Source organism: Mustela lutreola, chromosome 1 (genome assembly GCF_030435805.1).
Source record: "Mustela lutreola isolate mMusLut2 chromosome 1, mMusLut2.pri, whole genome shotgun sequence".
NCBI lineage: Eukaryota > Metazoa > Chordata > Mammalia > Carnivora > Mustelidae > Mustela > Mustela lutreola.
Window position 1 is genome coordinate 50,432,544 of NC_081290.1, and position 288,358 is coordinate 50,720,901.

Below are 288,358 nucleotides of genomic sequence, written 5' to 3' on the forward strand. Positions count from 1 at the left end.
ACCCTTTCTGCGGTACATCATCTGAGGGGATTAATTCCTTCCACTTGCCACTGGGAAGAAGCCCACTACTAGCGAACTTGCTCACTGTAGCATGACCAGTTTCCAGATGGATTTCAACATGATTTCAAGTCCTTTCAACCCTTCTACTAGATCTCCCCTAAACATGTTCCAGCTGGCCTGTTCTGTTCAACTCCACAAATATGTACTGAGTACCTACTAAGTGCCAGGCTCTGTGAGTACAAAATTGAATTGGACATGGACCCTGCCCTTCAGGGCAGATGAACACATAAGCAATATGGCAATGAGAAGTGATGAATGCAATAGTACAATCGAGCTGGTACAACATGGCAGTGATTTAATCTGCCTGGTGAGCCTGAAGTAGAGAAAGGTGTCATAGAAGACGTGACCTTGAGCTGGCTGTAGAAAGATCAGTAGGAATATACCAGGCAGACGAGAGGGCATGTGACACATTTAAAAGTGAATGTGTCATCACAGGTGTGCATAGAAAGGGGAATGCTTACTTTCTTCTATCCTCTATAATTACGGACTACGATCATATTCATTTCTTTGGCATCCACAACACACAGCTGGCTCACAGAGAGCTAAAGCCATTATCTTTCTTGCATTGTTTTGTCACATTGACCTTCATAGTTCACTCCATTGAGTCATTACTCATTATCAAGAAAACAAAAACAAGTCCTGCGCTCCTTCATCTGTCCCTCCTTGGTCATGGCTCCTTGGTTCTAGAGAAGCAGCCTTGTCTCTCCTACACTCAGCAAGAGAGCCCCTCCATCTTCACCAATCTCCCCTCTTCTCTCCTTCACACATCTTCTTCTAAGACAATGTGCTCCCAACTTTGCTGGAGGCAAAAATCAGCTTTCAACAAAGTATACAGAGGGTTAGATGCAGTTTCTACCCATCCGCTGTCCAGCGTTCTCCAAAACCCATCAAAAGAAAAGAAACCAAAAACATGTTTGCAAAAATCAAATTAAAGCCAAGCTCTGATGGAGTCACAGCTATCTACGCCCATATGGGCTGCCTGCCAAGAATGTTTTTAATATAATAATCGCTCATCCATAGACCCATAATAATTGATATTTGCAATTCGATAATGCTTCTTAACAATTTTTTATTTGTTTCCAATCTCCCCACTTCCCTCCTCACCTCATCCGCCCAACAACCTCCTGTGTCAGCACATTCATGGCTCTTAATGACCCTCTCAGCAGCTACTGATCAAAGTCAAATTTTAATTACGATTCTAATTTTGGAAGTTTGCTTCCTTTTAATTTGAACTTTTAGAAGGGAGTCAAATGTGTGCTTGCAACGACTCACAGAAAAACCATCAAGCTCCAGGACTCTTTAATTGGACAAGTTCAAGTAGTTTTGAGCTTCCTGCTTCCTACCGGCCTGTATCCACCAGGTGATGGCACCTACAGAATGTAAAGTATTTGACTAATGACTGTAGTCCAGCCTGAGGAGGGTAGAGTGAAAACGAGATCCAACTGTATGACCACAGAACTTCACTGTCATCATTGCAGAACATCGGTTTTTCTTCCAGTCTTCTCTTCTTCCCACAGTTTGGCCTGAGCAAAACCACAAACCTTCTCTGCTCCTTTGTGCTAATCCCATAATCCTTTCAAGATTATTTTGATTTAGCCTTTGGAAATTCTTAATAAAACCACCTCAAAAACTCTGCCTTCTCTGTAGCCTTTCCTGATCCCTTCTGATAAAAAAAATACTTCTCCCTGAAAATCCTGGAGCACTTACTATGATCATAATTAATATCAAATAGCAATCATCATAATAGCATTCACAGAGTGCATACTGTATTAGCACACGAGAAGCATTGTCTTACTTTATCTTCCAATAATCCTACTGTATACTACTATTGTCCCCATTTTATAGATACAGAAACTGAGTCCCAAACATATTAAAATGTGTTCAGAATCAAGTAAGTACTTAATGACAGAGAATTTGAATGCTATGTCTATTCGCAGCAAACCACAAGGATTTATATTCCTCCCACATGCACACAAATAATCTCAATTAGAATGTAAGCCTGTGCAAGAAAGAAGTTCTATCTCAGACTCCTCTGAATCTCCTAATATTCACAAAGATGTCATTCAGTAAATATTTTTGGATTGAATGACTCCATCTTAGAATAAATACAAATATATTTAGAAACTTGCTTATGAGGGGGAATAAGTGACTTTTTAAAAGTTATTTCTCTGCTTCTTAACTTCTTTAGAAATCTGGCATTTCAAAAAGACAACTAAGGTGGTGCCTATACAGCATTCCAAACCTTTAATGGGAAGACAAAAATACAGACTTACACATCAACGATACTGTTATTAGCCAGCTTTTATTAAGTACCTAATACGTGGGAGGTGCTACAGAGGACATGAAGATGAAAATAAGTGCTCTCATTTAGGGGCACGATGAAAAAACAGTATTTGCTTCACTAACCCTGATTGCCTTCTGAAAAGGTAAGGTAATGATAATAGCAGAGTTTTTCTTCTGGAGAGTATTTGGATGAATAAGTGTGTGCATTTAGAGTAGGAGCCAGAGGGAGAACTCAATTGTTATGAATAACAATTTATAACACGAAGAGGAATTACAGATAGACTCTAGAATGAGAGGAGAAGGCAAGAGAGATCAACTGTCAGTAACAACGTTTGAGGAGGGGAAAAAAATGTGTGTTGTGAATTTTAAATTGTTTGCTATAGGGTGCAAAGTGTAAAGCCTTCCTCTATGAAATCGTCAGTAAACTTTACACTGATTGCTCATAATTTTTTGTCCAGGAACTTTTCTGGGAAATAAAAATATGTTTAATTGTACATCTGTGTCAAAGAAACACAGTCCAAGGACACCATGAAGGGTGTAGGGGGCCTCATAGATTCACCAAAACTATCAAGAAAGAACAGCTTTTATTCAAGACAATCATAGGATCTATGCCCAGCCCCTTCTCACCCCTTCCTATGGAGATGCTTGTGTTTACTCTCTTCTGACTATCTTTGACTTTCTAGTTCTTTATCACAGGCCCAGAACCCTGACCCTGCATCCCATTGTTTGGATGTCATTCTCTTCTAGCTTCTTGGGCCCTGTACTGAGCTAAATAGTGTCCTCCAAACATCTGTGTTCACTTAGAACCTCAGAATGTGACCATTTTGGAAACAGGGTTATTGCAGAAATTATCAGGTAAGGATGAGGTCCTATTGGATTTGGGTGGACCTTAATCTCATGACTGGTACCCTTTTAAGAAGAGAGGAATTTAGACAGAGACACTCGGGGAGAGCTCCACATAATGATGGAGGAAAAGACTCAAGTGATGTGTCTACAAGCCACAATGTGAAGATTTCTAGCACCCAGAATCTAGGAGAGAGGCACAGAACAGATTTTCTCTCAGTGCTTCCAGAAGAAAATATACCTGCCAACACCTAGATTTCAGACTTCTGACATCCAGAATTATAAGAGAATACATTCCTGTTTATTTAAGTTACCCAGTTACAGCAGCCCTAGAAAACTAATACAAACCCTTATTTTCCTAACTCATGGTCTGGCATCCTCCAATACTCAGTGAGACAATCTTCCACTGACCCAGACCATAGAAGCCAATTCTAGTCAGATCTGCCCAAGGAACTGTGAACATTCCCTTGAGATCCCAATAGGACATTATTTAGTTTGTCCCTAAATTCTGACGAGAAAAACAATGAGGCATATTTTTTTTTTTCTATCACAACAATTCCTAATTCTCTATAAAATAATAGCACACAGGACAGGTTCTAAGGACTCTTCAGGGGTGTACAGCTGCTGTGTAATAAAATCACTGTAGAAACTTAGTAGCCCTGTCATGTTGACAGACAATAAGTACAATGTGGCAAACTTCATTTATACTTGAAAACACAGATGATAGGGCTGTCACTGTCCAGGAGCTCCCATGTACTTACTCCATACACCACAGAGAGATAATAAATATACACTTGATTAGACTTAGGGCATTGCTCTGCCACGTGGCATTTCTTTAAGTGACCTGGTCTAAGAATTGTCACATGTGGCATACTCAGGATGAATAATAGCATGCAGCTTGATAAATAACTATTCAGTCATTTGACAAATATTTATTGTGGGCATTTTATAGGCCAATTAATTTCTTTGAAGAAGACATGAGACTAGAGGTACAGTTGATGTGAACTCTCACTTATAATTCATGGAGATGAATGTTACGGTATCGACCCTCAGGAATCAAAGATTTAACTGAAGTTTTGCCTATTCAGGAATAAGCTTAAAACCCTTCTTCTACAAATTTGGATTGGCCAGTTCCATTGTTGATTTGGTGTGCGAGTCTAGCTAACTGCCCAGCTTTAACACCTGCACATGGCTTTGTTGTTCTCTATCCATCTTGTGTACACACTTTCTCCAGTGAGTGATAAAACCTGTTTCTTTGTGGAAAATGATCCTCAAGTGAGAAATAAAACTTTAGTGTGAGAAGAACAAGGCGATAACTTGCTTTGAGCTACTAAGCACTTGGAAACACCAACAAACATGCAATTTAAGAGAAAACAAGTCACTTATTCAAACATTGTCATTGTAAAAACTGGAGACTTTAGAAGAAGCCATCATGGGCCACAGATAAATGGTAAAGGTCTACTTTAATAAAAATGAGAGGGAGAGAGCAACAAAAGATCCTTTGAGTTCTTTGAGCACAGTTAAGTGATGAAGGTCTAATTGCTCCTTTGTTTTGAGGTGAAAGGTTTGGAAAAGGTTTGGAAGAGAATCCCTGTTTTTCTGTCCATGTATTTCCTTGAAAAAAAAAAAAAAAAAACTTCAATTAGAGTAAAAACGCTGGCTTTTCTTTAAGATGCACATCTGCTACTTTGTAAGAAACAGCAGGACCGAAGCTCCAGCCTTTGCCTTCAACTTGGTGGCTATGTTTAATTCAGTAAAAACCAGTCCTGTGGAACTCAGCTGAGTTTCAAGCAGCACTTGAGCCCAAACTGCACTTCCCAATCAGCTTAATTAGTCACAAAGCATCTATTTCCCATTGGCTCTAAACACAGGAGAGAAAACATGTGGTATTATTTATCTACCCCTCAGTCACTCCTTGTTGACTTCCCTCTGCACTGTCTACCAGGATTATTCTACACCTCTTCATTCCTCCTTAATTCCATGCCCCTCCCTGCCAGCTTGTTACATTATGAAAAAAAATTATAGGCTATTTCAAATGCTGGGAATCTGTGCCTAGCCACACAGGCTCTCTTCTTCGACTGATTATCCATGGCTTGTCACCTATGTGACTCCACAGCAGTTTTCATTCTGCCTTGAGTTGTAGTTATTTGAGTATTTGTTTGAACTCTCCTGCTAAACTCACCTACACCATCACACCATCTGCTCTAACTTCATCCCGTCTTCAGCACTACTGAACTCCAAGCTCTGCAATAATAGAGATTTAAGTCGAATCACGAGATTCCTGTTCTAGTGTTTGTCAAAAGAGAGTGCATTTGCAATGTATGTCTTCATTTCATTTATTCTTATACCAGTTTGTCCTGCTTCACCAATTTGAAGGTGCAAATATCATCATAACTCCAATTAACTATTAAAATACTCCTATGCCTATTTTAGCAAGTCTGGAGGCTCTGCTGCACCACAGTGTTCAGGTTAGAGGGATTTACTCATGTGAAAGTGTCCATTCTGTTTCAAAATGGCACTGAGAGAGAGAAATGGAGGATCTTGCCAGTTGTACAACCATACTTGGTTGTCCAGTGATCTCTGTCACTCATCCATCCCCTTCTCTTTTGGAAAACATGGTCCCTTTTGGGATCTTGGAGTTCTTTCCCACCAGTTACTTGGAACTATCTCAACCCATCAAAGAGAATCAAGAAAACTTGGTCCCTGTGCAAATTTGGCCACCCTTACTCTTGTGCAATCAGCCCTGCATTTTGAGTGGCTTAGGAGGGGTAATTTCAGTTGGGACTGAAAATATTTCATCCCACCCTAAATGCATTCACCTTACAATTGCAAAACTGAGTAACTCTGCCCTAAAAATACAGTTGTTAGCAAAACTCAACTGAGTTTCCTTTCAGGGAGCTTAAAGATTTAATTGGATTGGTTCAATAATTCATGAATCAGGCAGCATACCTCTAGCAAACAGACAGGAGCTCGAAAGAGTTGTACAAAGTGGAAGGTTTTTAGAGGCAGGAGGAGGGTATGACAAGGCAGTTAAAAGGGTGTATTATTTCAGGCAAGGTTATCTTCCCTTAGGAAAAGGCAGGGGATCTTGTCAGGCAGATTACCTAGTTAGTGCTGACCAGGAAATTCCAGACTGATTGGCTTAAAATTCCACTCCTGTGTGATGCTGAAACTGCAATTAGATTAGGTATTAAGTCTTACTGGGGCTAGCAAAAGTGACTCCATTTGGGCCTACTGTTTCTTTGTAACACAATGATATTCTAAACTCACTAGCTTGGGTTTACCCAACAAAGTGATTCATAGCCTCTATAGCTAAAATATAGTTAGGTGAAATAAAATAAATTCCACCTCACCAGGCACCTCAATAAAATTCCTTATGCCCAGAAAATATGTATGTATGCACTATCTGGTTTTTGGCCAACACGAGTTCAGAATTTTCTTTCTTTCTTTCTTTCTGCAAAGTTGAGCTTCAGTTTCCTCCATTTATAAAATGGGGACCATGATAGAGATTACTAGTACCCTATAACTGGTCTCACCTTCCTTCTTAACAGAATGATGTTTTTTTTTTTGGGGGGGGGGGCAACGAAAGTGCCCAGGTATGAAGGTGGGAGTGGAAGAGGATGAGAGAGTAAAGGACAAAGAAGATGAAGTAGTAGAAGAAGAGGGGGTAAAAAGAGAAAGGTGAAGGAGCCCTCTACCACAGTTGCTTACAAAAGGTGGTGGTCAGTGGGATATAAATCAGAAATCCTTAAAGACAAGATTTTCAGGAAATCTCTTTAAATGGAACTGCTCTACGCAGGAAAAGCGCCCTTATTCTTTTTCTTTTCCCATTTATAACAAGGGATTTGTTGGCTGGAGCTGCAGCAGCCACCTTAGAGCCATAAGGAAAAGCAGACAGAATTGTAGATATGTTGGTCCTGAACAACCAGCATCTAAACTATAACCAGTGACACTTGGACTCCTGATTACATTAGGTGTTAAAGTAAGCCTTTATTGTTTACAGTCAGATTTTAACAACTTGCAGCCAAACTCATTATTTAACAAATATAGGGACAATTATATCTTACAGTCTTGTGAGACTGAAATTAACATAAGCAGGATTTTTGACATTTCTCAGTGATAATTATATTCATCCATTCCATCAGAAATTATGAAATGTCTACTCTGTGCCAAACACCATTCTTAGTGCTGGAGAACATGACTCTCCTCTCACAAAGATTACATTCTAATAAAACATTGCTGATGTTTGCCCAAATGTTTCCTATTTTTATGTCTATATACATTTTTGAAAACTTTTTGATTTTTGCAAAATCATGATTTATATATCACCACTGCCTATGACCCATTTTTTTAAAGATTTTATTTATTTATTTGACAGAGAGAGAGAGAGAGATCACAAGTAGGCAGAGAGAGAGGGGAAGCGGGCTCCCTGCTGAGCAGAGAGCCTGATGCAGGACTCGATCCCACAACCCTGAGATCATGACCTGAGCTGAAGGCAGAGGCTTAACCCATTGAGCCACACAGGCGCCCTACAACCCATTTTTTTTTTAAGATTTTTTTTTTTTTTTTTGAGAGGGAGAGAGCACAGCAGGGGGAAGGGCAGAGGGAGAGTAACAAGCCGATTCCATGCTGAGCAGGTGGCCCAGTGCAGGGCTCGATCCCAGGACCTACAATCATGATCTGAGCCAAAGGCAGATGTTTAACTAACTGAGCCACCCAGCTGCCCTTACAACCCATTTTTAGACCTATATATCTATGTATTGGTCAGATAGGATTTACATGTATGCATATGTATTTGCTTTGCAAGTAGCCAGTATATCATGACTCTTTCCTAGAAGAAATAAGACTTAAGTGGATAATAAAACGCAGGAAGGCCAGACAGACTGTAATGCAGGTAACTAATATCTACTGATCTAACTTATGTGTCATGCATTTTTCAGGCATTTCACAGGAAGTATCTCATCTATTGCCCACATCTCTTAAGAGAGTAGCTAATATTATCTTCATTTGTACTAAAATGACTAAACTGCTCCTAAGTGCCAGTGCCAGAATTCAAACCCATCAAGTCCAATACCAGAGCCCATGTACTGCTTGACTACTCCAAACAAATTCTGGATAACTGAGAGCTGCCAAGGAAAGAAAATGGCAGCCATTAATGGTGAAACTTGTTCAAAAACTATTCATGGAGCTCCTTTTATATGCCAAACATTGATTGGGATATAATAGCTTCGTAAGAAAACAAACAAAAGTAGAAAGATGGCAAGGACAGCAGCTGTCCATCCAAAGTGTCATGACTTATATTGTCATTGTGTCAGTAATCGCTATGAATAAGGTGAAGCTTCTATGTTGGAAACAAAGTGAGATGCTTTTGATATTGTTTTAAGTATTCTGAATACGTGTAATGACCACATTACTCAATAACCCACACCAGTCACCAGGAAATCTCACTTTTAGTGACTCTATCCCCCTGCTCTCCCCAAATCACTTGTGGAAAAATTAGCCTTCTATTCTTTTTCTCTCACTCCCTGGAAACACCAAGATGACTGATTTTTTTTTTTTTTTATTTACTTGAGAAAGAGAGAGCATACAAGCTGGGGGGGTTGGTGCGCAGAGGTAGAGGGAGAAAGAGAATCACATGCAGACTCCCTGCTGAACAAGGAGCCTGACCCAGGACTCCATCTCCCAACCATGAGATTATGACTCTGAGATCATGACATGAGCTGAAACCAAGAGTCAGACTCCACCGATTGAGCCATACGGGTGCCCCTACAACTGATTTTTTTAAATCTAACACTTCCTTTCCTCATCCCTTAAAAAAATAGATAATTTTTATAGCAGCAGTGTCCACAATAGCCAAAAATGAAAAGAGCCCAAATGTCCATCAACAGATAAATGGATAAAGAAGATGTGGTGTATATACACAATGGAATACTAAACAGACATCAAAAAATGAAATCTTGCCATTTGCAATGACATGGATGGAACTAGAGGGTATTATGTTAAGTGAAATAAGTTAATCATAGAAAGGCAATTATCATATGACCTCCCCAATATGCAGAATTTAAGAAATAAGGCAGAAGATCATAGGGCAAGAGAGGAAAAAATGAAACATGATGAAACCAGAAAGGAAGACAAACCATAAAAGACTCTTACACTTATGAAACAAACTGAGGGTTGCTTGAGGGAAGAGAGAGAAATGGGGTGGCTGGGTGGGGAGAGTATGTGTGGTGGTGAATGCTGGGTCTTGTGTAAGACTAAATCACAGGGGTGCCTGGGTGGCTCAATGGGTTAAGCCTCTGCCTTCGGCTCAGGTCATGATCTCAGAGTCCTGGGATCAAGCCCCACATCGGGCTCTCTGCTCATCAGGGAGCCTGTTTTCCCCTCTTTCTCTGCCTGCCCCCCTGCCTACTTGTGACCTCTCTTTCTGTCAAATAAATAAATGGAATCTTCAAAAAATTTTTTTTAATTTAAAATTTTTTTTTTAAAGATTTTATTTTTTTTTATTTATCAGAGAGAGAGAGCGGGGGAGAGAGCAAGCACAGGCAGACAGAATGGCAGGCAGAGGCAGAGGGAGAAGCAGGCTCCCCACCGAGCAAGGAGCCCCATATGGGACTCGATCCCAGGACGCTGGGATCATGACCTGAGCCGAAGGCAGCTGCTTAACCAACTGAGCCACCCAGGCGTCCCTTAATTTAAAAATTAAAAAAAAAAAAAAAAAAAAAAAGACTATTGTATCACAGATCTGTACCCCTGGGGAAAAAAGAATGTGTCAAAATGAGAGTGAGAGTCTGCCCAAAGTTGGTGACATGTGAGAGAGAGGTGGTGAACAGCATAGCAAACTAGAGTAGTATTTCAAGAACTGCCCTACCAGAGGGAATCATTTGCCGAGACCCTGGTGATTAGCAAGAGATAGAACCACAAACTCATCCCCAGTAGAAAGCCATAGGCACAAGCTGTGATCATGCTTTTAATCCTGAGGGATTTACTTTCACAAACCACAGTAAACCAAGTCAAAACAGTTTCCATTTATCTTTAAGAGTAAAGAATATTCTTAACTTCATAACTTCACTGTTTAGGGAAAAAAAAATCATGAAGCTGTAATACTTTTCTCCTTGACTTTCCGACAATCCTATGAGGTGGTGTCTTTTGTGTACCCCATATTCTAGATGAGAAAATTGAGACTCATAACCCGGGGAAAGCAGTCTGGTGGTCCCTGAAAAAGGTAAACATAGAGTTACCTTATAACCCAGCAATTTCACTACTAGATATATACACCAAAGATTTGAAAATGGATCCTGAAAAAAATATGTATACACAGATGGTTAGAGCAGCATCAATCACAGTAGCCGAAAAGTAGAAATAACCCAGATTTCCATCAATAAATAAATGGATAAACAAAATGTGGTGAAACTATATAATGGAATATTATTCAGCCATAAAAAGATACAAAGTACTAATATATGCTACAGTATGGATTAACTTCAAAAACATTATGCTAAATAAATCAGATACAAAACATCCCATATTGTATCATTCCATTTATATGAAATGTCCATAATGAGAAAATCCATAAAGACAGAAAGTACATTAGTGGTTGCCAGGGGCTGGAGGGAAGGGGAAATGGGGGGTAACTGCTTAATGCGTACAGGGTCTCCTTTGTGGGTGATGAAAATGTTTTGCAACTAGACAGAAGTGGTGGTTGCACAACATTATGAATGTTCTAAATGCCACAGAATTATGCACTTTAAAATGGTTAATTATATGTTATGTGAATTTCACCTCAATTTTAAAAGTTTTTGAATTTCAAATGAGACAGAATCTATAATGACCATGGAGGCACACCACTCATACCTCTCTGGAAGAGGACTGGTTGCAAGAAAGGTAGTGGCTGACAGCCTCCAGCCACCAAACTGTGGACTCCCACTCCCCACTCTCCCCCCACAACAGTATTGATGCCCCAGGGCCATGCTTTCTGTGAGCTGTCCCCAGTCAGTGATTGAGCACAACAGGGGCACTAGAGCTGTCCATGTCTGCCCAAAGCAGGACTCACTGAGCATGAAGCGTTTGTTTACCACTGAACTGCAACCCGAGGTTCCTTCCACAGACTGCCACGATCTCCTCTTCTTTCCCATGTCAGACTCCTATTTCACTCTCCCACCCACAAGTGCTCTTCATGACCTTATCCGTCACTGACACTTGCCCCCTGTAAATCTCTGGCACAACTAACCCTATCTTAGCATCTGATTCTTAAAGAAGGCAAACTAACACAAAGTCAGATCAATTGCCCAGAGTGATACAGCTAGCTAGTGGCAGAGTCAGGACTCAGTATCGGTATTACTAACCTTCATCAACTGAACATAAGTACAAAATCACATTTATTTGATGATGAGAGCCACCTAAATAGGATTTTCATGTATTCCTGGTAGAGTGGATCTGATTTGCTCATTAAATAGCTGTGATTTTGAGCAAATTGCTTATCTTTCATATTTCTGTTTTCCAAAAATGTAAAAATGAAAGGTTGCCCACTTACAACTTGTAAATCACTTCTTCCTCATGTGTCCATGGCTGATCTCACTAATCTGCCCACAGTCCTTCCTTACCCTAAGACACCAGGAAGCTTCTAATAGATTGGAGTTGGATAGATAGATAAATTGTGTGTGTGTGTATGTGTGTATACATATATATATATATATATATATATATATATATAGTTTCATGACATCAAATGCCCCATCTCCTTGGTCCCGTTTCATCACCCTGTAATTCTGCATATCCTCCTCTCTGACCTCATCTCCCATTCCTCACAATGAACCTTCTAGAATTCATGGTCCATTGGCAGTAAACCCCTCCCTTGATCATTATTCCTTTCTGTTTTTCTTATTTATTCTAACTAAAATCTTTCTTTATGCTGAAGACACTGGATTCATTAAGGTCTTCTAAGTAATGGTTTCTTTCTTTCCCTTATCCCTTGTACCACTGAACCTCGAGGTAGGGTGCCATCCTCATACCTCCTAGTCATGTCTAGATCATTGTCGTCTTATCACCGAAACTACCAGATTTGAACTTAACTCAATTAGACTATACTACCAGTACCACCCTCCTGCTTAACCTAGCCCTTAGCCACTCCTCATTTCTTACCATATGAGGCACCTGGCTCAATATTATTTTCTGGTATTATTCCTATCATGATTCTTGGTGAGTTTTTAATATTAACAGCAACAGTTCTTTGATCACTTTGGCCTCTTGGTGGAAAATTTCTTGTTCTCCCCCATCCATGATACCGTCTACTCAATGTCAGCCACACAATCCTCAGGACATTTCTTGAATTTTGTCATCTACACAATTTCCACTTGAAGTATCTTCACCTCACAGTATACCTCCTTTCTGTACAGCCCACTCACTCTTGTGTCATGACTCAAATATTAATAAACACCACCGGGTCTATAAACCACCAAGGCTAGCACTCATTGTTCTCTTGTCTTCATCTCCCTCCATATCCAAATTGGATTTCATGGCACCTTACAAATAAGCTCATGTCCCTTCCTCTCCCTTCCTCCATCATGATTTCCTGGCCAACCCCCAACCTTGACCACCTTAATTCTTCACTTTCTCTATGCCTGCACCAAGGTACTTGAACTTGGTGGAAGAAAAACATACACGAATGCTCATTCGTGTCACTTAAAATCATTACCACAACTCTCAAGAGGGTCCTCAAAGCTACCTAACAATTCCCAATGCGTTTTCTCTCCCATGATTCTAAGTGACAATTTCACACTTTGCTTTAAAATTCCAACACCTTCTGCCCCCTCCTCACTCCCCTCAATGATGTCACTTCCAAGTGCACTAAAAATAAATAGAAACAATCAGAATAGAATTTCCTAGTGATGTCCCTGCCACATTTCCCCTCTCCTACTCCTCTTCTCTTATCCCATGTTTTCTTAGTAGCCCTTACCCCACCCCAGACCTATTATTTATGCAATCAATTCTTTTTTTTTTAACGCAATCAATTCTTTATTGGTTTGCCATCCATTTCCTCCTGTAGACTCCAATTTCCACGATAGTAGAGATTTGTCTTTGTTCATTGCTATATCCAGTGCAGGGCCTGGCATGTAGTAGCATCTGATAACTATTTGCTAGTTGTGTAGCCATTATGTTGAACAGGCACAACGTGCAGTATGCAATCACAAAATAACCTTACTCTGTCTCTTATGTCCCTTTAAAACTACTCTCGTGGTGCTAGGTCTGCCAGGAACTTCTGCGAAACTCATGATTCTTTTTTTTGGTCATCCTTCAGCATACAAAGAGTTTTTTCTTGTCACTTTAAGTCACAAAATACTGTCTCAATTCAGTAAAATGTGTAGCTCTGTGTAACAGTATATTTTCAATTAAAATTAAAGTGTCTTCTCCTCCAGTTCAGACTGCTCCATAAAGAAAAGAAAAAAGAAGAAGTAGAAGCCTATGGTCAGAAAGGGATTAGATTGTCCTCTTACCACTTACCTTTTCCCTCTTCTCCAATTTGCAATTCAAAGTTTCTGATGGCTTCCCCCAAAGCCCACTGTTGAAGAAAATGAGAGAAGAGAGTAAATGGAGAAGGACATTTTATTAGCTGACAATACCATGTTGATTTGTCATTGACTTTTTCTGAAGTTGTCAGATGTTCACAACCAACTCTCTTGTGATGCTTTCAGAAGTCATTTAGTGTCCTTCCATCACTGGGGACCTCACCTGCAATTTCAGAGACAAGGTGACTCTGTCCCTATGTTGGCCAACGCTTACTTCTTTCCTCCAGTTCTAAGAGCCATAGCTCCACCTTCTCTTTGCTTAGATCTGCTCACCTCTTTTGGACAAGATCTAAGACACTCCACACAGGTCTCTCTTTCTGGAGTGGTCTTCTCTTCTATGTATATATTGATACATAAATATATAAGAAGTATTCACTCTTTCTTTGCTCTGACAAACTTAAGTGCCTGCTGCCCTGTGCGGTAAACTCACCTTTGCTCAACTAGTTGAGCACTCCGCCAGCCAGCAGCAAACCTGAGTCTCCATACAGTCACATCATAATAGGTAACACTTAATTTGGCACTTTATATGTGCCAGAAGCATTTGAAGTGCTTCAAATATATTAACTTACCTAATCCTCAAACGGCCTTTGAAGGGATATACTATAATTATTTCCATCTTATAGATGAGGACCTGGGGCACCTCCTTTGTGGCAAGTCCTACATAATGGGTTCTAGCTCCACAGTTTTGGATGTGGTTTCTGTTATCTTTAGCCGCAGCTAACATAACCAAACTCATTAACTAATAAGTCTGGAATAGATGATATCTAAGGTCCCTTCCAGTGCTTATAATTTTGAAATTTAAAATGATATCACTGTGCCATCTATCCATGGTAAGGCACAGGAATAGTTTTAATTAGAGATGGGAGTGGAAGGAGAAGGTTGGACATGGATTTTCCTGGCCTAAACTCCTAGAAGTTCCCCAGTGTGATTCTAACTATGACTTTGTAGTTCAGCAGGCGACTAGCAAAACTAGCCTAGGTGGTACATACTCATGGAACAGTGAACTCTTCCCTGGTCCTGTTAACAGATGTTTAATTGACCATTCAGACTTGCACCAAATTGCGTGCAACAAATGAAAGCATGGTGCCAGGGAACTGGACATGAAGACCTGCTTTTTTTTTTTCTTTTTTTTTTTTTTAAGTATATACTTAAAAACAAAACTCCCACCTGTTTAAGCATCTCTGCCCCCATACCATTCCAACATTCTTTTATTGAAAAGATCTCAGAAAAGTGGGAAGCAAAATTAACTCCATGATAACTAGTTGGAGGTTTTCTGGTATGGAAAAAGGGGCAATAAACATGAATTTTATGACAGTATTTTGGTACTCCCTGCTGAGGCATCTCTGCTCTGAAAGGGAAAGAGCTAGGGACTCATCTAGGATTTCAGAGGATATTTAAACTGGCTTCCTCATCTGTGGTCTGTGATGTTCATGGCGTTTTGGTACCATTTGTTAATGTCCAGCTGAAAAGCACAACCATGATGTAGGAATAAGTACAGCAAGGGAATATTAAAAAGTTAGAAGGCTTCTATGTCTCAAGTCTTGGATTTTGAAGGCTCTGCAGTGCACCTGGAGCACAAGAGTCCCCTGTCTGCCAGTCTGCAGCTGTGACTGGGGAGGCATCTGCAAAACCAGAATTAAAAGCCAAGGAGAATCCATAAAAGTAAGTATGTAATAATAAGATGGATCTAAAAAGAAAATGATACCAGGCCCTTGCCTCTCTAGCCCTCCTACAGTTATCTTTATTTCATTCCATCATAGTTATCTCTTAACTCTTTTCTCTGCTTTCAGACTTTGCTACTCCTCTCCAAACTCAACTCCACAGCCAGAGTCATATTTCTAAAATGCAAATCTGATCATGTCACTTCTCTGCTCAAAAACTGTTGCTCCCCACTGCCTACAGGCTAGAGTCCAAGCTCATTAAAATGGAAGTCAGCGCCCTTGAAAGGCTGGCACTGACCCACCTTCTGGCCTCATTTCTCAATGTAATATTTCCAAGCCCATCATGCTCTCTCCTTTCTCTCTGGGAGCCTTTGCACATGCAGCCCTCCTATCCAGAAATCCCTGCAGTTAGGAGAAGGATCCATTGCAAGCAACAGAAAACTCAGCTCAAATGGGCTTTAACAGTGAAGCCTGCATATTAGTCCACAGATTGGGAAGTCAAGAGGTTAACAGGATTCATATTTGATTGAACCAATGGTACATTGCATTAGCCAGAGCTTGCTTTCATGCCATTTCTCTTCTCTGTTTTCTGTAGTATCTATTGGTATCTGGGAGGCTTGTGTTGGGGTAATAGGATGAATATTAGCAGCAAATGTATCTACATGGGAGGGAGCACACATACTTTGAAGAAAGAGTGGTTCTCAGAGACAAATATAAATGCTCATAAGTCAAATCAAGGAATAAAATTATAGGCTATCTTTCAGTCTAAATAATTCTTAGACATCTTTCCAGTCCCAGCTCAAGGGTTCCATGAGCTGTGGGGAGCACAAGCCAGGTTAATAGCTTCTTTTTTCATGCTTATCTGTCACCTTATACACAGAGCTTTCATTAATATACCTACAAATCATAAAAGCTTTCTTATTGGCCTACCATGTTCTGAATATCTGATACACATTAATCTACTCAACACCAACAGTAAAACTTTGAAATAGATATTTGGTAATCATGTTTTATTTATGAGGAAAACATAATGAAAAGTTAAATAACTCTCCCAAGGTAACACAGTTAACAAAACTCTCTAACTTCCGTCTACATATTGCTTGCTCTGTACTCTGCAAATGAAAACACATTACAAAATATCCACTTGAAAGCAGTCACTGGAAAGATATGTTGAATGGAACATAATACTTATCACGCAGTCTTGTATTTATGGGTCTCCCTTACACACCAACTATAAAACCCTTGTAAAAAGGGATTTTATTGTATTTCAGTTGGAAGCTCTGGAATGTCATGGACTGAGACAAAATCATGGGTTGAGAGACAAAATAACTAGGTTGATACATGAGTTCCTCTACTTCCTGTGAGACTGTGGACAAATTTCTTAATCTCCTTATTCCTGAGTCCCCTTATCTATAAAATGGGAATAATAATAGTACATCACAGAGTTGTTGTGAGGATTGAATAAGATACAGGAAAAAATCCAAACACCTATGTTTGAAACATTGAAAGACATCAACAAATTTTACCTAAAAAGTATTGTTGTAAGCATGATACCCTCCAGTTTCATCCACGTCATCCCAAATGGCAAGACTTCATTTCTTTTGATGGCTGCATAGTATTCCATTGTGTATCTATATACCACATATTCTTTATCCATTAAGTCAATCAGAGAAAGACAACTATCATATGATCTCCCTGATATGAGGAAGTAGAGATGCAACATGGGGGGTTAAGGGGGTAGGAGAAGAATAAATGAAACAAGATTGGATTGGGAGGGAGCCAAACCATAAGTGACTCTTAATCTCACAAAACAAACTGAGGGTTGCTGGGCGGAAGGGGGTTGGGAGAGGGGGTGGGGTTATGGACATCGGGGAGGGTATGTGCTTTGGTGAGTGCTGTGAAGTGTGTAAACCTGGTGATTCACAGACCTGTATCCCTGGGGATAAAAATATATGTTTATAAAAAATAAAAAATTTAAAAATCGCTAAGCAAACAAACAAACAAAAAAAGTATTGTATATCTTTCATCCCCTTAGGATAGTGGCTGATATAAGGCAAGATAAAGTCAATGAAATATGATCAGAGTCTTGGGTAAGATCCTCATCCTGCAGAAAACTTAACTTTTCCTCCAATTTTCCCCACTGTCTTCTAACTGTATAGACACAGAAATATTTTCTGTATCTGCAAAGCAACCAGGATCTGGTTAGCATGGAACAGTGACCTTTTGGTGTCCTGGACACATGCAGAGGAAAAAGAAGTCAGGTGACAGTGAGATGCAAATTAAAGATGATCAAGGAATCAGGAAGTTGGGTTCCTAGAGTTGTTCGTAACTGTCTGGGACACTGAAATGACATCAGTAGAATTTGATGACTGTCTAAATGTGCTGACTGAGTAAGAAAGAGAAATTCAGGATCTTTCTCAGTTATTCTGATATTGACCAAACCTATCAATGCAATAGGCCTTGATTTACCATCTGTAAAATGAGGGAAATTATCATCAGCCTTTTTCACTGAATTGTTCTAGAGACCAAATGAGCTTCCCATTTAAAGACTGACACTCTTTGGAAAGAGCCAACGTGACCATCTCAGCTGAAGAAAGAGCAGCAGTTGCTGCTGTGTCCAAGAAGGCCATGCATTGTACTTCCTTTTAAGGACTTGGGACTTTATCCTAATGTACGGGAAAATACTGAGGAGCTGAGGCAGTGGAGTTGCATTATTAGAAATATTTCTCTGACTATAGTTTGGATAAAAATTGTGGAAAAGCAAAGCTTGCAAAACCAGGAAGGGATTATTGCAGGAATCTAGGCAAGAATTAATGGGAGATTGAACTGGGGTTGTAACCATGGGAAAGAAGAAAATGTGTGAATCACACATGTTCAGTAGAACTTGGTGATGGGCTTAACGTGGGCCATAATGAAGAAAGAGGAATTAAGGATAATTCCTAGATATTCTGATTTATCCAACCAAGTGAAGGCAATGTCACTTTTTCAGATGAAAAAACTAGTAGATCAAAGTTGAAAATAATCATTGTTTGCAGAAATTAAAACAACAGAAGAGAGTCTTACCTGTTACATGTTATAATGTGGACTTATAGATTTCATTATGATTTTCTAGCAATCATCATGGGATCTAGTCTGGAGAATAAATATGTGAAATTAAAAGAAATGACAAGAGAAGAATTTATCAAGTCCATTTATACATTCAGCCAATATATCAGGTACTATTCTAAGCACCTGTTTTATAATAGTAAAAAAGTGAGAAGGTCCTTGCTCTTATAAAGCTGATATCTTAATGGGCCAAAATATATAATAAACAAACATACAGGAAAAAATCAGATACCAATGAGGATTCTTCAGAAATTTAAGATGGGTTGATGTGAAATGCCAGAATATGTTCTTTAGAGGGACTAGGAGCAGAAGGCCACTCTGATGGAGAAGATATTGAAGCTGAGTCTTCAATACCTGAGTCTTCAATTGAGAAGAGTCAGTGATCCTTACCATCAAGAGAAAGGCATGCTAAATGGAAAGAAAAGTCTATGCAAAGGCCTTGTGTCGAGAAAAAGTTCCTGTTGTTCAGACCAGCTCTTGAAAATGATAAAGAGAGTGATGAAGTTGGAAATGCAAGCAGTTGATTGTAAATTGGAGCTTAGAGATGCATTTTATTGTACATGTGAAGGACCATATAAGAGATCAAACCAGTTTGCACATTTAAAGGTATCCTGTTTTGCTGTGTAGAGAAAGGGTTGTGAGACCCAGGTAAGAAATGTTTGGGGCTAGGTGATTAAGGATCTGCAATTTTTTCAATATAACCATTGGTACAGTGCGTAAAGGGTCCCCATACAGAGAAACATATGATGAGAAGGAATCATGCACAGTGCAGTGGGGAGAAATGCCAGCAGGGCAAAGGCTGCCTCCACTGAATTAAAGGATGGCTACACGCCTACAAAGGCAGGGAGAGTGCCAGCCAGATCCCCACTAGGCGAAGAGCAAACAACAGAGAAGAGGTAATGATGTGGGGGAGGAAAGAAAAAAGAGAAAAAGGTCAGAGAATCTATGAAGAGCTTATGTTAATTTAAGGATAAAATTATGTTTGATTTCATTTTGAAATATATATTTGCCTTGTTTATAAATCTTTTATTTTTAGTTATATGTAGTGAAAGCTAGGTATTGGGACCATTGTATTTGAGGGTATACTATAAAGTGTCTGATGGTCTGAATATGTCTCTGAGAAGTTAATGTGGCAAGAACTTATGAGAGACAAGAGGGAAAATAAAAAGAAGACACAGTACAGGCTTTGTTGGGGGCTGGAGCACAAGGAAAGGGGTCTTGAAATAAAGCAGAAGATGCTCAACACACTAAAGGAAAAATATGCAGACTCTTTGACAATGAACGAAAAGCCTTGGAAAAGCCCATTTTTTTGCAAAATATCCAGAAAAGGAAAAGAAAAATTAGGAGGGACACTCGGAATATGTGGAGAAAAACGTTAATGATGGGAAGGAAGGAAGGAAGGAAGGAAGGAAAGAGGAAGGAAGGAGAAGGAAAGCAGGGAGGGAAAGGAAGGGAGGGAGAAAGAAGGCAAAATAAAAACCCTAAATACAGAAGCGATTCACTCAGGGAAAAGTAGCCAAACACTTGAGAAAATGGGGAAAGAAAAACTGAGGAATGAGAATACTTTCAAGAAAAACTCTTGAGTAAGGGCATCCTGCATTCTGGAGGTAGGTATGAATGCAGATTCTGCTTCTTTTTGTGTGAGACAATGAAAAGTTCCTTTAACTTTTGTTTTCTTTTTTTTTTTTTTAAAGATTTTATTTATTTATTTGACAGAGAGAAATCACAAGTAGATGGAGAGGCAGGCAGAGAGAGAGAGAGAGAGGGAAGCGGGCTCCCTGCTGAGCAGAGAGCCCAACGCGGGACTCGATCCCAGGACCCTGAGATCATGAGCCGAGCAGCAGCTTAACCCACCGAGCTACCCTCCTTTAACTTTTCTAAGCCTCATTTCTTTTATCTATAGTTAGAGATGATGGAAAGAGAAAATAACAATACGGTGCAGAGCCTGGATGGCTCAATTGGTTAAGTGCCTGACTCATGATTTCAGCTCAGATCATAATCTCAGGCTCTGAGGATCCAGCCCCTTGAGTTTGGCTCCACACTCAGTAGGGAGGCTGCTTGAGATTTCCTCTCCCTCTCACCTTCTGCCCCTCTCCCCACTCTCTCTCTCCCTCTCTCTCTCAAATAAATAAATAAATATTTTTTTAAAAAGTGACAGTATGTATAGGGGAAGGTTTTATAAGTGTTAAAAAAATAACAAGGGAGAAATAAGGAATTCCAAAGAAGTCTTGAATAACACATGCACACATACATAGATACAAATACATCTAGACTATGCGCACACACACACACACACATCCACATATACATTTTAAAGATCACCCCAGCTTCGGAGTGGTGAATAATTTGAACAGGATGTGAAACTAGGGAGACCTAGTTAAAACGTCTGTTAAAGTTAGTGGCATGAGTACAGCCCCCAGAATCAGACCCATTGCATACATGAAAATTTGATCAAAGAATGGATGTTGCTGGCCAGTAAGAAAAGGGAAGACTATCCAGTAAGAGACATTGGGGCAACTGGTTATCTATACAGGAAAAAATAAAAATAAAATGTACCTAAATAAAATAAAATAGACAAAAATTAAAGTATAAAGAAATATTTAAAATTAATAAAATTACTTAGAAAAGCATGCTCATTTTTAAGGAAAGATTTTTAAAATAAGACACAGGTGAGCAACCTGTAGAAAAAAAGAAATGACCAATCTGACTGTGAAAATTATAAACTTTAGTTCATCAGAAGAATTCTCAAACAGGGGGGAAATAAATCACAAACCTGGGTAAGATACACACACATATCCTTGATTGACTGTACTTCCTACCAGGAAAACTACTATTCTGTAATGTGGTAATTATCCCCTTGTTTTTCTTTATACTTTTATCACATATGTGTGTTTATACATAGTATATTTAAGTTTTGCTTGGTTTTGAAATTTCAACAAATGGGATCATAATATTTTCCTTGGGGCCATGAAAACCATACTATTATGTTTTCTAGCCTTCTTCTTGTTGATTTAGGTAGCTACTTGATTATCATAGTTGTATTGTAGTTCATAGAATAAATATACCACAATACAGCTTTGAGTTGTTTCAACGGTTTTACTCTTATAAACAAAGTTGTGAATGCTCTTATACATGCCTCCTAATGCTCACGGGCAAGATCTCTTTACAGCAGGGGTTAGCAAACATCTTCCACAAAGAGCCAGATATGAAATATTTTAGGCTTTGCAGACAATATGGTATCAGTTGCAATTCTTCAGTATCATTGTAGCATGAAAGCAGCCACAGATAATATGGCTTTAAATAAAACTTAACTTTAAACATTTGAAATAAAACTTTATTTATATAAATAGACAGAGGGACACATTTGGAACATGGGCTACAGTTTGCCAACCCTGTATAGATAATAATTTTTAAATAACCAAAAATATTAATGTTGATGAAAAGAGCAAGCTGCAATAAAACAGGTTATGATTCTCTTTGTTTACATCTTAAAGCCAAGCAAAGTTGCAACATATTACAGCATGACTTAGAGATGAATATACATATGACAAAACTATACAGAAGGCAGGGAGGTCATAACAAAATGCAGGATAGTGGTTTTCTCAGGGGTTGAGAATGAATGTAATCAAGGACACTTCAAAGGCACTGGTGATAATCTAAAGCTTAAACTGGTTGGTAGATAAAAGGATGTAACTTCGTTATTATTTTTCAAACAATAGTTTCAAGTCCTCTAGACTCCTCTATTATAGAAAATAAAATATGTGTGTGTGTGCATGCAAGTGTGCTCATGTGTGTGCGTACATTTTGTTTCACAATAAAAATAAAGAGTTAAGAAAAGATTATTATGGTGGTCCTGGGGATGGTGATTTGATCTAAGCTGGTGGGGATGAAAACATGGGGTCAGGTGTGTTACACATAGGAAGTCAGAAGGGACAGGACTTTGTGATTATTTGCATGTTATTGTTGGCAAGGGACTGAGGCAGTGCTCAGGGATGACTCCTGAGTTTTTGCATCTGTCCTGGGTAGACAAGGCATTATTTCTTGACACAGGAGGACTTGAGTGAGGTGAGGCAGAGTTCAGTCCTGAGTGAACTGTGATGGTGCTGGGGGTGAGCGACCTAGGAGGAGATGGCATTAGGCAGCTGCGTGGACAGGTCTTGCCCAGGAGATGTTGAGGCTGAGCCTCTTCAGGGAGTCCTTGGCACCACAATGGCATATCATGCTGGGGAGTGGTTGGGATAAACAGGTACTGAGCACAGTGGAGGGCCGTACATTTAGTGGTGAGTGCTTGGGCATCAAATCCATACTCTGCCACCTAACCACCAAAACGACTAACTTCTCTCTACTTTCATTTCTTCATTATATGAAGACTAGGGCACAAGGTCATAGCACATAGTAGGTGCTTGATAAAATCTAGCTCATTATTAACTAATATTATATCTCAAGGTCACAGAAAATGTTGACCCGGTGAATGGGCAGGAGCTATGGGAAAGGTTTCCTATTCAGTTCTTCCCCTTTTATTCTTGATGGGGAGAAATATCCACCCTTCTCCCAAAACTGTATCTTTTATTCTGAGCCCGAGGCAAGTGGAAAGCAGTGGGAGAAGCCAAGGAAGGAGGAAGAAGGGAGGGAACACTGGCTCACCAGATTATACTGCATTTTAACACAACATAAATCTCCCGGAACTCGTTTCCTGCCCATTAGCATCACATCCTGCTCTCCCTCTAAGTAGTCTGCCCAAGTCCCTAAATGTATCTGGACCATGCATAAACTTCATTTTCCTTTCCTCTTTTCTCTACTTTTCATTAACCTCATCCACCCACATCATTTTCCCTCGATGAAAACCACCAGGCTCATCTGGAAAAAACATTAAGTTCTCGGTTTTGTCTGTCACCGGGAAACATTTTCAGATATTTGGTATGAAGGTTGCTGAAGAAAAACAAATTGTGTTCTCTCCTACCTGCCAGCATGGTAGGATTTGATGCTGCTACATCAAATTTAATGAAAGATTGCCATCAGGCGTCTAAATGCTTAAGCAAGCCAAAGGTCAGAGGATGCCCTCTTTGCTGTTGTACAACCCACTGTGAATCAGAGGCTTCTATTGCTGAAGGGGGGAGAGTGAATAACAGGGATAATCACAAAACTCCTTTCCCAGTATCTTGTTCAGACTTTTAGGCAAAAAATGTTAAATATTAAATGATTTAAGATACTTTGAATGATAAAATATGAAAGCAAAAACTCACCTCTTCCATAACTCACTGCTACGTGTTGTTACATCACCATGAAATTCCTGTCATTTTCTAAGAATTATTAGAAATGATCACTTTAATTGTATACTTGTTAACCAGAATATCATTCCTTTTGAGTGAAAGTGAAATGCTATGAAGCGGAAGTGGCTTCAACTTTCAGAAAATTGCAAAGCTATACTTCAGTTTCAAACACAGTCCTTCATTCATTTATCCAACCGCTAGTTACTGAGCACCTGCTATGTGCTGGAGACTGTGTGGGGCTCCAGGGAGAAGCAGTGGAAGGACATAGACAAGGTCCCTATGCCAGTTTGTATACGAGCCGGGGGTGTGAAGTTGAAGAGAGTTGACAGTAAACACAGGAGAAAAAAACAATCTGATCACAGGGCAGAAGAGCTATGAAGAACAATAAAAGGGGCGGGGTCTCCAAGGACCCAGGAGGCAGAGTGCTGGGGAAAGGAGGCAACTCTTCTAAGGAGGCGATATGGGTACCGATGCCAAGAAGGTGGGAGTGACCCACTCAGGTGGTGCTGATGGGAAATGATGATGGGGGAGTCTCCCAGGCAGTAATACTGGCAAAGGCAAAGGCCTGGCTCAAACGAATTTGGCCCCTTCACTGATGGATGGCAAAGGAAGCCACCAACAGTGCATGAAGGAGGAGGGGCAAGGGTGCATCTGCAAAGCCTTAGGGGCCGCAGGAGGCTTAGAGTCACTGTCTTTGGACCTAGGCATTCTTACCCATTTGTGTTCAGTGTCAGCAGGAAATGGCTATGAAACTGGTGGCTGTCTTGATTTCTCCTTCTTCGTTAGCTATGTTCTGTCATTGCTCAGGTTTGCCAAGGCAACGTTCTGCAAACCCTGCCCAAAGCTGCCAAACTAATTTAGGCCCTTGATCTAGTTCACCTGGCCCATAGAGGAAGCACCGGTCCCAAATTCCTGCTGCACACTTCCTGCTGCACACTTACCCTGTTATACCTCCTAATGGGCTGCTGCATCTCTGAGGACTTCAGGAGGTCCCCACTGCTCAGACTGCTAAACACACAACTGCAAGGCCCTCAAGGTCTAGCCTCAATTTACACTCCTGCTTCACTCCTGTATTGGGTTCCTAGGGCTGCCCGAATGACAGACCACAGACCCAGAGGCTTACATGTCAGAAATCTACTGTCCCACAGTTCTGAAAGCTGAAAGTCCTAAGTCAAGGTGCTGACAGTGTTGGCTCCTTTTGAGGGCTGAGAGAGAAGGTTCTGTTACAGGCTTCTCTCCTTGGCTAATAGATGGCTGTCTTCTTCTTGTGTCTCTTCATACCATCTATTTGGGTCTGTTTGGTAACCTCCTTTTCTTATCTTTTATAAGGACACGAGTCATATTGGATTGGACTGACCTCGTTTTCACCTGATTACTCTGTAAAAACCCTATCCCCAAGTAAGGTCACATTCTGAGATCTTGGAGGTTAGGACTTCAACGTATAAATTTTATAGGGGGGGACAGAGTCCAACCCAGAACATCTCCCATCCCCCATACCACACTCATCCTGGACTCTGATCCCATTGAACACTATCTCCCAATTCATCCCTGAATCTCTGACACTCCCAGGTCTTCCCTCATTCATTGCACTGTAGTATGGAACTCCCTTCATGTTTTACTCAATTTGGTTAGGTCTTACTTACCAAAGGAGGCAGTCTCAAAAGTTATGACCTCTGTAAGGTCCCTCAGCCCTGCAATTCTATAGATAGAAGAAATGGCCTCATTTGCCCATGGTTTCTCTACCAATTTTTTATAACTGGACAAGGTTTGTGATGCAATATATTACTTATTTTGGGGCAGGGCCATCTCTCCAGGTAGACAATGGTGAGCTCTGTATGTCCTGCTTATAAGAGACCATCAATTAATGGTTGGTGGTCCATGCTCACATGGCACTGCTTCTGCTCTTAGTCCATTGGTTTTCTTTTTAGAAACATTTTTGTTGGAGACCTTTGACAATGACAAATGACATTATCAGAATAATGATAGAGACAATGTAATGGATCATGTTGTCAGACTCTGCAGTTTCTTTTCTACATGAAGTATTGACCAGCTACGTGATCAAAGGAAAATAAAAGTATTATCCATTGGATGAGTGGCTGGACTTGACAACCTTGAAGCTGCCTTCCACCTCTCAGGAGTTTTACAGAACTTTCAGTTGAGTTTGAATAGCTGCTTCACTCCCATCCCCCATCTCATAAAGAATACTTTATTACACAGATTCTAAAAGTGCACTGGAATGAATAATAATCCAAAGAACTAGCCCATGAATAAAGGTGTCCCATGGTCAGATGAGTTTGTCTGCAGCTAACTTACAGATCTCACTCTTGAAGATGACAGCGATGTAAACGTATTGAAGATTCTGAAAAATCAAGCAGCAAAGACTTTTAAAACTTGCTCCAACATTTTCCCTATGCATTTGGCTACAGAAATTTTTCTATATGTAAATATATATATACACTCACTGATAATGCATAAATTTAAAAAATACTTATTTGTATATAAAAGTATCTGCATATATTTACATATGTTATAAAATATGTTTGTATATTAATGCATATATAAATGCAGATAGTTATATAGATAATGATAGTGCAAACAGGCATTTCATCTTAAGAGACTATGTTCTGTAGAACCTACCTTAGGAACAGCAGACCCAGGAACATCCAGTGAACCTAGTAAAAAAGGAGTATATTTTATTAGAAGAGGGCATTTATATTTCTTACTTTTAAAAATATTATATACTTGTATTTTTCTCCTACTCTACACACATGGGTTAGAGGGAGCAATATAAAACTCATTTCTCCACCTAATTCCTATCTAGAGACATAATAGCAGCAAGTCCTGAACCTCTGAAGATACGGTAAAATTAGTGATTATCATTTCAAGGTAAAATTGTTAGCACTTTAGGTAACAGATTCTCGAAATATTTGCTCAACAGAAGTTGTCTGTGATTTTTGGAAGAGCTCTACATTAGATCTCTGACTCATGAGGATTTTGCAAATGATGATTGTTCTGATTGGTTTTATGTGTCAATTTGGCTGATGCTAGCCTGAGGTTATTCAATCCAATCGTAATCTAGGTGTTGCTCTGCAAGTATAATGTATATAGGATGAAAGTCCATAATCAGTTGACTTTGAGTAAGAGAATTTGTTTTAGATAATTTGGGTGGACCTGAGTCAGTCCACTGAAAGGCCCACATTGCCACTGGGACCTCCTTGATGGAAGTGAAATTCCCACCTGTGCTCAGCAGCTTTGTCTGTCATACGTGAATTCCAGTGGCCCATCTTGATGACATCCTACTGATTAGGTCTTGTCTAGACAGTACCCACAATTGCATAAGCCAATTCCTTATAATAAATCTCTTACTGTGTATTTCCTACTAGTTCTGCTTCTCTAATTGAGCATGAACTAATACCAAGGTGATATGCTTTCTGTGGGCATCTACACTTTCTTTTGCTTTTTTTTTTTTTTTTTTTTTTTTTATCAGAAGCCTTGTAAGAGAAGGGAACAAACCTCATTCATCTCCATGGCCCCAGTAGCTATTGGACTTGGTAGAATTGAGCTGAATAAATGTGAACTGAATGAAATAATTAATCAATACAGGCCTAACCCAAGACAATGGCATATTTAAATAGGCTTCTTTGTGCTTCCATATGGTTTTATAATAATCCACTGAGGTCATACTTTTTGTGGTTTTGCTGATTAAGGAAAATAATTCTGTTTTTGTCTATTCTTATATAGAATGAAAGAAAATATAAAAGTACTATAAACATAAGCCTTGGCTATTTATTAGGGAAATTATGTGGAGGAAGTGCCCCAAACAAAATAGTTTCAAGAGCAATAACACTGTGACACTTTTACATAACTATAGAATTTTGTAACAAAAGGTTTTTAACCAATTTTATGATACAGTCCCATAATTCTACAAATAAGAAGACTAGATTGTTTTTAATTATTTTTGTCACACTCTAAAATGCAGGGACATCATAAGGAAAAAGCCAAGGTTTCAATGGGGCTGTCTGGTAAGGAAAATATAAATCAGCCTAATTTTCATTCAGTGTATAGATGATAGATACTGTACTAGATCATCTGCATTCCCAACAAACATGTTCCTTCTTTAACAATAGGTCAGATGAGTATGATGAAGTGAAATAGGGTTATGAACGTATGGAAGATGTATATATGGAAGTGGAGGGGGAAGATAAATGTAACTTGTTCAAGAGGAGAGAAATGAGGAAAATAATGCATACAGTTCTACTATATGCCAACCTTAGTGATACAGACATAATGAAGTAGGTTATAGATCTTAGATCACTTAATCTTTATAACCCTGTGAGATACATTTTGTTATTGACATTTTACAATGGAGGCTCAGACAGGTTGAATAGTAGGATCAATAACTACTTAGCCAAAGAAGCAGGATTTGAATTCAGGGCTGACTCCAAAGTCGATGATGTTTTTCACTACATGTTTCCCCTATATTGTTATCACACTTTATAGTAAATAAACTCTTTACTATATATTTGAACTTGGGGTCATAAATAAATAAAATCTATTTCTGGCACTTGTCTTTTAAGAATGGAGAAAAAGGAAGGAAGGAAGGACGAATGGACGGACTGGCAGGCAGATATAAGGACTAAACAGAAAAGTTAGATAGATGGAAGACAAGCATCTCATTCATTGTAGGTAAAGGTGGAAGGGAGAAGCTGGTTTCAATGTGAAGACACATTAAAACTTCTCAGTACTACCCCCCAACACACAAATCTAGATCTTGGAAAAACTACCTGAGGGAAAATGTAGGTATGCAGATTAGACCCCATTACTCAGAAACTTTGAACTACATGACTTTTTCATTATTAGTAGAAAAAGCTATAACTCATGGCCATCCTTTGGAAACCAAGCTCACACCCTGATCTACATGCACTAATTATATGGAAGACCAAAGCAGAAAAGCAGATTTCTATAGGCAATCCAAAAGGAGAAACTGGAAATGGATTTATCTACACATGTTCAGCATCCTCTTCCTAATCTCAGTGTCAGAAAAGTCACACTTCTCCAAAGGAGAGGAGTGGGTAACCGGTGGAGAAAGATCAGAAGCATGCCTTCTAATATGATCCCCTCTGGAAAGTGTGGTGAATTCCCCCTCCTCCACCACAACACTCCTCACTTTGCTGGTCATGGAGATTTAAGGAGTGGAGAACACTTTCTAATATTTTTCCAACTATGACAATCAGAATGTAACTAACTTCCTCTCTGGATGGAACTAGGGAAGCTTATCGTTTTATCCGGGGCACTCGTACTCCCATTTTCATGAGGTGGTTCCCCATACCATTACCTCTTTGGCGGAGTTGGAGGGAAACTGAACTTTTCCTTAGAGAAGGTTCTGAAATTATCAAAACAAAAAATTAATTAAACACCAAGACCAAGTTCCACCACAGTTGCAAATTTGTTTCCTAGTAGTTGCCATCCAAAATACTGTACAGTATATTATCCCATAGAATTTACCAAAGTTATACAAAGTGTATCGGTTTTCTAGAGTTGCTGTCATAAATTACCATAGACTGGTTAGCCTAAAACAACAGGAATTTATTTTCCTGTAGTGCTGAAGGATAGGAGTCTGAAATCAAGGTGCTGACCATGTTCCCACTAAACGTGTAGGGGAGATTTCTTCTTCCTTGCTTCTAGTTTCTGGTGTTTGCTGGCAATCCTTTAATTTCTTAGCATAAATGCTGCATTGTAATCTCTATCTCCATCATCACATGGCTTCTCCCCTTCTCCCTTTGTGTGTCTGAGTCATCACATGCTGATCTCTTTTTTGTCATTCCTCCCTCTTCTTTCTATAAGGACCCAGTCATAGAAGATTATATCCACCATACTGCAGTAAGACCTATTTCATTTTAATTAATTGCTCCTTCAACAACCCTATCTCCAAATGAGGTATTCTGAAGTACTGGGTGTTAGAACTCCAATGTATATTTTGGGAGGACACAATTCAACCCTTAATACAAAGTCATCATGAAACTATATACAGGTACTAAAACAGTACAATGTCACAGTCTAAAAGAGATCCGACTTAAACTAAATCTTTACACTCCTAGGAAAACATTACGGTCCAAAAATTAAATTCTTTTTCCTTTTAAGTTAGTGTCCAATGATATTACAATCCAAAAATTCTGAGATCAGGGTTTCAAATTAATCTCATTCTGCCGCATTTCATCCAGATACATCTCTCTCTGATGCATTTCTCCAAGAGCTGCACTTCCTGGAAAGCAGGTGATTCCTTCAGGAATTAGTTCAATACAAAGAACGTGTTCAATACAGTCTCCTTTGTGCCCTTTCCTCTCAAAAGACTGAGAAGTCAATAGGACACACAAGATCATCACAGCAATATCCCCACATTTACACAATGTAGAGAACAAGCCAATGTCCGGCCTCCAGAGTAACGTTACACACCCTCCCTTGACCAGCAGTGGGTACAATCCAAGGAAAGCAGAAGAGATAATACTGAGATAGTAAAATGGTACTTCTAGATTATATGCTTTCGGTCATGCCTACCACAAAAATTGTGGGTTCAGAGCAAGATTACAAATGCATGTCCTCGCGCCATTGTCTATACATTCAGAAGTTAAAGTCAAGTTAACAAACAGAAAGAAAGAGTATTCTTGTCACTCTACCTAGACAAAAATCCTAAGCTAGAAGTGGAGTTAGAATTTCAAATTCTCAAACTCTTCTGTGCTTTTTTCTAATGACACTTTTTTTTTTTTTTTTTTAGATTTTATTTATTTGACAGAGAGAAATCACAAGTAGACAGAGATGCAGGCAGAGAGAGAGAGGGAAGCAGGCTCCCTGCCGAACAGAGAGCCCGATGCCGGACTCGATCCCAGGACCCTGAGATCATGACCTGAGCCGAAGGCAGCGGCTTAACCCACTGAGCCACCCACACGCCCCTCTAATGACACTTTTAAGAAGAGTGAGACTCTGGGGAGCCTCTTGTGCTCTGTGATTATAGAGCTCTTCTCACTATTCCTGCCATTTTTCTGTCTTCATTTTTTGGTTCTACTTTAGTTTTCTTTCTGCTGTTTCCAGAGATAAACCCATTTCCTGAGTTCTGGTTCTATGTTCATCTAACACATCTTGAACTCTGTTTTTCTGCTCTCCCTGATCTTTGCATTCTTCCCACTTTCACCTGATTTCAAAAAGAAGACATTCTAGATAAAAGCCATCTCTCATGAGTACCCTTTTGGGTTTGTGATGATCTCATACAACTTCTGCTTTGTTCATAGAAACTTTTCCAATGGATCAAGAGCACCATTAATTTCTGTTTATTAAGCAAACACACTAGTCTCCCATGATTGGAGCCAGTGTCCAGGAATCTGCAATAAGAAACAATTGTCAGAACCTTCCATAACCAGTAAGTCTAGAACTAAAGTGTAACAACAGGATGGGGAAAGGGGGAAAATTAATGACTCTAGAACTCCATAAAGAAGCCACATGGAACCAAGAGATTGGTTCTTCCAGAATCCTACCATTAACCTCTCCATAGGTAATTCAGAGAAGAGAGAAAAGAGAAGCAAAGAAAGAGAAAAGAAACACAATTGGAGCCACAAATCTGTGACTTTTTATACCCAGCAGGAACAACTTAAAGGCTCAAATCTAAAACATAGTTCTTTGTGTTCCAGTAGAACCTACTTGTCCTATGCAATTTCAAGTTTTGTTCTTTTTTTATCATTTTATTTATTATATTAGTGTCCATACAGTTCACCACTGAAATTCTAGGTGAAAACACAACAAAGAAACAATAAAGAGACTGTTACAAATACTGTGAGATAAAAAGTCAGCATACTGTAGATCTGCTTATTCTGAAGTAAGCTTTAACTAGAAATAAAAATAGTCCTTTCCTTTAAAAAAAAAAAAAAAAGTTTAAAAATTAAAGAGAGAGAGAGAGAAGCAAACCATAAGAGACTCCTAACTATACAGAACAAACTTCGGGTTGCTGGAGGAGAGGTGTGGGGGGGGATGGGCTACATAAGAGACGAGTATTAAGGAGTGCATTTGTTGTGTTGAGCACTGGGTGTTAGACATAAGTGATAAACCACTAAATTCTACTCTTGAAACCAATATTACACTGTATGTCAGCTAACTAGGATTTAAATAAAATTTTGAAGGAGAAAATAGTTATTTTCTTATAATCTAATCAATACCTGCTTGAACCTCTAAGTTCAAAGTCAGTTTTAGAAATCATTCATTCAATCCCAGATTGACTATGCTCAGCACAGCCCAGGTGAGTTTCAACAACAACAACAACAAATCAACAAAGTTCCCGATGGGGAACAGAATATGTCACCCCAAGTACATGCCACTTGGACATATTGATTATTTTGAACTAAAATCACCTGAGAGACACCCAGTGTTAAGAAGGACACTCTGACCTTTCCCTGTCCCCCTGAAAACAAGTGATAAATCTCCCACGAGAAAGGTACCCCCCCTACATGAGGAGGAAGAGAAACAGCCTAATCATCAGAGATAGGGAATTTAGGACTGAGAAGGCTGGATAAAGAAACTTTGTTATTTCTTCACCAATTTACTATCCTAAGCCCAAATTTCTCGTCATTGTCAATTCTTCACAAACTTATCATTTCTTTGTCTAAAAGATATAAAAGCTGCCTTTGGTAACTTCTGTGAGTCTCATAGTTTTAATGGGGCCCCCCATATGTCCAAAATTAAATTTGTTTCCTCTTGTTAATCTGTGTTATATCTATTAAGCGATAGATTAACCAAAGAACCTAGAAGGAGAAAAGGAGAAGTTTTCCTCCCCAACACTACACAATTTTAAAACTTCCCTTTTTGTTCTCCCTGGTCCTTACTGTCACCAAGAAAGGTAAATTACTTCCACAGGAATTAAGGTAAGTTGAAGGAAGAGTCGCTATTGTCCACTTATAAGAGATACTATCTCTATTTTACCTGTGAGAAAACCACATACATTTGTATCATGTGCCACACAGACGCGGATTGTACAAGCCTAGGATGATCAAAGATCTGCACTAGTACTTTGAGCCGAATAAAAACAAATGAAGTATTTTTCTGTCCTCAGGGATTGTATTGTCTTGTGGGAGGCAAAATAGAGTTTTAGATGATGGCCTGTTAGATCCTTTTTGATTCTGCGTAATCTGTGAATCTATAAATTAACAATTTTTATGAGACAAGACAAAAGTAGGTTATATTGGAAAGTTCTTTATGAGTACGAGAAAACATTCAGCTGAGGGAATGGAAAAGATTTCAGGGAGGAAGTGACATTTGAAATAGGACAGGGTGGGTTGAAGTTTACATACTGACTCATGTAACTATTTTTCTATGACTCAACTCAATTTGCTCAGGAGCCCTGATGTCTACCTTTAGGGGGCCAACAGATTCAGTCATGCTATTTCAAGGTTGCTCCATCATTTTTTAGGGAATCTTAATCTTTTAGTTTAACTCTCTTTTGTCTTAAACAAATCTGCAGAGTGTTTTTGGTTTTTGTCCATTGTTTTGTTTTCAGGATCTCTGCCCACAGTCTTCCTTTCTCACTCCCCCTAGACCTGATCTAAAATCCCAAAGGGTGCTGCTAACATGGTATGACCAGTAGGAGCAGTTGTCAGGTCTGTTTTCCTCCACAGGTTACTATGGCCTTCACTGTGCTCTAACTGTCCCATGAGGTCACAGGATGTCCTGCACCAGAATCCACTTAAGTATGGCTGGATACCCTGGAATCTTTTAGGTATGGCCCTAACAGGTGCCACTGTGGCCCGTGGTATCTTTTGTGACCTATCCACACAAACTGCCCATCTTCAGAGAACCCCCAAACCCCTACTGCTCACCTAGTTTTCTCAGTGTTTCCCTACAACCTGATGGGGCCTGGGAATTCTAAACTGCTCTCTCTAGTCTTCACTGAAATTTGAGGGACTCTAACAGACTGCCTCAATTCCTACTCCTTAAGTATTTTCATGAGCCACAACTATGGCACTGCTCCCAGAAGGAAAGCCAGCACATTCTGAACTCGTGTCTGCGGTTCACTATCTTCTTCCTCCCCTCCCTTCCTCTGTTTCCCCTTCTCCTCTTTCTTCTCACTGTCTCCCTCCCTCTTCTTCCCTTCCCCCCTCCTTTCTTCTCCCTTTTTCTCTCTCTGATTTGAACAACCATAGAGTCCAGAGGTCTTAGCTTCCCTAGACAACAGAAACTTCTCTTTGTCTATATGTGATGGCTTGCCTTCTCTCCAAACTACAGCTTTGATGACCTCTGAAGGACAGACTTGCCTCTTCACATGTCAAACCCATCCTTGGAAAGAGCAAGGCTCCGGGAGACATTGGCCTATATTGGTGGCAGGAAGAACCAGGAAAACAAATCAGCCTATTGTAGTTGGGTGGCTATATGGGGCTGTGCAGGAGTTAGGAAGCTTGGAAGTATGTGCGTCTCTTTGAATGACTAGCCTAACAGACTCAGCTGAGACAAGGATTAGTTACAAAAGACATTTTCATTCCAATTAAGGCTCACCTCAAAAAGGGCAAAACTGCTGTATGTTGACATTTCTTAATGCTGATTACTTTACCAAAAAATGTCACTTTTACTGTTCTTTAAACATTACTTGAGCCCAGCACTTAAAAATGCAAAGGGTAAAAAGTTCCCCTGGGTCATAGACCACCCGCATTTAAGGTTTGAGCATTTGTTTGTTGTAGCTACACAGTGGTATTGTTAGACTTGTCTAAAATTCTGGGACTTTCCATCTCTTTTGAACTACCTGTATACAGATTCAATGAGAGGGCTGTGGGGAGGCTACCTGTTCTTTCCATGTCACTGACCCACTCCCCTGCTTGTTCCCAATCACCACACGACTTCAAATTGGCTCTGACTAGTCTTTCAAAACCTATCAAACTACACTATTAAAGGGCCTATTCTAGGCAGAAAGAATGAGAGCAGTAACAATGAATATACAGCATGTAGGAGGGGAGGGAAGGATGGCAAGTCCTAGAATTTGACTTAAGTTTAGGTTTGAACCATACTGTGAGGGACCATGATTGTAGAGTTTATTCAATAGACAAGGAGGAACCATTAAAACGATTAGGTTTGTGAGTAATGTAACTGAACCAAGTCTAGAAAAAACTTAATGGTCTGAAACAGCCCTCTGTAGGAGCTCAGAATAGATGTGACTTGGGAGGGGGGGTCATAATTTACAGACACAATATATGGACAAAGGGGCACTCTGTCCTAGAAAAATGTCTCTTTCTCAAAACTAGAACCAATAACTTTTACCCCAAAGATGATAGAACTCTTCTTTAGTAAAAATGGTTATTTATATCATTAGGGCATAGACATAATCTTGTGAAGTATAAAACACACAAAGACCATTTTTTAAAAGAACATTAAATATAGGTCACTGACAAATCCCCCTGGTTGATCACACCAAACACATTCATATTATGCTCCGATGACTTATACTGCGCCAACCTGACGTGACTTCCTAGTGGCAGCAGCTGAGACATGCTTTAAAAATAGGTTTTCTTTAATTGGATTCAAAATCAATTAAAGTCCCATTAGAAACATAATTGTAGTGATACAAATCATAAAATGGTATCTTTTTAAAATAAACTCAAAGGGGGGGGCTGCTTGCATCATTAATAGTAGGTACCACATAGACTCCATCAGACTTTTCAGTCACCACCTGCCCTGATGTGGGGAGGTGCTTCAGTGACTAGACTAGAGTAAGAACAACTGGTAGAGAATTTCACATGCAGGAGACACCAGTAAAACATACATATCCCTATTGGTTCTCTTCTGAGAGAGCCAAAAGCCATAGAGATGTCCCAACAGTGTAGGAACTATTCTACATCTTTTCTAAAAATGAATTAACCTATGAGAACATACCAAGCAACCCTCCCTTCCGCTTACTTTTACCTGTTATTCGAGGACCCAATCAAATGCAATTCTTTTGACAAAGCCGACCCTGACTCCCTCAGTTGTAGTTACTAATTGACTCTTCAGGACCATGATGACATAGCCCTTTGGGTTTTATGCCTTCAAAATTGCTTTAAGTACAGACTCTGCCTTTATTCTTAAAAAGTGGTCCTCAAACTCATAGCCACCACCTGGGAGCTTATGAGAAATGCAGAATCCCAGGCTGCACCCAGACTGACGCCCTGGGAACCCATAGTGTGACAAGATGCTCAGGAAGTTTGTTTAGACATTTGGGTTTGAGGAGCAGTGCACTCTGTGTTGTTCTGAGGAAAGTGCCTTGAAATGAACCCATTCTCAATATATATTTTTAAAATAAATGCTTTTTAAAATTCTGAGGTATTAGCAAAATTATATTTGAAAAGTAAGCACATTTTTCTATACTGGGGGCCCCTTGGCTTTGAGTGGTATGAATTAAATGAGACAATTACGTATAAAGTGCTTATCCAAGGCAATTACATGTACAGCACTTAAAGTAGCTATCATCTAGTGGGCTTATTAAATGTTAGTTAATACCGTCATTACCGAGATTGTTAGGGCACCGGTTTCTTTACCCATAGAGGCATGACTTCCCTGTCTGGGCCAGTGTATTCCCATATAACTTGGTTGAATTTGGCTGCCATTATAGAGCAGGAAAATAACACAATATCATCCAGCCATTATTAAAACACAGTAGGAAAGGTGATAGACAATGTGAGGTTTTTCTCTTGGGGCAGAATGACTGTGAGCATTACTGTAAGGAATATAATTATTCTGGCCGTCATCTAGAACATTTCTTAAGTAGCCACTGGGTATCTGGGAAAATGCAGAACCCACAAGAGAAATAGGTCCGATTTGTCACCATTATGTGAGGATGAAATTTGGTGGGAGGAGTGAGCAGTGAGGGGAATCTTGTTTTTGCCAAAGTAAATTCGAATTTTCAGTGATTTCCTTGTCAACCTTGTTTATAAAAAATCTCTTTAAAAGAAGATACTTTTTAAAAAAAATCCTTTGTGATGGGATTGGGAGGGAGCCAAACCATAAGTGACTCTTAATCTCACAAAACAAACTGAGGGTTGCTGGGGGAAGGGGGGGTTGGGAGAAGGGGGGTGGGGTTATGGACATCGGGGAGGGTATGTGCTATGATGATTGCTGTGAAGTGTGTAAACCTGACAATTCACAGACCTATATCCCTGGGGATAAAAATATATTATATGTTTATAAAAAATAAAAATTAAAAAATTAAAAAAAGTCCTTTGTGTTGAAAAAAGTAGACCTTACCAGCTTTTGAACTGATACTTGACGTAAGGGCCTATATTAAAAATGAAGTACATAGCTTAATTGTCCTTTTATCAGATTGGGGTGGGGGCACATGATAAGATTCCCCTTCAGCAGCCTATTGACTCTTTCAACCTTGCCTCTTGAAACCTTTCTGAACACAGGAGCTGATACTGCAGGTTTTATATTTATAATGATTAATTAATTCTGCACTAAGCAATGTTCTTGACTGCAAGAACAAAATCCACTTTAGAAAGCCTAAATGACAGCTTGCCTAAAATAATTAACACTCATACTGATAGAATTGAAATGTTCTTACTCTACGCAGGCAGATTGCAGCAATTTAATTACTAGTATTTCTAATTGTTCTAGGATTATAATAAAAATAAGGAGAGTTTGATAAAGCAATAGTGTAGATGAAAAAAATATATCAAGAGAGGAATGTAAAATGAGGAAATGGTATTTCCATGGGGACACACCCAAAGTTATTAACATATAACCTAGGCACAAACGGGTATGTTTTTGGTCAGCTGAACTCCAAACATAAAAATGAAGCTGATTTTGGTCCAGGCTTGGGGTGGAAGCTCCGAGAATCCCCTTGTGGCTCTCTGGAACCATTAAACCCTCCAGGGAAGAATTCTATAACTGTGGTTCCCAAATGTCAGAGCTTTAGTATTCTCGTGAACTCCTTGGTCCTCACTGTCAATTTTAACCATTCTCCAGTCCGTCGTGGGCCTTAAAAATTTCTAAATTGAAGATTTCTGACATCTGGTTCATGTGACATAAGTAAATAAAAGAGGCAGAAACATGGGATATCGTCTCTTGCTTTTTCGCATGAATTTCTGAGTCGAGTTCATAAAATTACCCTAGAAGTACGAGCTCTCAGGCAAAGCAAACTCAGCATCGTGCCTGTCAGATTATGTGTCTAGAAGGTGACAGCTTTGCTGATAAAAGACTTTGATGACATCCTCCCGGTCTCATTCCCCCATCTCCCTGTTTTGTACTCCCTAAATATCTGGTAAATGAATTCTAAATATTTTTTTTTTCTGTCCCCCATGAAATCCTAAATATTTTTTTTTAATTGTTTATAAAAACATAAAACCATCCCGAATTCCTACTTTGAACAAACAAATCATCTCCCCCCTTGGGGCAAAAGAAGTTACCCTCTTTTTTGTGGGTTTAGCAAGAATCATCCAGAATTTCACTGACAGGGTTAATTCATAAAAATCTTTGATCACTTTTGTCCACTTTTTTATATGCTGTGGCTACCAACCTCAAAGCCTTCCAGAGCTTGGAGAATCATCTAAGTTGAAAGACGAATAGTCTAAGACTCCACTATTCAATATGGTAGCCCCCAGCCACTTGTGGATTTCAAGCACTTAACATGTGGCTAGTTCTAACTGAGATGTGTTATATGTGTAAAATGAATATCCGATTTCAAAAACTAAGCACAAGGGAAGAAAAAGAATGTAAAATACCTCATTAATCATTTTTTATATTGATTACATGTTTAAGTAAAAGTATTTGAGGAATATTGGGTTCAGTAAAATATACTATTAAAATGAATTTCACGGTTGCATTTTTATTTTTTTAATGTGGCTACTGGAGAATTTTAAATCACACACATGTCTCATATTCTTGGCTGGCATTATATTTTCACTGGACACGGGTGGTTTGCAGAGAGCTACACAAAAGTTTACGAAATGCTCATCTGGGGACACCTGAGTGGCTCAGTTAGTTAAGTGTTTGCCTTTGGCTCAGGTCATGATCCCAGGGTCCTGGGACTGAGACCTACATGGGGCTCCTTGCTCAGCAGAGAGCCTGCTTTCCCCTTCCATCCCCCTCTTGTACTGTTCCCCTTGCTTGCACTTGCTTTCTCTAACAAATAAATAAATTTTTTTTTTAAAGTGCTCATTTTTATGTTCTTAGTGTGGAAAAATAGTGTGGCTTTGGAATCTGAGAATTATGGGCCTACGTCTTCTCTTTGGGATTTTTTTTTTTTTAAGTGAAAAGCAGAATACTTAGCTCTGAGTTACTGGAGCTATACTCCAGTAAAAGAGAATCACGTCTCTGAACACCCCTCGCCCCTGCCAGCTGCAGAGTTGTGGACCAGCACCCTACGGAACTTCACCCATAAAGGGAAAGTGATGGTTACACCAGGTGACTGTCCCTCTGCCCCTACTATTAAGGGTCATGGTGGTGACAGCATTGTGCTCAACAAGTAAAGGCCATAAAATACATTCTTAAATGTTAATCATATTCCTTTTGCTTTTTACCATGTATTGCTCACCAGGTACCAGACACTGTTCTAAAGAATTCCAGATACATTTTACCAGTTAATCCTCACTATTACCACCAGCACTATAATAACAGTTAAATCTTATGGAGATTTGACCAGGAGTCTCACCTGTGTTATCTTATGACATCATGATGAAGTATGCCCTCTGGAAAGTAATTGAGATGCCAAGCATCACTGGCTACATTTTATGGATGAGGAAACTGAGGCTCAGAGAGGCTGAGCAACCACCGAAAGTCACATAATTAGTAGGAGACAGAGTTGAGAGTTAACTCATTGGTTGCAAAGCTGTTCTCTTAGGTACCACATCCGAGACTGTGGTCTCCTCCCTCCCGGGGATCCGTCCCTTCCTATCTTCTTCCCTTTCCTGTCTTTTCCTTCCTCTCCCCATCCTCATCCTCATCCATGGATGTCGCCTTTTTTTTTTTTTTTTTAATTATCTCTTCTCCCCACCCACTTGTAACCTGCCAGCTTATTATATATGTGAATATGATTTTTTTTCCCTCTGTTAGCAAGGTCTAGTTCACTGCATTAAAGAGCCTTATTTTTAAGCTTTTCAAAAAAGCATCTCTACCCAAATTTTCGCTGCCTGGGATGTTGTATTTGCACTTCCAGTGGTGGATTAAGGTCTGGTGTGTTCCCTCTTTGGGTTACTGCTCCTCTGATATATTAATCAGTGGGTCAGTGTCCCCACAGAGGTGCTTCTTGGGAAACACAGAATCTGAAGACTGTCAGATGTCTCAGCAAAACAGTTAGAGTAGCACGGCTGCTGGGTTCCAAGCTGACAAGAATATGTATGAAGTCCCATCAGAAATCATGGAATCCAGTTTGAATCATCACCTACGTCATCTCTCCACGTTCAACACATAAGGAAATTCTACCCCAGAGACATTCCGACTTGATTTTGATTTTCACATAGCCATTTGGTCATTAAGGACTAGATTCAATCTACTGTTCTTTATGCTACTCTAGTCTAAACTCCAAACTTATTTATCTTTAATAAAACTCTGCTGTCAAATACAGAGCTCCATTTGAGAAAAGAAAATTTAGAGAAAGCATAGCAATATTAAAATGTTTGTGGTTGAATCCCATGACTACTTCTTTTTAATCTGTTTATCTATGTCTTGACCCTGTTTTAAACTGTACCCCCGGTCCCATAATCAAGCCTTAGCACTTTAGTGTTACATAAAGCAACCTGCTTTTTCACATACTTGGCCTTCCAGCATCCAATGGAATGCCAAATGCGTAGTTTCAGAGCTGCAAATCCAGCTTGGTTAATGTTGTACAACATTAGAAGCAGCAAAGATAACAAGTTTTTGGTTAATTCTGGTTCCCCCGCACCCTTCCTTCCCCAGATCTAAGCCCTCAGAACCGTTTAGGTCTGTTCTACTCAAGGACCAGAACTTTATTATTTTTAAAATAGCTCTGGGAATGCATGCAAAGTTGCATGAAACCTTCCAAACTTTGTTGATTCAACCTCACTAATCATTTCTCTGTATACCTCTAATAAAGGTTTTCAGACTTTAGAACATCCCTTCTTGTTTATAGCACTGAGAAATCGTGCAACACTGGGGAAGGGTAATTATTTGAAAATGCCTTCACAAGTAGTCTTCCTGAGCTGGGAGAACATTTACCAACTTCTCCTGTGGCAGCTTACCCTCATCATGTGTCATATAACAGCACCCCCTCCAGGACCATTATTTGTCACATTACAGAATCAATTATTGCTATTATATCTACTAAAGAAGGTGGTAGAAATGATCGTTTGTTGTTCTACATCTTTAGTATGCCACTGAGAAATGAACTACAAATTTATTAACCTTGACCAGCCTATAATAAATATGACAGAATTCATGTTAATTCTTAGCAACCACAGTACACACAGGCATCCCTCTAACCTCTGAGGCTGGTTACCCATTCTTCTGATCCATGTCTTCAACAGGAGAATCTAAATCTTTCCCATTTCATAGGGCCATTTGTTCTTAGGAGAGCTAGATATATTTTTGCAATTGTGCTTTCTGGTGAGTGAGCGGAAAGAAATTACCAGCATCAGTATCTACAAGGAACATCAATAGAGTATCCGTCTACACCAGGAAGGCTCTAGGCATCATATAAAACCAGGTAGGCAGATGTAGTCCTGCCCTCCAGGACCTTATATAGATACCCATACTCTGAATGCATATCAACTTCAAGCATACATTTCTGCCCCATGTGGTGGATTTTGACTCAGTAATAGAACATACAAATACTGGGCTTTTATAAGACATATTTCTATAGTCTCTATTTATGTAGCATATTCTATAGAAAGGCATTACATCCTTGCCTAAGAGAGTATGTTTTTAAAACTTGTGTTGACTACAATTTGGCTTCAAGACTGAGCCATAAATTGAACTTGAATTATAACTTGGTGCCTGTCTATAGCTTCTACCTCTCACATCAATCAAACTGTGATTCCAGGATGCAGATTTCTGAGGAACGCGGGAAAGATGTCCTAGGGAATAAATACTGTACAATAACAGGGATATCCTCTCTGTAATACCAAGTTTAATGAAAAGGAAATTGATCCCTATTACTCCGGTAACACCAAATGGAACAGACCAAGTTGGAATTGTACTCTTTGAGAGTAATCACTCTTAGGTGCCTGTTGACCTCACCTGCATGTTAAAGATATCGGACTCCCCCGCTCTGAATTCTCCCTCAGTTATTTATAAAGGTCTCCGGGATGAGTAACATGTCCTTGTAAGTCAGGCATGTTGTTTTACTCTAGACCAGGGTTGAAATTCTGTTCTTCTAGAAGCTTCTCCCACTCTTGTTGCCTCCAGGGTCCTCAGTGGGATAAAAGATGGTTCAGTTGAGAATCAGAGACATCCTCCCCACGTTGTGAGCTGAGGGGCTGAGGGGCACCTCAAGAGCAAAATGTGACCCTTGGGCCTCACAAAATGTAGGTTCTACACCATTTTCCACATAGAAATGAAGAAAAGCCCCACTCTCCTGGGTTTTCCTCACAAAGAGACTCTGATATTGTGCTGCTTAGGCCCCAGACCTCCCAGAATCCTCCCACACATCAACAAAAAACAGTCTATGAAGCTGATCCTACAGGCTTCGGAGTTTTTCCCCTGCTGCCCTTCACCCCTCTCCCTACCTCCTCTCATACAAAATCACATCATGAAAAATATATACAGGGTTCCTGAGCCACCATACACAGCCCGTCAGGGGCTTCCTGGTAAACAGCAGAATATCTAACCCTCTTGGAGTACCTAACTTGAACAGGCATTGTTCTAGACGCCTGGTGGGTTCAAATCCTGACTCTGGCCACATCTAGCTGTGTGACTTCTGGCAAGTTTCTAAACCTCTCTATGTCTCCATTTCCTCAGCTGTGACAGGAATAATCCTTTTAATGACAATAGTATCTACGTCAGAAGGGTGCTTGAGAACTGAAGAACTCAGACTTAAAGCCCTTAGAATAACACCTGAGATGTAAAAACGCACAATATTGTTTTTACTTGTGAATTCTCACCGTAATACTTCTAGGACTCATATTATTCTCAATCGCAGATAAGGAGACCAAGGCACAGAGAAATATATGTCCAAAGTAACCCAATTAGGAGGTGATAAAACGGGGAGTCAAAGTTAGAGATTCCAGAACCACAGCCTGAGCTTTTTACCACCACCCTCTTGAGAGGAGCTGCACATTACCTGTACTAAAATTCCCATTTGAGCCTCTACTTATCTCCACCGTTCTTGTGGTGCAGGCAACAAGGAGTAGTAAGCAAAGACCCCCGCGCACCAAAGCTTCTAGCAGAAACCCCTGCAAAGATGTCTTTTCCTCTCAAGAATTTTCACTATTAAATTTTAAACTAGTGCTATAAACTTCCAACCTCCGAGATCCCCAACAGTTTTTCCTCTCTGGTTTCTTTGTCTTGCGTCGTTTGGCTTTGTTCTCCTCCAGCATCAATGCTGCCTTCACTTCCCACTTCTCCCCTGCAGCTGGGCATCCGCCCCTCACTTACTCTTCCGAGCTCCACTCCATCAAGCAACCTAGAAGCAAAGCTCTGAAGCAGAAAACTTGGGCAGTGTAGCTCTCCCCCTAGTGGTGATGCAGGGAATATCCTAAAACTGCCTGGGTTGCAAATAAATCACTTATTGTTAAAACCGACCTGTTTCTCTGAAAGTTACTACAAAAAGAGCAGCAGATGAGTGCAGAATGTCCAATGATGAAGATGAAACAGGTTTCCAGCGCCGGCTAAAAGCTTAGGCACTTCAGTCATCTGGAGGATGAGTGGAATTAATAAGATGGAGGAAGGTTTGGGCAAGAAAACCCATGTTTACCCCAAGGGCCCTTGCATTTTAAATCCCTGAGGCAAAAGGGAAGAGAGTGGGAAATAAAGAAAGGCCTGGGAGGCCACAATGCAGAGGAGAGAATTAGCAGAGCCAGCGCAGGAAAGCTCTTCTAGGCCAAGTTTAGAATTAGGGTGTTCTTTGCGTTAAAGCAGTGGGAAGCAATTAAAGGTCTTTAATCAAGGAAGTAACATGATCAGACTAGAATTTTTAGTAAATCCCTCAAATCAAGTGACAGGGAGGAGCCATTCCCAATCCAGTGATTTTATTTTTTCCATTTTCTTCATTTTATTTTCTTGGACATGATGAGGCTGACTCAATAGCAGGGGAGACCTTCTCTCTTTACAGAGACAATAAGAGAGGTGCTTTTATTGGGAAGAAACAGACATTTGGAAGTCTGTGCTCCCTACAGGCAACATGTCAGCTCCATCTGGAAATGGCTAACGTTACTTATCAGAATAGGTTGAATCATTCCTCAGCCGTCTTTTCCTTTATGAAGGGAGAAACAATACAGGCTTCTCTGTGGTTATAAGAGATTTGCTTACCTTGGGGCGCCTGGGTGGCTCAGTGGGTTAAAGCCTCTGCTTTCAGCTCAGCCTCCTGTTGGGCTCTGCTCAGTGGGGAGCCTGCTTCCCTTCCTCTCTCTCTGCCTGCCTCTCTGCCTACTTCTGATCTCTGTCTGTCCAATAAATAAAGAAAATCTTTAAAAACAAATAAATAAATAAGAGATTTGATTATCCTTGTACTATCCAAATGCTGTGGGAGTGCCAGGGAAGCCTGGAATTTAATGTTGCCTGCAAATCTACCCATCCCTCTGCCCTTCTCCGTGAAAGCTCCCAGCTATGACCTGCCTCTTTCTCTGCTCTCCTACTTGGACTCTAATAGTTAAATCTTGTTCAACATAATCAAAAGAGCAACTCTGAGCTCCCCTCTCTGCCTCCACCCTGCTCAGGCCTTGTGGAGATAGCCATAGAGATGGGGGGTGATAGTCCACAGGCTAAGGAATGCCAAGGATGTCAGCAGACCACCAGCAGGTAAGGGAGGGTGTGGGACAGATTTTCCCTCTCAGCTGTCAGAAGTAACCATCCCTGCCGGCACCCTTGATTGTGGACTTCTAGTCTCCTTAACAAGTCTGTGGTTTAAGACACCTGGTATAGAGTACTTTGTGAAGGCAGCCCTGGCAAACTACGGTTCTAGTCTATATTCCATAATTGAGGAAAGAACACCATTTCCTAAAAAAAAACAAGGTCGGGAAGTTAAGAGTCATCCTCAATTTATCGACTTTGTTTGACACACTGTCCCATACTCAAAGCATGAATAAACAGTCTGTCAATGAGTACCATTGCCCCCCTTCTCTCCGTTTCTAGTACTACTCCCTTATGTAAGCTTCCATTACTTCTTGCCTGGACTGTGGCAAAAAAAAATCTGTGTCATTTTCCTGGTTTCTTATTTAAAACCTTCTAGTGGCTTCTATTGCCTTTAAAATACAATCCATACTCTACCTGTTGACCTCATGACCTTGCCTTGCCCATCTCTCTGGCCTTCTTTTAGGCCCTACTCCCTGTGCTTCAGCATACTCCCCTTTTTCCTGTTGCTAAAAAGTACCAAGGCTGTTCCCACCTCAGGGCCTTTGCACTAGCAGCTCATTTCTGTCCAGAATGCCCTTCATCCAGATAGTGGTTTGGCTGACTTTATGTCTTTCAGAACTTGGCTCTTCAGGGAACCATTCTCTGACGACCTAATCTGAAGTAATCCCTCAGTCCCTCTGTATCACGTCATCATTTTATCTTCTACTTGGTACATTCTATTACTTGTTATTTTATTTTTGGTCAATTGCAAATATCGATTGAACTCTGACTCTGTGCCGAGAACTCTTCTGGGCACTGTGGAATATAGTGGGGAATGACAAAGTCTTTGTTCTCCAGCAGTTTACATTCCAGTGAGGTAAGACAGATAAATCACTTATCCCTGCCCGGTATTTCATTCTGGATATATATATATATATATATTTTTTTTTTTCCCCCAATTGCCCAACCCCCCCCCCCCCCCAGAATATAAACCGTAAGTTCTCAGAGCACTCTCTACCTAGCTCATCTCTGTATCTCTGAGGCCTTAAATAGATCCTGGAATAGTTTTATTCAAATAAAAAATAGAAATAAAAGAGAAAAAAAGAATAAGTGATACTGTACAGACAATACACCATGGCTAACATTTCTCAGCTCTACTATTAATGAATAAATGAATCTCAGCAAACTCATCTGCAAATATGGGAGTAATAATAACTACCTTCACCGTTATTAAGTACGTAACAGAAGATTCTGTTTGTAATATTTTGCACAGTGCCTCACACACAGACGCCACAGAGTAAATGCTTAATGAATTAAAATTTATGAAAGCAAAAAAATAAAATAAAATAAAATTTATGAAAGTGATTAGGAGGCTTTCTTTGAAATCCAAAAACTATGACTGTGTCTTCAGGTAAATTTTTAGGTGTAACTAGTCCCTGAATTCTGCAGACATCTTCCCTTTCCCTGTACTCCTATACAAATTCCTTCCTGTAGGACCTATGATCTTCCAGTTTAAATGATAGGTATTCAGATGCATGCTTCTTCCGTAATAGGCAAGATCTACTTGTTTTACAAAGAATTACATACAGGCTTGTATTAATTAACTATTTCTGCTGGTTAGAGGCCAGCTCTTCCACTCCCCTGCAATCTTCTTGGGAAGAGAAAACAACTCACACTCATCTTCTGGAGCCACAGAGCGTAATCATCATCGCTACACAGAACATCCTTATCAATTCTAGGTACCATGTTGGTCCTCAATCACCAACTACTTGTTAATTGAGTAGGACTGATTGTGGTAGGCAGCCTCTCAGATAGCTCTCAGCACACTCCACCTCCTACCATTTCTGAACTTTCATAATATCCTCCCCTTGAGTGCTGCCTGGACCTTGTGATTCCCTTCTGAAGAATAGAATACTGTAAAAGTGAAAATATGTCACTTCCAATACTAGGTTACAGAAAGACCAAGACTTCCATCTTCTCTCTGTGTCATCTATCTCTTGTTTCTTTCTCTTTTTTTCTCTCTCAGAACTCTCATTCTGAGAGAAGCAGGCTGCCATGTTGGGTAGCCGTAAGGAGAGGCCCACGTTGTGTGGAACTAATGTCTCCCTTTGATGTCCAGTTAGAACCTGACTCTTTGGGATGCCTGGATGGCTCAGTCAGTTAAGTGTCTGCCTTCTGCTCAGGTCATGATCCCAAGGTCCTGGGATCGAGCCCCACATCAGGCTCCCTGCTCAGTGAGAGTCTGCTTCTCCTTCTGCCCTTCATCCCTGCTTCTATTCTCTCTCTCTCTCTCTCTCACAAATAAATAAATAAAATCTTAAAAAAAAAAAAAAAAAAAAAAGAACCCAAAGTATCCCCATACAGTGAGCTTGACGGTGGGTATTCTTGGGCTGCTCAACAGCCATGTAAATGAACCTGGATGTGAACCTGGATACAGAGCCTTGTCCATTTGATCCTTGAGGTGACTGCAGCCCCCCAGATACCTTGATCTCAATCTTATGAGAGACGGTGAGTCAGGTCCACCCAGCAAATCCATTTCTAGATTCCTAACACAAAGAAACTCTGAGGTAATGAACGTGAATTGTTTTAAGACACTAAGTTTTGGGATAACTGGTCACACAGCAACTAATGCACTGATGTAGGTGCTCAATAAATTTCTTTGAGTAACCAAATGAATAGCTTCTTACTATTTACTGACAATTCAAACATATGAAATCTGAGATTTATTCAAGCCACTTCTTTTGCTTTACTCTGAAATCTGAAACTACAGACCATCAATATAAAAATTGGATTCTTTATTCAATTAATGAAATTTCTTGATAACACTGTGTCCTAAAGTGAATACAGTCCCTGACTCCAAAATGGACCTTCCAATCTAGAAGGCACTCTCAGTCTTCCTGACACACTCATGAGTGTCTCCATGTGGTATCTCCCTGAACAGAATTCTGGGTGAAAGAGAACTTAATAAGCTGGTAATTACTATTTTTTTTAAAGATTTTATTTATTTATTTGAGAGAGAGAGAGAGAGAGAGCACACACAATAGCAGGGGGAGAGGCAGAGGAGAGGGACAAGTAGACTCCCTCCTAAGCATAGAGCCCAACACAAGGCTCGATCCCAGGACTTGGAGATCATGAGGTGAGCCGAAGTCAGATGTTTAACCAACTGGGCCACGCATGTGTCCCTAAACTGATAATTACTTTTCAAAGAGAGATAAATCTGTATATAAATCCTGGCTCTCTACTAACTGATAAAACATCTAGAAGTTGTGAAAAAGAATGTCTCCAAGCCCTCAGTTTTTTCAATATAAAATAGGTTTCATGATATCTATGTTTTTAAGGATTTATAGGATCCAAACCCCAGATTCAGAATTATTAGTCTAAGTAAGCTAAAAAAATATTTATGATCTCATTTGCCATGCTTCCTTAATTATAATCATCAAATGGAAAAAATATAGACAGTTATGAGAGTCCCACGGAAAAGCAAGTGATTTATGTTCAAAGAGTAGGAATTCCTGACTGAGCAAAGCTATAATCAGATCTATAAAATCAACTGGGATATGCTTAGATCTCGGGCTTTTTCTCCACATCCCCCAAACACATATGGAAGCCAAAATCACATACAGTTTGAGAAAAACAAACTTAAAACATAACCTGGTAAAACAGGTAATAAATATAAGAAACTTGCAAACCTGAGAGATGGGATGAAATGAAATGGAAATTTAGAAATACAGAACTGAAGGGGGGTTAAAAATCCAGAGTGTATCAGAAAACCTTAAAAAAAAAAGTCTAGTAAAAGGCAAAATCAACGTTACCAAACTTATTTATCAAAATGTGTATCTTTTAGTCTCTAGGTGCCTCTTTACCTTTAGTTTACATACAACTCTAACAAATATTGAGATTCGATATTTCAGTCCTCCCTAGATTGGGTTCAAATAGTTGCATAGTCAGGCAAACTGGGAGTACTAGGAAGCACTGGTCTGAAAGAGAGAACACGAATAACAATGAATTTGACAAAAGCTTAAGAAAATTATGAGAACAATCTGAGATCATTATTAATGAAGGGGTAGGAAGTCCCGCATATCCCAATAGTATCTATGTATGCATCACTATTTTATAGAAGTGTGTCAGTATTCTGATTAAATGAAATCTTTCTAAAGATGCTAAAAATTACATTTTACATTTTATCTCCCTAAACTTGGAAGTGTGCCATACCGTAAAAAATTTTTTATTGTTAGTTGGCATTAAAAATTATATATAATGTCATTTTTCAGTCATCAAATTCAAATATAAATTACTCTTAGTGACAGTAGGCAAATAAAGTATTAAATAAATGCACGTAAAGGGATCGCAGACACCTAATGGATCACTGAAGGACACTAGGCTGTGTGAAAGAGCCCCTAACTTTGACCTTGACATCCAGAAAAATGGGTGTGACTTTGCTCCACATGTCCCTTGGGAGTTGTAAACAGATGTTTCCACAGTTGAGCATATAATTGGGCTTTTATTTCTAAGTGTAGGGATAGGAAAGAGGCATACCATGGATGACTTTTTATTATAATCTTACACTGGACTTTCCTAGTAGAGGCAGAGTCCCTCAATCAAATTACCTGGTATTGTCACTTATACCATTTATAAGTCTTTTAACCAAGAAGTACTTTTCTTCTCAATATTTTTCTCCTGCTTGTTCTTTAAAGGCTTCACACAGTGTAGAAACATTCTGTGCTGAGGGTTTTCCGTGTGTTCTTACAGATCCATCTTCCATTCTGCTCTGGCCCCCAGCAGGCTGATCTCTCAAGTCTTCCTCAACAGACCTTGTCCTCCAGCTTTTGAGTAGGGTGACTGTGACAGACAGCACCAAGAGATGGGCGAGAGGGATGCGGAAGAGTCAGGGAGGAGAGGAAGACTGGCATTTTATCTCCTAGCTTCCTCCCTGCCAGTCCAACTGTTAGAAGTGGCATCTCTCTCTCTCTCTCTCTCTCTCTCTCTCTCTCTCTCGTCCTCCTCCTCTTTCTTCCTCTCCCTTTTTTCTTTCTCCCACTCCCCCCACCCCGACCCCTCACCCCTCACCCCCACCCCCGCTTTTACCAATTTCATTTGCATGTCACAAAAACTCCTTTTATTTTCCCTGTTTCAAGAGTTTTGACAAAAGTATACTCTCACACAACCACCACCACAAACAAAAAAGAAAACTCCACCACACAATGTTACCTAATTTCCCCCTGCCTTCGGCCCCTGCCTTCCTAGCCCCAGGCAACCACTGATCTGATTTCCGTCATTATAGATTAGTTTTACTTTGATTAGAATTTAATAGAAATGGAGTCATAGAATATGAACTCTTTTGTTCAACATAATTATTTTGAGATTTATCTATGTTGTTGAGTCTATCAATAGTTCATTACAATTAATTGCTTTGTAGTATGCCATTGTATGCCTGTCACAACAAAGACCAACAGTGGCTACTGTCATCCAGGTTTCCCCTACAGCTCACTGCTCCCCGATTCCACCATCCCTGTTGATTTCCCTTAAGTCAGCCGCCATCTTTGTAAATAGCCCTTTCATGAAACTTTAGTCAGTGATCCTTGTGGACATATCCTCTGTCTCCTGCTGGGCGTCCAACTGACCCATCATCACTTAGGAACCACAATATTAGAAGAATAGATAAATGTTTTGTTCTCTAAAGTGATATATGTTATCATCTTTCATTATGTCCCTCTATGGCAAAGCAGATGGCAGCCTTTTTTAACCACAAAGAAGAGAAATGTGGAGCTATCCTGCTCTTTGTTGACGGTACATTATGGAAGAGTAGGTGGAAAAAGAGTGAGGCAGAAGAGACTGGACCCCTTGAATTTCTAAAGCTTCAGAGGCCTTTCAATTCCTTAAAAATAGTTTTCTTCTTGAGATTTAGAAGATAAGTGTGTTAAATGGATATTTGGAAGATGTGGAAAAATGTAAAAAATAAAAATAAAAGCCATCCATAAACCCACCATAGATCCACCTTTCTGAAATAAACATAGTATATTTCTTTCCTGTCTTTTTTTTTTTTTTTCCCCCTGATGATCTGCATGCAGCTGTTTTAAATAAAATTAGATTTCTGGGATAGTTTTGTTTCCTGCCTTTTTACACCTAACTGTATATTGCAGCATTTTTCATTATCATTAAATATTATCTACAGACATTATTTTTAATAGCCACATAAATCTTACTTTGTATAACACAAGTGTTCAATTACTTTCCTATTGTTTGTGATCCTTTGCTTCTCACAAGGATCTAAATTTTGCAGAAGGCAAACCAAATTTCAAGTCATTCATTGGCCATGATGATGGTGTTCTCTGACATTTGGAGCCTGCCTTGCTCCTAAGTAGAATTTAAAATCAAGGGATTTAACAATTGAAAGAAAGGTACTTGACAGCTAATCTAGGCATTTGCGGAATATTCACTGAGCCTAACAAGGAAAATAATGGGGTTCTCAGTCTCCACCTCCAGGTAACTTCCAAAGCCTGCCCTGCCAAGGTTCAATTAAGATGAGAAAGATCAGGTAACTTTCAGAAGGACCATAATTCCTGCAATAACAAATGTCAAATGTTGCCATTTTAGCTGTTCTGAGTGACTGCCTTGTTATTTCTAAGGGGTTTAAGGGTAGTATTTGTCAATGGCAGTATCACTGACTTTTCAAAGTAATTAACTTTGTATCCAAAAATAAACTTAATTGTTTAACCACCGGTGTATTAGGCACCACAGGAGGGATGTACCACTTTCTTTGGAAATAAATCTGATTCCTTCAGTCTCTAGATTTATTTCTCCAGGAACCGTGTTATTGTCTTGTAAAATGGCCCACCCCTCCCATTATCTCCTAAGTAGCAGTTAGGCTGGGGAGAAAACAGTTCTATTGATATATGAAGTTGGAGGCAGATGCCAAGCTAATTGATCTGAGTAGGTTAAATGGGAGAAAATACTTCCAAGAATCAATAGAGGTGCTAATTCGGCTAATTGTTGGATAGTGTTTCTTTTTTAAGTGAGCGATTTTCCCAATTACTGTTTATCATGTTGATTTTTTTTTCTTACCCTGAGTTTATCAGTTTTAACTTTACTAAACCTTCTATGATATTGGTTTCCAATGTGTCTTTGTCCCTGAGTTTTTATCACCAACGTGGTGACAGGTACTTTTGCTGGGTAAACTGATCTTCCAGTGTAAAAAGTAGGCTTGGTCTTTTACCAAGACAAAGCTAGTCAAGACAAATTTCTGTCAATGGCATCCAAAACAAGATTCCTTGTCTTACCAGAGTTGACAGACCACGAAAAAGAAGTTGAAGCATATTATTTAAATTTACAAGAATAACCAATAGACAAACAGAAGATTAGTATCTTTCTAATTAAAAAACTGGGAAAAGAAATGCAGAGCAAGTGGATAATAAACTAATCTCTTACCTGTCCATAGATGTGGGAAGAGAGGGTGTCAATAGATGTTGCTAAGATTGAGAATTTAAGACATGGTCCATGATGGATACAAAGAGTGGACTGGGGGAAGAAATAAGGAGACAGAATTTTTTGTTTTTTAAAACCCTTACGAGTAGTCATTTAAAAATAATAATAACATAAACACAAAGGTGTTGCAGGTTTGGAAAGAATAGTGAGTAGATAAGAAGGAAAGAGAAATCCCAACTATCACCCTGTAAAGACTAAAATAGGCCTTGGAGAACTAAATCTTTTTCCATTCCCCTACTTCACAAATGACAGACTAAGAGACAGATGGTTGAATAATAGAGGATATCACAAACTTTGAGAGTCCAAAAGGACAAAGCAGAGTATATTCTATTGATATGCATGATATTTTCTTGGAATAATACTTGGAAAGTTCTTGCTCGTCCACCCCCAAGCCTCCTCACTAATTCCTGAAAAGATGGGACTAAGCCTTTCATTCCAAAATGAGGGATACCCTAGGGGAAATTTTGCACATTAACTCAGGGTTCTGCTTGAGTAATTTTGACCTAAATTGGAACAAAGGTTTAAATGTCTGCTATTAGAAGAGTACAAAACTCTGAATGCAGAAATAGAGCAAACTCTGTCAATATGAGCTCAAAAAGGAATGACTGGAGGCATCTGATACAAATATTTTACATCATAACTCTTTCCTGCTGTGTTTCCTGCTGTCCCCTATCTGTCTCTGGCCTCCTTCTTTCTTACTGTGCAATGGTCCATGATGTTTGAATTGGGTTTTTATAGCTAAAATCAGCATCAGAATTGGAATTTCAAATAATTACTGTTGGATTTAGGCTGGGATCTTTGGCAGATCCCCCTGCTAGGGTTTTCACTGTCCTATCAGGGTGGTAATGATACACTTGCACCAACACATCAACTGATGGCTAACCTGGAATAGAAGAGAACTTTTCAAGGCCTTTCACAGGGAAGTTGGAGCTCATTCATTAGAATTCACACAAACATCAGATCCCCAACAAATGTCTCCCTGCAAGGAATGTGATCTCAGGTGACCTAGAACAACTTATTTCACTTCTCAGATGGTCCACCCACTCACTTATGAAATGCACACACCGGACTCAGTCCTGGCCATTGTGTAAAGAGACCTGAATGTGGAAAAACAAACGAGGCAAGATTCCTAGAAAAGCCACTAGAAAGCACTACACAAATATGAAAATACTCAGACATGATTTCAAGGTCTTGAATTTTTTGAGGTCAGGGACCCAAAGAGCATTGCATGGAGTGCTTGCTGCACATTGTAGATATTCACATGTGTCTCATGTCTGTAGAATGGGGAAAACAAGGAAAAAAGGGGCAAAAAAGCAAATGATGGTGTGAGTGATTCCGTAAGATAACATATGATTAGCAAGGGATACAGGTAATCAGTGCCCTGATTTCAGAGGACACAGAACCCTCCAGAGGGACTCTGGAGTGAAACTGGAAGAGAAGGCTTTAGCTGGACTTTAAAGGGCAGGTCAGGTTAGCTATTTATTGAAGAAAAGAGAAGACAATCAAAAACAGGGACAAAATATACTTGTTACATTATCGAATACTTCCAGTATGTCCAGATATGATTACCTGGTAGTCCTTTAGGTGTCTTCTTTAGTCTTACCGAACACTTTCTGAGGGATGAATATAAATATTAGCATAAGTTCCCAATAGTTTATATCTCATAGCTGAACCATGATTCAAAGATGCTGAGTTGCCTGAGACTGCACAGCTAATCATGGGGAGGCTTATATGACTGACTCTGAGCCCTGTAGTCTTAACCAGAAAGCAAATATGCACACTGGAAACTGAACACCACCATTCCCCCTGAAGTACGATGTCACTGAGCCCTTGAAGGGTGTTTAGCCCTGATAGTCCAGAAGAGCATTCCCTTTGTTGCCTGAACTCTATGAAAATGCATATGTATATAAAATCAATCCTTATTACTTGTAAGCTCTGTATTTGCAAATTTTCCCACTAGCTAAAATTTATAGGCTAAGATCAATACTTGTGGAGCTTTTGTGGCCATTTGCAGACATGTGCAGAGCGACAAAAAATTGGAGTCGCGGGACACACAATGCTCCCAGCTGAGGTCTAAGAAAATAGTGCTCTGCCTTCTTGCTTTAGCTGTCATCCTGTAAACAAGTGTCCTCTTCACGGTCTATATAGTGCCATGATCTTCACATTTTTGTGCTTTTGGTGGGTGATTTTGTGGTTGAAAATGGTCCCCAAGTGTAGCACTAAGGTTCTGTCTAGTGTTCCTAAGCACAAGAAAGCTATGATACGAGAAAGTACATATGTTAGGTAAATGTCACTAAGGCAAGATTTGTTGTGCAGTTGGCCATGAGTTCAATATTAATGAACCAGCAATATATATTACATAAGGAGTCTTTAAACAGAAACACATGAAACCAGGTACATATCCATCGATTGACAAAAATGTGACCAGAGGCTCACTAGAACCTAACACTGTGTGTCCCCCTACGAGTAATCTTTCAGTGCTCTCCAACTCAAGGTTCACAGCCACTTTATAGGCATAACTACCACAAATAAGAAGAATCAACTCTATTCCTTTAAAGACATAATCTGTTGTAGTATCCTTATTGGTTACATATCAAAAATTCACTACCAGATTTACAAACTCCTCTTGGGGATAAAGAAGTTAGAGGCAGGGATAGAGGTGGAGAGTGGGATGGGTAGGTAGCGCCCTAAGCTAGATGAGCAAGCTGGGTGGGTTACCATCATGGTAAAGAAAATAGCATCAGCCCTCCCCGCTAAAGAGAGTTGTATATTTGAGTTACAGATATCAGAGATTCCAAAGAAGGAAAGTTGGGGACTAGGGTGCCACCCATCATTTTGTCTTTACAAGCAGGACTGCCGTAGATGGTGTCCATTGTACTCAACCGGGAATTACCCAGTAGGACTGCATTCTCTCTAAAACATCTGGTCAACCATCCAGGAGGTCCAGGAACCCCCCTTCAATGTCTTCAGTTGTGATTTACCTAACCTGGTCTATGCTTCTAAACCATTCCAAGGGAAAGCACACATCAGGTCAGAGGATATTAGACTGAGTGTCCAGGCCCTGAGGCCTATTATAATAAATTCAAAGCTCTAAGGGTTTGTTTTACCACAGAAACTCAAGTGAATTGTGTTACACTCTATAATGCACCTGTGCCTATGGGGGCACCAAAAAAATAATAGGAAATTAGCACTTTAGGAGCAATAGTTGATGTATATGGAACAGGGACCATAAGCCAGGCACTGTTCTATGCACTTTACTTATATTGTCTTTGTTAATTTTCATAGCATGAAATAGATAGATAATTACTGTCATTATCTCCTTTTTACAGGTGGAGAAACTGAGGCTTAGAAAGGAAAATAACTTTACCCAAGCTCACTCAGCTAATCTGTGCTGGAGGCAAGATTCAAACCCAAGCCAGCTGACCGCACAGCTCTGCTAGATCCTTCAAGGTCCAACCACCATTTCCCCTCCTCCACAGGTCTCTCCATGTCCTTATAATGAGCTCAGTGTCATCTGAAGTCCATACCTCTTCCCTAATAATATACTCCTTATATATTGTCATTCCTTATTTCCAGTACAATGTGCCTATTCTGGGACTTCTAGAACTCCCAATCCTAAGACTCCCAAGTTTGAGAAGGACAAATCTATGTGATATAAGTCTTGCCAGGGAAATTCTTGGCATTATTTAAGCTAAGCAGTGAGTTTCAGTATGTGTCACAGCCTTAAACACACAAATGGAGGAAAAGAAGGACCAAAAAGAGGTGGTGACGGGAGCAAAATGGAAGAAGGTAGAAATAAATTGATTAATAAGTTAAGTCAAATTAAAATTAACAGAGGGAAAGAAAGAGGGGATAGAAAGAAAAATAAACAAACATCATATATGAGCCTGGGCATAGTAGAGAGGGAGCAGTCATGGCAAAGGTATCTATAATTGCACATGTCCCATGGGTTTTTGGTAACCCCACATGGATTGGCCCAAGCTCAAGGCTAGTAATTAGAAAAATAAGTTCTGACCCTGTGTTCACTACTAATTTGTTAGGCAATCTTGAGCAATTTGACCAACTTCCAATCAATGTACCTCACCTAATCTAAGCTGCTTCTGCTCATTACCTCTCCTGACCACTGCATCAGATGATTGAGTGAACAAACTGACTACATATCTTGTGAAAACATTTTGGAGGAAAAATGCACTAGACAGAATATTCCATTGCACTTCTGGAAGTATGACACATCAACCAAAGCTCTAATTTAGATATTAGTGATCTGAAGGTAAGCAAGACCTAGTATTGACCTTCAAAAAACTCACAAGCCAGGGATAAATATAAGATGGGTTAACAAATGATTTTTGAAATAGCAGGCCAAGTATAATAAGAGAGACATATTCCAATAATAGGAATGATTAATTCTATCAAGGGAGGTCAAAAGGAATGGCATAGGATGAAAACACAGGTGTCAGTATGTATTTTTTCTGGAAAAAAAAAAAAAAAGGAGCTGATGAGAGACAAAAAGTAAATGAAACTGTCCACCTGTAAGCCCATCTACTCAGAATCAAAGTAACAATGTATCTGTTAAAGTCTGACTTCCTTTGTCTGCAATTTTAATCAAGTTCAAAAGGACACTTGGGAGATTAAATCACCACTTACAAAAACCTTGATTTATCTGGGGAAAAATGGACTCTTTCAGCCTCCATCCCCTGAGCAGAACAGACAAGCCAATTTTGCCTTTAAAAAATCAACAGGTAGAGACATAACAAAGGTCATATATTACGAGGCTGCAGATGGAAATTCAGCCCCAGCAGTTATATCGACACAGTTATTACTGTTATTACAGCTAAACCTCCTCATTCCGCTGACATTATTAACCAAGACAAACGTGGCCCTGCAGCTTTATTTCATGGGGTAGATCACCTATTAAACCAAGAACAATATCGTTGTCTTTTGCAGTACTTCCAAAATTGCTCCCTGCCTCTAAGAGGTGTCCTGGGCTTTTTTTTCCCCTTAGCATCAAAACAGGTACCATCCGTCTCATACATGTTGCTGTACGGCCAGATTCTATTTTGCATATCCCAGTATATCCCTGCAATATTCATTCAGGTAAGAGATGTGCAATTGTGATCGTTTGTGAAATCATCAACATGCTCTCTGGCCATCTCATTTAGCTGCTTACAGAAGGAATCAGCCCTTTAAAAAACCCAAAATGTATCTGGGTGGGTTTTTTTCCCCCCCTAATCAAAATGCATGTTTCTGGATCCATTAGTGAAACTGATCCCAGAATTTGGGAGTGTTACTTTAATCTGAAGGAAGAAACCAAGTCTCAGACAATGCAGGTAATTTGACTAAAGTTACACAGCTACACAGAATAGGGACTATAACTGAGGTCAGATAAACTTTTCTTCACCTATTTTTCTAGGGAAAAGGGCTACTTTCTGGAAAAAGGATAGCAAGTCATTATTTGCTATGTGGTTGATAACTAAAATTCAAGCAAGCTTCATTTGGATTATGGGTCAGACTGATTTTTGCATGGAATTTCCCTCACCAATTTTACCTTTCTTACCTCCATTAATTTAATGAGTCAATCTTTCCCATTCCCCATGTCACATGCCTTAGATTTGATAACAGTCCCTTTGTGTCAAAGAGGAAAGAAATTCCCTCTAAGCACTGACGATCCTGAAATTGGCAAATATTGACTGTTTTGGATGGAGCCCTATGTGACCATGTAATTATAAATAAAAATCCAGACAGAAACAATTATAGCCATCACTCAACAGCATCCTCTGTTCTCTTGAAAATGGTAACCTCAAGAATTAGGGTCCAGCAAGAAATTTGCAATCATCTAATCCTTAAGAAAGGAGAAATGCCTTTTAGGTTGTGTGAAATTCCAAATGATCAAAGCCATCCAAGGAGGTTTGCCATATGGCTTGAACTCCTCATGTCTTTTCTTAATTTTTTTTTTTTTTTTCTGATAAAACAAACCATCATGTCGCTGTTGAACAACAACAAAATAGCGGGACTTGATGTTCCAAAGGCATCAAGGTCAGAACCTGACCTGGAAAGGCCTCTGTGGGCTCTCTCTTCCTCGACCTCCTCTTGCCCAGACAAGCTGGCCAACAGCAGGCAAGCCTGATGAGTGGAGGCAGAGCCCCATTGTGTCGGTGGTTCCTCTGGTCTGTGGGCAGCCAGACTGATCCAGGGCCAGACCTGGCTCCCCAGCTCTTTGCCTTTTGGCGACCAGCCACCTGGAGTCTGTTCAAATGAACAAGCTGCCTTTTCTTCCTACATATTGGTTTCTCCTCCATTTGAAAACAAAACTCTTCCCCATCTGCTTGCTTCTGGGATCGCCATAATTGCATGGAGGATAATTGGCGGCAACTCAATCTAAGGAAAACCCTGTTGATTCGAAGCACAGACTCAATAAACGTTTGTGTTTCATCGTTTTTCCAAATGGAGCCTGTGTCTCAGCCAGCTTTGCTAACGCAGGAGTGGAAATTAATGGGAGGCATATAAGGAGGAGGAAAGCTTCAAATAGTGCTCTACCATGACTCTCTTTCTTTCTCAGAATTCTCTATGGTCAGGGGATCCACTGATTTGTCTGGTTTGTGTCCCCCACGATCTATAAAGCACTGAGGTAAACGACATCAGAATGGTGCCTAACCACAGGGCCAACTGGGCCACATCTTGTTTGAGTTTCTATATTAGTTTCCTAGGGCTGTGGTAACAAATTGCCATAAACTGGGTGGTTTAAGACAAGAGAAATTTATTCTCTCCCAGTTCCAGGGGCTAGAAGTCCAAAATCAAGGGGTTGGCAAGACTATGGTCCCTCTAGAGACTAGGGAAGAGTCCTTTTTCACCTCTTCAACCTACCTGTAGTCCCAGGTGTTCCTCAGCTTACAACAACAGTAGTCTAGTCTTTGCCTTCATCTTCACGTGGCCACCTTCCCTCTGTGTCAATGTGTCTGTCTTCAGATGGCATTCTCCTCCTGCTGTTTCTGTTTTCTCCTCTTATAAGGACACCAGTCATCAGGACACCTACCTGAGCCCTGATCGATTATGACTTCATCTTAACTTGTTTACATCTGCAAAGGCCCTATTTGGGTACCAGGAACCAGGGATTAGGACTTCCACACAAGTTTCTGAGGGACACAAAATAGGAATTATTCAGCCCTGAACTCTCCTGGTGTCTTGCTAAATAGGAGAGCAGTGACCAGTTTTGAGTTTGAGGTGATGTCTTGGCCAAAAAACAAAATCAAGAATCCAAGGATTAGAGCCACTGGTAGATGGGTTTGATGGAATACACTGGGTGTAAAGACTAAAAATTAAGCTGCAGCCATCTGGTAGCCCCAAGGAGGGTTGCCACATTGGAAGAGGGAAAAGAGGGATCAGAGAATAAGCCAGTATTGTAATAAGAGAAGAAAGAGTTAAACAGGTACAGCTGGGGGCAGTGGGGACAGTTGCCATATTCAGTGGATACTGCCTGGGCATTCCGTTAGCCAGGCAGAGAGCAGGTTACCCAAAAAGAAACAAAGAAAATTCAAGGAAAGCAGGTTTCAAGTTCTGCAGTTCATTAATTGAGCACAGGTGGAAGCCCTAAAGAAATTAGACTGTAAGTCACTCCGAATTGTATGTGTGTTTGACGGTGGCTTCGTCTGGCAGATGGCCATGTTCCTAGGCAGACAAGTTCAAGAATTTAAAAAAATTTTTTTTTCTTTTGTGGGTTTCCTTTTTGCTTTTGTTTTAATAAAACCTCAATTTAAACCTTTTGTGACTATACACTTAACTGTACTAAACAAAGACAGTGAGACATAATCCCCACTTATTAACGTTTTTTTCTTCACTGGGGGAGGGGCTCTAATCTTAGAATTAACTAGGTACATTAAAAATATTCAAATGGAGCTTTATGGGATGTCTTCTGAAAGAAATTAATTCAAGGAATGTCAAATTTTATGTAGAAAGGAAGGAAACAGAATATTCTCTTTCCACAAGAAATCAGAGTGGCTTTCAGGGATCAAAGCAGGAGGCAAATCATTATCCTAGTGCTGGTGAAATGAAATGTAGACTTTGAATCTAAAAAGTGGAACTGACGGTGTTTCTTTCACAGCATCAAGTGCTGCCATGTGAATTTCACTGTATGTAATTTCACCTACATATGTCATATCAAACCACACTGGCACATATTTATTTACATCAACATTATATCCACCTCCAAGAGATACACTGTTGTGTTAGTGTAGTTTTTATCTCTGGGTTAATACATTTATTGACCTATCTACCCACACTAGACCAAAAGCCCCCTATGAGCAGAGGCTGACTTTCATCTCCATATCCCTGGGCCACTGAGTCATCATAACCAAAAGGACTGATGCACCTAATGTACAAATATCTCACTTTCCCCTAAATCTATAAGAGGAAACTCTCTGGGGAAGGTGACATCAGAACTGAGGTTGAAGGGAAAATAAAAGAACATTCCAAGCAGAGAAAATGGAATGAGAAAAAGCATGGAGTGAAAATTAGGAGACAAGTCTAATGCTGAGAACAGAAAAAATTGGCTGGAGCCATACAGCAGCCCCAAGCACATGATCCCAACCTGACTTTTTTGGCTTCACTATCACTTGGGGTGCAAAACAGAAACAGAAGCCACCCTAGGTGTTTAGTTGGGAAAGGATTTAATATAGGGGATTGAAAACTTACAGGATTCTTAGAATTGCTAGATATGTGGGTTCTAGGCTGGGCTTCCAGGAACATCTCCTCGGATCCGTCTAGAATTGGGCACTAGGAGAGTTAGTCTAGCTGAGAACACAAACTCTGCCAAGCTACTACTGCCTTGGCTCCTCCACCTTGATGGCCTCCAAATGTTCGGGAAACTATGGCTATAGAAACACCTATTTGCCCATGACCTTGTCCAAGAAGGTCAGGAAGCCAGCACCTTCCAAATATTGCACAAAACCCCTTGGTGGTAGAATCCAACTCAAATCTAGAGCCTTATCCATAAAGAATTCCAGGAAGTATAGTTTTAATATAGTTTTCAGTTTTTTTAACCTCTTCAACTAGAAGAAAGCTAGTGGTCTGAGTAATCCAAACCACAATATTCAGAAAACCTATTATAGTTTTAAAATGCAGATGAAAAAAGGGACGGCTCAAGAAATTTTACCTGCTAGTCAAATGCAGGATGAATGAAGCAGAATGTGAAAACAGAAAAACTAATACAAACAAACGAAAGGATTTATTTTGTAACGTGGACTAAATATTAATCAGAGACCTTATTGATGACCAAAAACAATCTTTTGAAAAAAATATATCTTTCCTGCTTTGGAGTGTGTGTGTGTGTGTGTAAGAAAACTGCTATATGACTGATAAGGGCATTTGTCAGAAGGGAACAATGAAGTACTGATAAGGAAAAAGCGTCCCTCAGCTCAGAAGGACTACCTACAGTTGTCATCTTACACTGTGACTTGCTGAATCCTGGAGCCATCCACGGGATTTCTTGAATTCATTCGGCATTTCAAATATCAGCTGCAGTTTTAGGTCAAGCATTGGCTTAAATTTCTATGGGGTTTGTTCAATATGGTGCCTCAGGTTTGGGTATTGGCGAACTGTCATTGTAATTGTGTGTCTAATTTGATGTGACTTTAGCATGTACCTTTCACTAAAACCTCCTGAACAGCTTTTAGAATCCCTGATTAGTTTAGGAAAGGAGAAAAAGTTTCTCCCTTAATAGAATGAAATAAAAATGGCCGCATTAGTAGTGAGGCTTTCAAGATTTGTGACAGTGGAAGAAGCAGGTGTCCATCATTTCAGAGCTACATCCTAGCTGAGCTTCTGTCCCATGCACCTCTTAGGATGGCAAGGACATGTGTCTTCATCTGCAGTGAATCTCAGTGCTGCTCCTTACCAGGTTTGTGGTCTTGAGCTAGTTATTTCACTGCTCTAAACCTCAGTTTCATCTTCTATAAAATGGACATGACACTATCTTATAAGATGGTTGAAAGAATTAACAAGATATATGATTTCTGACATGCAGTATTTTTTTTTAAGATGTATTTATTTGAGAGAAGAAGGAGGGGAGGGGCAGAGGGTGAGAATTTCCACCAGACTTCCCATTGAGCATGGTACCTGACACGGAGCTCAATCCCATGGCTTGTGAGATCATGACCTGAGCCAAACCAAGATCAGATGCTCAACCGACTGAGCCACCCAGGCGCCCCACAGTATTTGTTTTAATAAATGTTAGTGTGTGCTTTCTCTCTTCTTTTCTACTGAACCATGTGCTTAAAAAGCATACTGGGCATCTCTTTGCTGCTAGTACCTGTGTGTATATGTGGCACGTAGTAAGTTCTCCATAACTGGTTTTGGATATTAACAATGTGGGGATGGAAAGATGGATTGTTCACAACAGCTACGCATCCTGGGAGCCACTGCTGGTTGATTGTGTGGGCTGTACCTATACGTCTCCAGTACTGTCTAAGGCAGGCACCAGCCCATGCTAAGGGGTAAAGCAACAGTCATTTTCACTCCTGACTAGAACCAACTGGGACCCTCCCTCTCACTGCCACGGGAGACTTGACTTGCATTTGAGGCTCCAGAAGTAATTGTCCTTTCCAACAGGCTTATTTCACAGTCGATTATGCTGTGGCAGCCCCAGACATCCCATTTTAAACATGTATAGCGTGTCCTTGAAGAACCCAATCACTTCAACAAGAAGCAGTCACTCAAAATATTAAATATCACTCAATCTTCAAAGCAACTTATCATATCAGCCAGCCCTTCCTGAGGCAAGATCTGCTATTGTCAAAAAATAAAATAAAAATAAAAAATATTAGGCTTGAAGGTGCCATCAGTCAATTATGAAGCCATAGTATCCACAGTGCTGGACACCAACAAGGAGATATCACCTGGCGTGAGGCTGACATAGCTGTTTGGCTACCAACACCTAAATGAGTACTTCAAACCCAATAAATATAGGGCTCTGACTCTGCACAACTTGCAAGGACTGAGATGGGCAGACCCCATCGTCCTGATGGGAGTCCCACAGCTCCTTCTCACCCCTCAGTGCCTCCCAGGGGTTATTTATCTTGGCTGTCTAAGCCACCCCTGATGTCATTAGTGACTGTAGAAAAAAATGCCAAGTCCTCTCCACTGCTTCCAACTCACTGTGGACAACAGAGCCTGGATGGTTTGGATCACTCCTGGGAAGTAGGCTGCCAGAACAAGGTTTTTCCCCCCGAGAAATGAAATTATGCAAGTCTTTGATCTTACTTTTATTTTCCTTCTCTCGAGTGAATTTTATGCCTATGGAAAGTGCCAGACTGGCAGGCCAGGAAAAAAAAAAAAAAAAAAAAAAAAGAAAAGAAAGGTCAGAAAGAAGGAACAACCTTGCCCACAAAGGTCACTTTTGTCCTTCCTTGTCTAGGAGATTGAGGAAAAAGCAGGCCACGAATTAAACTGTCTCTTATCTCTGTGGCAGTTTAAGTTGAAAAATTAACCAACTTCTTTGCTCTACCTCAGTTTTCCTTCCTGTTGAATGGGCAGAATCCTAAGTGCCCCTTTCCTTCCTCAGAGGGATACCTGAGTGTTTTCAAATTTGAAGTACTTCGCTTACCAGGGCAACAAGCATGATAGCAACTCAGTCAAAGACAACTCCGTCAGCTTCTGGGTGATGAGGAATGTACACAAGTGAAATCACTCATCTCCATGTGCTTATCAATTACCTGCTGTTTTTCCCAGACCTTGCCCACCTTTGTGTGGAATAGAGTTGTAGAAATGGGATCCTGCCCTCAATCAAAGATGGTCTATGAATTTTCTTGATTTCTCTGAAGATGGAAACATGGATCAACCCAGGAGAGTAAAATTAAGCCAATGTATAATTGAGAAGGAAAAAAGTTAAACCAAAACTGACTTAGCATAACTTTAATAACTGTAAAGTATTATGAAGTCAGCAATTGCACTAAGTCACTACCACCCAGAGGCTCAGAAAACCTAGGTAAAAGATTAGCATCATTAAAACAGAACCATGACCTGGAGAGGCTGAAACTTAGTCCTTTGAGGAGGGAGCCCTGTTGGGCTGGAGCTGGTATCTGAGGGTATGTGAAGGGGGAGATCCTGGACATGTTGGAAAAACTTTAATGTGCATCCAGTTGCTGCATCCCCTTGGATGTATACTGAAAGGAAGGGGAAGTTGAATAAAACTAAAGGGAAAAAAACGGGAAGTGGCTGGTTCTTTCTCCCTTCCAGTCTTGCTCTCAGTCTCACTTTAAGCTCCCTCCACCCGGCAGACCTTAACGGGCAGCAGCGGGCAAAGCAGAATGGTGGTTGCTGAGCCCCAGTGCCAGTATCACAAAGAACAGAAGGCTCCGTGTGGAGTGGAGCAACAATTCCTTAATAATTGACACTGGACGGTAACAAAGAGAAAGAGATGTTTATCATTTGGAGTTGGTGCTAATTTAAAGGCACAGAGTCAAGAGCAAGACACTGGAAAACACTGGAATGAGAGGCAACAAGCAAAAATAAATAAATAAATAACCCCCTGGAATCCATATGCAAAATTTGAGGAGGGAGTAAACATAATACAGAATGTAAGATTAGGATAAGGCAGCTGGGGATGGGGACAGGTGGTAGTGAGCCAGATCTTCAAGGATAAAATGTCAACGGCATGGACTTTGATTTCAACACAAGTGCTGTAAGTTATTCAGTATATGACCTTGGGCAACTTGCTCGAAGTCCTTGAGTTTTATTGTCCACATCTGCAAAGTGGGGATAAGAATGCCTTCTATGTTGAAAGTTTAATGAGGGGGCATCTGGGTGGCTCGGGCTGTTAAGTGTCTGCCTTTGGCACAAGTCATGACCCCAGGGTTCTGGGCTCAAGGCCCATATCTGGCTCTTTGCTCAGCAGGGAGTCTGCTTCTCCCTGTGCCTCTGTCTACCACTCTGCCTGCCTGGCACTCTATCTCTATGTTAAATAAATAAATAACACCTTTAAAAAAAAAAAAAGGTAAGAAAGTTTAATGAGATAATTCTGTGAAAGAGATTAGTGGAGTCACTAGTACAAATTAGGTATTCTTTGTTTATATATATATATATATTTTTTCAAAACTATTTACACCTATTATTCTCACCAATGATGCTATGAAAGAAACTTACTTGTTCCCCAATATCTACTTTTTCTTTCAAACATAATAATGGAATTTTAAGCTGAATACAGGACAGTGCAGAGTAATGACTTCTTTTCTCAGCTATGTTTGTAACTACCATTAGTAGACTAAGTTCTGACCAATTGGGTAATAAACCAGGTGATGCAGGCAACTCCTAGGTGATGCCTTTGAAAATAAGGGGCCCTCTCTCCTCTTCCCCTTCCCTCTTCTGCTGGCTGTAAGTGTAGACATGGTGTGGAGTCATCTTAGACTTCACGGATGAGAGCAACCCCCTAGGAATGGAGGCTCTTTGTATGACAACACCACATGGTCATCACAGCAGCTCAGACTTTAAGAGAAAAATAACCTTCCATTGTGTTGAAGTCACTGCATTTGCAATAAACTAGAATCTGTCCCTGACTTCATGGAGCTTGCATTCTAAAAGGAAAGCTGTTATAAAGGTATGTCAGATAGGATACTTTTGGGCTCAAGAAAAAGAAAAAACAGAAACAAAGATGCTTTGAAATAAAGGTTTGCGTGCCTCACATCAAAAGGAATCTGGATGGTTCCAGAATTCGTTCAGTGGTTCAGCAATTTCAGTTTCTCTGTGATGTCCTTGGCCCTCCCATGATCTAAAAGTGGCTGCCATAGTACCAAGCATCACAGCCTCACACAATTAATATGCAAAGTAAGAAAAATGGAGGAAGATATGCTTCTTGTTTCTCTTCATCTTCCCTAAAGGTGAAAATGCTTTGACAGGTGTCCTTATCACTTTTGGTCTCAGGTACCATTGGCCAGTATTGGAACATATCAATGCCCTAACAGCAAGGGAGGCCAAGCAAGCAAAGAACTGACATTTATTTCTATTCTCTGTAGGCTTTGGAAGGTGGACTCTGAAAAAAAAAATAAAAAAGGAAGATGCAGGTTGGCAAGGCTTTTAGGCATCAATCTTTGCAGGAACCCTCTTCAACTTTCTATAATTTTCATGTGGATAAGTTAGTGGTGAAATTATTCTTTAAATGTGCTTATTTATATCCTAACTGCTTGTTGAGTTGTCCTCTTGCATTGCAGAGGAAGTAGGTTAGGGTTAATTACTTTTTTGAAAAAGTAGTTGTAACTACTATTTAATTCAATTCTACCACACATCAGGCTCTCTGTTGAGTGCTTGGTACACATTCTATCATTTAATAAAACATACTTTCCAAAAATTGCTGGTCATCTGCTTGTTACCTTCCAAAGGGCTGCATTTTAGTATGAATAAAAATAAAGCTGGGTGATAGAAGGCACTGTGAATCAATTTTCAATATGTTCAAGAATCAACATTACAGCAAGCAGACATCTTATTATCTTGGGCAAACTACATAAAGTGTTGGCTTAGCTTTTAGCTATGGCTTCAAATCGATTCTGATAATGGTGACAGAAAGCACAACGAAAAACTAAAACATATCTGGCATTTTCCTGTCAAATAAACTGACCACTCCCTGGGAAATGAGAATTTAGATCAATTCATCAGGACCATTCTAGGACTTGATGAAAAGTCCCAAAGTTCTTCCAGTTTACTTAATTATTTGCAGAATATTGTGAACTCTGTCAGTTATTTGCAACTCATGAATTACTATATATTCTACTTTGGACTGTGGGCTTGCCTTAAATCTGCTGAGTTCAAGGGATTAATGTTTGGAGACTTTATTAAAACTGTCATCATCACACCCCATCACCCTCAAGCAAATGGTCAGATTGCAGATGTGGTAGAAGCTACTATGGTTGCAATGAAGAAAGTTATTGGAAAGACTGTCCAATAAGACTAGACAGATTTCCCATTATGCAGTATGGCCCAAGGGTGGTGTCAGGTCTGTGGCTTAGCCAGTTGTACAAGGTCTCTGTCTTGGCTACATCTACACTTATAGATGCATTGGCTCAGCAAAAATCATAATCTGGAATCATTTGTTTCAAACTTGGGTAGTCATGATAATCATCTAAAGAGCATGTTAAAAATATGAATTCTTGGGGCATCTGGGCATCTCAGTCATAAGGTGTCTGCCTTTGGTTCAGGTCATGATCCCAGGGTCCTGGGATTGAGCTCCACATCAGGCTCCCTTCTTGGCAGGAAGCCTGCTTCTCCCTCTCCCACTCCCCCAGCTTGTGTTTCCTCTCTCACTGTGTCTCTCTCTGTCAAACAAATAAATAAAATCTTTAATATACATATATATATGCATATATATATATTTATATATATATATATATATATATTCCTGTGTCTTATTTTAAGTTATATATCCAGTAGATCTGAGTTAAAGTACATGACTCTGCATTTTTAACACATGCCCATATGGTTCTGATGCAGGTAGACCAGATCACAGATCGTAATTTGAAAAACACTAATCCAGATGCTATTAGGTTGGCATCTACTTTTCCAACTTTAAGTTATAAAATGTAGTCTTTGGAAGTAATTGTGTAGTTGGCCTTAAAAAAGATTCCTTTAAAACTGAAATCATATATGCCAAGTTATACAACGATTAGACGTCAGAAAAATCAGTGCAACCTTACCATGTTGAGAGACATGTGGTTTGTACACATACAAACACACACACACACACACACACACACACACACCGGCCCAGTGACTCAACAGAGGCAAAGTTATTAGAGTATATCATCTCAATCTCTTAGCAAATGAATTATCAAGTATATCAGAGACATAATGTAAAGAAAATGTTAAATAATTTAGGATACCAACAAACTCCTACAATCAAGTCACCTAATAGTTTTATGCCTAAACTCTTCCAGAAAGATGGCCTCTTCCAGATTAAGCCCTGTATTAATATTTGGGAATATGGGTAAGTGTTTGGTAGCCAAACGTTTCTGAAATCTCAGATCTTACCCTGACAAATGTCCTTACTTCCCCATTAGGTTTCCAAGAGAGGTACTTGCAAAATACAGAAGCAGGCTATTTAGCATAGTACGACCACTAAAGTAATAGCAGCAAGAGATCCTCCTCCTACCACTTCACTCTGTTAAATGGCAGAATTGGAGTAAGTTTGCTTTTGGGGGTATGTGTTTAAATTCCCTCCCTCCTCCTTCAAATATAAATTTTGAGACAGCTATATACATTCAGATCTGTGGGGGTTGGGGAGGCAGGTGGGGAGGGAACACAGAAGGGAGCATTCAGAGAAGAGAGAGAAAAGGTATGTGTAAATACGGTCCTTGACCCTGACTTGAATTACCCATGTAATCATATGCAGAGAGATATGAAAAAATAAGTAACCATGGCTCCGGGATGATGGGCCCTGCCTAGATCTGCTCATTATAGAGAAAGAAATCACAAGAGACAAGGAAAGATACCATTCCCACCTTCAATGATGGCAAGCATACCTGTAACAACAGTATGGTTCCAAGAAGTGCTTTGGTCTGATCAATCATATCAGCAATCATATTAGCATGCTTCCTTGGTGTCAAGTACAGAAGGGATGTGGTAGTGGCAGTGGAAAAGTCCAAGATTGCTCTGGCTACGATTCATCTCATAATTGGATTTGATATTGAAATGCATGGTCTGCTGCAGCCTGCCCCACTCCCCTGTTAAGACCCCTAATGTTTTCATCTCCTATTTCGGACCTTCTTTTTAGGCTTTGAGGAGGGGCTGTTGGAACGCCTGAGCCACCATTGCCCAGGTGAAGAGCTTGTTACTTCCTTGGTCTCGGTGCTTCCACATTGGGGTTGCCATGGCATTTTAGACAGTGGGAGACTGAGGTTCCCATGAGCCTGAGCACCACCAGGACACTAAGCCACGAAGTCTTTGGTCTGAATGGGAAACCCTTTGTATATGGCAGCCTTGACTCTATTGTTGCTGAATTTGGAACTTTCCTTGAGGACCTGACCAAAATACAACTTCAAGTTCAAGACCAAAGCATTGATGTCCACTTTAAAGAGATAAAATACTGAAGAATGTTTCATGCCTTGTTCCATATCTGTAAAGAAGAAGGTGTGTTGGCTCTGTATCCTGGAATCCTCCTGCTTTACTGAGATAGGCATCATAAGGCACCATTAAAATTGGAATTAACTAAAGCTTGAAGAGATTATTTGTAGAACGTTTAGAAGATGAAGCTCTTGTAATTACTATGATCTGTGGGGTAGTGTCAGGAGTGATAGTTTCCACTCCAGCCAGTCCACTGATGTTCTGAAGGATGAGATTTGGCTTTAAGATGATGTATTTTGCAAAAGTAAATAAACAAATAAATAAATTCAAAATGGATTAAAGACCTAAATGTGAGATCTGAAACCATAAAAATCCTAGAAGAGACCACTGACAGTAACTTCTCTGACATTGGTGGTAACAACTTCTTCCTAGAAATGTCTCCTGAGGCAAGGAAAACAAAAGCAATAATAAACTATTGGGACTACATCAAAATAAAGAGCTTCTGCACAACAAAGGAAACAATCAACAAAATTAAAAGCAACCTACCTGGGACGCCTGGGTGGCTCAGTTTGTTAAAGCAGCTGCCTTCAGCTCAGGTCATGATCGCAGTGTCCTGGGATCCAGTCCCACATCGGGCTCCTTGCTTGGCAGGGAGCCTACTTCTCCCTCTGCCTCAGCCTGCCACTCTGTCTGCCTGTGCTCACTCTTGCTACTCGCTCTCTGACAAATAAATAAATAAAATCTTAAAAAAAAAAAAAAGCAACCTACTGAATGGAAGAAGAGATCTGCCAATGGCATACCCAATAAAAGGTTAATACCCAAAATACATAAAGAACTTACAAAACTCAACACCTAGAAAATGAATAATCCAATTAAAAATAGACAGTAGATATTTTTCCAAAGAAGACAGACACATGAAACGATGTTCAGCATCACTTATCATTAGGGAAACACAAATCAAAACCATAATGAGATATCACCTCACACTGGTCAGAATAGCTAAAATTAGCAACATAGAAAGCAACAGGTTTAGGTGAGGATGTGAAGAAAAAGAAAACTTCTTCACTATTGGTGAAAATGCAAACTGGCACAGGCACTGTGGAAAACAGTATGGAGTTTCCTCAAAGAGTTAAAAATAGAACTACCTTATAATCCAGCAATTGCACTACTAGGTATTTATCTCACAAATACAAAAATACTAAGTCTGAGGGATAAATGTACCTTGATATTTATAGTAGCATTATCTACAATAGCCAAATTATGGAAATAGCCCAAGCATCCATTAACTAATGAATAGATAGAGGACATGTGATACACACACACACACACACACACAGAAATATTACTCTCTCATAAAAAAAAATGAATAAAATATTGGAGTTTGCAATGACAGGGATGGAGCTAAAGAGTAGTATGCTAAACAAAATAAAACAGTCAGTTAAAGATAAATGTCATATGATTTCACTCATATGTGAAATTTAAGAAACAAATGAGCAAAGGGGGAAAAAAGGGAGAGAGAGACAAACCAAGAAATAGACTTTTAGCTATAGAGAACAAATTAAGTTTAGCAGAAGGGAGGACGAGTTAAATAAGTGATGGGGACTAAAGAGTGCACTTGTGATGGGTATTGCATGGAAGGGTTGAATCACCATATTGTATACATGAACCTAATATAATGTATTGATATGTACTATATGGTAGAGTATATACATTATACATTATACTGTATGGTAACTAACTGGAATTTAAGTAAAAACTTAAAAAAGAAATAAAAAAGAAATGGTATGGTCAATCTGTTCCCTCATCTCTATCTGCCTTTTAAATCTTACCCATCTTTTAGGGTTCACTTCAAACCCATTCTTCTGCCTTAAACTGATGTAGGCAATTCTCCCCTTGTGATCACACGCCACATATCTAGACCATTCATTTGTCAGCTCACCAACTGACAGATTGTAAATGATTGTACTCATTAGAAAGGAGTCTAACCCTTGCATGAATCATAGAATGATCAGAGGGATCTTAAAAATGTGGTTATGCCTGATTTCTGAATGGATTCTCCATTCCTTAAAGACAGCAACTTGATTTGGAATATTTTTGCAATCTTTGTATCACCTCTAATGTATGATCCAAAAACCTCCTCTCTTAAAAACATTCAATTTATAAACTTTTGTATTAACAGAGGTTTTCACTTGGGTAAAAGTGAATCAATCTCCAAGCCATCAACAGATGGTTGGGTATGGTCCCGTAAGATGTGGTGATCAAGTCTCTCACTAATTAATTGCATGTCTGAAGCCACATCATGTTATCAACTTATTTTTGATTAAAAAAAATGAAAATGTAAGGCTATTTGGGAGAAATGTTTGAGGATTAAAAAAAATAGGAACTGTCAAATAGTCACAGTTCTTTTACAAAACTTTACATAAACAGGCTGACAGAGATTGCTTTCAAGTATCCCAGGACTTCAGAACAAATAAGCTAATGAACAGCTTTTTCGATCCTGACTTGATCATAAGATAAAGACGATTTTGGACTATCTACTCTATGTTGTAAGGATTCTGTAAATGTTTACCTGGTTACATTTTAATTTCTTTGATTCCAAACTAAATTTTAACCCTTTCTAAGGGAAGAAACACATTAACTGCTTCTTTTAAATCCCTCTCAAATGGCCAAGCAAGGTGCTAAATAGCATTGTCAACCACAGAAAAAGAATAAGTTAAAAATCATCATCAATATAAGCCCATAGTACATATATGTATATGAGATTCTGCATGCTAACCCACCATTTTCTCTTCAATAAAGTACTCTGGAAATGAAGAGAAAGGAAAAAATATGGAGAAAATCATCAGACACTTGGGTACAACCAAGTGTGCAGATTCAGGTCAGACAACCTGTTTCTTTATATGGAGGCAATCTTTAAGTATATAACATTGGGTTAAGTTAGATAACTACTCTGTGCCTTAGTTTACTCTTGTGTAAAATGAAGGTGACAATAACAGCAGACCTATCTCATATGGACACTCTGAGTCTTAAAAGAATTAGGAGTTTGCAAACTACAGTCCACAGCCCAAATCTGGTCCACCTCCTATTGTTGTTGTTGTTGTTTTTTAAATCAAGTTTTATTGGAACACACACAAGAGTTAATACATATGAAGTTCTTAAAGCTTTGCCTACCCACTAGCAAATACTCAGTGAGAGTTAGGTATGGCTTTTGCAGTGTCGGGGGACATAGACTATAGTCCTAGTTCTGCTGGTCTTGAGACTTGTAATTTTTTTTTTTATTTTAAGATTTTATTTATTTATTTGTCAGAGAGAGAGGAGCGAGAGTGAGCACAGCAGACAGAGTGGCAGGCAGAGGCAGAGGGAGAAGCCGGCTCCCTGCCAAGCAAGGAGCCTGATGTGGGACTCGATCCCAGGACGCTGGGATCATGACCTGAGCCAAAGGCAGCTGCCCCCAACCAACTGAGCCACCCAGGCGTCCCTCTTGTAATTTTGTTTCCTTTTCTGACAATGGGAAATATTTCAATACTTAAACCAGATGATCTCTAGCACTAATTCTAACTTGGGGTTATTCAGTAAAGAATCTACAGATGGTATCTGAAAGAAAAATATAGACAAGAAAAAAAAAAACAGAGCAAATTATTTGACAGAAAGGATTCTTCCTCCTTCTCTTATACTCAAAACAAAAAGCAGCTAAGAAAAGGAAGAGGATTAAAATTAAAAGTAAGAAGAGGAAGCATTTCACTCAGAGCTCTATTGCTTTTATTAACTGAGAGACAAATTCACTCAGAACTTTTAATTCTTCAAATAACAGGCATCATAAACACCATTATCTGTTTGCTTGTGCCTGTAGCATTTATTGTAATTCCTCAGATAAAAAAACCACAGTTTCTAATATTACAGGACAAGGATGGAGTGAGAAAGGCTTAATGCAATTCAAGATATTCAAAGGTAAAAAGCTGCAAATGAAAATTATCACAATGAGCAAGAATAAAATTATTATAAAACTGTCACATTTCTAATATTTCATATCACTTCTGACCATAAGCTCTGCAGCTATAAAAGCAATATCTTTTACTCCCCAGTGTGCAGTGGTGATGGTTCGCATTCTTCAAGGCTTATGATGTTAAAATGCCTTTAATTATGTTCCAGATAGCTACTCATAAGGCATTCTTAAACCTCTCCAAGGTCAGCGTCTTCCTTCTCACTGATTCTCAGATCATCACTCTATGATTCTAGCTTCACTGACACAATATTCATTTTATCCTGGGGAAAGACACAATTGCTGAATTGGTCACACTGGCATCCGGGACGGGAGCAAGAATTGTCCCGGAAGGTTCCTTTTCTGGGCACTTGATGTCTGCACTGGTCTCCTCTGCCATTCTTTAGAGGTCAGCCAAACAGAAAATTCATACTGGTACTTAATGCAATTCAAAAGTCCAAGCGCTGCAAACAGCCACCACCTTTTGGGGCCATTTGGAGACCCTGAGAATCAAGCAGATGGTAAGCGGCAGAGCCCCTTATAGATTTGTGTTTCTGGTGACATCTTGTAACGGGGAACATGAAAGTAATGTTGAGTTGCCAATCGCTGTGCAATGTGGGCACCTTGAAAACTGAAAACCTAAGTCTATTCATAGCTTATCCTGAATTTAAGCAATTGTTGTCTATGCTACATACAGTGATAGACTTTACTTTCAAACCATTAATTTAAACCCTCAGACACCAAAACCCAAAAAAGAAGCAACTTCATGGATCACTGGCCTTGTTAACCAGTAGCAAATGGGGTACGTTTAATATTCCAGGACCACTGGCTCACCAGGTTCTTGTTAAGAGCGTAGCAACTTTGGAAATGTCCTTGTTTTCGGGGATTTTCTTTTCATTCTCGTGCACATACACACCTTCACAGACCTATACATCTGCTTCCCTTCTGTGAAAATTCTAAAAAGGCTGTGACAAACAAGTTGGAGGGGGAGTACCCAAAATCCAAAGCCATGCAGAAGGAAGACCAAGTACAAAACGAGATAGGAAGTCATTTCCAGGAGCCACCAAGATAATGAGGAATGATTTCATTTTCTTCTAATAACTTTTAAGAATAATTTCACTGTGGTTTTTCTGCTTACTGAGAGAAATCTATACCCATTATAGTAAATCTGGAAAACACAGAGATGCTATGGAGTAAGTTCTGTTACTCAGAGATCATCACTGATAATATTTGGTATCTTTTCACCTAATCTTTTTTTAAAGCATTGTCAATTTGTTTTATGTCTGTTCATTTCTAGCTAGACCTAACCACAATCTTTAACTCCTTTAACTTTAATTCCTTTGCTTACTTATTACTTTATTGTCTGTCACCCCAACCCTGTCCCCAGACCCTCCTCTTGCCTTGGAAAGTATGCTTCCAAAAGGAGAAGAGTTTTGTCCTATTCTTTGATTTCATAGAGCCTGGGGACCACTTCAGCACTCAACAGATTATTGAATGCATGAATCAATTGAGATCCAATTGAGCATGTAGCATTAAATCTTATATTTCTCTCCCAACATCATAACAGTATAACGAGCACATCTTGTATGTCACTACATAATCTCCTCAATCTTTCCGTTCGTTCCAAGTACTGCAGAAGTGGCTAGTTCCCTGTAGGCTTTCATGAGCTTCATGCAAGAGTAGTTGGAGAATGCCTCACTCCCACTTGCTTGGCTGTAAAATATGAATTACTATACACTGTGTATTAATTTCAGTATTATTGAATATTTTGGTGGTTATAGTTTTCAATCTTACAAATAAAGCTATGATGATCATCTTTACATGTAAAGATATTCCTCATTTAGGAAATGGAATTAGTAAGTCAGTAATTTTTACATCATATTGAGCAATTACTTCCAAAAAAGACCATACCATTTTACAGTTTCACCAACAATATATGAGATTTTTCCTTTCATGCCACCCTGCCAGTACAAAGTATTATCTGTATTTCTATTTTTGATCACTTGAGAGGTTAAATATAATTTTTTTTATTTTAACTTGTGTTTTTCAGATTTCTAGTATCCTCTCCTTTAATAACTACCTCTTATGGAAGATCAGGACTTTTCAGAATTTTGTGAAACTCTTGAGTTAGACATATACTACAACACGAGCCAAATCACCCTAGGAGATGGCCATTAGACTAAATGAGGGTTGGAAAGGAAGTCTAACAGAAGGTTTGAGCTGTAACAAGAAGGAGAAGGGAGCTCTTCAGTTGCATAAATACGGGTGCTGATTACATGTTGGGCACATGGGAAAATAGTGGAGACCCAAGATGAAAAAGACACAAAACTGTCATCTTGGAGCTGACAATCTAGTGATTGTGCTGAAGAGAGAATTGAATGGCTGAAGAGAGAACTGAATGACTAAATTAAACTAAAGTCATCTTATAGAAAAATTATAAAAGAAGCTTTATTGAAGTTTAGCTTTACTGGAAAGGGAAAAAAAAAAAAACTAGTTCAAAATCCTCCCACAACAGGTTAGAAAAGTGGATTGCTTGGAGTACATTTAGCTGGGCTATGAAAGAAGTTAGACAATGTTTGTGTTTTAGAGCTAGATGTACCTGGATTAGGCTCACATGATACCACATGGGTTAAATCATCATGCAACATTATAATAAGGAAACCTGAACATAAGAATTAAGCAATCCTGGTTTCAAGATTGAATTCAATTGCCTCTAACTTATGGCCTTGGACATGTTAATTTCTTTGATCTTCTATCTTCTTAACTGTGAAATAAAGATTATAATACCGGGGCACCTGGGTGGCTCAGACGGTTAAAGCCTCTGCCTTCAGCTCAGGTTATGATCCAGGGTCCTGGGATCGAGACACACATCAGGCTTTCTGCTTAGCGGGGAGCCTGCTTCCTTCTCTCTCTCTCTGCCTGCCTCTCTGCCTACTTGTGATCTCTGTCTGTCAAATTAATAATTAAAAAAAAAAGATTATAATACCTTCCTGACAGGGTTGTTATGTAATTTTAAATAAGATAGTATATGGAAGAGCCTAGCAAATCATAATGATACAGATAAATGATAAAAATCATAAAGAAAAAAATGTTAACTGTTTTTGAAGTTGATGATAAAATTTTTCTGAGGAGGAGAACTGTATTTTGTTAAGTAAAATAGATCAATGTCCAATTTGATTATGAAGAGATAGACAAGACCCAAGACCAGAAGTGGAAAATGGCAAAACAAAACAACAACAACAAAAAACTCTAAAAGGTAGAAACTATGAAGAAAGTAGGAAATAATGACCAAACAACAACAAAGTGCTTATTAAAAAACTATCCCAACAACTTTTTTCCAAAAATGAAGAATATGAAATAACCACTTAAAAGTTACTTGCTACATGTTGACCATAGTTACTAATATTGTATGCTATATTTGAAATTTTGTGAGAGTAAATCTTGTATATTCTCATCTCCCCCACCCCCCAAAAAAAAGAAAAAAGAAAAAGAAAAAAAAGGTAAACTATATGAAGTGATGGATATATAAATGAAGTTGATTATGGTATTCATTTCACAGTGTATAGATGTGTCAAATCATCACATTGTCCTCTTAAATATATATATTTTTATTTGTCAATTATGCCTCAATAAAGTTGGTATAAAATCAAAAGTGACTTTTTTCTACTTGTTCACCAAAATTGGGTCTTGTCACTCTTTAAATTTTGCCAATAAGTTTTGAAAAATGTTGTACTTGATAACTTAAAATTTGCATATTTTATCATTAATGGGGTTGAAGACCTTCTTCACATTGAAATAGTAAAAAATTTTACTTGAAAAAAAGTTGTTTGCTGGACAGCTCTGAGATACAACCCCTCCTTTTATGTCCAAAACCACAACAAAACAAACACCTCCATTATGGATGTGTTCATTAGGGGAATCATTTCACAATGCATATGTGTATTGAATCATTACATTATACATTCTAAGTGTATCACAATTTTATTTATCAATTATACCTCAATAAAATTGGGGAAAAAACAAACATCTCCAGAAAACTTTGCTAATACCAAGTATATTAACTAATATGTTTATATGGGTTAAAGATTACTATCAACTCTCTTTTCTTCCATAGTTAGGACTGGTTTACTGGGGTAGGGGAACAGGTTGATCGAGGAATAAAAAATTACATACATATCAAAAATATTTTTATCTACTAACATTTTATGTGAATCCATAATTTTTCATCAATTGAAGTTCTTACAATTGGCCTCCCTGTCATCTTTCTTACAAAAACTATACCTATAATGCCTATAATGCAACATTAGTTTCATTTTGGTTTCTCTAAAGTAGAGCAAGAAATTAAAGACAGTTGCAAAATAACCTGAGTACATAATCCTTTTTGGTTCTTATAAATTTTCTAAAATCTTTTACTGTTGTTTTCCCCAGGTTTAATTGAATGCTGTTTTATTAAACAACTCTCCTTTGCTGAGACTTGCCATCATTATTTCATAACAAACAAGAGCTCTCTTACTCAACTATTTAATTAGTTAGGATAATATATCCTAACTAAAAAAAATCTGTAATAAGCAACTTTGGCAACAGACATGTCTAATTCTGGTGAACATACAACTTGACTGGTAGAAGTATATGTGCATAACTATAGTGGCTAGAAATGACTTATTTCTCACAGTATGGCTGACTAGATAATTCTGAGCAACTTCCTGTCTAAAACAGCTAAAGTCTTAGATAAAACATATATTTAATCTTCTAAAAAGCATTGCTAAATTAGCACAGACGGAAGTAATTCATAGAGGCCAAAGAAAATGTGAAAGCAGGAACCTTGACTGATAAGAGGATTCCAAAACCAATTTATATGTAGAGGTTTTGGTAAACCTTGGAGTTCCTGAGCTTCTGTTTTGGTGCTAGAAAAGGTACAGGGGTGTGGAGCTAAAATCTAGGATCTGCCAAAGGATAGAGCCTATGAAGACAAACTCCCTATTGCTCAGCCCCCAAAGACTGAGTTAAAAAGAGAAAAGAAAATTCTGTGTATTAATTTATTACATTTATTGGTTCTATGCTAAGTGAAGAGATAAAAAAAAAAACCCTTTTTGAGAATATGCTATCATTAAACAATCATTATAGAAGTATACAATTCAAATTCATGCTTTTATTTTGGTTAAAAAACAAAAACAAACAAACAAACAAAAACCTACAGTGAACTAAAGTGGAGCTGGGTTACTAATGTTCCCAATAGCATTAACACATACAAATGTCACCAGGAGGAATCCAACTACAACTTTGGCCTCAAGAAATTCTCACAAAGTGTCAATTAAAATGAGTAGGTTGTAGCCAAAAATCACAAAACACAAAAATGACAGCCAGCAGAAACAAAGAGATGGCAAGATCAGAAGTGGAAGTCTTCAGTGATTGCAATAATAAGGTAGTGAATATAAAATATACAAATGCAATATGTTTAAAAAAATAAAAGAAAAGCTTGAAAATGCAGAGAAGAGAGACTATAAAGAACACTGAAGTCAATTTGCAAACATGCAAATTATACTTCCAGACATGAAAAATAAATTAATTAATATTAAATCTATAATGAGTAAATTAAACGGGATGCTGAAGGCAACAGGTAAGAGTTTTAGTGAACTGGAAGACAAATCCAAATAAATTATCTAGAATGCATCTTAAAAAGAAATGTGAAAACTTTAAAGAAGGTAAGATAGAGGGATAATGTCTGACATAAACCTTAACTGGTGGTCCAGAAAGAGAACATACTAGTCAGAATAGGCTAATATATAATGCGGCAACAAGTAAGCCCCAAATTTTAGAAGCTTAGTAAAACAAATGTATTTCTGACTCATATAAATTTCAGTGTGTATCTTTCTGAAGGAAAGACAGGAAGACTGAGAAATTAGAGGCCCATGACAGCTTCAGCCTACCCCACGGGGAACTCTGGAACTAAAATGGTCCTAAAAAATTGTCCCATGCTGGGCCAAAATGCCTCTATTTATGTATCAGTATTGATCAGTCATTGGATATGAGATACCCCATGAAGTTTGTGTCTTTGTGAAAGCTGGCTAACTACAGTCAATGAGTTCTGTAGAGAGGCTGTTACCTGAAGGGTCTCTGCTAATGGAACCTCCAGAAACAGGGGAGTGAGTCCTTCTATGAAGAGAGATTTAGACGAAACCTTTTGTCCATCCCATTCTACCCTTGTGCTTCTCCACTGTACTTCTCAGCATGTTGAATAGCAGCTTCTCTACGACTCCGGTAAGCCTCTCTCCCTGGCAGAAAATGTATTAGAAGGTTAGTGGAACAAAAGACAATTCCCACTGAAGCAGACTGTTTCTGGGCCACAACTGATATCCAATGTCTCCATTCTCCATTATAGGATACAATGCACGGATGTTATGGTTGTAAACCCACTTGCACATTTGTTTGTTAAACACTAGGTTCCCTGGTTTAACACAATATAATGTGAGGGTGGATGAGTGAGTCAAAGATATGTAAAACCCTCAATAGTAGTGCTGGTTGAGGTCCTATAGGCAGGAAAGGAAAATGCACACCCAGAATATGTATCTGTTCCTATGAGAATTAATCACTGGACATTTAATGGTAAAAAAGAGCTCGATATAGTCAACTTTCCACTAAAGTGGTCCATTGGTCTCCTCAAAAATTGGTGCTATATCTGAAACCCTCCCTTGGTATCTGTTATTGATCAATCAGACATTAGACAGTGGCAATAGCTACATCAGCTTTGGTAAGTTCAACCTTATGTTGTTGAAGCCATTTGTGGCCTCCATCTCTGTTACCATGGCCACCTCATTCATATGTACATCTACCAGCACTGAGGATGCCAAAGACAGAAAAGTCATTGTGAATACTTGGTTGTTTAGTATCTCTTTCATGGAGGATGTTTTCTGATGGGTTTTAATATGTCCTAATAAATATATTTACATTAAGCTCCTACCCCATATGTTCACCTGCATGCTTCTATCCCAGATCACCCTGTTCCTAGTATTCCATTCTTTCTCATTCCAGACATCTGACCCAACTGTCCAAGATAATCAGATATGCCCTTGAATCCATATACATTTTAACCTGAGATAGTCACTCCTCTGAACACACAAAGTTGATGATCATGGGCACCACTAGTATGTCTGCCAAAACTAGATGGGCGAGCCATCCCTTCCACCCACATTCTATTGTCTATAGCTCAGTCACATAGTCTTAACCTAATTGAAAGAGTGGCTAGCCCCGTTACTCTTATTCTGTGCCTGGAGCATTCAAAAAATTGTCTTTTCCACAGAGATAACAGAGAATGGAGAAAAGGTAATGTTCAAGTCAAGAATTACCGAGAATTTTCCAGAACTATTTAAAGACACCAATTCTCAGAACTAGGAAGTGTAACAAATCCCAAGAGGATTAAATAAAAAGAAATTCAAACCCCAATCATCATCATAATACTGAAGAACACTAAAGAAAAAGAGGTTTTAAAAGACAGAGTACCCACAGAGGAACAGAAATTAGACTGACTGATGACTTATTGATTACAATAATGAAAACCAGATTATATTGAAATAACACCATCAATGTTATAAGAAAAAAGGAAAGTTGAACTATTGTTCAAGGAAGAGGATAATGACATTTTCAGATAAATAATATGTGAGAGGTTAACCTGCAAAGATCCCCCCTAGATTATAGTCTATGAGATGTGCTTTACACAAAAGGAAAATGATCACAGAATATCTGAGATAGAATGGTGAACAAAAAATAAATTAATTGAATAAGATTGAGAAAAATTTGGTTAAATCTAAATCAACCTTGACTATTCAAAATAACTACAAGAATTTTTAATTGCTGGAGAAAACTAGAAGAGAATTAAAATACAGAATAAGAGTAAGACTTAAATTGGGGAAAAGAAGTTGGCCAAGTATTGAATATCTGGGAAGATGATAAAGTGGTGGTGCTGGTTGAATAAGTCTGTTAAAGGTGTTAGAGTAACAACAACAAAAAAAACTTGAGAACATAACATCCAAATATAGAAAAGGAAAACCAAATGAGAAAAATTATGTATATAATCATATTATTTTACCAACACATAGATCAGAAAGCTGTAAAATGAAATAACATATTTTTAGGTATATATATCCAATCATAAAGGAAATTTAGAATAATTCAGAGAAAATTCAGGTTAGTGGTCATCCCAGGGAGAGTACATGGGGAGAAGGAACAGCCAGAGGGATACAAAGGAAGGATGGGGGAATCCAGGTTTCTGTTTTTAAAGCTGATGGTGAGTACCCAAGCAGTTATTTTATTGTAATCATTTAAAGGAATCCAAAATATACATATTTTTTTACTTATTTATTTTGACAGAGAGAGATCACAAGTAGGCAGAGAGGCAGGCAGAGAGAGAAGGGAAAGCAGACTTCCCATTGAGCAGAGAGTCCCATGAAGGGCCTGATCCTAGGACACCAAGACCATGACCTGAGATGAAGGCAGAGGCTTTAACCCACTAAGCCACCCAGGCGACCCTTAAAGGAATCCAAAATGTTTTAAATATGCTTTTTTATGTATATTTCATCCAAAAATAAATCTGCTAAAATAAAGGTAAGGATGTGATTTGATGGATGTGTTAATTAACTTGATTATTGAAATCCTTTACAAATGGAAATGAGCATCAAAGCATCACATTGTATACCTTAAATATACTACAATTTTATTTGTCAATTATAGCTCAATAAAACTAGAAAAAACTAATAAATAAGTAAATAAATAAACAAATAAGGAAAATGACTTACAATGTGACCTGCCAACTCTGAGTACTTCAAGTGCCATGTCTATTAATCAGCATAGGTTGTCAGCACATACATTTATGAGAAGGAATGGAGATCGTCAATTAATGCAATCAATCCAGAAAAACATTAATCCAGCCATTTGATTAAGTATAAGTCAATTGAGTGGTTCCACTCTGAGCATATGAAACTATTTGGATATGCTCTCCCTGGAGAAGAGAAGAGAGAAGAGAAGATCCAGTAGAAATCATTGCTCCTGGTATGGTTTCTCAGAAACTACTCTGAATCTTGGATTTGGGTTTGTCCGATTGCAAGATGTTAGATTCTATATATGGTCATGGCATTCATATTGCATGCATACTGAATTTCAAGCTTTATGAGCTCTGTCTCTTTGTATACCACATTTGTTACTCCGTGGAAAGCACAGCAACAGGTTATTGCTTAATAACAACAACAACAAAGATAATTAATAAGGCTCGTGTTTCTTCTAAAGTTGCTTGAATAGTGTCTGTTCAGTTCCCTGAAGAAACTAGGATAAAATAACAGTATACATTTTAATAAAATATGCAGGGAGTTTGAACATTAAAACTACCATTATCAGTATTCCCATTATCAGTAGAGAAGTTGTATACCTAATTCTCCATACATTATGCTAAAAAATTAAAGCATTATATCTAATACAATGTCAAACGTAATGTTAATGTGAAAATTAACTACAGGAAAGTACAAATGTGAAAGAATGGAATTCTAAATGAACAGATTAGAAAGATAGTAGCAAGAAGATAGCTTCAGCTTTTAGAATTAACACAGAGTTTCCTAATGTAGCACTCTGAAAAATCATTCATTCATGGAAAGGCTACTTATCATCATCTGCATTTTCATAAATTATATGTAAAATGACTAGTCATTAAGATGCAACATTGACATCAGGTTGATAATGGACAACTAAGAAATGCCCAAGTGTGTATCCATCCAAACTATCATAACTGATCAGACCCTGTGTTTTGTTAGAGAGAAAAGAGAATAAGATGATCAAGATTCCTGCCTCATTGGGTGAGTAAAGCCAACAAGTGAAGTGAGTCTCCATTTCCCAGTTGTCTGTCTCTTGGCAGGTGCTTACTCCAATGTTAGTTGGAAGATGGCGGTGAGGTAGGTTGAGTCAAAGTGCTTTCAGAATCCCAAGACATAGGTAATATTTGAGCTGAATCTTTAAGGAAGGACAGGACCTTTCCAAGAAGAGAGATATTCTGCTAACAGATATCAATGGAAAGAAAGTTTGTTTTGTTTTGTTTTGTTTTGTTTTCATTTAAAATGTACACTGACACAGGGTAAATGGACATGTAAAACCTGGAAGATTCTGAGTGCCTATAATGGAGGATGAGAGTGGAGATGAGACTGGGAGGCAATTGGACCATGTAGGAGAGCCATTTACTCCACACTGCAGAGTTAGTACTTTCTCCTGCAGAAGATATAGGGTTTTCAGAGGTCTGCATGCAAGGGGGCAGGCATACAGGCTTTTGTCTATACAGGGGAGAGCTCCTGCAGCATAATGGGGAATGGATTGTGTGAAAGGCGACCATGCTGTGGGCCCTGGGTTAGTGACCACACACAGAAGAAGAAAAAGACACTATCACTGCCTTCCAGGTGACGGAAACCTAGTGGGGAAGGCAGGTAAAATCAGGAGATGAATAATTGCTCTACAAAGGCTAAGTGTCATGATAACAGTACACAGAGTGGTGCTTTGGAAATACACAGGAGGGCTACTACCTCATGGTGGAGAAGTCAGGGAAGGCTTCTAGGAGGAAATGCCGGGTGAAGTGAGCCTAGGGAGTTAGGAAATAAAGGCAAATACTGTATTTTAACTCACTGCTCAGGCTATAACCTCAGGTTAAGAGATCATAACTGATTCTTATCCAATGGCATGTATTTTGGGGAACATGGCAGGGTATACGAATGAAAGTAATTAATGTAATAAATCAATAAAATCATAGGAACAGCATTTAATCTTGTTAAGCACAAGGAATGTTTAACTGATTAATCATGCACAATGAACATTTATCAAGGGCTATGCATTAAAGAAGCTTCAAGATAATTTTCAGAAGTGCCAGGACTGTGTCCAGTGGGATTTTCACCTTGAAAAGGGGTTAGAATGGGTCCTGTTTCCCTAAGTCCCTTTGAATACTGAGGTCCCATTTCTGCCACCTCCCTGCTCAAGAAGCTTATAACCTAATTGGATGCAGCAGATTTTTCATGTTGGAAAAGAACAGAGGGCTAAAAGGGCTTATACAAAAGTACAAGTAAGTAGTTTGGTGCAAACCGAAACTTCCATGGGGTTTCTGAGAGATGAGCTGAGAAAAGTGGACTAAAGCATCCCAGACAGAGGGAATAGTCTGGGCCTGAGGACCTAGGAAGGAGCAGAAGATTGGCTCTTATCTCTCTCTTCCTTCCTGCCTTCCATCCTCCCCCTCTTTCTTTTCTTCTTCCAATGGGTATTCATTAAACCTCTACTTCCTCTTTTAATCAAAACCTATTTCTTCACCACAAGTTGCTTACAGTTTCCACAAAGCGACACCAAAAGGAGAAATTATGCTGCCCTTCTTTTCTCCTAAAATTAATTCCATCTTCTGGAGACAGGAATAGGGCATTGACCGGGGGATAGATCCCAAAAGAGCTGATGCTCAAACTAAATCGCAAAGGAGCCTAGAAGCTACGCCAGGCAGAGCAATAGCTCACACCAAAGCAAAACACAGAGCGTGGCATATTCCAGGAATTACCAGAATCTGACTAGCGCAGAGGCTTAGGGTACTAGAAAGAGGAGATGGTACTAGAAAGAGAGGGGTGGGGTCCAAGAAGCAGTGCAGTAATGACTCCCAGGACAGGAGAAAGACCAGGCTCAAGGCAGGAGCCGTAGGAGAGACGGCTGAATAGGTCATCTAAGGTCCTACAGGCTGGAGACAGCAAACAGACTTGCCATAAACAGGTTCCTGCTAGTCCTCCAGAACTGTGTTGGCTACGCATTTTTGCACACTTGAAAGCAATCTGGGTACACTTAGGCCTTCTGACTATAGTTGGTATTACCTGTAATTATTATTAATTAAGGCAGAGATTCGCGTATATGAAAGGAGTGTGGAAATCTGCAGGGTTCATTTTTGTATTTGTCAACTTTTATTTGAAAACAGCAGGTGAAATTCTGATTTGAGCAATGTTTAGCCTCAAACTATCATGCAGATTGTTTTAGTATCTATGTAATTGCAAAAGGCTGCTTTGGTCGAAGCTCCTGAACACTTTTTATTGCTAATTTTGGCAATAAACCTGTTAATTAGTTAATTGTAAAACATTAGTGAATCAAGCAAAAAGAATCCATCTGTTTATAAAATTTCAAAGATATCTTCTGGGCATAACATTTAAAAACAAGAGCTGGCTTGCACTCTCTTGCCTACCAACTACAAACCATCTCTTTGGAATATTGGTTCAGCCTCCACTTAGGACTAAGAGGTAATATTTGAATGCAATCATTTGCCATATTTGAAGGCGATTTTGTAGGCACATGGTGTTGCATACAAAGTTTTCCAGAAAATGAAAAATTATTGAGGGATATACAACATTTTCATCTATATCCCAAGCTGAACCTAGAAATAATTAGCCAGGCAGGAAAAGAACCAGAAGGACATGCCACACAGAACCGCACACTTACAAAAGCCAAGTCAGAAAAGCAACAACAACAGAAAACTGCAAAAATTCCTAACAAAGAAAATCTGTAGTATACATAGGAAAAGTACAACAGAGAAGACCAGTGAGTGGGACAGGGACCAGACTGTAAATGACTTAAATTTCCGTAAAGAAGAAACGTCCTGCAACTTTACCAACAAAGTTAGGGGAATCCATTGAAAATCTTCCCTCTAGTGAGTGTGATGAAAAATTTGTTTTTAAGAAACTTTGCTAATCTTCCATCTGGAAAACTATGAAGAGTCCCAAGGTCTTCCTTGCTCCCGTTCCCAGAAGGAGGTGTAGTGGGAAGCCCAGGAAAACCCTGGGCACCCATGAATGAAGCAGGAGAAAAGGTCACCAACTAAAAGCCAGACTGATTAGCGAGGGAGCAAAACTGTGTAGTTCACCTTCCCCAGAGCTCTACTTTTCTTTATAAACGGAGAAGTTGTTTGAGGACACATTTAGCGTGGGTTTAAGGGGCTAGGTTGATATGGTTGGCTTCACAGTCCCTTCTGTGTATAGCTACGTTATTGTGAGCCATCAGGATGTGAGGATGGCTTTAAGGAATTCCTCCCACCCAAAATAACAATTAACCCAATCTCCCGACATGAAGCTGCAGGCCCAGAGGCCTTATGGCAATATGAGCAAAAGCACCCATAGCTGGAAATATGGAGGTTTAGGGGAGGAAACAAGGTTATGAGTGTAAGACTACCAGAAGCTAGTCTGTGGCCTAAAATCACATACAGATGATGTAGTTTTGATGGGAACCTATTCATAATGGAAATTACTATATTTGCTATAATCCAAATTTTTTACTGTAACTTACATCTTAATATCAGAATGATTTTCTTTGTTGTTTTTTTTTTATTTGCCGATCTTCTTCATTTTTTTATATTCCATTAATTATCTGAATTTAATCTTGGATCTTTAATAAATAAAAGTAAAGATAACAAAGTACCCTACATGTATATAGTCGTCTAAATCACTTGTTTTCTTTCTTTCAACATCTGAAAACATCTTAAATACCTTTCTAAAATGAGTATAAAGTAGGCTTCTGGAGAAGAGCATCAAAGGACCCCAAACTCTCAAACATTCTCCTTCATTTATGTTTTTCCCTTGCTGCGGACTTTATTCTGTCCTGATACAACTAGTTATTTTGACATTATGAGGGTCCCAGCCACCAATAATTCCCATGCTTATATTTTCGCCTTATCATAGATTACCTAGTTGTAAGTCGGAATTCCATTTATTTCCTTATTTTAAGACCTTCTGGCTTGACATTCCCAACTGGGGCAGGGTGGGGGGAGGTTCTAGTGGGCATCAGTTATTAAGTACTCTGATTTATTCATGAAGTCCTCACTTAAATATTCAACAAAACTTGAAGAAGTTAAGTTATCATGATGCAATGAAGTAAAAGGAGCACTGAGTTAGAATTCAGGAGGCGGGTACGTCTTGAAGGCTGGGTGGCCTTGAATAATGCATATAATCATCTTCAGCCCGGTTTCCCCAACTATAAAAACAGGGATGGACCAGCTATCATTTTAGATTTCCTCCAGTTAAAACATTCTGAAATTTGATTTCCCAGGCTGCTTTTGGGATCATCCATTTGCTTCCAGCCCGGCAAGCAGAGGCCAATGCTATTATAACCTGACAGCTGGAGAGATAGACAAAGAATAAAAGCTTCCCTAAGTGCTCCTGATCCTCCTTTTCTGTAAATAAATGAAAAGACTTCATTTCGCAGAGCAAATCCTGAGTCACAAATGCCATTTTTTTTCTTCATGGGGAGGTAAAAAAAAAAAAAAAAAAAATTAGTATTTAAAAATATGCCAGCATGTAACATTTCGTTTGTTTCCATAATGTCTGATTTAAGGATAAAGATCTTTTTTCAACACTGAAAGCAAAACCTCCTAATTCATCTGGCTTACAGGATCATTTACATATCCAATGGAACGTTTATTTTATCTGACCAGAATTGAAGATGATACAACATTCTCGGCTGAGATTAAAAATATATAAGGATGGAATATTGATGGCAATACACAATATAGAGAAGAACGGCCCAGATGATGCACTGTGGATGATAAGAATGAAACAGTGCCTCGCTAAAGTAAGATGATAACCTCAAAAGATATAGATTAATGACAGTAGTTTTTCAGATTGAAAAAGGAGAGGCAAGGATAAAAGAGGAATAAATTTAAGCATTTCAACAAAGGATGGAGAAATTTAAAGGATAATGTTAATTGAATTATGTGTTGTAACCAGATAATACTCTATTATACAGAGATGAAAGCCACAGTCATATCAAACCATCTAGTCGCAAGACGCCAACTCGAATCTGCAAGGGTTATTTTTAAAGTGGCAGACTCTAATAGGAGTCTGAATTTCAGGAGTACAATTTTAGTTTAAGCTTTTTAATTTATAATGGTGATGGACTTAGTTTGATTGCTCAGGAATATATTTCCAGATTTATAACAACACCAGGGTAACTGAATGCCTTGTTACTTTTCATCTAGAATTCACTGACTCATTTTATGGCTATTTACTGAGTTCGCCTATGAATTTTCCATAATCCCAAATGGCCCAAAGGGCCCTGTTTTTTCAACCTTCATTCACACAACTAACCTTTCCTAAGTACTTTCTGTGTAGAAAGCACTGCGGAAGGTTCAGAGCCTAAAAGACATTGATACACTTTTTGAGGACAAAAGCTATATCATCTTTACATTTCCATGCCTAGCAAGAGGGGCTGACCTAATTTTTGTACCTGGTAAATATTAAGATGAACTGAACATTTTAGGGAAGCAGATATACATGAAACTATGAATAAGAAAATCAAATAATATTTTATGTGCTTAGAATCATAAACTAAGGACGTTGGAAGAGATCATGTATGTTGTTGGATCTAATGTTTCCTAACTTTGTTTCATGTAATAAAAATAATGGATGTTACTAAAACAAAAGGGGGTGAGAGAGATTCCTTGGTCGAATAAGTTTGGAAGGCAGCTATGCTCACCCCTGAACCACCAGCGCTGCACAGCACAGGTTGAAAAAGTTTGGAAAAAACAGAATCAAGCAAGTTTTCTTATTTCTCAAAGACTTTAACATGCTAAAATTGTGTGTTTCTCTCAAAATCAGATACAGCACATATCATTTTCAACTTTATTTATCCAGGGGGCCCTTTTACCAAGCCCCATCTTGTGAACAAATATTCTGACCTGGGAAGGGCTCAACGGGTCCATTTTCCTGGCTTTATCCTTCAATCCCAATTACCTTTCACCTAGCAAAAGAGAACTTTGTAACTCTGCTTCAATAATTCTATGAAGAAGTGATTTATCCTATTTTTAAATTTAAATTCCATTGAATTAACATACGCTGTATTATTAATTTCAGAAGTAGATTTCAGTGATTCTTCAATTGCCTACAACACCCAGTGCTCATTACTTCATATGCCCTTCTAATTGCCCATCACCAGTTACCTCATTCCCCCATCCCCTCCAGCACCCTCAGTTTGTTTCCTAGAGTTGAGTCTTTTATGATTTGCCTCTCTTTCTACTTTCATCTTATTTTATTTTTCCTTCCCTTCCCCTATATTCATCTGTTTTTGTTTCTTAAATTTCACATGTGAGTAAAATGATATGGTATTTGTCTTTCTTTGACAGACTTATTTCACTTAACATAATACTAGTTCCATCCATGTCATTGCAAATGGCAAGATTTCATTCTTTTTTAGTGGCTGAGTAATATTCCATTGTGTATCTATCTATCTACCTATCTATCTGCACACCACCTTTTCTTTATCCATTCATCTGTGAATGGACATCTGGGCTCTTTCCATAGTTTAGTTGTTGTGCGTTATTCATTTATTTATTTATTTTTCCAGGGAAGTCCAGAGGCATTTATTGACCATCTTCTAGGGCAGCACTCAACTTTATTTATTTATTTAGTTGACATAGAGAGAAGAGAGAGAGAAACAGCAAGAGAAGGAGAAGCAGGCTTCCTGCTGAGCAGAGAGCCCGAAGCAGGGCTTGATCCCAGAATCCTGTGATCATGACTTGAACTGAAGGCAGAAACTTAATAACTGAGCCACCCAGGTGCCCCTGTGTTTATCCTTTGGATACATTTCTAGTAGAGATGTGGGAAAAGGGGAACCCTCTTATACTGTTGGTGGGAATGCAATCTGGTGCAGCCACTCTGGAAAACATTATGGAGGTTCCTCAAAAAGTTAAAATAGAATTACCCAGAACCCAGAAATTGCACTATTAGGTATTTATCCAAAGGATTCATCTCATTTTTTAAGCAAACTGTTTCTATCATTGAATAACCATTGGAGATTTCCTGAATTTGAGCTGAAATCATCTCACAGTTCACTAAGAAAAGGTGTTAGCAAACAATGGTCTGCAGGAAAAAAGCCCCATCACCTACTTTTGCATGGTGCTCAAGCTAAGAATGGTCTTTATATACATATTTTTAAAGACTATAAAATAAAAAAACAAGAATATGCAACAATGATTATATGTTACCCACCCAGCTTAAAATATTCACAATCTAGACCTTTACAAAAGAGTTTGCAGAACACGTGCTCTAAAGAAATAGTCTCCAGAGTTTTTGAACATGCACTCTGGGCTAAGCAACCTCAAAGGTAGTCCCAAAAGATCCCTGCATCTTTGTGTCCAAGTCCTTGTATAATCTCTTCCCCTTGAACATGGACTAGATTTAGCAACTCACTTCTATTTTATGCTATTCGATAACATTCCCGTTCATTCCACTCAATTCCATTACGTTCTACCTTATTCAACAGACTTGCTTCCATTCTGTTGTGCTGAATAGAATATGGCAAAAGTGATGGAATGTCTCCTCTAAGATTAAGTATTAAAAAGACCGGCTTCTGACCTGGATGTTCTCTTGGCCTCTCTCAGTCCCCCACTCTGTGGAAAGCCAGCTGCCCTTTTGTGAAATATGGCCATGTTTCTGACCCTTGAAAAGGGGAAGGAAAGCAGAAAGATCTCTAGTCAACAGCTAAGGAGGAACTATGGTTTTCAGTCCAACAGTCTGCAAGGAACTGGATCTTGCTTACAGCAAGATAAGTGAACTTGAAATGGATCCACCTTTAGCTGATCCTTCAAATAGGACTACAGGACTGGCCAACAGCTTTATTTCAAGTTCATGAGAGAACTCAAGCTAGAGGCAGACAACTAAATTACACCCAGATCCTAATCCATAACACTGTAAGATAATGAATGTTTGTTCTTTTAAGACGTCATGTTTTGGGATAATTATTGCCTAGCAAGAGATAACTAACACACATTCCTATTAGTAAATATTTTTAGAGTGTCTAGTCCAGTCCCAATGCATGTATATTTACTTATGAATTATAAACATGCACTCCTACACACTTTTACTTTAATTACTAAAAAAGTTTACATTCTTTAAAAAAAAGTTTAAGTAAAAATAAATACAGAGGTAAGCTTTAATAACTTTTTATGGGTATGGACTTCACTGGATTTGTTTGTCCGTCCCCTGATGTGCTCATGTCACTGTGGTAGAATAACACACAAGATCAACATAAACACTCTCAAAGTTGTAAAGATAAAATTTTATTTGTATGATCACTATATCCTTTCCAATAGGATCAGATTTTTCTGTCTAAAATATTTTATTTGTTCAGAAGTGTTAGTTCTTCATTCTTGTTAGTCAGTGGACAACTCATCACAGATGTCACCTTGGAAACCTATACTTAGGTCTGTAGAAAAATTTCAGATGTCTGAGAGAGTTTGTTCCTGTCTTAAGGGTTGCTTGGCCACCGAAGAGGAATGTTAACAGCTGTGGGAGAAGCAATTAGTGTCCATTCTATCCTGATTGACAATTCTGTAAAATGCCCAGTAGCATTTTCTATGGTTTTACAAAATGGCGACCTTCTGTTTCAGAGTGCTGGGTAGCTATTGAGTCCCGGGTATAGTTATCATCATGTGGATGCCCCATGTGGCTTCCAATTAGAGAATTGAGCCTAATTTCACTCCCAACCAGACTGAAATATAAAAGAGACAGATAAGACCTTCATAGTGAAGCATGGACAGATTTCAAGCAAGCAGAATACATGAATATCAACTTTTAGGAGCATTCGATTAAAAATGCAAAGGCAGAGCTCTCTGAGAAACTGGGAGACTCTGGATGAAAGGAGAGAGATTAGGGAGGACGCTGCCATGAATGCACTGTTTTCATACAATGCCCTAATCAGGAGGACAAGTGGCAGTCGTTATGAAGCAGTGAGATTCAGAACAATGCCTTTCCCAAGGAAGTAGTCACTACAAAACAAGGCCTGCAGTAGGACAATACTGACTTGTACACGTGAAAAAGAATAATTAGTTTAATACATGAGGTCTGACATTTAGTGAGCTTCCTTAGTCAAAAAACAAAAATACTAGAAACTGGAAAGTAGTGGGTTATTTTTCCCTGGCCTCCGAACTTCCTTATTTCTCACTATGCATTTCATATTATCCCAATTATCTAAGTTAGTGCATTAATATAGAAATACTATGATCTTCCATTTTCCCTAATTAAGACTATTAGGAAGACATTTTATGCTCTTATTTTTTTAATGAAATTCAATTTAAAGTCACTGTATCAGATCTTATTAGCTGCTACATTGTAACATATAATATTTCATTGGGGGCAAAATGCCTAAATCAAAAATTAGATCCAAACTTCAAAAATACAAACTATGATAGTAACATAGTCATGGCCCTTTGCATATATTTCATCCTGTATAAAATAAAACTTTCCTTGTGTCAGGTTTTAATCAAGAATGTCCCCAGGAAATACTATGGCATGGAAGATCTAGGAAGAAATTGTACCACTCCATCTTTTTAATAATAGGGTGTCCAAATTAAAGGTTGTGAATATTTTAAAGACGGTCTGAGAGGTGAATAAAGGAGTTGAGCTACCCCATACTGTTAGGGTCTGTGATCAAAGGAGCGAGACTGATACAAAGCGAAGGTCAAGCAAAACTTTATTTTGCACCACCATCAAGAATCAAACAGACTGGTCGGGCCCGCCTCTTACAGAGTGACCCCTCCCAGCCTCACAGACTAACTTTTATAGAGCAAAGGCCATGTGGTTGAGCCTGGCCACACACAGGTGGCCAATGAGATTGTAACACACAGAGAAAGTTGCATAGTCATGCTAGGTCACACACGGGTGGCCAATTGAATTACAATTAACCCTATAGTAGCTATTTGAACTAGCTTATCACCTTGTTCAGAATTGGTACCCAAAAGGCACCCAAAAGGCAGGGCCCACATTCTTTGGTGATTAGGGAGGTGCTTTACTGATTGGATGTCTAGACCTGGCCTGACTTGTCCTTGTATTGGGGCTCTGTTATCAGGGACTGATCAACCATATTTTACTGGTTTCCCAGACTTGCTTCTAAGCAAGTTCCCCGGGGGGCAGGGGGGAGGGGTGGGCAGGGTCAGTTTAAGTTTTACTGCATAAACAAGAAAATCACTGTTTAACTGAGATGGAATCGCTCTGGCTAAATAGACCCTTACAATACCATTTTTTAAAAAGCAAAGTGGGAAAATTTCATTTGGTTAATACAGCAAGTATACTGAAATATTAAGTGCATGTCTAGCATAAAACTAGTCACAGTGGGAAAGGATAACATCCTGGAGGAAGATACCTCCTGTGTCCAGCACACAGTAGTTGCTCCATACAAGATTTTTTAATAAATGGATAGAGACCTTCCTCCCTTTTCCAAAGAAATATACAACCTAGTTGGAATTAACAGACATTCCTTCATGTAATCTTCACCAGATGTCTGTGAGGAAAGAAATATTTTTAAGCTAATTTTTTTAAAGGAAGAGACTGAGGTTCTGCATCTCAAGGTCAGGGACCTAGAAGGTGGTAGAGCAGGGACTTTCACCCTGTCTGTCGGCCTCTGGAGTCCAGGGATTAACATGGACTTGCATCTTCAGCTACTGGTGTATGCTGTTCTAAGAGAAGGACTGCCCTCGGTGATCTCCTGAGAGTCCTTCAGTCCTGGACTCTTTCTCATGTTTTCTTCCCTTGTCTATTACTCTCCCTTAGAAATGCTATAGAATAACAATTCAGTCTCCTGTGGGAAATCTTCCAGCAGTAATTATTAAAACACAAGTAAACATGTACCTCTGAAGCTGGAGGGAAAACCATATTTCAAGTCAAACCTTGGGGGCTACCTGAAAAGCCACTTGGCATGTACCCAGGGCTCAGAACAACCACCACCAGAACAATTGATACTCAGGAATGTTTTTTTGTCATTGCTGGACAGGAGGGACCTTTCTCAATGATTTTCTGTCACCACGTGGAAGTGATAAGTTCTATGAACAGTTTAATGGCCAAATAAAGGATTTTTGGATACCCCATAGAGAGGATTCTCAATTTTGCTGTGCTCCCAGTACATCTCACAGATATTCTTCGAGGACACATCGATGTTCAAATTTCCACAAGGGCTCAGAATTGTCTCTTTCTCTTGGAACATCTCAGCACTGGCAGGGCTCAGCTGAGACAAAGGACAAAGCACCTTAGGAAGTTGACAGTCAATAAAATATGGGGCCTTGTTTCTCACTAATGGGCACAAAAATATTCTTATATAAGGTCTGATTTTTTTTAAAGCCTTAGTAAATTTGAATGAAAGGAACTTTACATTGGGTAAATATGCCAGAAAATAAAAGGACCCCTGGGATTCCTCAGCTACCAGGAATGAGTGACCTCACGTAGCCACAATAGCTTCTTGCTTTTTATTTTTGTTTTTGTTTCTGCAACATTAACTACTCAAATTATACCTTTCCTTCTTAGCACTTTACCACTCTTGAAGGAGGACAAACCACTCTTGGCCAATAGGCTTCATTCATTCACCCAGAACTGAATCTGACTGAGAATATGGGCAACTCTGATTCCCCAAAAATTAACAGATTGCCAACTCTAACAAAGATATGACCTTCTAGAAACACCACAGAATTGCCATACCCACATTTCTTTAATGTCTGTTTGTAGCATATTGATAGTCTGTACTGAATTCTTCCAATAACCATGGTGGTTGGAGGTTACAGTTTTGCTCTTCCCAGCCTCTAGGATGCATTATCCAGTCTCTGGACCTCTGTTTTTCAGACATGTTTGATAGAGGGATATAATGATGACGAGAGTTAAGCAAAAGTTTTAAATCTCAGAAGTTATTTTCTAAATTTACAAAAGGCTTTCAGATATACAATTTGGTTCTTGTAACAACTTTATTATGAGAACATGCATTCTTCAATGAGGGAAAAAATCTGGAGACATTCAATGACAAGATTAAGATGAGTAAGGCATTGGAGCTCCTGGGTGGCTTAGTGGTTTAAGCATCAGACTCTTTCTTTTCTTTTCTTTTCTTTTTTTTTAAGATTTTATTTATTTACTGGACACAGAGAGTGAGTGTACACAATCAGAAGAAGCACTAGAGAGAGAGAGAAAAGCAGTCTCCCCATTGAGCATGGAACCCTGTGTGGGGCTCCATCCCAGGACCTGAGCCGAAAACAAACGCTTAACCAACTGAGCCACCCAGGCATTCAAGCATCAGATTCTTGATTTCAGCTCATGTCATGATCTCAGAGTCATGAAACTGAGGCATGGAGCCTGCTTGGGATTCTCTCTCTCCCTCTTCCTTCCATGACCCCTCCCTGCTTCCCCTTTGTGCACTCCCTCCCTCTCTCTCTCTCTCTATCTCTCTCAAATAAATAAATAAAAGATGACCAAGACATTTAAACAGTGGTGCTGGGAATCTACTTAGGTCTTCTGATTCTTAGACCAATACTGTTTCCACGTCCCTACGACTGAGGTTAGTTGACTCAACGACATATACCAAAGGCTCTCAAAGTATGGAGCAACAGCCGCAGCATTTGGCAACTCGTGAGACATGAAAATTCTCAGGTGCCTCCCCAGACCTGCTGAGTCAGAAACTCTCAGACGGGGCCCAGCAATCCAGGTTATTACAAACTCTCTGGGTGATACTGATGCCCACCAATGTTTGAGAACCACTGGCATACAATTCCTACATATATGGTATCATAAAGTCATCCCAGAGACAGATCTTCTATCAGTAGTCCTTCTAAGACTTTCCAGAAGACTTCAAAGCCATGAGGGAGCAGAATGTTTAAAGCTCATCCATATTATGCAGGCGCTATGGCCTTTTCTCGCAGCTTTTCTTCCTGCTATCTCTATCATCTGGGAATAAAGGAAGTGGTTTTCATTTCTTGAAGTCAAGATCGTCCAACTATTCAATTTTGTTGCCAAAAAACAAAACAAAACAAAACCTTTGTTCTATGGAAGTCCTTTCTCAAGGGTCCTCATGTCCTTCTCAGTCTGTCCAGAATAGTGTTTTTATCCAATTCATGCACAGCCAGAGGAGTGACTCCCTCTCCCACCACTCACCTACTCCAGGCACACCGTAAACACCTTCTTTTTCAGGGGCTTTTTCCACTAGTTGAAATGTGCATGTCTTGGATTTCATCGAGAAAATAGAGGGAGGTTAGGCTCCCCTGTCATATGCTCCACAGCACTCTCTAGTTCTCCTTTACAGTGCTCATCACATTTCTAATTACTTGTTCAATGTCACTGTCTAATTACTTGTTCCCCACATGTTCTCTATTAAGACTTTTAGAGGCCCTAAGCTCTGACAAGATAATGGTGTCTCCTCCAACACCATATGGATTTTGAAATTAGGAAAAACATCAAAACTTTCAAATAAGTTTGAAGGTGTCCAACAGGTTTTGATATTGCCCATGATGACTGCGTCAATGTTTTCCTCCAAATAACATAGACTGAGCATACTTTTTTTTTAAATAGGGAGGTGGGGGCTACTCCTCCTTTGCTGGTGCCCTAAGCACAGAGGTCTTCCTGTTAGGTAAGCCAGCCCCATTTCCGCATAAACTGTAAGTTTCATGAGGATCAAGCCACATCTGTCTTAGTCACAGCATGGTCCTAATGCCTGAGCCAGGTTAGGTTCTTAGGAAATGTTCGATGAAAGAATAGAGTGAGTGAGTGGATGGATGGAGCAGGACGAAGAGAATGAGGTAGAAAAGTTAAAGTGACAGGGAGGAAAGGAGGAGAGAGAATTGGGGGTAGAGATAAGCAGGCAGGGAGAGAAGGCAGAAAGACAGGAGACAAATGCAGTTGGTTACTATCTTCATTTTGCGGTAGTTTAAGAGAGAGAGGTCGTAGTACTAAACTCCCTAGTCTATTGCTAGATCTCAAAGAGTCATCTGTTTCATTACTGTTTAATTCTAGAATAAATGTTGCCATCATCCTTTTATAGAATTATGAACTGTGTCTTTATTTACTTACACGGCATAATTTTCAAATACGTGGCAGCCCATTGCTCATGTCTTTGTCATGGAATTAGGGAAATGTAGCATAAGCTTTAAATTTGCAGCTGCTGTCCAATCTTGAGGAGGGCCCACCCTTCAGATAACGCTGTGATGCTTGACGTTAGCTATTCAACAGTTGCAGTCCTTGGGACTTTTGATTTCTGTCACCCTGGAAAATGAACAGCATTTGTGCTGACAGGTTTTTTTCTCCCCAGTTCACCCCTTTCTAATGAATCTATTCTAAACCATGTTACGCATTTAAATAAATTTTACACGCCATATCAAAACAGCAATATTAACAGTACTTGTCGCCACAAAATCCCACGCAAATTACAGAGAACTTCCACATGCAATACATTTAGCCAAAATGGGACTTTTAGATGACAGCAATCTTATAAGGTGTCAACACACAGCAATGATATGCAGACCCTACTTTCTACTTTTTCCTGATGAGAACAAAAGTATGCTTTGGCACAGCATTCAAATTCATCAAATAAGCACCCAAGAATGGATTTATTGCACAGGCTAAAGTTGAGTAAAGAAGGCCCATATGCTGTGTAAAAAAGCTTCTATATCTTTAGGTCCCCAGATCCTAATGTGACAAGGATATTATTATCCACTAGAGTCATAAAGCCTTTTATAGAGATATTTCCCCCCTTAGCCCTGTTATTTTAATTTGTGCACAGATTTTAGCACAGGCAATTTCCCCCTGCAAGGGCTTTTCACTAATAGAATTATACTGTCTTAGCTCAAAATGGCCTTTGGTTCTTAGTCCACTGGGCTCAAAAGATTATTTTCTTGTGTGGAGAGCTCTCCACACCACCCGGGAGCCCACCATTATCGGCACCGAACACCCCAATCCTCTACATCCTTCAAGAGGCTACACAGCTGGGCCCAGCATGAAAATGACAACCATTCAAAAGCTCCACGAGTTTATTTTCCTCTGGCTGGGCATCTCGGCTTCTGGACTCCCGTCAACGCCATCACAACACATGCCTTTCAATAAAAAGTGATCCTAACAGGATTAAATGTAATTTAGAGTCAATAAGGAGAAGTTTGCCATCGGGCGGAATTATAATAGACAGTATGATCAGAAGGTAGAAAATCTGGAAGGTTTTCAGGGGTGCATTCTACTGTAAAAAAATGAAACAGAGAAGAGAAAAAAATTTATTTTCAGCCAAATCCTCTCGCTGGTTCCATCTCTCACGCACATCAATTCACAGTCTATTAAGGTAATAAGAACCATGTACTATAATTTACAGAGAGGAAAAAAGAGAGAGAGATTTCTGGGAGAATGGAAAACACGATGGGATCTCTCCCCCAGTTCTTCGTTGGGATGTGCATGGTAAGTAAAGTGCTTTCCGTTCTGTGTGACATGGAGGGCACAAAGGGCACATGGCACCCACGACAGCATTTACTTTGGCTGCAGGACAGTTCCCAAATCGTCACTCTGAGGGCAGCAGCACAGGGAAGGCCATCACTCTTCTAGAAGGCAGCCCGCTATCTCCTGTACAGGGTGGGCCTAGAAAAGTCATGGGAGAAGCGAGCACTGGAATGAACTGTACCCCAGGGAAGAAGGAGCCTCCATTGCAGGAAGGATGAGCTGCTTCCTGGAAGCTGCCAGTGGATTCCCTTTGTTGAATCACTGCTTTAGTACAGAGGGAAGAAATAAGGAAGGAAGATAGGCATGTAGCAAGAATGCATTGCCTGAAATCATTTCCCTGATTTACAGTCTTCACATTACTATTAACAGAAAACAATAGCTACCATTTATAAGACATTGTAATTAACACCTAGTGGAGAAGGCTTTAAGTTATCTTTCCTATATCATCTCACTTAATTTTCACAGCAGCCCTATAAAGGAGCTACTTTTATTCTTTTTTTTTTTTTTAAGATTTATTTATTTATTTTTGAGAGAAAGAGAGAGCGCGCGAGCATGCCAGGGGGATGGGAGGGGGGTTGACAGAGGGAGACAGAATCCCAAGCAGACTGTCCACTGAGTGAGGAGCCTGACACAGAGCTTGATCCCACTACCCTGAGATCATGACATTAGCTGAAACCACAAGTCAGACACTTACCCAACTGCACCCCCCAGGTGCTCCCAAGCTAGTTTATTTTAGTTCTCATTTCAAAGATGAGGGAAACAAAAAACAGAGATATGAGTGAGTTGCTTGAGGTCCTGCAGTTCACAAATTCTAGAACTGCAATGAATCCCGGGGTTATCTGTCTCGACCCATGTGCTTAACCCCCATATCTGCCCAATTGTTGACTGAAAATGAGACACTTCCTCCCCCCCGCCTTTTTTACGCTGAAGTATAGTTGACACACAATATTCTATTAGTTTCAGGTGTACAACGTAGTGATTCAACAATTCTATATAATATGCTATACTCACCATAATGAGACTAGCTACCATCCGTCACCACACAACATTATTACAATACTATTAACTATATTTCCAATGTTGTACTTTTCATCCTTGTCACTTACTTATTCTACAACTGTAAGTTTGTACCTCCTAATCCCCTTCAATTATTTGTCCATCCCCTCAATTCCCTCCCTTCTGATAACCACGAGTCTATTTTCTGTATTTATGATTCTGTTTCTAGTTTTTTGTTTGTTTGTTTGTTTTGTTTTTTAGATTCCACATACAAGTAAAACATATGGTATTTGTCTTTCTCTGGCTTGCTGACATCACTAGGCATACTACCCTCTAGGTCCATCCAGTTTGGCACAAACGGCAGAAGATCATTCTTTTTTTTCAGCTGAGTAATATTCCATTGTATATGTATACCACATCTTTATTCATTCATCTATCAGTGGACACTTGGGTTGCTTCCATATCTCAGTTGTTATAAATAATGCTGCAATAAACATAGGGATGCATATATCTTTTTGAATTAGGCTTTTGATGTCTCATACTGAAATAAAGTTCTCAGGTACTTATCTGAGCAGACATGCAGGACTGCCTCTGTGAGACATAGCAGCAGCAGCTGGATTCTACATATAGCTTTTAATTTACTTTTTGTCAGAAAAGTAAGGAAAAATTCATCAAAACATGGGAAAGGAGGGGCGCCTGGGTGGCTCAGTGGATTAAAGCCTCTGCCTTTGGCTTAGGTCATGATCTCAGGGTCCTAGGATTGAGCCCCGCCTCGGGCTCTCTGCTCAGCAGGGAGCCTGCCTCCCCCCTCTCTCTCTGCCTGCCTCTCTGCTTACTTGTGTCTCTGTCTGTCAAATAAATAAATAAAATCTTTAAATTTAAAAAAAAATTAAAAAAAAAAAAAACATGGGAAAGGAATTACTGGATCATATTGATGAGGGAACAGAAGGCAAACTAAGGATAAAGCATAAGCCAACACCCTGTAACCTCCCTCACTCTTGGATGGAACATGGGTGACATTCTTCCAGAAATCTCCCAACTCTCTTAATGTTAATACCTTGCTAGAGAGGAGATTAACCTTAACAATGGCAAGGCCTCTGGTATCTCACAGGTAACTTGTAGGTCAGTCCTCTTTAGCACATGAGAGTTCCTTTGAAACATCCCTATCCTTACTTCTCCCAATCCCCAAGTATGTAATCACCAATCCTCAAGATCCTGGTGCACCAGCTCTTTCTGCCCATGGGTCCTGCCCCTATGCTTTAATAAACCACCATTTTGCACCAAAGATGTCTCAAGAATTCTTTTTTTCTTTTTTAAAAGATTTTATTTATTTATTGGACAAAGAGAGAGACAGCAAGAGAGGGAACACAAGCAGGGGGAGTGGGAGAGGGAGAAGCAGGGTCCCTGCTGAGCAGAGAGCCCAATGTGGGGTTCCATCCCAGGACCCTGACATCATGACCTGAACTGAAGGCAGACACTTAAAAACTGAGCCACCCAGGCACCACCATCACAAGAATTCTTTCTTGGTCATCAGCTCTGGACCTGACCCCACTCTGACAGCTGTGAGGCAATACCTCACTGTGTTTTTGATTGTAAATTCAGCACCTTTATCATGGGAGAAATTTTATTTTGGTAAATGCCATTGCTGGGAAGAGTAACCAGTTTCTTAGAAGACAGGATTCAAAAACAACATGGCCTGGATGAGTGCAGAAGCAAAGAAAACGTTTGATATGGACAACGGTAGTCTTAGGAAAGAAAGAAACTACACATCTACCACTTTATGAAATGAGTAGGTATGGAAAATCAGCTGAACTTTTAGAGACATGGAGGATTTACACTGAAACATTGCAGTTTGGTTAAATTATGTGTCAGGATGGCCTATTGAAAATAGCCAGGGAACCAGGCCTGATTCTGCCACAAGGGTATCAGGAAAGGATATGAAGTAGGTTTTTGATGTTTGGAAACAGATACATGGGTTGCAATGCTGGCTCCACTGTTTACTAACTCTGTGGCTTAGATGAGTTATTTAACGTTCTCTCTGCCTCAACTTACTCATCTATAAAACAGGGATATTAGCTATAGAATTTACCTCATATGGCTCTTGTAAGGATTAAGCAAGTCAATCTGTATCTTGGGTTTCCATTGCAAATAAGAATTTGACTACCTAACAACCACGGATTAGTTATTTAATACACATTTATAAATTGCAGAGAATTGCCAGATATCATGCAAGGAACTGGAAATATTAAGATACATAAGACCTCAAGTTGTGGTCACCTGGGTGGCTCAATCAGTTAAGCGTCTGCCGTCAGCTCATGGGGTGATCTCAGAGTCCTGGGATCAAGCTCTGTGTCTCTCTGCTCACTAATGAGTCTGCTTCTCTCTCTCCCTCCGTGATCTCTCTCACTTTTGCTCTCTCAAATAAATAAATAAAATCTTTAGGGGAAAAATTTTTTTCTAATAATAAAAGAAAACAGAAGCTAACAAAATTTTAAGAGTAAATTATAGGGAAGAAAAAATTAACCATAATAGGACAACTCCAAGAGAGAGAAAAAAAGGACATATCAGGGCATTAACAGTGGTTATAATAGTGGTTATAAAAGCAAGCTGTCATTTATCTTGGTATATGTAGGTTATAATATATTCTTATACCTAATATATTCTCTGAATATATTATTAACTCTTCCATGTACATTTTTCCAGGCTTTTGGGAGAAACAATTTGAGATTTGTTCTAAACTCAGAAGAGTTGCAAAAGGAGTACAAAGTATTTCATACATTCTTCACCCAGCTTTCTCTAACATTAGCATCTTACTTGACCATGCTTTATTTACTCACCTAAGGAGTTAACAATGGCAAAGCACCATTAATTAAACTAAAGACTTTATGTGAATTTCCCAGTTTTTCCACTAATCTCTTTTTCTGTTCTAGGATCTGATCCAAGAGACCATGTTGCATTTAAGATCCTGTATACTATCCTTACATTAATTAAAATTATATATTAACTTTTCATATATGTACTTCCTACCTTAAATAAAGCCCTGAACACATCAACTATATTCTGCTATAAGCAGTTTTCCAACTGGTTCCTACACCTTAGTTTCTTTGCCATCTTTCAAAATATTGCTTTTAAATCTTCACCATCCTGCTCAAAAATCTTCATCTTGTTCCAAGAGAAAACCAAGACCAAGAACATCAGACTGTCCACATCCAACCTCCTCATTCCCTTCCCTAAGGTGAACTGGCCTGGGCACTGCCTTCCACACCCAGGGCTTCGTGCTTTCCACTTCCATGTTTTAACTTGCATTATTTATATTATCATATTGTTTTTAATATTTTTAACGTTTAAAATATTTATTTATTTTTAAGTAATCTACACCCAGCATGAGGCTTGAACTCAGGACCCTGAGATCAAGAGCCACATATTTTTCCATCTGAGCCAGCCAGGCACCCCTGCTTTTAATATTATATTATTTCCCTTGTCCAGGAAGCCATATTTGCCCATCTAGCAGAGAGTTCGTCCTACTCCTACTGTCTAGAAAATTCTCCTGGCATCATCTGTTACCGTTTCATGTCTCCGTTCTAGTCCTCCAACCCAACCGTGAACTTCTCTGGGGAAGAAGCTCTGTCTTGTGTGCAGCTCTGTATCTCCACAAGCTATTACACAGTTTAGTTTAATAAATATGTTCTGATTGGGCTGCTAGAAACCTTCAATTCTAATGATTACAAAAATAATGGCAATTTTCTGTTTCTGGCGCAATATGTAAGGAGCTTGGAAGTTACTGCTCCTTTCCTAACAAGAAAAAAGCCAAACAAACTGAAAATTAGCCATTCTTCTTAGATCAGTACAAGAATTGAGGTCACAAAAAAAAAAAAAAAAAAAGAATTGAGGTCACAAGGAAAACCACTGCCACAACAACTGGAGGGAGAGAAAATCGGAGTGACAGTGAATCTCAACTGACCAGAGCAGAAACGTCTGCAGGACACGGAGGTAGAACCAGAGTAAGAAAAACCTAAACTGTAATTGACAAATTGCTGGAGGATCAGTGTGAACGAATCAGAAAGTAAAAAACAATGGCCCACACTAACTGTGCCCTTACTGTGTTCTGGGAACTGTCTAAGCATGTTAGATTTATCAGATTACTCGTGTCTCCCAATAGCTTTAAGAGGAACCCATGTTACAGGTAGAAAAACTGAGGTACAGGGAAGTTCAGTAAGTGCCTTGATTAGTAAATGTCAGAGCCAGGATTTAAATCCAGATGAACCAGCTCCAGAGCCCACATTGTTAATACCTACACTACATTTGCCTCATACCAGTTACCAGTAGCCTCTTGGGCAAGGTCACATAAGCCAGTCATGTGTCAGGTGAAACTCTGGGAAAACCTAAGACAATAGGACATTTACTCTCTACAAGAAGCACTCATTACCTCTCACCATTAGGGACCACTCTTTCCAATGACCCTAACCCAGTGCTTCTACAACATCTCCCCCTCTCACCGCTGCCACAATTAATAAGGTGTATTCTCACTTCATGAAGGCCACCATAAAGTGTCTCTATGTCAAATTTTCTTCTAATTTCATTCTTTAAGGCTCATCATGCTTTGTGCTAAGTACTATATCCCTCCCAGGACAACTAGAGCCTAAAATATTGTCATCAGTGATGAATATGTGTTCTCCAGGTAAGGTATATTGCTAGTAATTAAACAGTATTAATTCCATCAGCTTTGATTTATTCTGCTCTCTCAGTAATGAAGCTCAGTATTCTATTTTCTCTCTGCCTAGCACTGAGCAATAGAATTGGTGTTTAAGGATTATCATATAAATCTACTTCTTGGTCAGTCAGTGTTGGGGAATTTTTTCAATATATTACAAATGTATTCATTATTCCCTCGTTCATAAAAATAATTAAAAGCTACGGCCGAACACAAATTCCCAGAGCACAAAAGCCTGACTGGCAGGCCACTGCCAAATACCAAGGTTGCCAGCTTCTTAGTTTACGGGTTTCTTAATGAGAACTCATACCTTCTCATTCAATAAAGGGCTTAGGTGGACATTTCCTGCTAGTGTTCACAGGAGTTATAAAACTAAAGCCCTACACATCAAAATGAAAATGGGCTTCTGTTATTTTCTGTATGTTCTTAGCAATTCAGAAATAACTTACCCTAAAATAAAAACTACCCCCCTCCAAAACAAAATCCCAGAATTCTTTAGAAGCGATGCCCAGGATGCTAATAACATGTGTTCACATTCTCTTAAAATAAAACTAAATAAAGAAGGAAAGAATAAAGCAAGGAAGGAAGGTAGAAGGAAATACAAGTAGATCCAGTCCATCATTGTGATAGCCAAGTTTCTCCTTAGATAAAACAGACATAAAACATGTACTTTACAAGCCTCAGATGACCTTTAAGACATCTGAGTACAGTTATCTATGGATTTTTAAGTATAATTAACGACTTCTGTTTTTCCATTTAAAGAATCGGGGTTCTGTTTCCTTGACAGGCAAAAGCCAATCAATCTTGTTTTCAAATGCTAATACAAGCAATTACAAATAACATTAATTAAAATACTACAGGAGCTGTTAGAGCGTGGGTGGTAGAGCTTTTTTTGTCACTGAAACTCATGAGGATTCTAATTTGCGGGTCGAATTGAGGAAGCACCCTTGGTTTGATCCATTTCTGGGAGGAAGAGCTGGTCCTTGAAACCCAGCTGAGAGCTGCAGAAATCCCCTGGTCTGTGAGGAATCCCGGGCCTACAGAAGCCACGATGCTTATCGCACACCTAGTAGACCAAACGTGACAGATCACTTTATTTACAGCGCGAATATTAATTTTCTGGTTTTGGTAACGAAAATACAGTGCTCACTTGTATTGTTGTAAAACTTGTAAATATGCCCCGTAGGATAAATAATATCCAAACAACATCCTAATTAAAAGGAAAACTCAGTTGTCTTGCAAGATAATGTAAGGAGGGTACATAAATTGTAAGGAAGATACATGGTAAAAATGAAAAAGACAGACTGGATAGGAGGGGAATGAAATAAGATTTGGAAATGTGCTTTTTAAATGAACACAAATTGTGAGATAATGTCTCACTGAACAATAAAAATAACAAAACAGTGGCAAAGATGTAATAGAATTTCCTGCGTACACCATTTTAATCTTAATATAATTTTCCCTAGTGCCTCCACGATTACTGAACTACTACGACCATTTCCTTCTCCCTCTGTCCAAAGGTACCAAGACAGTGCTCTTTGCTGCAAATCATTCCCTGATTATGAACATGAAAATGATCTAGAATTTGACCACAGTGCTTTTTAAAAATGACCTAGTGTCTGCTCAGGGCCAAAGGCCTTAGGGAATGGCAAAGTATGGGTAATTTCCTCAAGGAAACAGAATGAGAACACGGAAAAATACTTCCCCACTTCCTCCTGATTAAGGCAACCCCACACTCTTGCTGTTGTTATTCTTTGGCTCCTGTATTCAAAAGAAGGAGAAGAGATTTCTACATATATCTGGACCTACAGTGTGCTGGAGCACAGAGCTGATGCCAAAGAAATTCTGGGTTTGGGAAACAAGGACCGACTATATGACCTGAGGAAAATTCACATCAGTGCATCCTCAGTTTCTCATTATGCAAAATGGGGGTGATAATATTTATCTCTTAGGTTCACACATGATACACAAATGAATGTTGAGTAAATGCTACTCCAATATGGAGGTAAGGGTCCAAATATGATTGTGAAAGGTTTCCTGGTGTAGAAACATTACATCCAGAGGAAACCCTACATCTACCACTGACCCCAACTGAGGAAGCTCAATAAAATATTCAACTCCAATCCAACCCCATATACATCTCAGATATGTGCAGACATCTCACACTCATGTAGGATTTTCAAGTTATGCATGTATTTCCTGGGAGTCATCAATGTTGTTATAGATCTTAAACTTTAAAAAAATACCCAAAAGTAGAGACCATGCCCTACTTATTATTTTGCCTTTCATTTGGTGTCACTCTGGAGTAGGAATCCTGTTTTTGCTAAACATCCACTCAAATACTTTTTCTTTCATTCAGAGTCTAATTTGTTTTATTAATATATTATTTTTCAAAAATAATTCATCAGGCAAGAGAAAGATATACTTGCTCATGCATAGAGAAAATATGTGCCAAATACATCAACAAATCCATTTTATTAAACGTGCCATCAATTAATCCCTTTGTTGAATAGAATGCATAACTATATAATGTGACTAACATTTAATTTTGATTTTTTATACTAGATTAAACAGTAGAAGAATTTTGGACCACATGAAAATGGATCTGCAAAACAAAGCTGACATAACCAGAAAAGCTAGGCTCATAAATAAGTATTCTTATATGTGATCTTGCTATTAGAGCTGCAAATCATGAACACACTATATTTATGAATTTTGCATTTTTTTTTTCTAGAAAAATTCTAAGGATTTAAATTGAAGTTTTCAAGTCTATCTGTTTCTTAATATAAAAATCAATTTCAGTGGTTTTTTTATTCTGGTTTTTTTTTTTAAAGCCTCATTGATCCAAATGCAAATAGAGTAAAGGCTATCATTAAATACATCCCCAGGCATTCCATATTCAGACTTCATAATCACGGATCAGCTGGTAGGAGATGATTACAAAGGCAATTTGAGATTGTCTAAAAGATCACCAAAGCGGATTTCTTTTCCAAAACCAGAGTCCTCTTCTCCAGGAGATGTGGGTCAGCCATCTTTTATGGATGCTCCCTCTAGTCCATTGTTTTGGATGATCTTGGCATACTCCTTGGCAGATGTGTAAGGCACTCGAGGTCTAGCAGGATCCTCAAAATCAACATGGAAGAGACCAAACCTGCTGCTATACCCTTGGATCCACTCAAAATTATCCAGAAGAGACCATACACAATATATTTTGCAATTGACTTTATCAAGCTGGATAGCTAATAAAAAAAAAAAGAGAGAGAGAGAGAAAAGGAAAGAAAAAAAAGGAGAAAAATTATATCTTTGGGAAGTTTTTCGTGAATATACAAAATTGCTGACAACTAGATTTTTCTCTTGCAGAGGATCACAGGAAAAAAAAAAAACCTCTCAATTCTCTTTTCCAATTTTCTCTTTTCACCAAGTAGGGGTTCCATTCAAGAAGTTAAATTACATATCATTCTAATTCTTTGGTTATTCATTCATTTTGATGAATATTTTATTCATCCATTCATTTACTCAATAAATGTCTTTTTCAATATCTACTACTTTTCATACACAAAGAAACACATACACACACAGAGTTTCTCCCTAGTACCTAGAATTATATTCATTAAAGACACTGCTCAGCTCTTACTCTTCACAGATGACGTGATATGCTGTGTGGAAAACACAAAAGGCTCCACCCCAAAATTGCCGGATCTCTTACAAGAATTCAGCAATGTGGCAGGATATAAAATCAAAGCACAGAAATCAGTTGCATTACATACACTAACAATGAATGAAACAGAAGAAAGAAAAACTAAGGTATCTATCCCAATTACAATTGCAGCAAAAACCATAAGATACTAGGAATAAACCTCACCAAAGAGGAAAAGGATTTGTACTCTGAAAATTATAGAACACTCGTGAAAAAAATTGAGGAAGACACAAAGAGATAGAAAAACACTCCATATTCATGGATTGGGAAAACAAATATTGTGAAAATGCTATGTTACCTAGAGCAATCAATATATTCAAAGCAATCCCTCTCAAAATACCATCAACTTTTTTCACAGGTCTAGAACAATTAATCCTAAAATTTGTAAGAAAAGATCCCAAATAGCCAGAGGAATGTTGAAAAAGAAAGTCAAAGTTGGTGGCATCACAGTTCCGGACTTCAAGCTATATTACAAAGCTGTAATCATCAAGACAGTATGGTACCAGCACAAAAACAGACACATAGATCCATGGAACAGACTAGAGAACCTAGAAATGGACACTCAACTCTATAGTCAACTAATCTTTGACAACACAGGAAAGAATATCCAATGGGGAAAAAAACAGCCTCTTTAACAAATGGTGTTGGGAAAATTGGATAGCCACATGCAGAAGAATGAAACTGGACCATTTTTTGAACCATACAAAAAAAGACGCTCAAAATAGATGAAAGACCTAAATGTGAGACAGGAATCCATCAAAATCCTCGGGGAGAACATAGACAGCAACCTCTGTGACCTCAGCTGCAGCACCTTCCTGCTAAACAGGTCTCCAAGACAAAAGGCAAGGGAGACAAAAGCAAAAATGAAGTTTTGGGACTTCATCTAGATAAAAAGTTTTTGCACATCAAAGGAAATAGTCCACAAAACCAAAAGACAACTTACAGAAATGGAGAAGTTATTTGTAAATGTCTTATCAGGCTAGTATCCAAGATCTACAAAGAATTTATCAAACTCCACACCCAAAAAACAAATAATCCCGTCAAGAAATGGGCAGAAAACATGAAAAGGTATTTCTCCAAAGAAGTCATACAAATGGCCAACAGAAGCATAGAAAAATGTTCAACATCACTAGGCATCAGGGAAATACAAATCAAAACTACAAAACTACAAAACTACTACACTACACCAGTCAAAATGGCTAAAATTAACAAGACAGGAAACAACAAATGCTGACCAGGATGCAGAGAAAGGGGAACCCTTTTACACTGCTGGTGGGAATGCAAGCTTGTGCAGCCACTCTGGAAAACAGTATGGAGGTTCCTCGAAAAGTGAAAAACAGACTTTCCCTATGACCTGGCAATTGCACTACTGGGTATTTACCCCAAAGATACAGATGTAGTGAAAAGAAGGGGCACATGTACCCCAATATTCATAGTTGCAATGTCCACAATAGCCTAACTATGGAAAGAGCCCAGATGTCCACCAACAGATGAATGGATAAAAAAAAAAAAAAAAAAAACATGGTATATACATATATACATACTCACACATACACACACTCACACACACACACACACACACACACACACAATGGAATATTACACAGCCACCAAAAAAATGCAATCTTACCATTTAATGACATGGATGGAACTGTGGATACCCTAAATCTCATCCAGGAACTCCTATAGTAAGATGTCAAAATATGGAGAATTTTCTAAGTGGCTTTACACTGATTTCTATCATGGTAGGAAATTTAACTCATTTTTTAGTATTTTAAGCACTTTACTAATATTACTTTTGCATTAATATTTATTAATTAGTATTTTAATTTAATATTTCAAGTTGGTGGGGGGAGGAAAGAAAAACCTCTGGGGTCGCATGAATTGTTGCATTGAACATTTCTTTTAAAACCAGAATAAGTAAACTCCATATATGGGATGCACTAAAATCTATTTCCCAATACAGAAATTAAATAAAAAGACAAGTTTCCCTTATAAGATAGACATACTCCTAAATAAATTGGGTGAAAATGAGCCTTCGTATGATATACTAAATTTTAACAGTATGAGGGGTCGCTCTCAACCACAATGACTCCTCTAGCATTAGCAAAGCAAGATCCACTCTACCTTTTTCTTTGTACATCTGTACTTTGGGGATCTCTTAGAGGAACTATATCCATAAACCATGACACATGTGTACATTCTGAATCATTTTGGAATTTATTTATTTATTTATTTATTTATTTAACTACTGATACTCCATAGACAAAAGTTTCCTGAGCAGTTAATTGGTGCCTAATCCCTCTACCTTTGTGCATGGAGGCATGCAAAATGCTGTACTTAGAGAGTGCCTTATGAATGGCCTCAAGGCAGGAATTCAGCCAAACTAGATTGGCTCTTTTTAAATAAAGTATGATTGGAAAATGAAACATATAACATTCGAGCACATCAAGCTTCGTAGGAATTAAACCCTGTATAGATACTCCTTCTTCTTTTTTTTTTTTTTTTAAGATTTATTTATTTATTTATTTATTTAAGATTTTATTTATTTATTTGACAGACAGAGATTGCAAGTAGGTGGAGAGGCAGGCAGAGAAAGAGGAGGAAGCAGGCTCTCTGCTCAGCAGGGAGCCTAATGCGGGGCTCGATCCGGGATCATGACCCGAGCCGCAGGCAGAGGCTTTAACCCACTGAGCCACCCAGGCGCCCCTAGATACTCCTTCTTCTACTTGTCCACATTTCCACTTGTGTCTCCTCCCCTCTCTGTCAACCACAATTGCAAAATACCAATTCTTTTTTTGTTGTTGTTGATTTTACTTATTTATTTGACAGACAGAGATCACAAGTAGGCAGAGAGGAGGCAGAGAGATTGGAGGAAGCAGACTCCCTGCTGAGCAGAGAGCCTTATGTGGGGCTTGATCCCAGGACCCTGAGATCATGACCTGAGCCAAAGGCAGAGACTTAACCCACTGAGCCACCCCGGTGCCCCGCAAAATACCAATTCTTAAAAATAATTTTATAACTAACTTGAGTTTGACATGGCATATATCTCAGAATTAAAATAACCAAAACCAAGTACCAGGTCAGAAAACAACTATCTCCTTTGACTGCCTTAGGATTCAGTGTGGAGACATGGGAGAATCTTGCATAGCTTTTTTCTCATTTGCAGAACTACTGCCCAACACAAAAGCCTGCCAGGTAGAAAGCCAGACAGCTTCTGCAAACATGCACAGTACCACGGAACACGCACAAAGGATTGATTCATATGTTCAACCAGGGGATAAAAATGATGCCTAGCCTGCTTGCAAGGGAACAAAAGGGAGACGCTGACAAGTTCATTGTTAACTGCCAGGAGTTCAGCAGCAGGTACTAAACTGCCCCAGTGACACTGTGGGTGTCTCTGGGTTTTCATTGCAGGAACATTCAAATAGAGAATTACGTGGTTAGGGCTGAGGAGCTGGCCGGCTGGAATCCTTCTTGTTGTGCTACCACAGGGAAAAATGACAAAACCATGCTAGAGCCTACATGCCTCTCCTCTTCCAATCTCCTCAAGAACAGAAAGAGACCATCATCACATTTCTTGTCAGTGTGATTTACGAGGTCCCACATCTGAGAAGGGAAAAATAACTTCTGCGTGTTCACTTTCTATCTTGAACCAGAGTAGCAGGCGAAGTATACACAGACTGGCAGGGACTATGGGTGGGTACAAACACACTGGGATAAAAATTAAAAACATACAGAGCCAGAGTTTAGTTTGGGACACAAAGGCCAGTGGGAAAAGCCTCACAGTCAGCATGTTGCATAAAAGATGCAAGGCAAAAATGTCTAAGACTTGCTAATATAGTAAAGTCTGTTCTAATTAGAAGAACCCTGTGCCAGAGTTGTTCTACACACACACACACACACACACACACACACACACACACACACTGCCCAGTTTTAGCCAAACTGAGAAGGTTGAGGGAATAGCCTTTCATCAGAGCACTGCCAAGCAGAGAAGGTTACCTGAGCTTCAGTGTCCAGAGTTTTTATGGTGACTTACTTACACTGGCATGATGGATTACTTGGTTGTCCATGTGGATGAACTTAGACTCCAAGCCAAGTGATACCATGTTACCTCAAACCCCACCTTCAATCATATTGTTGGTCTTTCTGATGTTAATAGCCCCCACCCTTAACAAGAACATTCCTTCAGGTATGACATAGATTTTCCCCCCAAAAGCTGAGGACAAAGACCAAGTTGTTATTTGGACAAAACCCAATTCTTTACTACACACACATGTACACATACACAGAGATATACACCTATTTTAGAAGCTCATTATTTCATAATGCTGAGCAGAATCTTCTCATATATTGCTTTATGAAGTGCCATGTTTTGCCAGTGTTTGTCACATTACAAAAGGCTAAAAATTGAAGCACTTGGCTTCACTGGGATTTTTTTCCCAACAATTTATAAACAGAGATAGCCTTTGTTTTCAGAATTACCTAGGACTATATAAGACATCCATGACTATGGCAAAATAGTTCAACTATCAAACAAATGACTCATCTACAGACCTAAGCTGCTGTGGTGAGAACCAGTGGAAAGGTTCCAAACAGTGTTCTAGGCAGCAGTCGCACAGTAGAAAAATGACGGAGAGAAAACCCCAGGAAGGAGTGAGAAGAAAAAATAGAAGCACCTAGATTTCTATGTTCTGGTAATGGCAGATGACATTATTTGAGCAAGTCCTCATAATGAAAACAAGTAAGCATGATGCATAGAATTTTAAAAGCAGACCTTCAAAACAATGAAAAGCTGACAATTTCATAGGGAATTACTAGGCCAAAGCAAAATGAAGAAATGAAGATTGCTAGGCATGGCAGCTACTTTCACTTCATGGAGTTTTCCGGCCTTAGGAAATCCAAATCTTTTCCTATTTCCTGGGATGTGAGGCTAAGTGTCAAAGCCCAGAGATACATAACAGGAAATCTGAGACCCCACACAGATAAAACTAAGATCTCCAAAGACTAATCCCTCAGAGGAAGGGTGAGCCAGAAGAAAAGAAGTCACTGAAAGTCTCAAGCCATCTGAGGGTTCAGAAAATGTAAAGTCCAGAAGTCGGATAGAGGGGGTCTGGGGTCACCCAGGTGCCTGGAAGATGCACATTTAAATACTTTCTGAAAGGAAATACCCATATTCTAAACCTTCAACCATTAGCACAAATATTTTTAAGTATAATCATCAGCTCATTATCCAATATAACCAGAAAGACATGGGAAAACAATGACAACTGGAAAACCAACAAAATCAACAGACAACAGAAACAGGGGTACCTGGGTGGCTCAGTCAGTTAAGAATCTGACTTCAGCTCAGGTCATGACCTCACTGTCCAAGGAATGAGCCTGATCAGGCTCCACACTGAGTGGGAAGTCTACTTCTCCTTCTTCCTCTCCCTTTGCCTCCCCCACTATCCCACTCTTTCACTCTCTCTCTCTTTCTCTCAAAATAAATAAATAAAATCTTTAAAAAACAAAACAAAACAAAAATAACCAGAAAGGCATGGGAAAACAATGACAATTAGAAAACCAGCAAACTCAACAGACAACAGAAACAGACCCACAAAGAAATCAGTTATTAGAACAGTCAGACAGGCTATAAAATATCCATGTCACTATGTTTATATTGTAGAGATAAACTTGAAATATCTTCAAGGTTCAAGAACCCATAAAAAATGATGTGGCAAATTTGAGTAAGGAAACCATCACTTGGGTTTGAATCTGAGATGCAGAGGGGGCCTCTAGTTTCTCATGAGTACAATCTAGACACGAATATCTACTCCTAGGGCTGCTATAAAGATTAAATGAGATAGCATGGACCCCAGCACAATACCTCACCAAGTCCTTTTCTTCTCTGGCCAGCCCTTAGGAGAATACAGAACCCAAAGTAAAAATATATTTTGATGTGCCCTCTCTCCACCAATCCAGATACTTTGATGAAATCAAAACTGGGTTTAAATGAGTATCTGGGATAATGTAAAAGGGGAAGAGGAGTCAGAAGGACAAACTTAAGTCTAAGAAAGTGTAAGGACAAAGGGAGAGGCATAGATTGACTGTATAAATCTGAGAACAGGGCTTCTTACATTAGTTAAGAAACTCCTTTCTTTCTCCAGGGTGACATCCCAAGGTCACTGCGGCTTCCTGCTTTCCTGCATCCCAGGAAGCAGTTCAGAGACCCCTATAACCCTGAATTTCAGGTTTCCAAGCTCTTAAACTTTTAAGATGTTAGTTGAACAGGTACATCCTGGGATTTACTTTGGGTAGCAAATCTGATCCCAGATATGGAAAATACTAATAGCATAGGTCTGAGTCAAAAACCTTAAGTAGTATGTGGCTAAGTCAATATCGTAACAAGTCCAAAAGGTAGGACGCAAAACAAGCTCAGATTCGAAGTCTCTGACATAGAATTGGAACAGATCAAAGACAAAGACAGAAGTTGCAGAGCAGTCTTGAGGAGTGTCTGCAAAGGGTCATGAAGTATTTTCTATTTACATTAACTTATTGCTGAATATGTAGCATATAGAAGAACTGGGCTGATGAAAAAAAAATATGGAGTCAAAGCAATCATCAGTATAATTACTAATCCAGCAGGGCATTGTTTCTCAGTGTTGACTCTGACCACCTGAACCACTTGGAATTACCTAGGGCGTAGCTAAAAAAAAAAAATGTGTTAACCCCACAACAGACCAACTAAAATCAGATCTCTTGGGTAGTGTTATGAGCTAATTATAGCTCATATAGCCCCAATAAATACAGCTAATTATAGCCCCAACATCCATATTGTTGAAGCCCCAGCCCCTAGTACCTCAGCATATGACCTTATGTGGACATAAAGATTTTAAAGAGGTGATTAAGTTAAATTGGAGGGGGAGACAAACCATGAGAGACAGTGGACTCTGAGAAACAAACTAAGGGTTTTGGAGGGGAGAAGGTGGGAGATGGGGTGAGCCTGGTGGTGGGTGTTAAGGAGGGCACATACTGCGTGGTACACTGGGTGTGGTGCATAAACAATGAATATGGGAACACTGGAAAAATATAAATAAATAAATAAATAGGTGATTATGTTAAATGAAGTTGTTAGGGTGGGCCCTAATCCAATGGGACTGGTGTCCTTCTAAGAAGAGAGAAGTCACCAGAGGTATGTATGAACAGAGAAAGACCAATGAGGACACAGTGAGAAACTGGTTATCTGAAAGCCAAAAGGAGAAAGCTCAGGAGAAATCAAACTTGCTGACACCTCAATCCTACACTTCCAGCTTCTAGAGACCTGCAAGAAAATAAATCACTGTTGTTTAAGCCACTTGGTTGGTGGCATTTTCTTATGGCAGCTCTGAGCAAACTAGGTTGGGATCTGAGAATTTCTGTTTTAATAAACAACCTGAGTGATTGTTACATTTTCACAAACAGTCCAGTTTGAGACTACTAAGCCTAGAATAAGCTCTAATAGTCCACTACAATTTTTTGAACAGAGGTATCCCTCTCAAGGTTATAAATGTAGATGACTCCCTCAGCCCCTCAACACTCATAGCCGGAGATGCCCTATGCCAAAAGACACCACAGTGTGCAGGCCACCCTACCTTTCAGAAATAGGAAACCACTGAGAGATCAAAGTGGGAATCCTGCAAGTTCAAGAGTGCCAAATGCCTGTCATCACCACTTAATCAAAGCCTCACCTTAGTCAAGTGGATCATGAGACACCTTCCCAATTCACCATGTGTAACTGGTTGACTGGTGTCTCCCCGTGAAGATCTATCCATACAAAACCCATGAATGTGAACTTACTTGGAAAAAGGGACTTTGTAAATGTAGTTAAAAATGATCTCGAGATGAGAGGGGTGCCTGGCTGCCTCAGTCAGAAAAGCATGCAACTCTTGGTCTCCAGGTTATGAGTTGGAGCCCCACATTGAATGTGGAGATTAGTTAAATAAATAAAACTTTAAAAAAAGAGAAAAGGATCTCATGATGAGATCATCCTAGATAATGTTGAGTCCAAAATGCAATGACCAATGTCCTTAGAAGAGAAGAGAAGGGGAGAAGACACACAGGGAAGAAGGTAATGTGAAGAAACAGGCAGAGATTAGAATGATAAGTCTGGAAACCAAAGAATGCCAAGACAGCCACTGGAAGTTGGTGGACAAGCGTGGCACAGATTCTCTCTCAGAGCCTCCAGAAGGAATCAGTCCTACTGGCACCTTAATTTTAGATTTCTGGCCTCCAGGACTGTGAGAGAATAAATGTTGTTTTAAGGCACGTTTATAGTAATTTGTTACAGCAGCACCAGATCATGTACCATACTCTTTGTAGAGTAGTTGCCAACGGGGCTCCAAGTCCCAAACCACCCACCTGATCTAGCTGAGAGCTTGTGAGAACCTTTTCTCAAGGCCAAAGAGAGAGAAATCCTTCCCAGGACACAGTTTGAAGCAGATTTTCTGGCAATTGCCCCCACCAACCTTGCAAATGTGTTTCTCTGAGCTTGGATGAATTACACAGAGCCCCATAACTGGAGGACAGCTTTAGCAGGATAAGAGTGCCTGCAAGGGAACTGGCTTACTGTCTTTCCCTTTCTTCGGAAAAATAAATAAATAAATAAAATAAGGTAGAACAACACCAGGAAGTTCTAAACATAGAAAATGCACACTAAGCCCCCCACCCTAACTCCAGGTGAGTATCAATGGCTAGACAGCATCTGTGAAAAGGCTCAAATAATCCCAACACAGGAGGTCCCACCTGCACATAGGAACTCCTAGTAACAAAACCTATGACTCTCTGAAAAAAGAACCTGAAAACCAAAAGCTAAGTTTTAAATATTTTATAGGAAAATGCCAATTAACCAGAAATACACTGTAAGGATTTCTTAATTATCTGTATTGTTCCTGTTACTTACATTAGATTTGGGAGAAAAAAAGGCCACAAACAGCAAGCAGTTGAAAGGTATTAAAAAATATATTTTTATTTAGCTATAAAACTGATCTGTGGATAGGTATACACTCAGTATCACCTTCTATAATGTCTCCATCAGTATTACTTTCACAGTTACCTCTGTGAAATAGATAAGTTCTTATGAAACCCAAAGTTCTGAGCAAGTGAAACTCTCTTCTAGGGATGCCTGGTGGCTCAGTCGGTTAGGCATCTGCCTTCAGCTCAGGTCATGATCCCAGGGTCCTGGGACTGGAATCCAGCCCTACATCTGGCTCCCTGCTCAGTAGGAGCCTGCTTCTCCCTCTGCCCCTCCTCCACTCAATCTCTCTCAAATAAAATTAAAAAAAAAAAAAAGAAAAGAAAAGAAAAAAATGAAACTCTCTTCTACCAGAAAACCTTCCTTCCTTCTCCTTTTCCTTCTTCCTTCCTCCCCTTCTTACTTTCCTTCCAGGACTTTCCCCTTCTGTAAAATGGGGCTAACAAAATCTTTTTATGAGGATTATAGTATTAAATAAATTAATACATATAAACCTGTGAATAATACTAAGTTTATAGTAAACACTCAACACATTCTACTTGTTGGTATGGTATGGTTGTTTCTTCTCTCTGGAAGGGCAATGACTGAAACCTGTTTTATCTCTGCCTCCCATCTGGCTTCAAACAGCTTTCAGAGGGTGTAGAGTCAGCAAAAAATGTTCAGTGCTGAGAACCAGAGAAATCAGGGCATCAAGGGAAAGAGCAGCATCTGGGCCAGGGTTTGTGCTCTGTGGGAAAGGGTCAGTTGTGGGTCACAAAAAATAAATCACTAAAGACAAGGACCTTGGGGGAGGGGGGCAGACCGCCGGGAACACCGGATGCTGCAGAAGCCTCCTGGCCTCAGGGTGCTGGGAGGTGGGGACCACATCGCTCAGTGTTTCCAGGATCCTACAACAGCCACCCCACACTTATTAAATAAATATATATTGTGCTAGCAATTGGGAATATAATGGAGAGCAAAATAAACAACCCCTCTTTTTATAGAGCTTAACAGCGCATGTGGAAGACATATCTTAATCCAATTACCACCCCGTGAGCCTTTAATTACAATCTGTGAAGAGTATTATGGAAGGAAAGACATGGGAACTGTGAGAAAGAACAACGTATCAGCTCACATTTATTGAGCATTTAGGTACTGATTCCAGCATTTTGTGTATGCTGAACTCATTTCCTCTTTACCATAAACCTATGAGATAGATACTATTATTGTCCCCATTTTACAGATAAGGGAATTAATGCATGGAGAGGTGAGGTAAGATTTACAAGATTCATACAGCAAGTAAGGGAAAGAGTTGGGGTCGGAATCCAAGAGAGATAACCAGAGGCTGCATGCTGAGCCACAATACTCCATTGAGTCCTGACCCCTGTAGTGGGACCATCTAGCTCAGTCAGCAAGGGTGGGAGAAGAAGGGGAATGGAGCCATCTCCTGGAGCAAACTAGAGCTGAGAGCTCAGCATTCATTGGGGTTATCTACTGCCATCAGCCAGGGTTCTCTCATAACCGTAAATGACAGAAACTGACCTTGCCTGATGAAGCATAGAAGGGTCAAGTTGGAAAAGCAGACTCAAACAAAGCTTTCAGGACCAGCCAAAAACACAACACAGAACTGGTGGAAGGAAGAAAGTTCCTTAACGGCTACTGACACAATGGGCACTAAGTCCTGCAGAATACTGCTGCCAAGAACTAACTTCCTGCAAGCAGACCAGCCAGAAGCTTCTGCACCAGAAGCTACACCTTATAACCAGTCATTCTCAAAAGGGGGATACCCATGCTGCTTTGCTCACCAGCACGATAGGTTCTGCCTGCCTCAAGCTGTTCACTTTCATATTATCTTCTCACGTGGATAAGTCTGATGGGCAGAGACTAGATCACATGTGTGTGCCCTGCCCTGACAAAACCTGGAGAATATCGTTCTTTACCTGGGCCAGACAAAACTCTCAGATGTAGCCAGGGTGTTCAACAGGTGCTAGGCAGCCAGAAAACATGACAGGTGTCCACTTCACTAGATGAACAAGGACAAGAGAAACCCAAGAAAAATGAACCACGTATGTGCAAGATCAGACATGGGAAACTTCACAGCATATTTAAGGAACTCCCGGAAGGTGGTTCAATGGATCATAGAGACTTATCAAGAATTCATAGAAAGAGAGAATAGAACAGTGGTTACCAAGAGCTGGGGAGAGATTACTCAAAGGGCACAAACTTTCAGTTATAAGATGAATAATTTGGGGGATCTAATGTACTATGTGGTATTTATAGTTAGTTTGACAATTATACTATATTATGAACTTTGAAAGTTGCTAAGAGAGTAGATTTTAAATCGTCTCACCACAAAAAAATAAACAGCTATGTGAGGTGACGGAGGGTGTTAGCTAATGTTACAAGGGGAATCATTTCACAATATATAAATGTATCAAATCAACACACTGTTTACCTTAAACTTACACCATATTATATTTTAATTATATCTCAAAAAAGCTGAAGGGAAAAAAAAATAATGGAAAGAGAGGAGAGAGAGCCATAAGGCAGGGGACATGTAGTTCCTTATAAAGATTTCAAGGATTTTGATCTTTATCCCAACCACATTAAAAGTCATTGAGGGAGTTTAAGCAAGGAAGTGACTTTAGCTAATTTGCATTTTTAGAAGACTGTGACCTCTGTGGAGAATAAATTTGAGTGTAGCAAGAATGGAATCCAAGAGAGTATTTAAGAGTGATTGCAGTAAAGCATGAGGGAGATGATGGGAGCTTGGTCTGAGGTGGTGTGAGTAGTGAAGACAAGAGAGAATTAGATGGATTAAATAGATATTCAGATAAAATCAACTGGATTGAACAATTCACTGGAGCTCAGTGGGGAAGGAGATAAGGTAGCAAAGATAACACGATTTAAAGGATATCATTATCAGTCTCTGAGTTCAGGTATACTGGGCATAGACAAGTTTTGGAGGAAAGGCAGAGAAGATAATGAATCAAGCTTTGGTTGTGATGACTTTAGGGGTTTTTTTTTGGGGGGGGGGGGGTTGGTTTTTTTTTTTTAATCTCCAAATGAAAAATTGAAAAAAGTCAGAGTAAAGTCTGAAATGGAAATGTGAATTTTGGAGTCATCAAGTAAAAGAGGTAATTGAAATCGTGGTTGTCAAACACAATTTGGAGACTAAGAAAATAAGACATTGGCACAAGCCTTGTGGTAGTCAAATATTTAAAAATAAGCTGGAAAGGGAAATTGAGCAGGAGGACCAGAAATATTCTATATCCTTGACCTGATACAACCATAGATGATACTTTCTGTAGACATAATTTGACCAAAATCACACAGCTGAAGAGGGAGAATTTGGAAATGAACACTAAGGCAGTCTGACTCCAAAGTCCACAGTCCTTCTATCAGAATGGAATGGAAAGATTGTAAACCAAGACTGTAGGTGACATGCAAGGCTCAAAGCCACAATGGGAACATAATCAGACCATGGAGAGCATAAACTGGATAAGCACCTATAACATCAATACCCTAAATCAATACCCTAACAGCAAAAATCTAGTACTTACAGTGTAGGGAAATTTCTCAAGTCCTCTCCACCCCTTTCAAAATCCCCTTCTATTACTACAGGAAAGATTCAGGATCAAAACCAAAAAACTTCTAACTGGTGTAAGGTGATATCTCAACCCCCAAACTACTAGAACATATACAGCAATTCAGCAACGTGGCAGGATACACAGTCAATGTACAGAAATCAGTGGCTTTCTTATACACTAACAATGTAAACACAGAAAGGGCAATTAGAGAATCGATTCCATTAACTATAGCACCAAGAACCATAAGATACCGGGGAATAAACCTAACCAAAGAGGTAAAGGATCTGTACTTGAGGAACTACAGAACACTCATGAAAGAAATTGAAGAAGACGCAAAAAGATGGAAGACCATTCCATGCTCTTGGATCGGAAGAATAAACATTGTTAAAATGTCTATACTGCCTAGAGCAATATATACTTCTAATGCCATTCTGATCAAAATTCCACCGGTATTCTTCAAAGAGCTGGAGCAATGGCCAAAATTAACAAAACAGGAAACAACATGTGTTGAAGAGGATGTGGAGAAAGGGGAACCCTCTTACACTGTTGGTGGGAATGCAAGTTGGTGCAGCCTCTTTGGAGAACAGTGTGGAGATTCCTCAAGAAATTAAAAATAAAACTTCCCTATGACCCTGCAATTGCACTCCTGGGTATTTACCCCAAAGATATAGATGTAGTGAAAAGAAGGGTCATCTGTACCCCAATGTTTATAGCAGCAATGGCCACGGTGGCCAAACTGGAAAGAACCAAGATGCCCTTCAACGGATGAATGGATAAGGAAGATGTGGTCCATATACACTATGGAGTATTATGCCTCCATCAGAAAGGACGAATACCCAACTTTTGTAGCAACATGTAAGGGATTGGAAGAGATTATGCTGAGTGAAATAAGTCAAGCAGAGAGAGTCAATTATCATATGGTTTCACTTACTTGTGGAGCATAACAAAAAGCATGGAGGACATGGGGAGTTAGAGAGAAGGGTGTTGGGGTAAATTGGAAGGGGAGGTGAATCATGAGAGACTATGGACTCTGAAAAACAATCTGAGGGTTTTGAAGGGGCAGGGGGGTGGGAGGTTGGGGTACCAGGTGGTGGGTATTATAGAGGGTATGGATTGCATGGAGCACTGGGTGTGGTGAAAAAATAATGAATATTGTTTTTCTGAAAATAAATAAATTAATTTAATTAAAAAAAGAAAAAAAAAAAAACTTGTCCCCAGTAAGAAACAGTAGCACTCAATTTTAGAGGACAGTAATTGACCCAGGTTTTGCTGGGGGACCAGGTTATGAAGCTATGACCTACATAGGTAGGGGTCTCTCTTTCATGCACTCCTGAAGTTAGAGTGATTAGGATAGCATGGATTCTTTCCCTTTGGAACACACTTTGCCAAGACATGTACTTTACTGTCAATCTCTCTTTATCCTATTTGACAGCAGGCCCAGAGCTTCTTGACTTACTTAGGCCCAGGACAGAAGCAGGTGGTGGTGGGGAGGGTTGCACCCTCTCCTGTTATCTGCTGCTCTGGTCCTATTTCCTAGGGTATGATGTTGGTTTTTATCCTCCTCTCTCTCTCTCTCTCTCTCTCTCTGTGCTTCTCTGCCTACTTGTGATCTCTATCTGTCAAATAAATAAATAAAATCTTAAAAAAAATATTGATCTATTTGTATATAGAAATATTCCATTTCTAATAACTATAGCCACCTAAGAATAGCCCTCAAAGAAAGTGACTGGTGCTCCAAATAGAATTATCAGAGTTCCGGTTTTCCATACACAGGTGAAAGGCTAAGTTCTAGGTTCTATGGTTTTAAAAGTGGAAAAATAAGCATTATGGCTGATTAAAAGTAGTATAACTGCCTGTGAGGACACAAATAAATAAATCATGTGTACTTTTGTTCTGAAACTGATTTAGGGCTTTATAACTATAATTTTTTAAACCAAATCTTGAACATATAGACTAATATTAACACTTCCTTCTTAGTTCTTTCTTTAATTCCTCCCTTACAGCCACAAAATATTTTATTAAGCATCTACTAAATGCAAGTTATTGTTATAGGCAAAGTCATTCTTATAGAGGAAAGGAAATTCTGATGTAGACCTTACCCTCAATGTCAAGTAGTCAAGTAGAAGAGAAAAACCCCCACATATATTCTCTGATTTGCACACTCAGTCAACACCCTTAACTTCCCTGTTGTAACATCAGTAAGACATGAAACTATTTGTTCATTTTCTGTCTTCTACTCCAGACTTTAAACTCCATGAGGGCATTAAGCTCATGGATCTTATCCTGGTGAAGGGTAGGTGTTTAATAGAATATTGTTTAAAGGTATGAATGCTACAAATGAATATAGAATACTGAATATAATGTCACCAGTATAAGAACAGAGAAAGGGTAGCTCTCAAGAAGGTGAGATTATTTTCTTGGTCACAGTAACAAAACTCAGCTCTAAATTCATCTTATCCAAATAAGAAGAAAGTTCTTCTTCCACTCTGATCAAATTACTGCTCATTTTGTACTCTAGAATATTTTTGTGTCATCACAAGGACCATCTCTCGTCAGTTACTGAAATTCTTATACATATATAATAAATGTTGAATAAATTATATTAAATACCCCTCAAAAAAGCTATCTTCAGAGGAGTCAATGCCACCTTTTGCTAATGATAAAAGAAGCCTTAGCATTATCCTCACCACAGTTAACACCACAAAAATACTTAAGTGTTTGCATACAGTGGCCACTAAAACGGCCTAAAGTCAGGAGATACAGGAAAGTAAGTAATAGAGAAGAAAAAACAATGGCATCTCTTTAAAATGCTACTGTGTAACTGTTCATATTGCTGGCACCAAGTTCAAGCCCAGGTGGGTACACCTCACCCAGACTGCCTGTCCTGGCCTATTGTACAAGTCTCGCTGGTCTGCTTTTTAAGGACAAGGAAGGACACTGCTTGGTGATGTGGCCACAAGCTGTTCAGGGAAGAGACTTTGCTCAGCACATTTCAGCTACTGAGCAAGGCTGGGCTCATTTCAGAGACCCACATAAAATAAATAATCATGCAAAAGCAGATTCGTTCTGATAGGGCTCTGACAGCTGCTCTGAGAGGTGGATCCTTGCAAGCCCATCTTTCAACAATGAACTGACCCAAAGATCCAGGAAAGCTCCAGACAGGACCATATGGCCTGGAATAAAAACATATTTCAAACTCTGTTTATTATGCATATCTTTCAAAGGTTCACTACTCTGTGATGAAACATTGCATCTGCAAAGCTTTAATAAGCTTCCCAAGCAAGTACAATTATAAAATCGCAGGCACCTGAAGAATTTGTCTTCTCTTACACTTAGCTATGCACTGCCCACCAATGACTGGTCTCATTCTTTTTAATTATATAGGTTTGCAGTATTTTGTAAGCTGCGATCAATACTTATTCAGAAAATAAAACTCTTTATAGACCTCAGCATGAGGGTCATGAAATATCTCTCCTCCTAAATTTTAGGGACTCCAACATTATTGCATAAAGAACCTTCCAATATGCCCGAAAGGAATAGCAGCAGCTCAATCATGCAGCCCTGCAAAGACAGGAGAGCATTTGACATGAATTTAGGCTGGGCTTCATTCATCAGCAGTGGCAGGGGTAGAAGGGAGCATGAACAGTTTCCCTTCGTAAGTGAGGACTGTGACTCTACATCCGGTCCAAATATTTGAGATGCACAGTCTGCTCATTATTCACTCAACAAATATTCACTGAGCAGCAATTATGTAGACTCCCAAGCTAGGTGTGGTGAATCAGCAACAAACAACAAACAACACATAATTTCTGTCTTCGGGAGTTGATGGTCTCATTGGGAAGACAGACTCAAAACAAACTGATTTGGAAATACAAAAAGACATTAAAGGAACAAAAAATGGGGTCACTTAACTCTCCTGGGAACTTCAGGTACAGCTTTCCGGGGAAATAGGCATTTGAGTCAAAACTTGAAAGGTAATAATTCACTAGCTAGTTAAGTAAGAGAAAGTATGAGCCATATCAGTGTGGGAACTCTACCCACACATCACTTTTAATGGCCTGTCCCAAGGCTACAAGCACTGTGGTACCATTTGGGGCCATGAGTTCTGTTTCTATCCTTGCCTCTAATCCTCTTAAGCATTAACAAGACATGTATCTCTGAGATTGTTCGTATGATCCAATGATGGGTTGAGAACCGAAGTTCTTTACAGATCTATTGGCACTAGAATCCTTCTAAGGTTCTCTCTGAACTAAGAGTCTACATGAAATTTGGACCTTTTTTATTTCTCTACCCCGAAACAGTGCACAGTGATATATCTTGGGATTTAGAAGTAGATTTTACACAAGATAGCTTAGCCTGATCATTATGCAGTGTGAGGGAGTGGCTGAGTCTTATGCCAAGATCCTCTTATTCCCCTTGAACCTATAGTCTTGCATCAAAAGAGACTTTGGATCGTATTACAGGATTACATCAGACTCAGCCTTCAGGAATACAGGACCAATAATGATAGATGAAATAAAGACTTTGACTGCGAAATTACATGTATACCTAGAGACAGATGAAAAAAAGTAACTGCTGCTTCCTAGAGGTGCTGATGATGCCATCAGTAATATGCAAGAAGATGAGTTTTTTGTTTGTTTGTTTTTGACCACAGGTCGTTATGTGACAGCTGCATTGAGATAATAAAAGAGAGAAACAGAAAAGAGACAGTGAGGGAGGGGAGGGGGAATAAAGGAAAGAGGAAGCAAAGAGGGAAAGAGGAGTTCGGAAGAAGTCAGGGGGAGAGGGTAAGGGAGGGAGGAAGGCAGAGAAACATTCACTTACTATAACAACAGTGTCCCTAAACTGTTTTTATCTCCAGGCTCTCAACAATGAATCATAGTATGTAGCCAGGGCATTATCTCTCAAGGCTTTTTAGATTCAAGGAGAACAACAGAGGAGTACAAAGATGGCACCTGATACTGCCAGGCGCACAGAAAAAGGGACAGCTATGATATATTGCTAAACACCATGTTGTTCACAGCAACCCTGCAAGACTGATGTTATTATGTCCATTATATGGATAAAGAAAATAAAGTTCAAAGTTAAGTGTGTTCAAGGTGAGCAAGAGAACAGTCGTCAGAGAAAGGATGAAGACCCAGTAATCTGCCTCCAAAGTCCATGCTCTTTCCAAGACCCTATTTTGCCCTCTTCCTAAGTCATCTTCCTGAAACCCCTGCACAGGAGGTAGAGATTAGCCATTTTTGTCCCTGTCCTACCTATGCTTTGAAAGACTGTTGATCACAGTCATGTAGGTGGCCATAGCCCATGAAGTGCCAAAGGAATTCTGAACAGGTATCCTGACACTGAGCATGTCACTGACAGGTGCAGGTCCAACGAGTTGTCTCTTTTTATTTGACCTCACTGTCTGTCGTATATCAGTTAGTCTTTTCTGGTTTGAGAATTAAAAAGACAAAAATATTCCTAACAGGTGTCAGCAGAAAGGGAGAGAGAGTAGAGAACTGAAAAGTTTTGTTTTTCTATGAACTACAGACAGAAAAAAAACACCATCATTCAAAGAGAGAATGGAGTCAACAGATTTTTTGGTTTTCCTCTGGCTTATGGTAGAACTCTATGTTCCTTGAACTCCATTATTTTTCTTGATAAATATTGACTTTATTAGAATTTTAATGAATCTATTTATGAGTTACTTCATTGAGGTTCAGAAAAGCTACAGACCACCTCCCTCACACAATTTTTCATTGACCACCATGAAGAACAACTTTCATGAATGAAAGATGGGGTAAATTTACTCCTACTTTGAAGCTAATAAGACAGTAGTAATTTACATTTACTTCATGCTTACTGGCTACCAAGCACTGTTTTAAGAGCTTTATATGCATATCTCTTTTGCCCTTTTCAACAACAGGGTAGATACTCTTGTTATACTCATCTTAAAGCAGAGGGAAAATGAGACTTAGGGAGGCTGTGTCATTTACCCAAGGTCACGCATGTGATAATACATCTCAAATATGGTCTCCTTTGTAAACCTCTTCTGGAGCAGAGTGCTTTAGTAACTTGGAAATGATTCTGGAAGGATGACTACATCATCTTATTTCTATTGGATATTTTTATAATTTTATATTGAATATAATATTTATTCTTTCAGTCAATCAAGCTTTTTTTTTCCAAGACACCAAAAATATGGAAACAAGTAGGATGAGATCAAAATCTCAAAGAGTTCCTCTGTCTTATAAAGAAAAAAAAGATACATAAAAAAAGTAGTTATAAAACAATGCAATCAGAATAAATACTGCATGTCATGGAGCACAGAAGGGAAACTCCTGACTCAGCAAGGGTACTGGGGAAAGGAAACATCAGACCTTCTTTAGTGTAGATAATGCTAGAACAATCTTAAAGGGCAGATAGAAGATAATGAGGAAGAAAGGGCCAGAAAGTACAAGAAAAAGACATGTTCTGAGAACTATATCTAATTTGGTATGACACAAGCATTGATAAAGGCAAAAGGGTGAGGGTAACCCTGAGGAAGTGTGTAAAAAGTGTGTAAAAAGCCATGTCATGGGAGACTTTCCTTGCCATGTGCTAATAAATTGCAATTTGATGCTAAAGGCAATGAGAAACCACTAGCAAGTTTTAAGAAGGGGAATAAGAAGACTGAGTTTGCATTTTAGAACAGTCTTCCAGAAGACTGAAGACTAGAGTCAGGGAGGCCAGTTAGGAGGCTTCTAGAGCCTTCTTTTCAAGAAAATTGCAGTGGGATAAGGAGGGACCAGATACCAGAGATATTAAGAATCAAATCTTATTGCCAACTAATTGGAAGAGTGTAATATGACTTCCACATTTATAGCTATGTCTACTGTGTTAATAGGAGAGAGAATTCAATAGAAGGATCAGGTTTGGGGCATGAATAAGAATAATGAACAAGGGACTTTACAGTTTACAAATGAAATTGACAGATACAATTTTATTAGTGCTTTAAACATCCCTCTGAGGGTTATCCTCATCTCAGATGGGAGCCCTTAGCAGAGAGGTCAAGTGACTTGTTTAAGCTCCTACAAGTAGTAGAGGGAAGAACTAGAACTTAAACCCTTTCTAAATCCCATTTTCTTTCCACTATATAATCCAACACACATAACAATAGTAGCAGAATAGTAATGATGATAGCAAATGTATGTGGGGCCCAGGTTCTATTCCAAGAACTTTATATTTATCAGCCCAGTGATTCCTCACCACAACCACGCTCGGTGGGCATTGTTGTCTACATTTCACAGCAGAAGCTAATAGGGCACAAGGAGATGATACAGCAGTGAGCTGTATCAGCTGGGTTATACCTATTACCATTTTTCCTGTGTGGCAGATCTAAGTGCCATGGCAAGCAGAACCACGGAGCCATAAGTCAATGACTTGACTTCTTCTTCTTGCATTCTTCACCAGACATCAGGTTTCTTTCTGAGCCTGTGGTCTAGGGGAATCCAGACCCAGGTCCTCATTGTTTTAACTCATATATGAAAGAGAACCATTCCCCCCCCACCCCCAATTCCTTGAGTTTATAGGCAAGGATATCCAGCACCTCTTAGATGGGCTGCTAGTGTTGCTTTTTGGAAGCTAGAACCAGTCTCTGTTGATCCAGTTTGAGTTTTCAATAGGGAACCATTTTCCAGCAGCATTACTGTGCTGGGCTGTGCTGTCCTGGAGCGGGATAAACAACCTTAGGCTTGACTGCCCAATGCATCAGGCTGTGGAAACAGCCCTCTGGAGGACACTACTCACCAAAAGCCCATTAGCCAATTACTCAGAGCCCGTTTAGTAAATGAGCTCTTTCTGTGTACTAATTGGGGCCCTGTAAAAGTAAATTTGCAGTGAGAAGCTGGCTCTCTGTGGCCAGATTCCTCTCTGGTGCACCTCAGAATGAGGGTCCTGGAGAGGCAGAATGGATCAGTGAGTGATACAGCCATTGGTGGTACAGCTGGTACTTACCAGCTATGTGGACATCAGCAAGTTATTCTGGCCTCAGTTTCCTCCTCTGTGAAATGAGGATTATAGGGCCTCGTTCATGGGATTTGGGGGGCTCAGATGAAGTAATACACCTGTGCCCAGCACATAGGAACTATTCAGTAAATGTTATATGGAATTGTTTTCTGCCCTTGCTTATTTATGTAGAACAACCCACCTTATTCCAAAGAATGTAATGTAAAAAGCTGAGAGGAATCCATATAAATTCACTCAGGTTTGATTACTCAAGTTTTAGTAATATATTTACTCAGGGTATCTGTGATGTCTGCTATCCTCCTCATTTGGCAATTAAGACATAATGTATTGTTAGTTTGCATTACTGTGTCACTAAGTGACTTTTCATACACCTAAGCATTAATTACCTCATCAGTTCAATTTCATGCTCCTTGAAGACAGATTCCAGGTACCTACATGCCTCCCAGTACCATCCAAACATTAAGTAGATATTCGTTTATTATTGATGTCCTTGAGTAAATTGTCATTCCTGATGAAAGTCAGCTGAAGTGAATATTGGTGTGTTACTACCTACTACAAAATACTTAATTCTTCAAGATTGAAATTTTCCAATAAATTTAATTTCTATTCATGATTTGGTGTCAAATTAGACATACATACAGTCAAATCCATAGGGCAAAACAGTAATAAAATAAACTAAGGCAAAAACTTATTCTACTCATGAATCATAGTTGTTTAATTTAAGAGGACTTTACAAAGTTAAAGTAGATGAATACTAAAGCTTTCATGGTCTTACCTCCCCTGGAGCTGGGCAACAATTAGCCTAAGAAGTAGAATAGACTCTGGAAACTCAATTGAAGTTCTGCCTAAATTAACTGTTACTGTCATTGAAGTTGTGCAAACTCAGTCAAACAATCCTATTGTCTGATAAATGTCAAGACCATTTTAGTATTCGTAAAAATAATGTGCTTGCATATTATTGAAACTACATTAAGCCAACAGCCATTGTATGGGTTTAAGTACTTGATGATGATTTATTAGAAGTTATAGTTTTCAAGGTAAATATCAGAAATAATAACTTTGTAATGTGGTAATACCCAACTCTATCTAATCTTTTTAAATTTCATCCTTAAAGGTATAAAAATAATATGTTATTGTTTAAAAGAAAAATAAGAAAAAACATGTCACATCTTTCATTAAGCATAGGAAACAGTTGAATGGAAAGACTTAGGTAAAGAGACCTATCATTCAAACAGACTTAGGTAAAGAGTTAAGTTACTCTTCATTATCAGGCTTCTACGGAAATAATTTTGTACTTTAAAAAAAAAAAAAGGAAAGAAAAGAAAACACTGAAATAGCTTCCTTTCTTTAGCATGGTCCTTTTCCTGATTTCACAAGCAGAAGCAAATACAATGTGACTAGCTAATTCCCAGCTGCATAAAGATTTAAATCCATGTCTGAACACTGGACAATCAAATTATGTAGTACTACAGTAACCAGAAATAAACTCAACACATAAAAGCAGTTTATTCAGTATTATTAACACAAATGAAATTTACATCTATAGTCCTATGCATTAAAAGTAACTTTTCCTATGTCAAATAGCAATATTTTGCTATGCCAATCAAATTAAACCACCAGAACCATACAGAAAGAAATCAATTCTATAACAAACCTTTGAAAAGTATGGCATTTATCATGTTCAAGACAGGTTAATTCCAGTTCTAAACAAACTTTATTCCAAACAAGGGCTTTTGTTTTTATTCTATTCTTCATTGGAAATGTACTTAACATAAACATTCTGTCAGTCTAGCCACAAAATCCTTTTTCTTCCACCCTATGTGAATTAAAAAGAGAGAGGAAAACAGAAACAAAAAACAAATACACACACACACACACACACACATACACAACCTTACCAGACCCAGACAAATTTAACCGTATTGATTTTAGGCAAAAGTGGGACTAAAATCCTATACCAAGAATGAGAGGCTAGAAAAATTCTGGTGAGAAATGTTTATAGAAAAAGCTGTGTCCCCTTGTTCCTTGTCAACAGTGCTTTGGAAACTAATTGTAAAATCACCTTAGGAAATGTACTTAACTAGTGGGAAAGAAGCCATCTTTAATGGTTTCTGAAGCCCTGAACTACACAGAGCTCTACAGATGAAAACTGATAGCCTCAAGTAGGGCCCTAACCTGAACAATAACTGCATCATCCACACTACCTGAATCATGTTCCTAAATTAGCAGCCTCTGCAGCCTCCATTAGTTCGTATTTGAAAGACATAGTCAAGACCAGTCTTCCAAATCATGTACCACAATAGCCTCATCTACAAGTTATGAGCAGATGAACAATACAGATGAGGCAAAAGGAACAATGTCTGCTCTAAAGCGCATACACTCTAAAGCGCATACAAAGTGGAATGGAAGGAAAAGAAATGCATAGGGTGCACATTTTAAAGCAAAAAGAGACCTTACCGGTAACCTAGTCTGGTCTTAGAGCTTCCATCACATGGGAGTGTGCGAGTGGAAATGCAGGAGGCAAAAAGATTTCCCTCTGGCAAAGAAGAAATGAACACATGGTGCCAAATGCCTGTGGGGCTTCTCAGGGTTTGTGCAGGTACCTGGTTGTTCTCCCCAGCTTTTCAGCTGGAGATTTGAAATTTGCGTTTAGTTAAAACCAGTCCACTGAAACATCAAAGTGAGTTTCTTTGTTTTGCCTTAATTTTACCATATGCTTCCTAATGAATTCATTACACATTCACTTATTAAGTCAATAAATGTTTACGGAGAGCTACCAAGTATCAGGCATGGCCCTCACTGCTGGGGTATAGCAATGAACCAAGCAAGAGAAAAGTCTCTGGGAGGGGACGATCAATAAACAAGTGCAGACACATATATATCAGGTATTGGTGAATGATATAGAGAAAAGAAATCAGGGTGAGAGTCAAGATTGTCAGAAGATGCTATTTTATGTAGAATGGTCAAGGCAGGCCTCACTGATAAAGTGTCACTCGAGACAAGATTTACAAGAGAAAGGGAGCAAATCTTGAGAATATATAAGCTAAGCATTCCAGGCAGGGGAAGCAGCAGGTAAAACCATTTTTGACACGTGCAGGGAACAACAAGGAGGCCAGGCTGGATTTGAATGAGAGAAGAGAGTAGTAGAGCAGGAGTAAGTGGGATGTTTAGATGAGATCAGGTAGGATCTTCTGGGCCACAGTAAGGTCTGTGCACTGCATGCAGAGTGAGATGGAAAGTCATTAGAATGCTCTGAGCAAAGAAGTGGCATAGTCTGATCTGGCTGATGTGGAAAGAGTGGGGCACCAGGGAGCAAGCAAAGGGTACTTCGGGGAATTGCCATTAATTGGTAGCAGCCACTAAGAACTTGTTTCTTTTAAGACCTCAGCTCATCACCTGCTACCACAGCCACTACCAGTACCTACACCCAACCCAGTAGATCTAAGCAAAACCAGGAGGAGAGAGCGGTCACCTTACGAGTGTGTAGAGCAGCAAGCATCCTCTCTTCTTAGACTTCTCCATCATCTCTTTCTGTAATATTAAAGGGACTCAAATGTCCTCCCCACCTCTGCAAAGTCAGGGACTGTGATCATTTCTTGCCTGAAGTCCTGAGCAATGGGATCCTCTGAGTTCCCAGTGTGGCAGTGGGACCAAGGGCAAGAACAAGATGACCAAGGAATGATAGGCAGTGTTGTGAGGCAGCCTGTATGCATACGGTTTTATGGTTTACCGGAGCAAAGATTGAGAAAACCCCTCTTTGTGAACAAGTGCCAGAAAACAGAAGGATTTAAGCACTTCCAGAAGGGTCATTCAATGAAGGAGAGGATCCTAAAGCAAGGGGCCACAGAGTGAGTGGCCTGCCATGGTGTGGGCTGAAGCTGCCAGTAAGACGTGGGCACTGAGCCAGGTCTCCTGGACCAGTATACTGGGTAGGGCACGTATGAAGAGAGCATTCCCATGAGCACACTTAAGAGGTCACTCTTTGGGGCCCTGCCCCTCAGAACGGTGACAACCAGTTGATAAAACGAAGGCAAACTAAAGGGCTCCGAGAAATCCTGAAAAGCCCCTTACCCTACCATTGCTTCTTATGTGATAACAGCATTCTAGAGATATCTCACTGAGGAATTTGCAAATACAGCTTTCTCTGCCTACAGTTTAAATTGTGAAAACACCCCAGTGAATATCTTCTACATTAAAAAAAAAAAAAAAAAGCCATAGTGAGGGAATGATTAAACAGAGCTTACATGATTCACCTTTTACGGAATTAAATTGAAAACAATTCAACACAGAAAGTTTGAACAGTTTTCTCACAGAGTCATATTCACTTGTTCTTGGGGGTTCTCCAAATTTTTAAAAAGGCAAAAATAACAGTTTCAAAAAATGGACTGTTTTTAAAATCATGTATGATTAAAATCTTTAAAAAAAAAAATAAAAAAAAAAATAAAATCATGTATGATTAACCTAAGAAATATTCTCATCTATAGGAAAAGCACTGGAATGGTTCTAGGCTGCCTCTTCCTTTTTAACTATGATTTGATGAGTAAGTCACTTCACTTGTAGTGATTATGTCCTCATGGAAGAGCTGCAAGGTAGAAAGTGTTCCTAATCTGCAGTCCTACAGTCTTCTGGGGAGGGGTTCCTCTTAATATCACCTATCATCCTTTTATTACTGCACCGTATCCTGGAGCCCACTTGTGAAGTCCTCATGGGCATCTCTCAGTTTTGCCTACCTTGCATTTACCTCCCACCAACCACTAATAAGAACACCCCAATTTTTATGGCGAAATCATACTGCCTACACTCAGTATACACAGTCTGGATGGGACTGGACACATCCCGTGAATCCAGTTGTTAACACAAAAACTATTTCTGTTCAATCAATATTTTCTGAAACTAAAGTCACACTGATTGGTTCAAGGACGATCTCATGATTCAAGCTGTCTAATCAAGCTAAGTCAAGCACTGCCCAGAGAAGTAAGAGGAACTTATTCTCTTTTGATCTCTTCAAGATCAGAATCTCGATCCTAGAAGAGAAAAGCCTAAATCTGCCAGCAACAATCACAAAGAAAGAGTCTGAGGGTTGAAGAAAATCCACATAAAAGCAGAATCAGAATATGGAGAAGAACTAGATCTCTTTAAACTATTAAGTCCAATTAAGAAGAACTATCCTTGGATCTGTCACTTGAACAAATAAAATTCCTTATTTCTGGTTTTTGTAACTAAAACCAGTTTCTGTTACATTTTTTGTACCTGAGAGAGATGTGTCTGATACACATGGTCTATGAATTTAAAAATGTATTCAGATTAATATAGATATACAAATATTTCTATAAAATATGTAAATAATATACCAAATAAAATATAAATCAGTGTAAAAGTTTTCTAATTTTTATTAGAAATCTATAGCAATCTCTAGCAAAGGTATAGTCAGAAAATTCCAACAGTCCTTTAGGTTTTAAGATCTTATGATGTTTAAAAGTCTTTGTATTACATAACTCAAGGTATACACCTGTGCACAAAATGGTACAGGGGACGTTTGTCTACAGAGATTAATCAAAATTAATCAATAAGCAGCTGTATACCTTTGCCTGATATTGTGAAATGTGGTTACTTTGAGACAATGATGTTACATTGTGGGTTTTGCAGATTAGAGACATGGAAATAGGGTTGTGAATTCTGAGTAAGACAAAAAAAAATAAAATAATAAATCCGAAAGATGCCTTTTGTTTTGATCCTTCCTTTGGTGCCAGTGGAGATTTCACACTGGGTAATATAAATCAGCAACGTGCTAATTAAGCTGTGTTTCTCACTGTAAGGTCTTTCTGTGCTTCCCTCAAAGTGATAACAAATGGAACATCATCATTTTCCTTAGATCTGAGATCACAAAATGTCCATGAGTAATATATAGTTGTAGTGATACAATAGCCAGCAAAAAAAAAAAAAAAAAAAAAAAAAAAAAAACAGGCTTTAAATATCACCCGCCACAAAACTTGGAATATAAAATGTGAAATTTGCAGAGGTATGACTAATGGGGTGATTTCTATTTTTCCAGCAACTGAACACCCAGTCCATGAACTGAGCACATATAATACTTAGAAAACAGTCTTAGAGAAAACTGACAGATATATAGGGCATTTTATCTTGCATTATGTGATTTGTAGAAGTAATCTCAACTGGAAGTACTTCAAAGGAAGGCATTAAACAAGTGTAAAATAACTAATCTACAAGTATTTATTAAGTGTTTGCTATGTAGGCAGCCAAATCCAAGGTGATTGAGGAGGAAATAAGAAAGTGCAGTCTGAGGACCCTGTTGAGAGTGACTTGCTAACTATGTCCCCCTCTCTCAGCCTCATCCCCTCCACATGTTCCTGAGACTAATTGATTCAAAACACAGTATGACTCACTTCATTGTCCAGTTCAAGCATCTCCAGGGGTCCTCTGCTGCCTCCTCAATACATACTGGATCTCTTCGGTTGGCATAAACTAATCCCAACCTAATTTCCTTGTCTTACCCCCCAGTATTCCCCTTTGGGTGACATCAATCCAGGTTAGCATTTTTATCTGAGAAGAATTTATTCTACAATGGCTATGAAAATGCTCACAACAATGACTACAAAGAGGACAAAGATGAAGAGGAGGAAGAGGAAGAAGAGAATGGCATTCTTTGACTGGTAGCCTTGTGCTAAATATTAGCCACTGTGTTAGGCATTTAATGGCCGTAAGTCTCCTTATAACCCTATGAAGTAGATACTGTTTTCATCCCCACTTCTTTCTGTTGAGGTGAACTTGGCATAACATAACCTAACCATTTTAAAGTGAATAAACATTTAGTACATTTACAATATTGCATAATCACTATCTCTATCTGGTTTCAAAATGTTTTCATCAACCTAAGGAAACCTCATATTCATTATTCAATTGCTCCTCATTCTCCCCTCCTCTCAGTCCCTGGCAAGGACCAATCAGTATTCTGTCTCTATCTACATTTTTAAAGATTATTTATTTATTTATTTGAGAGAGAGAAAGAGAATGAGCAGTGGGGAGGGGCAGAGAGGTAGAGAGAGGGAGAGAGAGAAGCACGCTCTCCACAGAGACACAGGACTTAACCCCAGGACCCGGGGATCATGACCTGAACCGATGGCAGACCTTTAACCAACTGAGCCACCCAGGCGCCCCTCATCTACATTTTTAAGATGAGAAATTCAGTCTTAGAGAGGAGAGGCTACTGGTCCAAATTCTCATTGTAAGGAATAAAGGACCTGGAATTCTGTCTCTTTCTTCAAAACAACTAAGTGATAAGGCTTTTGCAACACAATTACTTGAAGAATAAAGTTATCCTGAATACAGGGTCTAGAAAGAGATTGAATGATATATGTTGGGGAACTCATAACTTTAAAATAAACTAGATCCCCTGCTGCCTGGAAGAAACAACATGTCAACTGTCCTTACCCTGAGAGTCCCGCGAAATTTCTTTCTAGTCAGTGTTTGCTCCTACCATTTATGTTTTTATAATATGAATTGAACACCTACTATGAGCTCAGTGTGTAATTCTAACCTGTAAGTACAATCCACTAAATTTTTTATGCTTTTAAAGCTTCCCAAAAGGGACAAAGTTCAAGACAAAATATTGATAAGCCCATATATGCCACACTTGGCAAAATGGGCCATTTTGTTTCTTTCATGTTGGTTTCCAAGTTCCTTTGTAGAATATAGTATGCATATTATGTAATATCTTATAGAGAGGATGTAAATAACCCAAACTATAATAGGATATGCACACCGCAATATTATAATTGCATAATACTATAAGTTATGGTAGTTTAATACAAATCCAGATATAATATTATTATACGTAGAAAATCATACAAATTAACTCTAAGAGCCTGATACTCTAAGACATCACACCTGACTCCAAGATGAACCCCTACAATGGCTGTCTGATTTATGTTCTTTTTTTTTTTTTTAAGATTTTATTTATTTATTTCACAGAGATCACAAGTAGGCAGAGAGGCAGGCAGAGAGAGAGGAAGGGAAGCCGGCTCCCTGCTGAGCAGAGAGCTGGACCTGGGGCTTGATCCCAGGACCCTGGGATCATGATCTGAGCCAAAGGCCCACTGAGCCACCCAGGTGCCCCTGATTTATGTTCTTAATTCCACCCCTGCTACTGCTTTTATTCAGGGGATGCCTGAGACAGACATACAGAACCAATGGAGGAAGCTGCAAAAAAAAAGAGAATTAAGAAATCAGCTTGCATGATTGTGAAAACCAGAAGTACAAAGTCTACTGAGCAGGCTAGGAACTCAGGAAAGAGTTAATATTGCAACTCAAATACAAAGACAGTCTGAAGGCACATTTCTTCTTTTTTGAAGAACCTCAATCTTTTTCTCTTAACGCTTTCAACAGATTGGATTAGCCCCATCCACATTATAGAAGGTAATATGCTTTACTCAAAGTCTACTTATGATCATCACAACTAAAAGATATCTTCATAGTAACACCTAGATTGGTGTTTGATCAAATTTCTGGCCACTGCAGCCTACCAAGTTAACACATAAAATTAACCATCACAGGGTAGTTAAGTTATGAACTAAATTTTGTTCCACCCAAATTCTTATGTTGAAGCCCTGACCTGTGACTGTATTTGGAAATTCAGCCTTCAAGGAAGTAATTAAGGTTACATGAGGTCATAAGGGTGGGGCCCTAATCCTATAAGACTGCTATCCCAATCAGAGGAGAAGGAGACACCAGGGTCCTCTCTCTTTTTCTCTCCCCCATGCACACAGAGGAAAGGCTATGTGAGCACATAGCAAGAAGGCAGCCATCGAAAAGCCAAGGTGAAATGCTGCACAAGAAATTATCCCTATTAGCACTTTGATCTTGGATGCTAGCCTATAGACATGTAAAATAAATAAATAAATAAATTTCTGCTGTTTAAGTCACGCAGTCTGTGGAGTGATAGTTCTGACAGACTAAAACACACCCTAAATCTCTTCCCGGTGGAATATCCAGGTGTTCACTGAGAACACACATCTGACACTGCCGTCCTCTGTACAAAACTTTCCAATGACTCCTACTGCAGTCAAGGTAGAAGCCAATATCATTAAAGGCCTGCCCTGACCTATGGGATCTGTTCACACAGGTTCCCTTTCTTTCTCAATGACTCCTTTTCCCTCATCCATGCCTTTCCAGCTATTCTGCCTCTCCCTGCTATCTCTGGGCCATATCAGATCAGATCCCAATTCATAGATTCTGTCCTGGTGCTTCCTTCCTCCTAGGATCACTGTTCCACTCTCATTTCCTCTGAGTCAATCCTCAAACAACCCCTCCTGAGTGAGACTTACGTTGCAACCAGCCTTCACCACCACTCCCAGTGTCACTCTGCTCCCAGCATCTCTGGCCCCCATGTTCCCACTCCACTTTATCTATCCTCTCAGTAGTCCCAGGGAGAAAGTGTTGTTACTACCCCCATTTTATAGATGAAGAGACTGAGGAATAAATGGTATAATTATCTTGCCCTTGCCCATCAATCCCCAAAACAGAGTGACCAGGGTATGAAGCTAGGCAATCCTACTCTAACACTACACCCTTCATCACTCAACTAGACTCTCACTGTTTTGCGGAGAAGGGGTGTGTGTGTGTGTGTGTGTGTGTGTGCATGCCAGCACACACTTTTTGCCCATTGTTTCATTTAATTGCCTAATGATTTTGTGAATTTGACATGGTTCCCTTTATACAAATGTGGTACAGCTTTTTAGAAGAGATTAGGCAACACAGCAAATGAGAGAATTCACATCTTCTTCCAAAATCTAGGTCTCCACTACTCCATGCTATTGCTGATCATCTATTGTGAAACTGGGCCCCACAGGTTAATGAGGTTGAAACTCACAGGAGTTTAAAGCTTGTTTTTCAGAGAACTGATTCCCCCCCTAATCAGCTACTGTGCCTTTTTCAGACCCCCCTCACAAATCCACTAGCTGTCTCTGCAGAAGCCTGGACTCAAGGTCAACTGATGTGGTTCCAGCCTAGAAACAAGCAAGGCCCTGCAATCCTTACCAGAGTTAACAAGCCCAAGACCCCATGCATTCTCTTCTAGCTCTTGGTGCATGCCCACAGCCCCTTCCTCTTGTCCTAAAATAGACTTCCGATGTCAGGGATTGAATTTTGCCTCATTCTGATGTTAAGTCTCCACACTAATGTGAACATGAGATGCATGGTACATACATGCTTGCTCAATACAGGTTCTCCCCAAATTCCCTCATGAATAATCTTAAATTTCCCTAGCCTTTTATCAAGATGTATATAATCTCAACCCTTATGGTTATACAAAACTTATTCTCTTCCCCTTGAGGATGCAGATTTGAGGCTTGCCCTTCCATCTTCTCATTTGGTTGCCTGTCAAATGGTTTCCTTGCTGTGTGTCTGATGTCTCTGTGGTTGGTTTGCTGTGTATTGGACTGATGGACTTGGGTTCAGTTTCAACTATGGATAATATGGATATTACATAAATATGAATCTGGAATGAGTTTAGAGATAAGACTCCCATATGAGTTAGAGCCTTCTCAAAGACAGAAATTAGTAGTTTTGGTGTATACTTGTTGTATATAGGGGCTAATGGACATATGCTTTATAGGATTTACTCCTTGTGATCATAGCTAACCTTTATATAATCTACATATTTTGAGCTGAGGGATCCCAGAAAATCTGTTATAATGCATGTAATTCCAATATTAAAAATGAAATCTATGAATTATGGTATTACTATATTCCACTAAACCTTTTAAAATTACAACAGAGTATTTTCTAGAACTCTTTCTTTTGTAACTAACAAAGACCCAGACCTAGAAAATGAAGGGAATATATAGACCTAAGTTGAGAGACAAGTCAGCCTAAGGTAAGGTTTGATCAAGCAGCTCAGAGGGTCTCACCAAGAATCCAGGTTCTTTCCATCTATCTGTTCTGAATTCTTTATACCTGCTTCAGTCTCAGGATTCCCTCAGAGCCCCTGAAGCTCCAGGCTCTCCCTAAGTGAAGGTAACATAGTGGCCAGAGGCTCAGACTTCTTTTTCCCATACCACATGAGGAAGACCAAGCATCTCCTTTCATAGTTCTAATGGAAGGGAGAAAAATAATCTTTGTGGAAATGCCAACAAATGATTTCTTGCATCTCTTTATCTCTAATTAGGTTATACCTATTTTCTATGTCCCAATCACAGTGTCTCAAGAATGGGATTCTCTGATTGACTTGGACAAATTAAGAGCTCCTCTTTGAAACTAATAATGGAGCCATTCTCGCTGAAATTAGGTGGCTGAAATGGGGACCAAATGAATTGCTTGGAGGAAATGTGGGACAATGTTAGAAAAGCTACCACATGTCCACTGGAAAAGAGTAAGGTATAAAACCATTTGGGGTTTCTAATACCTTATCGGGGTATTGGTCTCTCCACTGATTGCTAAGTGTGGCACCTCGCCTGATACAAGACAATGAGGAGAGTGTGCAGAGGATGTTAATGAGGGTGGGTGTTGGGGGGGGTGGCCTTTCATCTCCTGAAGTGAGAATTAGTAGAGCAGGCATATGCAAGAATTGGGACAACCTGAGGGGACTCAGTGCCTTAGGTCACCCCTGAGTATCAAAAGTTATGAGGCGGAGAAATAGGAGGAAAGCAGAGAAGTTCAAGAAAGAGGACGAGCTTTTGCCTACTTGACAACTTTGCCTTCTCTGGGAGGAATGAGCTGTAGGATGGGCAGGCTACAGAATGAAAAGAGAGAGTTTCTGCAAAAACAAGCATACATTATAGAAATTCTCAGATGGGATGATCCTCCAGAGAATTTTGTTATATCCTAGCTAATTAGCCAAGGAGATAATTCATTTTACTCTTGAGAATCCGGTTTTCCCTGGGGGAAGGGGGGAAATATTCAAGGTCTGCAAAAAAGAGAGTTCCAGACTACTGTGAGTGTTGCTAAATACCAAACATTCCTTCTCCCTGGCTGGAGCCCAGCAAGGACAAAGCAAAGACAAAAGATCTGGCTTTGGGAGTAGCCACTCCCCTCACACTTTGCTCCACCTCCATCCTTCTAATCCTCCTCTACCCTCCCCTAGCATTTAGCCCAGAGATAGCTCACATCCTGGGAATGCAGATCCTGGAGAGAATTCCTTTTGTTACTGCCAAAATACACAGGAGGGAGAATCATGCAGTACAATGTGGGTGGAACACAAGGGAACAAAAGGCATGCCCAGTGCTCAGTGAATTGGAAGAGCCTTGCTGTATTAAAATGGGTGATAGCAGACAACTGCAGAGATGGTCTTAAGCAACAGAGTCCCCCAGTCCCCCAGTGCAGAACAAAGCTGACCAGAGTCAAAATGAAGGTGTGGTTATACCTAAAGAGGAGATATAGCAAGAGAAAGAAGTTCAGTAATGAAAACATGGGAATTGGGCAGAATTTTGGATCAAATGTGTGCTCAGCACATTCAGGGACTAGAAGCCCTAGACAACTAGTACAGTTTTTTGTGCCTCCCCGCCCCCATCCCCAACCTTGGAGGAATAGCATCATATTAGAGATGGGTGCATCAGGCTACAAGATGCTTTTAGTCCTTGCTATACCTTGATCACCTAGCCAGCTTTTAAGCTTTTCTTTGTTTCACTTACAACTTTCTTCCTGAAAGAGAATGTGTTGATTAATTGCTATCTTATGTCCTTGACAGTTGTATTTCAAGTCATAAATTAATAAATTGGCATTTGGTTTTATCTATCAGTGTCTTGCAAGTTGCTAAATATGGGTCTATTACATGAAAAACTGATATACTCTGGGAATACTGACAACAAACACTTCATTTTCTTTTTTTTTTTTTTAAGATTTTATTTATTTATTTGACAGAGAGAGATCACAAGTAGGCAGAGAGGCAGGCAGAGAGAGAGAGAGAGGAGGAAGCAGGCTCCCCACTGAGCAGAGAGCCCGATGCGGGACTCGATCCCAGGACCCTGAGATCATGACCCGAGCTGAAGGCAGCGGCCTAACCCACTGAGCCACCCAGGCGCCCCAACATTTCATTTTCTGAATAAGTACTGTGGAGGAGCAGAGCCATCTCTGGCTAAGATAATGTTCTCTGAAGGGTCCTTCCCAGGTGTCTGGATGGACTCTCTAGGTGTTGTCCCTTTTGCTCATGCCTTCAAACCACAACAACAATGCAGGGTAGTCAGGAAAGTCAACTTCATTGTAAAGGATTAGCCTCCACTCCAATTAGGTGAGGAGAGGTGTTTATGTGTTGAAATTTGAGGGTCCCTTCTTTCAAAGTAGTCAAAAGTCAAAACATCATATGGAACTTAAGAGCTGTAGTGAGTCCTCATTGTACAAGTGATGACAAAGAATCTCAAAGAAATCAAGTGACTCATTTATGGTCACATGTTTTTGACAAAAACAGGACCCAGGATTCTTGGTTTAAATCTCAGTTTCTTTCTATTGCACCACAATGGTCCCAAAAGACCATCAAAGTTATCACTATATCCACAAAAAGTCATCTTTCGCCTCCACGGTTGTTATTAAGTGAACTAAATTTGTAAATATAGCCAATTCCAGCTGATGTCCTCCCTCCACCATAAATTGTAGACATTTTTCATTGCATTTCAAAGGTAAAATGCTCTAATTTGTAATCAAATTATAGTTACCCTGATGGGTCTTCCATTTCCTTATTACAATGATCCTAAGACTTCACATAGAATTTCAATGTAGAGAAAGTGAAATACTAATTTAATAAATTGTCAACTTAACTTGAGTTCTCATTTTTACATGACACACAGTAAGTTGCTGATAATGTCCAGACGGTCAAGTGTTAATTTTGGTATGAGGAGATTATACTGTTTGGGTTCTTGAAGAACTGGCATGTATGCTTTTGTTGGGTAAAGAAAATTATACAGCCCATGGTATTTTCCTTTTTCGTCCTGGCTGATGGGTGACTCAACAGTAAATGTAATGCTCAGTCACAGGAATTATTCTAGGTATGTTTTGGGATATTTGCATGCTTCACTCTGAGCCAGCCATGTGGGGCTCAAGCCACCCTCAGGCAGAGCTGCCCAAGAAGAAACTATACAGAGATGATCGAGAGTCCGGTAATGAGTAACCTATGCTGCATCTGGAATGAACTAACTAAAATCTCAGCAAGATAAACAGCCAGAAAACTAGAACAAATAGTGTATTGGGCTAAGAAAGAAACCACAGACAATAAAATAGGAGGGAAACACGTTAGCTAAAGACTGAAATCTAAAGAAGAAAGGGGCTAACCAGGACAAAAGTCCTGTGAATTCAGTTAAGCAATCTTACATCTACATTGTGAGTGTCTTAATCGGTTTCCCAGCTCAGATGCCTAAAGAGTCAACTTCCTTTAGTGTGACACCTTTGTTACTAATCCATCTAATTGACTATGTTAACTTTGTTTTAAGCCACATCTATTCCTATATGAAAGTAAGTAGACAGAGTCTAAAATATGTGGATGGACTTCAATGACCTTTCTTTAAAAATCGTCACTTGAGGCAGTCATGTGCTAGGAGAGTTGAGGAACAGCTAGTAAGAAGGCAAGTATTGCTGGAGTGGAATGAGGCAGAGAGAATAATAGCAGAGAAGATTCAAGAGTTTGAAAAAGAAAGGTTTTCACTATTATGCTATGATGTGAAATAGAAAACCATTAAAGAGCTCTAAGCAGGATATTTATATGATCTGACTTACGTTTTAGAGGATAACTTCTGCTGCTGTAAGACAGAGAAATGGGGAACCAGTTAAGAGCCTATGTCATTAGTCCAGGAAAATATCGGCCCCTCATACCTAGGTATTTCTAGATAAAAGAGAAGGGAGAGACAAAAGAAAGAGAAAAGACGAATAACCCCAAGATTTCAGCCTCAAGTCATTATTAGTAAGGAGTTGCTATGGAATAAGATACTGTGCCAATTTAAAGGACGTACATACAGAGGATGAACAGGACATGGTGATGAACAGAGCTGAGAACTCACAGTCGAGACAAAGAGACGGACAAAAAGCAGGATATTAATAAAAGCAAGTTCCATTTCTTATATGCTCACTTTGTACCAGGCACTGAATTAAATAGTCTACACACACCACATAATTCTGTCCGTATAATGACTTGATGTGGTTGATACAATTAGCCTTATTTTACTGAAAGAAAACTAAAACTCAGCGAAGTAAAATGACTTGTCCTAGATCTAGAAGGTGAGAGATAGAGAACTGGTTTGAACTCATGTCTGTCTAACCTCAAACTTACACTCTTAACTAATATATTTCAGACTACCTCTGGCTCAACTTAATCTGAGAAAGGTGGGCAGGATATATGAAGCATGCCCGTGAGTATAGGGAACAGTTTACCTATGACAGAGTGATTGCATGATCACTTTTAATCCATAAAACAAGAAGGATGGACTCAATGATTTCCATGGTTCCTCTCAGCCCTAAAAGCCTATAATTTTAAAACATGGTGATGCTTCTCTTCACTAAAGTGAAAGTCATTTTTACTCCTTAAGATTGAATAGCATAAAACACAATTCTCTTATTTATACAAAGCTATTCCAAGCCAGGCTGAATTGAGCCTCAAGCCTTATACTTTGCCCATTTTAAAATGGAAAGGGCATTAAGGTTAAAAAAAAAAAAAAAATAGCAGTGAACACAGAAGAGTAAATGAAGAAAAAGAAAAGGCACATCAAGGAAGTAAAGGCATCATCATAAAATAAGCAAAGGAAATAAAACGAAGGTTTGGAAAATTGTCATGTTGCAGCATTTTTTATACAGAGACACCTTGATTATTGACCAAAAAAAAATCAGTGACAACTAAAAAAGAATACTGTATGTAAACAGAAACTTTAATTTTCATAGTCTTTCTTGTTCCCAATCCTAGTTTGTAATATCACACCTTCAATTTATCACAATAGCAAAATCATGGGAACATATTTTCACCCGGAGAGGACATAAATCATGTATAGCCAGAAAAAGATAATGCAATATAGTTATGTTTGCCTCTGATTTGGGATATGTCTGTGAGATTAAAGCAAAATTTGGCCTACATTTAAGGAATCATAAAAACAACTTTGGGCTTAATTAGGATGTAACAAGCAGTGTGTTTTTCTTCATCATCATCACTAAATTTATAATGGGCTTCCAGAATGTATATATCTCTGCAGCAGTAGGCAGCTATGGGCCACTTGATTTGCTGATGTTGGAGGCAAATAAAGTTACAATGAAATGGTAACAAAGTGTTCCATTAGCATGAAGAGGAAAGGAAAAGCTCTAAACTTTGGATTTTAAACCATGCTTCATGGAACCAGAGCATCCCAGTTCCTTTCTCTCTTTCTCACTTCATCCTCCTTTAGAAAGCTCCTTGTGTTCTGTCAAATAAATAAAAAAATTAAAAAAAAAAAATCTTAAAAAAAAAAAAGAAAGCTCCGTATGAGGTCATTTACTTAATGACACCTCAAATTTTCATTTTAGCTTTTAAAAATCTGTAAAACTGCATCTAAGATTATAATAAATAAGTCAGATGTTTAAAGATACAAATAGAATTGAAGACTTTAACCCATATATTGGAATCAGTATTGTTTCTAAGTACTTTCTGGGGATGGACAGGGGAAATGACATTCACTTATTATAATGGCTATTATTTTCTTAAAACACATGCTAAACATGAAAACCACAACAGGATGTTCAAGTAACATGAACAGACACCTCAGACAAGAAATTCAAATAACTGATAATAAAACATTTGGTCTTCTTTGAAATTAAATATAAATGAAAACATACATGGAAATAGAATGTCAAATTAGCAAAGTGTATGTTGCATGTATGTGTCTGTTTTAAAGACAGCACTCAGTATTGTTGAAGACATGGCTAAACAGGTATCTTAACAAGAATTAAAGAAAAAAAGTTATTTTCTACAAATCAATTTGAAAAGATATATCTAAACACATTAAAGGGCAAAATTTTGTCCCAGTAATTTTCCATCTAGAACTGCATCCTAAGGACGTAAACAGAAGCTGCATCTAAAAGATATTCTCCAATAAATAAATAAGCTAAATTAAATTAAAATTAAAGGTATTCTCCAAAGATTTCTCATGATTTTAGGTAAACTGTCAGTGTGAGCACATGTATCTAATTCTCCCAATTCTCATATTCATATAGAATATTTCAAAAAATATATATCAGTGATTCTCAGCATTCTCTGTACATTAGAATCTCCTGGGGAACTTGTAAAGTCCCAAATGCCCAGACAACACCCCAGACACTAAATTAGAATTTCTGTTTTTCATTTTCTTGTCCATTGCAGCATTATTCATAATAGCCAAGACATGGAACCAACCTAAATGCCCATCCATAGATGAATGGATAAAGATGTGGTATACATATACAATCACATATCATTCAGCTCTGAGAAAAAATGAAATCCTGCCAACTACAACAACATGGATGCACTTCAGGGCATTATGCTAAGTGAGATAAGTCAGACAAAGAAAAACAAATACTGTATGATCTCATTTATATGTGGAAACTTAAAAAAAAAAGCAAATTCATAGAAACAATAGAATGATGGTTGCCAGGACATGTCAGGTGAAGGGAGTGGGTAGATGTTGGTCAGAGGGCACAAACCTGTAGTTACAAGATGAGTAGGTTCTAGGGATCTAATGTACAGCATGATGACCACAATAAACAATACTATATTACATACTTGAAAGTTCCAAAGAGTAGAACCTAAATGTTCTCACCTCAAAAAAAAAAAAAGGTAATTACATGAATTAATGGAGGTGTTCATTAACTCTACTGTGGTGATCATTTCATAATATATACATACATCTAACCATCACCTTGTATACCTTACAATTATACAATGTTATACATCAATTACATCTCAATAAAGTCTGAACTAAATTAGAATCACTACATGAGGGGTGCCTGGGTGGCTCAGTGGGTTAAAGCCTCTGCCTTTGGCTCAGGTCGTGGTCCCAGGGTCCTGGGATCCAGGCCCGCATCAGGTTCTCTGCTTAGCAGGGAGTCTGCTTCCTCTTCTTTCTCTCTGCTGCCTCTCTGCCTACTTGTGATCTCTGTCAAATAAATCAATTCAAAGAAAAAAAAAAAGAATCACTACATGAGATGATGATGTTAATTAAAATATATATAAATATATATATATATATATATATATATATATATATATATGTACACAAACACACATATATTCCCCACCCCCGACTGGAGGTGGAATTCAAGTGTATTTGTTTAATCTCCCCAGTGTTAGGGCCAAGATTAAGAAGGAGTGCTCCAAAACTTTGCTTTAAAGTGAGCAAAAACTAGACTATTAGAAAGGAGTAATGTAGGGGTTCCTGGGTGGCTCAGTCAGCTAAGCATCTGCCTTCAACTCAGGTCCTGATCTCAGGGTCCTGGGATGGAGCTCCCCACTCAATGGAGTCTGCTGCTCCCTCTCCCTCTTTCCTCCTCCCCTTCCCACCCACAACCTGTGTTCTCTTGCTCTCTCTCAAAAAATAAATAAAATCTTTTTTTTACAAAAAGTGGGGTAGCGATGTAGGAGCAATGTTTTCTTCCTGCTGAGAATATACAAACTTCTTTTTTAATATTTTTAATTCCTTTTTTTTTTTTTTTGCTTTTCCAGCTAAGATCCTTTAAAAGTCTTTGCATAAATATTAAATGGACACTCGAGGCCCTTCTGGCAAATCATTCTTAGAGACTTCAAAGCAATGGCTTGGGAAGGCTGTCTCCCTTATGAGCTCCTTCTGTACTATATCCTTTACTCAGAATATGTTAATCTGAACTACATTTGGAGAACGTAATTTTAATCTGGATTAACTTCAAGGTCAACAAATGAAAAGTAAGCACAGATAAAGAGACTTTGGCCAATGGAGGAAATAACTAAGTCTCCAGAATATATAGCAAAGGAATATTTTTTAAGGACTGTTCAAGAAAGACTTGTATATTTACTAACAAACATAGTATGAAAACAAACATTAAGTATCTGGGGCTATGAATCTACTCAGGGTCAAGGTTCTGTTAAATAGCCAAAGGAAGCATATTAATCCCTCAGATCACTGTGATGACATGTGACTCAGTAGCTACGGCAGATATTACCTACATTAATGAGGTTCCAAGACACTTGTTTCTGAAGTGTGTAAAAGAGAGAGAGGCTACATCCATGTGACAGCTGATGTAGGAGAAGACGTTAGGGTTCAAACCTTATGGCCAAGAAAGAATTCTTTGGTGCAAAAAGCTGGTTTTAGTAAAGCACGTAGACAGGAAGTGTGGGCACAAAGTGCTGCACTGGGTTTATGAGGAGTGGCCCATTATATACTTGCAAGTTGGGAAGGGGTTAAGGATACTATAAGCACCCCCACCCCACCTAGGTATATTGGTAACAAGGTTTCCAGGATCCTGAGGGGGCTAGCTATTGTTAGGAAAGGTCATTTATTGCTGCTTAATAAAAATTCAGTCATGAGATCCTTCAACTGCATATTGTTGGGTCATATGTTTGGGGGATGATTGCCAACATGTATCTTGGGTAGAAATAAAGTTTCCAAAGGAATTTTTATATGTTAAATTTTTAAGATTTTAAAAAATATTTTTATTTATTTATTTGACACAAAGAGAGAGAAAGAGAGAGGCAGAGAGAGAGAGAGAGAGAGAAAGCACACAAGCAGAGGGAGCTGCAGGCAGAAGGAGAGGGAGAAGCAGGGTCCCTGCTGAGCAGGAAACCCAATGCAGGGCTCTGTTCCAGGACCCAAGCCGAAGGCAGACACTTAACTGACTGAGCCACCCAGGCGCCCCAGGAATTTTTATATGTTAAAGTAGGCTTACAGGATTCTGGGGGTTGGGCCAGGATTGCCTCGTGCCCTTAGCAAAGTATTAACACTGAGGCAGCTAAGTCCCTAGAGCAATGTCACTCTGCCTGTTTCAAAGACTTGTCAGTGGGCTGTAGATAGTAAGGAAATTTAATAATTTTTCTTCTGTCTTTGTTTCCCACATCAACAGCCAACTTCGTGTCATTGACAGAGACCAAAGAATTCAAACCAAAATGTTAGGTCATTACCATATCCAGATCTAACCCCCTAAACTGTTCCATCCAGACGTTTATTTATTAATGTTCTCTACTGTGCAGAAGGAAGTTTCCAAGTCAAACACTTTGTGATTGATTGGGGTAGATATGACTTTAAAGAATTAAGTGTGCTTACTTATAATTCAGTAAAGTCTCTACTTTATAATTCATGTTTTTGTCATTGGTGAGAATCACAGAGATCCAATTCTAATGCAAAAATATTTATCTTGACAAAGTTTGATTAAATAAAGCCAACACATGTCATCCTGAGCTCTGAACTCATATTAAACTTTCAAAACCAGAAGAGAAGTGAACCAAAGAAAAGAAACTAACTTTCATTTGCTAGAATCTTTACTGTCACAAAAGCAAAGCCAGGGCTTCAGCTGGGGCACAAAAGCAGGACTTGGCTATGAAGTGGTATTCTGCACCATGTTCGTCCTGCTGCCATAAGGTTAAGTGTGACCAGTAGGTTAGCGATGTTTGGGGATTTCATAACTTCAGACTGCTCTAATGTGGAGGATGTGAAAATTCCATTAGGTCCTTGGCTAAAACTGCCTGAAATTCACAGAATTTAGGATTGGAAGGTGATCATGTCCAGACAGCAGCTGTGCCTTATATATTTCTGTATCCTCCATGGAAGCAAGAGCACTGTGGGTACCCAATAAATATGAGGCAATTGCACACACTTGTGGAATGACCCTCCCACATGGGGCAGACGTCCTCTCAACAGCGTCTTTGACAGATGGGCATCTGGCATCTGCTTTCATGCCATCTATTGACAAGTATCTAATGATCTCCTGAGGACATGCATTCCCTTATTCAGCCCCACTAATTGTTAGAAAGCTGTGTCTTATGTTAAACTGAAACTTGCTTTCATGAATGGGCCCCCACTGGCCTGAGTTCTGCCCTCCCCAGCAACACAAAATGAATCTTTTTAATCTCATACCTGATAGTTCTTTAAGAATTTTAAAAAAAACAAAAGCCCTTGCCCTATTAGGAGATCATCTTAGACAATATCTTCTGGGTATCACTTGGGTTGTTAATATTAATGTTAATGTTCAACGGTGCCAAGGATGGAAGATAATATTCCAGGCAAAATTAAGAGTGATGTTATTATACCTTATAATCAGGAGATCTGATACCATGAATATAAGTAGAGTAAATATTTTAAAAATTACAACACACATGTTTTCTTCCATAAAGCATTTTCAATAATGCATACTAGGCTTTTATTCTTCCAAATTTCATTTCTGAACCAGGAATATGATCATGATACTTCCTTGCCTAATATTCTTCAATGATTCCCATGACTTTCATTCAATCAAAAAAAAATTTATTAAGTTCCTATTATGTGCCAGGAACTATACTATGTCCTGGGCATGGGGGTGCAGAAACGATCAGGGAAGCATGGTCCCTTCTCTCATCAAGCTTATAGTCTATGGAGATGTGTCAGGAAACCATTAAACAACTAAGAAATACTATTTTGGATAAAGAAAACAGGTAGAAACTGATTGGAAATGAAGGTCATACATTAGTTGGCTCCTCAGGGAAAGCCTCTGTGAAGAGGTGAAATTTAAGCTAAGACCTGTTTGATGAAAATGAACAAACCACCATAAAAGTAGCAGCAAGCTTGTTTTTGCTCTCTTCCCTAATGAACTTTTTGTCATCAGCAAACTGGAAATGCATTCCCTCAACTCGTTACCCAAATCATTGATGAAATGATTTCATCGTTGCCTGGGACAGGGTCAAGACGAAGGGAACTTCAGGCAGATAAGAGTTTCCTGCTAGACTGTTATGCAACGTCTAGTTACAAGGACCTTGCAAAGCAAATATGCTTTTAAGATTTCAAAAGCAGGGCAGAGTCTGTCCCTCCTAAACTCTCTTAAACAATAGAGGGCACACTGCACTGCCTCTTGTGGGATTGTTTTCCCCTCCAGCAAAGCCAGCCAGTGAGTAACTTTCCATGAATGCATTTCAGTGTACTGGCACTTGTACCTCCAGCCTCTGTGGGAGTCTCACATGATGGCACCTCAGTCCAATACAATTCAAACTTCTTTCCCAGAGCAAAGACATCTAAGCCTTCCCTGGAGAGCTTGCCTTCTCTTATACCATAGTGTTGAGTTAGCAGAAGAAGCCTGGTAGTAGCCTGTGCTGTATATGTGTCTACATAAGAGGGGCCTGAGGGCAGTGTTCTGGACAATAACACCTCTATACATTATCACTTGACCCTGCTGCTGGTCCTCTGTGACCTGGAAAAGAGAGGAAGCCTATATATCTTCCCTGGGCTCCTCATTTGCAACGTATTATCTCTGAGGAAAATACAATTTTTCCCAGCCCCTGACTTCGGCTGTAAAGATCTCATGTAAATACTAAGCATAAATCTTTGATTTAGATCACAGTTGCCAACGTGTTAAGCACACTCGTCCTCCCAAACTCTATATTCTGCGGGTTTCCTTAGTATGGGTTCCCCTGCATACAGGGTAACTGCTATGATCATGCAAGTTCTACTTTGTGAAAGTAGGGAGGACACCCTCAAAATGAAGTGATTACACATTTGCTTAGTCTTTGAGACCATTTCCCAAGAAATGTAAAGTGTTTCAAGGAAAGGGAACCTCATTCTATATGGTACAAAGACACCAGGTGGGCTAGCAGGTCTGCTTCATAAACTCCCATGTAAGAAATGCCTTTCAAACATGAACTTCTCAAGGATATTCAGTGCAATACTGTTTGTAAAACAAAAAACAAAACAAAACAAAAATGTCCATCATTTAGACTCCAAATATCCTCCAGCCAGAGATGAATAAATAAATGTGGTATGTTCATAGATCAGAATACCATAGATCCATTAAAAATAATGAGTTAAAGCTAAAATTATAAACACGGTAAGTCTTCAAGAATGTACTGTTGAAAACGGGTATGTATAGTGTGAAGCTATTGTGTCAATGGTATAACGCACAAAACAATATACAAATGGGTTATGGAAACATACATTTGTAGCCAGATGTGTATCTTGTGCCCACACAGACACTCATCAGCCTCAGGATCTGGGTTATCTAAGGTCAGGGAGGGAGCAAAGGAGCTCTGGACAAGAGGGGAACGAAGGGGTTTCATCAGGGTCGATTTTATTAATTTTTTAATGTAAAATACATGTGGCAAAATATGAACACTTGTTAAATCTGGGTCACAGTTACACAGTTACACTGGGTCACAGTTACCTGTATTTTTCTGTATGTTTGAAATAATTTTTTTTTAAGTGAAAGAGAAAGGCAGTTAAGCTTCATTTCCCCAAAGGAGCTACTATGTTGCTTCCCCTCTGATAATGAGCTCCCTATTATTCAGCGGCTTTCCAATTTTTCTTTTTTTAGCAACAGAGTTTTCCTTTCAAATTAAAATTTTTATGGATTCCTAATATATACAACCAATAAAAGCTGAGGTGCCCTGGAGCCCCATTTTCTCACCTTCCCTCTGTGCAAACTAACAGTCCCCAAAGATATCTCCATGGAACCCGAGACTCCACAGAGCACAACTTGAAATTAAGGTAACTAATGCTAAGTCCTCTTTGACCTGGCTGTCAGGACACTACAAGCTAGTTTCCAACCTTTATGTCAACAATCTATGGTCAGAATGTTTGCATTCCCTCTTCTTTTCCCTCCTTCACCTTTACGAGCTGGTATTTCTTTTTATCTAGAGCCTGAATATAATAAAATGGCCAATCTTCAATAACTGACCAAAATTAATACTTCTCAACAAGCTTAAACTGGCATTACTTAACTGTTCTTCCTACCATTATTCTCAACAACAAATTTAACATTGCTCATGTTAACGATAATTTTTTCAAGAAGCAATCTCCCTTAAATAAAAGGAAAGTAATAAAAGACTTCAGGTGAATACAATTACACATATTTATAAGACCATTAGGAATGTCAAAAGTCAAAAAAATAAGATACATCATATAAACACCTTTCAACTACTGACCACCACAAATATTTAATATGACATTTTTGTGACTAAAGGTTTATTGGTGTGGAAAGCTAGTAAAGATATTTAAACTTCAATGTTGTGAATGTTCTTAAGTTTTAGCATTACATTTATATTAACATATATTCATTTGTTCTGCCAAGTGGTCTTACACTATACTTAGGAAAATGTCACATTTTGTTACAAAAGCCTATTTAATAAAACATTGCAATTAGCCACTCTGATATACCAAAGTTCAAACCCATCGTTCCCAAAAGACTCAAAATAGCCCTATAATGCAAATATGGTCTGTCAAACATGAAACATGTTTGTGGTAGTTAAAGAGATAAAAGTTCGGTATAGCTAAAGAAGCAGTGATGGTGATACCATTGAGTTGCTGGCTTTTAATATATGTCTATATAATGAGAAAAAAAATCACTTTGGGGTGAAATTACACACAATAACATGAAACTTACCTTACCAACTGAAGGACAGCTACGTAGTGAGTTGAGTCTCAGAGAAATCACAGGATTACAGTAGAATGCTAATTGTTGCTTTCTGGCTATGGATCCAGGCTTCTGGATCCTAGTGCTCGCCCTGACATTACCAAGGGAGACATCGACATTTTGAAAGAAGTACCTTGCTAATCCTGCCTTCACTTCAGGGCCAAGAGTTGCCTGATCTTGGAAAGCAAAATGAGATCTTCACCAGCTATTTTTCTGTTAGCTTTGCTCTCCCTTTAAGACAGACAATCAGCCTCCTTCTACTGCCACTGTTGAACTCATGTAAATAAGTACTGAGGATGTGAAAGACATTATGGAAGAAAAGACTGGTTGTGTTGGAAGAGGGATTTCAGGGCAAGGAAGGAATTTAAAGACAGGTAGAATGAGGACAGAGAGAAACCAATGAATACTATGTCTTATGGTGATCAATTAAATAACTAAAATCAATCTGCTTGCCTGAAAATGAACCTTATTAACTGAGATCACCACAAAGGGACAATAATAGAGATAATTTTTTGAGGAGACTATTTTTAACTCAAGTCAGTTGTTAAGCCATCTTTTAAAGTAGCATATGACCTTATGTGGGGTGGTTGGGGGGGGTGTGGAGATGAGGGGGAGAGAATGTGGGAAGTTCAAAAGACCACAGAAATGATAAAATGCCTGTGAAGTTTTCATCAGGAAGGTTATATCGCCTAAAAAGCCCAATAAAAATAAGTCTAAAACATGATTGGATAAGAGTAAAGGTTGATGAAACACCAAGCTAGATTGATTACTAATGTCAGTTGTGATGTTCATCTCTAGAAATCTGTAGGAAAAGAACAGACAACCCTCAAGGCCAGATTTAGTTACTCATGTGCACAAAATCAGACTGGATGACCAGCATTATGACCTTGTGATAAAAAAAATGAAAACAGGGTGTTCTATAGAGTATTGTTTAAGGATATTGGAGGACTAATTCCAGAACTTCCCAACAGACAATAAGTCAACACATTGGGTCTGAGAATGGATATCAGACCCGTGTGAAGCGAATCTATCCAGCAAATGCCCAGTTTAATCTGTAGGGCAGAGTTGGAGTTCCAACAATATACAATAAACTCTTCATTAGTCTGACAGTCAGGAAGCGGAGTGCTCCAGCTAATCAAATATTTTTTGTTAATTGTTACCACATGCAGTAGGGTTACAAATTTTTTAAAGAATGAGAATAAATTAAAATACACTTAACACTGAAACTAAACTGATTATAATTTAATCTTTCTCTAATTATTCAGAATGCATTTCAGGGTCATCAAGAGAAGCATAAATTATCAGTGCTTGATGACTGTGCAGGAAGTCACAGTTTTTCTAAAATCCTAGTTAATAGATGCTGGGTAACAAAGAATTCACTGCAATCGTTATCATTTGGGGGGGGGGGGTTATGCGCTAGACATTTTTCTAGAATCTGAAGTATGTCATCAATCCTCACCAAAAATAAAATTTCACAAATGATGAACTGATATTCATAGAGTCAGGATAACAAGTCCAAGGTCACACAACACAAAAGGGTGTCAGAGCCAGGTTTTGAATGCAGAACCATTTGTCTTTAAAGAATATGTTCTTTTGCTGTGTCATATATACTAATCCTTGTTGTGTAGAAGTATTCATACAAAGTGCTGCCTGTCTATACAACACTACCCACAATGGGTCATGCTGTTTGTTCTTCCAGAAATGCTGAAAGATATTTCTGAGTCACTCTTGACATTATTATCATATATTCATGAGGGCAGCAAACTTTGGCCATGAAATATTTTTGAAGTTTCTTTGTAAATGGAAGCCCAACTATTCATTCAAAGGATCAACAACACAGTCTGAACATTCTTGGAAGAAAAATATTTGAAGAAGACTAAGCCAGCATAGCCTCAGTCATGGAACAAAATGATCTACCAATAAAGGTATACACACTTCATACGCACTCACGTGCCCCCATTTCATGCAGTGATCTAATTTTTGTGTTATTTTGCTTATTTTTAACTATAAAACCTATTTGACTCAGTTATTAGTCAAGAAACAAAATTTAAACATTTAAACATTTAAATTTAAATAATTTAAACATTTAAATTTTTTAAACATTTTAGGCTGGGTTTAATACTACTAAAGAAATGAATCCACTTGTTAAGGGAGAAAAAAGTTACTGCATCAACAGATGTGAGGCATCCCTCCTCCCATCATCTACATTTAGCCCCACGCTCATTAATGTTTTCACTTGAAACATTTATGGCTTCTTGTTCACCTTCACTCACCAGCACCAATTACAATTCTTCAAGGTTCAAATGCCTTTTCTTCCTCCACCCATAATGGTTTCACTTATCTCTGAAGCAGGCAGTGATTCCTATAATGGAATTTCACAAACAAGGGGGGGAAATGTGGCTGAACTTTAGAGAGGTACAAAGTAATCTCCGGCCATGATACTGTTTCATTAGCTAATCTCATTCACACACAGGAGACTTCGCTGTTGCTGAGATAACCCTATTCAGGGAGACAGGCCTCCCTCCCCCTCCTCTTCACATAGCATTTCCAGATAAGCCTTAAGAATTTCTTTCAATTCTGAAAGAAACTACTTTCATCTCCAGCACCAGGCTGATATTTTCACTGTATTGAAGAAAATTTCACCTAAACAGTAACTTGGGGTAAAAGAAACCCTGACTAGAGTAAACTCTGTGCTTAAAAGTTCCAAATAGAAGAGATTTCCCAGCTATGAAGTCTCCACAGAATCATGGTGGGAAGGTAATTTTGAAAATGGCTGCAGCCTTATTCTCTTTCTAAGTCAGGATCTTGCCCAGACACAAAAGTTTCATGCTCAAGCCAAATTTGAAGAAAGTGAAAATCACTGCCTAACTGAATTACATTATGCAGTTATGGCAAAGCTTGGAAATCATACTGAACTGTCTTAAAACTTGATAGATTAGGTGGGGCTTGGCATGATCATGTTTTGAAAGGTGATTCTACTACTTGTGATTGTAACTGCCATGCACTTGTTCAGCTGGGGATTTTATTCTAATGCTCTGGACTGATTTGTTCATTCTACTTCTCCCTGAGATTTTATATTCTCTACAGTAACTTTGTTAAACTTGAATCTGAGGTGACCCTTCTAACTCTGAACTCCAAGGGATAACTTTCTCAGGGAAGGAAAAGTAAGGTTCATTTTCAATATGACTGAAGAGAAGAGGAAACTCCCAAATTGAAGGTCAAGAAAATGTTACCTGTAACCTGAATCAATAGCAATAGAAACAGTTCATTGAAGAGCAAGGTCTTATTTTATGTTCAACTAAGAAAGGTGTTCACATTTCAAATTAAGGAGCTAACTGAGAAGAATGAAGAAAGTTAAAAAAAAAAAAAGATGTTAATTATAATTCCTTAGACTTAATTTTATAGCCTAAGAAATTATTGAGAGTTCCAATAAAATATGATCCTTGACACACCTGAGTTGAAAGGATATTTAGAGGGTCACAAAATTCTTAAACTGGAAGGATCCCAAAAGAAAAACTAGTTCAACCCTTTTCTTTTTCTAATGAAGGACCTGAGGCTCAGAGGAGTTGTGTATTTATATAAAGAGTTTAAAAACCTTCAGCATAGATTTCAATTATTGTCACAGCAAAAACAAATTTAGTATCAAAAGGGTATAATTAGCAGCTATGCATAATCCCAAAGCATGAAAATTATTCTCATAATAGCAAAAACAATCCTCTATTTCTTTAAAGAAGCAAAATGGTGGTATAAATCTAATATTTGGTTCAAATTCCCGGGAGTGATTCTGTTTTTCTGCTTATTTAGACTCAAATTCCTAATCGGCCATTAGGAAATTTACTGACCGGCCACTGAATGCTAAGTATATAGCTCGAAAAATTTAATTCTGGTCAAATTTTGTCATTTAAAAAATGGTAAATAAAATCTTTATACACACTGATCCTGCCTATGAGCGCTTGTACCTTTTAATAATTTCCATTTCTTCTGATGGCTTTCTTCCTTACTTCCATGGATTATAATGGGTCTTCAAGACTCCAAGTGTCTCTCAACTCCCATCTATTCAACTGTGTTATTCAACATGTGCTTAATTGCAACAAGGCTGCAATTGCACAAGGAGCCCATGAATCAGTGATGGCACCAATTTTTTAATGTCCTTATTCATAACATTGCTGATTTTCTTCTACATGGTGGCAGGCCTGCTATTGAAAAACTAATATAGGATGCAGTTAACCAGTTACTCACCCGATTACGAATCTGGAAGAGCTGACAGACACAACATTTATGTCACTATAGGGCAACTGACCAGCATAAGTCATGTCAAAGTTATAAACAGGTAAGATAAGAAAAAGAAAGGAAGGCTATAAAGCTGCGATATTAGCACTGCTTATAATCTAATTACCAACACTGCAAATGCAGACACTCATTTCTTTTGTGCACCCAGAGTTAATTCCCACTGATGAACTCACAAGACCTAGATTTACAAAACATAATGTCGATGTATTATTTTATAATGGAGAATATTCCTTTCCAAGCACTGGGAAACTTATGTTAAGCTTCCTGAGTAGGAATGGCTAACACCTGGGCATCCACTTCTCTCTATTCTTTCCATGAACCCACATGGATCCAATAGAATCTTTATTAACACCATTATTAACTTTATTAACTCCCCTGCCAATCACACTAAGATAAATTTTACTAGCTTTATTCCAAAGCAGTGCCTTTTCATTCTCAAGATAACTAAAGGTGGGTAATAATCAGGTACTAATCAAGTTATTTTGGAGATTTGGAAATAAGAGCTAATGTAAGCAGATGCTTGAGGACCACTTCACCTTGGCCCAGGAGAAGACCTCAGAAGTTCACGTTCTCTCAATTCCAACAGCTATCTTACCACATGAATATTCCATCATTGTGCTCTCCTGAAACAAGTTTAAAAAATCATTATCTCTTTAGACCCATGTTTTTATTTCCTTTGAATATATACCCAGAAGTGGAATTGCTTGATCATATGTTAGTTCTGTTTGTAATTTTTTGAGGAACCTCGCTACTATTTTCCATAATGCCTGAACCAACTTATGTTGCTGCCAACAGTGGGTAAGAGTTCCCTTATCTCTACATCTTTGCCAAGATGATAGCTAGAGATATGCACTCCTATGTTTATTGCAGCATTATTCCCAATAACCTAAGATATAGACACAATCTAAGTGCCCCGCAACAGAAGAATGGATAAAGGGGTTGTGGTATGTGTGTGTGTGTGTGTGTGTGTGTGTACAATGAAATACTATTCTGCCATAAGTAAAAGGCAAATCTTGTCATCCGCAACAACAGGGATGGAACTCAAGGGAATTATGCTAAGTGAAATAAACCAGACAGAGAAAGAGAACTACTGTATGATATCATCTATACATGGAATCAAAAAAGGCCAAACTTAAAAAACAGAACAGAATGGTGGTCATCAGTGGCTGAGGGATGAGGGAATTGGGGATACATTGTTTAAAGGTACAAACTGGGAACTAATAATAAATAAGTTCTGGAGAGCTAATGCACATCGTAGTGATTATAGCCAATAATACTGTATTATAAACTTCAGAGTTGCTAAGAAACAAAATCTCAATTATCCCTAGCAAAAAAAAAAGAAAGAAAGAAAAAGAAAGAAAGAAATAATAATTATGTAACATAATAGCTAACACCAGGGTGGTAACCATATTACAATATATAAATATATCAAATTAACATGTTGTAACGTCAAACTTACAAAATGTTATATGTCAAATACATCTCATTTAAAAATCATTACCAGATACATCCTCTTTCAAGATTCCACTGAGTCTACGCTTCATATAGGAAGAGTACATTTTCTCCAGATAAAGTATGCCTCAATTATTTTACAGGTCTCTTTTACAGTTATAAAAATGAAACTGAGCTTCTGTTTGCTGCCACATCACACAAAAACTACTGGACAGATTGTCATAAAAAGTGGAGAGGGTAAGTTTGAGATACTCTGAATATTTTTTAGAAGGCTCTAGAGTAGTCTTAAAATTCACCGGGCTTGAGGTAGTAGAGAACCTTAAGTAATTATTCCTCAGACATGGTGGAGCTGAATTAAAAAGAAGCTCAAAGGAATGTCCATCTGTAGGGGCACAGTGTAAGTATTAGAATGTTACTGAAGGAGAAGATGAAGAGTGGTTTTCAGTCAAAAAACACAAGGGCAGATTCTCTGAGGTGTGGTTGAGCTGCTTCTCACTTGGGCAGCCCCATGAATCCTATTCCCATGAAGCAGGTGCACCAGGTTCTTTTTCTCAGAGGGTGTGTCTGCTAAATGGTCTATGTCCCTAATCATATCAACATGTGCTTCACCCAGGTAATCCTGGCCAAGGAGCTTAGCAACCACCACCCGTGTGTGTGTTTGTGTACATGTGTGTGTTTCTGAGTGTTACCAAGCTCTACACAAGTCATTTGGTCATAACACATGTTCTCTAAAACCCCTACACAGATCAAATCATCACAGCAGTTTAGCAATTTGCAGGAAAATAAAACCATAGAATCTGGGAATTGCAGATTTTGGAAGCAACTGGATAATGAGCACCAATCCCTTCTCTTACAGTGGAGAATACTGAGGTCCAGATTGTGGATTTTGGCCAGAGTGACAGATGTCCTTACAAGTATAAATAAATGTGTCAATTTGAATATAATAGCTAATATTTTAAGGTATTTGAGTACATAGGGACATAAATCATCTCATTTTATTTCACAACTGACTTTGGGTTAGGCAGAATAGTAATTAGCAATAGTCCCATTTAACAGGTGAGGAAGATGACATTCAGAGTCCTAATGATAACTGACCCAAAGGCACATCACTCAAACAGAGGACTTAGTCTGTCTTCCCTCTCCAAGCCCTGCAGACTCTTTACTTTGTCATGCTTTACATGAACAGAAAGTAAGGTAAGTGTGCCACTGAATAGAAGTAGGGGAGAAAAAAAACAGGGAAGGTCATTGGCCATCACTCTGTTTAAGGTGAACTTTGTAATATCTGACTGTCTGCGTTTGTGGTCTGTGTGTGCAGGCTGGTGGACCACAAATACATTGGAAATTGTTTTCTTCATGACTTTTCAAATTCCACAAGTCTATATACTAGCACACACTAACAATTCTTGTGCACAGCCTTCTAATCTTGTTCTTTCTTCTCTACTCCAACCTTGAGTAGCTGTCATCCAGTTCATCCAGGAGCAACAGTACCCAGTGGACCTGATATCCCACCCCACAAATATCCCAAACTGTGGGCTATCGGTGAGCTCTGAGATGAACTGCTTCATTGGGGCTAAGTTGACAAACATTTACTTTAAGAAGCAATAAAGCAATAGATAGGGAGTGGAAACCTATATGTAGGTACTTGGGTCTCTGTTCTGAGCTTGCAATAGATTTTTAATTGGTTAGTTTTTCTAAAAGGTCAATGTATTAACCTTTGAGATCTTTCCTTAATTCTTAGGATTTTTTAAATGCACATTGAGAAAAACACAGGTGCTTAACACATTTTGTCCAGTTAAATGGGCCTCTGTGATCTGAAATTGACATAGGCAGGTGGCTGCCAGGTCTGCTCTACTTCGGGAAATGGATGTATTTCTCCTTTACTGGCTCTCCATGGGAAGGAGAAGAGGGAAGGGGAGGGAGGATGCTGACAGACAACAGCAGGGTGATTCTGTGCTCAGCATCTTGTCTTGGTGGTATACCCAAACTGCAAGATTTATAACCTTCTTGTTACAATGCATCAGCTTCAACACTTTCAGTGAAGTCTTCAATAACTTCGATGACATCTTGCTGAGGGGTTTTGTCATTAAAAGCCTAAAGCTGGTCATTAACAAACCTTCTCTGCAATCATCTACTGCTGTGCTAAGTCAGGCATGGAACTGACTGGAAAGTTGGGCTGGCTCAGAAACTTTCCAGAAGTCTGCTGCTTTCTTTCTTTCTTTCTTTTTTTCCCTCCCCTCTATGGGGTATATTTCTTTAGGGAAAGAAAATGCAGTTCCCAATTATTTAATCATTTATTTCTCATTACGCATTGGCTAACTCTTCTCTGATAGACATTACCAAATTCAACAAATGTGTAGAACACTACTACATGCCAGAAGGGGAGTCAGGTCTGATGATATAAGCATAAAAAGACACAGCTCCAGAATGGAGTGTCCACAACCCTCTTCAAAAATTAGCCACCGTCTACAGATGCTTTATAATGTGTCAGATTCTGTATTTAGGCTTTATAAGGATTACTTTGCTCACTTTTCACCACTCTTTACAAGATAGATGTCTTATTATCCCCATCCTGAAGATTAGAGGGCTGAAAATTACTGAGCTTGTGAGTGGCAGAACCAGGTTTGAAACCCATGTCTTGTCTGACTTCCAGCAAGTTCACGTACTCCAAACAACAGGATTTGGGCAGAACACAGGCTCACATCCCCTTTCAGGAGGATTTAGGTCATGGCTGGAGTATTACACATTGGGAGTAACCTCCCCTATTTCACACACTTCCTTACCTCCCTGGCAACATTCAGGTTATTGAGGCATCCATTTGTGTATATTTACAGATGAACTTAAACTTGTCTTCTGGAGCAGCAAGGACTGGTGAAAATTTTTATGAATATAATGGAGATTCATATGAAATGAGAAAGGCTTAACTGTTTGAAGATCAGTGCTTTCTGAACTTATGCAAAAACTTCATGTGGTTGAGCAATTCCAGCTACCCTGTTGCATATGGTTATTTCTGCTGCAAATGATTTAATTTTTCACCTAATCTGGCAACCTCTCTGATGGAAGTAATGAATGGAGGGAGGCGGTTGTTGCTTTCTACTCCACAGGAGTCAACTGTAGATAGCCAGAGGGCCAAAGTTACAACATTCATTCATCCCAAAAAGAAAAATAGAGAAACCTGCAAACATGTAGGAAAATTCTCCTATAACTTAAAAACTTGGTGGAAAAAAAAAGTCTTGGGATGACATGTGTAAAACAACAAGTTAAATAACTGGGGTGATAAATTAAGAGTACACATTTAATAATAATTATTATTATTACCATTGGTTGAGGGCCTACTGTGTGCGAGGCAATTGCTGGTTAAGGGTAATTACATATTAGCTCATTAAATGGAATTTTTATAAGAACCCTGTCAGGGGAAAGTGTTAATCCATTTTTACAGATGAACAAACTAAGAGTTTGGGAGGTTGAATAATTTGCCAAAGGCCTCTCATTGAATAATTTGCAGAGCTGAAATGTAAGCCAGTTATGTTATTGCAAGTTTTTTGTGTCTCTCCTGTGTTGCTTTTCTCTTATCTATATCTACATTAATTAAAATGCAACCTATTTAAAGGCATTTAAATAATGCAATGATTAAAAAGGCATTAGCTAATTTCTCTTTTTTTTTTCTTGAAATGACATTTTTCTTTTTTTTTTTTTTCCTGTCCCAATAGGAAACAGAAACATTAGCTTACTTTTTACTGCTCAATTAATTGCTGTGGGATTTTACCTGAAGAGATCAGTGAGACCTCCAGGCAGATGTCATTGATCCAACTATAGTGTCATTCTGTGCCTGTCCATATGTGTGATGTTAGAGAGGAAGCTTTGTTTATGGGGACCACAAAGCCATCATCCATCTGACTCCCTGGGTTCTGACCAGCTCTCACCTGCAGCACTTCCCACTAAAGTCTTTCTTGGCCAGTTATTATTTTTAATTGCTCACGGGGTGCTTCTTACTAGTAGAGTTCTTGCCAATCGAGATCATCAGCACTACCTCAAAGGAGTCTCAGGAAATCGATTATAAATTAAGCTCCACTCCCCTGATGAGATGCAGGGTAAGGTGGATGTCTGAGTGGAGTCCAAGGTCATAGGACCTATTGGCTCCTGCAGGGACAGCATGGAGCCCTTTCGAAGACACTATGCAAGTTCCGAGTACCAAAGATGAGGAAAATGTTCTGTGTGATATGGACAAGCAACCACTTTGGGTCAGAAAGCCCTAAATTCACAGACCTCATCAAACACCAAAATAGTAGTAGCAGCAGTAATAATAATGCATGCATTCTGCTACGTTCCAGGAAATAGTACTTAGTCACTTAGTGATCTTAAACAAATGACTTAGCTAGCCTCTTTGAAGCTTAGTATTCTCATCTGTGTAATAGGAGCAATGACCTCGTCTCACTGTTTTAAAAATGAAATGATATGATGGTATCAGTTAACATTCTTTTTGTTCCAAGTGATAGAAAACCAATCAGGTTCAGGTAAGCAGAAAAAGCATTTCATTGTAAGTAAAAGTAATGTCTCTCAAGATCATGCATGCATCTGAGGAGTACTGGAATTAGAGGCTTAAGAATCACTCTAAACTCTCCCGGTTTCTTGTTTTCCCTTCCCTCGATGCACAGACAGCTCCCCTTTGTACTTACTACTCCTTAGCTTCTGAGGCGGGACATAGTCACCAAAGGCTCACAAGGCTACATTCCCCTGCCCAGTCTAGGCTAAAAGACTAAGTGATTGGCCCAAATTCTAAATCTCAGGGAAGAACTGGGATTGTCCCTATGGTAGCCCTGAGGATAAGAAGAGGTGGATATTTCATAGAAGAAAAGGGAGTGATTACTAGAAGAGTTTCACCAAGATTAAATAATTGGTATCTACTACAACAATATATAAGAAATAGCTATCACTATATCCATTCCAGAAGAGATAACATGTCTTTTTTTGTCAATAAGTAGATTTCTGCACATTTGAAAGGCTACATTTTTTAAAAGATTTTATTTATTCATTTGACAGAGATGGAGAACACAAGTAAGCAGAGCAGCAGGCAGGGGGAAAGGGGGGAAGCGGGCTCCCTGCTGAGCAGAGAGCCCAATGCAGGGCTCCATCCCAGAACCCTGGGATCATGACCTTAGCCAAAGGCAAAGGCTCAACCCACAGAACTACCCAGGTGCCCCAAGGCTACATTTTTTAAATGTAAAACAAATATATTACATGTTAATTACAATAAGTATAGATCCTCTAATATTAAAAATCAGAAGAGAACACACATACTGTGAACAATTAATGTTTTAAGTGCCTGGTATCTTTTCCATCTGTTGGGGTGCCTGGGTTGAGCCCCACATCAGGCTCTCTGCTCAGCAGGGAGCCTGCTTCCCCCTTCCTCTCTGCCTATTTGTGATCTCTCTCTCTCTCTGTCAAATAAATAAATAAAATCTTTTTAAAAAAAATACAATTGAAATTCAACAAGTAGAAAAACAGAATTTTGTTTCTAATCCTATCTCCTCCCCTGCCCCTCAGAAACCCAAATCTTCTCACATTTTCCACTTTAACTTTCAGTTACTTTACTACTCACTTAAATTGTCTTAGTTTTGGGGTCTACTATCAAGTTTTTAGTGTTAAAGATCTAAGGGACTGTATTAAAGTACTTGAAACTATTTCAAAGAACAATGAAACTCCCTTACATGTTAGAACTAAACAGAGTACCAAGCTGGAAATGAACAAAGTCAATTTCTATTTTTCTCTCTTTTTCCCAAAAATACACAGACAATTTTGGAGAAGTCATTTGTGGTCCTCAAACCATCCATAAATCTGCCTCTTGGTAACCAGCTTACTTTCCTCTCAGAATGAAGCTGGGAACATCAATGGATTAACTATGAATAGGGCCATTTACGGAGAGAAGGGGGAGTGGAATCTCAGTCAACTAGACATTTTCTTTCTTTTTTTTTTTTTAAACAGAAAGTGAATCCTTACCTAGAGAAAGAGTCTGTTTTGCATGTGATACAAAATAATTATTTCACTGGGCTCAAATCATGGGAATCAAATTGCCTTATGCCGATAAACTCCAAGCCAGAGTGAGGGATTAAGTACAATATATTTTAGGTTTGGGAAAGAGACCATCTTGTGTTACTTTCCAGAATTCCTTCTGGCTGATTTCAGCATATTACTGATTAATTTTGGATAGAATAATTTTGGACCTTTCAAATAGAATGATGAGAGAGAAGTGTGCCTATCCTGGTAAGAAAGGAAATTGAAAGTCGCATTTTTGCATTGGATTTTTTGTTTCTGTGATATGATTCCTTTATATGGAGGAGAAATTAAATTTACAAAGCAACAGTGTTCCATGTAAATGCTGAAATGGGGAAATTAACTGGTGTCGAAATGTGTGTTACCAGTTAAAGATTATTCTTTCACATTTGTTATCAAATATGAAAAGAATTTCATGGGGGAAAGAGCAGTTTCCAGAATAATAATCTTGTCTAGAAATAAAATTCACAGATCCTATATGACAAAAACACGTTCCTAAATGGGGCTGTTTGATTACAGCCTAAATGAAACATATAGTGATGTAAGACTCATTTTAGGCCAAAACTCATCGAAGCCCATTTAAATGTTTATTGTGTAAATGCTTAATTTTGATCCTTCAAAAATTCTGTCAGTTCATGTCTTGGTACCTGGGATATTAAAATATGCAAATAGGCATGATGTAGTTGATCAGTGCTAATCTTTTTGTAACAACTAAAGTTCTCTTTCACCAGCCACCACCCTTCTGTTCATGTCACCTTCACCCAGGAGTCACACAAAATGCAGAAGACAGTCACTTTTACTTGATTAAATTTTGGGAGGTTGAAGCTAGGCCAAAACCCTCACCTTCCTCTTTACTAAATACTTTTTCTCCTCTCTCTTAATTACATGGCTTTACACTGATTTACATGAATTTCAGCTTTCAAAATCATTGGTCTTTGCTAAATGAAAACAGGCACATGGGAAAATTATATTAAGTTTGCACAATTGATCTTTCATCATTTCAAATGGTACCTTTGAACAGTTCCTGAAATGTCTGTCTGAAATACTCCCAGCGCTGAGGGTCATCAAGAGATGCAGGGTCATCCTGGGGAAACCCATTCTCAGTGATGTAAATTACAGGGTTATTATACATATCCTAGAACAAGAGAACTGAAGTTTTATTCCAAAGAGATGTAACAAGAAAAAAAAAAAAAAGACTCATAAAATCAGGTGTTTTACCCTCTATCTTCTCTAAGCTACAACCCAAAACTAGTTTTCATCAAATTGCACTGACCCTATTAACTTAATTTTCCACACACTGACCTTTTCTGACTAACAATGGAAAAGCAAAACTGTGCAAATGTCCATGAAGATGGTCAAATGACTCTTATCATAATGAGAAGACAGAAGTATCTTTCTTTCATCAGTATCTGCTGATTGTCACTACAATTTAACCCCTTGGTCCCACTAATGGCTACACTCTCTATCCCCCCAGAGCAAGGGTCCTAAAAATCATTAACTTAAAATTTTAATTTCAGATACCTGGACTCCATCCAGATAACAGAGACCCAAAAAAGGATCCAGCTATTTCAGCCCTTAATATGCCTTTTAGTAATTACAGTTGTGACATCAGCCTGGAAAATATGTCCAAGCTACTCCTATGCCCACAACTGCCTTTAACAGAGAAGTCCAACTTTAACCAGTGTATCAAAGCCCCTTATCAGCTAGTTACTCCTCACCAGCTGAACACCTAATCTCTCTTTCCAAGCCAACAAATGTGTAACCTACTGCCTAAAATCATCCTTTTTCCAAGTTCACACATACATCTGTCTTCCCACTTCTACATATTTGGGTATACATGAATAGAAACACTGTGTTTTACCTTAATGTATTTCAGTACTTTACGTATTCCCCATGGCACCACGTAGATCCAATCCAAACTTTTTATCCAAGATGGGTCTGGAAAAACTTGAATCTCCACATCCTGGAAAAAACCCAGTTCTCCTTTCTTATTCTCCTGGTACTTTACTAAGCGAGTTGTATAATAATGCACAGCAAAGAAATCAGCAGTGCCTTTAATCATTCTCTTCTCTTCTTCTGTAAATTCTGGAAGCCTTGATGATGGATAGCCTTGCTTTTTACTCATGAAGGCAATTTGGGACTTGACGACTTCCGGATAATCACCATCAGTAAATATGGGCTTAGCAAAGAAATCCAAGCAGAAAGCAATGGCTCTTTTAGCAGCTTCCCTGTCGGACACTGAATTGGGATCTGCAGGTTCCACCCAGGTAGCAAAAATTGCTAGAGACACCACGCCCTTCTGCTCTTTTCGGAATAAGGAATCGTAGCTGTGCCAGGATCTGGTGTGAGCTTTAATCAAATTATGAGCTGCCTGATAACCTCCAGTTCCAAAGTGAGGTACACCAGGAGGATATATTCCAAAATCATAGGCCAGCAGGGCAAAAACATTAGGCTCATTTATGGTGATCCAATGCTTGACTCGATCTCCAAAAGTACTGAAGCAAAACCAGGCGTATTTATCGAAGGATTCAATGATTGCCTCTGACAACCAGCCTCTTTTGTCTTCTAAGGCCTGAGGCAAATCATAGTGGTAAAGGGTCACTATGGATGTAACCCCATTAGTTAACAAATCATCAATGATCTTGTTGTAATAGTCAATTCCTAGGAGAAAAACAAAAAGGAAGCATAAGAAGAAAAGTTATTTTTAGAACACTGACAATAAGTAAAGATCAGGAAAGAATCAGGAATAATTTCCTAAATAACTTTTACCCCAAATAAGATTTGTTAGTTCCTACATATCATCAAGTAAAGTTTTGGAGGAACCATTAAAAATTCCAAGGAAGAATGGCTGATTGGGAAGTTGGGGGTATGATGGAAGACATGGAGCACAGATGTTCTGGACAAGTTGCTACCACATAACTTTGTGTTATGGCCACACTTACTGAAATTATTTTATTTGTTTGTATGTTTGATTTGTCTCTTAACCTCACTAAAATTCAAGCTTCATAATAGCTGGGATCTTATCTAATTCACTTCTGGTTCCCCAAATCCTGGAACAATACCAGGAATTCAATAGATACTCAATAATATTCATTTAATGAATGACTGGTTCTCAGTGGTATCAAATATTAAGTAAAAGAATTGATGGCTGCCTCAGTGCTTCTCCAGATATATCAGTCTTATAAGTCAGAAAAGGAGACCGATTGAGCATGAATAAGAGCTCCCAGAACATGGGTTACAAAGGCAGTTGGCCAGAGGCTTGACATGTTAAGGAACATGGTCGGAGACTTTGCTCTAAGATCCTGACATAGTCCTGTGAGAATGCATAGCCACCCCTTGCTTTCAACTAATACTCCAGCACTGCAAGAGTGTGGGAGAATTGTTAGGATTGAGGCAGAGTTCAGAAAAATGTTATTAACTTAGAGATACTCTGCCTCAGAAACCAATGCCAAGAAGATGTTGGGTCCAACCTAATAATGACTCCTAATAGGAAGAGACTTACTGGGGGAGACCAGTATTAGGGCTTCATGTGATTTTAGTCTAAGATTATAGAAGAAACCTAAGCTCAGGAGAGAGAAGCTATGTTAGTTTGCAGTTATTTCCTGGATAATAATTATAAATTCATATGTAGAATTGTGTTGCTTTCAAAGTTTGTCTAGAAGTAGGGTCCTTTTCTCTTTCTTTTTTTAAACTTAGTATCCTCCGATTAAATAATAAATCAGATTTTTTAATTTGTTTCATTTAATTATTAATTTATTCATCCCTCAAATGCACATGTATGGAGAAGCTACTATATGCTGGACTTCCAGACATGTATAAGATAAATACTGTCCTTGGACTAAGGGAGCTTCTATTTTAGTAGGGATTATAGATAAATTCATAAACAATTATAAAGTATCATTGGTAAAGATCAAGTACAGAATTCCATTTAAGCATATGATAAAAAGTACCCACTACAAACTGAGAACTTATGAAAATCTATTTGGAAAACAGTATATAGCCTTATGATTTCAAAAGCAAACTACAGCAACAGGCTACGTAAATTCTACCCCAATTCGTTCACCTATTTCCGTGACCTTAGGCAAGTTACTTTCTCTCTCTGAAATCATCATTCCCTGTCTATAAAATAAGATGGACAAAATAAAATGTGGACAATAATAGAAAACTACTTCAATAATTTATTGCAAGAATTTTAAGAGTTGATAAATTGAACATGGTTAGAACAGCTCTTGGCATAAGGTAAGGGCTCAGTACAGGTTACCTATCATTTTAGTAATTATTGTTATTGTTGTCATTAGTGGCATCTAAGCTGACAGTCAAATGCTGAATATGAATTACTCATATAAGGCAAGGAAGAACAGGTGATCCAAGAAGAGAAAAAAGGGAAACAAATATGTGAAAGAGTAAAAGAGTTGTGAAAATAAGCAAAGATCACCTAAATGTAAGCAGTCTATTTATTCAGACTTGCTGAATTCTACTCCCTTGCTGTAGCAAGGGAGTCAGCCATCATCACTTGCTTTTGACAGATACTCGAAGGCTGTCAGAGAAGAGGGAAGTTTTTATGGTAAGGGAAAAGAAGGGAAGGAGAAGGCTTCAGTTACCTTCTGAATGGAAGTTGTTGGCACAGGGAGGCTGTGCTAACTAGAAGTCAGACATCCTAAGAGATTGCTTTGGGTTGCTTATTTGGCTATCTCTGGTTGGTCCTAAGTTGGAAGCAGGGAGCAGGGAAACAAACCAACAATAACAAAAACAAAAACAAAAAAAAACAAAGAACAAAAAAAAAAACAGCAAAGTTGGCAGATGTTGATCAAGTTCTGACTATTGTGGACCAATTGCTATAGCGGTTGTAGTTTGGCTCCCTGGGTTTCTTTTGTAGATCAGAGTCTCATTATCATATGGACTGGCCATTGCTTTGTTTGTCTACTGTAATTTAGCCAAGTATGGCTATGTCTGGGAACTCTAAGTTAAGCATAATGAGAATGTATAGCTGAGCAGAGAAAGCATAAGAATGGTGAGAGAGAAGTAGGGTAAGCAGAAGCCAAATTATGCAAGGTCATGTGTTGTCTACCTATCTGGAAGAGTGGATATTTTTAACAACAGCTCACTTGTTTTGCAAACCAGAACATAATGTGAATCATACATTAAAAACTCCATTCTTGGAAGAACTATTTGTATGCCATTTTCACTTGATAGACAGAATATCCCAGCCCCAAGAAGATATCCATGCCCTACTCCATGCAACCTGTGAATATGCTACTTTACATATCAAAAAGGATTTCCAGACGTGATTAAGTTTAAGGATCTTGAGACGGGAAGATTTCTCTAGATGGTTCAAATGGGCCCAGTGTAACTACCCAAGTCCTTAGAAGTGAAACAGTAGAGCAGAGGAGTGGACCAAAAATATGTAACATAGAAGAAGAGGTAGGGGAAGTAGCAGCATAAGAAGGACTCAACCCACTATTGCCAGCTGTGAGGGTGGAAGGAGGGGGCCACCTGCCAAAGAATCTGATGGCTTCTAGAAACTGAAAATGGCCCTCAGTTGATAACCATCAAGGAAATGAGGACTTCAGTTCTACAACCATAAGAAACTGAATTCTTCCAGCAATCTGAATGAGCCAAGAAAGACTGTCTCTAGATCCTTTGGAAACAAATGTGACACTGGAGGCATCTTAGTTTTAGCCTAGAGAGATCCATCTCAGACTTCTGATATCCATATCTCTAAGGTAATAAATTTGTGAGGTTTTATTGAGATATAATCTATATAAAAAGTTATATTACTTTCAGGTGTAAATTCTGTGCTTTTTTAAGCAGCTAAGCTTATGATAATTTGTTACAGCAGCAACAGAAAACTAATACATTCACCAACATTTATAAAGCTTTTCTTATCTCTTGCAATGAAAGAACATTCCACCATTCCATCTCTGAGCCTTGGCAAGCCCACATGTCCTCACTTGTAAAATGTAATATCCAAAAATGGTATGATGGAATCATTTTGGAGTTTTCATAGCCAATTCCTTCCATTGGCTCTGAATATAAAAATAATATCAGCTTCCATTTATTTCATTCATACTGTATGTACCAAATGCCACAGATTTTGTTTACTCCTAGCCCTAAACCCAAGAAGTGGGCATTTTTATCCTCGCTAAGCATCTAAGAAAACCAAGATTCAGAGAAAGTGAATACCAGACTTAAGTGATAATGTTGTCATGTGGCACTCCCAGCATTTAAGCCCAATAGCCCACTCTATCTCACTACAAAGCCTGAACCTGTCCTACCATGACATTCAACTTCCCATAAATGTTTCAGAATCAGAAACATGGTGACTGCTTTACTAGTCTTCACAATCACTTATTTTGGAGCTGAATCATAATATCAGATCCTTTTCTTAAAAAAAGTTTTACAGGAATCAGTGATTTATCTCTTGTAAACATCATTAGATATGGCGCAATCATTAATGATGGCAATCAATGTAATTCCAACAACATGATAATCTTTAGTTGAATTGAAGATTTAAAAATTTTTAAATACGACTTTTTTCTCACTCATCAGCTTGGCAGAGCAACAAAGCATTGCATAGTTAATATTTAACATCCCCAAATCGAGTACTTCTGGTTTGTACAGAGCAATTCTGGTTTGGTGCTCTAATGCAATTCTATCATGAAGCAGTGAAGTTGGGTTTTTAAGAGCAGAGCTCCAGAGTCAAACAGTTCCACCAAAGAATCATGGAATCATGGACAAATCATGTGGCCTTCTATGCCTAATCTGCCACCTCATGAGTGTTTCAAGTATCAAATGAGAACAAATCATGAAAGAGTTCTTTAGTTTATCAGCACAATTCGGTGGTAACTAATTCTCTGAACAAATGTATATTTTTAAATGATCATTTGTTACCAATCTAGGGATCTTGAAACTGACAGAATATTTGAACTCTGTTTTGCTTTTGGATATTTAAGACGTAACTGATTACTTTAAGTATTAAAACTTCAATTGCCTTCTTCCATAGTTACTACCACTTTCTCTGATTTAATTAAGCCCATTTCTTCTTGTTTGATCTTTAGAATTATAAAGCAATTTGAGTTAAAGCTCTTTTAGGTATAGAGAAAAGTAACCCACTCAGATTAACTCAAATATAAAGGTAGGATGAAGGGCAAGTGGGTGGATTGTGTGGGATATACGGGCATTATTTGAAATGGTAGACAGCTATCAGATACTCAACAGAAAATTGCAACTAAAACTCAAGGGAATTGGGGATTGGGACTGAGAAAGTCTTTGCCTCTCAAGAAAGACTAGTCTCATCCTTTCAGTTTCACTCAACACATCTACTCCATTCCTCTCCTTCTCCCAGAACCTATTTTCTTAGCACCCAATTTGCTGTGGTCTCAAAATGGCCATCCCATCTGCCGAAAAGCTACCTTATAGTCCTGTTTCCAAACGAACCAACTCAGACTCTCAACTCCTGGATTCCAAACATCCCTGAGATGTGAAGACAATTGGGCAAGATTCTCTTTTTCCATGAGGTTAACAATAATACATCACAAGGAAAGAGGTCTTTCTCTTATTTGGTCAGCAATGGCCAGAAGCAGAGCAGGTTTATGTAGAACAGAGAAATGAAAAATTCCCTTAGAAGAGGACATTACTAGGATTTGCAAAGATGATGTTTCAGTACAGAAAATAACTGAACTGGAATCTCACTAGTCAAACCATAAATGTCTTCACGTAGAATTGACTTTGGTCAAGGGCCTATCATGTATCATACATGATAATGAGGTCACTCCCCTCTAGACTCATACCACCAATTAATTTATTTAATTGCCCTACATTCTTTTAGAACAATGCCTGTATTAGTCTCCTATTGCTGCTGTAACAAATTACCACAAACTTAATGGCCTAAACCAAAATAAGTTTATTATCTTATAGTTCTGGGCATCAGATATCCAAAATGATACTCGTTGAACTAAAATCAACACAGCAGCATGGCTAACTTCCTTCTGGAGGCTCTTAAGGAGAACCCATTGCTTTGCTTCTTGCAGCTTCCAGAGGCTGCCTGCATTCCTTAGCTCATCGCCCCTTTCCTTTATCTTCAAAGCCAATAGTGTCACATCTTCTTTCATCTTTGACCTCTGTTTCAGTTCCTCTATCTTCTCTCTGACTCCAATCATCTTGCCTTCATCTTGTAGGGCTCCTGTAATTATAAGGGGACCATCCAGATAATCCAGGTTAATCTCCCCATCTCAAGATTTTTAGTGTAATAGCTATAAAGTCTCTTTTACCATGTAAGAAAATTTGTTCACACTTTTAAGAATTAGGAGGAACATCTTTGGGGAGCTATTATTCAGCCTAATACACTGCCCCATATGGAGTAGGAGGTTAATAAATGTTTCTTTAGTTATTTACTTTACCATTCCTGCTAACTGGGCTCATATTTTAAATACTAAAGTGAATAAGAAATTCTGCATAAACTTTCCTTTTTTTTTTATTTCCAATACTTGGGTTCCCTATTAATCATCTGAAACTTGCATTTGTTGCAGATAGGAAAATTCAGTTGAACAGTTGAGAACTACAGAAAAATGTGACTTCAGTTGCCAGCTCAATCTCTTCTTGTTAAACCTTGAAAACTTGACATTTGAAAGAGAAAGGCTGTGTAACAATTCCACTTCGTAAAGTATTCTTCCAGTTTGGGAACACAGAATTTTACAAGTTTCCAAACAACCGCTAATCAAGCTTTTAAAATAGAGTGTTGAACACACACACACACACACACAGAAAATGGGGGTACCTTGTAAAGGATTATGACAAGGGTTATCCAATTTTTCACATGCTCTTTGAGAAAATGTTTAGACAGAAAAAACAAATGATGGCCTTTCTGAGTTAAAACAGTTCCACTTGCTTCAACAGATCACTGCACAAGAGTGAGCAACTCCTTATTGAAATTCTGCCTCCTGGAAGCACCTCCAGTGCCCTCTCGTTCATGGAAAAGTCTGTAATATTAATCAGCTATGACTTTACAAAAGCTGGGACCAAACATGAAAAGCTCAGTGCTGAGGCACATGATCCCCACATGTGCATGAGTGATCTTCCCACATTTTTCATGTGGCCCCAGTATCTCCCCACCACCACCCATCAGCTTTTCTGCTGCTCTGCTCCTAGGTTGCTGATCTACAGTGTGCTATAGTGATCTCAGGTTCATTTTAAATAGCTTGATATGTTGACATAGTGGTATAGTAATTCCCTGTCTGAAAATCTTGGGGGCAGATGTGTTCAGAATTTTTGAATTTTTAGAGAGGAAATACAAAGCAAATACCATATATTCAGTTAACACTCCCAGTCGGTCTGGGTCAGCCTTCCTTAATATTTCTGTAGTAAAATATGTAAATATTCTTTACCAGTGAAATCACCTGAGATTATAAAAAAATTTTCACAAGGGTTTAACATCCAAAATATATAAAGAACCCGTAAGGCTTAATATCAAAACACAATCTAAAGAGCCGATAAAGTTCAATATCAAAACACAGCCTGATTAAAAAATAGGCAAAGAACCTGAATGGACACTTTTCCAAAGAAGACACACAGATGGCCAACAGGCACATGAAAAAAATTCTCAATGTCACTAACCATCAGGGAGATGCAAATCAAAACCACAATGAGATATCACCTCACACCTGTCAGAATGGCTATTATCAAGAAATAACAAGTGTTAGTGAGGATCGGAACCCTCACACAATGTTAGTGGGAATATAAACTGGTATAGCCACTATGGAAAACATAATGGAGATTCCTCAAAAAAATAAAAATAGAACTACTGTATAATCCAACAATTCCACTTCTAGGTATTTACCTGATGAAAACAAAAACACTAATTTGAGAAGACGTATGAACCACTGAGTTCATTGCTACATTATTAACAACAGCCAAGATATGAAAGAAACCTAAATATCTATTAATGGATGAAGGGATAGAGAAGATATGGTGTGTGTGTGTGTGTGTGTGTGTGTGTGTGTGTGTGTGTGTGTTTGTGTGTCACGGAATATTACTCAGCCACAAGAAGGAATCAAATCTTTCCATTTGCAACATCATGGGTGGACCTAGAGCATATTAATGCTAAATGAAATAAGTCAAAGACTATATGACTTCACTTACAAGTGGAATCTAAAAAACAAATAAACAAACAAAACAAAATAGAAACTGTCTCGTAGATACAGAGAACAAACTGCTGGTTGCTAGAGAGAATAGAGGAGAGAGGATGAGCAAAACAGGTGGAGGGAATTAAGAGGTACAGTCTTCCAATTATAAAATAAATAAGTCGTGGGGATGTGATGTGCAGTTTAGGGAACAGTATTGATAATATAGTAACAACTTTGTATGATTACAGTACCTAATTAGTATGGTAACCAGACTTATTGTGGTGGTCATTAAGTAATAAATATAAAAAGCAAATCACTATGCTCTATACCTGAAATTAATACAATATTGTATGTCAATTGTTCTTCAATTTAAGAAAAACCTGTCCCATCAATTGAGGTTAGCTTTTGTTGCCACATTAGTTTTAGACCTAAAATTGCTAAAAAGGATTCAGTATTCAAAGCTTTTGGACTTTAGAATTTCAGATAAGAAGTTATGAACCTATATTATAAGTTGGCAAGGGGGTGGTTGTTTTGTGTTGTTTTTTCAAATTTTTTCATTGTGTACCATCCAAATGGAAACTCAGTGAAAACTTCACACTCCTAGAATCAGGAGGGTAGATACTCAGTGAATACAGCTAAGGAAAGGCCATTCCAGGCAGAAGAAAGAGCTTAAGAAAATTCTTACAGAGGTGGGAAATTGCATAGTATGTTTAGTATGTAGTGGGCTATGTGTTTAGGGAATTAAATAGAGCAATTGCATGGGGGAATTTCAGCCTGTAGTGCTTCAGAGATGAATTAAGACTAAGTCAAATAAAACCTGGAATGATATATGAAGGAGTGTACACTATATATTGAGTCTTGGGATGATTAAATAAATTTTTTATAGGGGTTCTTGGGTGGCTCAATCAGTTGAGTGACCAACTCTTGGTTTTGGCTCAGGTCATGACCTTGGGGTCATGAAATCAAGCCCCACTTCAGGCTCTATGCTCAGCAGGGAGTCTGCTTGGGATTTTTTTTTCCTCTCTCCTTCTCCCTCATTCCTCCCTTTTCAAATAAATAGATCTTTAAAAAAATTTTTTTTTATCTTACTTTGTTTTTAACAGGAGATGATGCAAGCCAACAGAACTGAGGCAAAGCTTTAGATAAATTGCTGGGGTAGCATTTTGTACAAGGAATTAATGGACAGAGAACGAGTGAAAATAGGTAGACCCAGCAAGGGTATATCAAAAAGTCCTTGATGAGAATGATAAAACTCTAAAGCAGGGCAGAGGCAGAAAAAATGGCCAGGAGGGAGAAGTGAAAGAGACCTAAGTGGAACGGATCATAGTTAGCAACCAGTTAGATGTAGGAAACAAAGAAAAGAGGAGATTCAAAGATTACTCTTAATTTTTAGTCCTCGGGGGTGTGATGGGCCTGGAGAAAAGAGAAGGTATAGATTATGGATGAGGAAGGTGGGAAATTATTAATTCACTTTTACACTGAACAACTAATGAACTTCTGTTAAAAGTCAGAAAAACAAAAACTGGCCAGTAATATATCAAGAAAGTAGATATTCAACCAGCAGCAGTTAGTCAGGGGAGCTAATGCCTTTAGAAACAAGCAATGGACCTGGTAATCTTGTGTTATCCCCATCTGGGGGACACATAAGTTGCAGCTGCATTCCACAATGTCCAGCTTACCCCACCTCACAGAAAATGAGCATTGCAAGGACACAAGCTCACCTAAGCAGTTGTTATCACTGGCTGTTCTTACTATGTAGGAAATCAGATGATTTACTCAAATGGAATCCCTGAGGATTAGGGAAGTCACCGCCCCTGAAAGCAGGGTGAGCAAGCAGGTACCCTCCCTCAGGATTCTGCAAGTGTCTGTCTTGCATTTACAAGACCCTGAGAGTCAACGTCTCCTTAAATTTTGCATCTTAGGTACATCATTTGCCTCACCAAGTCCCAACCGTAGGACGAGTGTGAAATATTTTCCAGGACAAAGTAGCAATAAAGGTTCTTTATAAAGAAACCTTTATGTTGGGGCGCATGGGTGGCTCAGTGGGTTAAGCAGCTGCCTTCGGCTCAGGTCATGATCTCAGGGTCTTGGGATCAAGTCCCGCATCGGGTTCTCTGCTCAGCAAGGAGCCTGCTTCCTCCTCTCTCTCTCTGCCTCTCTGCCTACTTGTGATCTCTCTCTGTCAAATAAATAAAATAAAATCTTTAAAAAAGAAAAAAAAGAAAGAAAGAAACCTTTATGTTGTAGTACAGGGGTCATAGAACTTCTCTCACAAAGTACCAGGTAGTGAGTGTTTTAGGCTCTGCAGGTTCTCTGGTCTCTGCCCCAACACCTCAATTCTGCCATGGTGGTGGAAAAGCAACCACAGACTAAATGTAACGAATGGGTATGACTGCGCTGCAATAAAAAATAAAACTTTATTTACAAAAATAACAGTCAGATTTGGCCCTTGGGTCATAGTTTGCCAACTCTGATGTATGGAAGGAACTAGCCAGACCCTAGGTTTACATTCTAGATCCACCATTTACAAAATATCTGGATTTGGACACGCACCACTGTAAAATGTAACTAATTACACCTCCTTCACTGATTGTGGGGATTAGAGAAAATGTATGTAAAATGCCTCATAAATAACAGGCATTCAAATAGGACATAGTCTTTTTAATTACAAAACTTAATATGAATAATAGCTAACACTTTTTGAATGCTTTTGTGATATACCAGCTATTGTGTAAAGCACTTTGCAAAAATTATTTCATTTAATTTTCCAATAGCTCTCGAACTAGGAACTATTTGAATATTCTTTTCTACTTGTGGAGAAACTGAGGCATGAAAAAATGCCCAAGAGATGCTTCTCCAGATAGTAAGTGATACAGCTGGCCTTGCATCCCAAGTTAAGCAGATTCCAGATGCCTCAGCGCTAATCTCTGCCCTAGTTAATTCGCTCTACTAATACAGCTCCATTTGAAATGCTCAAAATCTTCTCAAGTTCTACAGGGCTTTTCATCACTTTTCACAGCATAACACAACTGAAAATAGTTTAATACATAACTTTTGGAAACTCAGCTTCAGGTTAACGCTCAATAATATCTTCCATAAGTAAAACTCTTATTCCCGCCCCTTTCCTGCCCATCTATTGTCCCCTTTCAACACATATCACCAATTCAGGGAGAACAGAATATTATTAAGAAAGCTAATGCAAACCCATTTCAAAAAATTTATCCTATAATCACCCTAAAAACTTGCAATTTCAAAGCTCCACTGCAGAATAGCATACTGGATTAATTATGCCAGACTGCAGCAGTAACCTTGAATTAAAGCTGCAACCTTCTATTTTTAAGAAACACTTGCCTTTCTGGTTGATGAAACCTGTCGTCCCATCAGGTAACAGACGTGACCAGGAAAGAGAGAAGCGGTAATGAGTCAATCCAAGCTGTTTGATACATTTCAAATCTTCCTCCCACAGAGTGTAGCTGCCACAAGCTACATCGCCAGTCTGGTTCTTGAAAACTCTCTCTCCTCCCTGATGGGTGAATGTGTCCCAGACACTAGGGCCTTTTCCATCTGCATCCCAGCCTCCTGAGAAAAAAGAAGAAAATGAAACAGTTACACTCTTGACATCAAATGTAAATATTTGTCACCAAAAGAACATACCTCATTAACTCAATGTACCATATTTATAACTTTAAAACATGCCTTTAAAATAGCATGCATGAGTGAATTGTGTGTTTAGCTGTCCTTGATCCCTGAAGCTGACTGGTGGCAAATGAAAAATTATTTCATAGTGCTGCCACATAGCAGGCTTTCATGGTTCATTTTCTGAAGATTTCCCAGCTGGTAAACAGAGGCAGGCCCCAGCTTATGAATGTCTGAGTTGCAGATACCTCCTCCTGGCCATGACTGACAAGCCTTGTCCTTATTGTGCCTGACAGAGTCTCAGAACCTTGTCTTTGGCCCTCTACACTTGAACTCTATTCTCCTGCTAACTAACAATGGAGCCTGCAATGGTCCAGTCAATTATCGTGGGGAGGGCACTAGTCTCTGCTACTGTTAACGTATTAGTATCCTACCTTCATTCATGCATCCCTCCATTAATTCCACAAATGTTACATGTGTTACATGTCGGGATCTACGCTGAGCACAGAAGTTAACCTGGTGCACTCTGCTCTGTTTCCTGTCTTTGGAGAACTTAGCTATGGGTAACTGTAAAACAGCCAAGGTAAAAGACTTGTCAGAAAACCAAGGATGGGGCATTTATCCAGATGTGAGCTAGAGTTGGAGGTCTCTTAGAGAAATGACTTTTAGACAGACACCTCAAAAATTGGGTCATCAAGGTGAATTGCTGGGAGGTGGGAGTGGGAATAAAATAGAAAAAAAAAGAGAAGCTAGGATCCAAATAAGCCCACAAGAAAGAGAGAGTGTTGCACATTAGAAGAGAGTAAAAGTTACATTACAGTTGGAATATCTGTACACATAGAGATCTTGTTTAAAATGTAGTTAGAATCCATTTTATGGTAAAAGGAGTAGTTTTAAAAATCTCATGACTTCCTCATTTCACTTCTAGGTACATACCCTGAAGAAATGCGCATGTAGTTTCACAAAGAAATTATAGGAGATCATTGAGACAGAAACATCTGTAATAACAAACTCTTGGAAACAACTCACATTCTATCAACAGTAGAAGAGATAATTTGAGGTAGAAGCATACAGATGAAACACAAATCAGTAGTTAAAGGGAATGAATCAGAGCATCAATAACCCTCCACTATAGTGTTCCCCCAAATTTATGTTGAAATCTTAATGCCAATGTGATGGTATGAGGAAGTGGGGTCTTTGGCAGGTGTTACGTCATGAGGGTGGAGCCCCCAGGAATGAGTTAGTGCCCTTATAAAAGACCCCCCAGAGTTCCCCAGTCCCTTGGGCCATGTGAAAATGCAGACGTTTTTGATGCACAAGAGGATCCTCAACCAGCCATGCCAATGTTCTCATCTCAGATTTGCAGCCTTCAGAATTGTGAGAAATAAATATATTTGTTGTTTATAAGCCATCCAGTTTATGAGTATTTTGTTATAAGCCTCCAAATGGACTTAGCCTCCAAACAATAAAGCTATACAATCAAAAAAAACAAAACAAAACAAAACAAAAAACACCACTTGAGATTCAAAAGAATGTATCCAGGGACAAAGGGGTGGAATTTAGATTTTTAGGGCAGTAAAAATGTTCTACATGATATTGTAATGGTGGATATATTATCAAAACCTATAAACTTATAAACTATGAACTTCATTTAATAGTTTTATATTGATATTCATTCATCAATTGTAATAATTGTCTCACAGGAATGCAAGCTGTTACTTGTAGTGGAAACTGGGGAATTGGGTATTTGGAAACTCTTAGTAGATTCTGCTCAATTTTTCTGTAAACCTAAAATTATTCTAAAATATAAAGTCTACCAATTTTTAAAGAACATATACAATATGTTTATCCTGTCTTGTATATTTTAAATATGTAAAATAATCCATGTATATTCTGAACATGTACATATGAGATAAAAATACAACATGCCTGTAAATGATCAATTCAGACTAGTGGTTACCTTCAGGGAGAAAAAAAAGGTAATAGAACAAAAAAGGAGTTTGACTGCATCTCTTATGTTTTATTCCTTAAAAGGGTCTAGGGGTATTTGGGGAGCTGTTTATTACACAGCCTTTTTTATGTGCTTAAAATATTTCATAATGATTTTTATATAAGGAAGAAGGTCACAGAGTAAATTAAAACAATTACAGGAAGGTCTTTCAGGTCCTAATTTAGCATCTACTTACTTGTATTTTGGGCACAATTTAAACTGAATTAGGTACTAGTTTTTAGACCAACAAGAGAACAGCATAGACTATAAAATATAAGAGGGGATCATGGGAAGACAGGAGAGACAGGTAAAAGGAAGAACTCCAACAAAAGCAAAAATGACAGTTGAAATCAGGGTAGGGTACTAAGTATCCATACAAAGAAATCATGAACATTAAAAAATGATTGTATTCTGGAGTCATAATTTAGAGGCAAAAGGTTTCATACATCCCAATGGCTCTCAGTTTATGTCTGTATATGGGATTTAGAAGGATGGGGGAAAAGAATACTGATATTCAATCTTAGAATGAAATAGGTATGAGTATTAAAATTGAATTTTAGTCAAGTATGGAGCTCATGGTATCAGATAATTGATTTAATAGATGAAGAAGCTTAACCTCAGAGATTTTAAGCAATGGAGTTCTAGAAAATATTGACAAATGGCTATATGTTTAAAAATGTGGGGGCACTGGGATGGCTCAGTTGGTAGAGTATACAAGTCTTGATGTCATGAGTTCAAGCCCCACATTGGACATAGAGCTTACTTAAACAAATAAAAATAAATAAATAAATAAATAAATAAATAAATAAATGTGTACATATGTTTATTAGGAATTTTATTTACATAACAGTTGTATAGTATACAATTTCCAAATAATATACAATATTCTTTTTTTTTTTAAAGATTTTATTTATTTATTTGACAGAGATCACAAGTAGGCAGAGAGGCAGGCAGAGAGAGAGAGGAGAGGAAGCAGGCTCCCTGCCAAGCAGAGAGCCCGATGTGGGACTCGATCCCAGAATCCTGAGATCATGACCTGAGCTGAAGGCAGAGGCTTAACCCACTGAGCCACCCAGGCGCCCCGAATATACAATATTCTTTACTGTAAATTCTCAGAGAATGCTATTTTAGATTTCTGTCAAATCCTTATATTGGTAACCAAACTATGGTTGCAATCTAACAAATGAGTGCAGTTCTCACATGAATGTTAACCAGTATATTTTTTTAATTTTTTTTAATTTATTTTCAGTATAACAGTATTCATTATTTTGGCACCACACCCAGTGCTCCATGCAATCCGTGCCCTCTCCAATACCCACCACCTGGTTCCCCCAACCTCCCACCCTCCGCCCCTTCAATACCCTCAGATTGTTTTTCAGAGTCCATAGTTTCTCATGGTTCACCTTCCCTTCCAATTTCCCTCCACTCCCTTCTCCTCTCTAACTCCCCTTGTCCTCCATGCTATTTGTTATGCTCCACAAATAAGTGAAGCCATATGATAATTGACTCTCTCTGCTTGACTTATTTCATTCAGCATAATCTTTTCCAGTCCCGTCCATGTTGCTACAAAAGTTGGGTATTCATCCTTTCTGATGGAGGCATAATACTCCATAACGTATATGGACCACATCTTCCTTATCCATTTGTCCGTTGAAGGGCATCTTGGTTCTTTCCACAGTTTGGTGACCGTGGCCATTGTTGCTATAAACATTGGGGTACAGATGACCCTTCTTTTCACTACATATGTATCTTTGGGGTAAATACCCAGGAGTGCAATTGCAGGGTCATAGGGAAGCTCTATTTTTAATTTCTTGAGGAATCTCCACACTGTTCTCCAAAGAGGCTGCACCAACTTGCATTCCCACCAACAGTGGAAGAGGGTTCCCCTTCCTCCACATCCCCTCCAACACATGTTGTTTCCTGTCTTGCTAATTTTGGCCATTCTAACTGGTATAAGGTGGTATCTCAATGTGGTTTTAATTTGAATCTCCCTGAGGGCTAATGATGATGAACATTTTTTCATATGTCTGATAGCCATTTGTATGTCTTCATTGGAGAAGTGTCTGTTCATATCTTCTGCCCATTTTTTGATATGATTATCTGTTTTGTGTGTGTTGAGTTTGAGTTTATAGATCCTGGATATCAACCTTTTGTCTGTACTGTCATTTGCAAATATCTTCTCCCATTCCCTGGGTTGCCTCTTTGCTTTGTTGACTGTTTCCTTTGCTGTGCAGAAGCATTTGATTTTGATGAAGTCCCAAAAGTTCATTTTCACTTTTGTTTCCTTTCCCTTTGGAGACACATCTTGAAAGAAGCTGCTGTGGCTGATATCGAAGAGGTTACTGCCTATATTCTCCTCTAGGATTCTGATGGATTCCTGTCTCACATTGAGGTCTTTTATCCATTTCGAGTTTATCTTTGTGTACGGTGTAAGAGAATGGTCGAGTTTCATTCTTCTACATATAGCTGTCCCGTTTCCCAGCACCATTTATTGAAGAGACTGTCTTTTTTCCATTGTATATTTTTTCTTGTTTTGTCGAAGATTATTTGACCATAGAGTTAAAGGTCCATATCTGGGCTCTCTACTCTGTTCCACTGGTCTATGTGTCTGTTTTTATGCCAGTACCATGCTGTCTTGGTGATCACAGCTTTGTAGTAAAGCTTGAAATCAGGTAACGTGATGCCCCCAGTTTTATTTTTGTTCTTCAGCATTTCCTTGTGATTCGGGTTCTCTTCTAATTCCATACAAATTTTTGGATTACTTGCTCCAGCTCTCTGAAAAATACTGATGGAATTTTGATCAGAATGGCATTAAAAGTATAGATTACTCTAGACAGTATAGACATTTTAAAAATGTTTATTCTTTCAATCCAAGAGCATGGAATGGTTTTCCATCTTTTTGTATCCTCTTCAATTTCTTTCATGAGTGTTCTGCAGTTCCTTGAGTACAGATCCTTTACCTCTTTGGTTAGGTTTATTCCCAGGTATCTTATGGTTCTTGGTGCTATAGTAAATGGAATCGAATCTCTAATTTCCCTTTCTGTATTTCCATTGTTAGTGTATAAGAAAGCCACTGATTTCTGTACATTGACTTTGTATCCTGCCACGTTGCTGAATTGTTGTATGAGTTCTAGTGGTTTGGGGGTGGAGTCTTTTGGGTTTTCCATATAAAGAATCATGTCATCTGTGAAGAGAGAAAGTTTGACTTCTTCATTGCCAATTTGGATACCTTTTATTTCTCTTTGTTGTCTGATTGCTGTTGCTAGGACTTCTAATACTATGTTGAACAAGAGTGGTGAGAATGGGCATCCTTGTCATTGTTAACTAGTATTTTTGCTTAAATTAATGGACAAAATAAAAGGAAAACATAACACTGTACAAGGATTTCACTTGTTCATCAGTGACATGAGCTACACCTTCCCTGAACTAGAAGAATATTTCCTCAAATGTTTGTCCTACTCACAATGTGACACTATAGACATGACACACTTTTAATTTTACCCTGCATTATTAACATTTTCTCTATCACTTTCTTAGGTCCTAACAACAGAACAAGGAATCAAATACTGATTTGCAGCAGTTGCCAATTTCTCCAGTGTAAATACTTTCACCATGGCCAATTTCAAGCAACCAATAGGTTGGTACTAAAGGCAGAGTGGGGAAAAGATGAGCAATAACACACCATTATATAGTATATAGACAAAAGAATAACCTCAATGACTTTTGGTTATATGTAAGAGCATAGGGTATAAATGAAATTTAGTAAAATAATGAGGAAGTAACGATTTTGAGCCTTAATTACCTTTCATTTTAATATAAATTATGTCCTTATAAGTTTCTATAATTTAATTTTTAGTAATGGATATGTTTAAGAATCAGTTCACAAGGGGCACGTGGTTCAGTAGGTTAAGTAGGTGGTTCAGTAGGTTAAGCGTCCAACTCTTGATTTTGGCTCAGGTCAGGGTCATAACATTGAACCCATGTCAGTTCCTCACTTAGTGCAGAGTCTGCTTGAGATGCTCTGTCTCTCTCACCCTCTGCCCCTCCCCTCAACCATGCATGTTCTAAATAAATAAATAGATAAATAAATAATATCTTTTTTAAAAAATAGAATCAGGCCACAAAATTATTGAAAGCTTAACAATAGGTACTGGTGAACAGTACAAGCTGGCTTCCTGAATCACTGATAAGTGACTTGTCTAAGACCACACTGTTAGTAAGTAGGGAAGTGAAGGTATATTTCCAGATCTATGTGATATTGAAGTTCAAGTCCATTCAATGAACTATGCTACTTTTAGTAATAATGAGTGATGAAGGAAGAGTCAACTAGTGCCCATGCTACTCAATTTATGAAGCCTAAGATGTACATAACACATTTAGGATACCTTTTGGAAAACACTCCATTGAAAGTGCCTAAAACAAGCAATGACAATTTAAGGGGGGTATGTCAGCTATCAGGAAGATATACTTTTTTTTTTTTTTTTTTTTAGGAAGACATACTTATGTGGAGCACTTCATTCTACATGTATACCAGCTAGACAAAGCATGTCTAAGCAACACTGTTTCCAAAAGAAACTAAAATTTAAATTAAAATCAACCATTATAATTGGAATTTTGATAACAAAACATATAGTGGCTGGTACTCACTAGTATTTTAATGCAAATTTGGTGAAATCAATAATTCACTTGTTCATTAGTGATATTCTGTAAATGCAATTATGTCCATATTCTGAAAATATGATTGTCCTTTATGAGGAGTAAGACTAGCATTTCCAGATGGAAGACATACCCTAAACTATCCTTCAAACAACTATAATTGCTGGATGAAATATAGGAACTACATTTTTAAATGTGTCATTGATCTGGTGGGATGGTAGGCAACTCAAAAACAAAGTGCGAGAGGTGATTCAGAGGCACAAATGAGCAGTGATGCTGGCTTCTGTCTTGAGCGCATCTGCCAAGCCCAGATGATGTGAGCTGCCATTGTAATGGCCTTATGGAACAAGGCAGAAAGGAGCTGAAGTCTAAAGCTTACCAAGGATGGGAAGCCTCCATGAACATGCTTACATCAGGCTGGCAACGCAAACACTCTACACCCTGTACAAGAATAAACAAGAAACAAACCCTACCTGAGAAAGAGACAACAAAGCAACCAGCTTGAAACAAAGTTAGGTGGAAGGGGGAAATGACTCCTCAATGCCTGCAACAACAATCTAGCCCTCCAGCCATTAATTGTGACAAGGGAAAAAAAAAAGGTATCAGACATATGAGCTCTCATTGGATACTGAGAAAAAAAAAAATCTGGTCTGACTGGTCATTATAGGAGAGTAAGTTTCACCATAACAATTAGGCAGACCAAGAAAGATAAAAATCCAGGACCCAGGAAACAGGAATTCAGCAGAAAAAAAATCAAGAAAGAGAAATCTCCAGCTAGTGGTAAAAGAAGACCTCCAAGGATACAACTGTGCAGCAAATGTAGGTACTAACCAGTCCATGCAAGCACATCACAGGCTGTAGGAAATAGTTCTTCATGAAGATTGAACTAATAGAATATATAGTGTTTTTTTAAAGATTTATTTATTTATTTGAGATAAAGAGAGTGTAAGTGAGAGATCATGAGTCGCAGGGGTAGGGGGACAAAGGGAGAGAGAGACACAGGCTCTCCACGAAACAGGGGGCCCAAAGCAGGGCTTGATCCCAGGACCCTGGGATCATGACCTGAGCCAAAGAGAAGCTACACCAACTGAGCCACTTAGGGGCCCCTAGTATGATTTTTTTGTAATTATAAAAATTTATTATGAGGGGAGCGCCTGAGTGGCTAGGATGGTTAAGCAGCCAACACTTGATTTCGGCTCAGGTCATGATTTCAGGGTCATGATAGGAGCCCCACAGGCCCTTTGTGCTCAGTGGAGAGTCTGCTAGACAGTCTGTCTCTTTCTCCCCCCTACCCTCCTCCCCCCATGCTCATGCTCTCTCTCTCTCTCTCTCTCTCTCTCTCACTCTCTCAAATAAATTTTAAATTTAAAAAAAAATTATTATGGAATTGACAGAATGCACAAAAATAGACAGAATAATACAGCAAAGCTGTATATACATGGCTCAGCTTTAGCAGTTTTCAATATGATGCCAATCTTGTTTCATTTGTATCTACCCAAGCTCCTTCATTCAATCTGTAAACATTGCAGTATGTGCTCTGACAAGAGTAGTTGTTAATTGTGGTAAAATACATATAACATAACCAGCTTAACTACTTCCAAGTGTACAGCTCAGTAACATCAAATACATTCATGTTGTGAGACTGTCACCACATCCATCTCCAGAACTCTTTTCATCTTGCAAAACTAAAACTCTTTATCAAGTTAGCGGTAACTCCCCACTTTTTATGGTATTGGAATCACGCATGGGATCAGTGAAAGGAGGAAGGTAAAGGGAAAAAAAAGTGGACAAATGGGTAAATCCTCACTTTTCACAGTGAGAAGACAATAAATTATGCCTGTAACAGGACGAAAATCAAGAACTAGTAATATAAGCATGCTTAAACTACATAGTCAATGCCAAAAGGATGAACTAAAACAGTTAAAGGGGTTCCTCTAGGAGAGGAACATGGAAGGGGACCAGGGATTGATGATTTCTGAAACAGTCTCATTTTGGTTCTTTAAAAGGTTTTAGTTTATAAACTTGAGTTAGCATGAAACTTAATTTAAGAAATAATATTAAATGAAACACTAAGAGAGAGGATGGTCAATAAAGACATTAATAAATATATGGATAATCTAAACAAGCTCTTAACATATAAAAGGATAATGTCTATTTTGTGAGAATTAAGAATAACTAAATAAAACTAAAATACTAGACAAAAACAACATATAAGCACGGGAGGGAGAAATCAGAGTTAAAGTATCCTCAGGTCCAAAGTGGAATTTATTGTTTTAAAGAAGAGTCCAGGGCGCCTGGGTGGCTCAGTTGGTTAAGCGACTGCCTCAGTCTCGGGTCATGATCCTGGAGTCCTAGGATCAAGTCCCACATCGGGCTCTTTACTTGGCAGGAAGTCTGCTTCTCCCTCTGACCCTCCCCCTTCTCATGCTGTCTCTCTCTCTCTCCCTCTCTCTCTCAAATAAATAAATAAAATCTTAAAAAAAAGAGTCAGGGCATCTCTAGCAAAAGTTTTGTACCAGGCTCAGTTCTACACATTTTATATATATCTTAACCCTTCACAAAAATATTATGAAACAACAGCCGTTATCACCCCCATTTTCAGATAAGGAAACTGAGTGAAGAAGGTAAGTAACTTGCTCAGATTACCATGAACCAGAGCTGAGATTCTAACCCAGAATTCCAGAGCCTAATCTCTCTCTCTCTCTCTTTTTTTTTTTTTTTGTAAAGATTTTATTTATTTATTTGATAGAGAGATCACAAGTAGTCAGAGGCAGGCAGAGAGAGAGAGGAAGCAGGCTCCCTGCTGAGCAGAGAGCCCCATGCGGGACTTGATCCCAGGACCCTGAGATCATGACCTGAGCCAAAGGCAGAGGCCTAATCCACTGAGCCACCCAGGTGCCCCAGAGACTAATCTCTTAACTGGCAGGCTAGAGAGGGGAAACTAAATAAATGAACTAAAAGAAGGGTAAGAAAATCAGAAAAAATAAGCATAGGCATTGTAAGAAAAATAAAAGCATAAAGCATAAAATAAGATGGTATGACAAGATATAAATTACCACTTATAACAGTAAAGTCAATGCACTCTATTCCTCAGATAAAAGACAAAGATTACCAGATCAGATTTTTTTTTAATATAGAAAAATTTGAAAGCCAAAATATGGAAAAAGATATCCCTGCTCTTACCCCACCATCAAAAAGCAAAGGACTTCAGTGGGAAACTGAGCATTCCTGGAGATAACATGGACACTACACGACAGCACTATTTTAAACATGTATGCACCCAGGAATCTGGTTGTCAAACATGTGAAGCAAAAATTAAGAAACTGAAAAACTAAATTGACAAATCCCTTTCCATGATGGGAGATTTTGATAAATCTAAGTTCTATCGAACATCTAAAAAGCAAAACAAGCTAACAACAACAACAACAAAAAAACAAAACTCTACTCCTACAGAAATTATTCCAGAAAATAAGAAAAAAATTACTCAATTCATTTTATGTGATTAGAATAACCTTGATACCAAAAACTTTCTCAGAACTGAAAAAACAGAGAATAAGGACAGCAGACATCAGCGATCTTGATCTAATGTATATATATATATGACATTGCACAACAATGAATAATACAACTGAAGAATACAATTTTGTCAAGAAGACAAAATCTATGAAAATTGAGCACAAATTAGTCCATAGATAAAGTCTCCAAAAATTTCAAAAGTTTGGAGAAACAGAGTTGACAAACTTTCACCAGTTATATTAGAATTCAAACACTAAAGAACATTAGAAACGTCCAAAAGTTGGGGGATGCCTAAGTGGCTCAGACCGTTAAGCATCTGCCTTCGGCTCAGGTCATGCTTTCAGGGACCTGGGCTGGGGTCTCAAGTCAGGCTCCGTGCTCAGTGGGGAGGCTACTTTTCCCTCTCAGTCTGCCCCACGCCTACTTGTACTCTCTCTGTGTGTGTCTCTCTCTCAAATAAATAAAATCTTTAAAAAAAAAAAAAAGAAAGAAAGAAAAACTTCCTAATGTTAAGGAAACTAAAAAGGTACATCTGAATAACTTAAGGCTTAAAGAAGGCATAATGGTGGTCACCAGAAAATATTAAAAACTACATAACAGAAAGATAAATATGAAAACATTATGATATCTAAGTGGTATTTAGAGAGAAAGCCTTAATTCATGCATTAGAAAAGATGCAAGCCTCAGAGTCAATGTGCTAAGTATCTCACTTTAACGTATAAAAGAGAGAGAAGGAGGAAGAGGAGAAGGAGGAGGAGGAGAACAAAGACAAATAAATAAGAAAAAATAAGGTAATATCAGAAATAAGAAAATAGAAAACAAACCAGGATAGAAAGGATTAATAGAGGCAAAAAGTCATTTTTAGAAAAGTCTAATAAGCTAGAAGCACCCCTGCAAAATATTTTTTTAATTGGAGAAGATAAAAGTATTAGTAATGCAAAGGGGAATAGATCTACAGAAACTGTAGAGATTATAGTGATGAAAATAGTGTATTACTTTTAAAACTTTATTAAAACATGTTTGAAAATTATTTGGAAATGACAAATTTTAGGAATTTGAACCTTAGCAAAATTGATTCAAGGAAAAGTGAAAAACCTGAAAGATCTTAACTATCTCAAAATTTAATCAGTAGTGGGGCACCTAGGTGGCTCGGTAGTTAAGCGTCTGCCTTTGGCTCAAGTCATGATCCCTGGGTCCTGGAATGGAGCCCCACATCTGGCTCCCTGTGCTTCTCCCTCTCCCACTTCCCCAGCTTTTGTTCCCTCTCTCTGTCAAATAAATAAATAAAATCTTTAAAAAAAAAACTTAAGTCAGTAGTTAAAATGTTCCCCAACGAAAATACCATGCCAGTTGGTTTTAATATTGAGTTCTATCAAACATTTAAAAACAAACCAAAAATGTCTGCTGTTGTACAAATTATTCCAAAAAAAATTTTTTTAAGAATTTCTCAATTTATGTGGCTAGAGTATCCTGGTTCTAAAACCAGAAAATAACAGTACATGAAAGGAAAAATTAGAAGCCAATTTCACTCATAAACATAGTTGTAAATGAAGAGACTTGGAAATTTAAAAAAAAAAAAATCTAAATTAAACTTCAAGAGATAAAAACTACAATGTCTGAAACAAAAAATACACCAGATGGCATTAACAAAAGATGAAACATTGCATAAGAAATGATTAGTGTATTTGAAGACATAGCAACAGAAACTCTCTAAAATGAAACATGAAAATAAAAGGACTCAAATGTAAACAAAGGATCATGATGTCTGAGACAACTTCAGTCAGCATAATATACATGTAATCAGAATCTCCAAAGGAGGGGGGAAAAAGGAGGGGACAAGCAAATTTTTGGAAGAAATAATGACTGAAAAAAATTTTTTGATGTAATGAAATCTAGAGATCCCAGATCAATGAAACCCAAGCCCAAGACAAATGAAGAAAACTATGCCAAATCATAACCAAATTGCTCAAAACCAGTCATGAAGAGAAAAATCTTAAAAGCTGCCAGAAGAAAAAGATATATAATGTCTAGAGGAACAAAGATAACAAAGCAGTGGATTTGTTGTCAAAAAACAATGCAAGCAAGAAGAATCTTTTTTTTAATATATAATTTTTTAAAAATATTTTATTTATTTTGACAGAGACACAGTGAGAGAAGGAACACAAGCAGAGGAAGTGGGAGAAGCAGGCTTCCCGCTGAGCAGGGAGCCTGATACAGGGCTCAAACCCAGGACTCTGGGATCATGACCTGAGCTGAAAGCAGATGCTTGACGACCGAGTCACCCAGGCACCCCTGGAGTAACATCTTTAAAAAATGAAAGGGACAAAAACCTGTGTAACTAAAATTTTATACCACCAAAATATCTCAAAAATGAAGGCTAAATACTTTTCCAGACTTGCCAAAGTCAAAGAATTCATCACCAGCAAACCCTCAATACCTTAAAGAAAGTCCTTCAGGCAGTCAGCAATGGATGCCAGATGAAAGTATGGATCTACACAATAGAATGAAAAGCACCAAAAATGGTAATTACATGGGTAAATACATAAGATTCCTTTTTATTATTCAAATCTCTTTAATAGATAATTTATTGGGTAAAGAAAAATAATGATAATGTAATATAAATTTTATAATATACATAGACATGAAATGTATGGTGACAATACCACAAAGACCAGGGAGGAAGAAACAAGTGTGTTGTTGTAAGAGTCTTTAGATATGCATGAAGTAGTATAATACCACTTGAAGGTAGACTGTAGCAAGGTAAAGATGTATACTATAAGTCCTACAGGAAACACTAAAATAATAAAACAGAGAGTTATGGTTAGTAAGCCAGCAAAGAATATATAGTAGAGTCATTAAAAATAAGTTAGCTGAGAAAGAAAAAGAGGGAAATGAGAACAAAAGACAGATAGAAGAAATAGAAAATAAATAGCAAGATAGCAGATTTAAACTCAGCCATATCAATATCATTAAATGTAAATGAGTCTAAACAATTGAAAGGCAGAGATAATCAGATTGAATAAGAACATCAAACTCAACTATTTACTGCCTATAAGAAACCCACTTTAACTATAAAGACAAAAGAAGGTTAAAAGTATCAGGATGAAAAAAAGACATACCACGCTAATTCTAATCAAACAAAACTAGAGTGGCAGTATTAATACCCATGTAGATTTCAGGGTAAGAATATTACTAGGTATATGAAAAATCATTTCACAAAATTAAAGGGGTCAATTTATCAAGAAGATTTACAATCCTAAGTGTTCATGCGCCTAATAACAGAGATCCAAAATACATGAAGCAGAACCTAATAGAACTGCCAAAAATAGAAAAATCCATGATTGTATTTGGCTATTTCAATTAAAAATAGACCAACAAGACTATAGAAAAATGGACAAAAGATGTAAACAGTTCCTTCACAGAAGGAGAAACACATGGCTAGTAAACACTTTAAAAAAATGTAAGAGAACATTAAAAATCTGGAAAATGCAAATGAAAATCACAGTGAGATACCATTCTACACCCACACAGTTGGCACAAATTTAAAAATTGGGCAATATCCAGCATTAGAGAGATTGTTGCATGGCAGCAATGTTTATATGCTGCCGATAAGAGAGCAATACGGAAATATTTAGTCAAGTTGAAGAAGCACATAAACCAAAACCCGATGATTCACATAGCACCATATACCCCGTTTCTACAAAGGTAGACCAAGAAACGCGTATATCCATGACTGCAACAAACAAAAGCAAAAACCCCCACTGGAAACAGCCCAAATTTCCTTTGTCAGGATAATTAATCAATAGAGGAATAAGTAAACTAGAGAATAATCATACAGTGAAGACTATACAGGACTAAGAGTGCGTGAACTACATCTATTCAGATCCACCTGCATACATTTCCCAAATGTAATATGGGAAGGGAGAAAGCAAATGGCAAAAAACATACATGATCTGTTTCTATTTACGTAATATCCAAAACATGTAAAACTTACAATCCAGTTGACATCAGACTAGGAAATTCTAAGACCACATCAAGATAAAAGTTGCATTAAGATCACATAAAAACAGTATGGGGGAATCAAGAAAAGCATCTGAACTACTTTTGTCATTGAGAGTCAGAGAGACTAGCCCAAGAGAACCATTTTAAGGCAAGCATTGAAAAAATGAGGAGTTCTCACAGTGGACCTGATAAGGGAAAAGCAAATGCATAATTCAGTGGCAATGCTCAGGGTGAATTGCAAAAAGAAGGCACTAGGGACCCAAAGACCCACAGTCAGCAGGTTATTGCAATATTTTTGGTAAGAAATGATAGGTTTCTATATTTTTTATTTTTTTAATAATTTGGAGGAATATAAAATAGTCCCTGAAGTCCTTACCACGTTAGGACATGGAAGGGATTCCCACAAAAACGTAAAATACTGGTATTACCTACCAACTTAAAATAAAAAATTTCTCAGGCTACAAAGTATGATGGAAAACAGCACAAGCTCTAGATCCAGTAATAGGAGAGCTTAAATTTTGTCTCTACCCCTCACTTCACGTCTCTGTACATAGAAAGTGGGAGGATAAGAGCTGCTTCTTGGGGTTCTAGTAAAAATCAACTGAGCCAAAGCAAAGATGCTAGCCAGGTACACAGCGGAAAGTGTGTGCTCAATGAACGTGCTGTTTCTTCTCTTCCAGACTCAACACAACAAACACTAATTATACAAAAAGTGACCAGTTGTTCTTTCTTTTCCTTCTCTCGGTGGCCTGCTCTTGATGCCATAGTGCATATGTCAGAATTACTCTAACTAAAAATACTCGCAGACTTGCCTGTGGTTAAGATCCAGCATCCAGGCTTGCGTGACTTGGTCTGCAGAGCCCTCAGCTTCCTGATTTGGAAGTCATCAACACAAACACACCATGTCATTTTCACTTTTGCCACAATAATGCCCTTTGAGAGGACAGAGATCTATGTAGACCTCAGTCCTCTGCCTAAGGAAATCATGTCAAATAAAAAGTAAGTAAGTGTGTGAGCCTGTGTGTATGTACGTGTGTGTGTCCTCTTCCTTCAAAACCCAAAAGTGGCATTATCACGACACCCCTTTTTAGAAGTATTCTCTGACTCCCCATCAGAATGACGCCCTCCTGGGTGCACCCTCGGTACAATTAACACAGAGGGTTGAGTCATCTTTAAAAATATCTTCGCCTCCTTCACACTTGGAGCTCTGACAAGGCGGGGGCCAGGTTTCACTCTTATCTGTGTTTCCCCAGGACCATGAATAATGTTTGGACATAAGGTTTTCAGCTATCTAAAAGTGGAGCGTTCTTAGGAAACCTTTCATAACCTGAAATGGCGAAAAGCAAAGAGTACCCCCTGCTCTCCTTAAGGTCAGCATTATGCCACTTTGCTTTCATGAAAAAAAAGCCATTACCATACTAATGCAGGTTAAGTGGCATACCATGAACTTTAGGAAAGTGGAGGTTACCTGTAGTAGGTGTTGAGTAAAAGAGTTTCTGTGAGGTGTGTTTAGCATAAAACATAAATATTGATGTTTGCTATCTCATCGCTTCACAGATATATGCAGAAGTTATTTTAATGCTTACACATTATTGCAAATTATTTGAGAAATTAAATGTGGCTAAAAATTCAAGTAGTTGCTATGATAAGTTATGACCTGGTGTACTTTCAGACAAAAAATATTTGTTTATTTTTGCAATTAACATTCAAATGTATTAGATGTAACTATTCTATGTAGAACTTTGAGGTTATGGTGAGCAAAGATTCCCTGATCTACTAACAATACTCTGTGTCCAAAGCTAATTCAGAAGGGACAGAGCCTCCAAAGTGACAAAAAAAAAAAAAAAAAAAAAAACCCTCTAGATTCTATGGAAACACATTTCAATATCGTGTCACAGGAGGATGGAGGGTCCAGAAAAGATGTCTCCAAGAAAAAAAACAAAAAAAACAAAAAGAGAGAGAGAAAAACTGATAAAGCATCTGATGTGTTTGAACATGTCAAGAAACAATTTACATTTCTGGCTGCCAGGAAAGGGATGAAATAGTGAAAGAATCCTAGAAGAAGAAGCCACCACCAACAGACAATCATTAACTCTCAAGCAAAATAAAAACTATAAGAAAAGAAACTCAGTCACAGGACATTAAGGTGGTTCAGTTGTGCACCATTTCTACATAAAACAGTGATGTAAAAACTGAATGAAAATTTAAACAAAATTTGCTAAATAACCAAATGGGGAAAAAAATGGAGACGAAAAAGTTTGTTTTGTGAGGATGGTGCTAGAGCAGGCTGAAAAAAAAACCTCACCTTACAAAGTCGGAAGTTGATATGTTGTATTTTCAACTAGAAAACCAAATAATGACTGTACATGCATGCTATTTAGAAACACAGAAGTAAGTACTAGAAAAAAATGGTGAAAAGACTCAAATATGTTGGCTTTAGGGAACTAAGAAGTTGAGAGATGTGACATAAAAGATCTTTCTTTGTTGTTGGGTGTTATAATTCTCACAGTATTATTTGAGTTTTTAAACCATGTTCTTGTTACCAAGATAAAATTGAAAATCAAGTTAGAAAAATCAAGGGAACCCCAAGAGAAAAGAAACGACAGACCTAAGTCGACCCTGTTTAGAGTGAGGAGTGGAGTCACAGAGGCATGTGAGACTACGCAAGGATGCTTCCCATTGTCCCGGAGACTGGGCTGCTCTGATATTTAGTAGCAAGGCCAATAACGAGGGCCTCCCAAGTGCAGGACGACCACACACAAAACCAAGAAATGACCAGGCCAAATGCCAATAGCACCTCCGGTGGGAAACACCATACTCGATGGGAAAAAGAGTAAAGAAAAATATAATGGGGGAGGGGGAGGTAGAAAAGAAGAGAGGAAAGTATCACATTAGAAAACATAAAATAATAATGGCAGAAAGAAGCTGAAACCTTAGTAATCACAAACCCACTAAATAGTCCTGTTGGAACAAAGTAAAGGTGAAGAGGAAAAGATATTTACCATGTAAATGCTGATAAAAATAAAGTAGACTTAGGGATATTGATATTATGTAAAAAGGCATCTGGCTGGCTCTGTCAGAAAATCATGCAACTCGATCTCAGGGCCATGGGTTCGAGCCCCACAAGGGGTGGAGAGATTATTTAAATAAATAAAACTTTTAAAATTATAGGGGCGCCTGGGTGGTTCAGTGGGTTAAAGCCTCTGCCTTCAGCTCAGGTCATGATCCCAGGGTCCTGGGATCAAGCCCCACATCGGGCTCTCTGCTCAGCGGGGAGCCTGCTTCCTCCTCTCTCTCTGCCTGCCTCTCTGCCTACTTGTGATCTCTGCCTGTCAAATAAATAAATAAAATCTTAAAAAAAAAACTTAAAAATTATATAAAAATGAATATAAAGAAAAAGTACTAAACGGGACAGAGTAATATTCTCATATTAATAAAAGTGAAAGCTTACAAAAAACATATAGCAATCATGAACTCTCATGCATCTAACAATAGAACTTTGACAAATACAAGAGAAAAACCTGTGATAAATGGCAGGGATATAATGAAAACTCCACTAACACAGGACGGACTCTCTCAGAAAATGACAGAGAAAGAGAGACTTTAATTAACATGGTTTATAAACTTACTCTCTTATGGACAGATATCTCTGTATGACTTTATGCATATAGGTACATATGCATGTATGTGTATATAACACATGATACACACAGACATACAAGAAACATAGATTGCTACTCAACAGCAGAAAATTATTTTCAAATACCTTGAAGTACTCACAAATATTAGAATTCATACAAGTACATTCTTTGACAAATAAACATAAAAAGAAGAAAGAAAAAATGGAAGAGAAAATGAAGAGAGGGAGAGGAAGATTAACAAGAAAAGAATAAGTCTGTCCACTTGGTTTTTTTTTTTTTTTTAATTCTAACTAAATCTTATAATAAAGAGAAAATAAAAGCAGAATGATTTTGAGAAAAAAAAAGGTGACACAATTTTAATAATTGGGTCAGGAAAAGGCAGAAACCCGAAAATAAACATCTTCAGTGCAGCTAAACTTTAAAACAGACTTCGGCTCAACAGGTGGAAGCTGAGGTACACGACTGGAGAGAGCCAGTGGTGAGCGGGACCAGACAGCTTCTTGTGCGTCCGGGACACTGGAAGCTCCACGGCCACGGGCAGGACTCTGAGCATGTCCATGAGAAGAAGACTTTATTCTAAATATCTGCCAAAATCAGAAGTCGTGAAACGCCTTCTGAATTTTCCTTTTTATCACCTTGCCTTCACCCAGGTCAACCAGATTCGGAATCCAGGTCAGAAGGCTGAGTGAACAAGCAGTAATAACAGTAATAAGAGAAGCAAGGGTGGAAAGACAATTGACCACACCCTCTCCTCCAATAGAGCTAAGACCAAGACAGCCCTAAATCAGATTTGAAGTTTTAACTATTTCACAGACTGATAATTCTAAATACAAGACGAGCCTGTGTTTTTTAATCGAGAGTGGCCATATGTATCAGCCAGGGTCCCAGCAGGAAACAGATGGCACTCACACTGGGTAACTGAGGGGAGTTTCATAAAGAACTATTTACAGTGGTGTGAGCAGGGCTTGGGGAAAGCAACAAGGGACCATGCAGAACCTCGGGGCTTGCAGCAGCATGAAATCATTAGCACTCCGGAAGGGACTGGGGTAGAATCAGTTTCCAAAACCTTAGAGAGTAGTTACTGGCCAAGGGCTGCCTGGCAGAAGAGGAGGCCTTTATAGCTCAGGGACACAGCCAATCCTCCGCAATCCAGCAGGAAGGGAACCAGAACAGTCAACATTCTGGCTTCTCTCCTCCCCTACCTGACTCTACGACCTCCTGCTGATACTTCCTATTGATCAAATCCAAACTGAAGTCCAAGGACAATGACATCAATCTGGATTGGCTGCCCAGGCCTAAGAGCAGAGGAGGTGGAGAGTAGATCTAACAGGCAAAGAAAATATCCAGCACACAGTAAGCCTTAAGATCACTGAGCCCACCTGTACTGATTTCTGAGGGGAAGGGAAGAGCCACCCCCATTAAGTCCGAAGGCAAAGTGTTTTCTAAGAGTGTGCCCCGAGTGTCCTCCTTGTGGACGGCACGGTGTAATGTATAACAGAATGTGGATATAATTTAACTACTGATTTAGTAATTGAGGGAAGTGATAAATTCCTCTGGAAATAAATAGTGAAAAGAAATATTTCAGTCCTGGTTCTGGGACTCGACCCTTTGGGCTCCAGCCCTGCCCTTGTCGTGTTGTTGTTTTCTGATGATCTTAATGTGCTCAGTTACGGAAGCTTCTCAGACCCTTTTTCATTTACTTTAGTCCTGTTTAACATATGCGGCTTTTTGTCTTCCCTGCCTTCGCCTCTGCTATTCAGCTGTAATTATTCTTCTATCTTTCAATTAAGTCTCTTCGCGTTCAGCCATGTATGCATCGAAACATGCTATCTAGTGAAAGACACTTTTCTCTGTCTTTGAAGAAAAATCTCTGCCCTCCTCTTCATCCATCAGAGCACTGTAGTAATCTAAACTGGCTTCAGTTTCTGATTGCCACTATGCTAATCTGAGCCCCATTTGGAAGGATGGAACAGTACACTGGAAAAAGCATCATGATAATAATAATAGCTATCATTTATTAAGCCTTACGATGGCATGGGCACTTTGCCAAGCACTCTACATGTGTAGAGAAGGAAAAATCGTTTCCTTGACCCTCTTAGGGGTCCCCGGCTGGGGCTGAAAATTAAACTGACAAAGACAGATTAAGAGGCAAAAAGCATACAGATTTATTTAAGTTTTATTTGCCCTGGGAGCCTTCACAAAAAAATGAAGATCCGAAGAAATGGTTAAACCTGAGTATTTTTATGCTAAGTTTGATGACGAGTGGAGGGTTGTAGAGGAATATGATAGGTCACAGAGCATAAGGTAAGGGGAGGAAAATGGGGGAAACTTGGCAAGGCCTGTTTACTCAGATTCTGCTCAGCGTCCCTCTGTCTTCAGAGATAAGGATGCTTCTTTCCTCCAGGGAGAGGCATCTCTCCCATAAGTGTTTTATGACCCGTTTCAGGGGAGAAGGGCAGGGGAGGTTAGAGTCACCTTCTCACTTGTGCTGTTTTCTCAAACTCCTTCAGCTTCCAAAGTATTGTACCGTACCCCAAGCCCCATCCCGTAATTTGCACCACCGATATCACCCCCAGTTAAACTGGAAGAATCTGGGGTTTCCTTGAGGAGGAGAGCATAGGTCACAGATAAAAGTAAAACTGTAAGCCGGCTGTCACTGAAGAGAGACCGTGCTCTTATTCATATTCTCTATACGTGTGTCAGTTTCTCTCTCCAGCCTTACTATCTCTGTGACCTCAAGCAACTCGCCCAACCTCTCTGTACCCTCAGTTTCTTCATCTGCAAAAGGACAGTGATAGTAACACCTGAGTCTTCCTACCTGATAGTGGTGTTGAGGAAATGTATTGGATGTATTATTGGAGTGCATGTATTTGGAAATGACTCTCCGGGAGGCAGTGTAGGATTGCTGTTAATAAATGGTTTCTGTATCCACTACTGCTCCAAACTACACTGGCTCTCCTAAGAAGTGACCTCAGAGTAACTAGTCTTTTACGGAGCCCACCCTGTCTTGCTGGCCTCCTCAAGATTCCCTCTTCTGGACTACCTGGCCCATTTGCTCTTTGTACCAGGAACCATCCAAGCCTGTTGGGCATGCAGTGAATCCTGTCCACGCAGTTCCTCTGACGCCTGTACTCGGTCATCACTCTGGACTCTCAGCACCTTGAGAAGGGCATTCATCCTATTCCAGAACCTTGGGGCAGGAGGAACTAGCTCCTGAACAACACGTACTATAAAAGTTGTCCCCCAGGGACAAGTATTTTTCCCAGTGGCCTTTTTCTGTTTCTGTTTCCCTTTAAAAATAATAATAAAGTTCTTTTATTACATAACTGTGGGACAAGGGATCAAACATCTGTGCTTAAAATGCAAAAGGTGCCCTACATTCAAGCCTCTCCTGCCCAGAAGAAATACCCTTTGCAACGTTTAAATCCTTTAACTCTTTCCTCCCTTTACTACATGAAAATTATAAAGAGCACCGTGCTATTAATCTGTAACTTCCTAGTGACCTCACGGTAGGCATGAAATACCTCTAGAAACCTCAACCCTTACCGGTTTGCCTGACTGGGTTCTAGTAGCAAATCAACTCAAAAATTTTATGAACACGAATTTGCTTTTCATTGTTTTCCTGTCAATCACCAATGAGATTTTCATTGAACAATAAAACTGAGCAGAAAGGAAGGGTTGGAGGACAGCTTCCCATACCTACTCTATGAATTGCATCAGGTAAATTGATTCTGTTTGCCAGTTAAATACAAATGTCTTCGTTTAACTAATTCCATTTTAATGTGTTTTCTAGAACACCTCTATAAATCTGGTGTTTGTGAAAATGAGCTAATGGCATCCTTTTTTTGACTAATGAAAATCACAGGCTTGAGCATTCGTGGGGTATTTGAGATGGTACCAACAAGTATTGATGGATCTCACAATGCTGCAGATACTGAGGCAGGACTCTGGACCTTCAGTCCTGGCTCCCATTTCCCAAGACAAGCGAGAAGACGTGGGGGTGAATAGAGGTGGAGATGCTGACCTGAAGAGAGGCGGGTCGTGTCCGGATATTAGCACCCTAAAGATTTCTGAGCCCACCAACCAGCAGGACAAGAATTCCTAAGAACTGGCCTCAGCAGGAATTTGGGGTTGTTGGGTTTTAGAGGGTGTTTTCTGTCTTAAAAAAAAGTTCCAGAAATCCCACACACTAATTCACCCTGGATAACTTCACTTCTTTGAGTCTGTTGTCCTCATCTATAAAAAGGGAATAATTATATAGGAAGTGTGTAAAATGTCTGCCATGGTGGCAAGTAGTAGCTGTTTAAAAAGGCAGCTATGAGGACACCTGGGTGGCTCAGTCAGTGAGGCATCTAACTCTTGGTTTCTGCTCAGATCATGATTTCAGGGTCATGAGATCGAGGTCCTCCATCCCTGTGGGACTCTGTACTCAGTGTGGCATCTGCTTGGGATTCTCTCCCTCTCCCTCTCCCACTGCCCCTCCTTCCAATTTGCACACATACAATATGTCTCTAAAATAATAAATAAAATATTTTAAACAGAAGCTATTATTGTTACTGTTATTATTCTTGTTGTTCCTGTGATAGCAGTTTTTTTCTATCTGTGGTTTGCATATTTTCAAATATCTCATTAGACTTGCTAAGGTATATTTAGACTCATGCAATATACCCAAATGCATCTGATGACAGGATAGGTCATACAGCAGCTCTGCTACAGTTTTTGTCTTTTGGACAGGTGCTCTTCAGAACCAATGTATCTCAGAAATTAAAAGCCCAGCTTGAGGTATTACTGAGTCATAGTCCATTGCCTAGGAGAGCAGAACCATCCATCCCCCCCAGACAGGGCTGCACTTGGTACCGGCGGGTCTTACTAAATGTGTATGCGATCTAGGTTTTGTTATGTACTTGAAATGGTTAATTAGAAGAGGTAGGGGAATCTGAAATGTCACAGCAAGCTCCTCCTGGCCCACTGTCACGTTTCATGAATCTTTGTGCTGGACGCATTTGGATTGAGCAGTGACCCCCTCCAAACACATTGCTTCTGTGTCTCTTCTCTTTTAACACCTATTTATGTCCCAATACATCTGCATTGTGTGGCTCAGTGAGATCCATTAAGTCCTTGGGCAGTGTTTACAGCTCCTGTTTTTATTATAATTTCTTTGAGGCTCAGATTTCTCACATAAAGTGATAGAAAACTACTGTACAGACAGTGAGTAAAACACTTCTTAAAAGAAAAGGGAAAAAAAGAAGTTTGTATAAGATTCGCGATTTCAGTCTGCGAATTCTCAGAGCAACCCTGTGGGTGAGAGAAAATAATTTCTTGTAGGTTTTAGGTAAAGATATAATTTAGCTTTATTTGCAGACACAAAACTCTAAGAAAACATTACTTGCCATCAATGCCTCAGGCTTTAAAAATATTTATGAGATTGACATAGTTACCAGGAGGCAGGCACTTCCTTTCAATGTCAGAGGTCAGGCACGTTGGCTAACACCCCAGATAATATTGATGTACCTTCAAAATTTAAAATAATGTTTATACCATTTATTTATTCATTCATATATAGAGCACCCATCCTGAAGTATCTGGGACACTGAACAAGGTTTACATAAATCTGACTGTTTTTTCCTCTGGGCCATTTGGCTCAGTCTGGTAGACCATAAATATTCAATAACACTTTACAATGACAAAGCATCTTTTATGCAAACATCTCTAAGTACATTATTCACCAATATTACAATCTCCTCTTTAACCTACTGGTAAAGTCACAGAAACTAATTGACTTTCTTCAAGGTCCCACCACAAATTGTTTATTTTGTAGATTAGAGTCCAGGTGTCCTGATCCTAGCTATAACTAAAGGGAGAAAAAAAACAAACAAACACATTTTTTAGGTGCTTAAGCTGATGACCTACACTAAATATTTCTAAATTGAATCTATTAGGCAAAACGTCCTCCTTAAAGATGTTAAATGTTGTGATGCATCCAATTGAATTTTATAACTTTTGTTCTAATTTGCCCAAGGCCAGTTACCATTTTCAGAGCCCCAAGTATGACCTATTTTAATTGAATTCTGTTACAAACACTTAAACTTTCACTCTTTAATCAAATCAGGTTTCTAAATAGAAATTAAAGTTGGAGCAGAACACCAAAACTTTTCACGGAAAGTCCAGTTGCAGTAACAGCACGGCCGTACCAAAATACTTGAGCAAAGTGAAAAGCTTTTGTGAAGTGAAAAGGAATTACTGTGAGATTTGGGCAAGTCTCAAACACTTTCAGATTATGCAAGCAAAAGAAAATACCTTAAATTCGTTATTTTACAGCTCTTTTATGTTAAAGTAAGGCAGTTTAATATAGACAATAAAATATCCAAAAATAAATAAATAAATAAAATGAAAGATTTTTAGAATCACTCACAATGGGGCACCTGGGTGGCTCAGTTGGTTAAGGTTACGTATTTATCTTAGGCTCAGGTCATGACCCCAGGGTCCCGGGGAGCCCCATGTCAAGATCCCTGCCAGGTGGAAATCTACTTCTCCTTCTCCTTCTGCTCCTCCCCCTGCTTATGCTCTCTCCTGTTCTCTCTAACAAATAAATTTAAAAATCTTAAAAAATAAAATACAATAAATGACTCACAACTATGATGGTCGTTAACGCATTTGCAAATGCCCAACCTCAGGGAGCATAGCTGACCAGCTGACGAAGGGCCATCATAGGTGCAGTTTGCACCGAGGCCATACCTTCCCGAGCTGATCCCAGGCGGTGCTGACTATGGCCAGGCTACTATGACAAGCCTGTCCATGGAAGATGTGGGACTTTCCGACAGGAGACTTAGCACTTCCCTGAAGACTTGGCAGAGCTCTCCCTTGCTCTCTTGCAGTCTAAATGCTTCACTCGAACCGCCTTCTTCCTTCATTCTCTCCTTCACTCATCAGACCTGCATCCCAACCTCTCTTACTCTCACTCATTTCTGTCATGAAGAATAAACTTCTTGCATGTTTAACACCATCCTGGCCTCTGCTTCCTGCAGGACCCAGTCTCATGTGCTATCTGATGGCAGTGATGATGATGGTGAAGATCAAGATGCTGGTAATGGCGGTGGTGTTGATGGTAGTCAAGGTAATGATAAGGATTACCATCTACTGAGTTCTTTTTAAAATGCCAGATCTGGGGCGCCTGGGTGGCTCAGTGTGTTAAGCCGTTGCCTTCGGCTCAGGTCATGATCTCACGGTTCTAGGATTGAGTCCCGTGTCGGGCTCTCTGCTCAGCAGGGAGCCTGCTTCCCTTCCTCTCTCTCTGCCTGCCTCTCTGCCTACTTGTGATCTCTCTCTGTTAAATAAATAAATAAAATCTTAAAAAAAAAAAAAAAATGCCAGACCTGGGTGGCTCGGTTAAGCACCATACTCTTGGTTTTGAGATCAAGCCCCACGGTAGGCTCTGTGCTCAGTGCAGAGTCTGCTTAGGTTTCTCTCTCTCTCTCTCCCTCTCCCTCTGGCCACCCCACCTCAGAAAAAAATAAATTGATCTTAAAAATAAAGCCAAGCCACGTGCTAAGAGGCTGCCTAAATTATTTCATGTACTATTCCCCAAAACCTCCAAAAGATAGATATTACCCACCTGAAGGACATAAGTCTTAAAAAGGTTAAGAAACAAAAACAAGATCACATTGCTCATGAAAGTCAAATATGAACTCATGTTCTTCCTCAACCAGTAGAGCAAAGAAGCACTGGTGCTAGCAACAGCTATATTATATCACTTCTCTGAAGTAATATGTTGTAGTATAATCTTCCAGCCCTTTTTCTGGATAGGTATTACAGTTACCATTACACTCAAAATAATAATGCATGAATTTAAACCTTTTTTGGTAAGAAATTGAATTTTTATTTAAAATTTTTGATTTCTTAAAAATTTGCAATTATTTACTTCACTTTAGTTGCGTAGACCTGACCCAATCATTCTGATACTGTTAGTTAACTTATTCAAACATTTTTCATATCTGTATCCCATATATGAAGAGCCAGTACATCAACTCTGAGTAGTTGGGAGAGTTTTCCCAAACTCTTAAAACAAACAAAGGTCAAGCAAATGAGTCAAAGCCAAGAATTTAAACAATTGGGACCATTAAAACATCCAAAATAACAATACCCAGTCTCCAATTTTAGAATTTATTGACACTATTAAATAGATCACTTAATAACAAACTAATGGGCTTTTTCTAAATGAAACAATTGGTACCAAAAAAATGCACTTAACAAGATTTATACCCCATAAGCATCTTTCTAAGAAAGAAAACCAGCTTGGAACTCATAGCAGCTTGCTAATTCAAGAACAGATCTTTCTGATGGCAGCAAATGCCTTTTAGAATAATTTGAGGTTTCTTTGACTCATATACTAATTGACTTTCCTCAAGGTCCTCCAGGAATCACTGGGTCAGTTTTCAGTCTTGACAGATTTCTGTCGATGTCTCACAACAACTCCCTGAATAGTTTTCCAGACTTTTCATGTTAAGGACTGATTGTAGCTGCCACATTTCCACAGTATGTCAATTGGCAGTGTAAAGGGATATTCCATTGGTAACTTCCCCAAAATAGCCTTCAGAAGTCAATATCCCTTCTACTAAGAAGAGCATGCTTGCCTTGCAAATATAACTTCAAATTAAGTTACCAAGACATTGCCTTCCAAACAAGCTGCCCCTCCTGAAGTCCCTTCTACAGAGAAAGGAAAGCTACTATTGCCCTTTGCTCTGACTCTTCAGCTTCTCCCATCATTGAATTTCCATTTCTGTTGGAACTGGGAAGGGGTCTGAGCAATAGTTATGATGTCAGGCGCTTGACAATTGCCTTGATTTTATAGAAGCTGGAAAGACTCACATTTTAACTTTCTCCAACCTAACACAACTCTTAAGCTCTGACTTTTAAATGGGCAAGAAACTAAATTCCTAAATACTTTCTTAGCCTCTAAAAATCTACTACCTTGGGGCGCCTGGGTGGCTCAGTGGGTTAAGCCTCTGCCTTCGGCTCGGGTCATGATCTCGGGGTCCTGGGATTGAGTCCCGTATCGGGCTCTCTGCTTGGCAGGGAGCCTGCTTCCTCCTCTGTCTCTCTCTGCCTGCTTGGTCTCTCTCTGTCAAATAAATAAGTAAAATCTTTAAAAAAAAAAAAAAATCTACTACCTCTGCAACTCCTTCCTATCACAACACAGAACATTAACCCTCTGCCTTGTACTCATATTGTCTGCACCACTCATTGTGGCCATGAGTTCCACATAGCCTCTGTTGCTTTGTTTCTTGTGGACCTTATCCCATCATATTCCTCGCCTGTCACTAAGGCATTATGCGACATTGATCATATCAATCCATCTCTGGTTTCTGTAACACGTTTTAAAAACCACATTCCCGAGAATGGAGTCAAGAGTCGCCATTTGGGGAAGAAACACTCAAGAAGGAAATGCTGGGGGAACAGTCCACCCACCTTCCCTTCAACCAGAGAAGCTCCATCACTATCTCTTTTGTTAGAGTTCTGAGTTAGGCTTTCCTAGTTCTGCTGCATTAAAATATGTTTTAAAACTACTGGATTAGAAGGTTTCTAAAATTCTTTCTAGTCAGTCTGACTTCCTAAAAGAATGTCAGTTCCATGCGGGCTCCTTCTGAGCTTATGAGTTCCTCTATAGCACTTGATCCAGACCTTGCAACCTTTGCTCATCTTTGCACGTCCCTCTAGAACTATTTCAAGTACTCTCATCCATTATGACTTCAACCATCAGCTAGATGTCGGTGATTACCAGCAAATCTAACCTGAAGAGGAGATATGAATTTCCAATCACCTTCCAGGATTTCCATTTAAATACTCTGGGAAGGAGGGGATCACTTGGGTGGCTCAGTCCATTAAGCATCTGCCTTTGGCTCAGGTTGTGATCCCAAGGTCCTGGGATCAAGCCCCAGCACGGGCTCCCTGCTTAGGGGGGGAATCTGCTCCTCCCTCTCCCTTTGCCCCTCTCCCACACCACTGTGTGTGCTTGTTCTCTCTCTCTCTCTCTCTGAAATAAATAAAATATTTAATTAATAAATAAATAACCTAAGGGAATCTCAAGCCCACATTGAACCCATCTGACTGCTACCACACCAAGTCCAAACCTGCTCTTCCTCCACTGTACTGTGTTTCTATTCATAGTGCCACAAGGCAACTGGTCACCTCAAGTACAATGACAAGGATCACCTTAGTTGTTCTCCTACATCTTTCCTGCCCTGCATTATATTCATGAACATATCCTTCCAGTTCTCCCTCATTGTTGTCTTTTTATGCTTTCTCCTCCATTCGGCTCCCTCCACCCAAATTCAGGCCTTCATTCTCCCCTGCTTCACCTACCGCAAGAGCCTACTGGCTACTCCCCAGCGCCCATGTCTCCTTACTCCAGTTCAGCCTCCACACGACAGTCAAATCTCCTTCTAACATACAGACTTAATCACATTTTTCCTTTTGCTTAAGAATATTTTATGGCTACCAAGAACCTATTGCCCATGATCCTAACACTAATGTCTTACCTTATATACATCACAACATGGACCTATCCTACCTTTCTAGCTTCAGGTCCTGCCTTTTACCTATCATCAGAAAACAGACTGTTGCGGCTTTCTCAAAGCATGAGCCATCATATGGAACACTTTAAAAAAAAAAAATGTAAATTCCTGGACCCTATCTATAAATAGTGGTGTTGTATAGGCCCCCAAAATCTACATTTTAACAAGAACTCTAGGTGATTCTAATACATTCCAAAATGTTAGAATCCTACACCACTTACCTACTTTACCAGATGTGACTATACTATTCCTCAAAAACTACATAATCATAATTTCATGCCTTTGCTCAAAATGTTTTCTCTGATGATATGCCCATCCTGAAAACAAAACAAAGCAAAACAAAACAGAATAAAACAAGCTTCTTATTAAAAGCCCAATGTAAATGCTCATAAAGTGCTTCCCATTTTACTCTTGTATCCCCACCCCTCCCACCAATGCTCCACTAACATCTGGTTTGTTCTGCCACTAGGATCATCACATCACATCGCGGTTCTGCATCTGCTTCTCTCCCTCACTAAAATGTGGGATTCGAATGGTTTTATTACCTTTTTACAGTACTTTTACAGTGGAAGCTCTAATACAGTGAGTCAATGTCTAACTGGGAGGAACTATGTAGCAGGGATTCAAATAAATATTCATTCAATTTAATTTAATTATTAACTCACGTGAGGCACCTGGGTCCTCCAATACCTCATGGAAACAGATCTTTTCTGACTCTTCTGGCACATTTTCTCTCCCAAGTCATCATCCAACATCAAGCCAACTACATCACAGTTTCAGAATGGCTGTACCTTATCTTTATTTGAGCCACAGAGAGTGTACTAGGGTGACCCTGGCAGATGTCTGGCCTCAGCTGTACAATATCTATGCTTGAGAAGCTTTCAGCTCTTCCTTTAACAAGTCAGTTGAACATCAAGAATTTGTTGTGTACCAATATTTGCCAAGTTCTCAACATTGCAGGGAACCAAAGGACACATTACGGTCTCCATCACCTCCATTCCCATACCCTGTTCTTCACACTAAAAAATAAATTAGGCAATGACCAAAGTCCCTTGCAATATTTCACCCTGTGAAAGAACCTTAGTCTCCCACACTCTGTTACAGAGTGGTTGATGTGCATCTCTAACCTGTGCCTGCAATCTAGACCCGGATAATAATTTATAAAACATATGAAGTAATGGACCATCAAGAGAAAATGTTGCTCTTTCAAAGATCCCCAAGTATGCATCTGTATGATAGACTACAATGACTCCAAAGGAAGATTATTGTCTTTAGAGTAAATAATGCTCTTTTCCCCCCAAGTCTCAAAGCCTGTATTTAAATGATTATTCATGGGTGTTGTGGGAGACTTTAAGCCTTAGCTTGGCAATTCCCAACATAAAAATGGGTAATGTTTCAAAAACCTTGTTTATGAGTCACCTGCCCAGAAACTCACTATTGCCTCTTACATTATGTCCCAAATTCCCAGGCCAACCCCCAAAATCTATTTATCTCATTACACACCTGAAGGGTATTCAGTGACACCTACCCCTATTTACAACATTGTTCCTTTGAGAAAATGTCCTCTAAATTCCCAGTCAAGTGACATGTAAATACATTTCTGCCTGCATTCAGAGACACATGGGGAAAGACAAGGGGAAGAAAATGAGAAGTGAATGAGCACAGACATTCAGACAGGGATCAAAACCCTGTTAATCTTATATATACATTCAAAAAAATGCCTTTCTCTACATGATTATTGCTCATTAGGGGCAAAGAATTATAGCCTCCACTATCAAGAGAGAGATTTTCAGAATTTGAAGTGACTACTACCCTCTCCTAGCTACCTGGTTGAAACATAAACATAGTTATAAAAAGATTTGACATTGACTCTGGAACTGTCCAACCTCTTCTCTATATTTTCAATTTTCCCCTAAATCCATTAAGTGCCTCTTATAATTAGCATACGTTTGAAATGGGCTTTAAATGGGTACACCATAGAAAGTATTTTCTTATTTTGTGTCAACAGAAAAGCAAATAAATTTACAGTTTCAAAATATAAAATAGGCCCTTTTCGATTAAAAAAGAAAAGAAAACTTAACTTGTTTTTTTTTCTATTATTAAAATGTAAAGGATTTTTAAAATCTCATTTATTTTGTCAATTGGTTCTGCTTAACATTCTTCAGCCCAGTCCACTCTCAATTATCCATGCTAAGGAAGGGGGATCAGTGGCCTGGATAATCTAAAACAGCAGACAATTTTAAAAGCCCTTGTATTTGGCCTGGGCATACTTTACAATCAAACTCTGATTATCCACACTAATGAAAGGAAGAACAGGCACCTTGAGAAAGATCCAAAGCCAATATAGATGTGCTCAGCCAGTTCAGAGCATCTCGAGGCAGAGGCCCATGGAGCATAGCAGAAGGAAAACAACAGAGCCCCAGCTACTACCTACGATGACCACCCACGTCATCCAAAATACCAACATACAGCTACAGTGTCTATACCAAGCCCTCTCATGAGAGAAATCATCTTTAGAAGTATGGAGTTACGGGACCCTTGGGTTGCTCAGTCAGTTAAGCAACTGCCTTCAGCTCAGGTCACGTGCCCGAGGTCCTGGGATTGAGCTCCCCACATCAGCCTCCCTGCTCAGTGCCGAGTCTGCTTCTCCCTCTGCCTATGTTCCCTCCCCACCCCAGACTCCTGTTTGCTTTCTCAAATATATAAATAAAATCTTTAAAAAAAAAAAAAACAAGAAGAAGAAGAATCATAGAGTTATGTCCAAATGCCCCTAGGTAAAAAGGCATGCTGCTTCAAACGGTTAATGTAAGAATGGACTTTTCAGGGGCGCCTGGGTGGCTCAGTGGGTTAAGCCGCTGCCTTCAGCTCAGGTCATGATCTCAGGGTCCTGGGATCGAGTCCCGCGTCGGGCTCTCTGCTCAGCAGGGAGCCTGCTTCCCTTCCTCTCTCTCTCTGCCTGCCTCTCAGTGTACTTGTAATTTCTCTCTGTCAAATAAATAAATAAAATCTTTAAAAAAAAAAAAGAATGGACTTTTCACATGTACTAAAACCTCTTTTAGGTGTTCCCTTTGCCCCATGCCACTCCCTCGCCTCTTACTCTACCAAGTTCATGGGTGACATACTCAGAAGAGGGGTATAAAGGCTAGAGATGAAGGAAACAGTGTGTGGGAGGAGGAAGTACTCCAGCTTGGAAGGTAGGAGGCCTGGATCTTTGTCCCCTGTTGGTTTCTGCTCATGCCAGCAGTCAGGTGTGCACCCAAGCAGAGGGAACACAGCATTCAGCAGGACATGAAGGTCATGGCACATTTAAAGAATGGCATGTGCTTTATCTTGGTCCAAGAAGAAGATACAAATGAAGAAAGGAGCAAGAGGTGAAGCTGGGAATGTAGTCAGAGGTGAAAGTACAAAGAGTTTTTCTGTGCCATGCCAGAAGTTCAGAAATTACTCCATGGAAGGTAGGAGGACAATAAAAGTGTTTTTAATCATTGTTAAAACTTACTGAACACAGTTTGCCCAGGACTGCTCTAAGCATTTGATGTTAATAAACACAGTAAATGTTTGCAACAACTATTATTGTTGTTCCCATTTTACAGATGAGGAAACCTTAGACGGCAAAGCCCAGGAGTCTCCGAAGATCGCAGAGCTGATAATTGCTGGAGTCAGGATTCCAACCTGGTCCTTTTGCTCAGAGCTCTTGCCGTCTCTCAAGAAATGGAAGGATGTCATCAGAATTTTAACAGACCACACTATAAACAATGTGCTGGAGGGACTGGAGGACTATAGAGGAGGACAGGGTATTTCAAGAAGACAAGAGCCAGTGAGTCCCAGAGCTAACGGAAAGGTAATAGTAATGGAGAAGAGGGGGTAACCAAGAGGTTGAGAGTAGCTAGAATCAAAAATAATAATAATAATTGGTTAAATAAAGGAAAGAGGAGAGTCTAGCAGGAGTTCCAGAGTGCTGACCTGGCCACTGTGTAATGGCCTAATAATTTTTAAAGACTTTATGCACTGGAAAGCGATCCTTACCAGATGGGCAGGCCCAAGAAGGAATGGCACAAGAAATGCTTTTTGTTTTCCAGTGCAATGCTGGCACATACTCATCCAAATAAACAAATGTCCCATCTTAATTGATGAATTAATTGACTAATTAACAAAAACAAAAGAACTTATGTACAAATATTTAGGCTAATATATGGAACCCATATTTCAAACAAATGATTGAAGTACAGCAGATTTTTTTCTTGTTTTTCCAGGTTAAATATATTAACTCACATCTCGCTTTTCATGTAACATCCATAAGCCGCTATAGAAAGACAGATAAGAGGGGTACCTGGGTGACTTTAGTGGGCTAAAGCCTCTGCCTTCAGCTCAGGTCATGATCCCAGGGTCCTGGGGTTGAACCTCGCATTAGGTTCTCTGCCCAGCAGGGAGTCTGCTTCCCCTCTCTCTCTCTGCCTGCCCCTCTGCCTACTTGTGATTTCTGTCTGTCAAATAAATAAATAAAATCTTAAAAAAAAAAAAAAAGAAAGACAGAAAGAAAGATAAGAGAGAAAAAGCCCAGCATGAAGAGGAAAGAAGCAGACATGTTATAGTTTATCAAGATAGTTGTAGGGGTCATTAAAAAAGCCAAAACCATTTATAGAACATTCCTATTAGGATGAAAAATATAAAAAGGGTATGTGTACATGAAAATCTGTGGATATATAAAAAAGGCTGGAAGCCTATACTCAAAATTTGAAAACAGTTCTCTGAATGACTCTTTTATTTCTTGCTTATTTACATGATTTTTAAGTGTTCTGCAATTATCTTGTATTACTTTCATAACACACACAAAAAAATTTTCTAAGCATATGTGATAGGCATTTCTATTTGGAACAATGCTGATACAAAAGAATACACAGGTAAGCAGGTGCTTACCTATACATAACCCACATATGTCAATAGTGATGCCAGTGGGTACCTTTCAACAGTGTCCATGAAGCCAATGGAGGTGTGGAAAATTTTGTACATGGAATGTCTGTGTGTTGAGAATAAAAAGAGGTAAGAGGGGGCTCCTGGGTGGCTCAGTGGGTTAAAGTCTGCCTTCTGCTCAAGTCATGATCCCAGGGTCCTGGGATTGAGCCCCACATCGGGCGGGCTATCTGCTCAGCGGGGAGCCTGCTTCCTCCTCTCTCTCTCTGCCTGCCTCTCTGCCTACTTGTGATCTCTGTCAAATAAATAAATAAAATCCTTTAAAAAAAGGAGGTAAGAAATGATGCAAAGTGCAAATGGCTTAGAGCAGCTGACCTCAGAAGCAGATGCCTGAACATGGGGCCCATGTAGGTCATAGTATTCCTCGTCCACTGTGCCTTTCTCACATTGTCTGAATATTTCACTTTCTCCCATTACATTGTCTGAAATTCGACCAATTCCACGTTATCTCATCTTCTTTCTAAAAAGCACAAGACTAGACAACGTCTGGAGGTTGGAAGCGTTAGTGATGAGGAGAAAAATGATAATGGTAAGAAGAAGAGAGAAATTCACTTGCTAACTTGGAACAATGCTTCATAGTTTATGAGGCACTTCCATATATTAACTCATGTTAACAGATTTCAACTTCCAGGTGGGGATGAAGTATACATATTTAATTTCTCTCCCTTACAACCTCACTGAAATGATAGTAAATAAGAAAATTCACAACTGAGCTAAAAACAAAAGGAAAAAAAAAAAAGGCCTGTCCCAATAGAATACCACATTTACTAAAGTATTTCCAGATAATAGAAAGAAAACGGAATTGTCTAAATGGTCTGAGAAACTAAAGGATTAAGAGGAGATCCTCTGGGGAATCTCCATTTTAACCAAGCGGAGAGCAGAGCAGGTCTCAGAGAGATCATGAAGATAATTAATTAAAGAATTATCTATCATACTGCTGGCTTGATTGGTTCTTCTCCCGCATAAACAGAGCAGTTGGTACTCCCTTAGCCTATGTTGAAATCCTAAAAAATGCTTAATAAAAGTGAGAGATGTGCTAGGAAGGATCCTTATCAATAGTACTGAAATAGTCAAGAGAAGTTGAACAAACTCAAGCCAAACAAGAACTCAAAAAGGAGTAGGGACAAGAGTCATAAAAGTAACAAGCAAACAGTTAGACAGGGAAAGACAAACACTGTATGAACTCACTTGCGTGGAATCTTAAAACAAACAAAGCTCATAGAAAAAGAAACCAGAGGCAGGAGGTAGGGAGGGGTTGGAGGAAGGAGCTCACTAGGCACAAACTTCCAGTTATGGGAACACAACAGACAACATGATGACTATAGCTAACTCTGCTGTATGATGCACTGGCAAGTTGCTAAGGAAGGAGATCCTAAAATTTCTCATCGTAAGGAAAAGACCTTTTTTTAGGGGATGGTGGATACCTATACGAGATGATGCTAACTGGCCTTGCTGTAGTGATCATTTCCCAATATGTGTAAGTCAAATCATTATGCTGCACACCTTGAACTTATACTGTATGTCAATGACATTTCAATAAAATTGACCTAATAAAAATGTAAAATCCTAAAAAAAAAAAGCAAACAAAAATATTCTTCCTTAAAATCCTTGAAATCTGGCAGTTATTGAGCTCTAAATCTTGGCTCTTTCCCCTCATATATAGTCTTTTATGAAAAGATCTACTGTCAATAGGACCCATTCACTTATACAGAACACTGCTTCTTACAAAATCAGCCCTGTTTCAGTTAAATAGAACTATTTAACTTTAAAAAACAACCTAATTTAGATGCTGATTTTTTTGTTTGTATATTTTATTTAAATGCAATTAGCCAACATACAGTACATCATTAATTTCAGATACAGAATTCAATAATTCATCAGTCTTACATAAGACCCAGTGGCCCATCACATGATGTACCCTCCTTAATGCCCCTCACCAAGTTATCCTATTTCCCCCCACCCATTTCCGCTCCAGCAGCCCTAGTTTGTTTCCTGTAGTTAAGAGTCTTTCATGGTTTGTCTCCCTCTCTGATGACTTCCCATTCAGTTTTCCCACCCTTCCCTGCTGATCCTCTGCACTGTTTCTTATATTCCAGATATGAGTGAAACCATAAGAAAATTGTCAACATACTCTTTCATTCATAAACATGAACAGACTCTCAAGGGTCACCAGACTTTGGGCAAAAACAAATAGCATGAAAGATAAGGTCCCAAAAAAGCAAATAACCCCTAAATCTCAAAGTGATACAGAAAGCAAGCAAGAGAGAGAGAGAGAGAGACAGAAAGCAAGAAAGAGAGCTCCTTTTTTTAAACTAGCATTCTTAAAAACACTTGAAAACAAAAACAAAACACAGCTTCCTAAAAGTGAAACAATCAAAGAATAATTGGAAAACCTAAAAATGTAATTGCCGCAATTAAATATCTAACATTGGAGTTGAAAAATAGAATGAAAGAAGCGAAAGTCTAAATTAGTAATCTGGAAGAAAAAGTTGAGAAATCATCCCAGATCCAAAGAAGCATAAAAGTTAGAAAAATTCCTCCCATATTCATCCAGTGAACATTCAAAAAAAGAGATAAGCATTAGAAATTCTACAGGTGAAGGGTACCTGAGTGGCTCAGTCAGTTAAGTAACCAAAGCCTGGTTTTGTTCCACTTCATCCTTCTCATGTGTCATGAGCTGCAGCCCTGCATTATTAAGCTCAGAGCTCACAGGGGAGTCTGCTTGAAGATTCTTTCCGTCTACCCCTTTCCCCAATTTGTGTGTATGCACACACACATGTGCTCGCTCTCTCTTTCAAGTAAATAAATAAATCTTAAAAAAAAAGAAAAAGAAAAATTCTTTAGGTGAGAAGTCTAAGGCTTAGAGACATTAAGTGACATAATTCTTCAGTAGTTCACCAATAGAGTCAGATATACTCCAGATGTGTCCCACTGATAAGCCCAAGCCTGAAATTCAATCCGTACATGTCAGTGTGGTCCCCATACTTGTTTATAGCTGGTATCCATTCTGATTGGTTCATGTGGATGCCAGCATAGTCAATATCAGTTTTCTATAGCTCTATTCTTCATGGTCTTAACGGTTCCATACTGGTTGTTTATGGCTGGTATCCACTCTCACTAGTCAATGCAAGTGCCAGTCTAGCCTATACCCATTGTTTACAGTTGGTATCTGCTTGGGTGTTGAAGGAGTTGATGAATATTTGAATATCATTCCTTCCTAAGCCCATACTCTTTCAATGATGCCTACAAAATGTCATGGTACAATCAAAAAAGGGGGATAGGTTGAATTAGGGATGAAGATTAAGGAGTCTGCTAGCTTGTGATGAGCCCTGGGTACAGTATTGAAGTGTTTAATCACTATATTGTACACCTGAAACTAGTATTACACTGTATGTTAGCTAGTTGGAATTTAAATAAAAGTTAAAGGCAGGGGCAATAATTAAGACTATTGGACAACAGATTTGAACCTGGGGGAAAGAAAGGTAGTTTCTGTCATATCAACCTTTAAGCTATGAAAAATTTCATGAATACATGATTCCCTCTGTTTTTCCTTTCTCCTTAAGTATTAAGAAATGAATAGCCATGCTTCAATGTCTATTTTCTCTCCTACTTTTCTAAGTGTTCCAGACAAAGCATAGATATCCCTGGTGAGCCCTTTTCTAGAAATTTCTACAGGCAGTCATCCCAAACTTGGATGTTTAATGGAAGGGCTTTAGCAGAAAGCAGGAACCAAGATAAACAGGCCAAATTTGTTGAGTGGAGAAAGCAAACAGGTAGTGACCTAATGAGTCTATAGGCACACCATCCTGAAGGCACTCCAGCCGGTCTGATCTTGGAAGTTAGGCAGGGCCGGGCCTGGTTAGTACTGGGGAGGGAGGAAGTGAGCTAATGAAATATAGGGCCTGTGCTGACATCTAAAGCAGGTAGAAGAAATGTACCTCTAGCTTAGGTGTGTACATTAGATGAGTTTTTAAAAGGGACTAGAGAAGATTAAGCCTGAATAAAATCACCAGAAATGGGATCTAAAACCAACTAATGCAACTACACTGTTTACTCTCCTACTTTTTAAATGCAAAAATAAGGGGCAGCTGGGTGGCTCAGTGGGTTGAAGTCTCTGCCTTCAGCTCAGGTCATGATCCCAGAGTACTAGGATCCAGCACCTCATCGGGCTCTCTGCTCAGCGGGATGCCTGCTTCCCTTCCTCTCTTTCCACTTGCCTCTTTGCCTGCTTGTGATCTCTGTCAAATAAATAAATAAAATCTTTAAAAAAATAAAATAAAATAAATGCAAAAATAACTCCACATTTCTTAGCTATAGGATTCCATCTTTAACATCCAAAGGCAAACAGAAGGCCAAAGTTTGAGCCCAGCCCTAATTTCTTTCAACACAAAGCCAAAATCAAAGTTAAATCAAAATCCAAACATTATATTGGTACCCAGTGCAGCATCAAAGGTTGAAAATGGCATTCATAAAACTGAGGCCTTTGCTTCTCTAAGAACCATAGACTCAGATCCCACCAGGAAGTGTTAATGGAGTAGTTTAGACTTTGCTTAGGATTTGTGGGATTTTGCAGAACATGTTCATCCCTTAAGAGCCTTCCCTGAAATCACTGGGAGTTATAAGCTCATAAGAGCTGTAGAATTGGGTCCTAAATGTCATTTTCATAGCTCCTCCGTGGCCGACCGAGGAAATAAACAAAATGCTACTAAGCTACTTGCTGTTTTCTGTTTCATATCCCCTCTAGCAGAAAACAGAGGCAGAGGTGGCTCCACAAAGGGTTAAAACTCATGAGAATTGTTTTTGTAGTTTAAAATATTGTATAAGACTCACTCCTGTACAAGCGATGATTATCTGCATTTTTTTCCTGCCTCTTCATCTAACAAATACATTTTACAGTTTTTACAACGTTCTTTACAACTCACCTAAAACACATAATTTTCCTCCTGCTTATATCACTTGTTTATTATTTATTTATTAGATTTATATTGTGCTTTCCTCCAAAAGGCTCGAAGCACCACACAGCCAACTCTTATATAATAAACATTTCATTAAACTCTTCTTAAAAACCATAAACGGGGAAGTAGCCAGAGTGGAGGCAAAAGGGATATAAACAAGGTCAGGAAGAAGAAAGAACCTTGGGGTCTGGTGAAACTGGCAACCGAGTAATCAATATATTAGCAAGCCCAGTGATCAGAAAGTCCTGCCCTGCCCCTTTCCATCAGCCCCACCTGCAGAGACCCTAAGGAGCCTTCTATTCCAAGTAACAGAGCCAAAATATCTCCATTTCTGGGTGGGGGGGCGGTGAGGCATAGGGCAGTGAGGAGGTGGGAGATGAGCTAGTTATCTATCAGGATTCTCAGGATATGTGAAAACAAAGATACCTACACAGACAACTGTGCTTTGAAAACCAGGGGAAAGATATACATGGTAATGCTTCATAACAAATCACCAAACTGTTAGATTTTTTTTTTTTTCCAAATACAATTCATGTTTAGTCCTCAGTTCTGAATGTATGTGATTTCCAGTGGTTCTGTAGACTTTCAGGACCAGGGCAAACTTAAAGTTCAAAGATTCTCAAAATCACAAAGTGACAGGGCAACCTCAGCTTTTAAATCCCAGGCCACACTGACTTGACAAAGCCATAGAACAAAGCCATTGGCATCCCCCCATATGTGATCTCCACAACAGTGGGGGGGTAGCTAAATGGGAACTCTCTCAGAAGCTGCTGGTAGAACCAGTCCAGAAGAAGTGAAGAGGGAATATATTCCAACATGCAGAACAAAGAAGAAATGACCATTCCCACTATGTGCTGCAGACAATGTAACTCAGTAGAAGAGAATACAGCCAGGAGAAAGAACAGATAATAGTATTATCATTGCTGTTACTATGTGTCAGGCACTCTCTCCCTCTGGTTACATATGTTAACTTCTGTCATCCCCAGAACAAACCTACAAAGTGAGCAGAATCATTTTCCTAATTTTAGAAATAAGGGAACTGTGGCTTAAGTTATTAGCGGAGGTCACTCAGTAAGTGCATGACCTAGGATTCAAACCCAGAGCAAAAAGTTAGATAAGGGCTCTTAGGTGGAAAACAGCAAACATAAAAAAATTCTGAGTTGACAAAGAGAGAAGTCATGTTGGATCAAGTCTCCCTACTTCAAAGCTGCTGATATAGAGTTAACAGCACAATAGCAGGTTAGAGGCCACAAATAAAAATCTTAAAATAAGGCTGCAGCAAGCCTGGTGCAGAAAAGCATGAAACAAACTGACAGAAGAAGTATGGCAACCTGGAGACCCCATGAAGACAGGAGCTCAGAATGGACCAATGAGGTCATTCCTGAGTCCAGAGTGAACAGGACCTGGAAATCCACAATATTGTCTTATGTAACCGACTGCAGATTTATGCCAAGTTAACCACTGAGTCCTACAGAGTCATCCTCAGAAATCCTTTTGTGACCATCCCCATATAAAGACCATGCATTGAGCACTTACTAAGCACCACGCATTTGATACACATCATCTTATTTAAGCCTCATGGCAACTATAATATAAATACCATAATTATCCCCATTTTGCAGATAAGGAAGTACAGAGAGGTTGAATAACTTGCTCAAAGTCATACAGAACTAATAAAGAGTTCAGATGGACCCCAAGTCTAGGGAGTCCAGTGACTTGTTCTGGCCCCCAGAACAGCGAGGAAAGGAACCTCCCAGTTCATGATGATTTGCCGCAGCTGCTCTAGGAAACTACTGCAAGAAACTCTCCAAGCTTTGTTTAAGCCAGGGTTGCCCACATGTATTTGACCAAATAAATATTGTTCCCATGATAGAGATGAACAACCCTTAATTCCTTAAGTGGGAAATATATAGGTTTTGGGAAAACTAGCCTAATCTTCCCAGTTTGCAGATGAGGAAGCTGAGACTCGGGAAAGAGAATGCACTCACATGCTCATGTGTGGTAGGACAGAGACCAGACTCAGCCCTCCAGCTCCATTCTCTTCCATCTTGCAGCTGTTGTACTCTTCAGCTGCCCAGGAGATGGGACAGCACATGAGATTAGGCTCTGCTTTGTGGCCACCAGAAATAGAACAGGACACCATTCCCTAGAGAGGAACATCCTCCAATCAAGTCTCCTGGATTCTTTGAAGAAATTTACCCAGTATTTTTCCAGCCAGTAGGGGAAATTATGTTTTTTGTTGGGGGAATTGGGACAAATGTGTTCAAGAAACCAACAACAAAGGCAGCTAGTCCAATGTAAACGGATGTCTCAGATGAACTTGAACAAACTGAAATTATAGGTGCCGCTTGGCGGTCCACCCCTCACTACCACGACTCCTGCGTAAGGAAAGGTACAAGGGAAGGTGAGCTTCTTCTATGTGAAAGGTGACAGTTTCACTGATACAGTTATGGGCTCATTTATCCCTTTCCTTCTTTTCCTTTGGCTTCCTCACCCTCACCCTCTTTCTTGGCACAGAGGACCCAAAAAGGTCATTTCCATCCCAGCCCTAGCAAAGGCGAAGGAGCTTCTCTTACCTTCCACTTGATAAGCTGCCGTGGATGCCCCCCATCCAAATCCTTCGGGGAAAGCCATGCTTTCAGAAGAAGGCCAGCTAGACCATTCAGCCAAACAGGAGCTGTGTGCCCTTTAGTTAGTGGAGTCCAAGAAATTGTGCAAACAGTCAGTGGACTCACTCTGACCAAAGTCTGGAATACAAATGTGTATGCAAACAAGAAGGCAGCCAGATTAAATGATCACACTTGACTGGCCATGGCCTTGATATGAATCCAAGACACTTTGTAAAGGCAAGCATTTCCACTTTCTTCTCTGGGCACTTGCAGATTCTTAACAGAGCTGGACCAGCCTGGATGCTTTGACAAGACATCCATTCATCTAGTCATCCATTTTAATAAAATACGTGGACATTGTTTTTAAAAGACACATAATCTTACTAGAATTTTCCCTTCATCTATTCCTCCCAATTCTTAATCCCCACTCCTTAGAGATAACCATTTGCAACTGTTTCTTCTGGAATTTTCTCCCACATTATTTAAAGAATAACCTGAGATTACTACTTCTTAATTTGCTTTCAGTTTTAGGTAATAACTATTAAATTCTGGATATAGAGGTAGAAGATCTAACTCACTCTCTCTGTCTCCCTCCCTCTTGCTCTCGCTCCTCTTCCCACAACAGAATGAGATTCCCTTTGTTGTTTAAATAAATACTCTATATTTACATTACTATGACTATATATGGTCAACACTGAGGCATGTAATAGTAGTCCATGCTTACATGCAACCTTTTATTTTCTCTGGGGTTAATCAACTGTCTGGTTTTTGTATTGAATTTTCAGTATACCTATCACTAATTCATCTCCAAACAGTCCAATAGAATTCTAACTCTCTGGCTTCCAAACACCTCTGTTTCCCTGCTTATTCTGCAGTTTGTTTTTTAGGCAAACAGAGCGTCAGTTAATCTGCACCTTATATCCCCTCTCCTTTGTGCTTTCTTCCCCTTTATCTCTCCCTTTTAGAGAAGCAAATCCTTGAATAACTTTCTGATAAAGGGGGCACGGAAAGTAACTTTTTGGAAACTCCGTGGTTCTGGGATTGTCTTTATTCCAATGTCGCGCTTGACATGCAGTTTGACTACTCTGGGATTCTATGATGGAAGTCATTTTCACTGAGAATTTTAAAGGCATTGGTTCATGCCCTTCTGGTTTCTGGTTTGGCTCTTGAGAAGCTTGATGACAATCCAAGTCTTCATCTTTTATATATAACTTGTTTCGTGCCCCAGTCCACTTTCACTGCTTCCCAAGCTTCTATTTCTGAAATTTCACAGCCATGTGCCTTGAAGTGGGACTTTCCTCCATCATGCCAGGCAGGCAGCCTATATACCATAGTAATGTGGCATGCTGGCAATAGGCGAAAGCGGGTGAGGGGGGACATGAGAATGCTCTGTACTATCTTTTGCAACCTTTCTGTGCATCTAAAATTGATCCTGAAACTAATATAACACTGTATGTTAACTAAGATTAAAGTAAAAACTTTAAAAAGTAAAAAAAAAAAAAAAAAAAAAGGAGGCAAATTTAACAGCCTTTTTTTTTTTTTTTTAAACTCCTGTGGAGAGAGGAGTTAGGCAAAATCATGGTGTGTAAAGTTACTTATTCAGTTCCCCTAAAACAGTGTTTAAATCATCCTACACTGTGTCATGACAAAAACACAAGACTAGAATGGGATATAACTAGAGGGGAATCCTACCCTGTCCAGTTATTCTAACCCTAAGAAGAAAAAAGAAAAAAGAGGTTAAATATAGAAAGAGATGAGAGAAGACATTTAAAATATTTAAAGGTACGTGCTTGGTGAAATACACATAAAAAATACAGGGCATACTATTCAAATAAGTCCCTATGCTCATTCAGTTCTGAAGCAATCATCATAAATTGAATGAAAAAAATAAATATTAAAATATTTTCATTATGATACACTAGATGGCAGTATTGCAATTATTTTAGATATACAGCTTGCTGTATGCAGTGTTATTAACATTTAGTTATCCCAACAATGACCACCTACCCCTCCACCCCCTAGTTAATTGCTACTGCTCTTCTAAGGATTTTCCTCCAGAAAGAACAATATACCTTCTTAGCACCACAGCCTCGGAGGTTACTTGACCACAAATGGCAGAATTTAATTTTTCTCGCCTCTGATCTAATTCTCTACTATAGCATTCTGAAACAATTTGGTGTCGGGACTTCTTTACACTCTTAAAAGTAATTGAGGCCCCTAAAGAACTTTCTAAAATGTGGGTTATATTCATTAATATTTACTGTTTTAGGAATTAAAACTGAGACTTAAAAAACTACTGATGACTTCATTTAACATAGCAATAAATAGCAGGGAACATAAATAACATATTTTATGAAAAATAATTATATAATCCAAAACAAAAAATATTTAATGGAAAGAGTGTTTTACATTTTTGTAAATTCTTGTATGCCTGGTTAAAGGGAAAATAGCTGTATATTCATATCTGCTTCTTATTCTATTTGTTGCCTCTGTAAAACTCCACTGTGCATTCATAGAAACAAGAATAAAAAAGGAAAATCATGTCTTTGTATTACGAAAATAGTTTTGACCTTTTGTACCTCCAAAAGAGTCTCAAGGGCTCCCAAGGGTCCATAGCTTTCCTAGCACTCTCTTCCTTCCTCTCTCTTAGTACCTCGCTTTTCTACTTACAGTCCCTCTGTATTCTTTTGCCTTTACAGAGGGCTCACTCTAACTTTCCCTGCACCAAAGTCTTAATGGTTATGAAACATGTAAATACATAGCCACAGTCTTGAGTACAAAGGATTATCCTGTTTATTTTCTTTATGCAAAAAGAATTCTGATTGTATCCCTCTAACTAGCAAAGCTGGCCCATATTTTAGTTTGTCATGCTGTGGATCCCCTCCATTCCATTTTAGGGCCATTGAAGAGCATTTAGATCATATGAAGATCAAATTTAAAGACGTTTAGTGTCTCCATTCTCCCATCTCTTGGTTTTGAGCCATTTTGGTTAGTGCCAAGATCTCCACTATCCAAGCCTGCCATGGGTCCTTCAAGTCCACTTACTCTCATTCTTGAGGCACTGAAACCCCTCTCTATGGGTGTAAATCTGAGACCTTAGGTTCATTTCCCTCCTCAAAACCACACAGTAATTCCTTTGAGATTCTGCCCCCTTCTTGGAGAACAGCCTCAGAATAGTACTCCAAACCACTGCCCACCTTCCAATTGGAGAAAATTAGTTACTTGCATTATGGTTCCTCGAATAATGGCTACCATAATGTACGCTCTTGCTAGAAGTCCTAGGAGGGCCAAGAGACTATATCCAGTGACCTCTGGGGTAAAAATACATCTTGCAGAGACTCTTCTCTTTGTTAACTGCAAAACAAGCTGTTCTTCAATAAGGCTCAGCTCATTATTAATGGCCTCCCAATTTAAAACACAGAAGTAAGTACTAGAAAAGCCGATGCAGGGCTTGATTCCAGGACCCTGAGATCATGACCGGAGCTGATGGCAGAGGCCTTAACCCACTGAGCCACCCTAAATATGTTTCTGTCTGTAACAAAGACTCCTATGCATTAGCCAAATGCTTTTCCATCTGGACACATGATCAGACCACATTTGTTAGCTCTCTTACTGTTAGATGAGGACAGGACTGTGTCTTGATCAGTAGCATGTAGGCATGTGGACAGAAATAAAGTGCACCTCTTCCAGGCCAGGTTGCTGAGATCTGCCCACACAAGCATCTGTGTTTCATCCACATGCCATCATTCTACAGGCTCCACTGGAAAAACTGAGGTACCAGGAACTCCTGAGATGGAAGGAGCCTGGTTCCCTGTATCACCACATGGAGCAGGGCCTTTACAGACTCCAAGAGCAACCCACTTCGGACTGTGGTACGAATGAAAAATAAATGTTTACTTTGCTAAGCCACTGAGACTGAGGAGTTACTGATAAACACACTTTCTGAATAATGACTGTGTTTTTAAAAAGGTCAAGGAAAAAGCCTATTTACTTCAAAGTATTTTTTTTTCTTTTTGCAGGGAGACTCTTCAGTGGTATCACATGGCTGGAGGAAAAAGGCAGTGACAGGGAGCGTGTAGGGGGTGGGGCTGGTATGAGACACCAAAGGGCAAATCTACCCCAGGTTGTTTGTGCAATGGATTATTCATCTTGACTTTCTCCATTTGTCAAGAAAGATCTAGACAAACATTTTACAAGAGTGCTTCCAAACAGAGCCCTTGATTCCTGAGAGTCATCAAGCTATTTTTAATATTTCAATAATTCTAATTGTAATTGTACATTTACTTCCTATCGAGTCTCCCAGTCTTTCTAAAAGATCAATTTTATTACTTTTAGGTTGGAATTACATGAACTCGTCATGGTAATACCAGTGTCTCATACATGAAAATGCAAAGACAAATTTGTTATAACAACGCTCTCAGTTTCTTAGTAGATAGAATCTGTCAAAACATGAAGTCCAGAAAGCAAATCCATTATAAAAGGAAACTTTGATTGTGAAATTCCTAACGACCATGATGTGTGAACACACATGTGTAGGAGACAGAGGGAAGGGGCATTTATTAATGTGGACCACCCACGATTCAGTCAACTCTCAGGCTTCTGTCAGTAACAGAATGTGATTTTCCTTTGACTATCTGTTTTCCTCTGGGCAATCCACATTCTCCCAGAAGAGCTGACACTGCACCCCACCCACTAACTCACCAGCTCTAAGGATTAATTTTAGGCCATCCTCACACTTCTCATTGACCAAGGGATTGGATTAAATGTGGGCTTGAAGCCCAACCAAACAATAATATGTGAGAAAAGGTACTTTCAGGGGTTCTGAGAAAGAAGCTTTTTTTTGTTAACTCTTCCACAGAAGCTACCTGAACAGACATCCTCTTCCTGCTACCTATGAATATGCAAGTTTGGGGCAGCCATTTCAAAAACATAAAGAGTACGACTTTTGAGATATGGAAGACAAATGGAAGGAACTGTATCTTTGAGAACCAATAAATTGCTTTTATGGTTTAGGCTTATTTGGGTTGGGTTTCCTATTAGTTGCAACCAAAAGATTCATATATAGTACACATATATATTTAGGGTGTGTGTGCATGCTTATATCTATCTCCACGTATACATACCTATAGATGCATGTGTGTATATGTGTGTAATGCATATATGCATGTGTTTATCTATATTTATCCATGCATGTGGCGTGATGTAGACATAGAGGTATATAAGCGAGTACAGACGCAGATACATGCAAAGTAGATGTGTGTACATATACATGATTCATATGAGTTTCTGTGTATAATTCCCCTCCAAATAAAGGAAATTTACTGGATTTTTTTTTTCTAGCCATCTTGAATATTGGCTCATACCCCCAGCCAAGAAATGAAGATATATGTGAGATAATTAATGGCACACTGAAATGGGATTCAATTACATTGTTTGCATTTATTTATTGGAGGCCATACACCCCATAAGATTTAGTATGAATGCAATATAAAACAACAGCCGTGCATCAATCAACATTTCCAAAAGTCATACTGTTATATAATTAAGGATTACTGCTGAGTAATTTCCAAAACAAACAAAATGATGCTCTGTCCTTTACGATGTTGACAGGCTGGTACTAGTGATGGCATACAAGTAATCACAAAAACCACTCAATACCACTCAAAGTTCAATCTTTGAGCTTAGAAGCTCTAAGAATAAAAGGCAGTCAGAGAGCACCCTTGGGATACCTTTTGGGAGCCTTCCAGCAAATACCCACAACTTTAGGTATCAGATTCTAGTAGCAGCGCATTTCAGGACATTATTTATAGTGCAGCTGCCCATGACTCTGCCCAGATTGACCAGAATTATTATTCCACAATCTCGGGTTTAGCCACTCAGATCATCCTCTTAAAAACTCCACCACCAATGCAATCTAAACTCCTTTTATATACCTACGGACTATTTGGAGAAGTGTTAAACTGAGCTGAAATTAGGGTACAGCAAGTGAGGTGCCTAGGACCCCAGCTGAGGGAGGAACTTACTCTCCGTCCTGGTCCTCGTGTTAAATATCAGAAACAGAGCCCTCGATTCAAGGGTCTTGCCACAGACCACGAACTGGATTTCCTTCTAAACTGTCTGTGGACATGCACAGTTATGCTGTGCGGCTCAGGACTAGACTGTCGTTAATGTATCCAAGGCCCATGAGCATTTGCACATTTGAAAGTATCTTTGATCATGCATCTTGCTTCAGGGATTAGGGTTTAGAATTTCAAAAGCATTTTCTTCCCACCGTGAAGCAAAGCACCGGAGGCCCACAATCTGAAAAGGAAGAGTAAACGAGTGGAATCAAGCCCAATAAAATATAAGACGAGAGGGAAAAGGAACAATTTCAGTGATCATAAAATGACTTGCAGTGAATTGTATTGAAAGAGCAAGCACTGTCTTCTGTAGACCACGTGGCGGTCTAGGAGATCCTACCCAGTCCTTTGCCTCTTGGGTCCTTACTCCAAGACCACCTCCTAGCCCGGACACCCTTCGGAACCCTTCTCCTGTCCTTCTCCTCCTTCTTCCTTGCCACATGCAGCCCACCTCCAAATATCACTGACTGCAACTCCTGACATGTCCCACACATATCTCTTCACCTTCATCCCTGTGGCCTCTTCTCTATGCAAAGTCCACAGAAATCTTCTCAAGCCTGTGGAGTTCCAAACTGTACTAAATCCCAACATCCAGTTTTGTTCCCATCCGACAGTCCACTGCAGGCTGGGCCATCTTTCTAAAACACAAATGGTTCAGCTGTCTCCTGCCTCTGAAGTTCAGACTTGCAAAGTCTGCATTGCCCTGGTTCCTGTTTCCTTTCCACGTGCATCCACACCAGTGTTCCTCTCATACACTCTTCTAATTCTTTCAGCTTTTTAAGTCTACCATGCTCCATCTTTCTCAACATTAATTCTTAGCAGACAACATGGTCTCCCTTTGTCTGGGCTAACTCTCACTTCTCTTCCATTGGCCAGCTTTAAGCTACTTTTTTAAGGACCTATTCCCCAGAACCAGTTAGGTCCCCCTGCCCCATGCTCCCATTAGACCTTGTGGACTTCTTATCACACATTCATGGCCATTTTATTCTAAAACATTTATTTTAAATGTTTAGTTGTCTGACTCCCCACTCGGTGTATAACTTTCCAAGAATAGAGTTTACCTTATTCTGGCAAGCTAAGAATGAAAGGCTCATTTGGGGAAGTTTTTCCCTAAATTCATCAATTCACTCACCAAATGGATAATGAGCATTTACGATGAGGAAGCCACCATTCTAAACCCTTGGAGAAAAGTGGTAAACCAATCCAACCAATGCAGCATCGGGGTTTGAATGATCTTCCAATCTGCTAATTAAAGTTCTTCAACTTCGCTTTAATAGCATCGTATTTTTACCCTAAGTTACTCGGGAAAGAATCAAAGAATTTAAGCAGAGAGTTACCGATAGCTTTCCTAAGTGTATTATTGCCACTCCCCCCACCCCCAACAACCTTACAGATTCAGAGTAGTAAAAGAGACAGGTAGGGAAGAGGGAGAGTGTACCAAAAATTACAGGATGCTATTGTGCCTATGGGGTCATGGATGGAGAAAGGAACACTCTGGGACCACTGCCTGAAGTGGGTTTAGGATTTAGGCCCAAGGAAGCAGACAATAAGGAGGCTCCTCAGAGCACTGCACCAGAAAGCCTATCTGTGAAGCTTCCTGGTCTTACAGTGGTTGGCATAAAAATAATCCTTCTGCCCAATCTGGTATACTAATGGTATGAGGCATCTCTCAACCTCTGCACCAAGCCAGGGAGCCCCACCTCCCTGTCTTTCATAGGCAGGCTGTACTGAACTCATTATTTGGGAATCCCCGCATTGAACAGTATCGCATGGCATAACACTAGCACTCCACTTCTGCTTTGGTTCATAACATTTAGAGCTAAAATTTTAGTCTGCTCACTTTCAGTAATTATAAAAGATTATTTTCATTTCATGTGTGCATTTTATGTGGTTGTATTCTAATCATTTCTTGCATTGTAATCTTTATATATAACAATCAAAATGTATAAGGCATGAGCAATACATTGATATTGTTCCTGAAATCATGGAGAAGTCATCAAAATATGCTGAGACAGTTCAAGCCAGCAAGAAGACGCTTGTGACAGATGAGAATTTTTCCTGAAAACCTCTTTTTATAACATTCACTTCATGTGTTTCGAGCTTCATTGAAAAGACAGACATCATACACACAAACAACAAAAAACCCACAAAAATCAAATTATAACTGTGATAAAAACAGACCTTTAGCTTCTGATAATGGCAGAATAGCTTCTATCTGAATTATCTTGTTACCAATTCCAATTGTAAACTCTAAATAGAACACCATCGACAACTGAAGATAATGCAAAGGTGGGTAGATACTGGGGAAGATTTAAACCATCAGAGAAGGGAAGTGAACCAGAGTGCGACCCATTTTTAAAAGGCTTTTACCAGAAGGACACCCCTCATAGAACTCCAGCAGAACACCCCTGTCCTCTGGCCAGAAGGGAGACAAGGAAAGAAGTCTGATGGAGGAGGGGAGACTGGAAAACAAGGAGGTAAAATCCAAAAACAGAGAAAGCCAAAGCTTAATAAAATTGCTATGTTCTCATTATACATATTTCTGGCTACCTTTTACTTATAACACAAGATAACAATTTTCTATATACTGCCATGATATAAATACATTTATAAATCCATTTTTGGTTTTAAAAAAATAGATAAATAAAAAAACATATAGGGCAATGTAAAGTAAGTAGCCATGCAGGTATTACAAAGCGACAGCAAAAATTATAAAGGCAGGGGCGCCTGGGTGGCTCAGTGGGTTAAGCCGCTGCCTTCGGCTCGGGTCGTGATCCCAGGGTCCTGGGATCGAGCCCCGAGTCGGGCTCTCTGCTCAGTAGGGAGCCTGCTTCCTCCTCTCTCTCTTTCTCTGCCTGCCTCTCTGCCTACTTGTGATCTCTCTCTCTGCCAAATAAATAAATAAAATCTTTAAAAAAAAAAAATTATAAAGGCAGTATCCAATGTTTGAAACCAGGGAAGCTCTGTCTTAGATCATTATTTTCCCCCATTTAAACCCACATACAACCTGTCATTCCCCATCTGTCTTAGGTGTACTCTAACAGTAAGGAAGACATTGACTAGCTTTGCCTTCAACATTTTTATTGGGAAGGAAACTGGAATATGGAGTATTTTTCAACTACAGGTGACACCTCTTTTCTAGAATAGTTTAGAAGAGGCCTGTGGGCTTGGGTGTCAACCAACAGGCCCCATGAAAGGCACAGCTTGGCCTTTTGTACATAAGCTTCGATGCATTTCTTAGATATGGAAGTTTGGGTGCATTTCTCTTATTATTTTTTTTTAATTATATTTTTAAGTAATCTCTATATCCAGTGTGAGACTTGAACCCACAACCTTGGGAGGAAGAGTTGCAAGCTCCACCAACTGAGCCAGCCAGACACCCTTCTGAATACATTTCTTGACCTCTCTGAACAACAGTTTTCCTGCAAGGGAGGGATCCTCACTCTTAGTTCACAGCTTGTTGTGCAGATCAAATGAGATGTAATATGTGAAGCTCTGTGGAAAGTGCCAGGCCCACAACTGATACACTTCATCAAAAACAGTCATGGGTAAGACATTGCATTTGTTCAAAATAGCAGTCTCAGAATACCGTAAGGGCAGTTGCAAGTTCAGGCAGGAATTCTTTTCTGCAGAACAGACCATCTAAAAGAAGTCAGTTCCCTAAGTTGATTCACCTGGCAGTGGAAGGGGAACGGGTGGAAGGCAGAGAACGTGTTAACGGCAGACAATTACGGGGTGTGCGGGAGTAGGGTTTTCCCAAGCCTCCCACTAGGGAATGGCTTCTCTCAGTAGACACTGCTCCTTTGCCATGCATTCTCCCATTTTTACAAGTAACTACTCTTCTTTAGACAAATCCAACAAAGGAACTGAACCAGAACAAAAGTCACATGTATGGAAAAACGCAACCTGCTAACTCTTAACAAAGTGCGGTGTGAAGTATTAGGCGCCCCCACTTTTGCTGGATGTGTGGTCTTTTGCATTTTTTACTCCACCTGAGACTCAGTGTCATCCAACAAACACTATGAAAATAAATCTCTCAGCTATCCAGGAAAAACACACTGTCTTCCATATTCTTATACTCACAACACGTTTTTTTTTTTTTTTTTTTTTTTTAAGTAAGCTCCACGCACAGCATGGGGCTTAAATTCACAACCAAGAGTCACATGCTCTAATGATTGAGCCAGCCAGGCACCCCTGGAACTCACAACACTTGTGACACCCGAGGTGTGAGTTTTTACCCACACCGACCAATTCTCCAACACCAGCAGGGTGTCTTACCATTGGATTCAGTTCCGATATTATCCACCTAGAGTTTGCATCAGATCCCACAAGTTACATGCTCAATAGTACTTTGGAGGCCATTGAAAAGTCCCAAGTCATCACTGGTACTTCCGGCCAACCAGCTAGAAATCAGGGTTCCCAAATCTCACTCCTTGTTTGATAATTTGTTACAACAGCTCACAGAATTCCAGGGAAACATTCACTTGTGTTTATCAGTTTGCTATATAATAAAGGATATGAAAAAAGACACAGATGCACAGCCCAATAAAGACATTCAAAGATGAAATCTAGTAGAGCCCCTAGTGCAGGACTTTCTGTCCCCTTGGAGTTGGGGTGCTCCATCCCCCACTTGGATGTGTTCACCAACCTGGAAGCTTTTGAGCCTCCTACAATTATGATTTTTATGGTGGCTTCATCATGGCTTCATCATGATCAATTACTTACTCCACTTCCAGCCCCTCTACCCTCTCTGGAGAATAGGGCGGGGGTGGTGGAGTTGAAAGTTCCAAATCTCCTCATGGCTGGATCCTTCTTGTAACCAGCCCCATCCAGGAGCCCACCAAGAGTTGCCTTTGCTAAAACAAAAGTTGCTCCTATAATCTTGAAAGTGACAAGGATTTTAGGAGCTCTGTGTCAGGCAGGGGCCAGAGACCAATATAGATATGTCTCACTACTTCACATCAGTATAAACTTATAAAAATCCTAAATCCTCGGGGTCACTCATTTCTATATTCTAAGCAATATTTCCTATACATGCTAGAAGTAAATTTCAGTCTAATAAAAAGTTCTTTATATAGTTTTGTCATGAGATTGACCTTATATTTTTTAAAGAGGCAATCAGAAACTGGAAATGAGCAAAAAATAGGGAATCATGAGGATGAGACCTGGCCCCTTCTATTTTAGTGCATTTGGATATGACTTTTGTTAGAAGAAAATCCCAGCGTGTCACCACATCCATTTCTAGATCACTTTACCCAGCTTTTGTTTTATTTCTGCTTCTGTTATTTAGAAGCCAGAAGGCTTCAGCTAAAAGCAGGGGCTTTATTTTATGGCATAATGGCTAATACATGAGACAAAGACTTAGTTTGGGTTGGGTTTTTTCCCCAAACCAATCAACCCCTAAATCAATAACTTTAAAAAAAAAAATTGTGGACTGTCAATGATTGAATGGCAAACATTGTTAAATTTCCTCCAAAATGCCTTTATTTTCCTACAATTCTAATTTATTTCATCTTGCCTCTGGTCTATTGAGCTGCATCTACGTTAATTTTTTTCCCTCATTTTCTCTTGTGCTATTCTTTTCTCTTCTCATATAACTGGATCTTAGTTTCCAAAAACTCTAATAACTAGGACCTTTTAGCAGGAGAAAGCAGGACACTCACCAAAGACCTTTTTCCTTCAATATCCCTACTAAGAATAAAAAGCTGCACCCATTTAAAAGAAACAGAATATGGGACGCTCAGGTGGCTCAGTCAGTTAAGTGTCTGCCTTTGGCTCAGATCATGATCTCAGGGTCCTGGGATCAAGCCCCAGGCAGTTGAGCCCCAGGTCTGGCTCACTGCTCTGTGGGGAGTTCTCTTCTCACTTTCCCTCTGCCCTCCCCCAGCCCTTGTTTGTGCTAAATAAAATCTTTTTTTTTTTTAATAGGAACTAGAATTCATATTTTACCAATTTTTTTGTAACTTAAACAGAGCTGTCAATTTTGCCAGGCTAAGGAAAAAAAATTTTATTTGCAATATTCTTCATAAATATGCCCTTGTTTGGCTTTTATAGTTAAAAAACGCATCATTTCCTCCAAGGGTAAATATTTTCTTGGGATGAGAAATCCAATAAAACCACGGGTCCCTGGCCTTTGTGGTTGGTATAAAAGCTCTGCTTTTAGAGCTTTCAGTCTCAAAATGTGACAGCCTCAATTTTACTTTAAAGGTTATACTTTGCATTTTTTTAAAGTGTTTGCAAGATTTATTCATATGTGGTTAAATGTTTCCACATCTCTGAAGTCACCTGCTAGGATCAGCCCCACTTTACATATGGGAAATCATTTACGGGAAGAGAACAATATTTCCTTTGTATCTAACCAGAAGCTGGATCAACCTCACCTTCACAATTAACTGAGCTTCCAAAATCATTATCCTGGTGTGCACTGTGATTCTTTTCTTCCTTCAGAAATAGAAAAAGATTGCCTTATCCCAAAACCGTACTTTAGCTTTTGAATGTCAACAGTGCTTTCGCTCTCCTGAAATGGTTAGCTGGGCCCCTAAGGAAGTGTGAGGTAGTAAAAAGAATCTGTAGATATTACAAGTTTTCTTAACTTCTCCAGTGCCTATTTCCATATGCATACCTCTGTATTCCCTACCTCCCATGCCCCTTTGGCTTCTTATTGACATATTTCTTACAAGATACTTTTCAAAAATGCTGTTATATCTTGGTGTTGAGGTTATGGCATATTCCGCAATTAGTATGTATTATATATCCGAAGGGAGAAAGCATTTTTCTTAAACTGAGACCACATGAGAAGTAGATAAATTCTACTGACCATCAGCAGACTCTGATTCTAACCACCAATACTCTTCAAAGCAAGCAGTGTATGCATTCCACTCCGCCCCCACTAGGAAAGAGGAAAAACAGAGCCACACAGGCTTACTGTTTTCTCTTGAGCACTTGCAACAACTGTTTTGAATGGCAACATAGACACATCGAGTAATAATGTCACAACCAGCTGCCAATCATTTGGGGCTAAATAAAGCTAACATTCCAGAGGCTCTTGCCCTACTACTACTTGGTCTTTTTTTGTCCACTTTAGAACCTCTTATTTTTTTTAGGAAGCAGACATGCTTCTAGGACAGCTGTTCTTTGTGCCTCATGGTAGAGCAGTTAACTACACACAGCCCCCTTCCAAACCTCTCTCCTCTTTTTCCACAGCGGTCAAGTGGAAGTCAGACCCTCTTTCAGCATCATAAAACGTAGAACTGAAAAGGCCCTATTCATGGGATTTGGAGAGGAATCCTTGGCTAAGGTCATAGAGTCTTTGGAGCTAGAAATAATATTAAAGGTCATTTGGTAAGGCACAATCATTTATAAGTGAAGAAGAGAGCCAGAGCCTCGCCTGGAAAAGCACTGTGATACGTCAGCAAAGCCAGAACTCCAGTCCAGGCTTTTCCATCCAAGTCCTGTCTCTTTCCAGCACTTTCATTCCGTTTGAAGATTTAGTCGATTATTCTTATAGAAGGCAGAACACATTTCTGCTACAGAGCCCATGTACTGGGAGAGTGTTTCCCAAAATTGGTTTTTTTTTTTTTGTTTTTTTTTTTTTTAGTTTTTTACAAGCACTTCTCTTTACTTGGTAGTTCTAGTTTTCAACAGGCATATGTATATCTACAATAACCAAAACAATATTAAAAATTCCACTCCTGGCCAACATGCCTTCACTCTGTTTTTTTATTTTTTGTTTTTTAAATATCCCTCTCTACTCTTTCCCCCTCTCGTCTATGTATAAAAGTAAAAACTACAATAGGAGAGACATACCTAGAAATATGTGTTGACATATGCTTGGCACTGGGTTTTACACACTAGAATAGAAGAAACTCGTGACACTCAGGCGCACCCGAAATCAATCGGTAGCACATTGACTAAAAAACACTGAACCAAGTCTCCAAACCAGAAGGGCTATTTCAAGTGATCGGTTACATTTTGGACAAAAATTTCTTGCTAGGGGGAACATACAACCAGAATTCTGGCATTCCACTCCATTTTATTGGATCAACACTACCCTTTGGGGGCGGGGGGAAGCCCAACAAAATGCTTTTTTAAAAAATAATTTTCCTGCAATTTAAATCATTCTATAAAAAGTGTCAAAGAACTCACGTGGGTTAATTTAGGAAGATGAGGATAATACTTTTAAAAGATAGTGAGGTAGCTTGCCTTCAACAGGGAAGAAAAAAGTCATGCTTCCCTGAGTCAGAACAATCAGCTCTAACGCTTGAGCTTCCTACTTCAACCTAGATTTCACATTCCAGAACATAGGCTGATTCTAGAAACCGGTACTACACGGTCCAGTTTGAGTAAGAGAATGTGGTGGGTTTTCTAAGCCTTGGATTGACTATTTACCTCTCTTCTCCTTTCTGTCTTCACAAACACCTAACACAAATGCAAATAGTTCACAGATAAAACACAGATGTTTGAAAGAAAGGAGAAATGCCCAAAAAGCAAATACATAGACATGTTATTCTTTCAATGACTGTTCACAATATGTATGCAATTGTGTTCACTGTGCCCAGACCGACAACTTTAACCACTTCATTTTATCTTAAAGTTTTTCCCATTTTTCATGGTGAAACTTGGTATTTGCAGGGAGGGGGTTGAGGAAGAGGACATTGAAGGAAATCAGGTGTAGACCAGGCATTATCCTATCCACTGTGCCAAGCCTACTTAGATATTCTCCACAAGAATCTTGAAGGCCAAGAAATCTTACTCTCTTTTTCTTTTTTTTTTTTTTTTTTTTTTTTTTTTTAAAGATTTTATTTATTTATTTGACAGAGAGAAATCACAAGTAGATGGAGAGGCAGGCAGAGAGAGAGAGAGAGAGGGAAGCAGGCTCCCCGCCGAGCAGGGAGCCCGATGCGGGACTCGATCTCAGGACTCTGAGATCATGACCCGAGCCGAAGGCAGCGGCTCAACCCACTGAGCCACCCAGGCGCCCTTACTCTCTTTTTAAAGATAGAAATGACAGTTATCAAGGTTTAGCAACTTGCCCAATTTAAAGCTGGGGAAGAGCAGCATAGGAATTTATTTGACAATAAAACCTATTAACCTCAACACAAATCATGACACTTGAAGCTAATCTCCAATGTGTGAATTTAGCTCTTCATTCTTGGGCAAGAGGACAAACCCAGAGGACACACGTACTTATTCTCAGAAACTGAATTCCTAAAATATCACCATTTTCCATTCAGGCAAAATCTCAACCCTTCTAAACAAATGATGCCTAGAAAGGAGGAGCCCCTGGGGTGGGATTGTGTATTCATTTTGATAGATGAAAGAAAAGCTATGCGGCATGTGGGGACTGTTCTGATTTACAGTTCAGGAGTCACTGGCGACAAAAGCCCCAGAAGGCCATCCTTCCTTTTTAATGGGATACCAGCTGTTGCAAAGATCACCTTTGTTTGGAGTTCTGACTCCTGACTTCCTGGACTATTAACACCTTCATTTAAAAAGCTCTACTTCCCAGAGACTGCTGCCTTTGAAAAACAGAAGCTTGCATTCTCCCTCCAGAGGTAGATGTTAAGCTTCTTGAGTACAAACTGGCCTGTCCTAACTATTGTGATATCTACAAAGGACTTGACCTACTCTGGTGGTTTTCTTGACTAAAGCAGGCAAGCAGAGGGGAAAGGATTAGAGGGAAAGGGATAAAGTTTGGCTAATGCAAAACGAACAGGAAAAAGCACAAACAAAAACTGTGGTTTTTCCCAGATTTCCAAGATCTGACACATTTTTTTTCAAATCCATTTCCATAAATCACCTTGGTCATTTGCCTCCATTTATCTTTTTAAAATCATGTATTAGAGACCATCACTCAGGCATGGCTCAAATGTATTCTATTAGCAAAATTTAATTTTTTGTTGGTGGGCAAGACCAGACCATAAGACCTTGTGATTTGTGAACTGTTGATGATGTACGTAAGTCTCTCTAGGAAAATGGTTCAACAGGCTGGATCTGATGCCTCTGGCAAATATCACATCAGTGGGTAGATGTACCTATTGATACAATGATGTAAAGAGAAAGCAAAGAGAGAACACTGGTTGTTCTTATTTACGATCAGAAAGTTTCTTGGAGATAATTTTTGTTTGCTTTATTTCATAAGTGAGGAATTTAAAACACTGGCTGACGAAAGTCAATGAGAGTCGATCGTACAACTCATTGTCTTCGACTTGCTTTCACCATGCACACCTCTAGGTCAACTATAGATATTCATAAAAGGATCCAAACGCTACAAAGACCATTTTAATAGCTGCTGGGAAACCTGTACGTTTGAATTGCTATTTTCAAATAAATCACATACAGATTTATATTGTGATTGCGTTTATAAGGCACTGTTACAGCTTTCTGGTCACACCCAAAAATAATTCTGTTGTCTTGAAAAGGCTGCTTATTTTGCATCTACATTAACCAAACTCCAAAACAGCTCTTGCTCATGAGAAAATGGTGAGGCCTGGTAGTTACACTGTCACGTATGCATGCCCTACTTTGTGAGTTCATATCTGGGTTCTGTCACAGCTGCAAGAACTTGAAGAAAACTGTGCCTTAATTTCTTTATCTGTGAAACGTAATGGTTCCCACTTTGGATAATCGTTACCACTAATTTATTTTATTCATAGGCAACACTTAGAACTGTGCCTGATATATAATAATTAATGCTAGCTATTATCATGCATGTTGGAACAGACATCTGTTTCATTGTGGGAGATGAACAACGTGATCTAAGGAAGAAAACAAAGAAATGTACAATTCCAGGACTTACCATGAGGATACTCAGAAAATTTGAGCCTGCAATCAGAAGATCTCAATGCAGTCTGTAAGAACAGGGTGCTCTTGGGAACGTCTCCTAAAGTCTGTTTCTCAAGATCTTCCTCATCTTCCTGCCTTGAATGCTGAAAGACCAAATAAACTGTTAGCTGAAACCTGTTGTAAAATGAAAAACATGATACAAAAGTCGGTTTGGTTATTTGTCATAATGTTGATTTTTACCAAAATTAATCTGACAATAGTTTTTATTAAAGCCTTAAAAATTAATTCTGTATCAACTGCCAACTTCTTAAAGCACAGGTTTTAGTTTTAGTTTTTGTTTTTAAGATTTTATTTATTTATTTGAGATGGGGAGGGGAGAGGCAGAGGGAGAGAATCTCCAAGCAGACTCTCCACTGAGCAAGGAGAGCAACATGGGGCTCGATTCCAGCTCCCTGAGATCATGACATGAGCCGAAACCAGCAGCCAGACAGACGCTCAACTGACTGAGCCACCCAGGTGCTCTTAAATCACTGTTTTGATAATGTCTCTCCATCAGCGGTTCTTACAAGTAAAATAAAATTCCTTTACCTGGAAGTCAAGGTTTTCCAGATTTGGCAGAGCAAATTTTTCTAATCTTATTTCCCTGAATCTCATCAAAGTGAATGATTATTCATGATTCTTGTTCACAAACTGACTATTTATTTACCTTCTCTAATGAGATTCCTGCCATTTAGAATGTTTTTTCCTGTCTTCATCTGTCCCATTCTCATTCATTCTTCAAGATCAAGTGTCAATCCTATGAGATCTTATCTAATTTCCCTAGAGTCAATATTATTTTCTTCCTTCTCTGAACAATGCTGCTGCTTTATTCATACGGTGGGAAATCAGAGCTCACCAGACATCCCACTGTCTGTCAACAGTCATAGCAAGTGACTTGCTCTTCCCCAGACCCATTCTGCTTTTCTCTCCGGGATTGTTTGCTCATGCTGGCTCTCCACCCCGAGATGCCTTCCATCATCTTGTTCACTTAATGGACTTCTAATCTTGCAAACCATGGTCCAAGTGCCTCCTTGTCAACCAGAACTCTCCCAGACAAGGTTCAGTAAACACTTCCCAACATCTCATAGCACCCAACAGACTCTGAGTACTTCATGAACCTGTAGAAGGTATAGTTTTTGATACCTGGCAACCCTGTATTCAAATTCTAGCTCTATCACTCTGATCATTTTGATTAAGTCATTCAAACTTACTCTAAACTCCAGGTCTCCCACCAAAAATAGAAAAAGAGGGGCTCCTGGATGGTTCAGTTGGTAGAGCATGCAACTCTTGACTTCAGGGTTGTGGTTCAAGCTCCATGTTGGATATAGAGATCACTTTAAAAACATAAAATCTTGGGCACCTAGGTGGCTCAGTGGGTTAAAGTCTCTGCCTTCAGCTCAGGTCATGATCCCAGGATCCTGGGATCGAGTCCCGCATTGGGCTCTCTGCTCAGCAGGGAGCCTGCTTCCCCCCTCCCTCTCTGCCTGTCTCTCTGCCTACTTGTGATCTCTGTCTGTCAAATAAATAAATAAAATTTTTAAAAAATAATAAAATCTTAAAATAAAATAGAAAAAAGAGATTGAGAGAATATTAATGTTGAGGAGAAACTACTACATCAGCTTACAAAGTCCTCAGAACAAAGCACATGACACATAGAGAGAATGAATATCAAAAATATTTTCACATAACTCTATGTTAGTTTCTATTATGTCACAATTGCGCTTTTTTTTTTTTTTTTTTTTTTTAATGTTTCCTCTATACCGTGAGCCTCTGGAAGGTAGGTACCATGGAGCAGAAGAGTCTTAGAGCCTAACAAGCAAACATCTAGGTTTGACCATCAGCTTTGTTACTTAAGAGCAGTGGATCATTGAACAAGATCTTCCATCTCTATGCCTCAATTTCATGCCTAAAATATGCAGGTAATATTGCCCACCTGGGAAGGTTGTTGTAAGGATCCAATGTGTATAAATAGTTAAGCTCAGAAGAAAATATAAGACATAAGAACATCTCAACATATGACATTTATGATTTATTTGTAACACTAGTAGCTAAATACAGAACATAGCAGATAGCTAAATAAATGTTTTTTTGAAGATAACTAACTATAAAGTATTGTATAGATATTAGCAATTATTATGACTATTGACTTGATGAGATTATTTCAGCTCTAAGATCCCATTCCCAGATGGGTTGGGCAGAAAACTTAATTTCATTATTTACCTGAGTCCCAGTGAACTGAGCTCCAGGATACAAATAAAAGAGATTCCATTTTTTTTCTTTAAATATGCTGGAAAATATACCTGGACAAATTGTCAAAATTTATTTTTATGCACTGAATAATCTACCAAATTATCTATCAGGAGACTCTCTATGCGTCAAAACAAAGAATGTTGGGTCTTACATCTTTTGGAGATTTTTTTCTCCCTCAATGCTTTTGGACTAACCTGGAATCTTTTGGACAAAGTATTCTCTAAGGTTCTTTCCAGGATTCTAAGGTGCTCAGCACCTTATTGGGTTCCATGGAGAGATGACTAAATATGAGACATGTTCCTTTCCTTCCAAGAGTACATGGTATTCAGAGCTAATATTTTTAAATTAAATAAGGAATAAAGAGAAGCTGGTGATTAGAATCAGAATCCGGGGGTTCTTGGTTTAAGGCTGAAAACATGGCATATTCTTACTCTAGGCCATTGTTTTCTATTATGAACAGAATCTTCTGATTGCCCAGTATCTGTGCATTGTAATATCACATATACTATTTCAACACCAAGTTTTATAAGAAAGACACCTCCTGATTGTTTCTTGCTCACCTCATGGGTGTCAGTTTCTGACATGTTTCACTTTGTGCTGATTCTACTGTCTTTCCCAGCATCCACATTATTTTAGACACTTACCTGTCTATTCACCTCAAATAGGGCAGCATTAAAGATGACACTGAGTTTTGGCATTAACAAAAGAGAAATGAAGCACTATATTATTATTTTTGACTCTCATTGGAAAAGCTTTTAGGATACTTAATTTAATTTTGAATTTTGCAAATTCTAAAGAGTTATAAATTTCAAAAAAGTTACCAATTTCATAGGATTTATGCTATTTGCTATTATGCTAAGGATTTATGCCTTCCTTACATTTTTCTTAAGTGATTCTTGCAGCCACTTATTTTCATTATTTTTTACTTATATCATGTTAATTTTATGCTTAACTATTTAAATGATTTGTATCTTTATCTTTTCTCCCCTAAAAATAACCAATATTTATAAGTGCTTAATGTGTATCAGACACTGCTTTATGTCATTTAGTCCTTACACGACAACTGTATGAGAAAGGTATTACCAACTCCATCTCACAGCTGAGAACACATAGTAAGGGTATAAAATTTGCCCAAGGGCCTATAGCCAAAATATAAAAAGGCAGGATTGGAACTCAGTTTTTCTGACTCTGAATCTTGAATCTGTAATTGCTGTCTTAGCAGCTCCTCAACCAGATTGAGTGTTTTCTGGAATAGAAATAATATCTTGCTCTGATTTCTGTATGTATTCCTAAAACCTAGCAAAGGATCTGTCATCCAGTAGTTTCTTAATATCTATTTGTGATGAAGAAGAAAAAAAGGTAGAGGAGGAAGAGGAAGAGGAGATAGATTGCAAGAATGGTGTAGTGACTGTACAAAGATTTCTTCTTTCTGAAGCCATTCCCTGCTTCTCTTAGAAGTCCTGGGTTCCAGCCAATGATGCCCACATGCTGTGTGGGGGATGAAGATGATGGGAGGTGGGCGGGCAATGCATTTCTAATTTTCTGCATGGATGCCTTAGTTACTATTAAGATATTGTCAAAGGGAAGTAATTTCAAAGAAGAGAAGCTAGCCTGATTAAGAAGTTCGATTAAGATTGACTTTTGAGGAAATATAAAAGCTCAGAGGAAAGAGAAAAGATTAAGATTAGGAGCCCTCAGATATCAGAATGGCAGAGGACAGCTGTTCATTGGTGTAACACGGAGCCTTTATATTGATGCCTTTTTTTGTTTGTTTGTTAACATTTATTTATTTACTTAAGGCAAAGAGGGGTAGAGGAAGAGTGAGAGAAAGTCTTAAGCCCATTCCATGCTAAGCGCAGTGCCCAACACAGGGCTCAGTCTCAGGACCCTGAGATCATGACCTGAAACCAAGAGTCAGACCCTTAAGGGACTCTGCCACACAGGCATCACTTATTGATATCTTTATTGATGCCCTTTAGTAATCACAACACAAATGTGCACTGTCCACTCAAGGTCATGCACCCCATGGTAGCTGTGCTTCCAATAAGCTTGGGGTCTCTACTCAGAGCATGGAGGTCTTCCATTTAATCACACAGCCTCTCTGCTTACTCTTTCTTTGCCAGACCACTCATAATTTAGACCCTAATCATAGCACATGGAGCTTAACTTGGTTCTTCTACTTAGATTCTATGAATTAATGTTTTCTCTCCTTAGAGATCTGCTAAGATAAAAGTAACCATCTCAACCACCTCTCATTTAAACAAAAGATGTACTAGTTTTAACCAAAAATATTATCTTATGTCAAGCTCCCAGCTTGTGAAGTCCTTGGCAGCTGTCTGATTCCTCTAAACATCCTTCCCTTCCAGCCAGTGCTGCCCAGAAGTGGATGGCCTGGCATTTGGCTTCAGGAGGGAAGTCAAGAAACGATGTCCACCACTAGTCTCCTGGGGAGATCTCAAGAGGAGATCTTCTAGGGATCCTCTAGGGACAGCAGACATGTAGATCTATATTCTTCAATGTCTGCAAATCCTTCCTGTTTCTCTGTCCGGGTTTTATACTTTTGGCAAAATTTGGAAGCTATTATTCAAATGGGCTTTGGCGACCCATTCTCTGGTCAGTTCAAATGGACTGTAATTAAGTGCTCTTCACACAGGCCAGTAAGGAGTAAGCTGTCAGACAAGCTATTCATAGAACCAGAACTGGTAGGGAATGCCTAGAAAACTCTACTTCAGTGAAAACTTCGGGCATCCATGAGAGGGTCAGGAGCTAGGATACTGGAATTACCAGGAAACTACAAGGTCCTTTTCATTTTTTGTTTCTTCCTAATTTTACTTCACGGTAAGAAACAACCTCCCGAGTTTCAAAATCCCACACTTTTACAGAAAAAGGGGAAATGTCATTGCCACCCTAGGAGTTTACAATGACAAATAAAGGAGCTCCTGGGTGGCTCAGTCGGTTAAGCGACTACCTTTAGCTCAGATGATCCCAGAGTCCTGGGATCAAATCTCCCATAGGTCTCCCTCCTTACGATGGAGCCTACTTCTCCCTCTCCATCTACCTGCTGCTCCCCCTGCTTGTGCTCTCTCTTTCTCTCTCTGTCGAATATAATGACAAACAGAAAGTTTTTGTGTTACTGTGCACATGTGTGTGCTCAACATTTATGGAGTATCTAACTTGGTAAAGCAGACCAACGTCTTCCTCAATTTATTCAGAGAAATATGACCCTGAAAGTGACAATAGTTTGCAACCTTCTACTTACTGCCCCTATTTATATAATAATCTTCTGTTTTTAGAAACCCCAGAATACATAGGCTTGAGAAATGAGGGGACAAGACAGAAACCCATAATATGACTTGGAATTAAGCAGTAGAATGAGGTTATGTTCTAATGTTACATCTGCTTCTCTGAACTCAGTAAACCCCAAATAATTCTAAGTTAACAGTTTTTTGTTTCTTTTGGGTGTGTTCATGTGTGGTATGGTGTGTGTGTGTGTGTGTGTGTGCGCGCGTGCGCGTGCGTGCATTTTAATCAACTTGAAAGAACTTTACTTTTCTCTTCTTTCTTTCTTTTTTTTTTTTTTAAGATTTTATTTTTAAGTAATCTCTGCACCCAATGTGGAGCTTGAACCCACATCCCTGAGATCAAGAGTTGTATGCTCTACCAACTGAGTCAGCCAGGCACTCCTACATTTCTCTCATTACTAAAAAAAATGAAGAATTATTGTAGATACATTAGAAAGAATAGAGAGTCCAAAAAAAGAAAAAGAAAAAGAAAATTCCCACTCACAAAGGTAATTAAGATTTCACATCTTGGAGTATCCTGTCAGTGGGTTACATTTTGTTCTTTAAAACACAAGAAGCAGGGCACCTGGGTGGCGGTCTTTTAAGCATCTGCCCTCAGCTTAGGTCATGATCCCAGGGTCCTGGGATCGAGCCCCACATCCAGCTCCCTGTTCAATGGGAAGCCTGTTTTTCCCTCTCCCTCTGTTGCTCCCCCTGCTTGTGTTCCCTCTCTTGTTCTCTCTCTCTGTGTCAAATAAAATAATAAAATCTTAAAAAAAATAAAACATAAGAAGCCCATTACATTACATAATTCTTCACACTCTCCTTCACTAAAACATAAAATGACTTAAGTATCTACAGAGTTGCTCCAAGGGAGCGAAGAGATGGGACAAGTCATCCACATATATTTGCGTGTGTGTAGAGAGTCAAAAGAAACATTTTAAACCTAAAGGAGACTTACAATTAAATATGGTGACATGAATATGTGTTTACTTTGCACTCAATCCATGCTTCTTTTAAATATTCAATTAAGATAACAATGTAGGGATAAACTCACAAGACCAATGAGAATGAGGAAAGGGCAACAAATTTTGAGAAGTTAGAAATCAAATGGTCAAGTAGTAACAGACTTAGCAGAACAGAGAATTACATGAGAGGCAGCCGAGAAGCAGGCTGATTCAGTCCTTGAAATTTCAAAATCTAAAAGTGAGGTTGTAGATGGGGCTAAAAGCTGGAGAGTTTATTGAAAATCTGTCTGATAAGCAGCAGGAGCCAATAGTATCATGGTTCCAAGCTCCCTAGCCACCCCACTGCAAAAAGCCCTGTTAGGCAATTTCCATGGTATAAATACCCCCACCGTGACTATGAATAAAACAGTACAGAACAGAGAATTGGGATGAGATAACATAGTCATCTATAAAGAACTGGTTCAGTCTGGCTCCATCATGTCTCTGGTTCAACCCTATTAAGCGGCAGGGAAATTATCCTACTCTGTCTGCAGCTAAGGAATGGCCACTTATTCCATGAAGACATCCTGATTGACTCAGGGTAAGGATAAGACTCAGGAACCCAAGGCTCATTTAAAGAGGACATGCAAAGGACGCCTGGGTGGCTCAGTTGGTTAAGCAGCTGCCTTCGGCTCAGGACATGATCCCAGGGTCCTGGGATCGAGTCCCACATCAGGCTCCTTGCTCGGCAGAGAGCCTGCTTCTCCCTCTGCCTCTGCCTGCCTCTCTGTCTGCCTCTGCTCACTCTCTCTCTCTCCCTCTGTCTCTGACAAATAAATAAAATCTTTAAAAAAAAAATAAAAGCTCTTTAAAAAAAAATAAATAAAATAAATAAATAAATAAAGAGGACATGCAAGAAGGAAAAGGGAGACTACATGGAACTGCCTTCAAGGTACATTCCCTTTCTTTTCTTGGTTTCCAGAACTCCCCACTAGCTGGAGATTGGAGAATCTCTTCATAGGGAATCAGAAACCCGAGGAGGATCCATAGATACGACATTCGAGGGGTTCTTCAGTGAAACAGTCCAGCCACATCACACCAATGGGAAGCTCACAATTGAGAGGCTCCACTCTTGTCCAGAGCTTCCAGTCAGCTTTTCTGTGCATCACTTTAAAAAATGGACAGAAAATCACAGTGTTCGTAGTATGAGTATAGCTATCCTGAAACTACTCTGTATAACGTGGGAAAAAAGCACATGTGGGACACTTTGTGGGACACTTTGCCATCCTCTGTGTCTTTGAGAACCAGAAGACCTGATATAAAGGAAAGAAGACTAAATATAAAAAGAAAGATTTAAACCCTCACAATTATGGTCAATTGATTTTTGGCAAAGATTTCAAAGCAGAACAATAGAGAAAGGAAAGTGCCAAGACAATTGGATATTCATAAGCCAAGAACATAAACTTTGATTCACCTTTCACACCTTATATAAAAGGTAACTCAAGATTGATCACAGACCTAAATGTCAAAGGTAAGAGTACAGAACTTCTAGAAAGAAACAGAGAAGGTAACCTTTGTGACCTTGGATTAGACAAACATTTCTTAGATCTGACACTCAAAGCAAAATCTGTAAGATAAAAATTTGATAAATTGGATTTTTTTAAAATAAATTTCATCAAAATTAAAATCTTTCACTCTTCAAAACATACAGTTAAATAATGAAACCAACACAAAGAGAGATAAAATATTTGTAACTCAAATCTGATAAAGAATGTCCATCTAAGATATAAATAGAATTCTTAATTCAATAAGAAGTCAAACCCAACTTAAAAAATGAACAAAAGAGGGGCTCCTGTGTGGCTCAGCTGGTTGAGCCACCAACTGCTGGTTTGGGCTCAGGTCATGATCTCGAGGTTATGGGATTCAGACCTGTGTCTGGCTCTGCATTCAGGGCAGAGTCTGCTAGAGATTCTTTCTTCCTCTCCCTCTGCCCCTTCCTGCTCATGCTCTCTCTCTCTTGCTGAAATGAATAAATGAGATCTTTTTTTTATTTTCTTGAGAAAGAGAGAGGGTAAGCAAGAGAGAGCATAAGCAGGAGAAGAGGCAGAGGGAGAGGGAGAAGCAGACTCCCCACTGAGCAGGGACCCTGAGGCAGGGCTTGACCCCAGGACCCCAGATTATAACCTGAACTGAAGGCAGACACCCAACTGACTGAGCCACCAGACACCCCAATAAAATCTCTAAAGTAAGTAAACAAATAAAAATTAAAAATGGACAAAAGATTTGAGTAGATACTAGATAAATATACACATGTTTGATAAGCACATAAAAAGAGGTTCAACACCAGTAATCATCAGGGAAAAGGCAAGTCAAAACCTCAATGAGATAGAGCAGCAACTAGAAATTGCTAAAATCAAAAACACTGTACCAAATATTAGCAGGATATGGAAAAACTGGATCTCCTATATTTTGTCTGTGGGAAAACAGTTTGGAAACTGGGAACCCATGTGGCAGTTTTGTAAAAAGTTAAATACAAACTTAACACACTACCTAACATCCCTATGTATTTACTTGAGAGAAATAAAAAAATTATGTCCACCCAAAGATGAGAATGACCATAGCAACATTAGACATATTTTCCCAAAGCTGGAAACAATCATAATATCCATCAACTGACGAACAGGTGAACAAAATGTGGTAAAAAGGAATGGATAATTTCTACATACTACAACATGGGTGAGCATGAACATTATGCTTCATGAAAGAAATAGACATAAATGACTACATATACTGTATGAGGTAAATGGAATTTCCAGAAAAGCAAATTCAGAAAACACATCAATGGTTGCCGGGGACCAGGGTTGGGGCAGTGATTGCCTGCAAGAAGAAGACACAAGGGAATTACTAGAGCTGATGGAAATGTTCAAAAGTGGCATCGTAGTGATGGTTGCACAAATGAGTGAATTTATTAAAAATCATTGAATTGTACACTTATAATGAGTGAATTTTATGGTATATAAATTCTACCTCAATTAAGTTGTTAAAAAATAAAGAGAGTGACTCAAAGCCACATTTAAAAAATGAGCAAGAATGAACTGTGTCTAGTACAAATACTGTGGCAATGAATATGGAAATAAATATAAGGAAGTAATGATTTTCCTACATTTTCATTTTATGTTTATTCTGTATTCTCTTAGTATTCCACCATCCCATGGATAAAAAGAAAAGACATCATATGAACAGATAGCCCAAATTTCCTAATCTTAGAAACTACCTGTTCCTGTAGGATTCCTGCTTTCTGCAAAATCTTCCATAGTTGACTCAAGAAATCTACGCAGGTGTCTCACTGGACTCTTCAACTTAACTCTCATCTCAGATTATCTCATGAGATCAACTGTGTTCTTCCTTTCATTTTCCAACTCCCTTTGCTAACCTACATGTACAAGCTATAAAACAAACTGTGTAATTCTGGTGACTCTACATGAGATAAATGCTCTTGCAATTGCATTTAAAACTGATATTGTATAATTTATAGGGCGACTGACTGGATCAAGCAATACAGCATGTGACTCTTGATCTCCGGATCATGAGGTCAAGCTCCATATTGGGTGTGGAGATGACTTCAAGAGAAATGATAAAAAAATAAAACTGATACTGTGCAATGTAAAAATGAATAGCAAAAATCTATGCTAATAATTTAAATGTTTCATTTTTCTTTATTTAGAATGATGAAAACTGGAAAATAAAAAACACTCTGAAGGTTCAAGAGAAAGACCATGGAAGGAAAAACAACCCTTATTTTAGCACCTTTAACACTTTTTTTCAACTTCTTCAAATGTAAGAAACCTTACATTTTCATTTTGCAGTGACTCCCACAAACGAAGCAGCTGAACCTGATTTGAAAGCACCGTTTTGGTTCAGACAATGGTGCTCAGGTATGATAAGAGAGATTAGGTAGTATTAAATGGAAAGGCTACCCCAAGATCTTGCCATTTTCCCCAAGACCCTGGGACTCATTCATAGGTTTGCTGCATACATTTACTGAGTGCAGGATAAGAGTAAAGATGGAGGGACCTAGGGCACCTGGGTTAAGTCAGTTAAGTGTCCAACTCTTGATTTTGGCTTAGGTCACAATCTGAGGATTGTGAGATCGAGCCCCAGGCCAGGCTCTGCATGCAATGGGAAGTCTGCTTGGGAGTCTCTCTCTCCCTCTGCTACCCCCCTCCAATAAATAAATAAATCTAAAAGAACAGAGGGTCCTACACAATATGGCTGAATATTAGAAGTTGTAAGAAAGATTAACAAACTCTTAATAAAATAGGTATGTTCTGCCCTCTCACCTTGAAGAAAAAGTATTCCTCCATAACAACCAGAAGGCAAGATGCAAATTCAGATGCCTACGATTCCTTGGAACTCCATTCCAGGACATAAAGATGTAGGGATTGCTGATCCTGGTCCCAGTTCCCAGGTTTCTTTCCATCTTTAGCTTCATCACATATCAAAAGGGCCTCATGTGTCCTCACCACAACTCACACTTTTAATCTCCATCTATTCCTCTAGAAACAGCCACCCCCTGTTTCCTCTTAGACCTAACCACTCAGACACTGAATCATATAGACAATGGCCAGCCTGAATATAAAAATAGAACTTTGACCCACAACCTGCCCAGAACACCAACCCCCTTATCAACAATAAACAATCCACAGCCAGCCTGCTGTAAACCAGATTTGCACAAGATCAGATTGCTACCTCCTGTGAGAATTTAGGAAGCTAAACAAAATCCTCCATAACAGTTGGACCCAAGTGGCCAGGACATGATTAATAACTGACAGTTTCCCTAATTTTTGTCCCCACTTCCAACTCAGTTCTAATCAGAGAAAGCCAGAAATACAACCCTAGCTAATCACATAGGATGCCTCCAGCTTTCCCAGGACAATAGCCTCCAATCAGGACACACCTGGAGCCTACACTTTTCTCCCTATAAAGCTTTCTCCCTCCTCTGTGTGCCTTTAAGTCTCTGCCAAACACAAGTGATGGTGGCTCACTCCCTTGCTGATGCAAGTTCAGAATAAGTAGTCTTTGCTTTTCTCATTTGGTTGGTCTCCATTTATTCTATAACAAATAATCTCCACACAGCTCACAGTTAAGACTGACCTGGAGGAGTGACCCACCAAGCCCTGGAAACAAGAGCCAACAATGCTGAGACCCTAGTGTCTAGAATGCTTCCCAAAAAGGAGACTATGGAGTTCAGGGGTGGGTAATCTCCTCAGCCCATGACTCCTTGTCTTCTGAGCGTGGACATAGAGGTGAAAATCCATAGCCAGTCTCTCCAAAGCACAGGGCCCGCGGCAAGAATGCTCTCTACCAGGTCTATGCAAAGTTCTTTCTATATTGCTCTGAAGCAGGTTTGGAAGAGATTAGCTTTTTTATGAGATCAGAGGGATAGGTACTTGAAGTCAAAACCAGGTTGACTTAAAGAAAATAAATCATCATTTACCTAGGCATCCAAGAGTGCTTCAGCATCCATCTGAGTTTTTGTGACTGTCTCGGAATTCTCACTCCCCTGTGAACGGGGGAAGATGAGAGCAGTGACTGCTCCTGAGCCATTTGTATGTCTTCTCTGGAAAAATGTCTATTTGGGTCCTTTGCTCATTTTTACATCACATGGGGGGTTTGCTATTGAGTTGTATTAGCTCCTTATATATATATTGGATATTAATCCCCTTATCCCTTTATCATATGGTTTACAAATATTTTTTCCCATTCCACAGACTGTCTTTTCACTTTGTTGATTATTTCCCTTGCTGTGCAGAAACTTTTGAGTTTCATGTAGTCCCACTTGTTTATTTTTGCTTTTGTTGCCTGTGGTTTTGGTATCAATTGCAAAAATTCGTTGCCAAGACCAACACCTAGGAGCTTCTCCTTTACGTTTTCTTCTAGTAATCATACAGTTCCAGGCCTTACATTAAGTCTTTAATCCATTTTGAGATGACTTTTTCATGTGGCATAAGAGTCCAATGTCATCCTTTTGCATGTGGATATCTAGTTCTCCAAACATCACAAATTGACAAGACTATACTTTCCGCATTATACATTAGTGACTTTGCCCAAAATTAGTTCACTGAATATGCATGGATTTAATTCTGGGCTCTCTATTCAGTTCCATTGTGCTTTTATGTGAATACCATATAGTTTTAGGTCACTATAACTTAGCAACAAAACTTGAAATAAAAAACTGATATCTCCAGCTTTATTCTTCTTTCTCAGGATTGTTTTAGCTATTCAGGGTCTCTGGTGGTCCCATACAGGTTTTTTTTTTTTTTTTTCTGTGAAAATTGTTACAGAAATTTTCACAAAGAATGCACTGAATCTATGGATATACCAGATATTTTAACAATATTAATTCTTCCAGTCCATGAACATAGGATATCTTTCCATTTACTTACACCTTCAATTTCTCTCATCGATATTTTAACATTTTCACTGTACAGATCTTTCATTGGTTCAATTTATTTCGAAGTATTTTATTCTTTATTGTTCTTGCAAATGGAACTGTTTTCTCCCTGCCTTTTCAGACAGTTTGTCAGTGTATAGAAACACAACTGCTTTTTGTATGTCTATTTTGTATCCTGCAACTTTACTCAATTCATCTATTAGTTTTTAAGAGTTTATTGGTAGAGTCTTCAGCATTTTCCATATATAAAATTGCCATTAGAAAACAGAAATCGTTTTATTGGCGGTGCAGGCCATTGACAGAAGTCAGGGCCAGATCTGTGTTCACGGGCAGCTGCTGGGGCCTGGGCTGTCAGCATGTACTCAGAAGCTGCAGGGACTACCTTCAAGTGCAAGCACACAGTGAGGACCAGTGACAGGAGTCAGGGCCAGCAGCACACAAGGGTCTGGCGGCAGGGGCTAGTTATTAGTGTGTGGCAGTACAAACCTATATAAGGAGTTGGGCCTAGCTTCTGGTGCACAAGCAGCTATGGGGGCCTGGGCTGTTGGTGTGCATTTGTGTGGCTATAGGAGTTAGCCTCAGGCATACATTTGGTGTCAGGCATTAGATGTGGGAGTCTGGACTGGCATCATGAAGACACATAGCCACCTGAGGCTGAGGCTGGTGGCCTGCAGCACAGTGAATAACAGAGCTCAGACCCCAGGTGTCTCTGAGAATTCGGGCAGGGGGTTGGGGTGGAGAAGGACTCAGGTAGTGGGAGTCTGCAAATGCAAAAAAACTTGTAGAACTCTCGGGTAAAATCTGCAGGGGACCCTGAGATCATGACCTGAGCCAAAGGTAGAGGCTTAACCCACTGAGCCACTCAGGTACCCCACCATTTGCTTTTATTGATACCATTTCCTCACATACAAAATGGGGATGATGATATCTGATAGGAAAGACTGATTTTTATATTGGAGATGGCTATGTTATAGTGACTGACATGTAGCTGGTGATCTATAAATATATAGTGAGGCTGCTACTGTGTATCCTTTTACTGTGCTATTGTGTATCCTTTTACTGGACATTCTAGGAGTGCTATCTGATTTGCTTTGCTGTTTAGTTCCTGCCAAAATGTTGCTAAACAACTGTATCATATTGTGTATTGATATAACTAAGAAAGAGTTCAGCACCCCCCCCCACCCAGACATGCACACACACACACACACACACACACACACACACACACACACACTCTGCATGTCAGGAAACAACCTTACATTGACAGGAAGAAGGATAATGATACCCAATGGGTCGTTTTCATTTCTAATTTCAGTCACTCTATGGTTCTGCGATTACTATAGCCAAATAGTCAACTAAACATAATCATGCACTATTCCAAACATCCTGTGAAGTAATAAGGCCTATATTTTTCATTGTGCCCTGAATGCCTATATCATTAAAGATGTAAAAACAGAATTTAATTTGGGCCCACAGAATAGAAAGTCAAAGGAAAGAAAGAGAAGATTAAGAAGGCTAGATTTTTCCGTTTTAGCTCTGAAGTATATTAACACCCACAACCGGAAAAATTTTTAAAGTGTGTGAATAGCCTCAGCATTCCTAGATCATACAGGGACTCACCTTATTCAAGTCAACATTGTAGGAATTTTACCCTTGAATCTTTTGGGAACACCTGTAAGTAAGTGTCAGAAGTCTCTGATGAAATGCAAATGATCAAGTGTCCTGGAAGAAACTAAACACATCTGTACCAAGATCATCAGGACACATCTCAATTATCATGCAGGCTAGCAAACATGTCTCATTCCGCAGTTTTCAAAGTTCAGACTGTGTACATAAGCTGACAAATTAATTCCAGAAGCATATTAATGAAAAGCAAGTAAGAGAATAGGTTTTTACAAAGTAGTTATGATATAACTCTTGTAGCATATCATTAAATGAAATAATGAATGCCACCCTGTCCTGTAATCTATCGGATAGAAGAATAGATATAGTCATTATTTTCTCTAATGATGAAACCCACTAACATTCTCATAATGAGAACAGAACTAAGTTATGCATCTTGTCCAACATCCTCGATATAAAGCCTACTGTAATAACTACCAGTATATGCTTTGTACAGAAAACCAAACAAAATAATGCATGTACTTGTAAAATGAAAAGAGCAAAAAATATCACAAATAATTTAGAAATTATCTTAATAATTCTTTTCTGAATTAGAAGCTGAAATATGGTGATACTAGCTCTATCTCTAAAAATTAACGAAATTGTAAGTTATTCTAAATTCTAGATTTATTATATCCCACTGTTTCCCCTGCAACCTGCTCTAATTTTAATCAGCACAACACAAAAAACTTCATGCAGTGTCCTCTCATGTCTCTTTTTGTATTTGTTATTTAAATTTCCTTGGAGGACACTAAGCATAGCTAAACATTCATCATTCTCTAGGCAAAACCATGTATGAATGTGGATTCCAAATTTTGTCCCTTCTGTTTTACCCTATATGGACATACATTAAAATTCTGACTAACTTTCTGAGGTACCATCGTGAATAAAATAGAAAAAATTAGAAGCGTTTAAATCCAAGTAGTTGGAGCTGATCTTTCAGGATCCAAGGAGGTAACACACTGTATTTTTCTTCCCAGCGCTTTACTCTTCTGCCTCTTCTTTTCTTTTAGAAGTTAAAAGAAGAATGTTGAGCTTAACATCAAAGACAGATTACTCTCAAAAAAGAACATTTATCAAAAAAAAATATTAATTGGTTGCTGGAAAGCAGAGCTATGAGAATAAAAGAATCCAGGGTGAAATGGGAGATAAAAGCTAGAAAACATCACTAGCAAAGAATGGAATTCCTTTTATGCATGTGGGAGCCTGCATGCACAAGTTCATTTCTCCCAAATATCTAAGATGTTTAGATGAGCAACAACATGCCATTACTTTTGCCAGGCGAGTTTTACCCTTGCCTCTTCTGGTTTGTGATCTGAGACTTTTTTCCCTGAGCCTCCTGACAAAGTGTTAGCATTCTGCTGTGTTGGAGAATGCTGGCACTGCTGCTGTTCATTCTCTGACAGCTACAAGTTGGGGATGTAGGGGAAGTACCCCCTACTTGTAATCTGGGCTAAGATGCAGCGCACAGAAGCAAAATGAAGACCACCTACACCCTGGCAGAATATGCATGTGTGTCAGCAGGGCTGACCTCACCCCGACCTAACACGTTGTAATTCTCGGCATAATAGCACCCAAGGAAGGGGTTGGGTAGGGATGGGGGTTGGGGGGAAGGGCATGCAAAGGCAACACCTAGTGGATTGGGAAGATGAGTGTCAGCAACCCTTCCTGCTTGTTAATTTTGGAATATTTGCCTACTAAAGCCTAAGCCTAAGAAAGGGATTAGAGATCAAAGAACTAGACATAACAGGACTGACTGTAATAAGGGACTTCTTTTGCTGTTCCCCTCCTTTGCCAAATTCCAGATCACCGATTTTCCTCCTGCTCTCTTCAATTTCACCCAAAACACAAGCACATACTAATCAGGTGTGGGGGACACAAAATTACTTAAGAGAATTCTACCTTGCCAACTCCTCTTTCCACTTTCAGGCATTCCTTTCTCCCAAATTCTGGAGCTTTCATGCCCCAAGATCTTAGCCTCAGTATCAATGATAATAATGATAGTTAATGTTTATTGAATATTTGCTATGGGTCAGGCACTATACTTGGTGTCCTTTACCCTTTTAAATCACACACACACATACACACACACACACCCCAACAACAACAACAACAACCACCCTGTGATGTACATGCTACTATCATCCCCATTTTATAGGTGAGAAAACTCGGGCTTAGGGTTGCTTGAACACAAGCAACCTGTCTGTGCTCTATGTCATGTCTCTACACCTCAGGAACAGGGCAACTATCTGAAACTGAATCCTCTGACTCTGGCATGCATGTTTCTAATCACTACTTGGATTGTCACTATTGCTGCTCCTTTCCTCCTCATTAAAACTTAAGGTCCTATCATGCTTTATCACAAACGGAACTAAAGTTATGTAGATCTCCCAGACAGTGGCTAGCCAGACTAGAGGCTCTACTAGTATCAATTGTCCCTTCCCTTTTTCTCAATAATAAATTATAATATGAACCAGCTAGGATATTTTGTTCAACTGCAAACTACCCCTCGCCCGACCCCCAAATAACACTGTCCTAACTGTTTAAAGGATGGAAAAAGCCCTGAGGCACTCAGGTTTCCTGGAAATGGAAGGAAGAGAGTTCTTTTAGGGCCTCAGTCTAGTGCTGATCATAGGTTTGGTGGAGGGGTGAACACTACAGCCAGAAGGGTGATACCAAATGGTGTGAAGCAATATTTTCCTGCTGCCTTTTAGGGAGGAATGCCATTGTCATGATGGAAACTTAATTCTGGGCCTTTATTCGATCATGACACGGTGCTAGATACTGACATTTATTAATTAACACGGTATCTGGGCTCAAGTGATTTCTCAGGATTGCTAGACAGGTAAAAAGGCAATTACGGGGCCGTATGATGAAGTCCAAGAAAATGCCAGTTTTCATAAACTACATTACAGTCATCCTCCCTGACCTGCAGGGCATACGTTCCAGGATACCCAGGGACGCCTGAAACCACCAAGAGTCCCGGAACTACACACACGATTTGATTTGTAAGTGAGCCACACCAAGAGAACAACAATAACTAATGATACCTAGAGCAATAACTAATGATAACATAAAGAGATGAACAACAATGACTAATAATAACAGAACAATTACAATATACTGTAATAAATGTCAAGTGAATGTGGTCTCCCTGTCTCTCTCTCTCTCTTTCTCTCTCTCAAAATACCTTACTGTACAGGATTCACACTTCTGGCAAGGATGGGAGGTGATAAAATGCCCACGTGATGAGGTGGAGGGAGTGAACTGCACAGGCTCTGTGATGTGGCACTAGCCTACTACTGACCAACAGATGATTGGTCTGCGTCCAACTATGGAACGCGAAACTGCCGGTAAGGATATAATGGCAGGCATCCCTCATTTTATCGCACTACTCGGATACTGCGTTGTTCACAAGTTGAAGGCTTGTGGCTACAGCAAGTCTATTAGCATCATTGTTCCAACAGTCTTTGCTCAACTCATGTCCCTGTGTCACATTTTGGTAATTCTCCCAATATTTCAAGCATTTTTATTCTTACTGTGTTTGGTGCCCATACAACACAGCAAATGTAGGGATGAAAGTGTGCATTATGACTGCTTCACTGACTGGACATTCATCTGTTTTTCTCCCTCTCTTCTGGTCTCTCTATTCCCTGAGACACAACAATATCAAAATTAGACCAATTCATATCCCGACAATGGCCTCTAAGTGTTGGAGAGAAAGGAAGAGTCAACTGATGCAGCAAACTTTGTTGTCTTATTATTTATTTACTTTTTAATTTTACAGACAGACACAGGAAGAGAGGAAACACAAGCAGGGGAGTGGGAGAGGGAGAAGCAGGCTTCCTGTTAGCAGAGAGCACTACATGGGGCTCAATCTCAGAACTCTGAGATAACCACTTGAGCAGAAGGCAGATGCCTAACGACTGAGCCACCCCGGTGCCCCTGTTGCCTTATTTTAAGAAATTGCGGCAGCCAACCCAGCCTTCAGCAACGACCAACCTGATCCACCAGCAGCTGTCAATGTCAAGGCAAGATCCTCCTACAGCAAAAAGATTACAACTCACTGAAAGCTCAGATAATGGTAAGCATTTTTCAGCTAGTAAGTATTCTTTAATGAAAGTGTATACATTGTTTTTTTAGACATCATGCTATTTATTGCACACTCAATAGATTACAGTATAGTGTAAATGTAATTTTTATATGTATTAGGAACCAGAAACTTCATGTGACATGAGATTCACTTCACTGTGCTGGTCTGGAACTGAGCCCACAATAACTCTGAGGTGTGCCTATACTATCCTATTTCAGCACTCAAGTCAATTCTACATGAATTAAAAGAAAGATCAAAGACAACTGTTAGAAAGAGCCAAATAAAGAGAAGAAGGGGGTTTTAAAACAAGAGGAAAGAAACATTCGATGGTTTGAGGTGGGACAAGATCCTTGTATGTCTAGAAATCAGGAAAAAAGCCAATAAGATGAGTGTATGGATGCAAGTAGAAGGATGGGTCATGGATTTTGTGGTTTTCCTGGTTTTGATCCTTATCTCTTTATTTTCACAAATCATACATACTGACCTTAGATATAAAAGCAACCCAGCTTTGGATCTCACATATATCTGAGCTGGTCTAAAGAACTCATGCCAGTGTCTCCAGGACACAATGTGCATGAAACTTTTTGCACTAGAGAATTTGGCCCCATGGGCTCAGAATAAAAGGTGCTAGAGAGGACGGTGCAGAATTTCCCTCCAATTTACTTTTGGTCTGTCCCTTAGACTTATGCCTAAGACTTATGGAGACAGCTGCAGAGGATGCTGAGAAAATATTTATTATAAGTACTCAGGTATGGGTGCCCAAAATATACTGCTGGTCTTTGTAAAGAAATGATACTCCAGGAACAACATCTCCCCCATATATGGGATATCCATGAGGAGACATCACAGTATATTCTGTGCAAGTTGAATAAAATATGTCCCTTTCTTAACGTGAAAAGCAGATATCAATCAGAAGGAAGGTTTAGGGAAGTTCCAACAGCATGAGTCTCCTTTGAGAACTGTCAATAAATAAAGGAGTCAGTACAAGCTTTGGGGACAGGAGCAGAGGGGATCTCTACCCTGGGTCCAATGCTTTCAGGGGGTCCTCACATATAAGTTCACCCTCGCAACAATGTCTAAAAGAATGCAAGGTCATCAATATTAAAAAAAATCTCTATGATAAGATGTCATTAAGAATATCAAAGAAGTCAGAATGGGAGAGAATATGCAAATGACATATATCCAATGAAGAATTTGTATCCAAGATATATAAAGAATCCCTACACATCAATAATAAAAGACAAATTACTCAATTGTTTTTACATGGACAAAAGACAGGAACAAATACTTCACAAAAGAAGATAAACAAATGGCCAATAAGCACCTGTAAGGTGTTTCATGTCATTTACCATTAAGGAAATGAACATTAAAACCAAAATAATATGCCATTTCACACCCAGGAGAGGGACCAAATTTTTAAAAGATTGAAATTTTGAGTGGTGGCAAAGATGAGGTGCAATTAGAACTCTCATACCAAATGATATAATCACTCTGGGAATCTGGAGGTTTCTGTAAAGTTAAACATAGTCCAACATATGACCCAATAATTCTTCCACTGAATAATTACCAAAGGCAAATGTAAACATATGTCCATACAAGGAATTGTATAAGGTTGCTGGTAAGCAACCTTATTCACAATAGCCCACAACTAGAAACAACCAAATGTTTACCAACAAGAGAAAGGATAAATAAGTATATATTATAATAAATATTTTGAAATATAAATATAAATATAAATATTTGAAAAATAAATATAAATATAAATATAAAAACAATTATAAACTACACAAAATAATATGGAGTAATCTCAAAAACATTATAATGAGTTAAAGAAGTCAGGCTCAAAATAGTATGCACCATACAATTTCATTTATATGAAGCTCTAAAACGGGCAAAATGAATCTATGACAATAGAAATTGGAGTAGCAGTTGCCACTTGGCCATGTTAGAATTGACTGGAAGAAGACATTCTGCAAAAATGGGATGTTCAATATCTTGAACATGGTGGTGTTTAAGTATATGCAATTGTCAAGAATTATCTAATTTTACACCTAAAATCTGTATATTTTCCTTTTTTAAAGATTTTATTTATTTATTTGACAGAACGAGACACAGTAAGAGAAGAAACACAAGCAGAGGGAGAGGAGAGGGAGAAGCAGGCTTCCAGCTGAGCAGGGAGCTAGATCCCAGGACCCTGGGATCATGACCAAAGTTGAAGGCAGATGCTTAACGATTGAGCCACCCAGGTGCCCCTGTATATTTTCTTATAGTAAATTATATCGTGATTTTTAAAAATGAGTTTGGGATTAAAAAAATATATATTATCTATAAGAAAAAAATTATCCAAATTCACGTTTCACCTCATTAAAGACATTTCTTTCCTAAAAAAAAATGAGTGTCTCTGTCATCTAGGAACCAGTGCTCAGCACTGATAAGGTGCAGTGCATTATCTCTGTAGGGAAAGAAAACTTTTCCCCTACCCTCTTAGGTTTTGAGGGTGAGACCTGCAAATTAAAGAAACAAGAGCTGAATAGGAGATAAAGTTTCTTTGTATACATACAGAAGCCAACAGAAAAGTAGCTGGCTTGTTAAATGGTTGAAGTTGGAGGCTCATATATAGCTAACTTAGTAAGAGAAGGTTACTTTAGATCACTTCTGTCAAGAAAACACAAATTACATATAATTCTGATTATATGTAAAAAAAATAAATTTTATAAACTAAATGTCTTTATTATTCATTCATAAATCTTTGCTTCATCAACAGAACCTCCAGCCACGTGCAAAAATAATAAAATCAGTCATCCGTAATACATTTTGCCAACTTGCAGTCATCTGAAATTCATAGCTTTACACATATTTTTCCATTTTGTCATCATGAAGTCACATTTTTCCATGGTAGAAAATACTACATATGTTATTTAATGATTTGTTGTTTGATTTATACCTGTCAAAAAACTAGACAATGGTATTTGGGTCTTAGTTTTTACTTATGCCCAGGGCTCTGTACATGTAAGGAGAGAAGAGATAAGCACTCCCATATGCCTGCAACCTTGAGACCTGCCTCTCTACTGCCAAGAATCACTTGGTTGGGACTTTGTGCAACAATCTTGTGTTTGCTTTGATAGGATAGGTCTTGCTCTCTCTGATGTCTCTAGACTACTATGGGGTGAGATAATGCTCTTCATTCTTCCTATGGTCTTCTCGTTTCCTGTGGATAACGATTGGCCAAAGCAAATACGTGCCGAGCAGGGAAGGAAATGGGGCTGAAGAGAAGGAAACTTTTTTTTCCCCCACTTAATGGCTTTCTATACTCCATAAGATAAGAAAACAAGTCATCACACATGAAGAAAATTACTTACAGAGCGAGTGAATCTTCAAAGGCTTCCCAGCCACAACAGAGATAATGTTTTCCATCATTGTGCACAAAATTTCAGTTCCCATTTCTTCCTCTTTTTCTAACTTGAGTATGGGTTTTATTTCTGTAACTAGGAATTTGGAGCCTTGACAATGATTTCCATTGCCCCCCTGATGACCATTCTTAATTTGAGAAAGTGTCAAGAGAAAGTTGAAAATTTGTTTTTTCTTCTATCTTGGTCTAGATCAAATTCTTAGGTAGAGTTTCAACCTACCAATATTCTGTGTAACCAGCGAAAAAAAAGTACAACGATTTACTTTCTCAATTTTAAGTGTAAATCATTATGAATTTTCCTCCAATTTCCCAGAATAGTATCATCTGATTGAGAATAAGGAACATTTTTCTTTCTCTTGTTATTCATATCCCTACCCCTCCTGTGCCCTCATACTCATGCTACTGCCCAATACTATTTTTTGCTAGCAAATTCACCATTTCTTAGGACACAGAACATTGCCTGTGAAAGAGTGGGTGCCAGGAGATGCTGGACCTACTGGGAAACTAAAGAAACTTACTTTAGGACTCCTCATTGCATACTTTTATTCAGTGCCCTAGAAAAGGACCCAGCCATGTGGGTTCATGGTCATGTCTTTTTGTGAAATTTGCAAAAGTGAAGTCATTGCCTCTGCCCAATTTGTCTTCTTCATTTGCATGTGCACTTGTGTTAAGTCAAAATGGCTATTGGCTTTTTTTTTTTTTTTTTTTTTTTTTAATCAAGCTAAGGGAGAGGTGACTTGGGACCCTTTTAGTTTATGTTTACTGGGATACAGTTACGTGGTTTGCCATCACCTCTATCTACAATTAAGCTGTTGCTACTCTTCCAGTGAATGAGCCCTCTTTTTGCTCCCGGTGTGGACTCACCCAGAGTGATAATCTGAAGGTCAGGGATGAAGACCGCATCATGGCATGATGGTGTCATAATTGGTTTTTTTTCATCATTCTATGAGTAGTTAATTATATATCTCATTTTACATGTATGCATGTGTATGCCTTATCCTAAAGATCTCAAAAATTATATAAGGTTCTGGCCCCATATAACTCAGATATATCTCTAATGGATGTTCAGCAAATGTTTGGTGCAGGAGTAAATGACCTTCCATGAGCAGATAAATTTCAATTCATCTGATATAGCACCTTAATTTTATTAAAAAATTAAAAATTTAAGATAGTAAATTAAATGCCTGAATCTTTAAATACCACTTCAGTATATCAGGAAAAGGTTAGAAAAAGCATACAATTTAGAGTCAGAAATGAATTTATATCCTTCCTTCTAGCAGTTTAAACTTGGTGAAGTTATTTAATTTCCCTACACCTCGCTTTCCCCATTGGTAAAATGAGGATGGGAATACTTACTGTGCAGATTCATTCTGAAGATGAAATGAGATGATATAGCTGTGGCACCAAATCAGGGTACTGAGCACGCAGAAGGGTTTGGGAAAGTGTTGGAAGCATGGTGTAAGGGTCAAGCACACAGACTCTGCAATCAGATGACCTAGTTTAAATCCTGGCTCAGCAGCTAGATATCCAAGGAGTCCAGGACAAATAGTTTCTGTGCTTTCATGTCCTCATCCTTAAAATGGGAGTAAAAATGATACCTATATTATAAGGTGGTTATGAAGATTAAGTGAGTTAATATTTCTAAAGTACTTAGAAGGTCCCTGTGCTGTCAGGTATGCTATAGAAGTATATATTAAATTGTCAGCTATTTATTTATTGAAAATCTTTATTCCACTAGACCAGAACTGTTCTATTAGATACATGCTATAGAAGAACAACCATAACATTATCTCAGATAATGTGGGAAGTTTATTCTAATTAAACCCACACTTCATTGCTAGGGGTTTCTTGTAGTTGCAGATTTATAGACAGCTTTTTGAAAAGCCTAAGTTTTGGATCTATGGCAAGATGTTCTACCTTGTTATTATACATAAAGACCCCAATTATACTACTTGGTTACTGCCTTTAAAAGTATTTTTGGTAACAGTTAAACAGAAATAGTTCCAGCAAAAAGAGAGAGAGAGAAAGAGAGAGAGAGACTATTGTTTTCTCTGGGATCCAAGAAAGTTTAATTAAAATGCCAACATGATCAAGCAAGCTAAGAATGTTTTCTCATTATTCCAATTAAGAGTCAGTAAGATTTGATTAATATTATTCTGACTGCTTTGGGCTCTGGCAGATCTGTATATTTTCATTCAATTATTCAACTCTAGTATATTCTATTAATTATCTTTCTCTTTCTCTCTGCTGTCCTCTTCTTCAGTATAATCCTTTTTTTTTTTTTTTAATGGCCCCAGGAGCTTTTTCCTTAAAATAGTAAGAATTATTTTAAGTGCTACAGTTAATTTTATTCAAACCCTTAAATACCTTTTTGAGTTAAGTCCTATCTCAGATTCTTCATATAAAAAGAATATGTGCGTTTTAAAAAAATGGAACTTTTCCAGGCTTCATATAATTTACTGTGTAATTCTGTGTCTACCAGAGAATTAAAATGATTATTTATGTTCCCCAGACTCAGAGAATTAGGGAAACATTGAACTGTGCTGATTTTTTAAAAACACAGTTGGAATTGTTTAGTAATGCTTCATTTGTATGCAGAAAGCCCAACACATATTAAAATAGGTACAAGTCTGTGTTAGTTTCAAAGAAATGAAGGTGAGCCAGTTTATCATCAAAGCTAATATATTCAATCCCCACCCCAAAATTACACAAATTGGTGCCATGTTTGAAATATTAAATGGACAGAAGTCTAAAATCCAAAGTTATGACTCCCAAAGAAATGATAACTCATTCTTTTATGTATTTGCAATATTAAATTCTTGGCTTTAATATACAATTCTGAGTAGGTGCATGAAATGGTTTTCTATGGGGAAAATGCCTAGTTAGTGCTCTTTTTCAGTCTGGTAATTTTGCTGGTATTTTTAAATATGTTATGATACCCAGAGGTTTTGGAAATGGTCATATGTTTTATAAAACTATGAATAAATGTAAGATAGAATTATGCTGCAATTTCTGTGAAAACCATAATTCTGAATTGAATGCCTTTTCTGTTTTTAAAACTCACCTGCATAAAACATGAAAATAAAAAAGTGGGTGTTAAAGAGAAGGGCATCTATAATTATATTCTAGTTCTTTTGTGTCATTAGTTTCACAGTTATGTGTGTTTGTATACATACACAAGTTTTTGGTTCCTGTTCTATGAACCACTACCACCCCCACAAATTACAGTGACTCTAGGACATAACATACTAAACATGATTGCATAAAGAGTTCTTGCTTTGTATACTTGGGTTAGTTTGTTTTTGCATTTTCTATTTCTTTATTTGAGAACTAGAAAGAGAAAAACAAAGTATACTCACTCTTCCCCATCTGCCCACGACCACTGCAGCTGGAAGCCGTTGTAACTGGTTCATTCCATCCCCTGATATGGATTTATGTCCTAGGAAGGTAGCATTCTTGATGGCGATTTTATACACAAAATGCTTTTCAACTTCATTTACTGCATTAAGTAAAAGATGGAAAGAATTATTATGATTTTAATTATTATAATTTCACATGATTAAAAAGCCTTAATTTATGCAGCTCTTTATTGATGACAAAAAGAAAGGAATTCTAAGTGATGAAGTATATCTTACTTAAGAAGTGAAAAATCGAGCCCTTGAACGACATTAGTGGCAAGGAAAATTCTTCCATGAAGAGAATTAAACGTAGCCTCTTGATCTGCTCTTTGATGGCAAAAGGAGTCTACGGCCAGACCACCCTGAACGCTCCCGATCTCGTCTGATGGCAAAAGGATAACTATGATGTGCCAGGGTGATATGATCATTTTATTGCAAAATGGCCAAAAACCAATCACTAACTGTGTCATATCCTAATGCTTTACTGTGCTATGTATTCTTTAACTTGTGTTTCAGGTTTGAAGCAAAATGGAAAAAAATATATATACTCCCTTCTGTGTTGATGACAGACCTCGATGAAATAATCCATACAAACTAGTTAATCCTTGATGTATAATTGGGTGCTTAGCAAATGATAGTTCCTATTTCAAGACCAGACTTCAGAAACTTACTTTTTTGGATGACTGTCAGTTCAGCATCTGACTCATGATTTTGGACCAGGTCCTGATCTCAGCATCATGGAATTGAGTCCCGTGTGGGTTCAGCACTCAGCCTGGGGTCTGCTTGTCCCTCTCCCTCTGCTCCTCCCCTTGCTTATGTTCTCTCTCTCTAAAATAAATAAATAAAATCTTTAAAAACACAAAAACTTACTTTTTTACCATCTCGAACTACTGATGTCATTTTTTAAGAACGCATACCCTACTCCTGTGCTTATAATAAACAGCAGTGTTATCTTCATAAAATATTTACCATCATTTTTTTCCATAAATCCTTCTAATTTTACCATTTCCTTGCTTTTGAATTTGGAATTATCAGATGCACTCCTTTCTTTCCCTTCCAAAACTTTATATTCAGATCTTGTTCTAAATATTTTTTTTTTAAATCAAGTTCCTCTCCTTTAAATAAGAAATATTTTCTTCACTTGCATAATTGTTCTTTTAAGGAATTTCCTTGTATTTCATTTTATCAGCAGCTGCCATATTTAGAAATGGCAATAGCATGTAAATCACTGTTTTTCCTAAACCTTGAACTGAAAACATAAGATTACATCATTTTATTTTTTTCATAAATTCTTCCATTTTGTTTCCAAGAAATAAACAACATCCACTATCCTAGACTCCCAAACACTAAGCAATTAAGTTAAAACTCAGACTTAAACATTTTGGAAAGAAAATGAAATTGTATTTAAACTTCAGTTACTGGGTACCTGAGTGGCTCAGTCAGTTAAGCGTCTGCCTTTTGCTCAGGTCATGATCCCAGGGTACTGGGATGAAGCCCCACATAAGGCTCCCTGCTCAGTGGGAGTCTGCTTCTCCCTCTCCCTCAGCTGCCACCCCTGCTTGTGCGCGCTCTCTCTCTCTCTGTCAAATAAATAGATAAAATCTTTTAAGAAACAAACAAAACTTCAGAATTACTTAGAATTAAGAAAGTGAGAAGGGAAATGTTAAACAGATAATGTGTACCCTATCCCATCTACATATTTTCTACAAGAAACCCACTTTTAAATACAAAAAATATGCAGATTAAAAATAAAAGGATGGAGGAAAATACATTAAGACAGTAACAATTTGTTACGGTTGAACTTAAATGTGTCCCTTTGTGATGGTGCTTAATTTTAACCACATAAATTGCACTCAGGATGCATGAGTTCCTTTACCTAATCAGAAACTGCCAACAATCTGTTTAGACATTCACCTGGGTTAATATGCATATTATTGTTCCTCAGTTTGGGAAATGAAGCTTCAGACAGAATCCATTATCTATGTGTGTTGGTTTGCCTGAGCAATTGTTTCCTAGATGCATATTAATTTTATTTTTAGTATTTTGAGCTCTGATCCATCGGAGTTCTGTTTAACTTTGTTTAACCCAGAGCTTTCTAAATTTATTTGAGCATGGAACCCTTTAAACAAAGCAGCCATGAAGACTTTTTTTTTTCCTTTTTCTTTCTGTCTGTTTTCTGAGTTTTCTTCAGTGAACATTTCCCAGAAAAGAAAGCAACAAACGTATGGGAATGAAACAGTGAACGTTACTACACTAACGCAGCACAATACCTGTGACCAGTCTGTGAGATCCTGACTTTCCTCACCATGTCTTTCCATAAACACAGCAGAACCAAAATCACATTCTCTGACCCCCTTTATTGCTTTGAGTCACATTTCTCAAAGCATATGCTACACACCATTAGTTTCCTGAGATGTTTCCACCAAAGGGGAAAAAAAAATGTTGAGGTAAAAAATACTTGGGATCTCCAAAGTTGTGATGAGATTCTAGGAAATGAACTATTTGACTGATTCTGATGTACTTTGGGCATTCCCAAGAGGGATGACACACCATGTTTCACTTAATTTATTTGTCCATAGGTCAAATTCTCGTTAGTAATGCCGTAATGGGCTTTTTCCTACCAAATACACCTTGGAGAACACTGGTTTAAAATTTCATCTGAGGAAGTATGTGAATACACAGAAAAGTCAGGGATTAAAATGGTTTTCAGCAGTTGATCCAAGACCCTGCCTAAGCTCTAAGGTCTTACCACCAGAAAAAATACGTAGAAAGTTGCCTAATAATTGTTATGGACAGCTTGGGAATTCAGGGATTTTGTTTCCATAAGACAAAGAGAGATGCTATTTTCATAAAGATAATAAAGAACAATACACATATATAACCAAATAAATTTCCCTAACTGAATGGAAGATTGGTGTGTGTTTTTCTCCTTCCATTTGACCAATGAATTAAGTGCCAGTTTGGTTCCAAAAATGGGTGTAACACTAAAGATGCAAAGGCACAGGGACGCCTGGGTGGCTCAGTTGGTTAAGCAGCTGCCTTCGGCTCAGGTCATGATCCCAGCGTCCTGGGATTGAGTCCCACATCAGGCTCCTTGCTCGGCGGGGAGCCTGCTTCTCCCTCTGCCTCTGCCTGCCATTCTGTCTGCCTGTGCTCGCTCTCTCCCTCTCTCTCTTTCTGATAAATAAATAAAATTTAAAAAATATATATATATACAAAGGCACATAGTTGAGGCCATAACCCCTGAGAATTTGCAGTCTCATTGGCGAGGGAACCTTGCAAATAAGCCCAATATTGTGATAGTTGTAGCTTTGATAACAAAGCTAGGTCTCAACAGCCATGGGAGCAGAGCAAAAGAATCCAGAACTTGCAGACCTTCAGGAAAATCCTCCTGGAAGAGTATGTTACTGAGCTGAGACCCCTGACCCACCATTCCACACACTTCCTACCTCTGTCTCCGCTTGAAGATCTTATAAAGCACAAAATTGCATCCTGTAAGTTTATCCATTTTTTTTTTTTGTACCTCTGACAACAGTGGCAATCTCTTCAAAATTTGAATTGAAAGCCATGTTTACCCAATGGTAATAAAATCATGTCATTAAGATAGTAAATGTGACCCTCCTGTGCTTTATATAGAACAAGAAATTATCTCTAATGAAGACAGAAAAAGCCTCCAAAAATGAGATGAGACTATCATTCAGATCATCCATGTTGAAGAAATACTGAAAATCCTCTCTTCTTGCTGACTGCAATCTGCTGCTGAATTGAACCTTTGAACCATTGAATCATTAATTTTAAAAAATCACATTTTGCCAGCCAATTACTCAGCATTGCGTGACATGATCAATGATGTTAAAGGTTTTCAGCTCATTGTATTAATCAATTAAGCACAGAATATAAACAAAAAACAACTGTCAGCTGATCTGGGTCCATTGCTGATGAACTGCTGCTTAAAACAATTAATAATGAAGTAATGCTGCAAAACTAAGGGCAAAGGCCTAATTGATTTTTCAAAAGTAAGAACACTCTAAATGCTCAATTAGTTAATAATTTGCCTACTCATTGATTTCTTCAAGGTGTCTGACTGGCAAAATTGAGAAAGATTCTATAATCGCTGTCCTTCTACAAAAAGCTCGTTTCTAGGCATCTGGGAAGGTTAGAAGATCAATTTAGACTTCCATTAATAGTATAGGAAACTTTCTCCAAGGATGAAAAAGCAACTATCAAAAACAAAGAAATCATCAACTAATAAAACTCTGGGGAGCGCTCTGTGAAATGAACCAATTTCATGAAGAATATTAATACACTAAATAGGGAAAAATAATGAAATGATGCAAATATCTATTAGAAATAGCAGACATTTACCAAACGCAAAAGGACAAGTTTGAAACTGAGAGACTCGTGATTAAAATGCTTTTAATTGCTGGTAATGAACTCCATAAAGAGAAATGAACATTTGAGGATACTGAGACTTCCTCTAGTTATTTTTTTATTCCCTAATTCTATCTTTTCACTGCACAGGGCAGGTTTTGGTAATAGAACCTGATGCATGGTATGTAGATGGTGTAACAGAGATCACTGGTGTTAAAAAGGACTCCAAAGTCATCCTGAGGATAGATTGCAACGCTAACAGTATAAATAGCAGTAGTGACATTTATTGAACATCTGCTATGGGCCAGCCATTCTTCTAAATATTTTACACAAATTGACACATTTAACCCTCACAAATTCCTATGAAAAGCTGCCTTCCCAGAGAGTAAGTAGTATTTCCAGAATCTGAATAGAATTTGGCTGCAGGATCCAAACCCTTACCTTCCCACTCTTTAATGAAACCATGTACTCTTTTAGCACTTGATGTAGCTTTTCTTGCTTAATCTCACAACCACCCTATGTATTAGTTACTGCTCTATCTATATTTTACCAACTAAGAAGTTCTGATCAAGTAATTTTCTCAAGGGCTGTAGAGCCAACATATAGTGTCTTAGGAAACTACAGGACTAATATCAGAACACACGGTCTTTGGGCACAGCGTGGACAGACAGGCCAAGCTTCTACCACTAAGTAGCTGGTGACCTTAGATATATTTTTTTAAGATTGTATTTATTTATTTGAGAGAGAAATAGCACAGGAGCAGGGGCAGGGGAGAAAGAGAGAGAGAATCCAGGCAGACTGCACACCAGGCACAGAGCCCAACTTGGGCTTGATCTCATGATCCCAAGTAGTGACCTGAGCTGAAATCAAGAGTTGGGCCTTAATCGACAAGCCACCCAGGTGCCCCAACCTTAGATTTTTAATGAAGGAGTTTTATTCAAAGTTCTTACTGCCTCTTTTTCTCTTCTCTCTCCTCCCACAAATTTAATACAACCATCTGACATTACTCCTTTTTCAGGGGCACTGTGAAAATACTTTTAATAAGCACAAATTGCATGTAAAAATTATAAAATAGACATTTACACAAGTAAGAATATATAGGTTTATGTGTATAAATATTCTAGGTTCATCACTGGAAATTGCCTTATAGGATGGCCACAAAAAACAATATTAACTAAAAATACCACACATATGTTAGTCGCTGAGCTAATGGCCAGAACATAATTTCAACCTTAAGGACCATCTGCCAAGTCAGGAATCCAGGGGATCAAGAAGCTAGAGGAAGGAGGAAGACGGGTCCCTGAGTGCCGGGGCAGGAGCTGGGACCCAGGGTCCAGGCTTTTGTATATAATGTTAAGTCGCCCATGGTGAGCAGCAGCTTCACCAAACTAACACCAAATGATCACCAGTTAATCCCAAAGGAAGGCTGCAAGTCTTCTCCTCCAGCCCCTCCTATCTCTTGGTTTATCCTCTGGGTAAATACAGATGCAATAAACACATTTTAGAGAATCAGGAACATCCACCTTTCTTCTTGGTTCATTCCTTAATAACCTTGGGTTGGAACTGTCTTCTATGAAAAAAATGTAAGGACCCTTAATTAGGATTTTAAAGATTCTAACCCAAGGTTTTTGTTTTTGTTTTTTGTGAGAAAGGAATTCTTTATACAACTTCGTGAGAGTGACTTCAGGACAGGAGGAGAAAATAATCAACTGTGTGTAGTGCAAAGGGTAGAGTCTTTTTCCTTATTTTGAAATTTGACAGCAGCTTCCTTACTACTTATTGTAGTTGGGAGGACTAATCAGAAAATGTATCCTTTGTGCCTGGACATAGTAAGTGTTTGATGTATGTTAGTCAATGACCGCCACCCCCAACGAATCCCTAGTAGCTCTCCTTTCCCACTTACTTCCTCACTACACTGAAGAGACAACTGCTGTACCCAACTATTGAATTATTCAGATCAAATCTTCCAAACAACATGCTTCCTCACCATCTCACTCCCTCCCCCTTTGTGACTCTTTGTGGGTCTTCCCTTCCTGAGTGAGAATCAAGGGTCCTTTTCTCTTTTCCTTTAACATTGCTCCTCTGCGGTCAGCCACGTGGATCATCTGAGGGGAGGGATTACATGAAATATAGAGAACAAAGAGTTATCCTGGCTTTGGAGTTCTAATATTTACTCCTGAATCTCACAGTCTTTACAATCACCTTGAAATTAAATTTTGTGGTTTTTTAAAATTTTTATAAATATTAGGATTTTCTTTCTTTTTCCTCTCTCTCTCTCTCAAACACACACGCACACACACACACGCTTGATTTTATGTATGGCAAGTCAAAGGAATTAAGTCACAAATTGTATGTCTAACTCCAGACTGGAAAATAGGTAGTTGAGGAATAAGAATACAAGCTGGGTAGCTAGATAAGGGTTTTCTTCTAAGAGAAGAAAATAGCATCAATTTCTAGTACATGTGTCTAAGAAGGTGGGATGTGATAGGTAGGGAGGTAGAAGGAAGGCATGACAGAAAACATGTGGGTTTAGAGGGAATCCCAGAGTAGAGGGACCTCAACCAATGAAGCTCATTTGGTGGCCAGTCCTCCAACAACTTCCCCAGGACCACCAGCAGTGGTACCAGTGTGGTGAGGCAGCATCAGAAACAGTGGTGAGGGGTGGCCAGACAGAGAGAAACTGAGTCCACCCACTGAGATTTCTTTGGTCCAGAGAGCATGAAAAAGAATATAGAAGTGTCTCAGTATCTTGAGAGGATCAGAGACATGCACAAAAGGGCATATCAAACCAGGATGTACCTTTCATCAGGAGAGAGCAGATCTCGAGCAAGTATATTAATCTGTTACTAGCCACAGTGATGGGAATCTACATAAAGTTTTCTCCGTCAGGGGCGATAGTTCAGGATAGTGTTCACACATATTTTTTACCTCTTTTAAAAATACGTGTATTTATATCTGGGTTTGTGGTCTATAAACTATTATGCTGCTCCCTTAATAGAAAGAGTTTATTTCAAGAGATGTCTAAACCCCATTTTAGATGTAATAAAATGAAGTTTTGTCACAGTGAATTGAAAAATGGGTATGTTATGTAAGCACATAATAAACTTTAGTATGCTGCCGGGAGTGCCTGGGTAGCTCAGCCTCTTAAGCAGCTGAGTCTTGGTTTCAGCTCAGGTCCTGACTTCAGGGTCATGAAATCAAGCCCTGCGCCAGTTTCCACCCTGGTCAGGGAGTCTGTTTGTAGATTCTCTCTCTCCCCCTCCCTTTGCCCCTCCCCCAACTTGTGTGTTTGCATGCATGCTCTCTCTCTCTCTCTCTCTGTCTGTCTCTCAAATAAATAAATAAATCGTTAAACCTTTAGGATGCCACAGATGAAATACTTTGTGGAATGTACTCACATTCGTAGCAGCATTATTCTCAATAGCTAAAGGGTAGGAACAACCAACCCAAGGTTCCATGAATGAATAAGCAAAATGTGCTTACAATACAACAATTGCACTACTAGGTATTTACCCAAAGAATTCAAAAAGACTTATTCAAAGGGATACATGCATTCTGATGATTATAGCAACATTATCTACAATAGCCAAACTATGGAAACAGTCCAAGGGTTCATCGACTGATGAATAGATAAAGAAGATGTGGAAGATTATTCAAAATAAACAAACAAACAAAATGTGGTATGGACACATAATAGAATCAGCCTTACAAAGGAAGGAAACTCTGACACATACCACGACACAAATAACCACTGGGACATTCTGCTTAGTGAAAAAAGCCCGTCAGAAAGGACAAATACTATATGATTCCATTTATATGAGATTTCTAAAGAAGTCTGGCTTCTAGAGAAAGGAAGAAGGATGATGGTTGCCAGGGCTGGGAAGAGAAGAAATGGGGAGTTATTGTTGAGTGGATACAGAGTTTCGGTTCTGTAAGAGGAAAGGGGCTCTGTGGCTGGATGGTGATGATGGTTGCACAACAATATGAAGGTAGTTAATGTCACTGAACGGTGCACTGAAAAACAGTTCCAATGGGGGGCACCTGGCTGTCTCGGTTGGAGGTGCAGGCAACTCTTGATCTCGGGGTCATGAGTTCAAGCCCCATGTGGGGTGTAGAGGTTACTTAAATAAATAAAACTAGAAAAAACTAATTTCAATGGAAAATTTGTGTTATGTGTATTTTACAATTTAAAAAAAAATTTTTAAATCAAGACCAAAAAAAACCCACAAAATTATTTTGTGGAAAGACAAACAAATAACTTCTGTTTGTCCCTCTCCACACAGCTCCTTCATGGAAATCTTTAAAGAATAGCGCTTTCTGTACAAAGAATTTAGGAGACTACCCAGTGCTATAACTTCCAACTTCACATCAAAGTCTCCTGAATCCAAATCCACTGGTTTCTCCATTAACTCTAACACATTTGAATATATGTGAGCAAACACATAAACGCAGTCATACAAATACAAATATAGCATGTGCTGTTCTCATTAGGAGAAAAAAGCAATCAATGCATTTTGGTGAGCATCATAATGTTACCTTTGATTTCTGAATTTTAGACCCATTTATTTTTAAACAAAACATATTTTCAGAGTTGCCTTTGATGCCAAATAATTCTAAGCCAGCTCACAGACTTCATTCTTTGAAATAGTAAATCAGGGTCACAAAGTATCTAAGTACTGAACAACCTGTTTTCATTGTCTCTAAACCAACAAAAATTTATCCTCTGCTGCTCCTTTAAAAATGTATCTGAATTTCATTTGTTTCTCATTTTTATTGAAGCCCAATAAAAACATCTATTTATTGTATATATACTTAAAATTGGAAATAAGTGGCTGTCATTAAAATCAGGGACTATTTTTATGGTATGCAGTATTTAAACATTATTAGAGAGAACTCACAAGTTCCAATAGACTAAAAGTTTACATTTAAAGTGGTATAACGAACAAATATATATTTATGATTGTAGGCTTAAAGTGCTTATTTTATTATACTTTGTATTCATCTCAAATTTTATTTTGCCATAGATTTTAAAAAGAAATAGAACTTTTTTTTCTCTGAAAGTCATACTTGGAATGGAAACAACAGCTTATGGTAGAAGAGCACTGGCATGGGAATATAGGTATCCAGGCCCTTCTACTATACAATCTTGAGCAAGTAATTTTACCTCTCTGGAGCTCCTTTTTCTCCCCAGTAAAGTGAAAGAGTGAGAGTAGTTGGACTCAAATATTTTTCCATCTTTCAAGTTCCAAGACCTCATGCTTCTGAGACTCTGATGGGCAGGCACATAGCAGCATGGGCTTCATCCAACACTTACCCAGTAAAACCATGCTTGGTTCTTTTAAACAAGTTAGATTAAACAGGTTCAGTTTAACCTGTTATTACAGAGAGCCTTCAGGGATGATGATGGTAATGACAGGTAATGTTTTTTGAGCACTCACTATGTGCTGGCACTGACTGTGGTAGATGAATTGTAGAAAACAGCCCCAGTGTTCCAAGGCAATCCCACATCTAAGCTTTGTAATGTGCCCTTGCAGCTCTTCCTACCCTGAGGTGGAGTCTCTCCCTGTTCTCTGAACCTGGGCTTGCCTTGTATCACACACTGGTCAATGGAATCTGACAGGCAAAATGTTGTGCCAGCTCGGAGCCTTGTTCTCCATGCTTGCTCTTGCAACTCTCCCACCACCAGAAAAACAAGCTCAGGTTAACCTGCCAAAAGATAAAAGAACATGTGAAATGGAGTTCTCCCAGTCAGGACTCCAGAAATGTGAGAAAGCCCAGCCAAGATGAGCAGAGCTTCCTAGTTGACCCACGGCTAGCCACAGACACACGAGTGAGGCCCCTGGAGTCCAGCTCAGGACAGCAGAACCACCAAGCTGAAATAATAAGGGGTTATTATAAGCCACTAAGTTTTGGTGTGGGCTCTTGTGCAGCATTTTTGTGGCCATAGAGAACTGTTAGTCTGCTCTAAACATGTCAGATGGTTTTCTCATTTACTTCTCACAGCAGCCTTATATAAAAACTATTATAATCACCCTACTTTAGAGATAAACTGAGGCACAGAGAAAATTTGCTCATGATTATAAAACTGCTATATTTTATATGTTACAAAACACCTTCAGTTACAAGATGCAACATTATTTTATATACTATTGAGAGAGATTACAATTTAAAGTGCACCTTAATTTTGGAGGTACCAAAACATTAAAAATGGGGGCAGCTGGCTGGCTCAGTTGGTAGAGCATATGACTCTTGATCTCAGGGTCGTTAATTCAAGCCCCATGTTGGGTGTGGAGCCTACTTTAAAAAAGAAAAAGAGAAGAAAAACCTGAAAATCAAAATTTATGTTTCATGTTTCATGTTTCAGTTGTTCTCAGGGGTCGGGGGGAGAGAGGGGTAACAGGCAGAGCACAGAGGATTTTTAGGGCAGTGAAATTATTCTGTGAAGTGTATAACACCAAGTGTAAACCCTAAAATGTGAACTACAGACTCTAGGTGACAAGGATATGTCAGCAAGCATCTATCAATTGTAACAAATGTATCGCTCTGGTGGGATGTTGATTATGGGGGAAACTATTCATGTTGGGGTCAAGGATTATTTGGGAAATCTCTGTACCTTCCCCTCAATTTTTCTGTGAACCCAAAACCGCTATAAAATAGGAGTTCTTTTTTTTTTTTTCTTTTTTTGAGTAAGCTCTATGTCCAACTTGGGACTTGAACTCTGGACCCCACTACTAAGAGTCTCCTGTTCTACAGATTGAACCAGCCAGGTATCCCTAAGTTATATTTTTTAAAAATGAAAAAGAAGAAATGCATCTTAGAATTGATGAAATAAGTGGTGGGGTATCCAGGGGGCCACTTATTTGAAATAATTTGAGGCACTTGAATATTTAACTGGTTATTTGAAAATTATAACCTCCTTGTACAGTTCTCTGGAATAGCAGATGTTGTATAAGGGATCTGTTCCTCTTGGAAATCCTCTGTTAGTGCTCCGAGATTTAAAATTTTTTCTCTGCCCAGTTCTGTGACCTTTGTTATACCCCTTTGCTCTAACCAGGACTCCTATTCTTTGTTGTATACTTCATTGCCTGCATTATTTCATTAACATTTCCTCTTTCTAAATCCTTCTCTGGTTGGTTGATCTTCTAAAAATTCCTCCAATTTATCTATGTCTCTTAAAAGAAATTAGATGCTCACTTACTAAATATAGTATTAATGAGACCTAATCATTAGTGCTGAATTAGATTAATTACCTTGCTTGTTTGGAATGTGACACTCATCAATCAATTAATATTCCACATATGTGTGGTTCCCTCATTGTATTCCCTAAGACAGATGAGTCTGATGAGGGCTTTTGGAGGTAGATAGACCAAGATCAAATATTGCTTCTTTCTGCCACTTGCTATTTATATAACCCTGGATAAGGTACTTAACATCTGTGAGATCTAGCATCCTGATATAAAAATGTATATAAATACATTCCAGCCTGAATCATTCAAGATTTGCTCAGAGAAGCACAATTACTGGAGGAAGATGGATAGAGATATAAATACAGATATAAATGTGATTTATTCCAGAGACTAGATCTTATACAATTGTGGTTTGATTAGACCACCTAGGTGAGGCTGTCGCTTCGTTGTCTGCTGATGTAGCTCAAAACCAGAGGGCAGCAGTCTAGAAGAGATGAGTGTGAACTAGGGAAAAAGGACAAATAGGAAACTTGGAGGCTCTGGAGAATCCACAAGAATGTTCTGGATACCACATTGGTCCCTCGCTATCTCCAAGCCTCCAGCATCAATGATGGGGGTACCCTGTCTCATAGTATTCCACTGTGTGATATAGCACATTTTCTTTATCCGTTCATCCACTGGTGAACGCGTAAGCTAAACACACACCTGTCCAAGGAACCGGTAAAGCCAAAGGAGGAGATACAGCAGTCTCTGGAGTTGCTGCAAATCTAGCCACTTTCTTGTAAAGATTTATTTATTTATTTGAGAGAGACAGAGAGTTCAGGTGGGAGGAAGAGCAGGAAGAGAGGGACTCTTCTACCCAGGTACCCCAGATCCGGCTGCTTTCTTATACCAGAGGGTAAACCCATATATCCTCAGCAATGTGCATGAGCCACAATAGTGCTGGGGAACCTGCACTTACTGTTGTCGGATTTAGCAAATAAAACTGCCAGGTGACTAGCAAAATTTACATTTCAAGTAAATAATAAATAATCTTAAGTATAAATATGTGCCTAGTAGTGCATATAAATGTGTTTTAATGTAACTATGTTTCAGGCAGTATTGGGACATACTTACACTAAAAAAAAGTTTTTTTAAGGGGCTCCTGGATGGCTCAGTCAGTTAAGCACCTGACTCCTGGTTTCAGCTCGGGCCAGGATCTCAGAGTCATGGGATCGAGCCTGGCATCAGGCTCTGTGCTCAGCAGAGAGACTGCTGGAGATTCTCTCCCTCTCACTGTCATCTCCCTCTGCTTCTCCCCCCACTGCTGTGCTCTCTTTTTCTCTCTCAAGTAAAGTAATCTTTAAAAAAAAATCTTTTTTTGTTTATCTTAAATTCAAAATTAATTGGGCATCCTGTATTTTATTGACAACACTACCTGCTCTGGCCTTTAAAATCTAAAAAGGTTATGCATGTTACTTTACTTTTATCTTCCAATTCACACAAAAAGTCTCTTTTGGACAAATCAAAACCACAATGAGATATTACCTCAAACCCATTAATCAAAAGAACAGAAAACAAGTGTTGTTTAAGGTACAGAGAAATAAGAAGCCTTGTGCACTCTTGGTGGAAATGTGAAATGGTGCAGCAGCTGTAGAAACAGTGTAGGTGTTCCTCAAAATATAAAAATAGAACTACCATAAATGCAGCAACCCAACTTTTGGGTACATAGTCAAAAGAATCAAAAGCAAGATCTCAAAGAGATATTTGCACACCCATGCTCGTTGCAGCACTCCACAGTAGCCAAGAGATGGAAGAATGCAAGCGTCCATCGAGGATGAATGGAGAAAGAAAATGTGGTACCTATGTACAATGAAATATTATTTAACCTTAAGGAAGGAGTTTCTGGCACAACTACAACATGGATGAACTTCAAATACATTATACTAAGTGAAACCGTCCAGTCACAAAAGGATATACAGTATATGATTCCACTCATATGCCATATCTCAAGTAATCAAATTGATAGAAAGTAGAAAAGTAGTTTCTGAGGACTGAGGGAGGTGAGAGGAGAGATTAATGTTTAATAGACATAGTTTCAGTTTTGTAAGTTGTAAAAGTTCTAGAGCTGTGTTGTGCACCAAGGTGAATAGATTTGCTGCTACTAAGTGGTACTCCGTACCACTGATGTACTGAGCGGTACATCGCTTAAAAATGTTTAATATGGTGGGGCATCTGGGTGGCTCAGTTGGCTACGTGTCCGACTCTTGATTCCAACTCAGATCACTATCTCAGGGTCGTGAGATCAAGCCCTGTGTGGACTCCGCACTGAGTGTGGAGCTTGTTTAAGACCCTCCCTCTCCCTCTCCTCTGCTCCTCCCCCTGCACTCCCTCTATCCCTCTCTAAAAAAATAATAATAATAGTAATAATAATAAAATGTTTAATATGGCAAATGTAATCTTATGTATTTGTAACCATAATTAAAAATAAGATAAAATGGAATAAATAAGATAAAATAATTTTTTAAAAGTCCTTTGTGGCTCATGCTGATCAGAAGGAAATTGTGAAAATAATATTAGCTCCAGCTTATATTAGCGGCAGCTTAACATACAAATCCTCCACACAATACAACTCATATATTTGGAGGACTTAATTAGGTAATGTACTTCAAACCACTGTGTGGGTATATACTCTTAGTATGTAATCTTTACTATAAAGTTTCTACACTTTTTATACAGCATAATTTTCGGGGCTTATGTCACATATTCTTATGTGAGAACTCCTCCTCACTTCTTTCCAATGGCACAGTTTTTGTTTTTTTAAAAGATTTTATTTATTTATTTGACAGAGAGAGATCACAAGTAGGCAGAGAGGCAGGCAGAGAGAGAGAGAGAGAGGAGAGCAGAGAGCAGAGAGCCCGATGCAGGGCTCGATCCCCAGACCCTGAGATCATGACCTGAGCCGAAGGCAGAGGCTTTACCCACTGAGCCACCCAGTGCCCCCCAATGGCCCAGTTTTAACTTCACCTTCCCCTACTAGGGTAGAGTGCTATCCACAGCCAACAACAATGAATAAAAAGGTGTAAGCACACCTTTGTGGTTCTAGAACACATTGGTCTGTGACTTAGAATTGGGATCATTATAAGACCAGGGTTGGAATAGGAAGCTCTGCCCTTCAAGAATAGGAAAATTGAATTTTCCAGTGTCTCACTCCAGAAGAACTTTTGATGTCAAAGGAGCCCAGATGCCAATAAACAAAAATGTCTGTACCAGAAGTAGAATGTAAGAGAACATAACAGAGAAGACAACAGACCCTCTACAGTATGCTTGCTGTAAAGCCATAGGTAGAATTCATGAGCTAGGAGAAAAGAAAAAGTTTGACATAGGGGTACTGTGGCCTGGGGATGAGGGCACAGCCTCCAGCATGATGGGCCAGAAGAGAGAGGAAGCATGCATTATGGGAAGCAGCACAGAGCCCTTTTACTCTTGAGTTTCTTAGTTACCTTTCTCTTTCCCATCATCTCTATTATGTTTTCTTAGTCTCTCTATTACCGCTCCTAAAACTTCTTCTTCTTTTTTTTTTTTTTAATTCTCCGGTGCCTCTTTCCACTATCTTCCACCCCCAAGACATAAAGAAAAACCTACTATTTACATCAATCATAGGCAAATGGACAGTAACATATCAAAATAAGGGGTAAATAATATGACAATACAGTCATTATCATTCCACCACCTACCCATATAGGGTATGGTCGCTGGCAAAACTAGCCAGAAATAATATAGTTCAGATGGTATAAATATTAAAAGTTTCCCCCAAATAAGGGAATATTTGTCTTCTTGCTTCCCTCCCTCAACCAGATGTTATTTCTGTTACCTGGATGTGGTTCTATTACCATATCAAAGTCTTACATTTCCAAAAAGACGCATTCTTCTCCAACAGACCACATGCCTGAGGGGCAAGGTCATAGTATTAATCAAGCTCTATAGAGAGCTTTTCCCAGTATACTAGAGACCTGCACAGGAACTGTGCTCAGCAGATTGGACCTGCTCAATCTATATTGGGCAAGCACATGTTTGAACGAGTAAGTGGTTTAAATGAATACGGACTTGCTGGGGTTGTGCTATCTGGGGTTCCATATAATATTTTTACTTCTCTGCCATGTAAACCCCTTCCCTGTTTTCTTCTATCTCTGCTACAACCGATTTTGCTTATTGTGCCCTCACATGGTGGGAGTAGATTACTGCTGTGGCAGTTGCTGCTGTAATGGAAGAAGCTGGGTTTTACCTTGGGTTGACTGTGAACAAAACAGAGAGAGCACCAGTTTGGAAAAAGAAGTAGCTATGAGAATATAGGCCATCTGGAAATTCGAAGAAATCTAGAATAAGGCATTGGAATCCTATACGTTGATTTAAGGGTAAATTTAAGTTAGATTCATCTAGTCCTTAAAGGAACTGGGAGAATCCAGTTGACATCTGAATTGTGCTTTATTTGTTTGTTTTAAAGCTACCTTTCTCCATGAAATGGGTATGTCAGCCATCCCTATTAAAACATCTCCCCAATGCAGTCTCCTTTAAAAAAAGAAATTATTTATTTATTTGACAGAGAAAGAGAGCACATGCAGGGGGAGAGGCCGAGGGAAATGGAGAAGCTCTGCAGGGAGCCTGATGTGGGGCTTGATCCCAGGACCTGGGATTATGACCTGAGCTGAAGGCAGGCACTTAACCAACTGAGCCACCCAGGTGTCTCTTCAGTGCAGTCTCCTGACTGGAAAATTGAGACTATTTTCCAGGAAGACACACACACACACACACACACACACACACGTACATACGTACCTAAAAAACATTTTGGAAGAATTATACAAGAAACTGTTAAACTATGTGGAAATACAAATCTTCACTCTCAACTTTTTTTTTAATTATTTGAAGTTGCTTTTTAACTATTATGTATTACTATTGTAGTTGGAAAAATGAGGATTTGTAAAATCTTTTTTTGTAAAAGACTTATAACTGCCGTACATACGTGACAAGCGCATCATCACAGTAAGAAATATTAAGACACCTCTCTCAACAATGGAGAGTGAAGGGGTCAGGATTTGCCACCCCAAAATGTGACACTTTGACATAGGTATTGTTTTGTGTTGATAGCATTTGAGTTCCTTAAAGCCTTTGCATGCTTAACAGCAGAGGTCTCCAAGACCTCGACTGTCATAAACCTCCTCCCCAAACTAATTCTAATCTCTTCTTGGAGAAAGAACTTGGCACCCACACTCAGACAGATATCTCAAAAATGATCACACCTCCTACCTAGTCTCCCAAGGGCCCATTTATCTTTCCAAAAAGCCATTTGTTTTTTCCATAAGTGCTCTTTCTCTCCTTCCTTAACCCCTACTAATTAGATACACAGACCTCAAGTTCTAACCAGCCTTTGAGTCATTCATTTCTAAACGCTTCCATGTATACTTGCAGTGCACATACTAATAAACTCTGTTTATTTATCTCTTCTTAATCTCTCTTTTGTTAGTCTAACTTACAGAGCCCCAGCCAATGAACCTAAACTGGGCAGAGGAAAAAGATTGTTTCTTCCCCTGTAAGAGGCAATGTAGGAAAACAAACAAACCAACCAAAACCTTTGCCAATTGTGTTATTAGCAAAATGGACCTAATGGATAAATGTAAAACATTGCACTTAGCAACTGAAGAAGATATGGGATGTTTATAAAAATTCACATCTTGAACCATAAAACAAATATCAAGTATCAATCAATTTTTTAAAGATTTTATTTATTTATTTGACAGACAGAGATCACAAGTAGGCAGAGAGGCAGGCAGGGGTGGGGGGGAAGCATACTCCCTGCTGAGCAGAGAGGCCAATAGATCCCTAGAGGCCCTAGATCCCAGGACCCTGAGATCATGACCTGAGCCGAAGGCAGAGGCTTAACCCACTTAGCCATGAAGGCATCCCAATAAATTTTTTAATAATCAGTATCATACAGACCACATTAGCCGACCAGAAGATAACATAAAAATCCATGACAAAATGTTTAAGTAGCCCACAAGAACAAAAAGAAATCACAGTTGAAATAAATAAACACTTAATAATGTCATATATCAAAAATTGAAGGATACAGCTAAAGTGGTGTTTGGGGGGAATTTATAGCCCCCAATGTATATCTAATTAGAAAACCATAGAACTTTAAACTTAGGGTCTAAACATACAAAATAAGAAGGTAAGGAAAGGACTACAATAATCCCAGAAGGATAGAATGAAGAAAATAATAAAAATAGAAAAAATAATTAATGAAATAGGAAACACTAAAGCATTAAAAGATTAAATAAAACATTTAAATGAAATATTAAAAATTAATAAAAATGATAAACCACTGGAAAGATTGATCACTAAAAAGAGAAAGCAAAAATAAACAAGATGAGGAATTTAAAAAGAGATACAACCACAGATGCATTAGGGATGAAAATACCACAAGGTTTTAGAAACTTTTGACTAATAAATTCTAAAACCTCAGTGAGATGACAAACTCTTTAAAAATACTGGAATACCAGAGTTGCCTCAAAAAGAAATAGAAAACCTATAAGACCCTAAAACCAACTTTTAAAAATCACTCATTTAAAGTCTTCCACAAAGAAGTTCAGTGTCAGTTTCACAGTTGTAATCCATCAGATTTTCATTTTGCTCTTACACAAATTCTATGAAAGAATTAAAAAAGTAGGAAAATTTGGGGCGCCTGGGTGGCTCAGTGGCCTCTGCCTTCGGTAGGGTCATGATCATGGGGTTCTGGAATCGTGCCCTGCACCAGGCTTTCTGCTCAGCAGGGAGGCTGCTTCCTCTCTCTGCCTGCCTCTCTGCCTACTTGTGATCTCTGTCTGTCAAATAAATAAAGAAAATCTTGAAAAAAAAAAAAAAAGTAGGAGAATTCATCATGACCCAGGTAGCTTTCTTACAAGGAGGCATCTGGTTCAACTTTAGAAAATCTCATAGTGAACTGTTTCTGGCCACATGGCAGGCTGGGCTCATATATGGACACTTGCCCTGAAACCAACAAAAAAATTCAAGATTTTTAAAAGCCATCCTCTAAGTATCCAAGGGCTGGATACTTTCTATCCAGCCCTTGTATCCAAGTATTCAAGGGCTGGATAGAAAGCAAGGAATGCCCGGATCAGAAACTGAAGGGATGTGGACTCTCAGACCAATGGAATGCTGAAGCTACACTTAAACATGAGAGCATCTACTGAATCCTACTAAATTATTCCGTATTTTGTCATAACCTTCCTGGTGTAGGAACTAGGCCCAGGACCACCCAAAGCAAAAGAAAAAAAGAAAAAAGAAGGAAAAAAAAAAAGAAAACAGTCTCCCAAAGCTAAGACTCTGAAGGGCCTCATCCTCAAAATAAGGGTGAACTAGAAATGAAGCTTTCATTTCACACCCTCAAGTCTAAAAAAGACAAATGCCCATCTAAAATCTGTTTCTTTAGCAAAGAGAAAAAACACTCTTTTTAAGAAGTATTTATTTATTTGAGAGAGAGTGCACAGCGGGAGGGCCAGAGGGAGAGAGAACCTCAAGCAGACTTCCCACTCAGAGAGGAGTTTGAGGTGTGGCTTGATCTCACCACCCTGAGATCACAACCTAGGCTGAAACCAAGAGTCAGACACTTAACTGACATCACACCCAGGTGCCCCCGGGGAAAACACTCTTAAGAAGTTTTCACTGTAACCAGTCCTTACATTGGTCTGTGGCTTGTGTAGGTTGAAACCAGGCAGTTCAAAAAACTTAAGCAGAGGGACGCCTGGGTGGCTCAGTTGGTTAAGTGGCTGCCTTCGGCTCAGGTCATGATCCCAGCATCCTGGGATCGAGTCCCACATTGGGCTCCTTGCTTGGCAGGGAGCCTGTTTCTCCCTCTGCCTCTGTCTGCCACTCTGTCTGCCTGTGCTTTCTCTCGCTTCTCTCTCTATGACAAATAAATAAATAAAATCTTAAAAAAAAAAAAAAAAACTTAAGCAGAGATTTTGTTTTAAACTAACCTAGGAATGGGCATAAAAGGCTGACATGATGTTAGATGAGGGAAAGGACTGAATGATGATTTACATAATCAAGGTCTAGGGTGGAATCTGGAAAGAGAAGGGACAGTCACGTGAGTCACAGATGAAAAACTTACCGAGGGGGGAATTTGAGAGGCAGAATCTACAAGCAGAGGAGAGCATGTTGGGAATAGACGGGAGATGGAAAAAAGAGGATATTAATTATTGTTGGGGACCAGAACTATTGGGAAAAGGAAAAAAAAAAAAAAAACCCTAGACTCGGAATTTTAATACAAGATGAAGCTATTTATAAGAATTCCACTGTTGGAAGGAAGAACAAGAGGTCTCACCACCCTATGGCTAGACACAACCACATGCCAGTAGGTCAACATGTAAAAGCACGGTTTTCACTGATGCCTAACTACATAAAGGCCGCCTGCCCCCCCAACCTGAGGAAGACTGTCTTGTGGTCAGTAGGGAGGGGAAGGGACTTTCGCCAATCAGACATAGAAAATAAAACACTTTGATGGTCAACAGGGGAGGGAAAGATGGACTTTGAAAGGCCTCAGGAAAGGCTACTTGAATGTGGTATTAATAACACACACAGTATTTACCTGGTGAAACATTTAGGCTCTCTAAGGGATTACAGTGTTTGTGCAGAGATGCATAACATCAAGGATTTCTTTGAGAACTGAGATTTTGTGTTTAACCTTTAGAACATGTGGCGAGAATTTCTGTTGGTTGTGGAGGGAGCGACTTCAACGTCATAAACCCCTCTCTATCTGTCTTGAGAAAGAAACTCATCAGTTTTTTTCTTGGATATTTACCAAGCTGTAAATCTGCCTTTCTAAATCTTGTAAGTGCTCATTGTCTCTCTAAAGCCCCATAAGGTTGGTGAGGCAGGGAGAGGCAGGGAAAGAGGCTCTTCCTACTGGCACCCATGAAATAACCATGTGGTGTTCCAGTTTGCAGCAGACCTGAACTCACTGGTTTGCCATCCCCCAGATCTTTGAGACTTTGTTGTGGTCTCCCCTCCACCCGTGGCAAATGCCCCTAGATAACTGCCTTTTCCCATTTTAAGTCTGAGCTGACATAGGGTCATGAAAACCAAGAGTCCCTTTCTGGGCCTTCCAAAGCTGAAGTGGTATCTGTGATTTAAAGAAATCTACCGGGATGCCTGGGTGGCTCAGTTGGTTAAGCAGCTGCCTTCGGCTTGGGTAGTGTTCCCAGCTTCCTGGGATTGAGTCCCACTTTGGGCTCCTTGCTCGGCAGGGAGCCTGATTCTCCCTCTGCCTCTGCCTGCCACTCTGTCTGCCTGTGCTCAGTCTCTCTGACAAATGAATAAATAAGATCTTTAAAAAATAAATAAATAAATCTACCTGTCTTCATGGTCATTTTTGACACAGTGAAGATTGAGAGATTTACAGTGAGATGTGCTGATATACAAGGGTGATCCCAAGGACAATTCATAGGGCCATAGGGGTGGTCAAAAGAATTTCACAGAGCACAGTCCATCCAGGTGCAAGGTAGTTAGGCCAGAATTCCTTTACACTGGTCTAGTCTCCAATTGGAAAGAACATGTTGGTATAGAGGACCTTATTGCCCTGGTATTACACAGATAAGCAGGAAAGGATTATGGTCACAACAAGGCCTTGTAAATGACCCTCCCATGTTCTCCACTTGCATCGTTCATGATCACTTCAGCGTCCTGAGTTCAGCAGAGAACAGAACTGCCGCTTACATGTCCTCCTGATCACTGGAGGGTCTCAAGCCACTTTCACTATCATTCTGTGAGACGTTACTTAGTTTCTCCTTCACATTGGACTTCCTCTTCTCCACTCTGTTGGAGTGCTTAAGAGTGGGGGGAAAAATCAGTTGATAGCTGATACTTAGGGTTTCACATACATGTGGAAATTGTGTCCCACAATCTAAGAACCTTGCTCAAAGTCTGCAGTCCGCAGCAAGAAACCTTTTCCTACAGCAAGTTATTTTTGATAGTAATAACATTTGGAAAGTTTTGGCCAATGCAAAGAACAAGTATAGAACAAGCAGAACATGGATATAAGCCCCTGGATAGAAAATTCATAGTCCTCTTCTGAGTGGGGAACCTAGACCTGCCCAATGGAACCCTTTGTTGCACTTGTCCTAGCTTCCCTGCCTTCTAAGTATTGTAAGTGGGAAAATGGAGCAGAGGACACAATGAGGTCCTACTTTTTGGAAAAATAAGGCACTCCGTTATTATCTTTGTTATTCTGTTGTCCCCCAAGTGTGTCATTTAGGGGAATGCCTAGACTAGGACAAGGAACAGGAGGTGAGGTCAAGGAAGCTAATCTGCATACCTCCAGAGGCTGTGAATAGGGTGCACTAAGTCGTCTATTGTGTGTAAGTAGCTGTTTAAGAATCAGGGTTCCGGGTGCCTGGGTGGCTCAGTGGGTTAAGCCGCTGCCTTCGGCTCAGGTCATGGTCTCAGGGTCCTGGGATCGAGTCCCGCATTGGGCTCTCTGCTCAGCAGGGAGTCTGCTTTCTCCTCTCTCTCTCTCTGCCTGCCTCTCTGCCTACTTGTGATCTCTCTCTGTCAAATAAATAAATAAATAAAATCTTTAAAAAAAAAAAAAAATAAGAATCAGGGTTCCAGGGTATCTGGGTGTTTCAGTCAGTTGGGCTCCACCCTGGGCAAGAATCTGCTTAAGATTCTCTCTCTCTCCCTCTCCCTCTGCCCCCTCTGTGATTTAAAGCCACAACTTACAGTATCATTCTACCCCTATTCTCTTTAGTCAGAAAATACATTTGCTTGAAACATCTACATTTTTTGTTTCTATTCTCTTTAACAATATAATAAATTAGTTACTAACACCAACATGACCAAATAGTAAGAGCCAACACCGTAAGTTAGCTCTTCTCTTTTGTACAAAATTATATACTAATAGTTTTTTAGCCTTAAAAGTGTGTCAGTTGACCAGAGCCATTATCCTCCTTTTGGCACTCAAATTGTCTCAAGTACACTTTAAATGGGTTCCTGTGGTCTTTTGACACAACACCATTAATCTTCAGAAGCTCCCGAGATTTCTGGCACAACTAGATGCTCAGTCTTACATCGAAACTTCTAGCACAGATATAGAATCAACCATTTCTCCAAGAGGTCCTGTGCTCCTGGGCGGGAAGCGTGCATCACAGAATGACCTTGCTCCTGGGCCGTGTCACTGAACAGGGCTAAAAATCACATATTTCCCCCATGGAGTAGTATGGATTCTTTTTTTTTTCCCTGCTTTATTGAGGTAAAATTGATAAATAGGTATATAACTTAATGTTTTGATATACACATGCATTATAAAACAAGCACCACAATCAAGATGATTAACAAATCTACCACTTCACAGTTACTATTTCCTTCTTTCCTTCCTTCTTTCTTTCTTTTCTGTTTGGAAAGTATGCATAAAACCTACCCTTTTAGCAAATTTCAAGTTTACGATACAGCATTGTTAATTTAATTGTATAACTATAGTCACCATGCTGTGCATTAGATCCCCAGAACTTACTCATCTTGCATAACTGAAACCTTGTAACCTTTGACAGCATTTCCTCATTTCCCCCTCCACCTCACCCATGGTCACCACCGTTCCATTCTCTCTTTCTATGAAACTATTTGAGATGCCATGTATAAGTGGGACCATTCAGTATTTTTCTCTATGTTTGGCTTATACACTTAGAATGAAGTCCTCCAGGTTCACCCATGTTGAGCAAATGGCAAGACTGCCTTCTTTTTTAAGACTGATAATATTCCATTGTATACATAGATGATACAGATGTAAATACCTGTACTCCTGTGTTCATTGTCACATTATTCACAATAGCCAAAATACGAAAACAACCTGAATGTCTACAGGTCGACAAATGAAGAAAGAAAAGGAATAAATAGTTTAAATAGGAACTCTACATCATTAGAAAGATTAACCTGAATTCATGCCATTTCACCATGGTTGAAGAGAAGTACAGATTTCTGTGGACAACTAATAGTCTCTGTGTTAGCTGCATCTGAACAATTACAAATGAAATCAAAATTATTATGTTATTTTTCTTGAATTTTAATATAAATGATTCTTTAGGTACAGAAACGCTATATCCAAATATTGTTCTAATAACAAAATAAAGATACATTAAAATTCCTGACATGTCTTAATTTATGTCTTTTATTAAAGCATAATGTATCTTTCTGAAATGTTTATTAGAATGTTCCTTAACTAATGTTCAAAATTATTTCAACTTAGTGAAAATTAAATATCAATTGCAGACATTTGTCACAAAATGGTCTCCTTTCAGACCTATTGAAACCAACAAAACTGAAAAATATTTTAAAACTTTGTGTGATAAAGACAATAATTTATTTTAATTGGCTTTATGTGGGTAGGATAATGTCAATTGTTTAGAAAACCTTTATGACCCATCATTTCCATGTAAATTAGGTGAGCCATTTAACAAACTGAATATATTATCCAAGTAAAAGAAGCAAGAATACTGTGATATGACAATGGAAATTGGTGATTGAGTACATCAATTTCCCGAGAGTCCTAAACATACCAGTTTAATCAAATTTCTGTTTCTGCAGCAACATAAATAAGTAGAATCGGTAGAATAAATCAAGAAGACTTAAAGATTTAATCCAGGAATATGGTTGATTGAATCAGGACACTAATTCTTTGACACCCCTCCCATTGACAGTAGGGTCTTCTCCTCCTGAATCTGGACCATCTAGATGGCTGTTTTACCAATAGAATATGACAGAAGTGACAATGGGCTAATTCTCAGACCAAGACATTGACAGTTTCTACTTGCTGGCTTCTTGGAGCAATGGTTCTTAGAGCCCTAAATCTGATGTGTCAGAAGTCTGATGACACTGCTGAAAAGATCTTGAAAATAGACCCTGAGACGAGACAGAAAGAAAAAACAAGTCAGTTGATCCCAGAATTCCAGCAGTCCCCACCAGGGTACCAGATATGTGTCTTTGGACTGTCCAGATTGACTAGCCTCCCACTGCAAAGTACTAGGTGAACCAAGTTGGTACCATACAGAATAGACGACTCACTCAGCTGAGCCCTGTCCAAACTCCTGACCCCGCAGATCATGAGTATAATAAATTGATTGTTTTTGGGGGTTTTTTTTTGTTGTTTTTTTTTTAAAGATTTTATTTATTTATTTGACAGACAGAAATGACAAGTAGGCAGAGAAAGGAGGAAGCAGGCTCCCCGATGAACAGAGAGCCCGACGTGGGGCTCGATTTCAGGACCCTGGGATCATAACCTGGGCCGAAGGCAGAGGCTTTAATCCACTGAGCCACCCTGGCGCCCCATAAATTGATTGTTTTTACTAATAACTAAGTTTAGAATATTTGTTACACAGAGATAGATAACCACTGGTGTGCCTGGGTAGCTCAATTGCTTAAGCACCTGCCTTTGGCTCAGGTCATGATCTCAGGGTCCTAGGATCGAGCCCCATGTGGGTCTCCTGCTCCATGGGGAACCTTCTTCTCCCTTTGCCTCTGTCTGCCTCTCCCCCTGTTTGTATGCGTTCATGCTTTCTGTCAAATAAATAAAATCTTTAAAAAAAAAAAAAAGAGAAAGGAAGGAAGGAAGGAAGGAAGGAAACAACCAGAAAAGTACATTGCGTTTTGGATAGTTAAAATGGGAACTCAACTTCCAATAACATTGTAGTCTACATATCCTGAAAAACCTCCCATTGCAAAACACTTTAAAATACTGGATAAAACATTTTTTTAAAAAAATATTTTAAATGCATAGCTAAGCTCACAAGAGAATAAAAACGTATTCAGAAGTGAAGGAGCCCAGGATGAATCTGGACTAGTAAGCAGGGCTAAGGCTGGCAGCTGTCCAAAGACATTGGCTCCAAAAAGCAAGAGCCTTGGGTTTCAGTGGCTGAGAGAGAGAGTCTTGGGTCTTCACAAAACAAAGAGTTGGAACGGAGGTGCTGAGTAAGCCAAGAGCCTCCAGGGTTGTGCCCTGAATGAGAGACTGAATGAAAAATATAAGCTCTCCAAAGGGATATAACTGAAAAACTATTTTTGGCCTTCAGTGAAGGAAAAGACGAAGAGGAGATTTCTTCTGAGACTCTCTTAATAGAATCAGTCCTCCTATGGATTTGGGGCTACGATTCAAAACTATCTGCATGCTCCAAAAAAGGGAGGAAATTAATTTAAAGTGGTCTGGAATTGGGAACAATCTCGGGTACCTAACAAAAATCATATCACCTCTGAGGTGATATGAACCAGTTCAAATTCTTACAGATAAGGGAAGGAGCAGGCTGGAGTTGGTTTGTGCCAACTTGTGAGAGCCGTTGTCCACATCCCCCACACTGGTAATTTGCAATCAGTGGTGATGGAGGTATCTATCCCACAGAAACTGGCAAACACCACAAATTGGGTCTTATTTTTGTTAAGGGAGCCACTTTGTCAGCACAATACCAGATAAAAGTCCATATCCATGAACTATTAGAGACTCAACAAAAAACCACAAACAGCCAGTATAAAGTAGCATGGTTAGGCTCCTAAAGGATTAATATGATTGAATTATAAGACAGAGGACATAAAGAATTTTTCCTATGCTTACAGACAGAATCACGAACATGGGCAAAGAACAAGAGATTACAAAAAGTGATTCACAGATTTGAAAAAGAGCTTAAGATTTTGGAACAAAAATTCTACAATACTTCTACCAGCTACAATTCTGCCTTTGCTCCTTCCCCTGTTCTAGAAAATAGGCTTCTCACAAGACATCTTTTTAGGGACTGGTCAAATGGTATCATCGCCATATTTGATGAATTAAAACAATTCTTGCTAAATTTTTTATGGTATTTCTCTATTTTTTTTATGAAATATACTGTCTTTACAAATACTCTAGAACTATGTGTTAGGTA

General features: G+C 39.0%; 1 protein-coding gene across 4 annotated transcripts; it reads right to left on the reverse strand.

Annotated features, from left to right (window-relative positions):
• Positions 1 to 106,626: 106,626 nt before the first annotated feature.
• LOC131825323 (cytosolic beta-glucosidase) lies at positions 106,627 to 219,574 on the reverse strand. 4 transcript variants are annotated; one of them, XR_009351205.1, is made up of 6 exons: positions 219,395 to 219,574; positions 178,232 to 178,459; positions 166,621 to 167,420; positions 165,771 to 165,894; positions 155,243 to 155,331; positions 107,321 to 107,409 (listed from the first exon to the last, which is right to left on the reverse strand). XR_009351205.1 is itself a non-coding variant. In XM_059164625.1 (5 exons), exons 1-5 carry the CDS (start codon positions 219,450 to 219,452, stop codon positions 107,195 to 107,197), a joined length of 1,425 nt encoding a protein of 474 aa, XP_059020608.1. In that variant the 5' UTR covers positions 219,453 to 219,574; the 3' UTR covers positions 106,627 to 107,194. The 4 variants fall into 4 exon arrangements, 3 of the variants coding, with proteins under 3 accessions (XP_059020608.1, XP_059020626.1, XP_059020617.1); XM_059164625.1 differs by lacking the exon at positions 155,243 to 155,331 and having other exon boundaries at positions 106,627 to 107,409; XM_059164634.1 differs by lacking the exons at positions 107,321 to 107,409; positions 155,243 to 155,331 and adding an exon at positions 146,248 to 146,506.
• Positions 219,575 to 288,358: the final 68,784 nt, after the last annotated feature.

Bases quoted from the DNA above. Each gene is read 5' to 3' on its own strand.
- LOC131825323 (XM_059164625.1), bottom strand. From the start codon at position 219,452: ATGGCTTTCCCCGAAGGATTTGGATGGGGGGCATCCACGGCAGCTTAT. The intron at 178,460-219,394 runs GTAAGAGAAGCT...CTTTTTTCTCAG, and splicing joins GGCAGCTTATCAAGTGGAAG to GAGGCTGGGATGCAGATGGA. The intron at 107,410-165,770 runs GTACCATTTGAA...TTTTTTTATTAG, and splicing joins ATTTCAGGAACTGTTCAAAG to CTATCCAGCTTGATAAAGTC.